The 240,522-nt window shown below is 28.2% G+C and overlaps 3 protein-coding genes, 1 long non-coding RNA gene and 1 other non-coding gene across 21 annotated transcripts; 3 read left to right on the top strand and 2 right to left on the bottom strand.

Moving 5' to 3' along the window:
* The first annotated feature begins 11,032 nt into the window (after nucleotides 1–11,032).
* LOC136976559 (uncharacterized) lies at nucleotides 11,033–60,910 on the top strand. Its single transcript, XR_010880945.1, has 2 exons — nucleotides 11,033–11,336; nucleotides 60,731–60,910. It is a non-coding gene; the product is annotated as an uncharacterized lncRNA (long non-coding RNA).
* On the bottom strand, nucleotides 44,429–100,068 carry LOC136976554 (sodium channel modifier 1-like). 2 transcript variants are annotated; one of them, XM_067271887.1, is made up of 8 exons: nucleotides 99,972–100,068; nucleotides 97,166–97,236; nucleotides 89,755–89,843; nucleotides 87,319–87,395; nucleotides 85,437–85,521; nucleotides 74,924–75,200; nucleotides 69,825–69,938; nucleotides 44,429–44,794 (listed from the first exon to the last, which is right to left on the bottom strand). In XM_067271887.1, the coding sequence occupies exons 1-7, from the start codon at nucleotides 100,020–100,022 to the stop codon at nucleotides 69,842–69,844; spliced, it is 747 nt and encodes a 248-aa protein (XP_067127988.1). In that variant the 5' UTR covers nucleotides 100,023–100,068; the 3' UTR covers nucleotides 44,429–44,794; nucleotides 69,825–69,841. The 2 variants fall into 2 exon arrangements, with proteins under 2 accessions (XP_067127988.1, XP_067127987.1); XM_067271886.1 differs by lacking the exon at nucleotides 44,429–44,794 and adding an exon at nucleotides 45,514–46,044.
* Nucleotides 65,437–65,564, top strand: LOC136976583 (U6atac minor spliceosomal RNA). Its single transcript, XR_010880958.1, has one exon. It is a non-coding gene; the product is annotated as a U6atac minor spliceosomal RNA (small nuclear RNA).
* A 1,351-nt stretch (nucleotides 100,069–101,419) lies between the features above and the next one.
* On the bottom strand, nucleotides 101,420–110,064 carry LOC136976569 (synaptonemal complex protein 1-like). Its single transcript, XM_067271902.1, has 5 exons — nucleotides 109,939–110,064; nucleotides 108,108–109,056; nucleotides 106,994–108,024; nucleotides 102,194–103,031; nucleotides 101,420–102,114 (listed from the first exon to the last, which is right to left on the bottom strand). Exons 1-5 carry the CDS (start codon nucleotides 110,008–110,010, stop codon nucleotides 101,474–101,476), a joined length of 3,531 nt encoding a protein of 1,176 aa, XP_067128003.1. The 5' UTR covers nucleotides 110,011–110,064; the 3' UTR covers nucleotides 101,420–101,473.
* An 8,051-nt stretch (nucleotides 110,065–118,115) lies between these two features.
* On the top strand, nucleotides 118,116–218,782 carry LOC136976541 (uncharacterized). 16 transcript variants are annotated; one of them, XM_067271855.1, is made up of 19 exons: nucleotides 118,116–118,270; nucleotides 137,349–137,964; nucleotides 153,069–153,239; nucleotides 153,704–153,778; nucleotides 166,858–166,947; nucleotides 175,149–175,238; nucleotides 176,946–177,029; nucleotides 178,176–178,274; nucleotides 185,677–185,715; nucleotides 186,387–186,520; nucleotides 189,392–189,492; nucleotides 193,977–194,012; nucleotides 197,804–197,875; nucleotides 200,985–201,135; nucleotides 201,218–201,314; nucleotides 202,811–203,153; nucleotides 203,226–203,974; nucleotides 210,642–210,778; nucleotides 217,532–218,782. In XM_067271855.1, the coding sequence occupies exons 2-19, from the start codon at nucleotides 137,356–137,358 to the stop codon at nucleotides 217,776–217,778; spliced, it is 3,324 nt and encodes a 1,107-aa protein (XP_067127956.1). In that variant the 5' UTR covers nucleotides 118,116–118,270; nucleotides 137,349–137,355; the 3' UTR covers nucleotides 217,779–218,782. The 16 variants fall into 16 exon arrangements, with proteins under 16 accessions (XP_067127956.1, XP_067127959.1, XP_067127960.1 ...); XM_067271858.1 differs by lacking the exon at nucleotides 153,704–153,778; XM_067271859.1 differs by lacking the exon at nucleotides 176,946–177,029.
* Nucleotides 218,783–240,522: the final 21,740 nt, after the last annotated feature.

The following is a 240,522-nucleotide window of genomic DNA, read 5'->3' as shown; positions in this document are numbered from 1 at the left end:
AAGAATAAAAACAAAAGACATTCATTCGTATCCATTTAACATATAAAAATTTATTTTCAAGACGAATTAAAATAGTTAACGAGAATATTTTAAGATAAAAATCACATACGTGCATCTAGATTCTATAATATTCATACAAGAGGAGGAGGAGGAGGAGGAGGAGACGGGAGAGAGAGAGAGAGAGAGAGGATTAGAATATCAATAGGTTCTCTTGGGAACGAATTAAAAGCTTTACCTTAATTATCTCTTTACATAATTAAAATTCTGTTCATCCCAATAATAACAGATTTGCTATTTCAGGATTTTATTAAGGTAAAGGAATTTTCCGCATCCGATCCTCATCAATGAAGTGAAACTTAAATCGACGAGGTCGTTTAAAAGATAGGTAAATGATTTCTGTAAAACCGCATCAGTTATGCTGTCGAAATCATTCGGGGGATATTTAAGAGTTAGTGCAGAATGTTTTATGTTAGAACATTCATGACTTAGTACGCTTTAACATTTTGGTTTTTCTTGCCACTTCTCTTAGCTGACACTTGACAAATTAGGGCTCATTACAAATCTCTGGAGTTTCCTGCTAATTTTCCGCCCCAGGAAAATGCTCTTCTTGGGAAAACTAAGCGGCTTCTATTAATGTCTTCTCTTATTTTCTTTTCTCAATTTGAATATGCATCTATTTGTGTATTTATTGCTTTTGATGATAATGAGAAACAAATGACGAAGATCTCTTTGACGTTTGTCTAATCACTCTGCTTAATTATGTCAGAGGTTGCAGATTAACTTACAATGCAGATTTTCAAATTAACTAGAAAATGAGACAAGACCGAATCAATTTGTTCTATGTTATATCAATGAATAACCTTCGGCTATAACTCTATGATATAAAATCGACTTGTCACTTCTCTTGCATTTTAATCATTTTATCCCCGAATATTTTCCTATCATATAAGTAAAGTATACAATAAATTATCATTACATACTTTAATTTTCTTTTTTTTCAATCTCTTATTTTATTGCACGCTTGATACCTCAAATTGCCTTATTATAATTCTTTAAATTTATTAATAATTTATAAACTAGAATTATGATTATATTAATAAAATTTATTAGAATAATTTATTACACGGAATTATAAATATTTATAATACATAACAGATAATACTATGTTCTATTCGGAGATAACTATAGAAAATGCTTGATTAAAACAAACATTTTATAAAGTTTTAAAGAAATTTTCTCAAATTAAAAAAACAAATTAAATTTTTAATTATTTTTAAATTGAATTAATTTAAACTTTCTCATTTAAAATGTCTTAAACGTCATAAACAACTACGATCAGCTTCTCCACTTCCTTGATATTTGCATCTTATTTTCAGATAAATTTTATATTTTTTTAAGTCAAAAAACGTATTAATTCCTTGCAAAAACTCTAATTTTTGTAAATATATATATATAGGAGGGTCCAAAAGTCTGCGATTTTTGCAAGTAATTCAGCAAGTTACAAAGCGTTTTAATTTCTCAATTTGAGCAATTTTCCGCAACGTTTTTAAGTAATAAATTATTTAAACCAAAGATTTATTTAATCTGTACAATGTAGAATCATTTTGTATATAAATTTATATATTTAAACATATATAAACATAATAATTTCACTTTATATAGATGTTATATAGTCATCAGTCGGATAGTAAAAGTTAAAAGAGATAATATTTACGATTTATGATTAATTTTACAACTTTGACTTTGTATTTATATATAGAAAATAATAAAGATTAAAGTGCAAAATTGAAATTATTATTATGAAGAGAAGTGGGACTCGATTGCGGTTGTCAATAAATCCTGCAAGAGTATGTTTATTCAAAGCCACTTTACATAATGGTGCTACTCATAATTTATCAATAACAATTTAATTAAGTTATGTATACGCGAGATACAATTTCATCACTGAAAACGCTTGTTTATTTAACTATATTTAAATTATTTTCGAGATAAAAAATATCATTTTCTTTAAAGAATTAAAAGAAAAAATACAGAGGATGAGGAGGAAGAGAAGCGAGAAGAAGAAAGAAAAGATGATAAAAAATAAAATAAATAATTTTTATTTTGATTAAATGCATTCTAAAAAAAAGGAAAAAAGTTTTTATTTTTATATATCTTTTTATTTTTTTATGACTAGAAACCCATTTTCTACTAATAATTGACGTTTGAAAACTATTTCTACAGCAAGGAACAAAAGAATGAGAACTATGTGCTTCCTACTTTCCTCTTCCTGGCTATACAATCGATAGAAATTTTTAAAAAATATTTATATATATTTTCGGAGCCCGGAGCTAAGAATAATTCCTTATTAAAATATTAATAAAAATCTAGAAAAATATTAAAAATAAAACTCGATAAAATAAATAAATAATAATAATAATAAAACAAAGAATTGTCTGATATCTTTTCTCAATGGTCAATCTAGAGTCTTGCGTCAAATCAATAGTTAGAGTTGGCCTGTCTCTTGTCAGTAATGGGCAACTCGTTAGCTGCTTAGATCTTGGCAAGTTCTAAGCGGCTGTGTCAGCGAATGCAGTTTCGATCTCCAGATGCTAGTTGATCAAATTTCTTATTGACAGGTAAGAGAGTCGACACGTTCTATATATCCTTGTTAATGTCCTCTTGTTTCTTTCTTTAAATTGGCACTTTTTTTGATAAACTAGCTTTCCTTTCTTAACGAAAATATTCGATTTGTCTCGTAAATTCGGGCTTTGTGTTAATAATAAATAATAAATTAAAGCGGGGTTTTCTCTTAGCGTATTGAAATTTTTAGTCGTGTTTTCGCTCTGTTATCTTTAATGATAAGTAGTTCTGAGGCATTTATAGGTGTTTTAATGACATGAATTGTAAATAAATTCTTTCCTCCTGTCTTCGATACGTTTTATATTTAAATGTGCAATTTATTGTTAACGGGAAAGTATGATGTACAGGGGCACGACACTACTAATTTGAGATGGAGAATAAATATTTTAAATTAAATAAATTAAAAAATATAACTAAGTTTCAGCTCGACCTCTATTGTGAATTTTTCAAAATGCTATGAATTTCTAAAAAGTATATGCGTCGAGATAGTTTTACTTGTTTTATAACAAGTAAAACAAGTAAACAACTAGAAAAGTATACGGGGCAGATACAAATGAACTTAAACCTTCAGCTAAAATAATCACTTTAGATTCGAATTAATTCAATTTGTAAAAGATTTGAATGGATTTTCTTTAAAAAATTCGCACAGAAAACGTTCGATATCCTTTTTATCCGTATCGACAAAAGATTCGATCGCCATTAAAGGGTTAATAATCAATCTGTAGACGTCGAGATAAACTTATTTATGGCATTCATCATGCTTTCGATAAATCGGCTGGATGCCGAAGAAGGAAAAGAAGAGAACCTCTTTCGACTCGATATGCAAAGAAGAGAAAGAGAGCTTAATATCAATTTGATTAAGTCGCTCTGCAAATTACAAATGTTGAATTCAGTTGCACGAGAGGAGGTATAATTACGTAGCGCAGGTGTCGGATGCACCTGGTGCTATATAACGTCACCGGTTCCTAATTACATTACTCTGATAGAGGATACACGGTCCGTAAAATAGCCACGCTCGGTTTTTCTATCTTTCCCTCATTGGACGACTACTATTGGAATCAATACCACGCTACCCACTACCGACTTCGTCCCTCGTAAAGTTGAAAGCATTCTACTGTACTTAGAATTGGATAGCACCTGTATGCAGGGGGGAACGGGTTGTCTAACAACATCGAAGACACGGCAGAGAGGGAAGAGACTATCGATTAGCAATCGGTCCAGCCATTTGTCCAACCAGTCACACATAATCGAATGTATCCTGATAGACTATCCACTCTTTAAACTTTAAACACATCCACTTGTTCCCGGTAATTGAAGGATGCCAGACATCCAGCTCCGAATTGAAACGTTATAGCTCAATTCCTAAATGATATTTAGTTAATTCCCCCTCCAAAGAAAAAAAGGTAAAGTAAAACCTGGATTGATGGAATCCGGTCACCTGTCTCTCGATAACGCCATTGGAACCATTCGGATCACGTGTCGCTCGCCACACCTTTTGTTTCTCTCTACGGATAGTCGAGAGACTTCTATCGATACGTTTGAAGTATCGTCTTACTCGGAGATTGTCCAGTCATCGTCTTTGTATCATTGATAGTTTTCCCCAGTCGGAAGGGAGTGAGAATGGAAACAAAACTCGTGATGTAAGATTACACTATTTCACGTAAGTTTGGAATTCTTCTGCTGACGTTTTCTCAGATAAAATTGAGAATTGGAGTGATTTTTATATGTCATAGGAGAGAGATGCGAGAAGAATAGCAATGAGCAGTTAAAATTATTGTTTCTTTATCCCTTTTCTACGCGTTCATAAACGTAATGGATTGATTTATATATTAAAATAAAAATGGCATCAACTTTAAAATGTAGAAAAGATAATATTTTCGAGTTCAAAACTGGCCATTAATACGACAATTTCGAATCTTCTGTAACACTCTCTGATAATATATTTTATGATATTTGTCATAATTTATAAGTATTTTAATGAAGATTGTAATGAATGGTCAAGAGAAAGCTTATGCAAAACGAATAAAGAGAGTCTTGGGATGTGATGCGGATATATCTCTTATCTTTGCCGATTTTGCAATTAGAAAGCACAACCGAATTTATTGCTGGAATTATTTTTTTTCCGTTAAAAATTAAAATTCTCAAGAGAAAAATTGATCAAAAATCTAATTTTTGACTAAATTTCCTTATTTATAAAAATGATAATTTAGATTTTTTAATGCATTTTTCATCTTCGATAACTCAAGAAAATTGATAGATTTTTTCGATTGCCTATCAGAGATTTTCGTCGACATGTTTTTAGTTGATAGAAATATTGATGGAGAGAAAGCAGACTTTGTTCTTTTCTGAGAATAAATTATTCTGAGTTCGATATCTTCCGTCCCATTAAAAGAATCCCGAGTCATAAAATAAGGAGGAATGGTGAAGATGCAATGTAGTGATCCGGTAAGTTTTATTGGTCAGGTAGTGAATCATAAAAGATCAAACGACTAAAGAATGTAAAAATAAGTTCATGTTTTCTAACTGAATACTTCTGACATTAAAAAAAGAAGAGAAAGAGAGAGAGAAATGCAGAACATGTGCTTCACTTCCAGTATGCTATATGTATATAATGGAGATATAATGGAAAATTATGTAAAATGTTACTTAAAATTTCGAATAATTTTCTATATTTTTTATTAAAAAAATTTAAATTAATTTAATTTTTATTTAATTAATTCATTTCTTAGTTAAAATTTCCTTCTGGAAGTTTATTTGATGAATGATAAAATTATATGAAAATTATCATTTAATCAAGTTATCACTTGAAATAATATAATTAGAATTTATTTATTAATGAATTAAGTTAATTAATTATAATTAAAATAAAGAATAATTTCTATCCTTATTCTTAATTTCCTGTTCATTTCTTTCATTATAAATGAGAAAAGCGTGAAAACTAAACAGTCATAAAGTATAAGAAAAGTTTAGTTTTTTTCTTGATTTTCAGCTTATATAATATTAAATGATTGTCTAAATTGTACAAAATCTGTAAATTATTTATTAAATGTTTTAAACTTTAATTTTAAGCTGTGTTTATTTATATAATCGACTGAATTCTTCGTCTTCTCATAGGCATCTTTTAACATTTGTTCCTTCATTATAATCCTAGTTAAGGCTTAAAAATATAAAAATCTTTATAGAAAATCTATCTTCTATATTTTTATTAATATAAAAAATTTATTCTTTTATCGATTATTATTAAATTTACACAACTTTAATGTACAAATTTGCATTTAAGTGCTTTTATATTTAGAATGAAAAGCGTCGTGTAATATAGAGAAACTGTTTTAAAAAATCGCATAAAAACATACAAAAGTAAGAAGGATTATTATGTATAATTATTGGATAAACAATTCTTAGGGAATCATTAACGCAATTAAGAGGAGCAGACGGGATAATCTCATTAATTCGAGTGAATTTAAAGGCTAAATAGAGCAAGGGAGGAACAATATAAATTAGCGAGTTTCAAGGGCATTGCCTTTTTCATCTGACTCCACAGAATCACAATCGAGAAGCTAATACCAAGGGTCTCAACGTCGGCGGATAGGATTTATCCACTGCCATTTTCTACGATTAACTGAAGGCATACTCTATGTTGCCATGGCGACCATAATGCCTCCCAGATAATGGACGGAGCTGATATTCATCCGGTATTTTTCACACTATGACAACTTAAGTCTGCTCTCCTATCTAATCAATATGCACAACAAATTGTGATTAATAACCTCCAAAGGGATAAGTTATAACTAAGTAGAGATTTTGGCATTCAGCCGATTTACTGCTAGAGATTTTTACTATAATCACTCTTGTTAGCTTACAAATCTTTCAAAATGCGGTATAAAGATATTAAATTCGATCACCGTCTAGCTAACTGCAATCGGAAGTCACGAGGATCTGTAGTTTCCAAGACAAAAATCCTCGGCTTTTTTGCTTCCTCTACTTTCAGAATCGAAAGTGTTACTCTGAATTCGAAGCACTTTAAAACCCAACGACTTTGATCATCGTCAGAATATCACATTTACATGGCAATACGACATGTTTAGATTGCGTGGGATATAAATAAAAGCTTTCGCACAACTTGGCTCTTTTAAAATGCCGAAAATATCAAGAGACCATCAACGTCGCTCCCAACTTATCTCATATTTATCTTCCGTGCTGGAGTAAGAAATAATTCTATTCTTCCGAAAGCTATTTTATATAAAATTCTCGCACTTTCCAAATCTTCTTCTCTTGGATTCCGACCAATTATACACAAATTCCAATTAGGGGGATTACAGTATGACATTTTCTAACGTCACTCCAGGAGAGAAGATGCATTCCTTTCGAGTAGAATTAAGGTGGATTTATTTCTATTACTTTCAGTAAACTTTATCTTTTTGTTGCAGCTGAAATGTTGCTTTTTTTTCTTTTATATTTTATTTCTTATATGTCGACGGGAACGGTAGTTTTTTCCTAACCTACACTTATACGGAAAGCTTTAAAATACAGTTTTTTTTACATTAACAGAGAGGGGAATTTTTATAAAAACCTTTACCAGTACATTTTAATAGAATTTTCATATAAATGAGAATAGACAAATATTAATTCTAGTATTTTTTTACGATTAATTTAATATCTTTGTATTCTTTTCACGGGTTTAGTTTGAAAGAATAGAGCGAATAGATAAAAATGTTTACCGTGTCTTCTATAGAAAAAGAATGAAAAATTTGAAAAAAGAAAATCGAAATTTGGTTTGATGTTCAATTACTCCGATCACACTTCGGGCATTTACAAGCAGCAGCTAAGAATTTGCCAGATCTGTTGACATGTCGTTGTAGCAGCCACAGCAGCTTTTCTAATTCCAACCTTCCTTAATGTAATAACAATTGATCGCCTTCTTCCTATCATAACCTGGAGCCGAGCAGCATCGATGTATAACCTAACCAACAAAGAATTGTTCAAACTTGATTTTTTCCCCTCTCACTTCTACCTGTATACATTATTCGTAGACAAGTTTGAATATCAAATTATCGAATTAAGATTCCGGATATTCGTCGATTGGAAAATTTACCTTTTGTAAATGATTTTCTTGAGTACCGGCTTTGAGAATCTTTCCTGACGATTTATCAGCGTTGTGTGCCTTTTCTATCTTCTTATTTCGGAATAAGAAGGTAGAAAAGACACACAAGAGTTTAATTAACTGTCAAACAAAGTAATGGAGATCACCTACCATCAGATAATAGTTGTAATTGGTGGGAGAGTTGGTGTACAGATGTAATTTTCTGCTTCAGTCCTCAGAGACATTGTATATAGAGAAGTGCAGATATACCACCCTCAGTTGCTTCCCTCTATCTCGTAACCATAGCAACGTTGTGGTCAGGATTCCCTCACCGCACTTTGCTAGACTAATAACGCAGCAAAATTAGAATGGCCAACGAAACAATAACGCATTACCAAAACAGAGAAAGGGTTTATACAAGGTTCTACACAGCCTACGAATTATTGTGAAGAGGAACACAATGCCTAGAAATTTCAGAAAGTGGAAACAACAGAGGTTAAAGCAACAGAAAATGAACTATTTAATTTATTTCAGTGCATTTTATAGGCCAACAGAGTTACATATAATCCAAAAGAAACTTCTAAAAAGTTAAATTATATCAGAAATTCAATTTATCATCGAAAATTAATTAGAAAATTCAAATTAAAGTGACGAAAGCATGTAAACTATACAAATTTTTTTAAAAAAAATGGATTTCGGTCCGATTTATGGTGGTGATACCAACGAAAATGAATAAATTTATTGTTAAATTTTATAATTAATAATAATAATAATAAATTTCTCGTTAGATAAATAAATGTTTCTGCCTTTTAAAGTAATAAAATAAGAAAAATATTAAAAATATTTACCAGAAACTTTGGAAAAAACATCACATCTCGAACAAAGTCTTAGAGAAGAAACAACAATAAAAATAAGACAAATGCGGATCTGAATAATAAAAATAAGAGGAGAAGAAGCTTATAGTTCTTTAAAATTTGCCATTCTCTTAAGATTTAAGCGGGTCATGCGCAATACAAATATATATGAAGGGAATGACATTTCAAAATCTCGTTGAGTAGCAGTAGTAGCGAATCGGACGAAGACAATTGGATATTCATGACTTCAATTCTGGTTAGAAATCCCCCCTATCCATTCTAATCATCCTTGAGAGTAGAAGCGTTACGTTTAGATGACGCTAGACTATCTTGTTAGTATATCATTTACAGAAAACATGAAGAGAAAAAGAAATCGTGAAAAATTGCGTCAATAACAAGCACAATGTTCAAAATCATTTGATATGCATGAAATGGCAAATGACCAAGTTGGATATATAACTTTTTATATTTGATTAATAAATTATGACCTCGCGCGACATATGGTATTTGTAATCTATGACTTTCTTCTCCTCTTTGGTCATGTCCGAGTCGTCTTAACCTCTACTTTTCTCTATTTCTTTCTACTTTACATCAATTCCATGCCACGCACATCTTTCCTTTTCTGCTTATATTCTTTAAATTAAATTTCAAAATATTTATCAAATTTTGATTATATGGAAATCAAATTAAGTTAATTCGGACGGGGTATGCTTTCTGCTTCTAAATCTAACACAATCCTCCCCAATTTAACCTGGTTTTTATTAATTTTTAACGGCTACACAGACGAACGGACGAAGTAAATATTATATTGTAACTTTTTAGTTTTTTTAATTAAATTATGGAGGAAAATGTGCCTAAAATTCTTTAAAATTTCAATTTTTTTAAAGCTTATTTTAGTTTACGGAAATCTTGAGGTGGATAGACGAAACAAATTAAATAATTACAAAATCTATATATATATATATTATAGGCCTATATTTAATTATTTAAAATATAAAAACGACTCGATCGCTTAATTAATATTGTAAAAAAATCTCATTGGACAATTGAAAATTTAACAGCGGAGAGAGGGCGTAATTTTTAAAACAATCTTACTATATAATATACTCTTATTGGATAATGAAATGGGGCGTGTCCCGTAACTTTCTTTCTAACACATTTAATACATTCTATTGGTCTAAATATATATTTTAATAAACTAATCGGAGATAAAAAGGTGTGGTTTAATATTTATTTTTTTAAACTTTATATTAAGCAATTTTTGATATTTTAATTTTAAAAAAATTACAAAAGTAGAATAATAAAAATAAATTATTATTATTTTTTTAAATTTGGAAAAATTTTAAGCGAGAAATTAGCAATGATTTTATAGATAATTTCATGGATTTGGGTCAAGTATTAATTTTGATTGAATGAGTAATCTTGAAAATTTATTTTTAGAGGCAACTCATCATCGGATCTAAGCGAGTCAAGTCAAAGCAATTGCGACTATCTGACGCTGCATGACGAATAATGCAAAACTAAAATTTTCAATATTAGAAAAGAGGAGAGAAACTAAACTTTTATTATTCATGATTTATTTATAAAACTACAGTAATCACATTATAAACGTAGATAGGAAGAATATATAACAGCTCTTATCGCTCTCGTTTTCTCATCTTAATCACGAAATTTCCTAACATTCGAGAGTAAAGGTACGATAAGAAGTTTGTTGCATTTAAATTTCTGTATAAATGTTATTAATTTTTATATAATTTAAATAAGACTTCATGAATTTTCATAAGAGTAATGGTTATAGAGCGTGCATACCTCTCTGTTTTTTCTCTCTTAAATTTAGGATTATGATAATTACAGGTAGCTTTATTCGTGTATGACCACTCGATACGATCAAATGATCATCAATTTTTCTATTTATAAATCAAGAAAAGGATGCCAACGTGATTGATCGTCTCAATTTTCAAACAAGAAGTAATATATTGATATCGAGAGGTGTTCGAAATAAGTAGTTTGGCATTAATCCAAAACGTTCAATTCAATTTAAGTACTTAATAGAGATACATTAAGTCAGGACCATTTAAATTCTCTTACTTGTATTAAAATTCAAAATGAAAAATACCTGAAGCAACTTTTTAACTAAGAGAAACCCTAACTCAATAAACTTTAATCTAGTAGCAATCGAAACTACATTCAATTTTCCTGCTCTTTTATTAATTTTTTTTATATTTTCTGTAATTATTAATAAAGAAATCAAGCTAAATTTAAATTATTCGTAATTATTTTTCATTAAATTTCTAAATCTAGAGAGGTAGCTTTATCCATTAAAGTGACGAAGATGATTATTGTTACGGATGTATAATTAAGATACATTTTTGAACTTTTCAAGCAATATTATATAATGATTAGAGGAACTTTATCTAATATATATTAAAGTATAGAAATTAAAGAAAGTTTTCTTTTCTCACCGGTGAGTCAGAGTCGATGGTGTAAAGTTATTCTGGTAGTGAAGGACGGAGTGCAGATGGTTTTGTCGTATGGAGTACTTATATAGAACCAGATGACATAACGACAGAATACTGGCGTAGATGGGTGTGATTGTTGTCATTGTTCATAGAATGGTGTAAATAAGAATCAATGGATACTTGCCTCCGGTCCTAGAACGGTTGGCCTGTTAGAAAAGACTGAATCGACTGAAACAAGTCTTTGCTAGTTAAGAGAATGCAATTATCGCCAATCCTTGCTGAAGGCAAATTAGTAGCAGCAATGATTACCAATCGTACTATGTAAGCTTGCGGTTTTCATTAAGTAAAATTATTTCTTTAATTGTTTTTAAAAGTTCTTTTGTAAGTTATTGATTTAAAGTAGATCTTTTGTTTGTTTTATTATTGCTTTTAATTGTTCGTTTGTTAGAATATTTGCATTTCTTAAGCGTTATTAAGCAAGGAAAAACATTTTATTTGGCTCAATACTGTTTAATTTTATAAATAAACGCGACTAAAATAGACTTATTTCGCGTTAAAACTCTTTAAAAGTTGCACAATTTATTCTATTTTACAGAGTAGGAATTTTTAAAAATAGAATTAAAGAATTGCTTAATTTAGAAAAAACCAAAAAACTAGAGAAATTAACGTAACAGAATCTATATAAAAAGATAATTTTCCTATTCATTAAGTCATAAAAACTGAAAGAATCGGAAGATATAAACAGACCTTCAAACGTTGGAAACGATGGCAATCTTCTCCATTGTGATAACAAATGATCGAAATCCAAATATACCATTAGCAAGTGGGTTATTTTGAGTGTCGACATTTACGAAAGATAACATTTGGTGTTAGGTTGAAAAGCACTTCAACAACAAACGAATCACCACAAATTCCAAAAGCACCATTATATGATATTATCCACATTAAGTAACACATCAGTGCAGCACCTCATTGGACCGAGTGCTAATATCAAGTCCGGGTTATTGTTATACTGTTGAGTGTTAGCAATATTAGTCTAAGGGCTTACATGTCGGAAAGAGTTCCTTGTAGTGGAAACAATGACACATACCTCGTCATCAATGGCAGTCACAGAGTTAAGAATCAGTAGCGAACGTTATAACCTCTAACACTTTCGACTGCACATTCTAGTTAATTTAGACAAAAATTCTAACAGCAATTTACTTGTTGGATAAAATGAAATCTTTCGCTAATTGCAACATTTAAAACGAAACTAAATGGGTCGTGTAATACAACGACATTCCGTTGTCTGTGTTGTGTGCAGACAGCTTTAATAGCCGACCCAACTATCAACCTCTCTGGGATTACTTGGATGCTAATAAAGGTATTTTATTACTCTGCTGGTGTTTTGCATATAGTTAAGGTGAGGGGAAAATATCCCCACTTCAAATTATTAAGTTATCGCTTCAGTGAAGTTGGTCGAGCCGAGTGTGGACCGTCCGACCACTCTTAAATTTACTTTTAATAGATTTAGGAGAAGGAAAGGGACATCTTTTTTGTCTCTCCATAAGTAAATATATCCTCGATAATTATTTGATTATTTAAAGATGCATTGGAGTGTAAGCTTCTAGCGCATAAAAATCCACTCGCAAGTTTCTCTAGCTTGAAATTATGTTTAAAATTGAGGGATGATGATGGAGATCTTCGCTTTCGATTTTAAAATCGATTATTTTAAATTGAATTTTATGATTTAAAATAATTATTTATTTAAATTTATATCACGAAGTAAAAGTTCTTTCATACTAATCATTCTCCTTTCAATGCTGACTTTCTCACGCTATCCCACAGATTTATCTTAATTCAATGAGTAATTCTCTGCATGAATACGTTTCTTACCACGTCAATAGATTCTTATACAAACAGAGAAACGATTGACACAGTTTTATTTTCCGTTCGATATTTTTTGTACATAGAAAAATCGATAATTTTACAATTTTCTGCCTACTTCAGTCCATTCGACATCATTTTCAAACATTGTTTGATTTTATATACATAAAAATGATCTGAACAACTTTTAAATTTTACGATAATATAAGAAACGACTTTCCTTTAACGTTTGGAGAGAGAAAGAGAGAGGGAGAGGGAAGGAAGGAAGGAGAAAAGAAGAAGCAGGAAAAAAAAATACCGTTAATGTCGTTGATAAGAGGGAGACAGCAGAAAAGATTCGTCTTATTTTCAACGAAGTCTCTTTTTGAAAGAAGAAAACGGCAAACTTAATTAAATGGGATAGCATCCTGACACGCTCTGACTTGTGCTCAACTCATTTAAACTCTGCACCATGCAATGCAGAACAGGAGACAGCAGTCACTCTAAATGGACCATTAGTATGCTGGTAAACACTAGTCGTTCTCATTCATTTAACATCTAGGAAAGGAATAAAGGTTAAGAAAAAAATATATATATATATAGGAAGAGAAATTTCGAAAAGATGCTACCAGGAAGAATAGAGGTTTTTCCTTTAACGGTATTGGGATTGTGAGCGAAAATATTTGACTGTTACGCTTTCACTTCCTTAAGAAACGACCCTGTTCGATAGACCGTAACAGTCACCATGGAATTTGTCGTTGTTTGAGCCTCATTAATTCCTAGGTCCAGTCGATGTTCCCTTGTGAGAAATCTGTTGGCTGGGTGGACCCGGTTTAATTAAATGGAAAGTTGCTCGCAATCAGCTTTTCGTCATCCTGTGTCCATTCAACGCTTACGTGACTAAAGTATGAGTTTTCTGAAAGTCGTTCTGTTAGATCCCCGTTTGAGAAAAACTACTCGTGCCTTCTACAAGCTTTCCAAGTGAATTCAATATAGTTTCGTGTACCTTTCTCCTTTTTTTTAACGTAAGAAAAACACTTTTTTCCACAAGTTAATCGATTAAAGAAGCGTTTAGCAATTGGAAAAGGTAAATAAACTTGTAATTAAGAGTTAAATAGCAACTACTAATACGATTAAATTAGTTATAAATAAAGTTAAGTCTGGGTCACAAAAACATGTAAATGATTTGATGTAAAAAATAAAACAGAGTCGAACTTAATTAAAGTAGAATATAAAGGAATTAAATCCGAACGAGAGATATCCGGAAGATGTAGAGACGAAGACACAAAATAGGGAGGAAAATATAATACAGATGTTTCTAAGAATTAAAAAAAAAAAGGATATTGAAAAGCTAAATCGATCAATTTACATTCTAAAAGTTATCATTCTGATCTGTTCGAGTCGAATTAATGTAGGATGAGAATGGATATTCGTTACATCCTCGTAGCACACGCATACACACGTCCATAAGTTCATAAATTCCAAAGGAGAGAGAGAGAGAGAGAGAGAGAGAGAGAGATATGCGATGTATACAGTTTATTTTCAGTTGGAAATATTTCAACAGTCCCAGAAGCGGATCAATATGAATTCGCAGTCCAACATTCCAATCAGAGCGGCCCACAATAGAAGGACATCAATATGAACGATGGAAGTCTATTTTCAATGATAAGAAGGTTTGGAAGGGCGGTTTGTGACAATGAAGGAAGCGAAAAGGAAGCAATTTTCGGACAACGATTTCAAGGCTCATTTATCACCCAACGATGGCAATGTTCCACGTATAGGGTGGCAAAATCAAATTACAACTTTATTGTATGTAAAGTAGTAGAAAGAAATGGAGAAAACTATAGTATAATATCGTCAGTGGGGGTCCTAACTTCTTTATGTTCCTAATTCGCCCTTTCTTTTCCTACAGCGATCGATAGCAGTAAAAAAGGGGTGGTTGATGTTTTAATTATCTCGTTTCAAATTTAAGAAATTAAGAGGAAAAATTCGCTTTGAAAAAGAATTAAATACTTTATAATTTAGTGTTATCATTAGCCATTCATCATTATGTTACTCTTAACTATTCATTGTTATAACTCTACTTCGCTGTAACTAATTTACTTCATCATCATTATAGTTGAGTAGCCGAGGATAATTATTATATTCTTATCGTTAGAAGAATTCTATATTTTAAATTGGATTAAAGATAATCTTTTAAATAGTTGATTTGTTAATTGTAAAGGAATAATAGCATCGTTTAGTTATCCTGATAACGGATAAATAGTGTTTATAGCACTTAATCTCTCATCGTTATAATTAAACAAATGCTAAGAATGTCTATTATATTCTTATAGTGATATGACTATAAGAGTTATCCTTTGTGTTCTTTTAATTTTGATAATAAAAGATCTTCTTATATTTATAATAAAGCGGGATCTTCTTATAAGATGATCTTCCTTTAGTGATGGTGATGAGGATTACTCTTATAATGATAAAAATATAATAATCTTAGTGTTCCTTTATGATGATGAAGAATTAATACAGTTAAAACCAACACTTAACCCTTCATCATCTTAACTAAACGTATTAGAGCTTTGTAACTAAAAATTTAGCTGTTTTAAAGTAGTATTTTCGACTCAAATAAGAATTTTACACTCAAAACTAACCAAATTTTAGCATAACCCATGCACAAATTCACTTTTAAACTGTATCTACAATCTCGAGTAAGCTTGAAAAAGGGAAGGAGGAAGAATTCTATTAAACTAAAGAAGTTTATTATTAAAGTGAAAGTTTAAAAATCTATTAAACTAAAATGAAAACTTACAAAAAACTAATATTTACTATAACAACTAACAGCGCACGATTATAGAAAGAGCTAACCAAATTAACTTAAAAAAACCTTTATAATTAATTAAAAAACAATATAAACGATCGAATTTTACATATTATAAACACGAAATTATTAATTATTTCAAGTTTTTTAACAATATAAAATATAGGCATCGATTTATTCTATTCTATATTGACGTATTTATCATAGATAATACAGAGTGAAGAGATGGGTAATCAATCATTTTAACGATATAAAATTTATTTTAAAGATACAAAAATTCATTTTTTTTAAATAAATTTTAACATGGAAAAAGGAAGTGTACTGTACTGTACATTTTTAAACATTGAGAAAAGAAATAGAGAAAAAGTTTTCTCCAATTTTTAAATATTATTAAAGTGAAAGTTTAAAAATCTTAATCTTTTAGGAGGGATGAAACAAACATTTCTTATATTATATAGGATATTATATTATAGCCTTAGGCTGCTTTGTTTTCAATCAAAGAAGGGAGTCGTAGAAACTATATATATATAAGTAAAATGATACATAAAATTGCAATTTAAAAATCAATGGCAGAAATTCCTTTTTTTATTCTATCCTCTTCTTTTTGGGGTATTTTTGTTATTTTTTCTGTTATTTTTATAATTCCCGAGGATGTAAAAATGCATATTTCCGTCCCATTTGCTTTCAAAATCTGATCATTTATCCATCATCTTGAACGATTTTTTCTTTATTTAAGAAGGGGAAAAAAGAAGAGAAAGAGGAAAATATTTTTCTAATATTTCTTCTTTGACTTGTAGACAAGATAAAAATTTATTCACTCTATTTAAGTTGCACGCTTCTCTCTTCTTCTTCTTCTCCTTTAGATAATCTTCATTTGTGTAAGAGCTTGCCACAATTCTAAACCAAGTTTTCTTCTTCTTAATATAAATAAAAAGTTTGTTACATTCACTTAACATGGTGGGATGACTTTCAAATAATACGTTCTCGCGCGCGTATCTCACACCCCTCTACTCGTAACTGAAGTCTGGATAATATAAACAAAGGGATGTGCATCATAAATTATGGTTTACGGTGCAAATTTTTCGAAAAGTGAGTTTGCTAAGCTCGGTTCTTTCGTCTCGATCAATGAGAGAGGGAGAGAGAGGTAGCCATCTTTGAATTAAACTTCTCCCGAGGCTACACACTTCTCATTTCCTCTCCCATCGACTGATCACCCCTTCTAGTTGATTACAGAGGTTGTGATTCCCTGGAAATTTTAATGAACATCTGTAAGTTTGATAAAGGCATCTAAAACAGTTACGTGTGGTAATTCGATATCCTCCATCAAAACAGTGAAAAACATTTTAGTAACCTGCAAACTGCTCAATTTATAGAGGGATGAATGATATATATATATAGGAGGAGTAGAGTGAAGGGGATGGCAAATAAATAAGTCCAATTACAAAAATGTCATGGAGAAAAGTAATGGTAGAAGGTTGGAACATTACGGACGGCGAAATGACCCAATAAAGATCCCTCAGTTAGCCCCATCACGTCATAAGGTGGTTGTAATATCCGGCAAGACGACTGAAGGTGGTTTGGACACCCCGGGACGTGTCAGGAAGGGCGAAGACGACTCTCCTGTCGTTGCGCCCTGCTTAATGGCCGGTTCCTTTTTAATTAGATTGCACCAAACAAATAGTGGATGTGCGGTAAGGAATAGGATTAGCCGTACGGACAATAGGATTAGCAAGACGGAATGACTCAGGGTTCTACCTCTAATGATGCGCTATAATGACCTCTGTAACGGCATCTCCACGTGGACATTGACGTTACCGTCACCAGTCAAAGATTGACTCGAGATTTACTTCACGCTATACGTATATAAGCTCGTTTATTCTATCTTTAAATAGCAATTTTCTTGTCGAGAATTAAGAAAAATCGATAAAATATCTCCACTTATTAATCTTTAGTCAAACACGTGGTTAGACTGGGGGGTAGCTCTTGGAATTTGTTTTGTTTCCGCTCTCGCTGCTCACTCCACAACAATCAGACTGCGATCATTGTTCTTATAGCGCTATTTCAATCTTCTAAATCTTATTACTATCCTCTCACTAGTATTAGAAGCACTTCTGTCCTTACACGAGGTGACACAAGCTCACTTTCCTGTCTATTATTTGTGTCAATCCTGATTTTCTTATTCCAAGCTGCTTCTTTCTGTCAGGTGAATGACGAGCTGTTTACCCTGGTGCTTCGTTCCAACTCCCCGAGGCGTAGAATCCATCAGATTCGACTGAAATATTTAATACCAGAAATTTTCTTACGAATGGACGTGAAATATTAAGTAGGATCGTGATGCTTAAGTGGATCCCAGGTGACTAAAGGTGTCTGTTAATTAAATGGAGTCTGTTGAATTCCTTTTCCAAAGTTTAAAATGTTTACCTATTGTGTTAAACTGCCTCACTATAATAATTTATCCTACACATTCGCTTAAAGATAAACCAATTGAAACCTCGAAAACTGTCACAACAACTAAGTTCCCTTTTAAAAATCCATAATAGGAGCATTTATGGTTCTCGACTATTGTTTGAAAGGTAAAATATCCCTCTACGGTGACGTTTACTTGAAAGATAAATATATTTACATCAATAAAAAAAAATTTATATTTATTTTTACTGATAAAACATTGTGTAGTTTTATTATTTATAACTTACATTCATTTATTATCTTTAAAATCGATAAGTATTTTTGCTTAAATTATAAAAAAAATTCACGCTATTTTTAGTTATAAGCTTGAAGAAATGCGTTAAAATCTAATATAAACGGAGACTTCTTGACGTTTTTAATTAATTTTATAATATTCAAATGATTATTTTTATAATTTTTTCGCGATTATTACGTTAAAAAATTAAAGCAATGAGTTAGAGAATTATATCAAATTATAGTTTAAAGAAACGTAAAGAGGATTCTAAGAGACGAGTAAAAGGATAAGAAGGATAAAAGTAGTTTTCTCGAACGGAAATGACGTATATTTTTAGTTTAAAAATCGTTCTATAATTGACTAAATCGTGTTTAATATGAGCTAGAGGAGGAAAAGATATTTACAAAGGGGTACGGAACGAAAAGAAATGTTCTGATCTTTATATATCTTTCATCGGAAGATAATGACAGGTAGAAAGTGGAGAACGTGTCAGTCTTGTTTGTTCGTCAAACACTTTTACCACTAACTATTACAGTGAGTCAGAAGTCGACCACTAGAGGGGTTGACAAAAATCATTTCCGTTCTTTCGGGCCGCGTCACGTGACCCCGGCGACGTCGACGACGTCGAACACGACGTCATCGAGCCGCTTCATTAAGGTAAGTAAAGCACCTCCCTGTCTAGGTTACGAGTAAATATTGAAGCAGCGCATTTCATTTTGTTTCGCTTACCGTTACGAAAAGGCGTGTCACCGCTCGGTTTCTCTCACTTAATTTTCTTTGAAACCCTTTAAAATTTTCTTCAGAACCATCCTGTAGTCGATTTATATTAAACTAAGCGATTAATTTATGTCTTCTCTTTGATCTTTCCACATCGTAAACAATATGGCGACCTTCTGTTAGTGGAAAAAGTAGAAAAATCGAGGTTATCTCGTCTAGGAAATTAATGACCTAAGTGGCACGAGGTCCTCTTCGGTAGAAGATAATTATAGCTTTTCTTAGATGTAAAGAACTAGAAGAGAGAGAGAAAGAGAAAGAGAGATACGAGCTGCTGAAGGATAAAGAATTAAAAAACAAAAATTCTATTTTCTTCATCTCTGATTGAAAATATCCATAATTTCCTTTATCTTATGATCTAAAACTTCTCCTTTTTAAAGTAATTTATGCATTTATAAAGAAAAATATTGATAAAAGAACTTGAAAGCTGCACCTTTCATAGCTTTAAAATTGCACTTTTAGCTGAAAATACTTCAAGGTTGCACCCCTACACTTTTAAATTTGCACTTCAAATTTGCAGTTTGCACTTTTATAGAGAAGGAATTCTCTAAAAACACTTAAAATTTACATCTCCACACGTTTGATGCGCAACTTTATAATCGAAATTTATTAATTTACAAGCAGAAATTTGCTAACCACGCCTCAAAGTTGCACCCTTTGCAAGCGAAAGCATCCTAAAAAAAACACATTATAAATATAGAAAAATTGCATTCTATTTCTATCTTGTATCGAATTAATAACGATTTTTTACGCTGCAACGTCACTTCATCAAATGGGACACATAAAAATGTAAGTTACAAGACAGATAAATAAACAAATAAATAAATAAAAATATAACCAGTGTCGATGCGTTATCACAAGAGAAAGTAACCAAAGAAGAGTAACGTAACACGCCTAAAAATGGAAACTGCAATATTTCTAAGTCAAAATTCTAGTAGAGTTACCATAAGTTTTCTGTAAAAAGGCACCCAATATATATATATATATATATATTTCTTTTTCTGACAAGCGTGCCCTTTAGCAATATGGCCACATCATCATCCCTCTACCATTGTGAAATCTTCGCTTTGCATTCTATTGTCGGCTTATCAATATTTCACTTTCTTGTCACCAGAGGTCAGCACGTTTCATCGTCCGGCGTGATTCATGACGTCACGTGAGCCAAAGATGTCGATGGTTCTCACCATTTAAAAAAAGGGTGGGGGAATAAAAAGTAATTTTAAGTGGATTAACTCGAAGATAACTTTATTAAACTTTTCATAATAAATTTATAATGATTTTGGCCATTAAATTAGGTATAAAAGGTAGTTAATTAACAAGGTATAAAGAGTTTTAGCGGGTGTTTAGTAGTGATTCATTTGAATGGGATGGCAAACGTTTTCTCGCTCTTCTTGGTATTCCAAGCTCGGAAATGCTATTGTAGCAAAGTGTGAGAAAAGCCAATAATACAGAAAAGCTATAATATCGAGTCTGACTACGAATAGCTCGGAGAAGAGAATGCGGTGAGCATACTCGAAAGGGGAGGAAGAAGGCAACTAATTCCTCTAACTACACTGGATTCTCTACCTCTTACAACCCTACAAAACCCATAAAAATATATATAATTATCGAATATACTGGCATTAAAATAGGCAGAATGCCGCATATAACACGGGGCTCGATTATGCATAGAGCAGAGAGCAAATTTGGGTGGAGTACTTTCGAAACTTATCCTTGGTCATTGACATAGCAGCTGGCTTGATATCCGAATGGGCGTTGGGAAAGAAGTCATGCAAACGACAGATTAGACTTGGAAGCTCCTTTGCCAATGACACGAAGTGGGTGGGGGGAAAGTGTGAAGCTTGCAGTGATTACGATGAGCTTTTCTCACGTTTACTTCGTTTACGGCCTATTTATAAACGTGTAAGAACCCGAGCTTCTATCTAAATTATATAATCTCCACTTTTATAAACATTTCCTTTCCTTGTGACTCTATTTTTCTTTTTTTTAAATATATAAAATCGAATCGGTTAGCGTTTCTAATTTACCTCCTCCTCCTCCTCCTCCTCCTCTTCTTCTCCCTCATCTTTTTTTTCCCATATACAAAACGGTATCTTCTATTCCCTGGACGATTTCTGTCCAAAGTAATTCCATCTTCCTCTTCGATCTAAAAATTTCTCTTTCTATATTTCTTTTTCTTTGTTTTTTTTAAATAATAGAGAAAAACTTTGTTTTCGCAAGAGACATATATATAAAGTTTGCCACATAACTTTTTCCGAGTTAAAAATCGTCCAACTAAATGGACAACACCAGGTTTAAATTAGGGTGGATCACCTATCTGAAAAACGAGCTACGATCAGGAAGTGAGCACCGTTGCAACTTGACACTTTCTGACTCCGACTTTAGTGGCCCTTGGGGACTCTAGCACCAAAAGAATAAGAATTGAGAAGGTAGAGAATAGAGAATTCTCTCTTCTCTCGGGCAAAGATGCCGTCTGACAACTTCTTTCTTTTTCTTTGCTCTCCTTCTTCCCTTTTCTTTTCCTTCTTTTGATCTGTCCTACTTACAGAACGAGCTTCGTTTTGTATCCTTTAAACTAGTCGACTCCTAGCAATTTTCGGGCCACAAATTGATAGAGATATTGGTGGAAACTTATTAAGAATAATCATCGAATCGGTTATGTAATTAAGAGGAAACTAATCGCTAGGAAACGAATGAATATAACAAATCATTAAATTAAATTAAGAGAGAGAGAGAGAGTAAAATAAATTATTAAATCGTTTCGTACAGAATAAAAGATTATGTTCGCCATGAAATTAAACTGTTTTGTTTCGGAGAAATATATTTAATAATTAAAATAATATCCGATTTAATCATTAAAGTTGTTCTAGTTTTTTCTTATTTCTTCGCGTGTTTTTGAAATGATCTTAATTCGCTTCGTTTAAAAATGATCAAAACTATTAATTATCGCATTAAAAATACATTCGGATGTTTGCATATTACTAGAATTATTAATTATCTGCCTTAAAAAATAGAAAAATTTACCATTTTAAAGCACATTTTTATATAGGGAGCGACTTTATCAACGTTCGATGGAGATAATGAAGCGATTACGCTGTTATTTTCACATTTTTTAATGGATAAAAGTACAGTTTTTGTTCCTGCACCTTCTTCGTGTAATTCGTCTGTTCGTTGTCTACCCGAAAATTTTCTAGGAAATTAAAAGTATTGAATTAGTATAGTGAGTGGGAGTTCTCCCACATCATTATCCTCGTACTATAGCTACAAATTTATGATCACATATATTAATTATCATATTAAAATACATTCTAGAGTTTGTATATTAGTAGAATTATTAATTATTTGTCTTAAAAATAGAAGAATTTACCATTTCAAAGCTTATTTTAATGTAAGGAACGACTTTATCAATGTTTTTTTGTTAGTGATTAAGCGAGTACGTGTCATCTCTTTCGTTTTAATGGTTAAAAATTTAATGTTTTCATGTATATTTTCCATCTTCATATATTCGTATGTTCGTTTGTCTAGTCACAAATTTTCTAAAAAAACTAAAAGCATTGAGTCAATTTGGTTTTGTGAAGGAGTTCTCCCATATCATCACCCTCGTTCTATAGCTTAAAATTTCATTTTTTTTGTATAGGCTATGACTACGATTAAAGGCCAAAATTATGCAAAAAATTGCATTTTTCACGAGAAAAATTTAGTCTCAATTCTAATAAAATATTTGAAATTTAATTGACACGAAATGCAACTTTGTATAAAGATATTTCTTTATAGAAAGTTGCATTGCACATTTATTTATTTATTTATTTTATAACGGAATAAATATAAAATTGAAACTGATATAAATTAGTTTAAGATTTATTACAGTAAACATAGATTTATATACGATCTTTCGATGTTTATCCTGTCTCGTTACTGACTCCATCTATATTTTATAATATCGGAAGGACGATCGCGCAGTATGTCAACAAATTTACTCTTACAACTTTACACAATGTGACAAAATCTTAAACTAAATTTGTTTATTCAACAAACTTTAACTCCGTCGGAAAAATAAAAAGAGTAATACTTTAAACTTTCAAAGGAATAATGCTTAGATAACGCAGAGTTTCCAAGAGATGATGCCATGACAATGCCTTGTTTTCTAGAGAATAACACTTTGATTTACAAGGGAGTGACGCTTCAGAACGCTTTGATGTTCAAAGAAATAATATTTTGGGAGTGCTTATTTTACAAGAGTATAAATTCTTAATTAATATCCCATTTCTAGCAATGTGACGCTTAGATAAAGTCCCACTTTCAACGATTGTAACACTTAGATAATGCTCCATTTTCAAGTGCGTTATGCTTGGCCAAGAATGCGCCATTATTTAAAAGCGTAACGCTTAGAAAACGCCCAATTATCCAAGAGTATAACGCTTAGATAATGCCCCCATGTTTGAGAGACTAGTGCTTAGCTAAACTTTATTTTCTAAAGGAGTAATGCTTTCCAAATCCGTACGTTTTAACGGAGAAACAAGCCGAATCTCCATTTTCAAAGGAGTAACACACACAATTTTCCTAATTTCCAAGCATTTTAAACATTCATTTACCCCTATTTTATATTAATTATCTCATAATTATTAAAAAGCATGTATATAGAATTATTTTTCAGATATAAACATCATATTTTTAATTTGTTTGGAAGTAAAAAAAGAGGGAAAAGAACATTTTCCGAACAAACTAAAGAGATGTCTGACAAGGAAATTTATAGTTTATAAATCGCATCGGGCGGGTTAGTAATCTTACCAAAGGTGTATTTAACTTAGAGGTTTGTCTGATCTGAAAATGATCCAGCAAATCTTATAAGAAATGGATGGAAAGGAAGATAAATAACTTGTAGATACCGTGATTTGAAAGATGCGAACGTTCTCTTTTTATCAATTGATTGGAAAAAGTCGACATTTCGATCGACTTTTTTATATAAAAGATAGTGGAAAAAGTAACGTAACTCGAGTTTAAGACGTAAAAATTTAAGTTATTATAGCTATAATTGGATTAGGATACGGTAGAAGAGTGTATTTTTGCTCACGAGACGAGGAGAAAATCCACGATCAAGCTGTTTGTGCCAATACGAAGTTGTCCATTTAGTTAAGCAATGCAATTGTCTCAAAGTATATCTAATTGTTGTCTTCTAGACGTGATGTTTCTCTTAACCCCTTCAAGACTAAGCAGGTGAAGTCATATCTATGGTGTGCTAATTAGTCAAGGGAATTCCTTTTGTCCACAACAAGAGTCATGAATGTGATTGAACCTGATGGTTGCAAAGGTTTCTGCTCTAGTGTCTCTGCGGAGCCTCGGGCAACAACAATCTAATTTCTGAGTTGGAGATTAGGCCTTGTCACTTTAGGGGGTAGGGGGCCTCCGAGACCAGACTATTTGCACTCTGCGGCTGCGGAGGGCGGTCAGCAAACACGCTTCTACCTAGCCCGGGGTTAAAGTGGCCACGACGCTCCCTCTAATTGTGTTTCTCTGTCAGACAGTTGTAAAACTCTTTTCGTTTATTCGATTCTACAAAAAAACACCTGTGAACGTTAAAAAGGATTTTTGTCATCCTCTCGACAAGATTCTTCTTCACTTTTCTTGGTGATGAGGACCGAAGGATGCTGCAGACTGTTCTTTCTTTCCTCTCTTTCTCTCTTCTCTCCTCTCCAATTCACTCTAAAACTTTTACTTTTTTGAATAAATAATAGTAAATAATCTACATAAATATAATTAATAAATTAAAAAAAAATACTTCTTTAATTTTCTAAAAAAAAAGAAAAAGTTAACTTCATCAATTATGCTAAATGGACCAAACTTGGGCTAAGTTATGGACTAAACATCAATCAATTAGTATGTAGCTTTAATTATACAGAGAAAATAAATATTTCTACCATAAAAACCCTTGATTTATACAAAATAAAACGGAATTAAACAAATGAGAAAATGCAAATACGCGAAAAAATAAATAAAGGATGGGAAAAAAGGGGGCGAAATAAGAGAACGAACACAAATAAAAACAGGGGGGAAAAAAAGAAAAAAAAATGTTGCATTTCTTATTCTTAAAACACGAAACAAAAATTATTTTAGGAAAATGAAACCGATCGAAAATGAATAAATTAATATATATAAAAATTTCAAGGTAGACGTAAAGAGAATTATCGAAAAAAGGTCAATATGGCCGACTTCACGTTACATTTATATATATACATATTGATCCCGAGATAAATTAATTTTAGAAAATGAAAACCGGATTAGTCTACCAAATTAATAGTACATTTAAGCTTATGTAAGAGGATAATTTTTTTTTATTTTCTCATTCTCTCCCTCCTGTCTCTGCCCTTTTTTTTTTTGGAGGTAGCAAAACGAAGGGCTGAATACCACCCAACATTAGCTAGATCGATACTTTGCGATCAGCCACGCGTCGATAGGGTGGGTGAAAAAGTGAGTTGGGTGTGTCTATTGTCTATTTATAGTGTTGTATTAATGGAGAGAGAGTCGTAGCTTGAACTAAATGCTGAAACTTACTAAATTAGTTTGCGGGGGGTTTGCTTGCTAAATACTCAAACCCACTGTTCTAAATTGTTGTTTACCGGATAATTTCTTTATTTTTTATCTGATTAATCGCGTTTAATTATCCGATTTTCTACCTCCTTCGTCATTTATAACACGATTAATCATCGGATATTACATTCCGTTTATGGGTGGTTCGGGGTGTAAGCTCTATAAGTGAATGTTAGACAAACTTTAATTTTCTCGCGTTATTTGGCATTTTGGCTCCTCTTAAGAAAGTTTTAACAAGAATTTAAGTTTATAAAATAAATTTTACACGCGTTTACATTCGATTTACTCAAAATTAACTGTTATATACGCCGGATAGCTTCTTTTTCTCTGTTAAAAAGGGAAGATTTAAAAAATGGCGTTTAAATGATATTATAAAAGGAGTTTTAGAGTTTATATCGCTCGGAAAATTTATTTTGTAAGTTTAATTAGGATTGGCGAAGTATATCCATTTAGTATTAATCAAGTTTTCCTAAAAATAAATTAAGGTCGGGCAGTTAATGTGGCGTAAGTTTAGACAAAAGAGAAGAGAGTGTCGGATGCAGTCTATTAGATGTGTACAGTTTGAAGTTTTCTACATTAGAGAAGAAGAAAGACGAGAGAAATTCTTTAAAAAAATTGCAAAAAAATATGAGAGAAATTAATCTTAAAAATCTAAATTAACTCCCGAACTATTATTTAATTGAGAAAAGTAAAGGCAAACAGAAGGGGGGACTGCTTCAGGGTGACGTGTGACGTCTTCGACCAATCGGAGAAAGGGACATAAGAGGAATTTTTATATAAAAGTAACTTTTATTGGAACTGTTCTTTAATTATCTAACTAGATCGGATCGTGTGACACACACACACACACACACACACACACACACACACACATATACACTTCGACCAAAAGTAGTCACGAAGTCGACAATTCACCAATTTGGTCGCTATGGTAACAGTGACGCTACATACACAATACGAATAGGAAAAGAACACAATAGATGGGTCACGTGATTAGGCGCCAGGTGTATGACGGGTAATTGGACAAAGATATTGTATCCCCGGGTGGATGGAGAGACACAAAAAGAGCATCTCCCTCTTTCACTTCTCACTCGTTGACTGGTGCGTTTCTAGAATAAATTGTTAAGAAATTTTTATTTTTATATCTTTTCTCTTACTTTTCGCCGCGTTTCTCTAACTTCTGGTCTACTCGTTTCGCATGTAAATTTGGGGGGAAATAGAGCACACGTCACGTGATCGCAGAACCGAAAGGAACAATACGTCACGGAACGATGGCAGCGTTTATAATAGGACATCAAATATTTATAGAGAAAGCCGAGAGAAAGAAAATAAATGACTTTTAAAATTTTTAAGATAAAAATTAAGGTCATCTACTCCAGTTAAGAGTGAAGAAAGTGAATAGAGTTAGCTATAAATATCATAATATTGATCTATAAGTTACATGGACGCAGATGGTTACTTCAGTTATATTACTAATCTGGACTTAGAAGATTCTACGCTAAAAATCTTTCCTATTTTTTCCCGTATTACCCTTACAAATATTCAAAATTACCTAAACAAAGTTTAAAGAATTTATCCGCATTCGAACTTTTCAATCTTTTATCAAAAGAAGGGGGTTAAAATGAGAGATTTTGTTAGTAGGAAAACCTTCGACTCTAGAGGATTTTTTTTGTTTTGTTTTTTAAATATTTCACCACTCCTACGTTTCTCACGATGATAATATTGAAATTTTTGCATATTGAGCTCGATATTTCTCCGTTTATCTCTTAGTATACGAATTACATTTTTGAATATTTTCTTCTAAGTTTTCAAAAACTTTTTCTTTGTATTTTTCTCGAGGGAATTCCTATAAAAAATGGCTATTTTCTTCACTTTTTTTTGACGATTTAAGATAATTTATTTGTATTTAAAGCTTGTAGAATGATTTCGTTTTAAATTTGGGACGAATAAATATAATTTAAACGTTAGAAAACGCATAAACTTACACGAAACAATCGTATTTTATGAGTGGAGAGAGACTAACATCTGCGTATAAATATATATTCGTAATTTAATCAAATATTCGTAATTTAAAATCAGGAAATTTTTACAGAAATATAAATAATTTTAAGCGATAAAAACTCTCCAAAATTTACAACAAATTACAATAAAAATCAATTTAAAAAAAAAAAAGAAAGACTTTTCCAACTTTAAGAAGCGTAGAGTGAAGTGGGACGTTAAGTCATACCTCACATTCGGATGAATTATTGTCATATTCTGAATATTTAGAAGGTCGTTTATCAGAATTTATAGAAAAAAATTGGCGAAATTTTTATAAGACATTAATTAGAATGCTATATAAGTAACGTTCCCTCTTTATTTGACGTCCATAGATTAAAATAGTAATCTCTCTGCATCCAATTTCATCTTCCTCATCCGCATCAGACTTCCATCATTTTCTATCCATCTTCCTAGTAAATATTCACTTAATGTCAGCTATTTTAATTAAGGAAAAATGGATAAAGCATCAACTTTCATCATCCAAATTTTAAAAATTGATCTTTTAAAGTGGACGATCGTTGCACAAGATGAATTAGTTCTTTTGTAATTTCTTAAAATAGAACAAAATCAATTGGCAAAGATAACGGTTCCGAAACGGATTCTATTCTAATTTTAGATAGAATTACAGGAGTTTATAACCTTAAAAATGCGTAGAAAGTGGATTAAATGCTAAAGATGGAATCGATATCAGCGTCAGAAACTCTCTTAAATCATTATTCCATAGTCTAATCAGGGGTTGCCATCGTTATTTACATCCAAGCACTACCTCCATATTTATTGAGTGGCTTATCTTGCTGCAGGAACCAGGATAATAAAGAAAGGAACGAGAAGAGGAGAGAGAGTAGGAAAGATAATAGAGCTAGAGGACTTGACCCAGAACGCGCAATTCCGCATCTCCCCTTCTCTACGGGGAACTATGCTTCGTCTAACAATAGTCAAGATTTATTGTTGAACTAGCAGATGAAACACATTAGCCAATTTTTGATGTATGGAATTGAGCCGACGGTAACCGTGTCCACATTCTATGAATATTTATGATGGAAAGACTACCTTGTTTAGTATGAACGCTAACCTGATTTTGTTTCTGAACGTATACACAAAGCTCTTTTATTAGCAACATAAATCTATGATGCTGCTCTTCTTCCCACCTCTCCTTATATACAGACGATGGATTATAAGCTTACTCTCTATCACATTCTACTTTATATATATAACTTTCTTTCCGTTATAACTTAGTTTTAATTATAAAAAAGTAAACAAAATACACCGTTTTACAAGAAATAATGTTAACTTTTTACATCAAATATGCTAGAAATTTAACAGAATAGATCCGTGATGGCCTTCTTCCCACCTCTCTTTATATAGAGACAATGGGTTATAAGGTCGCTTTCTTTTCATAATATAACTTTCTTTAAGTTATAAATTATTTTTAATTATAGATCAAAGTTAAAATAGCAACGTTTTAGACAAAAATTAGAAGGATTTCTTCCTCTTCCTGTTAAAAAAAGGGTTATAAGACGTTCTTCAATCTTGCTGTTCCATTGACAAAGGAGTAGATTTTTGTATAAATTTATATAAAATATATCATTATTATTCTTTATTATAACTAAAAATTTACGATTTTGGTGGGAAATTAGCTATTTTTTTCGAATTTCGTTCATATACTATAGATCAGAATTCGGTTTTAATTGAAATCAGCATTCTTTCTTTTAATTAAAATCGTCTCATTTTTATTCATTCCGAATTTATCTTTAAGCAATTAAACTCAGCAGTTTATTTTGTCACAAGTTATTTTCATGGAAGAAGAAGAAGAGGAGGAAGGAGAAGGAGGAGGAGGAGGAAGGAAGGAGAGAAGATTCTGCAGCTTAAACAATTACATCAATCAGCATCTTCGGAGAGTCTTTATAGCTAGCCATATATTTTAAAAACAACTTGGCGAAAAGTTTGCATAATATGACGAAGAGGTGCGTAAAACATTAAAGTTTTTTTTTAGAAAAAAGGGGAAATCTTAAAAGTTTACCGTTCATTCGTTGAACATTAAGTTTGTCGAGAATTTTTACACGATGCGAGCTATCAACGACGTCGGTGGCACATTCACTCGAGGTGACAAGAAGAAAGTATGCCTCTTTTGTTCCGTTTTAATGGCTGTATTCAGTGGAGTAATGGTAAGTTTAGAGTCGTTCTATGTCCTCGTAGACATTATCCAATCTCCTGGGTGACAACAAGCGTCCGTCCTATTTGTAAATGCATCAGTTCGATGCACAAGAGAATAGCAAAACTCAGTCGTTTATCTTCTAAATTAAATTTTACTCGACTACAAAAAGACGCAAGGCTTGGAGAACAAGAAAGTACAGTTATTTAATTGTCTATCTAGAGATGCCTTTCTGTCGAGTGATTGTATTATTGGTCGACACCGTCTCTACTACAATTGCATTCGACTCGTTTTATTAACCATTGGCGAGAAGAGGGATGATAAGAAGAAGTGTATATATAATACAATTCTTTAATTACGTTTCTTTTATTCTACGGGAAAATTTATTTTTTGGTTAATTTTTCGCATGGTTCCTTTCTTCCTACTTTGTTTAATTTATAAGTTTGAATTTTTGCCATTATTCATGGTGAGTCGAATGATGATGCTGCTGCTGCTGCTGCCGCCGCTGCTGCTCTGCAGCATCTCTAGATATTTCTATTCTCTTGGGGGAAAAAATTAGCATCTGCCTGATGTATGGTTATGCCTCGCTCATATTTGGAGAAAGAGCCCGGGGTCATTCACTACATTGATTTGCTTCTTGATATTAAAGTCCTTGCTCATTGTCTATCCCTCGACAACGAATGGAATTAACATTCTCGACTCGAGATACCCCCTCACTCCAATGGCTCCTCCGCATGTTTGCTAGTCATAAAAAGAAATGCAGACGGAGTAATGCTGCTTAAAACTGCTATCTGCAAGAAAGATATTTTATTCTAACTCAATTCGTTATAAGCTTTCACCGATCTATTCTTCTCCACTCGTTGGAATGCATTCTCCTCACCATAGTAGAGGAAACTTTTTCCCTTATGTTTATGAAATTTTACGCCCAAACAGGATCCTACATCGTGTGCATAGTTAAAAGATAGAAACCATCAGACATTCTAAACAACCATTTTCTCGATTTTATTATTGAAGCAGTAAGAACTACAAACGTTTTCGCTATAAACTGTCTGGGAGCTTTGGGGGAACGTTATGTAAATTTATAACTTTCTGTCACATTTATGTTCTTCCAGGAAAAGAGAAAAACTTATTCCTTATTCTTCTACATCTTTTAAACTTATGAATAGAGCAACTTAGTAAAAAAAAAATATATATATATATTCTAAAAACATAATTTAAAAAAATAAGAAACTATTTTCTTCCTGTCAAGAATTTAACATGTTGCTCTTGCTGCTCTCTTTGAAATAACTCTCTCCCTAGAAAAGTGAATCTTATCTGAAGAGAAGAGAGAGATTTTACCTTAGAGAGATGGAGATAATTATATATATAAATATAGAAAATAATTATCTATATATATTACATGAGTACTCGCGGAGAGAGAGAGAGAGAGAATTGCTCTGTCGTCTTCTATATTTAAAGGGGGAAGAAATATGTAAAATTTATTTTAAAAATCTTTTGTTTTGTTTGATTTTCAATGAGATTAAATTTTATTTTCAAACGTCCATAGGCTTATATCGATTCTTCTTCTTTTCTTACGAGATTGTAAACTTTGTTTTTATCACAATGTGATCAAGATAAATGTATTTATCAAATATTCTTTATCAGAGGGAAGCTGTTTGACAAAACTTTCCAAATCACTTATTGATCGAGAGTAAACAGAAGAAAAAAAAAGGATTTTTTTTTTGAGGGAAATAAAACAAAATATAACATTCTAAACAAATGGAATTCAATAAGAATAATTACAAGATTACAAGAAGAAAAATCTTTTTTTTATTATATTTTTATTCTTTGTATATCAAGTTATTTGATACATTAAAGTGGTTTTTATATATTATCAAATTTAGAGTAAAATTAAATAAAAAAATTTGGGAATAAGGAGGGGAGAAAAAAATAAAAATTCAATTAGATAGAGTAGCGAAGGATAAAAATCGAAAATATTTGTGTAATTTTTAATATATTTTCTATATTTTGCGGTTAGTTTGATAAATAAAATACCTGAAAATTAGTGTTATAAGTAATTAGAGGTAAAGTAGTCGGTATTTTGTTAAAAACAACAAAGATTCGAAGCTGTGTTTCTCGTCGATGATTGGATTCTCTTGGCATTTTTCTTCAATTTTCTACATTACTTTCAGTAAATAAGAGAGTGGCTCTTGTGTCAGAAACTTGATGAGAAGATAAGCTGTAGCATCAGATTTATTGCAGCTTGGATAGCAACAGCTGGCACGAGACGGTCTCAACGGACAGTTCAAGAGTGGATACTGTACAACTGTTCAAGGTAATGGTCACTCTTCGTCGTCTCTTCCAACAAAAGGTCAAGTGGGGCAAGAATACTTTAAACACGAACCGTTATTTATAGAAGTATTAAAACACTCGACCACAGCTGACGCTTTGGATAAGTCACATACTCTCTCGTGCCAATTTATGTACTAAAGGTTAAGTAAGTAAAGTTAAACAAGGAGAAACTGTGTCGACTCTTAGAGAAAAACTGCTATATTTTATGTATTAGCACTAAACATTTCTAAATTCTATTAATCAGGACAGTTATTCACCTTTCGAATCGTCTAAATTGGACCATGTGTATGATATTATTGGGTGTATTCAAATGGGACTCTGGAAAAATAAATATATTCAGAACTAGAATAAACATCCTCATACCAATCAATATCCTCATTAATTAGGTAGTATTCTAACTCATACTGCGCTTTTTTTCCTCATCAAAGTAAATTAAAACGCAGAAAAAAGGGAGGGAATTCATTCCCTAATGAGCTGCAGCGGCGTGCAACCACCAATCTTTCCAATAAAATTTACACTGTTCAATATTCCGTAAGAGTAGAGATGTAACTTTAGCATCGTTTAGAGAGAAGAAACTTGATTCTGATGCAGAAAGTAGCTACAGAGGTCAGCTGGATGGACGGTGAGTAAGCAGAAGGGTCCGTGCAACACAAGACAATTAAACCAATTCCCTAGAGATGGGACTATAATGAGTTTCGGCAAGATGGTGATAGTGGCTTGTGTTACACGTTGGTCTTCTTCTCTTCGCTTTGTTTAAATCGACTTTTCGTTCCTCATCTTATAAAAGACCCAATTACGAATCCTATTTTTCTTTCTCTTAAGAATAACACCTCTTCATCAGGGGTGATCATTAGGGTAAATCCCGTAGACGAGTCGTCTGTGAGGAGAATTTCTATTATTTTATAATTAAAGTATAGAAATACTGAAATGTGGAAAGTTAACATACCTCTCTTTATAAGTAATACGCTTTTTTGTTTTGTTTTATTGGTTAATGCGTTTCGTGCATGCTAAAACTAGAAGAATTTGTTAACACCTCATAAATTTTCTTGCTCTTTTTTTAAAGGAAAGTAAGAGCTTCTCCTAAAAATTTTACATAAAATTGAAGAAACATAAAGCGTTATCGGATTATACAGCTTGTATCGTCACAGAATGATCAAAATCTGTATGAAAGGGGCATCAACAGTCATCCGTTTCCGCCCTTAACAAACTAATTAATAGAGTAGAATTATCTTCATCAGATGACAAAGTAATTACCCAGCAAGATGTTTCTCGTCCCCCCTATCAATACATTATTAAGCACAGGGGTCCATCTATCGCCGCACCCCATCCGTGACGTCATGAGTGGTGCGTGACCGACACACCAGAGGTATCAAATTAATAAAGAGGGAGGGAGGGAGATACCATAAAAACTTCGCCACGTTTGGTACTCTGCTCAATTTTTTATTTTTGGAAGATTTTTACTTCTGATTCGACATTTTGCAAAGGTGCTCGAATGGAAGAGGACCAGGCGTAACATTGATAGCAGGTGGTGCAACGTTGCCTCAATCGTTTGGCAAACAGACACGTATGGATCTTCCTTTACTGAACGGTTGGATGGGAAGTGAAATATCGGTAGAGCACGATAAATATTTTACCGATATACCCGCTTTCACGTGTTTAGTTGGTTCGATATTACAGAATGTGACAGACACCAGCTGCGACCGATTCTCTCCCCTTTCTTTCCATTGATAATCTGCCATACCACTTTGATGTTACATCTGATGTCATCCCCGCTTCATTTTACCAATTTAATTGCTTATAATCTATTCAGTTTATTTTCTTATAGGCGAATTATCAATCAAACTATACAAAATCGTTTTTTGTTAGAAAATACAAAATTTTTACAGTATAAATACTGTTAGATATGTAAATAATGCATTATATCCGGCGAGATTTTAACTTTAAATTCAGCGAATTAATCGGAAAAATGATGATGTCAATAATAGATTTTTGTAAGTTTCGGACAGACATACGAAGAAACAAAAGACGATTCAAGTGCTAAAAGGCAAGAATATATTATATAATATTCATATTCTTCCGAATTTTATTCAAATCTTTAAATTTATTCAAGAAATTTTCGTTTGTAAAAATAAAAAAAGGAGGTCATCTGTCATAACTGCCAATTTGTATACCGGAAAACATCACCCCAGTTCAAAATTTCGTGTTATTTTTATTAAAAAAAATGTAATTTTTCTGAATAAATTTGATATTTTAATAAAATTCCGAATCATAAGATAATAAAAGAAATAAATATTTACATCTGGAAAGGGAGGAGAATGAGGAGTTTTTTGTTTTTAAAGTTTATTAATTAGAAGAGGATGCGGAGGAATCGTCAATAGATCATAACATTGGAAGACATTGGTTTATCCATAGGACAACGTGACAGGTGCATTGACAATAAACACTGACACCAACTTGATTGATAAAGGCTTAAAGATAGTCGTCCACATCCCAAAGGAGCAGTTCTCATTCATTGCTCCGACAGCATCTTCTTGCTCAATCACAAAATGCGCTTTCTCTCTTACAAAGGATGCTTGTCTCCACATATTAATAATTCTTTTGCCAACAATTGCTTAATATTTTTCTCATTCTTCTTCTCTCTCTTAGGAAATTATATAAACGTTAACATCTATAATTAAATCTCTTCCTCTTAAAAAAGGATCTAAATATCCTGGTTCTTCAGCAAGAATTTCTTATTTATGTTTATTTTAATATAGATTTTTCAACAGATTATCGCAATAATTAACAAGTGAAGAAGATTTAAATAAGTTTATTAAATTTTTATTCTTTAATCTTCTTTTATATCGCAATCTCTTGGATTTAATTGGTCTCCTTTATCGATTATAGCATTTCTATAAATTGGTAAGTAGAAACTCAAGATAATTATAGAAAAATTCAGAGGATAATTGACAGAAATTAATTCAAATTATTAAAAATAGATCGATTTTATTTTTTTCATACTTTAATAAAATAATAAAATTTGATTTTATTTTAAAAATAGACTAAATCTAAAATTGGATTTGATTGGTGATAAGAAAACCGATAATTTCGTGACGAAATTTTAAATCGACTAATCATAGAACCAGTTCACATTTCTACTCTGCTAATTGGTTACACCAAATTTTAAATCGAGCAATTACAAAATTACTTTCAAATTTCCAAAGCGGTTGTTATTAATTGGCAAATTGATTGGTTACGTCAGATTTAAAATCGACCAATAGGAGAATCACTTTAAACTACAATTTTACTAATTAGTTACGTCAAGTTTTAAATCGACCAATCACGGAACCTCACTCAGATTCCATTTGAATAATTGCTGTAATTCCTTAGTTTCCAGAGGAGGATTTAATACCAGAAAACACACTAATTAAATCGAATCCTTAACAAACATAGTTTAAAGTCTGGTCGTAGAAAGACAATCAATCAGATTTTGTATAATCATAAAAAAGAGATCTTATCATTGGGCCGAAAATAATGCAAATAATCAAATTTCTTTGCGATTGGATAAGGTCGATGCAAAGAACTGATTAAAAAAACATGACGGTCGCCATGGGAACTCACGTAATTTCCCATAATGTCCGACGGTCGTGATTTATATTGTGTAAGAACGTATGCGATTGGACGAGGAAGCGGGTGACAATACCACGACTCACGACAGTTGCCATCAAATATTGATGCGGATGTCAAAGTAATTACACGTGTACGCCTTTCCTTCCCCCCGCGCTCGACTCTAGTTCTTCACGTCGACTCAAAAGACACCCCATCGACGTACAAACCAATTAATATCTATCCACATCAAAAATTAATCATCAAAATAAAAGCTGGCATACTTGTCCCACTTCTGGTTTGGGTGTGAGAGGAAATGTATAATTGGAAGGGCGAGTGTGAGCATCACTATGACAAACCTTATATCTTTCTCCCTATTACACCCGATCCCTCTGTCAGAGGCTATAGAAGCAATGAGCATTCTCCTTGCAAGATGATATCACGCGAGAGGATGAGGGACTAGCGTTGTCCATCTCGCAAAACATATCATATCAAGAGTCTTGACAGTCAAATCTCACTTCCAGTATTAGTTTGACAAGCGTGCTTTATTTCGTTTGGCTAAACAAAAACTTTCCTCTTCCTCCTCCTCCTCCTCCTCCTCTTCGACTTCTCTCGTCTCCAGCCTCCTCTAATCCCGATTAACAGCTCTTGATACACATCTTTTCTCTTTATTCTAAATGCAATTTTCTACTTTAATTGCTTTTCAATTCGTGACAATTAATTAATTTACTTATTATTCTTCCAATCGTCGAAAGTTTTAGAACTTGTTTTCCGGAGTATTTTGTTATAAATCCGGTTCTAAAAATTATATGTAAAGTTTTTGTTTTGAGTGATGCATTCAGATGAATTAATTAGTAGACATTATTTATTTAATAAATTTTTAAAAAGTAGCATCCTTTTCCCACTTTTAATCTTGCTCTTCGTCTTCCTTTATGGAGAAGACGCGTATTGATGAAAGGAAGCAAAAATTTGTTCCGTTTTATATATAAAAATATCAATTCTATTGTGAAATACATTTCCAAATTTATAAATCATCTAAAAATACATCCATTAAGGGGCAATTTTTTGAAACTTTATATAAAGCTTCCTAATCAGAAAACTTCTAAAAAAAAACTTGGAACAAAGTCGGGGATTCCCTATAAACCGGGAATTTTTCCCTACAAGTCGTATCCTGCTTGGTTCTCATTTTCTTTATTGCTTTTTTTTCCCCCTCGATGTCATTCAGGTCACGTCTGGATCTAGATCCAACGGATAATGGACGCTAATTTGTCACGCCTGTCACGTGATTTGGACGACTTTGGTCAAAAAATGGTGTCGCGGTTTAGCCTTGATACGTTTCGGATTGGCAGCCATCTGGATTGTTTCCGTTTTGTCCCTTAATTTCCAACCTATATCGCACATATTCTCTTTTAACTCCAATTCTATTATTCATTGTTTGAAATGTGTAAACACAATTGTAGAAGCCCAAAGAGCAAATTTACAATCTTATCAATTCGGTCTTGCCTTTTTAATTAAGAGCCTTTTTTAAAGTCGTTTAATTAGATAAACAAACCGTTAAAGTGATTTAGATAAGTAAATATACGGAGAAGAAGGATGGAGTTTTGCATCCTGCCACACAACACAAAACTTTATTTCCCGTACGTCACGTATAGTTTGCGTTAATATAAAAGTCTGTCACAGCAATGTGAGCCATCAGATGTTGCAACTTATGTAAACGGACATACATCCTATCTCATCCTTCTTCACAACATTCGACGCTCTTATCCGATGTTCATTTAATTTTTCTTATTCTACGGCATCTTCTATTTGCCTATTTCTTCTTTTTAAAACGGTTTCCTCCTCTTCCTCTTCCTTATTGTAGTGAGGAAGAGGAAGAAGTGAAAAATAAATGAATAAATCTGGAATAATTGTAAAAATACGCGGGATTAAACACCATTTTTAGAACATCTCATATGTTTAGAGCTTATCTTAAAACCCAGTTGAGGCTGTTAGTATTCAATAACCATCCATGCATGTTGAAGTGTGAAAAAGAGATCGTATTTCACATCCTCTTGCTAAAAATCATCAGCCATTACAGGAATTTAGCCTTGCCTGTAGCCATTAGAGAGGAAAAAGATGATGAATATTTGGTAAATAATGTGTGACTACCAGCAAAACTGTCAGGAGAGACAATAATTGTGAGAGTTATGTACTATTCTCTGCTTATTTTCCGAGTAGATGCGGTAACCCGCAATATCTACATCTCTGAAGTGTACCATTAGCATTTTAATAGTGGAAGGGGAAGGCTGTTTTGGTAATCACTGACACTTATTATTATTTAGAGTGATGTTCTTATACATTCATAATAAAATAGCTTAAAATAATTAGCTATAAAAATAATAATTAACTTATAATTTATTTCTCCACTAAACTGATAGATCTTGGACTAACATATTTTCTGATTTTATGCAGTTTTCGCGATTAAAATCGTGTCTTAGATGATAAAAGATTAGAATATTTTTCCTCCTAAAATGCCATTTTAATTATAAAAATTACATTATTTTATATTTATTTACTTGTTAAAAATTAAACAAGGTTGGTTAGAATGATGATAAAGATATTGCGGATATGATAATTTTTATTTAAAAATAAAAGATGATTAGAATTTTTATTGTAAAATTTAAGTTTAATACTGAATATTTAGTATATTTATTTATTTTTCTATAGAAGAAAATAGTTATAAAAGTTGTGGAAAAGGCTACAGATGCAATAGTTCACGAAAAGAAAGTGAAAAATGTCTTATGGAAATTGTTATATTGACCGACTTCTGTAGAAAGTCCACATTAAAACAGATCCTGTTAGAACTTTGGGCAATACCGTCACGGCCAAGAAGAAAAAAGAAAAAAACCAGCACACTTATGGATTTGTACACTAATGTCTACACCTGGTGAATACTAACTGCTTATTGGTATAAGGGGGATGGTTTTCCATCACAGGACATAGGAAAGCACAACTTTTCTCCCTCTTCTCCGGACTATTCTGACAAAGATGGATCTGTCGTGTGCAAGTTTTTTCCCTCTTTTTTTCTCCCTTCTTCTTTCCACTCTACTTGCACGTGTCTAGCAAACATACCGACTGCTTTTTTCCCCCGACCTTTCTCTCTCAGAATACATTAACTCGACAGGCTGGAGTGTGTAATGAAAAGGTTGGACATAATGAGCAAGTTTCGCTGCAGACCACGAATTGGATATTCCTGGCTCTAACGATCGTTTAATCTGATATAGAACTGACTTATGATTATTACAACATCTCATACATAATTATATTTTAACGCCCTCTCCTATAATTTATATAAGAATTTATATTAGCGCGTGTTAGGATACTTTCGAATAAACGGATTTCAACGGATGCTGCCACGTTATAAAAAACTTTTTTGTTGTAGAAACTTTCATGTAAATCATGAAATAGATACAAGGATGTAAAATAAGTTGTAACATTCATTATACTAGCGTACAAAGTCAAAAATTTACTATCGACTTTATAAGAAGAATGGTATCTTTTAGCTAAATGTTAGCAGGGTTTACACCTCGGCCACGTGACATTTACAGGACCGCCTCGTCGTAAATTATAGCTTAAAACAACCAGTCGTTGTTGCTTTTTCTATAGCAACCGAGCTGTTAAACTTACATGTAAATAGGTAGTTTCTAAAAGAATACTTTTTTATGTTCTTCCTATTAAAACTTGCAAAAAGACAAAGGAGAACGAGAGAGAAAGAGAGAGAGAACTCTTCCATAATAAAACTACTAACTAGTTACTTTTAATGATATAATTTTGTTACTGATTAAATTCATTGCCAAAATATGTTTATTATTTTGCTACATATTTTAATTTTACGAGTAACTTACTAAAATTAAGATTTTATGAGCGATTACTCTCTTTAACTTTCGAAATTGGATGTAGCCTTAAATGCAGCTTCTCCTTCTAACTCGGCTTCTTGATTTTCAGCAAACATGTAACTTAAAAATATATTTAAAGGAAATATATATATTTAAACTCGCAAAATTCTATAAATTACTATTTTTGTTTAAATTCCAGGTAAGTAATTGTATAAAAAAATAGCATTAATATTCATTGAAACGTGGTTACAATTGATGAATGTTATAAACTTTAATCATTCGATTTCCTAAAGTTTTCAAGTAGAAGAAGAAAGTCTTCTATTTCGACCATTGCGATACTTTTCTTAAAATTTATGCCAGCCGTTGTCTTCAATGGCTAACGTATGTATAATACTAAAAAGTCTCTTCTTTCTGTCCGTTTTTATTGCTTATTCGTATGTCAGATTGATGTTAGTGCAGTCTATAGGACATTCAGAGTGTCCCATTAGAATACAAATAACTTCAGTCTTTTCTTCTCTTTATTTTTTTTTTATTGGTTGGAAAACCTATTTCTTATAAGTCGGAAAGATTGACGTATTTATTTGTTTAAATATGCTTTGCCGTGTTTTGATTTGGGCAATATCGCCGGGCACAATCGTACGTCAAACTGAGAAAGTCAAAGTGCGTCCATCATGCGAGCAATTACATGTGCAATGGCCTGTGAAATACAGAGTCGTCTATCCCGCCAACCATTAACGTGCTCTAGAGAATGTCTAGAAGTATGTGAATATTGGAAAGTTGAAGCGTGGAATGCACACCCGCAAGTAAGCATAATCCAATTATCTACAAATAAAGTAGGTGTTTAAGTTATAACATGATCAAAACTACACTCGGCTGTTAAAGAATTTTCTACTTCACAACATAATGCAAAGATAATTAGTTTTGAAGTCGTTTTATCGTCGTCCTTCCGAGTCCGGCGTAACCGTTGATGACTACAGACAACTTGTTACCAATAACACTTCTATAGGAAATTGTGTGATGAGAAATTTTAAGGTGTTATTTTTAATCGATGCCAAGTTATGTTAGAAGTATACCGGTAGTTTCTGGGCTCCATCTTCTTCCGTCATTAAATTCGGGCATTAGATGTAGGAGTAGACAGTCCAGTGGAACGTTCTTCACTAGTAGCAAATAGATTGACCATCCTAGTCACGTTTAGCCACGAGTGATTTTATCATTCCACTTCAATGACCAACCTAATGTGTCTGCGCTGTCCAACTCAATATGGTTGTCCATTAGCTGTGGCCGTTGACAGGGGACTTCCCTGAGTCTTGTCTGTCGTGACAAGAGTGAAAAAATAGATGTTCCTAAAACTAGGTATGTGTTTGCTTTACAACTTGGAATATATTTCTCATTATTAGAGAAATAAAAATGATTCGTGGTGTAGAGGTCATCCACTCGTTACATATTAATGCGTTATAGATTATATACAGTACAGGTTGACTCTTATGGAAATGGGTGTTAGCTATAGTTCAACGCTAGCCGAGCTCGGTTATCCGGCCAATGTAGGCTTTAGTTTATCTGTCTGCCACACTCGCTACCTCAGCTTTGAAATGTGCATGGATGTGTGAAAAAGGCACTCTCTAGATACCTCGTCGCACATTAGGGTTTGGAGTGGGAGTTAGGGCGCCAATGACAGCCTACTGATTAATGTATTAGCCAGCTCTTGCAAATGACGATAATTATCACAAAACCCTAAGTCAAATATGTTACTGTGAAGCGTGGAAAAATTGTCGTTTGGAAATTAAATTCAGCTTGTACGTAACGATCTGAATTTTAATTTCTGCATCCCATTTTCGACAGATGGTTTGGAATCATTATATAACCACAATTAATTCAACTGGAAGATTTTCTCTAGTAATTGATGCTTTCTCAAACTGAATTAATCCGAATAGACACGGGATCATACTCGTTTCGAAAATGGTTTTAAGAATATTTTCCAAAAATGTGAAAAACCGTTAAGATGAAAAATTGTTCTGGGTTACATCCCAGAAGTCACGTGTAAGGATCTACCTGTCCTTACCACACGACAACTGGTCATTCCATTAAGTGAGGAGTTTGTCTTTTCCGACCTTAACGGTTGACAGATGAAAACAGAAGACAGACTGGACATAGGAATTGTATAGTACTTCCTAACCCACGGACACTCGATTTCTCTATCTCTATAAATCACTCGAAAAAGTAAAGGACAGCGAGATCAGCATATTTTTCACTGAATTACAGACAAGCAGTTCTTTTCGATGACATACAGCTTTCCATTCAGACACTGAATAACTCTTACCTTCATCCATCTTTATTTTCTTGCAATGGCTTTGGAAAACAAGGTAGTTTCTTATCGATACTGGTAACAGATGTTAGGAAGAATTCTCATGGGTTACTACTATTCTTTCTTTAAGATGAGAACATAGATTGGTCATTGATGAAGATTACCCGAGCCATTCAATCATCAATTTTAAAAAGTGAAAAAAAAACTTCCTGCAGCTATTTAAATCGTTTTGTAAGGTGTTGAAATCGAATGTAACGTCACTCCTCATCAGGAAACTTATCAATTATCTGGAATGTTGCAAGGTTGCAATCGCATTGCCAAAATAGATTCATAATCGTAACACAGATCACTGCTTTTTTCTTCTTTGTAGTCTACATATCTTTGATGTATCCTCCTCCTCCTCCTCCTCCTCCTCTTTCTCCTCCAGGCATTCTTAAACTTTACAATTTTAACTCCTTAAAAAGACTTAATCGTGCATTCTTAAGTTGTTCAATCGAGAAACTGGGTTTAATATTCCGCTAGTTTTATATATATATCTATAATACACAAGAACAACACCATTAAACAGGCATTACAACTCTAGCCCGCAATTAATACGCCTTTAATGACCCTGTAGCAGTAGAGATGTTTGTCGCCAAAGAACAGTTTTTGCTATACTGTTGTAATGCGACATTCACCACGTCAGCGTTTGGACCGAAGAACATTCATCATGTCACAGGAAATGTGGTTTTTGTATACAATCAATAATGGAACACACTGTATCTTCCTTTCAATTAACAGTAGCTTCCGTTGGATAGGGATGTACGCTTCACTCACCCAGACACTACAAGATGGATGATTAATACAGTCCTAACTGGACAACAATATTTCTCGTCTCTTACACATCACCAATTTACACTCACTTAATTGTGGCGTGTACGAGACAACCGACGTTACGCGTCAAAATCTCTAGTCGTCCAATAAAACGTTCCACGTTTGTAACGTAATTTGATAATAACCCGATCAAAAACTAATGTATCTGTGTATATATATATACATATACATGCATAAATGGTAGACAAAGTTATGCATCTTGGTCGAAATTAATTAACCAAGTCTAAATTCCTGCAGCTATTAAGTGCAGTTGGTATGCTATGTTTTCGCAATCGACAGCCAGAGGGCACTGCTGACAGAGAGAGAGGTAATGAAGCAAAACTATCCAGTAACTACAACTGCCATTAATTTACCACCGCAACTTAATCCTTTCTCTTCCTGCTCTCCTGTCGATTAAACTAATTTTTAACATAAAATACAGGATTAACACAATATAAATACCTATTCCTAGCACAGATTTACATTCTCTTCAATATAGGTAACATCTTAAACTTTTAGACCCAATATCAAAATAATTGCTTAGTTTCTTTGTAAAATTTTACTTGATAATTTAATTATTTCATAATAGAACTTAGTCTTTTATTCATACAATATCCGGAATGCATCACTCCTATTAATTTTTTTGCATTTAGATAATACATTTTTGGAGTTTTTCTATTAAAATAAATAGATATAAAATTAATAAATATTAATAAAATTATTCATTAGCCTGGCTTATTTTATATATATATATATATATTTTTAGCATTTTAAAACTATTTCTTACGTTTATCCAGGAGCATTACAGCTTATCTTTAAGCAGAAAAGACAAGATTTGCTCCTTTATCATGGTTAAAATTCAATAAAAAAGCAGCAAATCTAAACATGGAAAAATTCTAAAATCACTATCCATCTCATCTTCAATATAATATTGTCGATAGTAAACGTTCGATCTTACCTTTAATATTTTTTCCAATAATTCAAAATTTTATCCTTTGAAAAATAAATATTAAACAATAATAAAATTTCTATACTTTAACTTCTATATATATATATATATATATATATATATATAATATAATATAATATATATATATTTAATTAATCACAAGATAAATTACGTTTAAGATATTGAATTAGAGTTTATCTTTCTTACTGCTTTAGTTGCTTGAAAATAAATTCTTTGAGAACTGACCAACAAGAAGTGGGTCAAGGAAGAGAGAGGCTGTCAATAAGGATACCGTATACATCAAATGAAACATTCTTTACTAAGTTTTTTCTCCCTTGTATCCAACAGGATAAGAAAAAAAAAAAAAAAAAAAAAAATGGGTCAATATATATAAATTTATCATCAACTCCCTCCTGTTACAGTTTGAGTTTTATTATATATATATAAACTCAAAATTAAATTTAAAGCAATTTAAACGTTAAAATTCTTAATAAAAAAATTATTTTTTAAAAATTAATTATCGTTTTAAATAATAAAAATTTCACCATTTCTCACTCAGATTTTCAGAAAAGTTAATTTAAAAAAAAAAAAAGTTTCTCCCTATTTAAAATAAGTGAAATTATTATTTTCTCTGTTTAATTAATTTATTTTTATTTACTTTTTTAATCTGGAATCGAAAGGAAAATATATATAATATTTATATATAGAAGTACATAAGAAAGTTGTGCTTTTTTAGGTTAATGTTCTTAGTTTAATGGCATGGAGTGTAACTTTTATATTGGGATTACCATCGTGTATTTAATTACATTTTAATTTTCACTTGCCTATCTTCCATTTGCAATGACGACTTTTCCTATTTCCAGCCATTACATTCAACTGAAACCTTGTGAAAAAGAGGAGTCCAATTTCCACAATGCTGAATTAACTTATCGATTTTCTTTTTATATATATACATATTTTCTCTCTTTTGTTGGCTCCATCTATTGGCATAAAACTTAAAAAAAAAAAAAAATACATATTTATAAATTTTGTTTATATTTAAAATGTTTTAAATTTTTAAGGCTTCTTAAATATTTAAAAAATAAAAAAAACAAATATTTTTTTCAAATGGATATATTTATGTATATAATTTCTGTGTATTATGAAAAATAATTCTAGTAAACTGATTTTTAAACATATTTATTAAATGATTATTATTTTAAAAAAACATTTTTAGGCTATATTTTGATTATTCTTTTAAAAGATTAAAAAATTTTATTTAAAAAAAATATATTATTCTTATAAATATTAGAAATTCATTTTAATCGGTTATCTAAACAAAAAATGATACTTTTATTAAATAGTTTTAAAAAATAAAATAATTCATTTAAGAAAATAGATAGTGGTAACAACAATATCTTTATATTTTCCCATCATAAAATTTTGAAAAAAATATTTATGAATTTTTAAGCATCAAATAAAACTTCATAATTTTTAAATATATTGAAATTTATATTTTGTCATTATAATATATCCCATAAACAGTAAAATATATTATTTTAGTATTAAAAGTTAAGTCAATTGATCACTTTAATAGAATTTTATTTATATATGAATTTCTTAAATCATCAATTGTTAATGTGATTAATGATGTTTTGATTCATTTTTCTCTTTAATGTCTGAATGAATATCAAAAAAACTTGTTTTTTTTATGTTAAATAAATTGAAAAAATGCACAATACATTAAAATTTATTAAAGAAAAACATTGTACTTTGTCAATTTACAATGCTTTTGTAAGCATAAAATATCATAAGTTTTATATATAATTAAAATTCTTTTTACAGCTTTTATAAAGTAAATTTATATGATATTCTTCTTCTTCTCCCAAGATGAATTTTCAATTATTTAAGTTTGAGTTTCTTACTCTTCTATTTGCTAATATATGTAGCAGTTCTCTCCATATCTGTTTGTAAGTATTATATATCTTCCTATTTTTATTTTTTATTCAACATTTCTATATATAGTTTTTAAATCGTCTCTCTGAATTCCTTTTAGTTTTGGATTTTCCTGCCCTGGAAGTGATAATTTTCCAATTGTCTATGTGTATGACAGAATTGTAAATGTCCTACTCCTTCAAAATTTCTTCTATTACATTACTTGAAATTTTGCTTTGATAAATATATTCCTAGCAGTTTCACTTAATTGTTTTGATATATAAATGCTTTTCTTCTTTCTCCTTACTATGAAAAATTCATCTGTATATTCTATAAAACATAAAAAATAAAAAATATAATTTTTTTTAAATTTTTGCATTCAGACATATATGGTTTTTAAATAGTAAATTGGAATCATAAAATGCATAATCACATCTAATAAAATGAAAAATGTAAAAATTTATAAAAATGTCAATAGCTTTAATATAAAAGTAATTTATTTTTAACTAAATGTTTCACAATATCTAATAGAATTAAAATTCTTCTTTATAGATTATATAAAAAATAATTGTGTTGATTTCAAAACAATTGGTAACCTCTGCTTTTTTGAAGTTCAAAGTCCTTTAGAAATCTTTTTGTTGTTTGACATGATGTAAAATAGCAACTGCAATAGAACAAAATTTAAACGAGCAAAATTTTCAAGATCATCTCTAAAGATGGATTAATAATAAGTCCAAAAGAACTCAGGTATGAAAGTGGAGATTTCTAAAGGGCTAGGAAGGCTAAGAAAGCAGAGATTTGTGCAAAGGCAGTCCTACGATTTGTGAGGCCTTAGGCAAAATTTATTTCTGAGGCCCATTAAAAGAGCAATAAAGGTAGACTTATTTAGATCTACAATAATATGAACATTTTAAATAAAGAAACAGACAATAAAGCACAATATTTTCAATAGTTATCAATTTGAAGATTAAAATACTAAAATTTACCAAATTTGTGAAGCTCCAAAGGTACAAAGCAATGCCTTTTTTTTTTTCACTTATATGTAGGACTGCCTCTGGGTTTGTGACTATTTTAGAATTAGAATGGAGTTTAATTTAGTAATTGCAATAATTATTAATTTTATTGACATTCTTTGTTTTTAACAAAAGTGGATGATGTCTAAATTCTATTTAAATGATGTTTATTACTTTATTTCAGTGAATTACTTAATGTTCAGAAATAATCTACATTAATCATTATTTACTGAGAATTTAATATTAAAAGTTCTAGTATTTAAATTTCAGAATAAATTTATTTAATGAATAAAATTTGTTTTAAGTTAAATAATAACATTATGAAATGAAGATGATATAAATATGAATATGGAACTTTTATAGTTTTTTTTTAATCATGTTAATAAAAAACAAAAGGGGATTTGAGAGGAAAAAAATTAAAAATTTTATTGTAAACATGAACATAATACACTTTTATGTAAATTAAATTGAATATTTTTTTAAATATTCAACTATATTTTATAACAAATATTTTTATTGTTTAAATAATTCACACCAATGATGTATAGGATGAAAAATTCAGAAATATGTTAATCTAGACAAAAAATTTCATTAGAATCCACATATATTTATTTTTATTAACAAATATTATCATTAAAATGTCTGAAATTAAAATTACATAATAAAATAAATTTTATTACAAAATCATTTGAAAATTAATAAATTCATATTTAATCATTTATAATTTATACTAAAAGTGATTAAATATCAATTTATTAACTTTCTCAAAGAGAAAAAAAGTCTTTGTAAATATTTAAATGTATAATTTTAAACACAAAGTAATCAGTGAAATTAATTATATTTGATGAATTGTTTAAGCTACATGTTTATTAATTTTCAAAAATTTATTTTAACTTTAATAACATTTTTTAAGAAGATGAATTCTATGTTTCAATTTATTTTTTAATATTCAAAAATAATTTATTTTGAAAGATAAAGAAAAAATAAATGTCATGAATAAATCAAAAATTCAGTTAGTAACTTCAATTTATTCTATTTATAAACTGATTATTATACAATTGTTTTGTTTTAACATTAATTATAAAATTTATTCTATTAAAAGATCAATGAATTTATATAAAAATATAACATGGAATTGATTCATTAACAAATTCATTTACTAAAAATTTGCTTTTTAATTTATATACTGTATATTGTTTTTATAAACTGATCTATTGTAGAATATTATGTATTTACAGTTTTATCAACAGTAGTTTTCTTAAATTATTTAATTAAGCTAAAAATTATTGAATACTTTTGCTTTTATATTCAAAGACTCTTCAAATTAGATTCAATAATATCTAAGTTTTATCTAATTAATATCTAAAAGTTATTCCAACATTTACAGCTTATGTTTTTGCAAAACCAAACTCTAAACTTAGCTTAAAAATACAGTTTTTTTAGGATTGACTATTTAGAGATTAGCATTTTTGGCACTTCAAATTTCCTGCAATTATTCTTAATTACTTAGATGTCTCTTTATCATTCTGAAAATATTTTTTATTCATGTTATAAATAAATTAATTAAATTTTTAAATTTTGTATACTAATAATAATAATACTTTAAACAATATTAAAGAAAAAATATTTTCACAAAACAATGAGTGAATTAATATAGGATGATAATAGTAAATGAAAAACTGATCTGCTTTGTTCATCTTTATGCTAAGGTTTAAAATAAATATAAAACTGTTTATAAATTTCCATTCGTTTAATGATGTACAACTTTTGTAAATAATTAATTGCAATTGAAAGAAAAATTCATTTTCTCAAGTATTAGATCTACACTTTCAAATAATTCTATTCTAGATATTCAAAAATAATGAATAAAAAAGTAAATAAAAAAAATTTTAATTTAAGAATCTTATTGAAATATGATAAAAAGTAATAAAATAAAATAAAAACGACTGTATTATGTTTCTATATTACAGAATATAATCATAAATCTGTCAAATTGCAAATACAACAGATGAATATAATTAAGAAGTGTTATTAATTAAGTATAACGGATATAATTACGGAAAGTATTAATCAAAATTTTTTTATAATACAATAAAATTCATTTAATGTATATGTTAAAGGAAACTTACGAAATCAATATCTTAAAGAAACATATTACATTAAGTTTTATACATAATAAATAAGTATGTTGTTGAGGAAATTTGTTTTTTCTAATAGTTGCCACTATATAATAAATAATAATAAAAATAAATTTTTAAAATGTTCTGCATAAATTAGAAAATTCATAGATATTATCTAGTAACCATCAAAATGATAAACAACACTAAATAAGTTAGAGAACGTTTGAGACCCAGATGTCTCATTATCGAAAGAATATTTGATCTGATGAGACATTTGGGTCTTGAAAACGGTTTTCTAACTTATTTAGCATTGTTTACCACTCTAATGATAATTTTGAAGCCAGTAATCAATAAGACAATTATCTAATAATATTAATTAACGAATAACATTGATAAAAATGTTATAAGTGTTATAGTTTAATTATAAACTATGCAAAACAAATTAAATAACAACACCGTATAAAAAAATGTATTAAAAATACTGATGTTTGCAGGGAAAAATTTATTATTTTGTGATGACAACAAGAATAAAATCACACAGCAGCTAACAATAACTATACATGTTATAGAGAATAATATTATATCTTTCAATAGAATAAAATATAAGTAAAAAAAAAAAACAAGGAAAATTATTTCAAAAAGATATAGATTAATACAGTTTCTATTTCATACACAAAATTAAACAATTTATATTTAACCATTTACATCACTTACCACACTAAAAACAACAAATAGTTTAGTATGGTTAATGTATTGTGTAATGTCTTTACATTTTTTTAATATTTATTTTTGTATTAAAGATCAAGTTGATATATTGAATCAATATTAAAATTATTTATATAAAAATCTAAAATAATAAGAAATTTAGGCATTGACATTTTTAAATATTGAAGATATACCAGTAACTTTTAAACATGAAGTTGAAAGATTGTTTACCATCTAAAATTTTAAAATCTTAAAATTTTAAATCACTTAAAACTTTAAAAATATAATCTTAGTTCAAAATCTTTTACAGAATTTTGTATTAACAAATCATCTATTTATACATGATCTGATGTCAGATAAAACAGAAATTACATTTAAAATATATTAAATTAAAAGTTAACTAGATGCTTCAAGCATTTTCAATGTCACATTTAAAAATATGGAACTGTTTTCCAAAACATTGATTTTTTTTTTAACTCTTTCAATTACAGAAAATCCAAGAATAGGTTTAATTATAATTAAAACTATTTAAATTTTATAAAAATTAGCAAAATACTATAAAAATAAATCAGATAATTTTCTTTTACATTGAAAATTGAAAGTAAATTGACATTTAGAAAAAGTAATGATAATGTAATAACCATTAACAGTAATTACATTTTACATTGATACGTATACACATTAAATTAATTTAAAATAGAATCAATTACACATTTAAGTCACATAAGTTGTTCATATAATTGTTTTAATTATATATTTTTCATTGTTATAAATTACAATTAAACTTCTCAACATATTTTACACCAAGAAATGTATCGAGAAACTTAATTTTTAATTCTCTATTTATTTATTTTTTGATAATTTCTACCTAATTTACATTTAAGCTAATTTTATAATTAAAAAACTAATGCATTTTAATTTTTATTTAATGTAAAATAATTTTATTTAAAATTTAATTTTAAATGATATATAATAAATGTCAAATTAACAGCTAGATTCTAGCTAAAAGGCTAAATAATCACAAATTTCTTGGTTATTTAGCCTTATAATCTAATAAAGAATCTGCTGTTTGGTATTTGAAATAACTTTTGGGTTAGTTGTATTCATGATATGTATATTACTTTTTTCCTCTTTCATTTAACTTTTTATTTTTTTGCTTCATACTAAAGTTTTAATGATTTTCATGACATTATGCTTATTAAATATTATAAAAATAAACTATAACTATAATAATAATAAAATAAAAATTTTATTAGGATATTATGTAAATTGCATGTATAATTTTACTATGAAATTATAAAAATATATTACAAAAGTAAATGATAAATGTTAAATCAAAACAAACTTCAAACTTAAACTTCAGCTAATAAAACTTTTTATTTTATTATTAGTTGAGAAAAATTCATAAATATAAGACTTGTTTGTTATTTTCTAAATACCTCATACATTTAATTTATATACTGGTCTAATACATTCTGTTTTATTAATGAATACATTTTATACTGGATCTGTTGTACAAATAAATGTTCAAAATCCTTTAGTGTCTAGCAATATATTTACAGTAGTTAACAAATCTTTTTTGGGCTTTCAAAACAGACTAAAATGTCATTAAATAAATATATTGTTGGACTAAAGTGTTTTTTTTTAAGCAATTATTCAAATAAATAATCCTTACTAATATATTATTATAATTCTTTTATGTGAATAAAAATAATAGTTAAAGGCTCAAATTAAATGCCAAAATCAAGATTATTATGTATTTGTATTATGTAGTAAACTTGTTGATAATATATATTTATTTAATATATTTTTACTAATTTTATATGTTTTTGACAAATTGTCTCAATTTCCAAAAATTGATACTCTTCTGCCAATCTAATTCTATAATAGTTTCTTAATTATTATGCATCTAATAAAAATAATAAAACAATTTTTTAATTTTTATTATTCTAAATTTATAAATATGTAAAATATTAAACAGAATTTTGAGATGTTTTATGATTCTTTGATGATATAAACAAACAAATAATACAAATAAACTTTAGCAAATTAAGACAGTTACTTATTTTTCATTAATAAAAGCATAATGTTTTATCTGATGAATAATCTATGAATAAAAGTAAACACACTATATAATCTTGTTCCTTTTATTTGTATATTTTTACTACTGTAATTAGATTTATCTACATAATATAAATAATTTAAAAAATATTACATATATTGTTTTTATTCTTTGCCCAATAGACAATTATAATGATGAAGTTTCCACAATTTCCATTAAAATCATTCAACAGATGTGATAAAGTTATTTTTTTGCCAATATTATAAAATTAAAATTTCAAATTCTATTAGTGTTTTATACTTTTGGAAATTTTGAGAGACAGACAAAATATAAATATTTTATAAAGTTATTAAAAAGTAAAACAAACAGGAAATATTTAAATAATTTATACAATAATAAATAAGATGTATAATGAACAATAATCTAAATAATTTTACAGATTAACGCTGATTAACAAAGTCATTTCTATTGTTTTCTATGAAACTCTTATATTTTGATTAGAAAAATTGTTATAACCATTTAGCCATTTTCTTATAAGAAAACTAATGGTTAAATTTAAACAAAATAGTTTGAAAACCTTACAAGAATAAAAGTTTAACAATTTTAACAGATCAGAACAAGTAAATTGAATATACTAAAAATGCAATATATGACATCATTACTTTAACATTCAATGGATATCAATATTTTTAAATAAATCTATTAAGAATATTGTATGTTTTACAAATGATTATGATTATCTATCTCAGGGCTTCTTAAACTATGGGTTGCGACCCCATTTGGGGTCGCTTAGCGAAATCTTGGGGTCACGAGATTTTAATGCAAAATATTGAAAATATTGTGTGAGAGTTTGAAAATGGCATGTTTTGTGTCGCAAGTTTTGTGAGTTGCACTTTGTGTCACTTCTGGTGCAGCGAGACAACGATTCAGCAACACTGATTGTAGTGTGAACTAGTGTAGTATTATTGCTTTTCAGTGTATTCAGTTGTCTCTGTTCCATTGTAACACAAGAGTGAACTGTGGTAGTACACCATTATTGTTTTTGCAAATTTGTATATATCTTCAATATATATGTATATTTTCATTGTATTTCATATGTATATTGCAAAATATTTATATATCTTTATTTTATATATTTTTTTGGGGGGGTCGTGAAAAAAATCACAATCATAAATGGGGTCGTGAATAAAAAAAGTTTAAGTCCTGATCTATCTTATTTTATCAAACTCAAGCAGTTCAATAATTTACTTTCCCTCAACAAATGATAATGATGATGCTTTTTTTTCCATTTTTATAAACAGAAACTGGTAAGTTAGAGCAATCAAAACTTAACTGCAGAATGTAAAATTAACCAAAAAAATTGAAAATATATGTCCTATTAATATGTTATATTACACAAATTATACAAATTAGAACAAAAAAATATCAGGAAATTATATTTATCCAGATTTTTCAAAGATTCCTTTAAAGATTTAAAAAGTTTCAACTTCTCCAAAACATTTAATAATGAATTCGTAAGTATTGTATCATGTTGTCAACATCACATTTCACATATTCAAAACTAGAATAAAAATTAAATTTCTACCTTTTGTTGCTTGGAGTTTTTCTATTTCTAAATTTATATTAATATGAATATAAATATATATATAATAAAAAGCTGTTTTCTTTCATGTTTCAGTTCCTCTCTCATTTTTTTTTTCTTTTAAAATTCTTTGTTGTTTTAAATGAGATCAAACTGACAAATAAAAATGACCATTTATAAGAATAATTTGACAAGTAAATGACCAAACATTATTTTTATAGCATCATTCAGCATATAGTAAAAACACATTTATTTTTTTAAAAGATAAAAAAAATGCATTAAAAAGTGTTAAATTACTTCAAAGAAATAATTGAAGCCAATTCAGTTTTTTATTCTCAGAGAAAAATTAAATTAGTTTCTGTTCATTTAAATTTTAAATATTTAATTTAAATATGTAAGCTTAAATATTTACTATACATATACGTACTTTTATAACACTAAATTTTTTATACTGTTATAATCTTTTCGGCAGGATTACCCCAATTTGCAATTTGATGTAATTCTGTTGTATTTAAAATGAATGATTATAGAATTAACTTGCATGACAGTTATTTTGTTTGTGTCGTATTCTTATATTTATTTATAAGTACATTACAGAAAACATTACATTTAAAAGAATAATTCTAGTTATTTAATGCTTTAATTGCAATTCAAAAACAATCAAGTAATAAAACATACCATGTTGTATGAGTTTGAATTTTCTTTACTTTTAGTATATTCAAGTTAGATTTTATTGGTAAAGCAAATAATTGAGATTAATAATATGTTTCGTTAACTGATTTGTAAGGTAAAGAATTCAATATAATTAATATAATTTTTCAATAAAGGCATAGCGGATCCCTTCTGCAAGCATTCTTAAACTTTATTGATAAATGAATTCAATGTTTTGCTTACTACAGAAACATTGAGAATGCATTCAACATAGATGATGTCAAATAAATACTGATAAATTTTAAATTTTATTGTAATATGGAATACTGGTTATCAGTGATGATCTTAGAAGTTAATGCAAAAGAACTCTACTATAACCAAGTTTTAAATTGTGTTTCAACTTTTTAATATCTTAACTAAACTATAAATTCGGTCAGTATAAAATTTTTAATTATCGAGTTACAACACCAATTGGTATACTGGAGTATTATAGCAATAAACACGTCTATCGAAGAGCATTAATTAAATTTCTGTGTGATTTTTCATTTTTAATTATCAATGTATAGAAAGAGAAGTAGAATAATATTTAATCTTTGTCTATATAAAGCTATTTTAGATAGATGATGATAACAGTAATAACTAATTTTTTGTCAAAAAGTTCTGAAAACAGTACTCATTATATAATAAACATTAGTCTAAAAATGCAAACAGTTTCTTGTCAACTGCTGATATTTTAGGATTTTAAGATTTTTGTTATGATGTAATAATTAAGACAGTAAATTTTGATTGTCTAATATAGTTTCTCACTCACATTTGTATATTTCTTGTAATATTCTTTTTTTGCAGTCCAAAATAAACATGTTTTTCTTAAAAACTATATTTGCGGATGCCAATGTTCCATAAGTAGAACATATGTATTTCTAAATATACAGTCAGTCAATAAATCTAACATTATGATTCCACATATGATTGTGAAATTATCATAATAAAATATATTAAAAAAGCACACTTCTAGCTTTAGTAGATAACAGATCTACAAGATAAAAAAATTTTAATTTTTATTAATATAATTAAGTAATTAAAATAATTAATCAGTTATGTGATTAAAATATATAAGCAATGGCATATCAATTCTACTTTTTAATCTATTGCTATTTTTATTTTACTTTGATTAATATCATTAATTACAATATTAACTTGAAACATTTCTTTTTTAAATTTTAATATATATATATGTCTAGTTTAATTTAATTAAAACTATTGATTTATATTTGAAAATTTTATTAAGTTTTTATTTTTTATATTGCAGTATCAATGATATTAAAATTTAAAAAAATATTTTTAAAATATTGATATTAATTTTATAAACAAATTAAAAAATTAAGAAAGTAAATTATGTGAAATTAAACAGTGTTACATGCTGTATTTAACATATATTGTTAAATTCAGCATGTAATAATGTATATTTATAAATTCATTAACTTCAAGCAATTTCCGTTTCATAAATTAAAACTTTATACTTGCGACATTGGAATGTTTCCAAATGTGTTTATCTTCTAAAATTTCTACTACATGCTAAATAGAAAAAGTCTAAATATAAAATATTTGGTTTCATGAGAAATCCATCATTTAAAAAAACGGTTAAAGACTAAATTTGAACTTAAAATTTTTTAGATTTGGTAGTAATATCATGTTACATTCATTACTATCATATTAATAGAAACTTGTGTATAGATATTCAGTAAATATGTTTGATGTTAATGATTTAAATATAATTTGGAAATAATCCAAGCAGAAATTTTAACACATTTTATCATCTAACATTACAAATATTCTGATCCCAATCTAATATTTTAATTTCAAAATATTAGATTACAGATATTTTGATTTCAAAATTCCTAAAAAATTACATGAATAAATTCTTTAGAATTAATTATAAAGTGTATTTGGAATTATGGATTAATAAAATAATTTTAAGAGTATTTATTAAATTGTTTCATTTGCTTAACTGTTTGTCTAATAATTTTGAAAATTTCAGTTGATATCTAAATCATTCAATGACTTCTATTAGTTGATCTTTGTAAACTGAATAAAAGATATAGCAGTAATGTCAAGGCCAAATTTGCAAATAAGCTAAAGAAGCTGCAGCGTAGGGCCTTGTATTATGAGTCAGTAACTTTGGGCCTCACATTTTTACATTTTCATTATTTGATGGTGGATAAGACTATATTATAGGTTATAACTTAGGGTCGCAACAAGTTTAAGCCCAGTGCTGAGAAATGTCATAATATTTATGTATATAAAATGAGTATTATATTTAATTTCACTACTACTCAATATAAACAAAATACATTCATATTTACTTATGCATATAAAGTTAAATTTTTACATCAAAAAACTAACACAATAGATTAGATAACATGATGGAATAAGGAATTTTATAGAAAGGAGTCAGTAAACATCAGCTTAGAAAGAAGGAAGATGAAAATTTCTGTAAGTAGTTTCTATACTGTGCTGCATAAAAACAATGTAGTGGTTATGTTCATAGCAATATTAAATGCAATATCTAAATTCATTTTAAATATTTTAAAAATTTCATTGTAAACAAACAAAAATTGGTAAAAGCTTTTAATAATATCAAGATAATATATTTTCTTTAAACTACAGAATAAAATAAAAAAAATTATAAATTGATTCTAAAAAATATACTCAAATATATAATATTCTATTTAAATAACAAAAATTTTTCTACATATTACTATATTTAAAGGTTAAATGTATTTTTTAAACTATATTAAAACTTTAAATAACAATAATATAAAATAATTATTAAGATTATATGAAGATATATATTAGATAATAAAATGATATATGGTTCTGAAATAAATAAATAATTAACTAAACAATATATGTTTCAAAAATTTATCAAATCTTGTTAAGATAAATATTTTCAACATTTTGGCAGAATACCAACAAAAAAAGTTAAAATGACATGATTTGCATTCTTAAATGATGTCTGTAAAGATAGCCAAGTGTTAAATAATTCTACAGAGTAACACTTGCCAAAATATTTAAATCATGTTAATTCACTTAACCACGTTAGTATAGCTACAAAGTAAAAAAGTATAAATACCTTATAAATAAGATAACAACAGTTAACATTTCTTACAAATTGAACACTATATTAATATCTTTACACTTAACACCTTACTTCAGCATATCAATTTTATTGACACTAACATTTTCAACCCTTTTCAATCAAGGGACAATATCCAATACATAATAGCACATAACAGCTTGTCTTGTAAAGTCTTGTGGCATTGCTTCATCTCAAGACAATCACTAAAGTGAAGGGTAAAGTCAGTTTTGTCTTGGTCTCTGTATCATCTTAGTCTAGTAAGATGAAAAAGTCTTGGTCACAGTTTTAGTGAAAGCTTTGAGAAAATTTAAAATAAGAAAATTATTTAATATATTTAAAAGTATTTATGTCATACATTAGTTCTGGAGCATGCTGAATATGTGAGAAGAAATGTTTTCTTATGTACAGTAATACCCAGAGTTACGTAAGTAATGCAGACAATAGACTTTTTTGTAACTCTAATTTGTAAATTGCTTAATTAAATTTAGCTATGTAATTAATAACTCAATACTGTATTTATTATTATATGTGTACTGTACATATATTAATTATTATTTTTTTTGTATAAAAGAACAATAGAAATACAAAGTACATATATAAATGAAACAAAAAATTTTTAAAAATTTTTCTTCTAAAGTAATTGCAGACCTTTATTTTTTTGGTTTATTACCAATGAATTTGGTTTGTCGTTTCAATTGCATTTTAACGGTACAGTACTGTAAATAAACAATGAACACTGTACTGTACATATAGTGGTAGTAAACAGGTTATGTATTAAACAAATCACTTGAGGCAAACTACACTAATGACATGAAACAATACATATAAAAAAACAAGCACTGATATGCTTGATTTTGCAGCTTGACCTTCACTGAGTATTGCAGAAGAATCTTGTTTACGAAAAAGAGTGCCTGGTATGCTTGCATATGTGCTTACAATTAGACCTTTTCGGTCTGTCTTTTGCACTGTACTGATTTATTACTTTATTGCTCTGCTAATCCTTTATGAAAAGTAAAGGATTAGCAGAGCAATAAAGTAATAAATCAGTACAGTGCAAAAGACAGAAAGGAAGAGAGAGAGAGAGAGAGAGAGAGAGAGAGAGAGAGAGAGAGAATGAATGAATGGATATTTGAAATAAAATAATTCTTTGTAAAATTACATGTTAATCTACTCAGATTTTTTTCAAATTTTTGAGATTTACATTTTACGTAACTGCTAATTTACATAAGTTGCACATTACATAACTCAGGGTGTTACTGTACATAAGTTTCTTGAATTCTCAATTTTAGATATGAAATATCTTGATAGTAATAGAAGTCTCTGTCTTGTCTAAACTTGCAAAATATGGTCTCATTAACAAGACTGATAACTAAAACATGAAAGAATAGATAATGTAAAATGATAAGACATTTGCAAAAAGAAGTTAGTAAACATCAAGTTAGAAAAGAGGAAGATGAAAGTTTTGAGATGGTTTTTTTCAAGCATTATTGGGAAAAGCATTAGCTATAAAAAAAAATAGTTTTAGACCATATATTTTTAAAATGTTATAAAACATTCATATTTATAAAGATATATTATAAAATTTAATTTATTTGTTTAAAATTAAAAAGATATGTGTAATTGCTTAACTATACCGGTATATATCTTTAAATTATAAGTCAGTAAAAATACACTTAAAACTTCACTTGCAATTATTACACCATTAAATATAAATATATTTGTAATATTCTAATAAATTTTTATTTAAATAAATGGCTTATACAGGGTATCCTATAAATCTGGACCCACAGGAGTTTTTCATATTACCATTTCTTTCATTACAGGGAAACTACGTCACTGACTACAGAGGAATGAACTCAAGTGATTTTGATGGTGGGGGGTCTGCTGTCACCAAGAGGTGGCCACAGAATTCAATAGGTTCCATCCAGACTGTTGACCAATCATGTACAGATGTGCTAGTAAGCTCATTGCCAAATTTAAGGAAACTGGGAGTGTACATGACAGGCCTTGTAGCAGACTGCCAAGAACTGTTATGGACAAAGAAAGCAGTGCTGAAGTGTTAGCTTGTTTTGTACTGAATCTATAGAAGTCCCTTTGACACATTTTGAGTAAGATTGGGATCTCCAAGACCATCATCCAACTGCATCTTACAACACTTTCTTTAAATTTGGCAATGAGCTTGCCAACACACCTGTGCACGATTGGCCTGCCTATTGGATGGAGCCTATTGAAATTCTCTGGTCACTTCTAAGTGACTGCAGAGCCACACTATCGAAACCATTTAAGTTCCTTCCTCTGTAGTCAGAGACATGGTTTTCCTGCAATGAAAGAAATGGTAATATGAAAAACTCCTATGGGTCCAGATTTACAAGATGCCCTGTATATCTATATTGGATAGAATAAATACTGTATTAGTAAACATGAATACATGAAAAATCAATTAAACTACTTTTTTAAAGATTTTTTACAAAGACATTACATGTTTACATCTGCCTTTAAAATATACATTTTATATATTTCTTTCAAATCACTATACAGTATTATTATTCTATACTTGATAACATATCTATCATTTTCAATAGTTTTCCTTTTTCAATATACTGTTTAGGTAAGTTATAAAATTTAATATGGAACTTTTGTAATAACTTGTATTTTATACAACATTATGAATATTATAATTGTACAATAGCAATAAATTGTAAACAAGTCAAATTTAAACAATAAAATTATTTTCAGACCGTTTTAAATTTAATTTTAATAAATTTAAGTGTAAGTTATGCAAAATTGTCTGAATAATTAGATTATTATTATTATTAATTAATTATTATAAGCTATTAATAAATGATTATATTGTCAATTAGTTTTCAACAAGAAATATTTGCATTTCTTCTAAAAAATATATAAAATATTCATTTTGTAGCTGAATATAACATTGTTATAAAGAGTAATAATGAATAAATCTATTTTTTGCTGTATTTATCTTTTATTAGACACCTTTTTCAGCTGTAACTGATAAAAATTTAGCTTTAAAATATTTAATATTAATAATTTTGAATCAAAATCATCAAGTTTTAAAACAAAGGCTGCAAAATACTTGAAATACTTTAAAATAATTTTTTTGTATTAAATGAGTTAAATATGCTTATTATAAAATGCCATATCACTTGAGAAAGAGTGTTTGTTCATGAATATGATTTTTGCATTAGAGTAATATTATGCACAAAGTTACAGCTGCTATAGTCACACTTAAAAAGAATTATTTGATGAGTAAATAAATTTTGAATTTATAAAATAATGCATTTTGTATGTTGTTTTATAAAGTCTATTAATTATTAATTATACTCACGAACATAATTATAATTATTTGATCTTTTTCATTAGTTTTGTAGATAAATAACAACCTCCCTCATTACTGAATCATTGTATAAAATAATGAATATTTTTATAATACTATTTTCATTCATTAATGTTTTGATACACTTTTGTAATTATTTTTTATTACTACATTTATACAAAATTTTAAAATGTGTTTGTTTTCCAGATCAAATCCTGTTTTTTCAAAGTTTTTATTAAAAGGAATAAAATAATATTTTAATACTTATTGTTATTTATCTTCTTTTAATCTAAATTATAACTAATGATGGTTATAAAATTTCTTGTTTGCAAACTGCACTGTAATAAATAATAAATATTTTGGAAAGTTTAATTGATCAAAAGTTTAAAGTGTTTTTCTCTATTGTGTAGAACAGAGTTGGTCAACTAGATTTGCTTCAAGAGCTGCACTTAAAGAATCAATACCAGTAAGAGCCAATGAGTGGTAACATAATACATGAAGGCTGACAAGAGGGAGGAAAAACTGAAGTTGTTTTCCTGAATGCCTGGGGACCCAGGCTAGAATCTGTATAATAAAATTTTAATTATAAAGTCTATAAAATCGATTTTTATAATTTAAGGTGCATAAACAGAGGAAAAAAAATGTAATAAACTTTGTACTGTATCAGAAGGGATAGAGGGGCCCAGGAAGCCCTAGACATAGGGTCCATCATGATTGCTCTTCATGGTCATGCATAACATTGTGATATTAATATCCGGTTAATGTGAGCCTAGAGATACAATATCATAAGAAAGTGTTGATACTTTTACAATAGCAGGTTCAGATTGGGTATTGAAAGAGTATATCAATATAAACTTGCAAAGTATTAATATGAATAAATAGTGAGTCATTTTTCTCCTTTAATGATTTTTCACCAAAAGAATGATTTGTTAATAATTAACAACATTGGATTGATAGAAATAATACTAAAAACATAAGAAATATTATTTCAAATTTCAAGTAGATTCAATAAAATAAAATTTCAATAAAGAACAATTAAAAAAAAAGGACAAAGGATAATATGTTTCAATTAGGAGTACATGACATGAAAGGAATTTAATAGAAATTGTTTTAAAAATATTGTCAGTTTGTTTTTGTATACTGATTACTTGCAATCTGAAAATGGAACAGAAAGATTATAAAAATATTTATGGTTAAGACATTATAATGAATTTTATAAAATATAAGTTAAAGTTTTTAATGAAAACATGAAGTTTAAAAAAGATTAAATGATCAACAAATTAAATATTTGTTGTTGTAGTTCTTTATAATAATATATTTTGTTTAAATAAATTGACTAATTTATATTTAATGACTGGCATAAAAACCTATAAGAAAGTTAAACCAGAAAATAAATTAAAGCTTATTTCAGAATTTAAATTAAAAGCATAGACTTTTTAATCGTATAATTAGCATTTTAAAGTCTTCAAATTCTGTAATTAAATCTCCAGTTATTTAAAGCAGAACTGATTAGTTTATTTGTAACATATAAAATATGAATATAATGTATGACTCCTTAATTAAGCATCTTCAGAAAAAAAGTCATCTGTTATAGAATTTGAAATTATTTTAAACAAGTCAATTTTCTGACAGCATTAGAAAACCTCCATTACATCTTTGTATTTCTATACAACTGTAAAGAAAAAAAGCAGTAAATACACAGAGGCACAATATAATCAAGCCAATGAATATAATAAATTTACATAAAAAGTCCAAGAAAAAAAAACCTTTCACATAAATGTTATTTCAAAATTACTAAACATTTTTCTTCAGAAACACAAACATACCTGAAACTTTTTAATTTTTAATTTAATTCAGTTGAATACTTTGAAAGAAATGTTGTTTTACATATTTAGTCTAATTATTTGCTTATTTACATCAACCAATTGATTTTTTATTCCGATTTTGTACAGCTTATCTGTCTTTCCACATTACTAAGACTTTGCATTTGACTTTTTTCTTAAGACTGTTATCATTTTACAAGTATAAACAAGAAATATTTAACATAATTTCTTAATATTAAATTTTTATAAATGATAATTACACAAATACTTTTCTGATATATTATATTTGGGTCTTTACAAATAATTCATGACAGAAAGTAAAATATTAGTAGTAACAGTTAATCTTATTAATTGTGTGTAATTTAATGAGTATAGGGAATTCTTTAATAGAGAATTATGTTGTTACTAAACTGTATTATATATTTATACTATACATTATTTTAGCTGTTTTCTTATCTATTAAGGGAGAATCATTCCTTAATTAATAAAATAATATATATATATCAGTAATTATATGTGTTATGTATGTGTAAAAAATATAAGATTTACTTTGCTAACTTTCTTGAAATTCAATATTTATTCTGTATATATTCCTTTTAATATTTATTATTAAGACTGATTTATTATAATCATCCTATCGTAACATGTATATTTTAATTTATTATTTTTTTATAATTTGTTTATTTCTCTTATTACAAAAAAAATGAAAGAAAAACTCCTTCAAATTATTTTAAATTAAATTTTAATAAATTATACATGATTTTATATAACTAATGAAAATAAGCATTTTTAGTGCTGAAATTTTATAGCGAATATAATAAATATTTTCCATTAAGAATTTCAAATTAACTTCTACTGATTTATCACTTTTCAGTAAAATTAAACTCTATTATAATCTAAATTAATTTTATAATATTTTTAATCAAAGTTATTTTAAAGTTCCATAAAATTATCAATTCAGTTATTGCAAATGATTTATAAAAATTTATAATCTAAACTTTTAATAAGAGATTATGTTAATTAACGTAATTAAATAAAATTAATTATGTTAATATGTTGAATGAATTTGACAATTCATTTGAATCAATATATAATCTTCATTTATCAAACTTGAATAAAAATGAACAAATAAGAACATCATTTTTTACCCTATATAATCCTATATACCCTATTAAATGTTTATATTAGATAACATTGATTAATGTTACCTATGGTTCCAAGATGGCGGCACTTCCGGTAATCTCCAATCCGGGTGTCTTGAGGTAATAGCGATAAAGGGAGCTCCTTCTATCGCTATTACCTCATTGGAATTGAGTGATATACTTTAGTTAATGAATGAACTTATTTTTCTTTTATTTACTATATTGTGAATGTATGTTAGCATATTTAATTTAATGATTCCTTTTGTATACTTCACAATATGAAGATGGAAAATTCATACTGATAAACTAATTATTATGCAATATATTTAATTATATTTTTAAATTTCATCAGAATTTTATTCTTATTGTTTTTATCATATTATTTTATCAAATTCAAATGTAGATAAGGTTATTGAATACTTGAAAACTAAATAATAATATTCTAAAATGCTATTTTCATTTAATAATTTTTAATGAAATAAACAAGTTTCAATGACTATCATTATTAAATGTTTATATTAGATAACAAGAAAATGAAATTAACTTTGCAAATTTATTTTGTATATAATGTAAATAGAACTCAATTTAAACTAAACTTTAATTTTCACATCATTATATAAAAACTGTTTCAAACTGTACATTGAAATTTATTATGCCTTAAATACTATTTCCATATTGAATTTAAAATTAAATTTAAAATTACTTGAATTTAAAATTACTTAGTTAATAATTATTATATTTTTAAATTATGAATTAATAATTATTAAAATTAACTTTTTCTGCCTGTTTATTTTATTTTAACTTTAATTTTAAAATATCTTAATTTCAAATTTATTCTAAAAATGGAAATTCTTAAGTTTGTGTGAAGTGAGATCTAATAATAAGTTATTTGAATTAAAAAGTTTATGTAACACAAGGTATTACAAAGTCACTGCACACGCATAGACAAGGGCTGACTGACAAGTTTTGCCAACCTTGTGATATTGTGCCTAATGAATTTTGGAACATTTGGAATTTGAATGTTTAAATTTTGAATTCCTAGATAAGTATTAGTGAATAACATCTAATAATGAGAAGAAACTCCTTGAAGAATGTTCAATATGATTTTATGTTTATGTTAGAAACTTTAATGAATAATATTTTTATATGAAAATGAATTAAAATCACTCTCCAAACATAAGGAAAATTATTCTAAACTAATAAAAGAATACAATAGTTAAAATTATATTCTAATGAGAATGACTGTAGGAATTAATTAATATATTAAAAATATCATAGTTACTTCAACTGATTAATATTCTCAAAGTAAAAAATATTGTAAACTTTAAAATATTTTAATAAATTGAAGACTTACTATAACATATACTGAAACTAAATTCTTTCAAAACAACATAAAATAAAAAGATGAACAAAAAGCAACAATTATTTTTGTAGCCATCATCAGTTTGTTATTAGAAATATAAGGAAGTCAAAGCACTTATTTAAAGTTTAAATCACTTCCCATAATATTCTAACAAGTCATTATTTAAAAAGAAGAAAGTCAAATACATACATATTTATTAATTAAAAAGCTGAATAATAGTCATCATCAGAAAAATATTAGAAAAGATTATATTGAAAACAATATAAGAACAGATACCAAATATTCACTTATTTATCATAGCCATGCTCAAATATTACTTATAGTTACTTAATTAAATGAAACAAGACAAATGTAAAAATCTTATTTTTTTTAAATCTCCTATAAATCTATTCTAGTCTGTGTCTATAATATCCACTATTTTTTATAAAAACAGAATTTCAAAAACAAGCTAACTTCAATATCACTTTATTAATATTGCATTATTCATAATTGCATTTGTTCATGTCTATCTTATACTCTCATCTTGATTACCTATCAATATGAATTCTATAAATGTATGAATAACTAATAAACTCCATTATTATTACTAGATCTTAGAACTATTTTCCAGATCAATTCATTTCTATAATATATTACTGGATTCTGATTTTATTCATTTATTCTTAAATAAATTATATTTTATTTACAGACTGTATATAGTAATTTAGAAATTAAAGATAAATTCTATTCTTCACAGATAGATTTTAACTATAAAATATTTTTTTGCATTCCATAATCATAATAAAGTTTTGTCTGTTAAAAATCACAAATGATTAGCACACTCCTTAAAAAAAAAAAAAAGGAATGACTTCTAGGTCTCAACATAAATATGGCTGGGCATAGCCATCAATTTAGTAGCTTGTAACCAAATTTTTATCAACACAGTATAATTGGTTAAATATTATAAGAATCATGCTTTCATACCTGACAGAGGAAGTTTTTTGTCCTTTTAATACCCACAGGGCAGAAACAATTTTATAAAATGATCTGTTAATTAATAAATAAATTAATTATGAAACAATTAAATTGCTTTATTTTAATGATAGAACATTAACAGTAAATACTAATAAGTAATTACTATTGCTTGCAGAATCAATTAAAAAGATTTAACAGTACTTTCTGACACAATCAATGTTTAGTTAAGGAAGTACAAAAAAATGCATAACTGCTCTATAAATATTATTAGTTATTCTATAATATACATTATTATCAAATTATAAACTGTGTTTAATGAAATTACTAAAGATATTTTACGTTTATTACATTTTATTATGAATTTAATTTGTTTCACATATGATATACATACACACAATCTTTCATTTTGCATTAATGTTTATAAAATCATAAAAGTTTAAAACAAATAATTTTTTATTTAATTTAAATAATTACAATATCTACATATTTCAACAACAACATTTATCTTGAGTTGAGTTTAACATTTAAAAAAAAAATTATTCTACAGATAACCTAAAAACACAAGTAAGACTGATTACTGATTTCCAGTTAGAATCAACTTTTTAAAAAACAGAAGTCATTAAAATAGAGAATTAAGCATCAATCAAATTCAGCAAACAGAAAGTATGGAATGGAACTCACTGAAATAAGAAGCAATGAAGTGGAATAATGAAACAGTTTTTTTTAAGGAGTTTTTCTTTCTTATGCATTTGATAATCAAATTTGTCTCAAAGATTCAGAACTTGAATCAATTAGTTAATGTTTTGAATGTTCAAACAGACTTATTATAATATTAGGTTATTGCAAATGAAATGGCTGCATTTTACTTCTGACTTTGAACATTTATTAATTTAATTTAAAACTTACATATTCAATAAAAATTGTCTCCACCAACATTAATACACTTTTCCCAATGCAATAGAAATGCATTAATGCTAATTTGATAAAAATCATGAAAATGAGAAGCAAAAAGTCATTAAAGATACTTTTTATTGCATCTTCTTCCTTGAAGACTTTCCTTCCCAAAAAATTGTCCAAATGTATAAAAGAAAGTGATAATCTGTTGGCAAAAAGTCTGAAGAATAAGATGGATAGAAAGAATTTCATCTGAATACTTTCATTTTTGTGATAAATAATTAAAGAACTGCAGAGCTCCAAATGATGCTCCTTAGCTCTCTTGCTGAGTTTGTGTGGTATCCATTTGTCAAGCTTCTTGACTTTCCCTAATATGTTTAATGTTGAGAAATGGTTGAATAATATCCAGTTTGTTCAACCTTTCTGCAATTTCCTGGACAATCAGATAATGTTTTGATTCAATAATGCTCTTCAATTCTGATTTTTGAGGTTTGTATTCCTGGAATGAAATTTTTTAACCAATGCCTGGTGGTCTGCTTACTCACAGAACCTTCACCAAAAGTTTTGTTGGTATTTGCTTTGGCAGCATTATGTCCCCACTTATACTCGTAAAAGAAAATTATTCAATTTCCTTTTTTCTGTGATTTCAAAAAAAGTACTCTTAAACATGTGAAACTCACAATATAATGAGATTACATCTTTAAATTCATGTATTATATGTGCGCTTTTCCAATTGCAAACATACATTGCTATTCACAAGGAAAAAGGTTGAACTACAAAACTGAAAAGTTTATATTTTAAAAAACAGCCATTTCATTTGCAACAACCCAATCTATGCAATATAGAGAAGCATTATTCTGTTGATAAAAGATTTAAACTAGCATTTCTCAAACTTTTTCCTCACTCAACCCAATAGATTTGTTTGTAATGGTTCTATGACCCAAATGTTTATAATATAAAATTTTTAAAACTGGTAAACTGTAGTCACTGTATATTATACAACAAAATAAAATTATGTATTATTGATAATAACTTCTATGTATGAAATGTAACATTGAGTACATTTCTGTTAAGAGTGGCTCAGGTCAATGTTAATTTGTAACAAATAAATTTCAATAATAAGAACTGAAATAGTAGCTATAGAATAAATGTTTCATTGATTTCAGATTGGTGATCCCATTATATTGCAGTGATGTCAATAATCTCATTTAGTTCATGCTTGACCATGAAATTTCCCTTAAGTTGCATTTTAAAATATTTTGGCAAATGACATATTCTAAACTTATTACTTCATTAAATTTGAAATTTATACTTTAAAAAAAGATAGCTGTAATGTATCACTTATATAACAAATTAAAAAAAAAAATCTTTTCATAGTGACTACGTGACATTCTATTATCCAATTGGAAATAACAATCTAATAAGCCCATTATTTATAAAGTGTTATTGCTCATATATGTACATAACAATTCATCTTTGTTTAGCAATGTGGAATTAAAAAGACTGACTATTTTGTCAAAAGAGAGGGAGAAGTGTAACAGTAAAATTGGTCAGGTAAATTCTAGATCTAAAAGAATGAGAACAACTGAGACCCTTGAAGGCTGTGAAGTCCGACTTGAGCAACATTTAATAAGAACAGCTTTGTCAAGGGCTCAGAAACAGCATCACAATATCAAGCTCAACTTCAACAAAATAAATTGACAACAGCGTTTTCTCAATTCTTCAATCTCTACTCTCTCTTAAAAAGTATTCTGTCATGCCTGACAAGGAATTTCTAGTAGTAGTAATAAAAACATTATACTACATTTCCTCATATATTTACACACTATGTTCATTCATTTCTCTCTCATATAATAATGGACTATATGAAATAATTAACCATAAAAAAAACTGATATTAAAATTATATCACACCACACTGGGATATATGTAATAACAAACACAGAACCAATTTCTGATTTGTATAAACAAAAAACAATCTCTGCACAAACATTTTCTAACTCGTTATGAGTTCTTCTTCAGGTGTGATTTAAAAAGTTTTCCTTTTATAATTGTTCAAGAAATATAATGTTTTATGGCTTGATAAATACAACTTATACAAATCTACAAATTATACTTAAATACAAAAATAATAAACTTTTGTTAAATCTTAGATGAAAATCTTATTTATATATATCTTTTCACAACAGATAAATTTAGAACATTCATTGAAGGATTTTTGAAGTATATTAATAATATTACATAAAAATCAATATTTAAAATATTTAATAGGATATGTAATAAATAAAAGGAACATTTGGAATATTTAAGAGAAAAAAGAACAGAAAAGTATAACAAAGTTTGATGTTTGTATGTTGGATTATGGTAAAATTTTATTATTCCTCAAATAAATACTTATTAATTAATGTTATATATATTTTTTTGTTTTTATGATGATATACTTGTATTATATTTGAGTTATAATTTCATGAAACGAAATTTTTCATATTTCTAATAACTATAGGAATATGAAAAATTTTCTATCTTTTTTGCATCCTTTATAACTTCAACCTGTTGTGTCCATTATCATGTAAAAAAATAAACCCACAGTTTTTGACATCAAAAGACTTGTGTTAGTTAATCATTTACACGATTAAAAATAATAAAAGTTTTTAATATTAAACTTGGAGCAATTATTATTCAATCTAGATTATATGTAATATGCATTTCTGTTTGTTACTTTATTCCATTAATCTGCTCACTAAATATTTTTATGATACTCAAAGAGAATGGATTTTTATTCAAAGGAAAAGCCAAGTTAGTCATCACAAGAAAATGATAAGAGATTGGAAGGCTATAAATCCTTCAATTAGCCTTTAAAAGTATAGAAAACAACATTAAAATACATTGTACTTCTAAAAGGTAAAAAAAATCATGTGCTTTCATTAAAAACAAGCAGAACAGAAATTAAAAAATTGTGCGTTTTAATCATTTAATTGCATTACTTTTAGTAGCTTATGAAAGACAATATAATTTTAACTAAAATATTAAATATGATACAATAAACAGATTAATGAAAATTTATGACTTATATTAATTCCAAATAATATATGTTTTTATTTTGTTACAAAGAAAGAAATGTTTAAATAACATTATTTTAAAATTGTTAACATATTTATATTTAAAAATCTTGCAGTATATGTTAGCTTAACATAAACATAATAAAAACAGAATATGAAATATATTTTAAATATCCAAATTTTATTTAAGACAGTATATGTTTATAATGTGTAAAACACCCTTGTATTTTCAAAGACATCATGCATATAATTACAGTACATTAACTATACCTTAATTTAAGTATTTATCAAGATAAGTTATCATCAGGAGGTTCTTCATCACTATCAAATTCTACTCCTTCTTCTTTAATCCATTTTCCAGTTTTGTCTTTTTTCCAACCAGATCTATTTAATTTTTTAAAATAAAAATACATTATTAAATAAAAATAGAATATTTACGATAGAAAAACCTTAAAATAAAAACAAATTTAAAAAATGTTAGATGATTTTAATTTAAAATTAAAGAAATTTTAACTAATACAATAAGAGTTCTTCAAATTACAAATGATGCAAAAAATTATACTGGTTATAATTAGTAATACAGCCAGTATCCATTTTTAAATATGTTTTAAAATAATATTTTATGTAAAACAATTGTGAAAATTTGATTCTGTATTGCTCTTATAGAAATTATATTTGTTAAAAAGTAAAATTATTAGAAATATCTTTCTCATTGAGGTCATCAAATGAAGCAATTGTAAAATAGCAAAGTATTTAAGCTTATACTCCTCAGTTATAAAATACCATTATTGTGTGAGTGATCATGTTCTGTAATTAATAACATGTTACTTCTCAATAGTGAAAAAAATTAAGTAAACTATTTAAATAATTGAAAAATTAATACACTTGAGAATATTACAGAACTTTTTAGTCCACAGTTATAGCATAATTTATTTTAAAACAAGATTAAAGTTCCTCATTTAAAACCCATATCACAACTAGAAAATAATATTTTAAAATCCCTAATTATTATTTAGTAGGAATTTCCGATATAAAGTTCATAACATGTAAAACTATTTTTTAGATCATACCAAATGAAATAATTAAAGTGCACATTCAAAAAATCAATTCATTCTGGTCATGTTTCTGAATTTATTTATTTTAATCCATGTAATTCAGAAAATACATATTAAAATTCTGAATCTTTATCACAATATAGAGAACTAATTTATGAATTTATAAATGTTTTATAATTAATAACATGTTATTTATGTATTGGCTGAAGATGAACATTAAATTTCAACATTTTTTAAATATAGAAATTTAATGTGTTTAATTTTTAATTATATTCTATATTAGTGGTGTCCAAACCTAGCCCACAGCATGCATTAATTCAGTCTGTGAACATATCTGACACGTTACTACTGTTGTATGAGTACAACAGTAATGTGTTGCATGTACTTTGATTTTATTAGAAACTTTTTATGAAAATATGTGCATTAATTACATTATAGCTTATTTTACACTAATTACTTAATGTTGTAACACTAATTACTTAATTAGTAATAAATTACTAATGTTGAAATACAGTTTTAGAGAATTGGGAGTGGTACCCTATTCATACTACCATGCACATCTGTGCTATTAATTAATGGTGATAATCTTGTCAATGTATTTTGTTCTTCCTTAGGCACAGTGGAACATTACAAACCGTGCAAATCCAGTTTGCATGTACTTGGATTGTTTTTGTACTACATTTTGCACATCTCAAGGAAAGTTCAGCAGGCTGATGTTTGAACCCATGAGACACAATGAACAGGCCACTTGTAGTTTGTTATTCCAAAGAAATGGAGGAGATATTGATGCTGGTAGACAGATGCTACTTCTTTTTTGGAGGAGAGATATATTCAGCCAAATCAGAGCTTAATGTTGATTTTTCATTATCTGATGTATCACCAGTAAATGAGTTACTATCAGATGGCATGTCTTCTATTGAAGACAACTCTGACAGTTCACTCAAAATGTCTTCACAATCAAGCTTTCTAGCATTTTGTTTATGCACTGTCTTAATGTCTACCTAAGCATCAATTATTAAAATACTGATTAACACTCAATTGTAAACCTAATTATGCATAGCTTACATGCAGAAAACAACACTAATTTGTATTCTGTTACAATGCCAACAAATATGTAATAATATTTAAAACAAGTCTAAAAACCCAACAGAAAAAAGTAATTTTAACAAAAGAAATAAATGAATGCAAAAAATAAGAAAAGTTCTTATGGCAGTAAAGCTATTGGTGAGACCATATGTATCACACAATACTATGCAGCATGGTGATAAGAATTTAGTACCATAAAAAGAGATTTATTTCTGTTAATTACATTCAAAGTACTAAACATATGATGAAATATTGCACAGAAAGAAATAATCAAACAAAACTTACCAACAAATGCTGAAAATAAATTGGCTCCCATTGGACATGTTGAAAAATCTGAAAAACTATGTTTGTAGTTTGTCAGATACACTAAAAAAACCTGAAAAACTACAAACATAGTTTTTCAGATTTTTCAACATGTCCAATGGTAGCCAATATAAAACAAAAGGAAATTCACAAGCTCTATGTAGCAGCTGACAGCCAGTGCCACTAGCATTTGCCAGACAATAGCATTTTTTATAAAATTGTAAATTCTAAAAAAACTAATATCAACAATGTCAATTATATTGATAGCAATATGTTTTAATAATCTTATACAATTATTATATTTATTATATAATCTATTTTTCATTGATGGAATTGATGAAAATAATTTTTAAAAGTATTTTTATCAAATCCTAAGAGATTAATGAAAGAATTAATTGAACAATTAAAAAATATACATTAATTCAAAAAATTAAAAGTATCATATTTACTTTTTTATTTTACATATACTGCTGTTCAATTTATGTAGAGCAAATCACTATACAAAAATGAGATAAGGAAGCAAATCATTTCCAGTAACTTTTTTGTGACTGGAGGGTCGGCACTTCTTTGATGCCACATCAAGATGACACCACAGTGTCCCGGTATGTGGTTGGCTCAGGATGGAGGTGGTCTGTGAGACAGTGTTACAGAAGAAAAGCATTCTGAGACAAGTTAAACAGAACAAATATCCATTTATTATATGTTATATGATCTATATACTGTCAGTAGTGAGACAAATAGATATTAAACACTACAGTGACACTGAAGCATTTGTGAGAGAGAGAATTCTGCTTCATTTCCTAGCATTGTCATGACCATTTTTTTGCATGCAGACAAAATAAGTGACTCACCTAAAGTATAAGCTTTCATATTTTTTGCTATCAGTTCTGAGACTTGAAGCAATTTGAGCTTTATCAGAAAAAAAGCATTATACTTTTAAAAGAATTTGCAGCTTTTGTTTGCTGTTCAGACTATCTCTTGAAAAAACTTACAGATATATTTTGTAAATTAGTGTGTATAGTTTTAAGATGTTTTCTCAATTTACTAGGAAGCAATGATTCATTTGCCATTTTACATCTATGTACTAAACATAGTGGTAAAGGATGATCTTCTGGTCCAAGTGAAACCAAAGCTTAAATATCTTTTGTTATAGTTGCGAGTAAGTTGCAATTTTGCTTTCTTACTTGCACTTAACTTTTGCTCACTTCCAGAATCAGATTCTTTAATATCACGCTTTTTTTTGAGAAATCTATCCATTTTATTTAGGTGTATTTATCTAAAAATAATATAATGATGTGTTAACAAAAAGAGCAGTATTTCCATAATGAAATGGTATAATAGAGTAACTATATTTTTATATCTGGGCACATATTTCTCTGGAATACAACAGGACGTACCCGGAAATCTTCTAGGGCACACACTTTGAGAACTACTGCTGTAGATAATGAGAGAACTGAAGAGAGATTTGAGAAAAGTGCAATGATTCAGGCATGGAGAAGTGGCAAATATACAATGTTAAGTCTTCGTGTTTTGCAGTTTCATTATTCTAAATACTGAGGTAATTAAGTGTACATTTTAGTTACTAAGACCATTATTTTTATCACTTTTTTCCAATTCAACCTCAACCAATCCACAACCCTCTCAAAAGCCTAAGCAATGTTCAGCTTATACAACTAGTAAAATGAAAATAATGACTATGTCAAATCTGGATCATTTAGTAACATGAATATCACTTAGCCATCTGATGTAATATGGCTCAGTTTACATTGAATATTGTGCTATTATGTATTGTTTAAATGGCAAAAACATTGTTCAACTCATTTATGTTTTTACTTTTTAAGAGAAGCAACTATAACAAGCAAACTTTTAAACATTTTTATATTTATTAAATGTGAATAATGCCAGCCATGTACTTGTATTAGTTTTTTATTTAAAATATGATATTATGATTGTGGCATTAACACCAGAGGATGCTTTACCTGTTTTACACGCTTTTGCGGACGCAGTAACCTCGAAAGGAAGGTCGCCTCCGAAACTTTGTGAATGTTTTAAGGACTGCTGATGGTGTGAATGGTGAAAAGGAAGGACAAAATGCAAAGTTTTATCTTTGTAAAGTTGTATTTATATTTTTTATATTTATTAAATGTGAATAACGCTGGCCATGTACTTGTATTAGTTTTTTATTTAAACTATGTTTTCCCCAAGGAGAACAAATATCAATTCTCTGAATTTCTGTTTCCTGTCTATTTTTATGAAATTACTAGCAAAGATGTCCAGCATTGTCAAGGTGAAACATAATAAGGACAAACATTAAAATTAAAACCATGTTAAAAGTTTGGTTATTTTAACCTGTGCATTTCTAGCTATATTACTAGTATTTACAGGTATGCCCCTGAATTTCTGGCAACTGATGGTCTGGTACCTCCTTTAAATCAGACAAAACTATGAGACGGAACTTGAAATTCCTGCAGGTGCCAGATTAGTTTACTAAGTGGCATTATGTAGGGCATGCTTATATACATTATTTACACTGTATTTGAAAATGATATCACAATTTTGTGATATTCTTAGCTTATTTTGCTTAAATTTAACCCCAGCTAAGGGTTCTAAGAAAGAAGTGTGTGTCAGTGGTGTAATAAAATGTAACTTATATTTGATATTTATTTAAGTTTCTAGCAGTCAATGGTATACTTTAGATACATGGGCGGTGTATAATTAATTGGTTAGAGGTGTATTGCTGAATTTTTATTATACATGATCACGATTGGTCTGGAAAAATGGTTAATTTATCAAAGCTTTGAGACCAAGGGTACCAGAAATTCAGTAGTGTACCTATACATAATTGCAAATTAAAATATAAAATTATTTCAGATTCAAATTTTAGAATTCAAATAACTTAATTATTTTTGATAAAATAAAACTTACGATCGAGCTTTCAAATAAAACTCTATTTGCTGCATCTTTTTTTCATCGTACGGTTGCTGCGTTTCTGTCTCATTTGATGGATTAACCTTTTCCTCTTTTTTATTTTCTGTGTTATGAATTTTTTCTGATTTCTTTGGACCTAATGAATTAATACGTGTTTTTTCAACTGCTTTTGAAAATTCCTTCTTCCTTGATAAATTTTTGATATATGATTTGATTAAAGCATTTGTTGAACATGGGTTTGTTGTCTGTAGGATATCTGCAGAATTTTGGACATCTAAAAGAAGCATTAATTTTATTGATGAGATAATAAATTCAGAAATCTTTAGTTTTAATAAAAATTTAAGTATGCATTTTTTAATATTCAATGACTCGTACATAATAAATAGTTAAGTTAAAATATTAAAATTTATTTACAAATACTAATTCTATGAGAGTTAATTTAAAAGTTAATCATTAGGAATGAATAAAGTTCAGAAAAATATTTTTAGAAATACACAAATTTTAAAAAATATAATAAAATAGCTTAGACATAATTAGAATAACTTTAATTATAATAGGAATTAACTTAATACAATACTACAGACAACTATTTATTTAAATTAATTTACATTTTTTGATAAAAAATATTTTTGATTAGGAAATTTAATAATTTTTAACAAAATTTATTCATAATTTTTGAAAATTCCAAATATGATAATATTAAAATAAAAATAAAAGAGAAACTTATTTTGAGTAATCACATTAATTTTCATTAATATAATCAACAACTTTTAAAAACTTTAAATACAGGATCATCATAATTAAAGTTCCACTTTGAAATGGCCATAAAAGGAAAACTATGTCCACCATTTTCTGAACGCAAGTTAAATTCCTCCTGATGTGCTAAGAGCTACTGTTGAGAACACAGTAATGCAATTTAACTTGCTTTCAGAAAATGGTGGACACTACATTGAACATGCTTTGTAACACGTTTTAGAAACGATTAAAGACATTTTCAACCAATGTCTTCATGTCTTATTTTGTTTAACAATATTGCATACAGCACCATTTCCCACTGGTGGTGAGTTTTTGAACTATTTATTTTTTTTGCAGAAAATAAAATCCCATGACTTCCTGTAAACTATTACCAAGTCTGATAATATTCTGTCCAGTAGTTTTCCTTTTATGGCCATTTCAAAGTGGAACTTTAATTATAATGACCTGTACTTTATATTATGTTATATATAAATATTTTGAAATTAGCAAGTAAAATAGTATGAAAAGTATGATTATATTTAAATCTTTTACCATTAAAACAGATTCATTTGCCTACATTTATGCTAATTTTGAATAAGCTACTACAGGGATTAGACTAAAGCAACAATAATTATTTGAGGTTTCGCACTTCAAAAGCTGAGAACACTATTATACCAGTTTAAAATAAGATTATGTTGTTATTTTTAGAATTTACTTATTATATTAAAAATATTTATGCTGTTGGAGTTTACTACTAAGAAATTTTGTGTTATTATTATATGAATATAAGCATTTTTTTATACAAATCTGAGCTTTTGTTTAAAGTTTTTAAAATGTAATAATGCTACTAAAAAAAAATAGACAAACAGATTCATCTTTTCTTTGATGCATGTTATAAGAGATTGCCTTAAATCAATTGCCTATATTAGAAACAAATACATATAATAAAGTATAATGTTTAAAGGGGCATTGTTAATGTTTCTTCTACATTTTTAACAAAGTTAGCTATTCACTTAACATTTGAAGTTGATTACTGATAGAATAAAATCCTAAAACACAAAAAATGGTCTGTGTTTAAGACTAATTATTAATACAAATGTATCATTTTAATGCGTACATGTTGGGACCCGAAAGATGGTGAACTATGCCTGGGCAGGACGAGGCCAGAGGAAACTCTGGTGGAGGTCCGCAGCGATTCTGACGTGCAAACCGATTGTCAGACCTTGGTATAGGGTTGTGACCTTGGTATAGGTATAGATCTTTGTGTTTTAATATTTGATTTGAAGTTTAATTTTAATCTTTTTCAATGATCACTGCTATGTACTAAAATTATTTGTTACAAAGATGTCACAACAAAAACCTTTTAACAGCGAATACAACACTGTTAAAAGGTTTTTGTTGTGACGTTGTATTACAAAGATGTCTTAAGAAATTTAGACTGTCTGGCAATAACTTACTTTCAAATAAGTACAGTAGAGAGTCGTTAATCCGAATCAATTGGGGACTGGGGTTGTTCGGATTAGTGATTTGTTCGGATAACCGATTATGTACGAAAAAATATATTAACCTGTCCGATGTTCAAATTTTTCTCCGTTGCATGTCGCTTCATGTTAAATTTTTGTCAATTTTAAGCTTAACGAAAATTTTTATAATAATAATTGAGGCTATTGTATCGTTAAAAATTATTTCTTTATTTTGTACAAACAAAATAAATATATTGAAGAATATAAAAACATGAAAATTATACTTTAGAAGTAAATCTAGTATCAAAAACGTTCGATTCAGCACGACACAGTCCGACTGAAAATCGTTCGGATTAATGACTCTCTACTGTAATGCTGTGAATACTAAAATTTTTTAGAGCACAAGAGTAATATAAGTATTAAAAATGATTTAGAATGATTACAACTGATATTAGCTATTGAAACAAATAAGATTTTAATGACAGATATATTGGATAGAATTGCAAATTTAATCTACTTGAGTAATTAAATAAGTAAAAAATAAATAATAAAATTGAATTAATAAAAGATAAGTCTGATTGAAAGAAAAGTTTAGTTTTGCGTATTTTATAATTAAATTAATAATCATATTCTGAGAGAAAATTACCGAGATTAAACTTCTTCAACTAATTTTACTAATCAAAATAAATTAGTACTTTATCAATATTTTTTAATGTAGTATCTGCTCTGCTACAAGTATATTAATTTTATTATATTATTCAAAGTAAAATTATTATACTAAATTTTGTTTTAATTAAGTCTGTTATTCTAAAAAATACATTAAAACTTAAATATTTGAGTTTTATTGTATTTCATGTTAAAAAAATAGTAAACTTATACAGCTTCTCTCTTTTCAGATGCTGGGAAATATTCATTGTATGTAAACTGTATTTGAACACAATGAAAAAGTCCTTTTTCAAGTCTAAAGATGGGCTGAAGGAAATCTTTATTTAACTTGATAGCAACACTTTCTAATTTCAGATTAAAGGGTCTTTGATCCGTAATTGGCAAGTGACACTATCAACTTGAATAATGGTTTCATTCATCACATCTTTAGATGGAAAAAAAGGATTGTTTTTCATTGTGTTCAAAGTCAGTTTACATATGATGAACTTACAGAATGTAAAAAATATACTGGATAATTTTAGAATTTATTTTAATTTATAACTGAATCTTTATTTAAAAACGTTATAATTAAATTTTTGCTGAATTTGCCATCAATTATAATGAATTTTTTTGTTTTTGCATTATCCTCCTGTAATAGAAAAATTTCCTTTATACAATTAATAATGTAATTTAATTGAAATATAATGAATTTAATGAACTAGAATTGAAGTATAATGTTTGAGTATTTAAATATGATATTTTTTCCTATTATGATAAATTGACAGCATTAACTTTTTTTACAAACAATAACTTTATCAGTTTTATAATATTCTCCAGATAAATATTAAAATTACAATTTCTGGCTATGGCCTCCTGTAATCATTTATATAATTTAAAATATCAAAAGTTTTAAAGAACAAATAAAATTTTAAATTTACTCTAACTGATTTTTATTATATTTTACCAATATGTTTGATTACTAATTAATTCACATTTACTTCACAAAAACAAAAAATTATTGAAATTTGTCAATTAATATTTATTACAATGTAATTAAAAACATATTGATATCAAAGTATTAGTAAAAATATAGCATTTTGGTAATTAAATTTTGTTATTACTGTTTTAATTTTAATTAATTTAGAATATTTAAACTGCAAACAAACTAATTTCCTTTATAAATCCAAGCATACTTTTTTTGCATGAAACATTGATATTGGCTAGACAAAGTTATGTGGATGAAAAAATCAGTATGCAATAATATAATATAATTAGAAATTATTTATTATTAGAAAAAAATAATTAACTGTCTGATCTTTTGGATTAAACTAACATTCTGTTATAACTTGCTTCAGAATGTCAGTAAGATTAATGTCTTTATTGAATTTACATATAAATTAATGTATCTTAAATTTAAGTTAAAGTTTCCATTTTTCCATTATTGTAAGAAAATCTAATGGAAGACAATTACAAATGATTATTATAAATTCTAATAATAAAATATCCTAATAAAATGCAATCCTCTAATCTGTTATTTCCATGAACAATAACCAAACTCAAAATTTTGCAAGGTAACTTATAATTGGTATTTAATTAATCATATAACTTTTTCTGTTTTATAATATAATCAATTATATAGCATAGAACAAAAATGAGGAAAGCAACATGAACAAAAATAATATTAAAGCAAAATATTGAAGATATCTGTTGTTATTATTAGGTATTAAATTGTAAATATATCTCCAGAATACTGGATAAAAAGATAAATAACACACAAACACCATAAAAATCCAGTAAAATAGCATTTAATAAACTAACTAATGCTTTCAATTGTCTTAAACAGTCTTACTTAACTTAAAGATGACCATTTAAGATAATTGAAAACATTAATTAGTTTATTAAATGTTTATTCTGCTAAATTTTTATGGTGTTTTGTGTGTTAGGTATTAAAATGCCCATAATGCAGTCTGTAGTTCTTAAAGAAGAAGCATCAATGTTATAATATTAATTTAACAATACTCTGTTTTGAAATAAATTGCTTTTACTTTTCAGAACCATTTTTATAGAATATTTCTGAAAATAAGACTTTAAATATGCATTTTTGAGAATTTTTAGATAATTTTACAGATAAAACAAATTCACACTTTCAAATAAATTTCATATGATGATTTTTGCACATATTACCAAAGATATGTATCTTTTAAAATACAGTACACTTCTTAGCTTTCTGTCAACTATTTAATTTTAAATTTAAAAATAAATCTTTTAGGTTATGAAAACTATATATATATAAAATAGTGATGACACTTAGTTCTAAATTTTTAATAAGTTTTTTGGCTGTAATTTTCAAATTGCAGACCTATATATTCACACTGGCATCTGTCTTTCTTCCTTAATCTTGAGAATGGAATTAGACAGATGAAAGTAGAAACCAGATACGGAAAGCTTAGGGGCAGGAGAGTCCCAACTGACTATGGTTTAGACCAGTAGTCACATTATTTCAATTCAAAATTTTTTTTATCAGAATGGAGTTAGATAGATGGTTATATGATTCTATTGTTAACAGGAAAAGTGTGATGTACACCACTAAAATCAAAGCCTATATTTTAAATTTAAAAATGTGTGTATTCTAAATAATAAAAATTTAAGCATTAAAATTCACAGCAATTGGTTAAAATTATTATAATAATGTTAATAATATTATCAACAGCAATAATAATGATGATAATAGTAATAACAATTAGAAAGATTAATTTACCATATAAATGTTTTCAAAGAAATGCTAATATGTCAGCGAGATTAAACAGAACCTTGTCAACACGGAAGTGGAGAGTATGCGCTAGACAACGTTCAGTGTTACGTCAAGAAACTTTAACTATAATATTACTTTTAACTGTAAATATATTTTAGTTTTTGAAAGTATTTTAACAGTAAAACAATTTTAACTGTAAATAGGTAATTTTAAACAGGATGTATATATGTTAACACCATCTACAAGAAATCCAGGAAGTCACGGTACATTGTATCATATTATAATATAAACATTTTGTAATATGAGAAATTCATGTTATGTTTAATTATGTAGCCAACTGAAGAGGGGCTTATGCCTGAAATGCGTATCGGCCTATAGGATATTCCAAATAAAGATGATGTCAGAAATGCCAAATGTCTATCTATGCACCTAGTAGACAATAAAAACATTAAAAAATAAGATTAAAAATTGTGATAATGTCAATAAATAATTGCATATTTTATGTAAGATAACCTCATAACATAGTAGTTATGTTCCACAAAAATGCTGTGTTATAAACATTGCATTATGTGAGACTTACATTGTATATAAAAAGTAGGTTTACATTCCAAAATGATTTTTTTTAAATATAAATTTTATCTATTGTAAAAGAAAATAATAGTTTTATTTAATTCAGAAAATTTTGTTTAACAAAACAAGAATTACAAAACAAAAACAAATTTATTAAAATTCATAAAATAATGAATTGTACAAAGGTCATTCTAAAAGTAAAGAACATTTGTTTCTCTAAATAAGTTTTGTTTCATTATCTTAAATAAAAATATTTTACAACACATATACTAACTTAGCTATTTTTCTACGTAGTCACCATACAAATTTAAACATTTGTCTTAGCGTATCACCAGCTTTTCTATGCCTTCTGCACACTCAGTTACCGCCAAGTTCTTGAACCAGTCATTAATGGCCTCTTTCAGTTTGTTGTCACTTCCATAGTGACAACAAACTGATTCCATGCCAAAAAATCCTTCAATTTTGGGAAAAGGTGGTAATCACTTGGAGTCAAGTCCAGGCTATAAGGAGGATGTTCAAAAACTTTCCACTTAAACTGCTGAAGTAAGTTCTTCATCAATGCAGCAGCATTGCGGACATGCATTATCCTGAAGAAGCACAATGCCTCTGGACAACAATCCCCGCCGTTTGTTTTGAATGGCACAGTATACTCGGTGAAAATTTACAGACAGATAAACCTCAGTTATCTGTCTATAAATTTTGATAGGGCAAACTTTTTTTGCATTCAGAAAGCATATTACACTATGACCTCACACTTGGCAGAATCTTTAATTTTGTCATGCATTTCAAAATCACACTATAAACATTAAACGATCGTTGTGGCTCACTGTTAGTGTCAGACTGGCACGAAAAAATGAGAAGGTCTGTGATGCAATGGTGGGAGTGGGGGAGAACTGTGCAGCTTGTCAGATCCAAATGCTCTTTTCTTTTAGAATGACCCTCGTACATAACAATCTTTCATTGCACATAAAAAATAAACTTTAGGTATTTTCACAACTATCTTCCAAAACAACATTTTACTGATATTCTTTATTTGTCAATGGCCAGATGTCTTCATTGCCTGAAACATCTTGGACATTGCTATAACTTTCAATTTCTTTGGATTCTTCTGCTAGTTTAGTTTTCAAGAAGTTGGTTAAGAGAATCTATTGAGTGTTTTGTTGCAAAATGTTTTTAAAATATGTTGAAACACTCAATGGAAGAATTTTTCCAATGAGAATGGACACAAAAAATTTCCTAACTTTATTGTCAAGTCCAATCTTTCTCTTAATTTTTTTAAAGTAAATATCTTAACAGATTTACCAGAATCTTTGGCTGAATTGTTTCTATCATTATTCTATAAATATTTTGGGCCAACATTTTCATTCAAGTTAAAAAACCCCTCCACTAAAAATAAGGTATGCAAATGATTTCATATGAATGCTTACATCAAAATTGCATTGTACAAGTTCTATGTTATGTCAAAACTGCATTGTACAAGGGTTACTTGAAATACTTTCTACAATTTTTATTTATACTCATTTGTATTTGAAAGCTGTATTTATTTATTATTTCAAATAAGCTAACATTATCTATTAATATTTAATACAAATTAGTACTTCTAAAAATAAATTTAATGTAAAAAATTCTGTTGAAGTGAATACTTTAGTGAATCTTCAAGTATATATAATGTTACTACTAAACAAACAAATTAAAATTGAATATGCTTCTAAGAACAAATTACAAATTCAGTTTAAAATTATTTATTGAATACATTACGTCTATAGTTATACTCTATAGCAGTGATTCTCAAAGTGGGGGTCGCGGCCCCTAAGGGGATCGTGAAAAATATTTGGGGGGGGTCGCTGAAAAATTGATGCCAAATCAATTTTTTTCAAATATTTTATAAATTTACTATAGATTCATGTTTAGAAATAGTAGAAATAAAAAATATATAAAATAATTTTTACTTAAATAAATTGCACATATAAATAATAAAAACAATATAAATATTTAAATACTAGCCTAAATATAATATTCATAAATTTGTGCGCTATTGGGGAATCCCCCGAGTTCCACTCTCCGCCTAAACTATGATAGAACAGCGTTGTCATTTGGAACGATGTTCGCTAGCAGCGTTGCGTCTGTAGGCAAGTCAACTTAGGTAGAGCGTCGATTATTCGAAAACCGATCAACCGAAAGCGTTTCAGTCGACAAATTTGAATTTCCGCTAGTGCTGTGGTGCTGCAATATTTGGCTATGTCTTGGGATACTCCGATGTTATTTTAGTTGATATGCGTTTTTAGCTGGCAGCCTGGCGCGACCATGAGAGGGTACTTAAGGACGCGCCAGTATTTGAACAAGACTTTTTCCCATCGTGAATGGTAAGTTATGCTTGTTTTTCTGAAGACTGTGTTGTGCTGAATCGGAACATTTTGAGACTAGATAAACTTCCGAAATATAATGTTTTTTGTTTTTATATTTTTCAATACATTTATTTTGTTTGTGAAAAATAAACAAATAATTTTTTAAAAAATTTCGTTAGTCTTAACATTGACAAAAATTCAACGCAAAGCGACACGCAACGGAGAGAAATTTCAACATGGAATAGATTAATTAAACAAAAGAAATTAACTCGTCCTGAATTTAAATTAACCCCCCTCCCTTCGGGATGTTTTTCTACACATACTCATTCTTCGGGGGGTCCTTTGAAATTTTTAAGTGCAAAAGGGGGTCGCGGACGAAAAAGTTTGAGAAACACTGCTCTATAGCATATTTGATTTTAATTTGTCTGTTTTGTTTGATGTATATACCCAAAGATGTCTGTTGTATACGGATGAAAACATTAGTAAAAGGGTTTTGTTAAGATATGCTGGTTTAGATGTTTTGTCTGGATTTAAACATTTTTTTTTTGTTTTTAAATAGAGCATGCTAAAAGGTTAGAACAATGAATTAATAAATAAGTTCAAATTAATAAATGTATACTAAATTATTATTTTGTTCATACTTACACGTCATAACAACATTTTAACACTAATTGAGGGAAAGGGATGTCTTCTATTACCAAATTTTCAATAATAGCAGACATCCGTTTTCCCCAATTACAGTAGTCCATTCAATCAAGAGTTTACTGTAATTTGTTTTTTTTTCCCTTAGACTATTAAATTTTTATAGACTTATGAAGATTACAAGTTGATTGAGAAAAACAATCTCACAACATAAATATAGCTAAATTTTACTTTTAACTGACATAACTAATCTCCAAATATCATTTGAAAAATTTTTGGACCTTATTGGTAATTTACATAATTTCGATTTAATTTTCTTTATCCAGAAGGTTAAACTATTTTTTAGGTAATTTTATTTTGATTTATTTTGTTTCAGTTGTCATTCGAGTAAATTGGTGCATATTTTGATTTGTTTTGCATTTTGGATCATTTGATTTTGCGCAGACGTGGCGTTATTTCTTCCTTTAAATGTGTGTTTGAGTCTATGAAATATTGGGAGACTATCTGCTGTTTCAACATGATAATTAATTTTTTTTCTGTTTTTAGGTGGGTGTAGTTATTTTTTACACAATTTGTTTCTTATTTTTTTTGGATAGTTCTCCCTACAATTTTGATTTATGTTAATATTTTGTTTAAAATATTATTACTTATTATTTGTTTTGTAAAATTTGTATATTTATGTGTATTCTTTGTTTTTCTGTAATAATTAATGAATTACAGTATTATTGTAGTTTGTACTGTTTTGTAATGATTATTTGTATATTTGTATTCCTTGCATCATGGGTCAAACCAGTATGCTTAAATAAATAAATAAAACTAATCTGCAAATAAATCAGATTTAAAATATATTGATATATCAACTAAAAATATGGAAACTGATTAAGTGATGTGTTCTATAGCATATATGAAATTGCAGTTTTGGTAGCTTACATTTAAAATATTGTTGTTAATAATACATTAAAGAATGTAATAATCTTTTTTCATCAAAGTAGGACACTTTATTCTGCTTGCCAACTAAACAATGAACAATTTCTAACATGAAGTAATTAAATTAAACTGAAATATGTGTTTTATGTGGTTTTAAAGATAAAATTTAAAACTATTTATAAGTTTAGATTTACTTCAATTCATAAATAATACAGCAAATTCATGTTATCTATATTAACTAATTAATCATCTAAATTATTTTCAATTTTTTTTATTCAGAAGAAAATTTATATAAGAATTTTTTTCAAAAAGTTGTTTTATATAAATGTAAAATGTCAGAAAATATTGTAATATTTTGATAAAACACAAGTAGATATAACTTACAAACTAGGAAAAAATTTGTCATCAAATAAATAGTAAAATATTTTTACCTTTCTTCTGAAGTGGAATATCAATTTTGAGTTTTCTTCCATAAGGTTTAGCTTTCAATAACTGATGTTGTTTTGACTGTTTTTTCTATTCATAAAACAAAAAATATCATTAACATAAGTAAGTAAAGAATTGCAATACTTTTTTGTGTGGGGTCTAAAATATTTGCATGTGTATAATTTGTTTTTTGACTTTATTCTCTCTCTTCTCTCTCTCTCTTAATTAAAAAGCTATTGTACTTTCTATGAATCAGTTCTATGCCTAAATCAACATAATTAATAATTTTAATATGTGTACATGGTTACTCTAAATTGAGACTTATGCAACATTAGACCTTTATCTAAAGTTTACACCGACTAACTACTTATGCCTGATAGTGTTCAGACACCAATATGCAAAACCTGACACTTATGTTCTGTTATTAATATGTTTGAAACTGATAATAAGAATACCTGTATCTCAGTAAAATTTTTCGAACGTGTGTTAAATTATTAATGTGATTAATAATTTCAAGAGCTAAATATTTATTTCATCAAAATAAATTGGAATTTATTTTGTTTTAGCTTGGATATAGACCATAAATTCAATTTATATTTCTTGATAAAATACCAATCACACTACACCTTACACACTTTTCCAGTACTAGTTTAATCAAAACAAACATTTTTGACCCTGTTCAGAGGTCTGCCTCAAGTTAAAAACGTATTAAAATACAAATTAAAAAAAAACTGACTTCTAATGGTAGAACTATAACCTCTATTTTTAAATTTACAAAATTTGAAAAACAAATGATTTACGTATTTTTACAATTAAAACATTAAAATAAAAAAAAGTAAAACAAAATAATAAAATTGTTTGTTAATAACATGTGTAAAGTTGAGCCTATGTCATTCTCTTGCCTCATTGGGTTATCAACTAGAGACTGCCATGCTTTGAATAATGTTTCTTTCTCCTTGAAAGTAATGCATTCACCCTTTCTAAATGCTTGGAATATTTCAAAAGCTTCCATTGATTCTAACTTGTTGATGTCAAAAACCCTTTTATTTAAATAATTTATCCTGGTCCCAACACACTAGCACCCCCGGCTCGCTCGCAAACTGGACCAGCGCTAAATAGACTATTTGTACAAACATCATATTTATGTTATCTGAGACTACATATCAGATAACATATAAATGTACATTTTAGTTACTAAAATCATTGTTTTTATCACCGTTTCCTACCCCAACCTTGCCAATTCTTCACTCATTTAAAAGTCTGAACAATGCCAGGTACAGGCAACTAGTTGCCTTCTTTTCATTTCGTAAATTACAAGTTCATTTCAGATACTATGAAGTTCATTGGGTTGCAATTTGAAAAAATTCTAGACCTATAAATTTCCACTGTCATCCGTCCGTCTTTCCTTAATCTCAAGAATGGAGTTACATAGATGAAAGCTGAGACCATATATGAAAAGCTTAGAGACAGGAGACCCCAATTAACTATATATGAACTTCTGATGCAAACTGGAAGTCATGTTATTTCAATTAAAAACTTTTCCCCTGAAAGGAGTTAGATAGATGACTGGCATGACTCTACTCTAACAGGAAAAGTATGACATACAGGAACAAGACACTAATATCAATAATTTGAGGTAGAGAGCATATATTTTAAATGAAATAAATTAGAAATATGATTAAAAATTGCAGCCTGGCATTGTGACAATGTCACAATAAATATTTGCTCATTCTTATTAACTTGTTTATAACAGTCAACAATGTTTAACGATGATATTGTTATAAACACTTAATGTTAATCTACGAAAAAGTAAAAGTAATTCTTAATTTTATTTTACATTTGAATATAAATATTCTTTTTTTTTTTTATATATGAATAGATTCTTACTTTTACAGGATCATTTAAAGATATTGCATTACTTTTTAATTTTAATTTTTGCTGTGTTTCTAAATGATGGGTAAGATCTGAAAAATAAATGAAAATATATAAGTTTTGATTACAATAAAAATAATCAAAATATATACATATACAGTTTAAACCTGTCCAAAATGAAACCTGGATAAAATGGAAAAAATTCTTTAGAAGAGACAATTTTTTATGTTATATGAGCTTGACAAATTATGTTGAACAGGTTTCATGCTTAGAGTAGAACATTATTCTACTCTAAGCATGAAACCTGTCCAACACAAAACAGGAGAGGATTTTAGGCACAAAGAACAAAATTTAACCTGAATAAAGTGGAAAATTAAAATTCCACTTATAGACAAATAAGTAAAATTGTTTCCAGTTATAAACGTCATTAGAGTGTGACACACTATTCTGAGACATCATAATGATTTTGAGTCTTGTTAAAAAAACAAAGATCATGTGAAAAGAGCTATAGGGACACAGGGTCTTTATTAATATTAGTCTTTTTTGAAATTAACTAGCAGCAAAAACAAGAACTTTCAAGAATTGAATGAGTTTCAGAGAATTGAGTTCTTGATAACAAGTCTGAATATAATTTGTGTAAACACTGAGAATATGATAACACAATGCTAGCAATTTGCTTTGTGTAGACTAACTAATACCAAGTATTTCACAACTTGTTTAACATGTTGATAATTAGAGAGAGTGAAGTAAATGATTAATTAGAGTATTAAAATTCCTTGAGAAGTTAGATCACAAAATAACTTGGTTTCTATATTAATATAAGGCAATTAGAATTTTTGACATTGGATCAAAACACTAATTTTTGGAATTCAAATTTGCCTATTGCTGTCATGTGACTAAAAACAACCACATCCAAGAGGTATTTGAATACATAGCACAAATTCTTGAAACAAGGGAAACTTTTTGCAATTGGTTTAGATTGTATTGATGGTAGGAGGAAAAGCAACACATGGGCAATCTGCCAAGGAAAAGTACCTCCCAGGAGAACTTTTATCAGTGAAGCTTATCTTTAAAAAAAATCAAGTTTTCAAGGTTTAATTTATTAGTTTTACTTTTCCATCACAAATCTTTTCAAATTAATGTTATTGCACACTTAATAAATGATAGTTTAAATATATATTTAGGCTTTTGTATGCACTAGCAAGTAAAAAAAAAAAAACAGACTAATTTGCTTTATAGTGGTCTAGAATCTAATCTGCCATATTAGTAAGATATAATTGTACTTAAAGGTATGATTGAAATTTCTATTAACACCAGTAACTAAGTGACATAATATTGGTATGTCACAATTACAATTGAAAAAAAATATTTTGGTAATCTTGAAACCATGTCAGTAATTATTTTTGTCTCTTGAATACTGTAGTACAAACACTCAAACACTAGGCAATTTTCATCATTAAGTTTATTCGAACGAAGATGCATGCAACTCAATGTGAAGATAATGGATACACAGGTGGAGTACAAGTTGGCCGAGGAGGGTGTTATAGCCTGAAATGTGTGTAAATAATTGATACACGTATCAACTAAATCAAATAAACTTAATGATGAAAACTGCCTAGTGTTCGAGTGTTTGTACTACAGTGCTCAAGAGACAAAAATGAAAAAAATATTTTATAGATGTTTAAAGTTCAGTGATGTCATTTCTGGAATTTTATGCATCTGAAAAGATTTAAAAATTATGTGCACATTTTTTATCATAATCTTTTATTTTTATTAAGATAAATACTTTTTAAATGAATACTGTAAATTTTTACTTATTTACAACACCCCTATAGAGTTAGAGGAAGATCTGCTTGCATGAATTATGGGTCACGGCACAAGAAATTCAACATACACTGGGCATTTTTGAGTGGGTGTACCACAACATGCTTTGCAGATACAATGTTTGCATAGACACTGGAGCACATTGAGCAGATCTTTCAGGGGATCAAGAAAAACAAATGCTTAAGAAGTATTGCCCATTTTTTCTAAAAAGAACATTTATGAAATACATAAAAATAAAGTAGAAAATTTAAGATAAATCTACTTATTCTTTCTTAAAAACCTTTCAATTTAAATAAAAGAATAAAACATAAACTGGTCTTCATTTGTACGAAAATCCAGAACCAATATCTCCAAACTTTAAATGTCCATAACTCTTTAATAAAGGTGTTATTCAAAAAATGTTACTGACATTTTTATCTTAGTTTTTTTTTTAAGTTGTCCTATAAGTTTGTAACAGGAATGTATACTTTAAATTTATGTAATTTTACATAATAATATGCTTGTATACTATAAATTATTACTTATTACTATAGTAAGTAAAAATGTTACTTTATGCAAAAATTATAACACTTATACAAATATTATATTGCACAGAATAATAATAATAATAATAATAATAAAACTTACAAGTTAGATGTTTTTTTCCTTTTCTATGGATAGCCAACATATCAATTGTATCAAAAATAGGTTTATGATGACAAATAGTGCATGCATACCTATGCAAAAAATATTTTAAATGTAAGTTAGTTTTATATTATAGAATTTACAAATAAAATTCTTTAATTTTAAAACATTTTATACATATATAAGGTAAATTTATGCAAATACATTTCTATATATTTTGATGAATAAAACAAATTTCTTTTTTTAAGTAAGTAAGTTTATTGTAATAGGGTTAACCTGTTACAAGGGGATTTCAAATAGTAACCAACTGCAGTTGGTTTTATCTTATTATAACATATTATTCCACTATAATAACATCTTATCCATTTCCTTTTGATCATACATTTTTGTAATAGTATAAACTTAAAATTAAAGGTTGCAAATCATACTACTCAGTTACAAACAACTTGTTTGATATGTTTATAAACTATTAACAATTACAATTTTTGACAAATGATAAAATAGATACTTGATTTGTTCATCAATGTTCAACTCACACAGGGTGGTACCTAGCACAAACTTCAGTGCCTCCTTACAAAAATAAAACTCGTACATTTTGGAAAAAAATCTTACACCTATGGTAACAACTTTCTTGAAACAAGCAAATTCCAAAAACATTTTGTATCATTTGAAAACTTTCCATTTAACAGACTCTAGTATAATGATACTTTCACTTAGTGTCTAGTTTAAGAAAAATTTAATAACAACTTTCCGTAAAAAATTGAGTACATTTTGAATATGATTCTAAATTTTTTGTTAGCTCCTTCTCGACTCACCACTTAATTGAATCACTTTATCGAGATTAATATCATATGAATATATTTTGTCATCCTTTATATAGTAATCATCTCTTACAATTAATTTGTTACCATTGAATTTTTCTTGTTTAATTATTACTAGTAATTTTTTTCTTCTCATCCTTGATCTCCTACATAAGTCTGGAGTAAGTATTATTTGCTTCTTCTCTTCATTGAAATTATCTTTTTTTCTCCAGAATTCCTTAAGAATTAAGATTTCTATCAAATAAGGAGTGTAATGATATTTTCACAGTAGGTCTAGTTTTGCCATCGGATAATCTAACCAGACTATTAGATATACCCAAATCCTTTTTTATAAACGAATTAATTTCCTTTATGTGATCAGACGAAATAAACAGAAAATTTATAATTATAATATTTTTGTTATTTTGTTAATTAACTGACTTGTCTATTTCAAATTCCAACATACCTTGTATTTGACAATTGTTCTCAGATATTTTCTCTAGTACTTCTATTTTTTGGGATAGTTATGTCAACTCTCCATGAAAATATTTATTTTCATCTTTCAATGAATTAACCTCTGTTCTAATTCCTTGTAGTTCATTTTGGAGCTGTGAAAATTTGTCCTGTATTAGTTCATATATCAATTTTAAAGTGTATTGGGATTAGTCCGGTACCTGTGATTTTTTATGTCTTACTGTTTCAAAGTATTCATTAATTTTTGTGGTTTTTGAAGTTTCTAGACTGCTCTTGCCAAGAAATTCCTCTATTTGGTGATAATCATCACTAAGTCATTCCATGAATTTTCTTGTTCCTTTTCTTTAAAATTGTCCTTATGTATTCTACCTCACCCCCTTCTTTGCATATCCATTTGATTCATTTGTTGTGGAGATTGAGGTAAAGGTCCAGGATTTGATTCAATTCCAGCAATTAACAATAAACATATAATTAAATTCAAGGATAATCTGTTTGCAAATGTTCACTTATTTAAAACCATCATATTATAGCTACTTATGACTTTCCGAAAACACTAATACGCATCAAGCTCCACTAAAAAATAATAAGTAAATTCTAAAAATTAAAACTAATTCTCTTAACTTTCATCTATCATTTTATATATTTCTTTTTCAACTGTTTCTTAATATGTTTTATTCAGAAAATCTATTTCCTATCATTCAGTTCAGTCAGAGCTAAAATGAAGCTAATTAGGTGGTAAGGAATAAGATGTAATATATCAATGGTCATATTACCTATTAAAAATTCCTAAGAATATAATTTAAAATTGGCTATCCAGAGCAGCAGGTAAGTGATTTTGGTGTTTAACAACCCAATTAGCATTTAGTTTCACTTGGATATAGTTAGATTTGATATTCTGTTTTTAACTATATTGTATGCTTTCACATAAATAATAATTATTATAATATAATCAATGGATTTTTATTGAATATTTTCAGATACAACTTTTTCAGAATATAAAACACTAAAAAAAATACATGAATGAAGTTACAGTCAATTTGCAATATCAATTGCTTGAAAAACAGCAGTTAGTTCACTTTATTCAAAATTAATATTAACAATTTTAAGAGTCAAGGCCATAAAATTTACAGAATTAAGACTTAACAGACTTATCTAAATAATTTTCAAATCAAACAAAAAGAGGAAGAGACAGTATTCTCCAGTGGCGTGCCGTCATTGGAAGCGATGGAAGCGCCGATTCCACTTTCCAATGACCTTCCCTTGTATTTTATAAAATATAAATTTTCATATTTTAACGTACTTCGCATTAATTAAAATTAATATTTTATTATAACTGCATTATGTATCTTTTACAAATTTCTATACTACATGTGAAAAAAACGATAAGATTGCTATTGTATATTCGAATAATTCGGTAGCGGAAGGAGTGTTGAAACCGGGTCAGTTTCCAATCAGCCAGATTATATAGGCATTGTCACATGCGGTTTACAGAGCACCAACCTCACCCGGTTTAGCTGGTAGAAGTGACACACGCATAAAGAGTCCTACTTTATATCCCGGAGCAGTTGTGGGCTGTTAGCCACCTGCCTGTCAACTTCCAAGCAGCCAGATTATAGGCATTGGCGCATGCGCTTTACAGAGCACCAACGTCACGGTTTAGCTGGTAGAAGCGACACACGCGTAAAGCAGTCCAACTCTATGTCCCGGAGCGGTTGTGGGCTGTTAGCCGCCTGCTAGATATTCGGCCACCCTCGCCTGATTATGTGAATCATGAGCAGACTAGATCAATGGCGGACAACCCCGGCCCGCGGGCCAGCTACGGCTGGTGAAAAGTTTCTATCCGGCCCGCGAGATCTTTAATAGATTATTAAATTGGAAAAATAACTAATTAATAGTTATTTTTCCAATTCTTTGTAATTTTCGAAAACGATAAGAGAAATAAATGTAGTAATTAACTTTTTATTTATTTATTTCATATTTGCAGACTAAAAAAATTACGAGTCATAAGAAGGCGTCAATTAACTACTACGGCCCGCGGAAAAAACGTAAAATTTATTCTGGCCCATGTTATAAAAAAGGTTGCCCACGCTAGACTAGATTTATAACTTAACCCAACTGATAGGAATTTACTGGCATGTTTTTATGATAGTTCTGTATAGTTGACAGGAGTTTAAAAAAATCCATTAAAATATTTGATATATTTATTCTGCGTTTATTCTGCTCTCCCATCTTATATTACTTACGGATTTCAATGTTAAACCGGTGATATTACGATTTAGTATGTCCCATCTGTAAGGGGATGCAGAAAAAACGTGTACAATTCTAGTACAGTGTTAAAAAATTAATTGTTACTTTGGCAGCATCATTTACAACCAAATTTAATGAATGAGACGTACAGGGTACAGAAAAAGCTCTAGAATTTATTTTCCTTAAATTTACGATTTATGTATCAGTTGTCATAAAAATTTCTTTCCACTTCTTTCCCAAGACTACAGATATTCCAGTACAAAGTAACCAGTTTCAACTTATTTCTATTTAAGAAGTAGTTAAATAATTAAGCGATTAGGGAATTAGAAACATAAATAAAACCCCGATGAAAGAGCCAAAATTTTACTTAAACAGAAGCTTAACCGAACCAATCTCTTGCCGAGTACAGTGGGGTCTGATCTCTTCGTAATATTAGATGTAATAAAGACAGAAATTTCTCCAGTTCAATGAGAGTGACCGAAAAGTTGTAAATTTTGGAAATTTCCGTGAACACTCGATCCTAAAACGAATTAGTTAGAAAACGAACGATGGACAATGTGCTAAGTTTAACATATTTAGATTTTTACAGCTATGGTGAGAAACGTTTAAAATCTACAACAACCCCGTCGCGTCCTTTGATATATACTAGTGAGCGACAAAAGAGGCATTTGACATTGACCGGTATCGGCACCTTTCGGGATTTGGCACGAACACACCTACCTGGACCGTCTCCGACTCCATTCATTAGCCACTCGTAGGGAGCTATTTCACTAAGTGGATTGTTTTAAGATTTAAAAAGTAAAGAATATTTTGTTATTTTTATGTACGTTTCTTCACAAAATTATATTTAATTATAAGTTTCATTAAAAGTATATTCATACAATTGAAGAATGTTTTGTACTAGGTATGTATATTCGTCACACATTTTGTTTTACCAAGTAAGTTTTTCTGATAATTTTAATTTTAGCCCTTATATCGTGGCTAGTGATTCAAAAATTTATTTTAAAAAAGTTTTGGCTCGAGACCGTATAATGAAAAAGAAAACATTATTAAAAGAGAAAGACCAATGTCTAAATTAAATATAAATACGTCGACAAAAAATTTCGACATTTTGACGATAAAATTTATGACGAATGACGATTCTTTCGTAAAATTGAAGCAATTTGGAAATCAAAGAGGAATAGAATTTAACATTGGTAGACAATATAAAATAAATATTGAAAATTATAACAAGATAATTACGATTAATAGATATATCTAAATTAATAGACGTTATATGTTTTTTCTCAAAGCAAGAATTGGCATTTAGAGGGCATAGGGAATTTATTGAATCTAATAACAGAGGTAATTATATTGAACTTTCTTATTTATTAAGTACGTCGGATAATCTATTAAAAATACATTTAAAGAAGTATACGGTTTTTACTGGCTTATCGAACAAACGAATACGAACGGGCCCTGAAGCGCAATTAATTGATTGCCCCTGTAAGTCGGCTTCTTACAGAAACATAGCTTCCATGTCATCAAATGTCACGGCACGCCACTGGTATTCTCCATTTAAGTGTGATGCAGTATGTCAGTGGTTAAACAAAGCAAAGCTGATAGAAATCCGTGATTTTTTCTGTTGAAGATTGTTTGAAAAAGTAAAAAAAAATATATTTTGTTTTCAATCACAAATGTCATCTTTAGATATTCATCCATGACATTTTCAAACTGCAGATAGTAGTGTATGGTTGCATCCTTGAAAAAACGCTTAGACAGCTGAACATCACTATCAATCTTGCTTGCATTTACTGAATCATCATTGCTTAAGCAACATCCTGACTAGTTCTGACACTATTGTACAGAGTATGATGTATGAGTTTGAATATGTTAATGGGAGCCAAAAAGTAGCAAAGGTTCCAACTTGTTTTTGGTACCAAAAGAGTAAAAAGGGAGCCAAATTTGGCATAAAGTAGCTAAACCTGTCATCACTGTATGTGTTTGCATGGGACCAAATCCATTTAAAAGAACAGACATCCTTAAACTTTAATCTGTATTTTCTGAGTACAGTAGAATGGTCCGCTTCAGTCAGATATTTGAATTTCTCTACCATCAAAGGTCAAACCATCTTGCTTACTATGAGAAGAAAATCAATTCTGCTCAAAATGTAACATTTATTACAGTACCACTTTTAAGTTTTTACTTTGAAAAGTGTATAAAGCAACCCTTATTGGAAATACAATTATTTTTTGGAGATGTGAATGTAATTTATGGTTCAGTTTAGCAAATTCTAGTAAAATTTTTGCTCACTTTATTGCATGAAAATTAATGTTGTGACAGTAATTTGCTTTAACATGAGAATTCCTTTTGTTGGTGTTCACTTTAAGGTGAGTTGACTGTAATAATGAAAAAGTCAGTTAAAAAGTCTAGAACTATTTATCTTTTTGAAAATGGTTTTTGGTACATTTCTTAAATATTTTTCATAAAAAAATTACATGACCGTTGTTGTCATAAAAAAATTTTGCATTTTTAAACATCAAAAAGTCCATTAATTAGTGCCTAGTGTTAAAAATAGGGAATCTAGCATTGTCAACAACTTCAATTTAATTACTATTAAACACTAATTCAATCTAATTACTATTAAACTTATACAATGGATGTAACACATCCATTGTATAAGTTATTCTATCCTATGATGATGATACGTGCTTATACTGCATTAAAGTTTTTTTAACTTAAAATATTTTTTATGTTAATTTATTGATTTAGTGTTGGGCAGCAAATTATATAGTAGGTCTATGTAATTATTTTTATGATTTTATTTGAATTTTCTAAACTATGTAGTAATAATTATTAATTGATTCATAAATTGACATTTTATTTTGTGTGCTGGTATGCAATGATTTTGGAAAAATTTTATGTATGTTCTTGCAGAAGTTTTGTGTCCAAAAATATTCTGCACCTCCTCAGGCCAGATGATCCTGAATTTTCCAACTAAGTTTGTTGACCACCTCCAGTGTGCTGGGTCATGCTCTGACACTAGCCAAAAGACTTCTATTCTGCAAATCTAGCACTGTTGCCAAAAGGATGGAAGATCTCTCAGTATGTAGAGTGGGAGTATGTAGAGCAAAACATAAATTAAGTCTATATAACACTTATACTCACTATATAACTCATCACCACTACTGAAATTCCAGACAGAATTTGAACTGCCCTTAAAATTAAATAATTTGATAGAAGCCATTAATTAAATAAATAAAAAATAAACTAAATATAATTCAAATTTTAACATTGATTATTTAATCATTTTTTCTTCTAATTGTGTAAACCTAGGATTCTGCATTACCTCTCTTTTTTTAATATTCAGTAAAGTTCTTTCTTCTATTAAAAACTTCATATGCTAATCTGTTCTACTATTGAAAGTATATTCAGCCAATGTTGTTATAGATATTTATTTTTGTAATTCTCTATTTTTATTAATCCTATTCTCTAAGTTTTAGTTATACTATTTAGATATTTCAAATATATCAATTTGCTTATGTTTTGATGTTTCATTATATATATTGAGTTGTATACAATTTCCAGTTTTTCAAAAATAATCATAATAGTTTTCCAAATTATTATTTTCATCACTTGCCCTTCATATATTTTTGTTTTATATTTAATGTTCAAAAGGTAAAAAGTTATCTCCAAGAATATTTAACATTAAAACATTAAACTTTTTGAACACAGTTAGTGTTGTTTAATGAGATTACATTATAAAATATAATGTATGTAATTTAAATGTAATTATTGTAAGAAAATAAATGAGTACAAAAATTTTATCAATAATAACACAAAGTATAAATTATTGTGAATATTTATTACAAGTTATATCTGAATACTTTTATATGAAAAATTCAAAATATTACCTTCCATTTTTTAACAGAAGAGCTTCATCTTCAGGAATATGACAAACAAGCAATTCACTTATTCTTCTTCTCTGAATATTTAAAATATTTAATTATAAAACATCATTAATTATAAAATAAGAAAATAACTACATTGTTGAAATGTTAAATAAATATATGTGTTTTTTCATATAAAATAAAGAATCAAAAATATTCTATTTATATTATTTAGATGTAGACAATGGCAACTACCTTTACTGAATCTAAAACATTACTATAAAAAATAATAAAATTTTATGATATAAACATATAAGAATTTACAAAAAAAAAACTGAATTTTTATTAAAGAACATTATAGAACTTTTTTGATGTTAACTTTCATAAAAGTAAGTTAACATCAAAAAAGTTCTTTTTTCCTTCAAAACAAATCAAATTCAATGCATTGTTGCTACTGTAATCCAAATCAATTTTGTTTGTTTTTCTGATAAGTGCTCCAGACAAAAACAAAAAGAGATCATTGACTGTTTTATAAAAACTATTCTAAGTCTATTTCACAAAATCTGTATTCTTATAAATATATCTTTTCCATTAAATATTGTTGAATATCAGTGAGTACATCTCTCCATTAAAGTTTATACATGCACTGCTCTCCAAAAGTTTTTAGAACACTTGTATCTCAAGAACAAGTTATTTTTTAAAACTGATGTTTTGAGTTGTGGGTTAATTTATTATTATAAGTAAGTTGACATAATTTCAAAAGCGAGATGTATTGAAATTTGATATTTATTCCATTTTTTAAAAATATCAAGTGGACAAGTTTTTAGAACAGTTTTACTTCCATAAGGATACAGAAAATTATGCAGACTAAGTTAACAATTTATAATTTGTTGCACAGTCTTTTTTTCTCTGCAGCATTTAACAACCTACAAGAAATTGATTTATCTTTATAAATCAATTTCTTCTAGGTAATTTAGACGCATATGTTATTTACAATAACATATGCATCAAATTATCGGCACGCTGTTGAATGCACACTTTAATTCTTCACGAGAATTAAATTTTTGTTCCATTAAATATCAAACATTTTCTATAATGTCCAAATCAGGACTATGAGCTGGCCATTTAATAATGGGAACTTTATTCTCTTTGAAAATAAAGCCTAACTATGCCAGCTGTGTGGATTGCAGCATTATCTTGCTGCCAAAACCATTCCCCTGTGAAAAAAATGTTTACAAAAATGTAGAAATGTTGTTTTCAGATCATTCAGATACTTCATGGCATTATGATTGTCAATTTGATTATCAATTTTCCCCAATTATTTATGGCACCTAGAATCATTATGGAGCCACCACCTTTCTGGCATCTTTTATGATGAGGTCCTACGATAATTCCTGCAGTTTTCTCAAAATAAGACTTAGTATTATCTAGACCACCCAAACAAAAATGTTTTTCATCACTAAATATAATTAAATTAAAATTGGAATGTTCTCTGATATGTTTTTGCAAATTCGACATTTTGATATTTATGGTTATCTGTCAATGGCAGGTCCTCCTTCACTTTTTCATAAGAAAAGTTGCTGTCAGCCATAAATTGACAAATATAATGCCAGGAAAATTTGAGTTTTCTTTGATACTTTGACTGTTGACAATATGGTCTCTTGCTACTTTGCTACAGACATGACTCTCCCGTATTGCTTTTGGGCACCCAATATGTTTGTATTTCTTTCAACTTTTGTTATACAATACATTGATAAAGTATACAAATACTTTCAGACTACCTGTGCTATCTTTCTTATGGTGAGGTGAGTTCTGTAGCAGATATCTGCAGAGAATCTTTTGCTTTATTTCTTCTGATGAAGTCGTTTTAGAACAAAAAAATATTTAATTCAAAGCAAATATATCTTATAATAACAGAGAAAAAGAAATTAACATTATAAACAAAAAGTTCCAAGTGTTCTAAAAACTTTTGCCCACTTGATTTTTAGACAAATGGAATAAATTTAAATTTGACTTTGGAATTTTGCCAACTAACTTATAATAATAAATTAACACGTAGACAAAAAAAAAACAAAATTCAAAAAATAAATTGTACTTGATATACAACGTTCTAAAAACTTTTAGCCAGCAGTGTAGATAGCAATTCAATGAGCATGAAAACAGATCACATATACCAAGAGTTTAGAAACTTTTTGAAGCAACGACCCCCCTTAAGATGAGATTTTTGCTTGTGACCCCCCCCTACTACTTTGTCATTTCTTTCCTATTTAGGCTATATCTTCCTGTTTTGCACTAGGTTACTAAGAAGGCTTAACAAAGGGGGGTATGCCAGTTTTATTGATGACTGCCATCAAAATAAAAGCAAGAAATTGCTGTAAACACTAAAATGATTTAATTGTGTGTTTTAAATAGAGCCCAGATTTGAGAAGTTAGTTTCTGAAAAACAAGCATAAGTTTTACACTAATTTTTTTGTGGTAAATACAAAATAAATGTATATTAATATGGCTTTTTTTTGTTTTATTGCATAAAATCTTGCCGACCCTCCCAAAACTCTTCTCGCAATCCCACTTGTGGAACCACATATGTAAACAATTCATTTCAACATTCATTGAACTAAGTGTAGAGCTAAATAATTTAAATTATTTAGCTCTAGGCTTTGAGTTTATTAAACTTCATCATATATTATACTACATTTTAGATACATTTACTGTGTCATCCTTTATGGTATTTATAATTACAATTAAAGGGGGGGGAAAAAGCCATTTAAATCACTGCAGTGTAAACTTGAATACTTGATTTTCTTTTTCGCAGTATTTGAAAATAACTTACCTTGAGATTATTCAAGAGAGAAATATCATCACCATCTCTTTTAAAAGACATGCTTTCAAATATTGTTGTTGACGTTGCTATTACGCCCTCTGGAGGTGATAAACGAAATCTTTGAAATTACAAATTACGTCGTTCATAACTGCAATCGTTTTGGCAAATTTTTTATTTTCGCAAAATATTCGTTAAGTATCAAAATTTAAAAATAAAATTTATGGGACGAATAACAGAATACCCCTGCCCAATCTTCGACTACTAAGTCAAGAAACTACGGAAATATGTCCGAGCGGTCAATGTGGCAGCTTACCGCTCTGAAGAACCCGGGGGTCGAGTCCGGACGGGTCAAAAAATCCTCAGAAATTTTTCGGGGGTGGTCTTACCGAATATGTCGGCTCCACCCCTCGCCATTCGGCCGCCCCAATGTGGGTAGCCGAACCCATAATGGACTTGCTAAAAAAGGTACTCTTAGTGCACACAGGGAGGAAAGAGTTAGAAAAAGTCAAGAAACTCATATCAATGTAATAAATTATGTAGACAAATATTCCTATAATTTTTGTTCGCCTAGTAAAATTCCTTGGTGTTGGGATTATTTAAGGCAATGCGACACAGGCGATCTGCAGAGGGGAAATGCCTGCCGGGAGGTCTTTTATGGGAAACTGGCCTCTATTTAGGCGTTACTGACGCGAAAAAAAATCCATATGGAGTGAAGTCCGTAGACGCAAACCCACGACCAACTACCGATTTCAAAACCGGTTTGAATTCAGTAGAATTAACATTTTATTAATATTACTAAAGTGATACAGTAAATATTACCCAAGATTTACAAATATGCCTGATCACGTATTATTCTCGCCAAAAAAAGATCAGCGTTTCTTTAATGTTGTTAAACTGTTGAGTCTAAGTATAAACCAAATCAACAAACCAATTCAACAAATAACATCGGAAAACCTTATTGTTTTGTAATTAATTTGCGCTAGTTTTCATGTTCATTTTAATTTTAAAATTTAGACACAAGCATGGCGTTATTTTTAAAAAAATCAAGAATGGTAAATAGGTGCCGTGCACAATTTGTAATATACACTAGAATTTTCTTGTAGTGTATCAGTTACGTGGAATTGTCTTGAATCTAAACATACAGTACTTTATATACTGTTTTGTTTTGAGAGCATTACAAAGGTTTTGTTTTGCAATGTCGCAATGATACTTTGATACTAAAATATTAGTCTTATAAAATGATGTTATAATGTTGCTAAATTATTGATTTATTTTATTTTAGAATGTTTTTTTTTGAAAATTTTTCTAGTAATAAAAAAAATAAGGTTAATTTTCATAAAAAATGTTTTTGTGTTTGGGATTATTTTTACTCTAACCAAATTTAAATTTACGCTAGAAAAAAATTTAAAAGAATTATCTATTAAATTTAATAATTTATTTGATATTTAGCGGGCAAACAATATGTTTTCGCGGAGGAATTTTTGATGATTTGCTATTTAATATAATGCGATTTAATTACGGATATTATCTAAAGTCTGTATAAATTTCATTCCAAGATTTAAAATTGGATCTAGGAAACTTTTGGATTCTTCTATTTCTTTCATTCTTTTTTCTTTATCAGAAAACGTTACACGTTTAATATTTTTTGCTGGATAATCTGTTTTATCTTTATCCGATCTTAGCACCCCATTCTTCGATATCGAAGGGTATATTATTGTGTTTGTTTGTATTACTTTTTCATTTTGTTTGTTGATTTTCGTTTGTTGATTTATCTGTCGAAGATATTCGCAATTATCACAGTTTCTTTCCTTTTGAACAGATTCATTTTCATCTGATTGAAATGCAATATTACGCCAATGATGACATTTTTGTACCATGTACGGCAACCATCTGGATGATTCAGATTTTGATTTATCAAATTTCTTTGCTTTCGAGTTCACATACAAATTTGCATGTTTGTATTCATCTTTTGGATACAGATTTAATTTGGATTCTTTAATATTATGTCGTGGATCTGAGTTTTTGTGTGGACTTTGATTTTTTCTCTGTTGCATTGCTTCATCAAAGGTAAATTTTTTAATGCTTTTCTCGATTATATATGGAGTTTTCTTTTTAATCATAAAATTTTGTTTACTCTTTAACCCTTTATTAGCTGTAATAAGAACACAATATAATTTTATATTAATTTAAAGTAGATAATGTTTTTGAATTTTTCTAAAGTTTGTGCTTACTTGAATGATCTCTCTTTATATTAGGAATTTTAGATATATTTTCTGAGACTTTATCGTGAAAATATCGCAAGGATTCGACCGTTTTAACTGCTTTCATTTGCACAGAACTTGAAATTCTTTTCGAGTTCGTGTTATATTGATCGTTTAGTTTTATACCTTCTACGTGTAATTTATTATTACTGACTCTATTTCTCTTTTTAATTTGGCATTTGTTTTTATTGTTTTCAAAATTTTTATGCAATTCGTCAGGTGTTTCTTCATATTTAATGGGTTGGTTTTCATTTAACATTTCCAATTTACTCGCTTGAATACATTTTCGTCTTGCATTTGACATAGCAGCAACTTCCTCACGTTGAAAATAAACATTTTCTTCATTCCGATTATTATTATCATCATTTTTTTTAATAAATGAAACAGAAAAACCGTATTCTGAATCATTGTAGTTGGTAACAGAAATGCTTGATTCGCATCTTCCGATTGTACCTTTTTGAGAAAGTAATGACGCAAGTTTGCATCTGAATTCTTCAGGAACTTTAGTTCTAAAAACTGGAATAATTTCTTGTTTAGAGTCCATATATTGAATATTTTTAGAAATTTTATCTTCATTTATTGTGCTTTCTTTTTTCAAACTCTGTTGTAAACTGGGAATTTTAATATCCTCTTTGATTGAATTTAACGTTTGATATCTGAGAAGTTGATTTGTTTCAATATTTTGTTTACTTATAGTTGACTGTAAAACTTCTGTTTCTGAGACGAAGATTGAATTTATATTGGAAACAGAACTTTTGATCGTTGCATATTTACGATTTACGTAATTCTGTGCAATAGGAGACTGTATGTGTAATGATTTGTTAAGACCCTGAGGTTAGACCGAGGTCTACCGGTCTACAAAAAAAAAAGAAATAAGTCGGCTTACAGAAAACGTGTTTATTAGTAACTAACACCAACTGGTGAACAAAGAAAGCGTACATACAAATTCCCTTCCAGCCTCAAGTGTACCGACAATTTTCTCGCGTGGAGAAAAAAAAACATATATAATCGTTCAAGATTGTACCTTGGACTGTCCTATGTCTGTGCTGATTCACTTTAGTTCATTAATCTTTCATACGGCTCCGATGGAATTCGATTGTTGAAACACTTCTCCTTTGTTCTCCGGGGGCTTCCCGATCTTCGCTCACGTGCTTGACACAGGTCTTCCCCAACGGACAGCATTCGGCCTCCAAAGATCCGGAAAAAAGGTGCCCTTCTACGTCAGGACCTTCTATATATATACCGTTCGCTGTTGCCGTCTCCCACGTGATCCTTCGGCAACCAATCCAAAGGCCCCTTTTGCGCGCGTCCCTCAAAGGTGGAACAAAAAGGGACACGTGTCGTCAAAGAATGACGAAACAAAGAAAAAATAACCCGTTACAAAGAAAACGCGATAAAATAATACCCGATACACAATAACGCGATAATAACTCGATACAGTAATAACGCGATAATAACCCGATACAGTGACGCGAACTTAAGTCTAATAATATACAATATATACAATCAAAAAAAAAAACGAACAAATAGTGGCGGAGCACTACATATCTCCCCACCAAAAGAAACTTACTTCCCGTAGTGTAATCTACGGAAGTCAATTGCCCGCTCCCTCAGGTTATACGGCCTAACACGCGGTTCGATGTTAGTCACCTCGTTCGCTTCGTGTTGGTCACTCTGTGTAGTGACCGTCTCGCCGCGTCTCTGCATTAATCTGTCGTCAAACAATTCCTCCTCATTCTCCGATTCAACTTTCTTGTCTTTCTTTCTCTTTGCCTTCCTCTTGCTAACAATTATCCGATCGTAACAGGGCTTCATACGATCGACGTGGATGGTCTCCACATCTTTAGAGTCGCAACTCTCCACACGGTAAGTCGTTGGGCTTAGTACTTTTGTGACCCGGAACGGGCCTTTATAATTGCTGGAAAATTTTCCTTTCTTAACGCCCATCTTCCTAACCCAGACTCTTTGCCCTTCTAAAAATTTTGTTAAAGTCCTACCTTTATTTCGGTAGTCCCTTACTTTACGATTATGATTCCTCGCCCGCATGTTCGCGCAATCCCTCAACGAACGAAGCTTGGTTACCAAGTATGCCCTTCGCTCGTCGGTGGTCCAACGCTCGGAAACATGATCAATATTCGGGACGCGGGGGTCGAGGCCAAAAAGGAGGAAAGCTGGCGATTCACCAATAGCGGAGTGATGGGAATTATTATAAGTGAAACAAGCTGAGGGAACCATCTCATCCCACTCCACTCCCCCGCTGGCGGATGATTTAGCTATCATCTCGATTAATGATCTATTCACCCTTTCACACATACCATTAGAACATGGCCGATAAGCAGTTGTAATGTTACGATGGATCCCCAACCACTTACAACAATCTGAGAAAAGTGAGGACAAAAAGTTTGTTCCCCTATCGGAGATAATAACTTCAGGTGCGCCATACCTGCAGATCACCTCATTAAAGATGGTATTGCTAATAGACCAAGCCGTTTGATCTTTTAGGGGGTGCGCCTCAACAAAACGGGTGAAAATGTCGATAATGACGAGGATGTACCGGTTCCCGTTCCTTGTCGTGCGGATGGGCCCTATTATATCGATTGCCAACTTCTGGAAGGGTGACTCAGCTTTCTCATTTTCTTGGAAGGGCGATTTGCCTTTATGCACGTTATGTTTTTGGCACTTAGCACATACTTTGACGACTTGCTCTACCTTAGTTCTCAGGTTCTGGATATAATAGTGTTTTTCGATATTCCTGATAGTTTTTTTCACCCCCCAGTGCCCAGATAACTTATTCTCGTGCACCGCCCTGACCAACGTTTCGGCGAGACTCTTCCCTACACATAGTTGGTTTACGTACTGGTCACGAGACCTTAGAAATTTCTTTCGATAAAGACAATCATCTAGCATGACATATTGAGGCAGATGCCGTTTCAAAACATCATTATCGGGGTCTCGCGTTATGTCCCTCTTGATGGGGCCAAAGGTATCGTCGCAATCCTGGGATGAACGAATCTCATCACGGCTTACGCACGCAGTCTTGGCGAACTCTACGTTGAATTGGTTCACCCCGTCAATATTCCTAGATAAGAAATCCTTCCTTTTACCGCACTGTCGGGAAAAATGGCCCTTTTCGCCGCACGAATAACATCTTTTATCCCCTTTCTCCCGTTTCCTAAAACCCCCATTCTCCTTTATGCATTCAACCAGTGAGGCAATGGACTCACTTAAAACTTGTACCTGATTCTCAAGTTTTACGATGCGATTATGCGTCTCATCCTCCTTTTCGGAAGGTGCATTCTTTTGGTCAGAGTTAGCGTATACTTCACTAACGGGCCCTCTTCCGCACGCGGTTTCGATCTTTTCCTCCTCTTCTGCCCTCCGGATAGCCTGGTCCAAAGTTTCAGGACGACCTTGTATAACAGATCTCCGAATGTCGGGGTTTAAGCCCTTCATGAAGCAGTCCTTGATGGTGTTATCACGTAAGGTAGACAGATTTTGATTCCGCGCTACGGCCCGAGAAAATAAGGATTTTATGCGTATACCATACTCGCATGCCTTTTCCCCTCTTTTCTGTGACATCTTCAAAAGTTGATCAAACGCGTCCTGCTCCTTCCCCTTACGATCAAAACACTTTACGAGACCTTCCTTTATCTCGTCATATAGCGTCACCCCCTGATCCTTCAAGTCAAAAAATACCGATAACGGTTCCCCTTTTAGTCTCGCTTGGACTACGGTCACTTTGACCCTTTCCTCCCATCCGGCTAAAGCCGCTACATTTTCTACAGTCTGGAAGAACCGATGGATGTCTAGGGTATCGCCCGGCAAATTTGAAAAACATGGTATCATTCCCATGAACCCCGTAACAATGGGAACATTGCATATTTCTGCTACCGATCCACTAACTTCGCCGTTCATCTCCAGGGAAAACACCACAACCAGTAATACACAAAAAAAAATAGTAGCACTAACCCGAACTAGAAAGGTTTGAGAGGAAGGGAATATAATACCGGCCGACTTCACACAATGCAAACAACTATCCTGTCGCGGACGCCAATGTTAAGACCCTGAGGTTAGACCGAGGTCTACCGGTCTACAAAAAAAAAAGGAATAAGTCGGCTTACAGAAAACGTGTTTATTAGTAACTAACACCAACTGGTGAACAAAGAAAGCGTACATACAAATTCCCTTCCAGCCTCAAGTGTACCGACAATTTTCTCGCGTGGAGAAAAAAAAACATATATAATCGTTCAAGATTGTACCTTGGACTGTCCTATGTCTGTACTGATTCACTTTAGTTCATTAATCTTTCATACGGCTCCGATGGAATTCGATTGTTGAAACACTTCTCCTTTGTTCTCCGGGGGCTTCCCGATCTTCGCTCACGTGCTTGACACAGGTCTTCCCCAACGGACAGCATTCGGCCTCCAAAGATCCGGAAAAAAGGTGCCCTTCTACGTCAGGACCTTCTATATATATACCGTTCGCTGTTGCCGTCTCCCACGTGATCCTTCGGCAACCAATCCAAAGGCCCCTTTTGCGCGCGTCCCTCAAAGGTGGAACAAAAAGGGACACGTGTCGTCAAAGAATGACGAAACAAAGAAAAAATAACCCGTTACAAAGAAAACGCGATAAAATAATACCCGATACACAATAACGCGATAATAACTCGATACAGTAATAACGCGATAATAACCCGATACAGTGACGCGAAATTAAGTCTAATAATATACAATATAAAAAAAAAAAAAAAACGAACAAATAGTGGCGGAGCACTACAGATTCTTTTATACACTCTTGAGAAACCTCTGCTGTGGAGATGTGTACAGTTGATTTGTTTGAAGTAGGAACAACTGAAACAATTTTTAAATTAATATCATTTGTTTCTAACAATTTTTCTTCGGATCCTACTGCAGGTAATAATGTACTTGATTGTTTACTAATTGCAGGAGAAACGATATTTGTGGGTGTAGTCGGGACAGGCAATTCTTCAGTACTTTCAATATCTTGAATGTAATAACTATCTGGATATATAGATATTTCTGTTAAATTATTTTTTTCGGTATCATATTCTTCGTTATTATTATAGTCTTCTAAATCTTTGAATGAAGATATAATTTTTTCATTTTCCTCACCTTCATGTTGTCCTGATAATTCGTCAAATTCTGTTAATTGTTTGTCAGTATCACTTTTAACGCTACCATTTAGATTTTCTTCTTCAGCCGGAAGCTTGAAGAAGGGATACGGTATATTTCTTTTTTTAGATTTATGAATGATAAATTGTTTTATACTCTCATTTTTTATATCATCAATATCATTTGGAGAAATTACTTCAGGTGTACTTATAATTATAAGCTGATTTTCCTTATCTTTCTCGGATATCGACTCTGTCATGCTTAAAGAATGTAGTTCTGTCGGTATATCTTTATTCGATTTCTTTATTATATGCATATCTGATATTTTAATACTTTCGTCAGATCTATCAAGTTGCTCTTCTAGAAAAGGTTTTATATTTTCATTTAACGAATCATGTGATTCTTTAGTTTCTGCGCCATTTATGTTTTCTGTTTCATTAACAACAGGTGATGGTGACTGTAAAGGAATTGTCTGAAAACCGTTGGCGATATCACATTCTAAATTAAAATCAGCAGCTTCTATCCTCTGAAATGAATGTGATTTTCCTATTGAATTCGTTATTTTTTTATCTGATATTATGTTCTGGAGAAAATTATCTCTTGAAGTATCATGTTCATAATCCTGTATTCTGTTCTTGTGTTCATAATCTTTAATCTTAGTAGGCATTTCTGGTAAATAATAATAAACAAAATATATATTTAATTATCTATTAATTCGTAGAGTACTCCAAGGTATATTTAAATAGACGTACCTAAAATTTGTACCTGTTTCGGTTCCAGTATGATATCTTCAATAATTAATTCTTTTTTATTTTTTGGAGCAACTACAGGAACAGAAAAATATGGCTCATGTTGAGAAATAGTTTTTGGGCGATCACATAATGTGACTTCAATATCCACATCTTTAAGAGGTACAAGAAAAGACTCTTGCTTAATTTTTGCTTTATCTCCTTCCTTCTGATTTATTATTGTTATAGTACTTTCTGACCTCATTTGCTGTTTAATTAAAGGCTCATTTATGGCTGTAACTGTCTGAACATCGACAGTAGATTTTTCCTCTTGAATTAATCGATTAATCAAAACATTTTTCGCAGCATTTTGAATGGTTTCAAGCATTTCAGTATCTATCGTTAAATTTTGTAGAATATCTTTAATGCCTGTCGAAACCTGTTTCTGTTGACTTAAGTGAATTATCAAAGTTTGTCTGATTGCTTCGTATACTTCTTGTATGACATCTTCATCTGATTGCATTTTCTTAAATCGCTGTAGAATATCACACAATGTCATATCAGTTATTTTTCCTAAAAAATATTGAAAATCATCCAAATTTGTTGCCGTTTCTACAGGATATTCATTTTCGGCAATTAATATTTGTGTTGGAAAATTGCATGTGCCATTTTTTGATATTTTTACAGAATCTGTTAAACTTTTCTCAATATTGGAAAACTTTTCTGTTATATTTGATTCTGCTACATTTTCGTCTTTACTACTACTTTTAATTTTCATTATCAAGCCATTATCTTCACTATCAAAATAATAATTCGAAGAAGATTCCGTATGAAATTTTGGCGAATCAGAATAAGTTTTTTTAACTTTTCCCTTATTTGTTGTTTTGAAATTTGAATTTCCCGATGACGTTTGTAGCTTAAATTTCTTTGACGTTTTTCTTTTAGTAAATCTTTTATTAATTACTGAAGATTCCTGAGTGAGTGCAAAGCATAGCACTTCTAATTTGAACCAACAAACAAACAAAATTAAAACTATTGGGTCGTTGCAAATGAAATTGCCGTACATATAATATGTGAATTTAAAAATGTAATTTTATTTTTATATTGTAAGTTCCACATGTTTAAGAGTACTTTTTTGACATCACGGAAAAAAGAAAATTGAATAATTTTCTTTTACGAGCATAAGCAGGGACATAATGCAGCCGAAGCAACCCAAAATACCAACAAAACTTTTGGTGAAAATTCTGTGAGTGAGCAGACCACCGGGCATTGGTTAAAAAATTTAATTCCAGGAATAAAAATCTTAAAATTCAGAATTGAAGAACATTACCTGACTGTCCGGAAAATCGCGGAAAGGTTGAAAAAACTGGATATTATTCAACCATTTCTCGACATCTAAACATGTTAGGGAAAGTCGAGAAGTTTGATAAATGGGTATCATGCGAACTCAGCGAGAGACATAAGGAGCATCATTTGGAGTTCTGCTGTTCTTTAATTATTTGTCACAAAAATAAAAGTATTAAAATGAAATTATTCCCATCCACCTTATTTTCCAGATTTTTTTCAGCAGATTATCACTTTCTTTTATACATTTGGACAGTTTTTTGGAAAGGAAAGTCTTCAAGGAAGAAGACGCAATAAAAAGTATCTTTAATGACTTTTTGCTTCTCATTCTTGTGATTTCTATCGAATTGGCATTAATTAATACATTTCTATTGCATCGGGAAATGTGTATTAATGTTGATGGAGACAATTTTGATCGAATATGTAAGTTTTAAATTAAATTAATAAACGTTCAAAGTCAAAAGTAAAAATCGCCCATTTCATTTGCAATAACATAATACATCTAACTTACCTTTGCCACTGTGTTTTTCTGTTTTCGTAACCATTTGTAAAATTTGACAACTACAGATTTATTTTTTCGCATGTTTCAAAGATCAGTTATTCAAAGTAAACATTTGTTTTTTAAAAGAAAGTTTATTGTTTAACAATATTTTATTGTTTAAATAATCTAGAAATAAACCTAAATAGTCGAAATATAGTAAAATTTTTGATTGAAAAACATTAAAGTTCATAAATTGTTTTAAAAAGTTGCTGAATTAATAACATGTATCTAGATTGATATTAATATATTAATGTCAATAACTATTGTAATAATATTGTATTAATAACTTTGTAACAAAGCATTAATAATTTAATTATGAACGAAAAACACGAGTACTTGTACCGGTATATCACAAATGGAGTCCTGTCAGTGGCGCTGTTTGCCTTAGCGGCATAATTTAGAACTAATGCTCGCTCGAGGCTACAGTCTTGTAGATCAAAGTGGCACTAATTGCAATCGGGGCTAACTTGGTCTTGAAAACAAGAAACATTCCTTGTTTTTAGGGCCAAGTTTAGGTCAACAAACGACGAAGTTGCTTGGGACAATGGACAAATATCGTTCACTAGTTTCTTTTATATTTGCAGAATAGGCTAGAAGTTAAATGGGCAGGACTTAATTAATGAAGGCTTTACTTGTTATTAACATTTAAATTTTTTTTTTTTTATAAAACTCATCTCTATCCTCAAAATTGAACTGATTACAGTTTTATAATAATTAATAATATAAAAGTTATTTTTTAAACAAAGTCTCATAGCACATTGCGCCAAAGACAATTTTCATTTTGTGCTAATATTTCTTAGTGTTTTTCGCCGGAAAAGTTACGCAACTCGTTGTTGGATTTCTTTAAAGATAGAATGGAAATGGAATCATAGAAATTTAAAAGAAAACATAATACACAGGGAAAATGTATTTTGAATAGTTATTATTTTAAATCTTATAAAATATATCTATACAACTTCAACATTTATTTAAAATGTTAAAGTTCTACATCATAAAATAAAATATATAGGGCATAGCACTTTATACAGAAGTGTTCAAGGAGAGACAGAAGGAACATATGTCACATCAAATCTAACTCTAAAAAAAAAAAAAAAAAAAAAAAAAAATTACACAAACTTATTCCTAATGTGTTCCTAATGATGCTATTTGGACACGCCTCTGGCGTTATACAGAATGACCCAAAAATTTGTTAAACGTTTAAAATAAAAAGTTTTATTGTAGTTTCTAACAGCAAAGTTTTTTAAAACATCTGATCCAAATGAGATTCTCCTCCACATTCAATAAGTTCAACACTACTGCATTGCTAGGAATTTTTAGTTTTGTTTTTTAATTCTGTCGATTTGAATAAGCCTTGGTTAACTGAATTATGAACCATTCTTCAAATTATTATTATTTTCAATCGTCAGCAATGTACAGTACTGATGGATATTCGAAGAGTTAATAATTTATAAAACTGATTAGTTCTTAAACTATTTAATAATTATTATATTATTTAATAAGTTGAACTAATTCTAACGAAGTTCTTAGTTGTATTGTGTTAAAATAATTAATAACATTGAGAAATGTTAGTGTTAATGCATTGATAAAAAGTAAGTTTTTCATTAAATTTAAAAGAATGGTTTACTATTTAATTTGTCCTGTTTTAAAAAATAACTTATGTTAATGTAAACATTTTCAAATTATTTATTACATTTTAATGATATCTTGCACATTACTAACAAATATAATTAACTTTGACCTCGTTTAATTTCTAAACATGAATATGTAAAAGTAAAAGTTTTTATTTATTTTTTACAGGTTTAAATTTTTCAGATGTATGACAGAGAAATGAAAATTAGGCAAGAATTAATTATTAGTTTAGATAATGCACACGACCTCCTTTTTTTGAATTGTGGAGATTGACACAACATCGTATAAAAGGTCAGAATCAAAACTAAAAAAGAAAAGATCGTAACAAGGTTATAGTCTACAATTCATTGTTATAAATCGTGAGGGAAAGATGGCCTAAATTATAATAACAATAACGATAGATCTTGTCACATAATCTTTGCTTCTATTCAGTAGCGCGATGTGGAACGTATGGTACTTATGGTTTAATTTCCAACTAACAGATACTCTCTAACTAAAATTAATGATTAAAAACTGAAAAAAAAATGAATTCAAATGCAGTTTTTTGGCAATTTTGATGTCTTTGTTCTTATTATATTTGGACATATAGAGAAGAATGAAACATTACAATTACACAGGTTTTGAAGCAATAACCAAAATAATTTTCTTGCATAATATTCTGTTACAAAATTATGCATGTAATCTATTTTTTCAATTTTTTGGATTGATATAATATTCCCACATCCTTCTAATGAAAGAAATCTACATGATTTCTTAAGAATTTCTGGTATCTTCCGAAAAATACTGTTTCAACGACTCCATTTTAAAAACTTTATTAGAAGACAAATTAACCGTGATCCCTATAAAATCCTCTAAATTTAATTATTTTAATTTACGTATTTTTATTTTTTAAATTTACACATTATTTAAGTATAAAATAAAATTAAAATGATTAAGTTACTATTATATACCCGTGATAATTATCCTACCAATTAATTCTAATCTATAAATGTTTTTTTAAGTTAAATAATTAAGCAAAGCAAATTACTAAAATATGATGTGAAATTTTTATAATTTTTGTGGAAACATTTTTCTAATTTTCCAGAAAATAATAAAATAAACCATGTTCTTTTTCTATAAAATAGGAAACTGCATTTGCGTGATTATGTTTACTAAAACAAAAATGTCATTAAATTAAATTTTTCCTAAAAATAATTTTCCGAACAATGATTGTTATTGCTTAAAATATATTATTTATGTACTTTACTAGTAATATTTTTATAGTCTTTTATAAACTTCTGTCCTACATAACTTACAAATATATTTATTCAGGTATAGATTTGCAATACATATAAATTTCATCTAAACAATTATAGATTCAAATAATTATTTTTAATTTATGTAAATAATATCAATTAAATCCTTATTTATTATTATTATTATTTTAAACTCAATTTTTTCGTTTTATTTTTAAAACAGAAAAATTATTTTAAAAGGTAAATTGAAATGTTTTTAAAAGCAAAACTAATTATACAATTAAGTTTTTATTTAAATTTAAATTAAGAGAATACGAAAACAAAATTTATTAAATAATGTATCTAGAAAATACTTTTTATCTAAATGTAAAATGATCTTACATACAAAAACTTCTACTAAGAAATTTTAATATTCTAATTAAGTGAATTAAAGATAGAATTACTTATTTATTTATTTTAATTCCATCCAAAAATGGATAATCAATTTTATTTTATCATTTAAACTATATCCAGTTTTATAGCTTGTTAATATGATAACTCAATCTAGATGATCGTTATGTTTTTAGGGCATCGTAGCGTGCTATTTGTTAGATGCGTGCAAGAAATTGCCCACTTGTTCCTTTAAATGGCATCATACTGAATAGAAAAATCATCAACGATTAAACAATCGTTTTCTTATTGGTACATATAATATAATTTATGTCTTGTTTTTATCTTTTGTTCGCATTCTTTTATTAAAGTCCAAAGATAAAGTCCTAGACCAATTTTTGAAATTTGGTGTATCATTTACAAGTACAAAAATTGGAGTTATGCATATGACCGTTTATATTTCATTAATTATTCAATGAAGAATGTGGAAGAGAAACAATAAATTAATTTTGAATTCACTTTTGTTTTTTATTCATCCACTTATTGATTATTAATAACTCATTTTCTTATTAATGAAATTTATTTTAAAGCTTATTAAACAAGACACGTTGCTTACTACATCAATAGAAGATAATAAATATATCTAGCAACGAATTCTGTTAATTAATTATAATATTTTAAATTTATTTTTCTTTAAAAATAAATAATAAAAACTGAACCAAATAATGCAATTCTCAGTTGTAAAGTTCTCAGTATAGAAATATATATATAACCTTATCAATTGATTAATTCTATTGTGCAGATTGATAAGAATCATAATCTAAAGAGGAAAAAAATTATCTAATTCTTTTAAAGTTTTTTCCTACTGTCTGACATTATTATAACGATAAATCGGATCTAATGCATCGTATACGAGTCTACGATATAAATAGAAACTTCTCTATCAAAATGTAGTAGTGATTTTCGTGTACGAAAAGATCGAAACTGATCGATAACATAACTTGTCTCGGCTTCAGCTTAACTTCATCAATCATTTAAAACTGTAAAAAAAAAAAAAAAAAGGTTAAAGATATGCGAAATCTTAGTCATGTATTGATTTATAATTATTTTTAGCTGATCATGTTTAAAATACAGTATATATATTTTTTTTAAGTTGATTTTTTATGTACTAGATGGCAGTAGAGTGCTACAGATAGCTTTTCTCCACCCTCATTTAGAGCTCCATTTGACAGTTTGTTGTCAGACAATGCTGAAAGTAATCAGTGTTCTGGATAATTAATTATACAGTTCACAGAGTTACTGTGTTACGTCAGAGATAGTGCAGTAATTCCAAACTTTATGCAAATTTTGTAAATGTTAGTTGTTGAAAAAACTTTTTTACAAAACTCCTACCAAACTGTTTAAATATTAATTTAAAACATAAAATTTATCTTTAAAAATAAATACATCCGAGATTTGAAAAAAAAATTCCATTCATAACTGTAAAGGGAAAAGATAGAGATAACCACATTCCATGGCAGACCTACAGTTCCAGTAAAGAAAGATGAGTCAGAATGTATACATTTCCATATAGGGAGGATTGTGACATGTTGAAAATAGGTTTGCATCTGTTAACTTCCTTTTTGAAATCACTTCCTGGCGTTAAACATCTTGTTCGCTTTATTCAATCGGGAGCAATATACTAATTACGGAGTTTTATTGCTTCGAAAAGTTAAAAAAAATTCTGGTATATGATTCATGATTTACTATGATCACGTATAACATAATAATAATAATAATAAAATTCTTGGTAAATATTTAAAATGACTCATAAATCAAAACAAACACTAGTAACGAGAATATTGTATGTGTAAACATTTCAGCCTACTGTATAATAAATTCGACTGCATCTTATAAATAAAAACATAGAGAAGTTAGGGAGAATGTCACCTCTGACCTGCTGAGTAATAGGTGATTGATAATAATCCTCAAATTTCTACCACCGAGTTAAAGTGAAGTGTGTTACATCCGGTGTTAAATGGACTGGACAACGTTAACTTCCCTTCTCTACTTGATTCGCACTTGACCAATATTAGGTTGAACTTAAGGAAAGATCCATCGTTGATAGATACTGTCCTTGTGAATTACTGACATAACTAATTACTGTAAACTTCGAACTAACTGCCATCCTTCTCTACTATCTAATCGTGTGACTAGTGATAATACCATACGGCTAAGGGGACCATCATTTAAATTGAGAGGAATGCACCAAGAACCTCATAAATCAAAGAGAAAAAGTCACTTCAGATATCATAACGTATTACTTTAACCATAATTTTGAACTTTGTATGCGTTATTTGAAAGTGATTTAAGGAATAATTTGAAGAGAAGTAAATATTAATTACCGGCTATAAATTTTAATTATTGTTTAAACATTGATATGGATTCTTTGAAATGGAACGAACCGGATTAGTTACAGTATCTCCTTTGAGGTTTAAAAATTCTCTCGAGATATAAAAAATAATAATAGATTTTAATTAAAAGTAGTAATATCTAATTATATGATATATATACTTTCTAATTTCACAATTAAAGTTATGATAACTTTATTGAATTTTATAATGTTTTAAATTTGTTTCGTGAAAAATGTTTAATGAAATTCGTAGGAAATACTTCGTTATCGCTGTTTTTCAATAATGTGGAGTCGTATTTCTCTACGTTAGAAATTCTAGGAACGGTGAAGAGATTTCGGTTTTGGGTATCTAAAATGTGTGAGAATGAATAAACACTATTGATTTATCGTCAGTCGTAGGCGTAGAAAATATATATGAAATAAAAACAAATATTTAAAATAAAAAAACATCAATATACTGATAATTATTGTATTATAAAGTAGGACGAGAGAAGAATGACTTAAATTTCCAAAAGAGGAATTCCTAGTCCTACTTTAAACTTTATGAGTGGTTGTGATGCAATGATCTAATCACTATAAAAATATTTTATTATTTATTTTATTTGACATATTTAGATATTTAGAGACAAATTTAATTTAGAGAAAGAAAAAAAATCTCTGTAAACTTACTCATGTATCTCAACATAAAAATAAAAATTTATACATAAAAAATATATTTATATACTAAAAAATAATGCAGTAATTCTATAAATAAAAATTATTTATAAATATATATTTTATTATTAAAGAAAATTTTATTTAATTGAAAATTTTTCAATGTAATTAAAATATTTTAAAATTAAATTTAAATACTGTATATATAAGTTTAAGAATTAGTGATTTTAAAATAAGGTTAAATTTTATTAAATTGAATAGAAAATTTTTAAAATATAAATAGGAAAAAATTGAATAATAGGAAATTATTTTTCTATTATATTTTATATTTTCTTTATTATTTTAATAGAAAAATGGCATTAACTTTGTTCATATTTTCTCTATTATTCTATTTTCATTTGATATCAAGAATTTTTCTAATACAAATTTTATTATTATTGTTTTTTAGAAAAATTGCTAAAATATTTTTTATTATTATGAATAAATATTAAATATTTTATCTTAAAATGGTTGATAGAGTAACATGAAAATTTTATGGTTACGAAACATTTAATTCCTTTGAATATTAAGGCTTTATGCTCTTCCGAGCTTGTCGTTTATCACCAGTTTATATAATGAAGTGATTTTAAATGTTTAAGAATTTCATTTACTCGAAATTTCACTTATGACAAAGCACAGATTAATATTAAGAGAGATGTAGGCCCAGATACCAGAGGCCAGCAAGGTATTTGACACAGACCCCAGATAAAGAAGCCCCAAAATTTAATCTTTTAGGTTAAAATCAATATGAAAGTGATATAAATTAAAGTTTATTTTAATAAATGGTATAAAAATCTATTTTAGATTTATTTAATTTATTTTATTCATATATTTTTATGGTTTTTGGACGGGTGTGATCCGTATATTTGCGTCTGATCCGTGTCCCATTTCACTTCTCTGAAGCCCGGAGAGAATAATATTCATCCCATATGAATAATCTCCCATAAAATTATTATATATTTTTGTGGGAGATTATTTCAAAATTTATTACGTTCGATTACAGCATTGGGAGGATTACACTACATTTTGAACTTAACCTCCAGATTTAAGTTCGAATATCTGGAATGAGCATAGATAAAATGAAGAGGTTCAATAAACTTATTGTCATTCACAGTGTTCCCAAATTAAAAACGGATCGAACTGACCCATAAGAATAGAAGGACGAGTAGCACTTCCGACTTCTTATTATTTACTCATTAGGGAGTCTGTGAGATCCTTATAGACGGAAAAACAAATCCAACCATCCATAACGTTATTTAAATGCCAGCACCTGATGTGTAGACTGTCTCCCGGAAAACCGTCCTTATTTCCTGTTGAATGCACCGAACACAATGTAATGGTTTTGTACAAAGACAAAATTTATCATATTAAGAGAGAAACAGAAATCTATTTTTAGTTTTTTTACTTAATTAAGCATAAATAAGCATTTTCAAGGGACAAATTTTCTCTTTTTTATTTTTCATCACCGAACGGTGACGTTCGCAGATGTATTTTTACGACATTTCTGTGTACAGAGTCTCATTTTTATATAGTGTATTTTTACGTGTGATAATTTTTCTTTCTCCATTCGTGATCGATGTACTACGTCATCAACAGGCCATTTACCTGTTAGAGACACGTGTTTCTTTGCCTAGAAGCACATTAACCCTGACATGTATATATTTATAGAAAAAAAAATCGAGACCAGGAAAATATCTTCACGTGTGACGCTTCATCCCGCACGTGTGCTATATTTCGATCCACACACGAGCTTACTCGTCGATAACCGCAGAGCGATACAGCCATCTTAGCTTCCTGTAGGGTGACTAATCAGTAGGCACGTTGCAGGTCACGTGATCGCGAGTGCACCGTCACTGGTTGCTTTTGATGGTTCTTCCATATATGGTGAACGAGACCCGGTTTTCTGATCTGTGGTGGAACTGTGAGTTTTGTCTGCGTTGACTGCTAGTTATCGTAGCATTGGAGGACGTTTTACCGACAAAAGGTGAGATCTGTAGTCTTATTTAGTCTATTACACTTATCACGTAAGACAGGGTTAACGTTCGCGTAAGAAAATGCAAATGTTCGAATTACTATATTATTATTACTATTATTACATAGAAATCATCCCACCGAATTTTTCCATTTATGAAATGTATTTAAGTAAAAATTGATAAGTTTCATTCACGTGGATTATCATCCATCATCGGTTTCGTTGTTTGGATCATTACTTATTAAATTAAAGAGTTCCCTCGGTTTGTGTTCGTTTCATCTCCCTTTAGTGGAGGAGAAATTCATTTTCTCCAACACACTGCGGGCATTGTTGCAGTACAGACAGTATTAGATTGAATAACCCTGGGGGGATTTACAGTCTGTACCTTTTTTCTACAAAATATTTTTTAACTAATATATGAAATTTTGGATTCTTCTCTTCAGTTTGATTCTGTGAGGAATTAAAAATACTTTTTTTAGTATTGTAAAGATCGATCTTTTATAGCAAACATAATTTTTAAGTTAGATTTTCCTTTCTTTGTCGAAGATGTTTAATTTAGCTTCATCGTGATTATTAAAGATGGTAATGTTTGTAGAGCAAATATTGATATGCAGCAGAATCATCTTTTGAGCTTGCCGTTCGGATCCATTCCTAACTGCAAATGGAAGTTCCAGACCTACATTTTTTCGGGAAAGGAAGCTACGTCAATGTAGATACTGTAAAATGCCTCTAAATTCTATTTATTTGTAAAATTACTCGAAACAAAACCTAATTGTTTCTAGTAACCTAAATTTTAGAAACCGGAGACCTTTAAAAAGTGGATCACTTTTTAAATGACGTCTTACAATGAATGATCCAAACCTTTAAAAAGATCTATTCACTTTTGATTTTAAAGAATCGAATTTGAGTTTTTAATATAGGAAATTAGAACTAATATACTTTGCAATTATATTTGATTTCTTTTTTTTATTGAGGTCACACGATGAGCTTGTGCTACTCGTAACCTTCTTACATATCTGAACTAGATCAGGGTGTCTCGTCGTGGATGTCATTCCCGGTTTTATCTTCCTCATTAGATGGATTAAAGACGACATTTATTATATCCAGACTGTAAAATGACATCAGTCACAAGCCATTCCAAACAAAATTTTACAGCAGATAATTAGTCTCCTTCGATGATACATTTCTACTAATAAGATCTGCGTAGGTGGATGAAGAAAAGGGTCTTTGTCCTATTAGTATCGATCCTGCTGTTCTGAGATTTTTAGCTTGCTGATTTAATTCTGAGGGAGGAAGTATAAAAATCAAATGTTTTGCATATTTGAATGATGCATTTTGTAATAATCTTTTTTGATTATCAATTCAGTTCCGATTTGAAAGGTAAACTTATTGAATATCGTTCCTTGAATTTATCAGCTGACATATTAAAAATTTATTTTAATATTTATATTTTAAATTTATTATTATTTGATCTGTTTTTAAAGATGGAATTATCATAAGTTAACTGAGAACTTTCAAGAGGCCAATAGTGGGTGTTTTTTAGGAAATTTTTATTCTAAAAAAACACTGTTTCAAAGACTCCCCTCCAAACATTTTACGGAATATTTTTAACTTTAGTAAGCTTATAATGGGTAACGTTGTTAGTTTTTTATATAGGATAGAGAAAAGTGTAACCGAGTTTCATCCCTTGCACCACTAGTTACAATAATTTCTGAATTAATTGATGGAACTAACAGATGTTATAGTCGTCTTTTTTGTACCTTCATAAAAACAGAGCTGATATTAAATTTATTCGGGATTTGATATATAAGCTTATGTCTATACCCAATTTTAGAATGGAAAATCGATATGTTGCAGCAATATCCACACCAGCGGACAATGGTATGTCAATGACTCCTGAATTTTTAAATCTTTCTGGGCTGTTTCTAATATATTTGATCGATGCGTGTTATTTTGAACACCAGCTCCGAAGGGATGTAGTGAATATTCTATAGTATAAAGTATTTTTCGATCAGTCGGATCGAACTTGATCGATCGAAGCCTTGAGGGTATACGGTCGGTTTTTTAAGAAACTCGTAACCTTATCTTAAAAATAGTTCTAATGGAATCATGATGTTCGGTGTTACATCCGGCAGGTGAATCGAACGGGGTCGGGACAGAAGTAGAATATCTTCTAGTTATCGAAGCGTGCAGAGGCCAATGATAATCAGTGGACTGTAACATCAACCGACTTGGCATCGAACACCTGCATCTTATAGTTGCCACTTGAAAACAATCTCCACGATAAGCATTAGCATGGAAAACGGCCAGAATGGATGTTTCCTTTTTTTATGCTCGAACCTAGACCTACATAAAACGGTCGTTTTAAAACCATCGGGTTTTTCAACTTGTTAAAAGAAACCAGTTTTGTAGCTGTGTTGACCTTTCCTTCTTTCTTCATATCCTCCTGACCGGTGTCGCCACAAATTTCTGAACCTGTCTGGTTCTTTCGCCCTTCATTATCATCTTCAAACATACATGCCTAGATTTATTGCTAAACTCCCTTTATATATCTGTGGTAAGCAGATTGATTATCCTTATTGTCATCTATCGATGATCTTCAATTTAATATTGTAGGAATCTTCCATCTGTTTATAATAATTATTAAGATTTTTACAATTTAAATGTAATTTCTTTATAATAATCGAGAAAATAGTTGTATTTAATCAATTTTTGAATTAAGCTGAATTACAGTTTCCGTAAGCTAAACCTTAACAGTACGTTTACAGTTTCCGTTTCCGTACAAAGAACAGTTAACGCGAATAAAAACAAACCTATTACGTACGAGTTATAAGATTCCATAAGCTAATCAACAGAATTGTTATCACTAAAAAAGGGTAGATACTTAAATTTTCTGGCTCCAGACTGCTGAGTAGACTATGACTCATATCTAGGCCTATCATAATTGTAGTGGCGATTCAGTAAATCGAAAGTACCACATCCAACCGTGTGTAGACATTCAATGGCGGGCCTACCTTTAATGACTCAGCATTGGGAGCAGATAAATTTGGGGGTGCATATAGATGAGTCAACCACGCCTGGCGGTGTCTTTTCAAACAGTTACTTCATATATATCGCCAAGTTTTTGCTCACCCAATTTTCCACAATATTCGCTTATAAACGAATGTAATTTTAGTTTAATAATTAAAACCTTTAATTCAATTCAGTGATTTAAAGTTTAATGGCGTAGAATGATGGTTTGTTATAAAATACGCTTTAATAATTATGTAAGAAACCGATCCGTTAACATCTGTAAACATTAGATTAGATTTACAAATAAGAAATCCTACTGTTATTTACTCATCCAAATAATTACAAATTCAAATAAATCTTTTCATGCAGAACTGTTTAAGGATTCTTTTCTATCTTTATATCTTTTGAATAATATAAATTATAATATCTAATGGCAATACAATGTCTCAATTATAAATGTATATTTAGCGAAATTTTATAATTTTACAAATCATTGCTTTCAAATGCAATTTTTAAAATTATCTTCATAAATTTAAAATAGTTTTGAGGATTTTTATCAAAAGATTGCATTAAAATTTGCATAATAATAATAATAAATGAAAGTCCTGTCTTGTTTGACACTTAAATAATTAAATAATATTTCTTTCTTTCAATAAGACACAACCATTTTCCTCATTTTTCTTTACATCCATCTTCATAAAATATCAATAAATCTATTTTTATCCTTACCCTTTACGTGAAGCGGCTTTGTCATCAGATTCTTCTATTCGTTTACGAATTTCTTTTAAAGTCTTATCAGTTATAAAATAAACAAAATTAACAAAATTTTAACCTAATTAATAATACGTCAATGAAAGTTATGCTAAATTATCAGAGAACGTGGGAGACATTTTCTTTTGCTAGTTTCGAGATCAATGTTTTTAAAATTTAAAACCCCACTTAACTTTTTTTTAGATACGAGCCACTTGCGTGTTTAAAAAGTATGCAAGTCATGATTTTCACAACTATATCTTATGAATAACAAGTATATTTATGATATTCCAAAGTGTTTCCAGTTATTCATTCAGGAACTTTTATCTTTTTCTGATTTGTAGACTACTGAAAGGTATATAACTTGAAGTATAAACTTGACTAGATTTATATTATTTTTAGGAAATTTTCTAATAAATCAAAGCAACCTATCCAGTTATGTTGTAATTGTCCAGTCATGCCAAAACACAGCGTGTTACCAAGAAAATTTGTGGCAAGGTGGACAAGCACAGATCTTGATTCGATCACTATTTTTTGATTTTGATTCGACCCTGGACACCATCCCGACATAATACTGTCATGTCCTATGATATACTAAATCGCTTATTTTTCAGTTTTTTTTAAATACAAAGATAATATTTATTCGAATGCATGTATCAAAGTTTAATTGATACGGAAAGGATATTGACATTGCTAAATAAATAGATTACATATACGAATGTGGTAAATAGTGATATTTTATATTTTTGCGCTTTTATTTATTGTAGAAAATTATTTATTTTTTTATAAACGTGTTGGTTATGGACCACTGTGTTCAAGATACGAAGTTCATGTGGATCAGTTCGGTGAACTTTTTAATCCAAGTTAAGCATCGGATCATTAATCAATGATCCGATGACTTAAAGGTCATTGTCTTTCTTGATTTTTAATCTTTGTTTCTATATTTTAAATATGATAATTTTTGTGATTTTATGCAAAAGTAATCTTTACAGTTAATACTTAACCTCGTAATATTTTTTAATTTTTAAGTTAAAATTCTTGTTCAAAATCTCCTTTCAAAAAAAGGGGGTATTTTACATCCGGAAAAGCGGCGGGGTAAAAGGCTAAACCTTAAAATTTGCATATGTTTAACATTGTTATATTTTAGGCAATATTTTTCCTGTTTATAGAAAGTTACACGAAGCAATGAACTAAGAAAATTGTTGGACATTGACATTTTACGGATGCGAAAAATAGTATATTCAGAATTTTTAACGTGTTTATCCGTTAGTAAACCGAAGAATGAAATACCATCGACTTTCGCTCATAAAACTACTTTTTTTTGTCAACATTCGAGACAGTATTTTGACATTAGGGAATTTCCAATGTGGTTTACTGGAAAAGATCCATCTTCAGATAGCATTCCTTTATAGTGTACGCATTCCTGGATTGTGTCCAAGTGGCCATGGTTTAGTTTCTAGCAGACATCGTAAAAACTCGAGCAAATTGGCAGACAAAACAAATATTAGTATGACAGATGAAACACTTTGCAAACTCTCCAAGAATTTACATAGTTTTTCGATGTATTTAACCTGCTATTTCCTATTCTCTTCTAGTCATATGTTTATTTTTATTATTATTAGGAATTAATTTAACGAATTTATCGTTAATTCGTACGAAAGTGATAAACTTTTCTCTTGATTTTTTTTTTCAGTAAGAGTTCTAATATTTTAAAACACTTTTCGTGATAATTTAAATATTTTTCGTGAAAAATTAATTATTCTGAACTTTTCTATTAAACTTTGAGCGAATAAATGTTTATTATTGGTGAGATTTATTATTCTTCATCTAGAATTTCTCATTAAATTTCGAATTATTTTTATTTATTTTTAAAATAAGGAATTAAAATTTTAAAATTAATTTTAAAAAACGATTTTAAACTTTTAAATTGAAAAGTTTTTAAAAACTTTTTTAACAATTTTTAAACCATTTGAAAAATGGGGACATTATATAAAGTACTAAATATAGAAACATTGTTTGTCGGTTCGCATTACTTTTTTGGAAATGTCACCCAATTATTTTCTAGAATATCTTGTGTATCGTATATCAAGTAAATATTTAAATGCCATTTTAAATATAATTTATTTTTTATATAATGTATACATACATTAAAAAAGTTGAGCTTGTCAAATAACTTAATCTTAATATAAGCTTAAATAATGACGTCTCCAGACTTTTCCATATAAAAATAAAGAACGGGGAAAAAATTGCACGTCTCAAGTAACATATTACCACTCAGTTTTAACAATCCTTGATGCTACATAAACGTTGTAGAATCCATTACTTCTGAAGCTTCATTAATATTTTATGAACTCCTTAGTACTGTATTAATGTTACCAATGCAATTAAGTTGTTTTAACATCAGCGTAACTTATTTATTTAGCTTTTTAAACAAGGAAAAATAAATAATTATAGCTTTAAAAAAAGCAGCAGCACAATCACTGAATTTGTATGCTAATCCAGATTTAAATTGAAAGTTATTTGGTAACGTTATTCTTTGAAAGAAATTCCGGTGCTTACCACAGCAAACACTCTAAAGCTATAGAAATGAAAGTGAAATGACATTTAAAAGGAAATTCGTGACAAAAAAAACCGATCAAAACTGATTCAATTCGCTTTGTTAAAATGCCAAAAGCATGAAAATAAACTCTTAAATATAACTAATTTTACTGTTATTGATGAATCCTGATATCCTTTTTGCGTTAATTAATAGTTTGTATTGTGTTTTTTTGTGTATGAAGCAACAACAAAAAAAAAGAGGATTTGTGATAGGAATTTGGTAGTTGCAATCATTTCTAACTAACCAATTCCCTCTCGCAACATTGATACTTTCGGGTCAAATGGTCACATCCTGAGTATGATTCAATAAAGAACTTACATCCTTAGTAAAAACAATGTTAAGATTATATATATATATATATATATATTGATTTATATAAAATTTAATTCTTTATTGTTCAATTGTATTCGTTTCGTTGATATTATTTCTTTTGAGAAATTGAAATTAAAAATTATCATACATATATATATAATTTTTTAAATCACTTCTTTCTTATATAAAATTAAAAATATAATAATAATAATAATAATAATAATAATAATAATAATAATTTAGAAATATATTTTCATTTTTAGCCTCAATGTTTAAAGAAGTTGCTCAAAAATGAGTATTTTTGAAAGGGATAGAAACGTATTTAAAAAAAAAAATCAAAATTAATTTCTTAAATAGGAATTTCAGTTGAAATTATCCTTGAAAAATAATGAACAAATTTATAAATATGATAAGAAAATTTAAGATTTGTAGATAAATAAAAAAAATCCGGATTACTCATATTATCTGCTTATGTACTTGGGAGGTATCTGTCTGTAAATACGCCTACGTGCATTCAGAAAAGGATATACTCAAATACACGGACTTGCCTATTAAGATATAAGATATACTTGTTTGTTTTCGAGATGATATCCCATTAATTCTAGGATAAATTATCCTATTTTTTATTAAAAAAATTTTTTTAAAACAATACTAAATTATTCCTTTTTAAGAGCCTGAAGCATTCCGGAAACAGACCTTATTATTGTAATAATAAATTGTTTTTAATGTAAATTTGCATTTTTTTTTTAACTTTTACAGATTATTTCAAATCCTTTTTTTAAAATCACGATACATTAACTCTTCCATTAATTTTATGTTAAAGCTATAATTTGTAACTAAAAACTAAAAGCCCGCGTTTTTATGTGCAATTAAAATAAATCCGAAAAAATAATTCGAAATTTATTACATTAAAAATAATAAATATATTTATTTGATTCTAAGATTTAATCTAAAGAAATATTCTAAAAAAACTCAATTGCAGTTCAATGAACTTCAAAAAAAACCTTATTTTTATTAAGTAATTATCATTTTATGCTTTTGGCGAATTGATTTTCTTAAATTGTCATTTTAGATTTAAATATTTTGACATTTGATTTCTACATCTTTTTAATAATTATAATTTTCAATTCATGATTAAGCTCTACCCTCTGGAAGTATTAATAAAAATTTGTACGTAGAGGTGTATATATATATATATAAATTGAAAACTTTTAATATATATTTTCCTAACTTTTTATAAATTCAAATCAAAACCTGAATTTCCAGATCGATTAAATATAAAGTGAAGTAAAACGTTCTTCACGATAAACAATCTTAAGTAATCCTGATCAACATGATCAGGTGCAGTAAATTCATTCATTATACATACAGTTGAAAGAAAAGGAAGATCATATCGAAAAATGATCGTTTTATTATTACTTAATATCTTTTTTCTAATATTGTTGATGAACACCTTTCATACAAAGAACAGAAGATTAATCTTAGTTTTTCTACTTAAACAATATACGTTCGAATTTAGAGGTCTCAGAAATCTGGATACTTTCAAAGATTTTATAATTGCGAAATTTAAAGTAATTAATATTTTTAAATTCTAGGAAGACTTATATAACTATAAACGTAACCTAATAAAAAGTGTGTTAATGTGTAAAAGAAGTTATGATCTGTGGGATTCGATTGAACTTAATTCGATCCATTCTGGCTTTCAAGTGTACTTCTGTGGAATGTGATAATTCTACATTTTCTTCATGTAAACAATATTCGTGTTATCAGTGGAGAGTTATTGGATTTCTGAAGTGGCCAATTTGGCCCGTAACTTAGTATCCAACTATAAAGTTTATTTATGAAAGAATCACTTTGAAAAATATAGTAATTATTTTTTTTATTATTAAATCGTGTATAGATTTATTGGGAAATTATAATTTGGATAATTTTTACATTTTTTTTTCTTTATGTATTTTTTATTTCAAACAATTTAAAATGTTTCAGACAGAAATATTACTTTTTTAGTCAATAATTATTAAGAATCCTTTATTAAAAAGCAGAATAATAGACAAATAAGAAATAAAAAACCGAACAAAAATGTACGAAGCTAAAAATAATTTAATATTAATGTTTAAAAAGGGATCCAGCTCGACTTTCCTTACGATAAAATAATAATTATCATGTAAAATATTTGACTAATAAAATGAAATTGGGAGTTTGTATTTAGGGATTCATTCTTATCAAATCTGCAAATATCATTGGAAATCTTGCATCATCTAAAATTATATATTTAGTACGTTATATTGTACTGTACATTATATAATATACATATGTATGTATATTAATTTCAGATGATGCAATGTTGTGTGTGCGTGTGTACTTACTCGATGCGTGTGTATACTATTATTTTAAGTTTAAGTAATGATTTTAAAATATTTCTGAAAACAATTTCCATCAAATAAATGAAGATTTAGTTTCTCAATTTAAACTTAACTGGTATAGAAATATTTAGACAATTATTTTGGAGATAAAATCCAGCAGTTACCTGTCATATTTACAATCAACTGAAAGGAATGGAATTTGAATTGCCCTGTTTTGGTTCTTCCGTGCTATCATATCTAGGTCGGCAGACAATAGATGCACTAGCACATGTCCTATCGCGTTGTGGAGAACCTCTTGTTGTTATATCGAGATAACTCGTTCCGACTATTTTATTCTTATCGTCACTACATCGAAATGAGAACTCGTGTAATGTAAACTCGCGGAGAGCCAGATAAAATTTGTAATAATTGAGCTTCTCATTACCAACCGATCTTTAACTGTTAAGTATTATCTTGCTCAGTTTTTTTTCCTACGTCTGAATTTTCGTATATTATAATGCGAAATTTGTCTGGTGAGAGATGTTAACAATGATGTAAGTCGGTATCTTGTACTGCGCTTGAAGAAAAAATAATTTATTTTTTTTTTATAAATGCCGTATAATTTACTCGTGGTTATAGTTGACAAATTCTTTAGAGGAGGAGGGAAAGACAGTATTTGGCTTATCTACTTTCACATAGCGAGACAAACTAACCATATGGTGGGGTCATTCTGTGCATCAGTTCTATTTTAACTTGCTGTTGACGTGATTTATGGCTTAGAAGTTAAGATACATATACTTTTTTTGTTTTTTTTATGAGCGCTTTGATAATTTTGATGTATAAACACTCGGGCAAATGTTTATAAAATACCACGATACTAATTTACATGTAGCCTTCGATGGCGCACGGCAAATCATCACGAATTTAAACATTCGTGTTAGATCTTTTTAAAAAGATTTTTACATGATCCAAACGCTAATTACTGAATTAGCTATTCATGAATTGCATTCAAGGTTTTTTAAAGAATTGAAAAATAGATCTAATTATTATTATAGACAAGTTTAGGTATTTTAATTTGCATGAAGAATTAAGACGTAACGTTCTGCAGAACTGCCAGACATCAAATCAATAATCCTGTCGACTGTCGAATTGAGTTTTGTGCATAGAGTTAATGTAAAATGGAAATATTCTCATCATAGAAAGCAACACGAGCGGAAAGGTAGAGTTGAATGGACGAGCTACCATGCTTAATTTTTTTAAAAATATATATATATATTTATTTTTTTTTCTACAAAGAAGCAGCTGTATGTGGAAACTTTAAGATAAAGATCGAACAGGTATAAAAGGGACAGTGGTACTTCTAAATTAATACAAAAATCTTTGCGTTGTAATTAGCGTGTCCGCATTTGCGTGTTTAGTCGTGGTTTCGTTACACGCCAATTGTGGAGTACTAGGTTCTTCTATCTTCGATCTTTTTTCTTTTCATCAGGTATTCATTCGTCCATGTTTGGTTGTGGTTATAAGGTTACGGTTCACATAGCTATACATTTACGCTTGAAAGTGTTTTAAGTAGAGAATAAAGTTTAAATTTTTCTTTTAGAAAAATCAAACTGTGTTTTATCTTTTTGGTGAAAACTAAAAGAAAATTTGCCATTGAAATTATAGAACTGACAAATAAAATAAATCCAAAAAAGTATTTTATTTATCAATTGTAAATTTCGTCGTAGCATTTATGTATAAAATATTTTTACATTGGAAATGAATAAATATAACTCCTCCTCCTTCGATAAATTAAAAAAATAAATTTTAAATTAAGGAATTTATCATTATAATCAAATTTCTGTTTCTTCTCTTTTCATATTTTATTTCTTATATAGAAAAACTTAATTTAGGTGGCACACCCAAATGGCACAACTGAATGCATTAGTAGTCATGCCTTAAAAATTAAACTGCACATTTGTGTTTGTATGCTATCAGTATTTTGTAATTGAGGAAAAATATTTTGTTAAACTAATTTTCTTACTTTCATTAAAAAAGTTTTTTATTATAGTTAGAAAACTCCTGTTTTCAACGTAATTTCTCTAAAGAAGAGAGAGAAAAGAAAGAGAAAACATTGCTTATTTTACATTAATTACACTTTTTCTTGTAAGCTAGTCAGGATAAAAACATTTTCAATTGTTTTAAAATTCTTTTGAGCTATAAATAAAGGTAAATTTGAGTTAAAGGACTGAAGGCTATATCCTGTTTAAGAGGAAATATTGCGTTTTTGTCTCTATCACCTAGATAATTTTCTTATCGCCCCACTCTCACCTTCAGACTTTGATATCAAAGTTCATAATGATAGTTTCCATCGTTTCGACGTATTTATTAAATATAACTAGTTTTTACATTATTTAAAATAAGTCATAAACTTATATCCGTTAAGTTCTTTTTATCCTGTTGTTTATCTGAATAATATACAATAAGTTTTTATCCTTTTAACGAAAATATGTATTTTTTGTACGATGTTTAAAGTACTGCTTTAAGTGAATCTTATTAATTTATAATGCTTAAACTTCTCAAGTTGTAGTCTTCTAACATTATCTTGCAAATTAGTGCATTGCAAAAAAGAGAAAAAAAAAACAATGGTATTGTCATAAAAAATTAGTAATGCTGTAAATCTATGCATGTTCGATCATGTGTTATGAAAGTCGTTGATCTCACAATTCCCGCAAAACTCAGATTCTCAAAACAGAAAATGGCCAGAATTGTTCCAAAATTAATAAGTTAGAGTAATTCAGAAATAAAATAAAATTAGAATAGAATCTTCACTTCAGAATTATTATTCTTGATACATTTTTTTAAACCTGCCATATGTCTTGCAACTTTTTTAATTTGTATTAAATGATAATTAAGGAATAAATTATTCTTCCAGATAATTTTTTGCTTGTCATTTAAACATACACTTTTAAAACTAGAGTATTACAAAGGGGCGCTGCCATCTGCTAATTCTCAAAACAAGTCGGTCTGAATTTGTAGACAGCCACACAGCACAAATGTCACATCTGGAACGACTTTTCTTACAAACACGTGTCTTTGGTAGGAAGTGCTACTTCTGAAATATTCGATTTCTGATCGTGTTTTTATTGTAAATGTCGTCATAAATCTTTAAGCGATATTCCTTGCACCCGAATGCTGTTTGTAACCAACGAAGGACCTTGCAAATGTAGGTCGAATGGTATGAATCCTAACAACGAATTCTAGAAAAATTTGACTGGATGTATATCAGTCGTTCTTCCTGTTATGCCGGTCTTTGATTTAGCTTTATTCTAAATACCTGATTGGTAACAATATCTAGGTTTGTTGAAATTGAAATAACTTTAATGAACAGCTGCTTAAAATATAGATTCTTAATTATCAGAGTTTTATTTATTAAAGTGCGCTAATAGGAAAAGTTTTATCACGAAAATATTTTTCTATAATAAATCTAAGCTGATGAATGCTTAATTCGCAGCTTAACCCACTGATATTTGTGACGTTGTATATTGTTAACTGTACAGTACACGTCAAAGGAGGGTGTAGATCCTTCGTGACCTCGGTCACGTAATGTGCCGTGAAAGAGCACAATTCTCCCGAAAAAAAACTCAATATTTACGCGATTGTTATATCTGGAAAAGATCTTAAAACAAATTTTCAGCATTGTGAATAAACTGTTAATGCTATTTATGCATGGCTGACTTTATTTATAAACTTTACATAAAATTTGAATTTCATTTTCACATAGTATACGCTTCAGAAGTTTCGCAAATCTTCGTTTTCGGGAATTATTGCATAATAATGATTAAATTTTCCAGTTAGTCCGCTGCAGGAGATGGATTCTTTTGTTTATGCTTGGTTGTTAACGTTGCTCGCTCCCTTATTAGCGTATTTTGTCTCATTAAAATTTATTAGCTGCAGATTAAACTGTCAATAAACGTCAATTTTGATTTCTGTATCTTCTTTTGTATTCTAATTCAAGTATGAAATAGCTTTCTTTCTAATTTAGTCGCATTTTGAATAAAGTTATAAATAAAATAAAATAAAATAAAACTTATTTTAAAACAGTCTAATGACTAATACAATAGATTTTAAAATTTTTATAGTAATATTTTTTATTAAAAATTGCATCTTTTGTAATCCTAAAATAAATTTCATTTTAAAGATAGTTTATAAAACTGTGTAGTCTCCATTCTTCAAAAGGAAAAAAATAGAATTTGAAAGGAAAGTGAATTGCACTTGAGTGGTATTATTGATAAATAAAATTGAATAAAGGTTTTCTAGTTTTTTTTCTACTAGTGATAAATATAAACTATTGATTTATTTCTATTTATATAAAATTGTTTTTGTCTATCAATAAAAACAATAGAAAGAATACACACACATACAGAAAATGATTTCTTTTAATTTTTTAAAATTAAACTAATATATTAATAGAAAAACTGTTTGTTTGAAAAAAGTAATTCTAGCTGTTTATTTTTAAAAATAATTTTGATAATTGATTTTAGATTATGATAATTTTCATTTGATTATTCCTTCATAACATATCTATGCTAATTATATAACATATAATTAGCATAGATATACATATATATAACATAATGTAATTTATGCACACACTATTATCATTAAAGTTGTTGCCTGTTTTTGTTTTTAATATCAAAACAAATATTCATAAATTTTAATCAATGTGAAAATGTCGATCATGTTGAAAAAACTTTTGGAAATACTATCCATTGAAATAAAATTTCAAGTAATTTGGAAAGAACTTACTGAAGAAGGAAATAATCTTTTTGTGAAAATTTTAAATTTCTTAATATTTATTAAAAATAAATTATTTTTGCAAAATTGATGTATAATCAATATTTATAAAAAAAACTCAGATGAAACTGAAAAAAATTTTGTTCTTTCAATCAAGTAATTTTAATTATAATTAAATATTTTATTTTTAATATAATTTTTTTAAATTTATTTAACTACAGAATAAAAATTCTCCAAATTAGTTTTTCTAAATATTTCATACTTATGAATTATTATTTAAGAAAAATGTTAAACTATAAAAGCAGTTTACACTACAAATAATTTGATTTATATTTTAAACCTTTTCCATAAATATGTTTTTCGTTTGTCCATGTTTTTGATATATCTGTTCACAATGTCTTTTTTATTTAATTTCCACCTTTTGTCACACTCACTAAACTTTGACGTGCATTGACCGCAAATACTTTTAAAGCATTAGTATTTTCCCCCTCTCTTAAACTTGTGAAAATAATAACCAATTAGGATTTAGTTAAAAAATTGCTTCCTTTCTAGAATATTAAGTTTGAAAGTTATTAATTTTTGTTTTTTTTTTAATATTTTCTTTTAAGATCAGGCTTTATATTAATTATTAGTGCCATTATAAAATATGAAAAATGACTTGATATAATGTTACTCAAATAGGCCATTCACCTTCCACCACTAGGCCATAAAAGGGAAGTAGGCAGTCAGAAACAGTGGACAAAAAGAATCGGAGAGAGTAACAGATACTGTGGTGGGAATGGCTCAGGAATGTCCTGTCTCGGTCCACATTCCTCAATAGTGAACTTATTTTCTGTTGGAGTCAATTTGTTATCAAATAAATTGAACCAATTCAAAATGATTTTTATGTATAATTTTAAAATCAATTTTTAACTTACTTTTTAGTATAAAATAAGGCCTTTTTCAGTTAATTTTTTCCCACTTCCTGTCCAATATTGTTAATATTAAACTTAACTTTATTTGACTATAGAAAGTTGTTTAAATTATTTTAAAAAATTAATCATATTATTATTGTGTTGTCAATAGTTTGGTTTTTTAATATAAAAATTAGTTTCTTATATTAATTTTTTTAAAATGTTTTTTAAATCCAGATTTTTTTTTTTCATTTCAATAGTTCAAAATATGCATTAGAAACAGCAAAATAGATTGATTTTAATGTGAATATATTCAAAAGTTTAGACTATATTATTAACTGTCAAATAGTTTAACTAATTTGTTAAATTAACAATAGGTTAATGTAAATAAACTAAATTTAGTGTTTGTTTGTTTAATTCATTTTCATTAGTTCTGTTAATTATTTTTGACCTTTTCTAGTGTTCACAAAGTCCCTAAGCATTTTATTTAGAATCTATTTGCAGACTTCTCTGCACAAATCTTAATTTTTGTGTCCTAAATATAATCTTCATGTTGACAGTTGACAGTCATTAAGATAGTCCCCCCAATAGCCATTTTTAGATTTCAACACAAAGAATTAGTCTGAAATAAATAAATTTACAAAGTTCACGAAACACGAATTTTATAAGAAATATTAAAAAAAAAGTAAAGCATTTTGAAATTAAGTTACAAAAATAATTTGTAGCTGAACATTATTTCATCATGCAGCTAATAATTTGAATAAATTTACAGTATGTAAGAAAACATTATTCTATAAAACATATTATAAAAATTAATGTCAACAGCTATAAAAAAATAAAATATTAGGCCTATCATTCTTTCTAGTTTTTAATTTTTATTTTCTTGAAAGTAATTTTTTAAATTAATAAATTTTTTTATTATTGAAATTAGCTAATATTTTAAAATGATGTAATTGTATATAAATCATCATCATCTGAACATTTCTAAAGTAAAGAAATTCTTTTGAATTTGGTTTACTAAATAAGTAATTATACAAAATAGTAATATAAAAAATGCTATTAATTTTTCAAATAATCTGGACTAGAATAAAATTTTTAGTTTCTGAAGAAAATTTCTAGGAGAGGAATCAGTTTTTCAGATAGACAAAAATAAATTCATAATATACAAATATACAATAATTTTAAAATTTAGAAGAAATGGTTAGAATAGTAGCAACAACAACAATGCAGATAATAAGCTGTCTTTTCAGTTTTACCATATAAATGAAACTTATTTAACTTATTTATGGGGAACTAGGTTGCAAGCAGCTAAATAAGCAAGTCAATGACACAGTCCTTTTTTCATTTGAAACAGATTATTGGCTTGCTTACTAAGATGATTGTCATCTAGCTGCCCCTATATCAAATTTTATCTAACTTCTTAATAATTATCAACTCTATCTTTTATCAATACGATTAAAAAAAAAAATACTAAATAAGTTAGTGAAGTTAATTAACTGGGATTAGATGTTTTTCCAAACCCAAATATCTCATCAGATTAAATGTCCATTTTAAAAATAAGATATAAATGGATTTGAATGAAGACAAACTCTTGATATTCAAATTTTAAATATATATTTTTAAAAATTGAAGAGAAAATGAGAAATTGAAAACAGAAATAAGCTAAAAACAAATTAAAATTTAGAACGATTTTTTCGTTTGTTCAAATTTTGCACTAATAAATATATATATTAATACAAAATTTCCATTTAAAATTTTTATTTTTTAAAATAGTTAATCTGATGAAGCTTTTTGGTTTTGAAAAACATTTAATCCCAGTTAATCAACAGTTCTCTAACTTGATTTTGCATTGTTTTTTCATCTTGTTATCAAATTTTAAATCCTATAATTAATACAGAAGTATAATTTGAAAAATTGTTTAAATATTAATGAAACAAGTATATTCCACAAACTACCCTTGAGAACTTAACATATAATTGCTCTGTCAAAGTATAGTGTGTAACAGATAAAACAGTCTGTCAGAATAGATTGATAGACTGGATATTATCTTTACTGACAAAATGCACAAAACATACTATATCATTGATATCACTATACCAAATATACATAATCTACAAAGTAACTATACTGAAAAAAAAACAGTATATTTACTTTCAAGAAGTAAAACATCTAATGGAAAATAGGTACAGGTATGAGCTTTAACCATTGTTCTCTGTCACAAGAGTTATTTCACATTCATTATATAAAGGCCTGAAGACAATAGATGTTCACCATTTTGGCAACTTGTCATATCGTCAAAAAATTTCTCCAAACTGTTTGAGGTTTTGTACTAGTTTCACAGGCTGGTCTGCCTGTGAGATTTGTTCCCAGGCACAAGCTGAGAATGATGCACAGTAAAAATAATAAATAATAAAATATGAAATGAGATGAGAAATGTTGTTTTAAGAGGCTGACTTTAATCGATAAAATATAAAATTACAAGAGTAAAATAATACTTGAATATATATTTTTTTAATATTCAAATGATGTTCAACAGAAATGCTATTTGATTAATTGATTTCTGATTTTTCTTTTACAAACTATCAACAATTCATATTGCTGTTTAATGTAATTTCAATGTTTTGGACCTTTTATGAAAAGTAATGACAAATTTGAAAGAGCATTCATTGATTTGCTATATATATATATATATATATATATATATATATATATATAGTGTATTTATATATGAATTTACAAGTGATATTTTATAAACAAAATTAACCATATAATAAATAATTTGTGAAATATGTGTAAAATAAATAATAATTTAAATTTTTTTTTTATGGTGATAGTAACCAATTTGTTGGGCTGCAATTTGAAAAAGATTTGTTGACCTATAAATTTCCACTGTCGTTGTCTGTCCATCTTTTCTCCATCTTTTCTTAATCTCGAGAATGGTGTTAGATAAATGAAATTCAAGACTGGATATGGAAAGCTTAGGGGTAGGAGCCCCAATTAACTATATATGAACTTCCAATGCAAACCAGTAGTCACATTTAAAGGAAAATTTTTGAATTGAAATAAAGGAATTAGATACGACTTCATTGCCAATAGAAAAGTATGATGTATAGGGACAAGACACTACAGTACTAATTTGAGGTGGAGAGCATATATTTTAAATTAAATAAATTAAAAATATGATTAAAAATTGCAGCCTGGCATTGGGACGATGTCACAATAAATAATTACTCATTTGCTATGTGTTTTGATAAAAATCTAATGTTTCATCAGCAATAAGAGTTTATTTAATGAACAAGTACTACAAAAAAAATGTGAAATGTAGTATATACAAATATTTAAAAACCTTTCAAATGGTTCATAAACTATTAGAATGTTTTTAAATATTTTAATACATTCCAGATTTTTTCATTGCAATAAGTTCAATCTTCATATAACCTGATGATGATCCTATGAGAATTGAAAGTACTTGTTCATTAAACTCTTACTGCTGGTAAAAAGGTATGTGTGTGTTTCTTTTTTTTTTTTTTTTTTTTATTGGTTTTTCATTACTATGTAACATGTAAGAAAGCAGTACTGGTAAAAGTACTATACTGCTAAATGACTGATCAGCCTATCTTAAAATTACTGAACTAGTGTTCAATATATTTCCATTTATAAAAGATTATTTTAAATTGTTCTTTATGTATGTTTTAAAGACACATTTGTGTTTTATTCAGAATTTAATTCTTTTTTCTATCCACATTTATTTTATAGAGGAAATAGACTAATTCTTGAAACTTCAAAATAAAATAACTTAAAAAATGTTAATTTTTGAACATAGCCTAATGAAATTGCATTAAAAATTTTAAATTTTAATATGAGATTGTATTGAAAATACAATAAATTATATTTTGCATAAAGAATAATAATTATTTTTATTATATAATATTTAAACTGTTCACTTTTGTCCATTTTTTTTTTCCAGTAAAACAGTAAAATTGAAAATGGTGGATGTGTTTTCTACTTTTTATTTTTAAAGTCTTGATGAAAAATTTACATATATATATATATATATATATATATATATATTTCATTAAATATTTTTAAAATTTATCATTTTTTAATGTTTTAAAAAAATAACTATAACTATTACAATCAATTAAGATTGTAATAGTTATTTTTTGGTATTTCAAATATTAAAAAAAATTACTTCACAATTGCATGCTTAATTATAGGCTTAAATCTCTGTGTGATTTTGTTTGAATGCATGTTTGTTAATTAAAATCGTTGAAAATCTTATATAAAATTTATAAAGTGATTAACATAATGTAATTTTTTTATATAAATGTTTTTTATTGAAATTTTGAATGAATTTTGTTCTAAAGCTTAACAAAATAATCATAGAGAGAAAAATTGTTTTACAGGTCCACAATGGCTGACAGTGAAAAGCATTTGGATAATAGCTCAACTGGTGTAAACAGTTTATCACCTGAATCTCCTGAAGGTTGTTCTTTACCTAGTACATCTATCTCTTTGGATTTTGATCCCATGAGTTTTAAATTTAAAGAATCTTCCCCTATTGCATCACCTACTGATGAAAAAGTAACAAATGGATTAAATAGCCCAAATAATGGTGTACAAGGAACTCCACTTGATTTGGATTATTTTGAAACTCTTAATACAACTAACCAGGATAGATCATTAATTGATGGACCTACTAATCAACCTGATATAATAAGCTCCTCTGTATTGAAAGATCAAGATAGTAGTATAGATTTTCAAGACAGTGGTCCTCATTCACCAAATAATGAATTATTGTTAGTCTCTGCTTCCACCATTTCTTCAGAGCCTAATGCCACTGTCTCAACAGAATCAGTTACTTTTAGTAGCACAGAAATTGGAACAAAATGTACATTAACATCAGTAACAAATAAATATTCCCTGATTGATCTTAACGAAGAAAACCAGGAAGAATTATGCAATACTGATATGCACGATAATTCTGCACAGCATGAATCTTCTGAAATAACTAAGAGTGATGTAAGTTTGGGCATGTATACTAACTAAACCTATAATTTTGAATCATAACATAGATGAATTTTAAATTTTATAAAATATTAATATGGCACAGACAAACCAAGCCTGAATTATTTTAATGATCAAATGATAAGGCTACATTATCAGTTTAGAACTTGGCTAGTTAAAAAAATTTTTTTTTCTAAAATAGCCTACATTATTCTTTAAATAATATAGACTATTCATCAAATTTAATATAAGATGGTGGCATAACTGCTTACATTTAGTCCAAATTATGTAATATGGAATTAATTTGCCAAATTCTCATCTAATAGTTTGGCTTTATTGTTTGATCATTATAAAATAGTTTTAGTTTTGCAATTAATTTTTAATCCACTAATATAAATAACAAATTAAGTAAAAGTATTTTAGATATTAAATAAATTTTTTATAATATCTTTTTAAATGAATGTGAAATAATTAGGAGTAAAAATGAAAGTAATTTGTTTCTGCTACATCATGTCAGTGGAGGAAAATAAGAAGAAACATTTAAAAGAATTTCTTGATAATTGCAGAATAAATAAATTTTGCAGTATTGTTTTGAAACCTTATTTTTAACTTGTAAGCTATGTTTAGTTTACATTCAAGTAAATGACTGTGCTATCTAGAGTCTCCTTCCATAGTTTCTTCCATCTTTCAGGCTGGGAATCCATCTTTGGAAGCATTCAGGCTGACAAGAAATGTTTTTTTTTAAGATAATGCATTAAAAAGATATTATGCTGTCATGGATTTATGGCTAATACTAAAAACTCCAAGTTTGCTTCTATGATGATTTTAGAAATTGTTCACACTCCAACATTTTCTTTGAGTTCAGTGTTGCCAATCAAATAAGCAGTGTTGATAGGTTGTAGGAAACAAAAATCTCTTCCATATATGTAAAAATTCTTCATACACTTAAAAAATATCCCCCTCATTAAAAATGCAGAAGCCAGTAAGGAAAATTAATGTGCAAAGTATTATCAAGCTTTTACGTCAAAAATTGTGTAATTTGAAATTATTAACAAAGCAATAAAAGTATGGAAGTATATTATTACATATAAACATCTCAAAGCTTGATATTTTTATAATGAAAATAAATGATTGCACATTTATATTGGGCTACTTTACCACTATTACTTGGTACTAGAACGGTGCCAAATTACTCGCGTATTTAATTATTAATAGTAACGGTAAAGTAGCTCAATAAAAATCTGGCAATCATTTGGTTTCATTATATTATTACAACAGTTAACAAATGCTGATACTTTACAGGTAATGTCAGTTAGTACAATTTTTTATTGGATTATTTCTTTCATTTGAACTAACAGCATTGTTGATTTGTTTTCCTAGTTGGAAAAAACAAAAATTCACATCCACAAGAAGTTTTTTTTAATTTTAAGAACATATTGCATTTGTTGCAATGTTGAGTAAAATTACATATTCATACCATAATAGCATTATTAATTTAGCCAAATTCAAGTTCTGCATTTCCTTCTTTGGGGATTAAAAATTCTGAAAATGCCTGTTTTTGTTTATTTCTAAGAAAATGCTATTTCCTGAGGGACTAATTCCTTGACCTGACAACACTGCAACAAGAATTTCAAAGAATGAAAATCTTTAAATTTCTGATTTTTAAATGTTGAAAAATTTAATGTTTTTTATTTTACTATATAAGAAATTTTATTTGAAAATTTGATATATAGGAAGGATTGTTTGCTTTGGTATGAGACTGCCAATCTGGAAACATTGCGTTCTTTTTCAATGTCTTAGTTATGTTGACAATACTCAGTGTTTTTGCCAGCTGGAGGCCAAATAGTTAAGGCATCAGCCTACTGCTGTGGGGATCTAGGAACAAATTTGGACAGGTTAGAAACACTCCAAGAATCTTTTGATGAGTGATGTATCCCAGATATTTCAGACCTGTACCTCTCACCACTTGGCCATCTAATTGTGGGTCTGGCTGAACCCTTGATAGGCTTGTTTTAAAGGTCATTTTTGTGTTCACTGTATAATGACAATAAAAACTCAAAACTCAGATTGCCAATTCAGTGTTTTTGGAGCTAAATCTGATGTTTTTTGTTTAGTTTTTTTTGTACCCTATTTGTTAGATATTTGTTTAGTTATGGCAATGCAACACTTAGGCGATCTGCTTAGGGGAATGCCTTCTGGGAGGTCTTTTAAGGGAAACTGGCCCCTATTTAGGCATTGCAGATGTGGAGGAAATCTGGAAAACTCCTTGTGGCCAGCCTGTTCAAGCAAGGCACAAACACATGACCGAACTCCTAGTGTTCAGGGTACGAAGATCGCTTGGTCACTGGTGGGCCGTTTGTTTGTTAGAATTTAGCTGTGTGTGAGTTTGTATATAATACTTATATATAGTGTAGTACCATTACTTTATCCTACTTTTTTACAATTAGTAATTTGTCTATTATAATGTTGGCTTTTTCCACTAAACATATTATTGTGCTAAAGATAACAAAAATTAAATAAATGCTTAAGTGCCACAAGTTTTGTTGACAATCTTTCTACAAATTCTTTTCTCAGCCTTCATATTCCAAAATCAGCCTTCCTAGCTATCAAGTCAGTCTCATCCATAATCTAAGGTTGGCAAGCATGTTATATAGTATACTTGAGATAAAAGGAAGAGAAGGAATGTCAAATTGCATCCTGATGTGCACCCACTCCAGTGATGGCTAATTCTATAAACCAAAAATAAAGGTTTGCTTGAAGACTCCAAGTTCAGGAAACTTCAACAGAGATAATTCTTCATATTCAATTCCATTTATAAATATTAAATAGAATATTCAAGTGATTAAGAGAAATCAATGCTTCAGCTTTCTAGACATGTTAATTTGCCACTGACCTAATCTTGTTTATTATTTTTAACTTTTGTTAGACTTTTTAAAATTTAACTAATTAACTCCTTTGCTTCATACAACAGATATACATATTAATTTTCTAAATGTTTTAAAAATAAATTTTAAAAATCTTACTTCTGGTTGACATTAAAATAGGTTAAACATTCTTTTATATTTTAAATTTAAAATAATTTTTTTTACAGAGAAAATTTTTAAATTTTATATTTATAAAGTTTTCAATTGAAATGCTTAATTTTAATGTATAATTTCAATTTATAATTTTATTATTTATAACTTAACATCAAAAAATATATAAATAGATATTTAAATAATAAAAATATATCAAAACAAAATTAAATCTATTTAATATTTAAATAAATCATAGGTAGTTTTATACATTATGAGAATTAGACTAAATTTCCATAAATTTTAATGCATATTCTGCAAACATATTTTTATTGTGAATGGGTTAACAACAATCAAATATAAGTAGCAATAAAAATATCTACAAAAACAAAAGTAACATATCAAAAAGTGAAGTTTTTTAAACTTTTTTATTTATTTATTTAATTTGCTTTATATCATGTCTTTGAATCTTGCAACTTAGATTTCATTCACTTCTAATTAAGATAAGTATGTCTCAAAAATCACACTTTTAAGGTTGATGATATTTTAGGGTGGTTCCACTGCTGCCATCTTCTCCTTCCCAAAACTCAATAAATATAACCAAATGCAGAATTTAATTTTGATGCATATACATTTATGCAAATGCACTTAGGATATATATAGTGGAGGTGGCCTTCATCCTCATCCCAACTTGAGAAATGTGACCAATAAACCAATAAAGCTTTATGTATATTAATTATTTTCTTTTGTCATTGAAATAAAGTATAAAATGCTACATTAAAGATAAAATATGTAAATTGACAAAAATAAATCATATTAATGAAAATAACTCACTAGGCAAATTGAAAAAACAATTATATTTTAAAAATCAAATATTTTGTTAGATTTTAAAATTATACTAGCAATTATGCATTTGAATATGCTATTCTTACATATTAACTCCTTTCCAGATGTTCAGAAATTAAACTAAAATTCAGAATTATTTAATCATTAATATTACTAATAAATGTAGATAGCAATATATACTAATAGAATTCTAAAGGACTCTAATTGTTAATAAAATTTCTCATTAACAAATTAATAATAATTTATTATTATTAAAGTTTCATATTGCATCACTTTGTATTCTTATCTTTTGTAATCCCTTATATTTGTAAGTTAGTTGTATGAGCTTTGAAGTAAAAATATTTTTTTTAAAATTATTACTACTACTATTTTTTATTTTTTTTTATTTTTTGCATAAAAACTAATTAAGAATGACCAAAGACTATGTCTGCTTTATTGAATGAATTAATATACTCTTTACAGTCTTAATGCTCTTAGTTTGTAAAACTTATCTTCAGAGATAAACATTAAATTATAATCTAAATTTACTCATCAAAAAAACCTCTTTATTCCAACCAGGAGTTTAATTTTGCATGTAAATTTGGACAAAGGTTGGAATAAAAGGTTTTTTGTGAGTAGATTAAAGCGTCCAGCTTTTGAAAGATTATCTCTGAATAAATTATTAATTAATAATTTTTAATTTTATTAATATTAAAACTAAACAGCATCTTTTTCAATGATGATTGAAGCAGCTTTATACAATCAGATTCTAATAACCTAAATACAAAATAACAAATTTAAATTACATAAAAACCAAGCCCAGCATATAGTGATAAGCAAATGATACTGCTGGTATAACTAAAAGATATGTTATTTAGACTAAATGTAGATGGTTAAGCTGCTGTCTTGTATTAAGTATAATAATTAGAAGAAAAGACCAAATTTAAATTATTTCTAATGTATTCTGTCTAGAGTGGATGGAAGTCAAACCCACAACTCCTACTTACTGTACAGATGTAATTCCAATTAATTCAAAATTAATTAATTTCTGATTACAGTACTAAATTTAATACAGATGGCAGCTAAGCTACCTATCTTTAGTCCAAATTAAGTAATATCTTTACAATTACAGTAATAAGCCATACTATAGCTTGATCTTAAAATATGACAGTATTGTTTTTGTTACAAATTCAATTTTTCAAAATTCATCTGGTTAATTTTCGAAATTAATTTTTTCTGACATTAAAATTTGGGGATACTATAGATTACCACCTATGGAATTTCGGGTCTTTGAGTATATATCTGAACTCAGGAGACTGAGACGAGTTCAACGATACCCTGCTTTTGGACTGGAGATGAAAAATAATAAACTTATCATACTTTTTTCCAGTGATCATGCAATGATAGGGAGTCGCGTCACTCTCTCCGCTAAGTTGGCCTTGCTATCGCAATTGGGAGTCGCGTCGCTTGCCGTTAAAATTGCCTTTAGTAGACGTTCCCTCCCCCTATTTTTTACTTTGTTCAAGAACTACCGTGAATCAATAACTAGTGACGTTTAGCACATGGTGGCCTGCTGGTGGCTCCCCTCCGGGAGGTCAGTTGGGAGCCCGAACAGTGGGAACGGCCGCCATGTTCGCTGCCATAAGTAACAGTAACTGAAATGGCAATCGCACGATGATCGGAAGTCGCGTCGCTCTCTCCGCTCTCGTATCGTGTGTTTAACCCTACTGGAGATGACCGTAGTCCGACGTCACGGTTTGCAGACTTTACTGCAAGATGGCAGTACTAGCAACTATGGTGCCGTCTTCATGAGAGCATTAAAAAAGTATGGTAAGTAAAAAAGTATGATAACTTTTTTATTTTTCATCTCCGGTCCAAAAATAGGGTACCGTTGAACTCGTCTTGGTCCCCTGAGTTCAAATATATAATCAGTCCTGAAATTCCATAGGTGGTAATCTATAGTACACCCTAAAATTTTTGTACTTTCCTTCGTACTAACAAACTGTTTGAATCATCTATTTTGGATTGTGAAAACAAATTAGGAAATACACCAACTGCCGTAAAACGATATTCCAGATTGAAATTTCAAAATCACACGGGAACTCGATTATAAGTTTTAATCCATTCCCACATGAAAACAGATGATTATTTGGAAATCGGAAATCAAAGAAACTCATAAGTGTAATCGACGGAGAGTGGATTTGACTGTTAAGAATTGGGAAAAAAAAGGTTTCCGATTGTCCAGCTTTACATGAACAAATTATGTTTTCGATTTTTTTTACAAGATTTTCCTTAAAGTTTTTAAAATGCCAGTAATATTTGCAGGACAATGTGAGCATTTACATTCATTTGATATTTTACTTGTGATTAAACAAAATAAAATTAGAATTGAATTGTATTAATAAATCTAATTTTCTTTATTTTGATCTTTAAAGTCACACCTCATTCTATATGTGAGGTTGTCTTATATGTGAGTAAATATGGGATTTTATCTATTTTTATCTAAATTTTTTCAAGAAATTTTAGCCATATTATCTTGGTGTTTGGATGAATGGGTGGGATGTTATTTTGGTACTTAAAAATGGTGAAGAATGAAATTTATAATTTTCAAACTGAATATTTTTCTCCTATAGAATATTTAAAAATAATAATTACTGGTATACTATAAAATTTATCCATATTATGTTCAAATTGTTTAAAATTTTCCGTGTACTGTATGTAATGAAAGGTTTTATCCGATTACAAATAACTTTAATTTATGTGATTAGTCAATTTACTAAATTTTATTACTACAGGTAAACATGTTACATGAATATTTAACAATTTTAATAGATTTATTAAATCATTAAATCATTCAAATGAAATATTTAAAATCATTAAATATTAAATTGTTAATCATGTTACTGTCTGTTGAATATTTATCTATAATAATGAATTCATTAGATTTATTAATGAATTACTATAATTAATTGTAAAAAGTCTTGAATTATGGTTGGTCTACTAGAAGTGGATATCAATATCATTGTTTTTAATACTGAAATTTTCTTCTGGATTAAAAATATTAAAATTACCAGTAAATAATTTTTCCTTACTCTTTGTCAGATTTAATATTATTCCTAGCAGTTTGTTTTGCTTACTAATATCAGATTGAAATTTTTGTTGATTTCAAGATGAGAAAAGAATATTTTGATACAAAATATTAAAAGTAAAGTCTTCATAGAGTTACCAGATATCTTGATTTTCTGTAATTGTCCTGGGTTTTTTTTGACTACTATCTAGCAACAGGAGGACTTCATTCTAAAACTGTTCCTATAATGAGGTATCTTTCTTTTTCCACAGTTTAAGTGCATTTCTGTCATTGGCAAAGTAAAAATACATATCTATTGCATGTTGTGGAGTTGAAGTATCTCTTAGGAAAAACCCATTTTGTCCTGGATTTTATCCCCAAGTTCCTGTCAACCCTACCATAAAGTGTCATACAGAACATCATGCATATGGTCATAGGTCCTCAGGATGATTTCTGGGCATTAGTTAATTTGAGAGATGCTAATGGCTAATTTCTAATGCCTGGAAATTGCTATTTGAGATTTTATGACTAGACATAAGATTCTACACAGCACATTATGAAAGTTTTTATCATTTGTATTGCTTTTTGTTATTTCTCTCTTTCTTTTAATCTTACTTTGTCTTATAGCTGTGAATAAATCAGTGGGAGGTTAAAGGGGCAAACTGAAAAATTTGTGACTGGTATTTTCTCTTTTCCAGTCAGCACTAGGCATAGAGTAAAAAGTAAAAAAAAAAAAACAATTGTTGCCTAAGTTTATGCAATGAAAGTAAAAGCACATTATATACACTGCATATAGGTACTGTCGTCTAATCTGAGGGGACTTAGCTACCTCATAACTCCTTACAATTATGGCTCTGATTGTATTTTGTTCTTTAATTAAATATTGTAATGTGCTGTTCTAATCCTAACTTAGTTTTTTGTTTTTTTTGATAAGTTTGTAGTTTTGAATGCATTTTTTCTTTGATGTATTTGGCTGATATTATGGTTGTAACCTGAAGATCATTCAATCTGATCAAAAATGTTAGCAAGAACTTTTTGCAGAATTATAAAATGTGGACATTTTACTTGAACTTTTATCCAATTTGTCATTGTTTGTTCACAATATCTTCTAATCCAAATACCGGTATTATGAATAGTCTCATACTCACTCATTGAACCTTTGTCTTTGTTTTCTGAAGTTTAAGCAGTACCAAACGTTTTTGGCCTCATCCGAGGTCTGCTTCTGGTTTGTCCTTCATTCTGCATTTAACTACTCTTTAAACTGCAAATTCTTTTTAAGTTTAAAGAATGATGATGAATTTTGCAAAAACATTATTAATAATTACTAATAATAATCAATTTATATATAGTTGTAGAAAATTTTTTCCCAATCAAATAATAAATTTTTTTGTTTGTTTGTAAAGTAATAAATTTGGAAATGCTTATCACATAAGAAATAGGCTAACTTATAAATATTTAACTTTCTGTAATGATAGATAACGTCATCCTTCATTACCAGTTTGTTTTCATAATATGAAGATTTTACTGAGGAAAAAGTCACTTCCTGTGCTTCAACAGAACATTGCCTGTGTTTAGTGCATAGTGATTAAAAACTTTGGTTCTTTTAAATAAAACTGATTTACGTAATTTTCTTTCTTTTCTTGAAGTGAGGAATGGCTCACAATTATAACAAAAACAACAGTTTTAATATTATTATTATTATAAAGAAAAGAATATCTAATGTACAAAACTTTACTTCTGGTGTTAAAATAAAATAACTTGCAAAAATTGGAACATTAGAATGATGATGCTCAATTTTAAACTTTGAATGTATCAAATTCATGCGGTTGATTAACTTTAAAGTCGAGCATCAACGTTCTAACATTCCAATTTTTGCAAGTTATTTTATTTTAATATCTGAGGCAGGCCTTGGTGAAGGCTGAAAACATTCGGAAACTATGTTAAAGTTCAATTACTGGTTAAAAAGGTTTTGTTTGTGATTATTTTACTTACCCCAATAAGTTTGAGAAGAAAACTGTTCTCTTTTTTATAAATTTCTTACTCTGAATGGGGGAAACTCTTGATCATCAAAATCTAAGCTTATCAACTCTTTGGGAGTTGACAAACTTAGATTTGATACCATTGAAGTAAAGTCTCTTGTTAGGATCTTTCTGTTTATCCAATGTTTTCAGAGCAAGAGAACTCTATTTCCTAGGGAAAATTCCTTCTACCTATTGAAATTTCTTTTTTCTGAGGGTGAGTCCTCTAGTGAGTGATTGACAGTTCATAAATTTGAATCTGAGATCAAAGCATAAGCCTTCATTAATATTTTAATCAGTTTGTTTCACATCCCCATAATTTGTGTTTTAAAGAATCTGAAGAATTTCAAGACTGAAATATTATAGTAAAAGTTTTGATTGCTGTAATGTTCATTTCAAGTATAGTAATATTACAATTCTTGCCTTTTTCAAGAAGTAAGATAGTTTTTTTTTTTTTTTTCAGATATTTAATTGCTTTTTATTTTATCTGAATTCAGTATTAGTTTTTAATTAATAAGAAAATGATCATCATCATTTAAATTGCATTGAAAATGCATTTGTTTTCATTTAAATATATTTATGCAGTAAATAAAAAACATAACATTGATTTTATGATTGTGTGGAATTTGTATAGAAGTCTTTCATATCATTTGTCAGATATTCTGGTTGTGTTGATTTTATTGAATTTAAAATTTAACATTAAGTAATAAGAATCAACAACAACATACTACTTATTACCTTATTACTTCATTACTTATTAAAGTAATTAAATAAGTAAACAATTTCAAAGATTAGCTCTAGCTGAAGAATACATAAACATAGAAGTTAGTGACTCTAGATCTATTGCTTCTTTGTTTATTAATAATCTTACTAAATTTTACTAAATTGTGAAACGTTGTGATCTTAGTTATTTGACATATCAAACCTACCACACAATTACAGCACAATGGCACTACCATCAGAAAGTTGATAGTGCCAAACAACTCTGATTACTGGTCTGCTTTTCAGTCCAATACAGTCACATTAAAAATAGAGCAAACTGGATCAAAGAGGAAGACATGCATGAGACCATCATGTTGGCTAGTGTTGTAACAAAGCATCCATCAAGCAATACAAAGAACAGTTGGAAGATCTGGTACAGACTATTGACAATTTTTTATACCAGAAATTTTAATCTCTGCACCAAAAAACTAGCCAAATATTTTACACAATCAACAATTCATAGACACCAAAATTTTCTACATAAAGTATCACATACATGAAACCAAATAAGACAATACTAGAGACTCTACACATTATGGACCAGTCACGTGATTTTGTACACGCTGTAAAATACTCATTTTGTGCATCACAAACAAAACATACCATCACATAGAACAACACCCTTCTTGTTTCCCATCTCACAGGGCAACAAAAAGACTGTCATAGAAACTACATTGTTGCAAAGGAAAATTACTTGTAGATGTCATTCTTACAAAAACAGAAACAACACAGACATAGGAGGATGGGACTAGTTCATGTACTGTTAGAAATATATTGAGCAGTGCTGGCACTTATGAATAGAAAGGGTTCAGTTAATCAGTTGACTAATTTTTATCAATGTCTTACATCATGAATTAAGTGAATAAAAAATATTTAAAAACTTTTTTGTTTCATTCAACAGTGAATAATCATATTTACCGTACTAAAAATACAAAATATTTATATTACATTGAAAAATAACCAAAATATTTATGTACTGTACTCTTATGGAACTTAGAACAAAATATAAAAAGTGATGAAGACTAGTAAAATAAATGTTTCATTTTCCTGAATAAAACGAATATAAAAATAATCTGTGTTTATGCATTAAAATAATAAATTTTTGATAATAGGGACCTTGATTAGCTGGAGTGCAAAGTTCCTTTCTGGCAGTTCATTAGCATGAATGCTTCCAGTCAAGATTGTCAGTGTTGTTGATCTTAAACTATTCTTAACATATTTGAATTTCAAAAGATTTTACTTGCAAGCTACTTCAGAAATTGATAGTTAAAAAATATCAAGGTACAGGATGGTTATAATTAAAGTTGCCCTACTCAGACCTGTCTAGAGCCTGTTCTTGTGGATGCATTTTGATAAAACTTGGTATATGTTATATGGACCATGGGGAAAAGGAAAATGCAAAATAAAATATTTAGTTCGAATTTTTACCACTATGTGAAAAAATGGCGCATGAAGAACAGGAAACACAAAATGGAAACACGCAAAAGGTTTTTTATTCACAACATTTGTTCAATGTGCAATCCATTTGCATTAATTACATGTTCAAAATGCCTTAAAATGCTGTAAGGTGTTTTGAACACGTGACTGATGCTTTGTTGTTTTATTACAATTCCAGAACAAAAATTCAAAATGAAAATGCTGGACTTTTAAATAATATGCTAATGAAAATATATACAAATGACTAAAATACCAAAAAATGCATAAATAAACTATAAAAAAATAACAAAAACCATAGAATAAATACCAACAACAAAAAAATAAATAAAAGTTTGTTATTTTAACTGAAATAACAATGATGACGTGGGGAGTCCGATATTAAAGGTACAGGCCAAAATTACACTAATATTTATAATTAAAGAAAATATTTAATACATTCCACAAAAACTACATACTTTTTTTTTATTTCTCGACATAATTGCCATAAATGTTGAGACATTTATCCCAGCGTGGCACTAAACATCCCTTCATGGTACTGTTGCTTGTAGTCCATAATGGTATTTTCCAATTTCTCCTGATCTACAAAGTGTTTCTTCACCAAAAATTTCTTTAAAGGTCTGAATAAATGAAAATCTGATGGGGGGGCTAAATTTGGACTATATGCAGGATGTTGCAGGACCTCCCAATTTTGCTTTGCCAACCACAGTTTGGTTTGATTTGATGTGTGGAGTATAGTCCAGATTTTTAGCCCCCATGGATTTTCATTTATTTGGACCTTTAAAGAAATTTTTGGTGAAGAAACGCTTTGCAGATCAGGAGGAATTGGAAAATACCATTATGGACTATAAGCAACTTGACACACAACAGTATCATGAAGGGATATTTAAAGTATTGTCACACTGGGATAAATGTCTCAATGTTTACGGCGACTATATTGAGAAATAAACAAAAATATGTAGTTTTTGTGGAATGTATTAAATATTTTTAATTATAAATGTTAGTGTAATTTTGGTTTGTACCTTTAATATTGGGCTCCCCTCGTAATATATATTTTTTTACTTCACTTAGCATTCACTACCCCTTGTCGGGAATGGACTGGCCATGGGGCAGTTCTGACAAATGCCAGGAGGTGGTTCTTGGTTGTTGGCTATACTGGTTCCAAATGTGAAGGGAGAAAGTTCAAGATTTCTCAACTCTATTTCTTGAGACATTTTTTACTACAGAAATGGGAAAAATTTTTTCTTTTCCTCTATGATTTTCTGCAAGTGGGAATCTGGTTTAATGGTTAAAAGGAAAAAAGAATATGGTGGAAAGATGCTAAAATTTTAGAGGAAATTAGGGAAGGAATAAATATAGATCATGCTGAGAAAGATATACAAGGAAAGTTTGAAGGGCAATATAAGAGATTATCCATAAATTACAATTCTATTTTTATACTTTTCAGCTACCCAATCCCTTCTGTAATGCTTCATAATACATACACCCAAAATTATGTAATGTATATCCTCAATCTATTCACTTGCTGTGTATATTATTTTATTAATTCAGTTTGTTTAAATCCTTCTGTAGAGATTACTCCTTGATCTACTATTGCTAAAAAAAAAAAAAATACTTCCTATAGAAATTTGTTTCAGGTATATTTGTAGTACATGTATGTTTTTTCATAATCAATAAATGTTTGTTTCCTTGATTTGACATTTTTGAATACAAGAGAAATGTTGCATTTTGTACAAATTTCATTTGCTATTATTTTTGATTTTAAGAAATCATTTTCTCAAAAATATTTTAAATAATTTGTCACTCTTTAATATTGACATTATTAAACTTAAATCTGTGAAAATTTTTTGCACTCTTTTACTTATTTTATTTTACTGCAGATAAAAGATCATACTGCTGATAGCACAGATTCAAAATTAATTTCAAATGTTTTAAGTTTTTTAAATTTTTATCAAATTTTATTGCAACACGTAGTTTTGTTATGGAGAGCCTAATTACTGTGAAAAGGTGGATGGCATTTAAAAAAATCAAAAACTAAACCTCTTAAGGTTAGGGTCTCTTTAGGCACGAGGCCCTGGGTAAGTACCCCAGTTACCAAGCTCTAATAGCTCTAATCGCAGTATTGACCAGTCACAATTTGCTTTCCTTCCTGTTTGCTGTCCATTAGTCTTAATTTCCTTGAAATTTTCTTCCCTTTTACTGCTCACGTGACCTCCTGGCCACTTGTTTCTCCATCTCTTCTTGCCTTCCTCTTTGTTTCTCCTCTTCTCCTGTCATCAGTTCATAACTTTTCTAACTCCTCAGTCTAGTAAGTTGTGAATCTTCAACTCTCAATGTAACACAGGATGTTCTAAGAAAATGTATAGCCATTTAGTTCTTGAAGGATTTAAACATAATTAAATAGAAATTAAAATTCTTAGTGTATACTATTACAAAGTGCTTTAATTAGTCAACTTATTCTCATCTTGAATCACTATTGTACAGCCTTTATCTATATATATTTGTACAAGTCATTGTAGATTATTAAAAAATGAAGTATATAAGTAATTATTAAATTATTTGGTTGATTTTAAACCTTAGTAAAATTTATCTTGTTTTGACTTTGAATGAATGCTAACAATGAAGATCAGTAGTATTTAACATCATCTAATTTTGCTGACGATTAATTTTAAATAATAAATTTTCCAGAAATTATCATTAGAAACAATCTCAAATAGTATATTAATTTTCAAAATCACACTTACATTTAAGTATTAAAAATTTTGTCCAGTTTTGATAGTATCAATATTTTGAATGAAAATATTTCTGTAAAAAAATTGTCTAAAGTCGAAAGCTTTTTTTTTATTTTTATTTTAAAATTTTTGTTGTTTTGAAAGAGAGAGTAATTATATTTTATCATCGTCTATTCTAGTGTTAATTTGATTCCTTTGTTTTTTTTTTTAATTCTATCTGGGCATTATTTACTGCTGATGTATTTATTTACTACACTAGTGAAGTGCATAATGTAAATATTTATTATGTGCATCTGTTGAGATGGTTGTTTGTGCATGTTTTCTTTCTACAGTCCAGTCTAACAGATGCTTTTAGAAACCTTACTCTCTAGTGATTATTGATTTGAGAATGAACACGAGGCAGGTCCATGTGAGGGATTTTAAAAAAGGTGTTTTGAAAATGTGTTTTTTCATGAAAGTAATTTATTCATTTTTGCAATATAGGTATATAGAGTAATATAATACTAAAGAACTAAAGAAAACCAAAAAAGTACAAAATATAAGTTTTATATGGACAGACTATACATACTGTTTTGAGCAGGACAGTATCATATTTTTTTTTTTGCTCTGTCCTGGCTGTCCCACTGTTTTAGTAAAATTATCATTTTTGTCACATTTTTTGAAAATTGTAAAACTTTGCTGTCTACTTTGTATATTGAATACATTTGTATATTATATTCTGAACTTATGATTTGTTAGAAAATGTTTCTAAATCTTCTATATCAACCTAACTATTAAATTTGTTGTTATAATAACAAAAATATCAAATTGTAATAAAAGTATTTTTAAAAAAAAGTGTAAAATTTTTTTTTTCTGCCACTAAATACCATTAATAATGTACTGACAAATTGTTAATAATACTTATCTATATTTCTTTATAAAATTTTAATAGAGGATCTGTATCTATCACTTGTGGCTTCCCTTTTCTATTTTGTCATAAAGAAATTATGGTCAGCCTAGTTACATACAATATACTGCTTAATTTTATTTAATTTTTAAAATTCTGTCCAAATGGGAAGGATTAAAGCCTTGTTGTGAGAAGGGCCTTGCATGGAGGAAGACATCTCTTGCTATACAACTTGCTTTTATAAAGGTTCATTCATCTAACAAGAGTTATTTAACTTTGTCAATTGTAGTTCAGAATAATTTTTAAATACATAAAATTTTAAAATATAATTCTGTAATGAAATAACTATTACATTGGGTATTTTTTTTCCATTAAATTTAGGATAACTTTTATCTTTCATCATCTGATGCTTTAGAATCAGATTATTTGACTCAAGACAAAACTTCTACTAGTTTTGAAGATACTGAAGAAAACATGATTAGAAAGGTTAAAGAAGTTAAAACTTCATTCTCTGAAAAAGTTTCATCTGAATATCATCAAATGAATGGGAGTGTGAGTGTTTTGAAAGTTTTATATATTTTAAATTTAGAAACATTATCTATGAAGTAGCAAAGTATTTAAAATTTTATTGCCAATGACTAAAATATAATAATTGATACATGTAAATGAAAATATTTTGAAAATTTCATTCCATGTCTGACTACACAATTTTATATATTGCATGCATCTGTGTGGTTATAGGTGATGATTTTAAACGATTTTTATAGTAAAAATAACCATGTTTATTTTAGAATAAATATATATATATTTTTTTAAGATTACAGTATTCCTGATTTTCTTTGTAATAAACATATTATTTCCCTTTCTTCTTGAATGTAGTTTGAATATTTTTAATTTTCGAAATGTATGTATAAAAATTGATAGTTATAGCATGAAAATTAAACTGCTTGTTAATATTGCATGTTAAATAAAACACGTCTGCATGTTTAAATATTTACTACCTGTAACTTCATTAGCTACTTAATTCAAGGAATGCAGAATTTACTGGTGATGAAGGCTCACTTGAATGTCCTGTTTCAGTAGCAAAATTGGTAAGCATGTTTAATTTTCGTTTTGTTTTTGTACTGAAGTAAATTTTGACAAATTGTTGAAATTAAGTATTTGCATGTTTTGTCCCCTTTATTTTAGAAATTACAGATTATTTTTTGCATGTTTTACTATACAAAGTCAGATTTCATTTGTAAGATTTAATTACACACCATTAATCTCTTTAAATTGAATAAATCTGTTTAGTTCAAAGAAATTAATGATGATAAAATAAATAATAATCATAATTGCAATTAAATTTATAAATAACTATTATAATTAAAACATCTTTAAATTTGGTATTTTGACTTATTCTAATGATAAAATGAAATATTGTTGTTTAAAAAATTTATTAATAATTTAAGTCTAAAAAATTTTTATTCTAATTAGAAAGTCATAGAATGCACTCCCCTTTTTTGTAAAAAAAAAAAAAATATATATATGATAGAAAAGCTTATTTACTTTGTAAAGTTTATACTGACATATGCTGCTTCTGCAGGTTTTACTTCCATATCATTCCAGAAAAGCAGGTTCATAGGAAAATTTTGTTGTCACAAACGTGGGTGCATGTTCTATGAATAGTGAGAAAAAAATCAATGAGGTGATCTCAAATACACCCAGCTGGTTTTTCTGAAAAAAATGTTTTCAGTCTACTTAGACCTGCTTCAGGTGAAAAATTTTTAAACAGATGGAACAAATTTTATAGAATTGACCAATAGGATGCTCTCAACTGTAAAAGTTATAAAACAGTTTTTCATAATAATGTATCAAAGAGAGCCTGCACCCTGAAGCAGGGTCAAAGTTTATACATTGTGACCCTGCTTCTCTGCTTTAAAAATCTCAAGAAACTCTAGTACTTTGAGTTGGTTTGCATTGCCATTGTTCTAATTAATACACAATGCACAAAATCAACACCAGCAGTATGAAAATAAAAAATGTACTAACATTTTCGTCTATATAAAAATAGGCATTATCAAGTAAAAACAATATAGAACAAAATGGCTAACAAAAATCCTTATGTAGCACATAATGTAGTAAATCAGGCTTAACTTCCTCCTTTCCTGCATATAATCAAGAGGACAGTAGTCTGCCTTCCTCTGTTTATATCTGCTCCATGTTCTGTTAAGCACTTTTTGAGTGATCTCTGGATTGAACCTATATAGATCAAGTCCCTCTGGAACCTTTCATTCCTTAGAGGTATCTTATATACTCCCGGTGCTCTATTGTAGTTGATTGGATCCTTATTATTTCTAAGCAGTTTAAACAGATGGGAATTACATCTGTAAAATAATCTTATACAACGTACAAAGCAATTTCTTTATAAATATTATGCATGCGATGATCATAAGCCATAACTTTACAGTGAGAATTAAATTCTTGTAGTGGAAAATTATCTAATGGAGCATCATTGGATGTGCTGTTTAGTTGTGTTCTTTTAGTTTCTTGCCTGTGGGCTAATTCATAGATAGTAGTGGCCTTTACAGTCCTTACAGTCCTTACAAAGAGAGCCTACACTCATTGAGTACAATTGAGGAAACTAGAAAGGAGGTGGGCCACATTACAGATATTGCTACATGGCTATTCGAAAGACTTGATCTATAAATGCAGGTTTTAGAAGTAGACTGAAAATGTTCGTTTTTTTGGAAAAATTAGCTTGGTGAATATAAATTTAGTATAGTCCAGTTTCTGGAGAAGTTTTATTTTAATTTATATTTTTTTAGACAAATGAATTATAAATCTCAATGGAGTAATGGAAGCATATATTTTGCCATCAGATAAATGGAGTTTACTAAGATAAAAAAAAAAGCTGATTTGCTTGTAAACTAATGTTGTTTCTGATGATGATTTTTTTTTATAGATACTGTCATCAAAAATATTCCTAAGCAATTTGTTGATAATGTAAAATAAAATTATATATATAAAATAGCATTTTTAGTTTATTTTTTATTTAAAAAAAATTTTTTTTGCTATAAAGGATTATCTTTCAGTCAAGAATAACAGTTCATTATAACTGATATTTTGGGTTTAATTTATGCTTTGTTTTACAGATAATTTTTAAAAATTTATGGCAGAAAATAATTTGATAAATTTTAAATAGGCTGATGTAAAAGAAATGTGGAATATAAAAAAGATGATGATAATTTGTTACTACTTTGATTAGTATACTTTTTATTAATTAAATCTTAATAATGAGTCATTAAGAATATTTTACAAAATGAATGAGTCTTTTAGAATATGTATAAAGATCAATAATATCTATAGAAAATTTTTTTTAATAATTTGAAAAATTTCCTAAATAAAAATTAGTCTGAGGTTGGGATCAGAAACCTCATTTCTTACTAAACAAGAATCTAATGAAGTCATATTTAAACTAGAGCATAATCATTTTATAAATTTACATAAATCTAATTATAATTACATACAGTTAGAGATACTACTAAATTTAATCTGATATGGTGTTGAACTATTAGATATCTTGTGTTCCAAAGTAATTAAAATATCTATTTTTTTTAAGAATAAAATTACTTGCAGAGAGTTTGTTTTATAGCTGATTTTTTTTTCTTTATTTCTTAACATCTTTTTAGTGTTATAAAGCAGTAATTTTGTTTTTATTTTCTATGGTGTGTGCACTTTGTTAGTTTGATTTGATCATTATTGTATTCCTGATATCAAATGAACAAAGGTATTTTAATTCAGTTAATGTTTTGATTATAGAGTTATCTAAAATTCAACATTTTGTAAAGAATAGTTTTTGTACTTACTAACTCTCAAAACAAAGTATAACACAATGTATGTGGAATATCACTTCTAAAATGTTAAATTTGACTTCTGAACTTATTGCATTTTTATTTTTTTATGTGCTGAAAGGAAAACAGTTTGAATATATAGTAGGAAAAAAAATTGTCAAAATTGATAAGATTAAAAACTTATTAGTATTCTGATGTCTAATCTTGTGATTAATATATATACAAGTTTATATTGAGAAATTCCTACATTCATAATATATAGGATTGTGTCTGTGATAAAATGAATAAAATACATACAGTTTGAGAAAAATTTAAGTAATTGATCTCAATTTATTGGAATTTTTAAAAATTTTTACAATTATTCCCTTTCAAAACAAATTAACTATTGATTTAACTAATTCTAGATTGAATAGTTATTTGCACATTATTTATATATTATATGTGCAAATAATGTATTAAGATCATTGAATATTCCTGTAGTTTAAATTTAACATTTATTTTTTCCACTTATATTAGGCTGATAAATTAATAAATTTTAATTGTTACAATGCTCAACTCTACTATCTTTAGCACAATAATTCTGAAAATTTAGCATTATTTATTACTGAATCTTATTGACAATTGTCAATTTATTGACAATTGACAATTTATTGTTGAGAACTAAATATAATAATGAATTTTGATATACAGTAAATCCTTGTTATTTCAAAACTCAAGAGACCAAAAAAAAACACGACTTCAGATAATTCAAACCTGAATAACTTGAACTTTTTCACATCAAATGTTTTTTGTAATTCTCAAATAAATTGACATTATCTTATATAATTTCATCCATTCAGTTACAAGTGTGTTAATACAAATTATTACTTAGTAATTTAAGCTATTTTGAAAAACCTTTAGTTAAATTCACACCACAATAACCTTGAAATAGCAAAAAATTTACTAACTATAATGTTTTTGGACATCTTTAATGTCCTTTTTCCTGTAGAATACTAAATGGAATGCCAATTGAAATTTAACAACACTCCATGGTGACATCTCTGTTCTGTACATAAGTAAAGCCCAAATATGTTCCCAGCATTTGATTGTATGCTAGGTACTGTACATAATGATATGCACTTTCCAAATGATGAGATGATCATCCAGAACTTTATAGAGGACTTAATAATAATCCATATGGTCCACACTAGAATTGGAGCAGGAAAGTGAGGGAAGTGCATTTTCTGGCTATTACAATAACACTCAGAAGCAACAGCATATTCATGATCATTTACAGAAAATTTTTCTACAATCCTCTGTTCATTCCTCTCAACTACAGACTAACAGCATTCTGGGTGTTGATCAAGAGAGCACCTACACACTGTATTGATGCTTGGGATAGAAACAAGGAATTGGATTATATCATTTCCATTGGTGCAAAATTTGGGTACAAACATAGGACCATTAAAATCCTCATTGATTCATTCCAACAAAAAATGGAGGGACATTCCAGGAATTCTTTTACAAGCTGAATGCCTTATTGTAGATTAAGCCACTCCTCTACAGAACATCTTTAAGGAGCTAGGCAACTCCATTGGTTGCACTATCACCTACAGAAGAAACTCTACGGTTTATAGGTTATTACAAAATGATAAGGATGATTCCCCCAACATGTGCTAGTCTCTGGTGTATACAGCATATCTGTAAAAGACAGCAGACTCGCACATTATCTCTACTACATTGGGGCCACTTTGAGATCCATCCAACAACACTTAAAAGAACACAATGTTAGAAAATTCAATCCTAATACCACCTTAGCAGTGTATGCCATCACTAATCAAGATTCTATGAGTATTCAATGGGACAAAGCCTGAATAGTCCAAAGAATAGGGAACTGCCAACACATTTGCTATGTAGAAACTTCATATATTTATAGAGCAACTTATAAGGGACATTCTATCAATTATAAGGACATTAACTCTGTGTCAGCAGTGTGGAGGTCCTTTGTGCACCCTGTATAAAATAGCATGAAGCTGCATGATAGCTATGGAATGAACTATTTACACCAGGCCTGGCCAACCCGCAGCCCGTCATGTTAAATTGTGTGGTTTGCTAAGCGATATTATATATCTATTAAAACTTTTTTATTTCCCATTGTGTATACCAAAACAATTAAATAAATGAAAATTTGTGTGTGTCATTGTTATAATGTGCAAGTGTGAGTGCAAACTCTTGGTATAACAATAAAATCTTATTCATTTTGTATTTGTTATACTTTTTTAAAAGCATGTTTGTCTAAATTGTGGCCCATCGTGATGTTACGCGTGATCAAAGTGGCCCGCGAAACAATTTGGGTTGGCCAGGCCTGATTTACACCATTTGATTTAATGGATGGGTTCATTTTTTAAAAATTTATTTATTTAATTTTAATGTTTCTTTATATTTATTGATTTAGTTTCTATGTATTCGTTTATTTTATTTACATGTTATTTACATGAGATGACCTGTGTATTTTTAAATATTTTCAAACTTACATTCAAATTGCATTATCTTAACTTTCAGATGTTAAATTTGAATTGGCATTCCATTTAGTATTCTACAGGAAGAAGGATGTTAAAGATGTCCAAAAATGTTAATTAGTAAAGTTTTTGCTGTTCCAAGATTGTTATTGTGTGAATTTATTTATATTTGCAAGACAGCTCTGATTCAGCTTTAAAATCTTTAGTTAGCGTGTGCTTAATGAAAACAATAAAATCTTAACAAAACTACATTCAAAGCAAAACCTGAAAATAACGTATGAAAGAAGCTTATGTGCTTCAATAAGAATTATCTGTGAATTTAGTCTAAAGGACCAATGGCTAGTTCTATGAAAAATTCACCATTTTAAGTTTGGGATTACAAAAATCATGTGATCTGATGAAAACAAGCTCCATTAATAGCTAAAGCTGTAAGTAAGTATTCTGTCATGAATATGCATGTGTATTTAATGGACTTTGGAATTATTTAACAATAGATTTTTGTGAAAAATGTCCAAAATAATTAAATTCCAAACATTTTTCTTCCATAAAAATAAAAATAAAAAAAAATTCTCTTCATTGGCATGTGTACAATGTTTGAATGACCTTGAATGGATGCCCAATAAATCGATTTGATAGAAACTGAAAATAAAACTGCCACTTGGATGTGAAAAATTTCCTTATGATAGAAGATTTCAAATTAAATGATATTTTTGCAGGTCATCAGATCAGATAATGACTTTGAATTTCATTGTATATCCTAACTAAAATATATGCAAAATCCTATTCTCTTGGCCGGGGACTAGTCTTGACTTCGAATTACATGATACTTCGAATTATCTGATTTAGAAATAGAGGTTTTACTGTACTGTAATTTTATATTACTAAATCATTTGTATGTATTCCTAAACTACAGTTAATTATATCAAGTTAACATAATAAAACTTGTGATTCATTTGTCTAATAATCTTATCAAGATCATTTGATTTAATGCATTTTCTCGATGTAAAATTTAACATTTTTCTTTGATTACTTTTAAAATATGATTTTTGCCTTTTCCATAAAAAAATTAATTATTCCTGTCAGTTTTGTTTTTACAACATTATATAAATAGTTTAAAATTATTTATTTGAATATTTTCAGAGCATTTTATTGATCAGACTAAGCAAAAAATATCAAACTAGAATTGATATACTCTTACAACATTGAAAGTAGATATCGTATAATATTTTATTGATTATTGAATTCCATATTATTGACGTCTCAATGTCATAATATAGAAATGTAAATATAGTACACATTTTCTAATATATAGCAATATGAACTGATTAACCTGAAGCAATTTTGTTTTTCTAAATGTTCTGGTCAAAGAAACAAAAATCTTTCATTATGTTTTTAACAATCTACTTTTAAAATTAATATGTACTAAACATTTTAACAAATATTTAATATATATTGCATACAAATTTTTAAAACATGTCTGTAGTCCACTTTGGTTCTTTGGATTATCAACAATTATATATAAAACAAGCTTTTCACTATACAGTGGAACCTCTATATTTATCATTAATCTGTTCTTAAGGATCTAACAAATACAAAATATGACTTTGTTTTTAAGTAAATGTTATTTCAATGTATAGAAACAATTTTTCTCATAGTAAATAACTGATATTCAATTAATTGTTTCCATCCTGAAATAAAGGTATAAGAATAAAAATTATGTTGTTTGTAAAACTTTACTGTATTTATTTAGTACAATAAAGATATAGTGGTAGAAGGGGAAGAACAGTATTATTAATATACTGTATTAATAATATAGCATTATTGTTTAGAAGAAGACATATCAATTAAAACATTAGATAATTCCAATTATGATCATGGGGTCTGTTTTTCCCATGATTCAGTAGCACTCGATTTAATAAAGAACTTGTCCAGTGTTGTTTATTTTTGTATGCTTTTTAAAACTTTTCTGAAGTAGGCAATTACATTATTATTGAATGTATTTGTGTTTTGGTTGACTATAGCAACATTTGTGTGCCACTTTGTAGTGATTGGAACTTTGTTTCTCGCATTGATTATTTTTCAATAACTCAACAACACACGACAGCTGGGCAAAGCAGACTGATTAACTACAGCTAGCTTATGCAGCTAGCTGATCGGCACGGGCGTGCGATTGTAGTGCCACTTCTGGTGTTGGAAATGACGACGAATACAGAAAATAGTGATGAATATTGAATATTACAAATATAGAGGTTCCACTGTATGAGTTCAGATTATCAAGAATGCACTTTGTTTTTAAGTAAATGTTATTTCAATGTAAGTTGAAGTATAATTGTTATATTATTAATCTAATATTAATTTATATGTAAATAATTAAAAAATTATTAAAAAAAATATAATAATTAAAAATTAAAACTAGCTTTTTTAAAATAAAATATATTATTTGAAATTAATAATTGAAACAGTTTTTCATACTGAAAAAATATTGCAGATATAATTTATTGATAACACATTGACATTTTAGCTGAAACTGTTTGAAATGCTGTTATCACACCTATAAGTTCTTCGAAAATTATTATTTTAAAGCCAAATTTTTTTTATAAATGAAATTTCATCAATATACTGATATTTATTTTAGAGTATAAAAATAAATATTTGAAGTATATAAAACATCTTTAAACTTAAGAGAGAAAAAATTAATTTTTAAAGTAATTTTAAACATTTTGAAATATTTTTATAAAACTGAGATCTTAAATATCAATATTTGGCTCATCAACGAAGTCAAAAATAATCTTTTTGAAAATGTCATTTTACATATGATTAATTTTATAACATTTATTTCATACATTACTGATGTTTGACATTTAATTTTTTTACTGAAACATTTTTTTTTCTTTTAAAATCTTATCAGTAAAAGAATTTTCTTAGTTTAATTGTAAAAAAAAAATTAAATCTTCGTATAAGCAAATAAAATTATATATTGTATAAAATATTAAATTTACTGAAGTTTTTACAAAATATATTTACATTGTATTAACTGATTATTATAGCAAAAATGTTTTTCTGTGCATTTTTCTTACTGTTTTGTTTGAAATCCAGTATTTTTTTAATCTAAAAATCAGCAACATTTTTTCCTGCTTTTGTTTTCTTACTGAAATAAAATCCAATTAAGCTCTTAGATTTATCTAAACTGCAAGGTTCTCAGTTTTGTTGTATAAGAGATACTGTAATTCCTATAAAAATAGCATTTATAATAATTTCTAAAATAAAAGAACAACTTTATGATGTATTATTGAATATATTATACAAGTATACCTCACCTTATCGGTAATTGGTTCCATCAGGTAATTGGTTCCGGCGACTTAAGTCTAATTTACTAGTCTCAGAATTCACTTGTCACTAGGCTAAACCACAAATAACCATTCCCAGTTCTGTATTTTATTTATTAATGCATTTTTAATAATATATGGTTAATAAGAATCTATTTTAAGCTTACAAACAAATTACTTTTTTCTGTACTATATTAAAAACTAAAATTTATCTAAATTTACGAATACATGTACAGTACATACATACATGTAAATGTACATGTTTTACCATTTGGCAATGTTTACAGCATGTTGCGGACATTTTTAATCCTCCTCGTAAATTTTTACTCCTCCCTCTTGTCCCAGTTTGTCCAACTTTCTGTAATCCACACTTGAAAACTTTAGGAATCCAGTAACAACACCACTTTAATGGAAAACTAGTGTTTTTGACCATACCTTGGTCTTCCTCAGGCAGAGTTGAAGCACATCAGGAACATAGCTGTAAGGCATGGGTATGGTAGGGGCCTGATATGTAACTTATTGTGCACATACTCCAATTAACTAGCCACATACAATATATCCAACACACAGGTAATGCCTAACAGAACCCAGGACTACAACAATAACCAATCATGCATGGTAGTGGAATACAACTAACATCTAAGTTCCGTTTATAAAGAAATTGCCGTACAAGCACGAAGATTGTCTACAGGAGATCTAACATGGTGTGTGGACTATTATGCAATGGCAAAGACAGGACCGATAAAAGTCTGACCCCTGATGTCTACATTGTTCCCCTCAGAGACACATACAAGAAAGATATCTGCCATACATGAAGTGTTTAGCCGGCAGAAAAGAGGGTAGGGGAAAGGGGAGGGGAAGAAGGAAGGAGAGGAGATAGACAGTAGAGGAAGATAGAATCCCTCTGAACGGTGTACATATTGCTACAGTGCCCTCTGATGTTGGCATGCAGTTTTTATGCTGTAAGGCTGTAGTCCCCCAAAGGGTCTAAAAGAAAACCCAAGTGTAGCGAACACCAATAATTGAGTGCCACCACGAATAACTAAGTATAGAAGTTAGTGCCAAGTGGCTGTTAGTAAGAAGACTTATATCTACATAATACGAATAAAACTGAATGCAATTGCGAATCTTAATACTAAACAGCTAGACAGACAGTGCGAAAAAGAAACAAACATAATGACAAACTAGATGAGATGAATGGACCGACAGAGACAAATGGGCCAGACCCCAATTTTTATTTATTTATTTATATTTTATTTTTAAACATTAACTTACTCACTAACTAAACTAACCTACCATGACCTAGGACGAACCTAACCAGAGGACTAAAGCTAACAAATCCTAATCTAATTTAACCTAACCTATCATATCCTAATTGAAAACCAAGCTAAGAGTCCCTAATCTAACTTACAGTTAGGACTAACTGAATTTAGACTGAAAAAGAAGACAGAAAAAAGAATTAAAATACAAAGTTAAAAGGCAGCTAAATGCTGACAGTTGAAACAAAGCAAGGAAAAGCTAATTGCCATCCATGTTTTTGGAGTGAGTACTCTTAAGAGCCCCACTAAGGGATGTAACTGTGAGTAGATGATGGAACATTGTATGTGTGTGAATGAGTTGGTGCAGATTGCAAGGCCAGTTGTACTCTTCAAGAATAGCAGCTCTCATTAAACTATCCCTAATGTGATTGTACTGTACCTATTGCAGTGAAAAACTAAGTGAAGTGGTGTTTGGTCTTCCTGAATACCACAATTGCATTGTGGCTTGTCCCCAAGGTTAAATCTATGCAAGTATTGCTTAAAGTTGCCATGTCCTGTAAGTAGCTGAATGAGGGTGTAAGTAGGGTAAGAGTGCAAATTCAGTAGTGTCAACCTTTGGGATGAAAGTGTAGGTGAGCCTACCAGTGGTGTCACGGTCCCACGGTCCAAGAAGCAAATCTTTATTCCTGGCAAGACTGCCAGGAATAAAGATTTGCTTCTTGACGTGATTGTTGATGTATGAGGTAGGAATGTAACTGAAAGTACTAGTGACTGAAGACTTTGCAGCTTGTTTGGCAAGACAGTTAGTGGTCATTGCCAAGAACCCCTGCATGACCCGGGACCCATTGGAAATCTATTCTAATGTTGTCTAAGTGTCCTGAGAATGTGGTGTATGAGATGGATGAGTTTTAAGGATTGGACTTCGCAATCCTGTGTAAAGCTACCCTACTGTCAGAATAAATGCGATAGTGTAAATAGTGTCTTTTGTCCTTCCTATGCCTAATATGAATTAAACTCATATAAATAGCTAAAGTTTCTGCCTGTGCTATTGAGCAGTGTGAACCTAGACGGAAGCATGCATTGTGAAGCTCACGGTCCATGTCGGAGTAAACTACAAAAGCGGCACCCCTCAGAGACAACATATTTCAAAGTGATTTAGCATACAAAGCACTCTAAGCAAGAGAGTATAGGAGCACAGATATGATATCACTAACAGGCATACCACTGCCGTATCCACCTATGCCACAGACCCTGACACGTGAGCCGACCTCCATAAAGTTGGTCAGATGGATACATCAAATTGAACACCTTTGGAACCTTGAAGCATTGGAAATTTACAAAGCTGACTTGGTTGGCAACTGTATATTAACACAAATGATGCCATTAAGGTTTCCTATGCACGGTGGTACTGTTATGAAAAAACGGGCAAGACTAGCACCAACATAATTCAACCTCCATTAAAACCTTCATCACTTTATGAATGAAATATACCATAAGTAGAAATGAAACACAAGAAATTTTGAAATAAATATGACAAAATACATAAACTGTATAAAATTCAATGACATAAACGTCCACTAACACTCAACCCTCCTCCCCCTTGTCCAACTTGTCTTAACCCCTCTCTCCCTTCCCTGCTTTCTAGTGTGGACATCATTTATGGGAGCCCCTTATAAGAGAGGAGTAAAACTATGAATTTTACCAACAAAAGCACAATTTGATAGAATGGAAACAGATGTAATGAAAAAAAATCTCCATATAATGAGCCAAAATGAAAGAAGTGTGTAATGATAAGCTAATAAGTTTATCATAAAATAGTCTAACAATAAGTAAATATTTTTAATGTTGAGAATAAACAATACTATTTTATTTTTTATTATTATTTATAAACAAAATCAGAATAAAACACAATGTATTTCAAAGTGAAATTGAATTTTACATAATTGAAATTTAATGACTTGTAAAAGTCATTAAATTTCAATAATTATGAAAGTGGGTGTAAGTCCATTTATGACCCAGAAAGAATACATTGGTTTAGTTAAATTCACATAAGTCTTTATAAACATGTAAGTTGATTACATAAAGTCATAGAAACATTGCCAAACTTAGTATACTTTATTTATATTTTTGAATCAACTAAAATGCAAATCTTTAAATATTTTGAAAGAAAAAAAAATGGACTTATACCACTTTCAAAATAAACAGTCCAAATATTTGTGGTGTGCTGGAATCTTAAAATGTGTTGTTTTGATAGTTATATACTTCTACTTTTTGAATAAGAGTTTTATTAAATGATAGTTATGATTTTTTAAAAATATTACATCAAGTCATAAAGTAAAAATGATTCTTAAAAACAAAAGTTAGAAATTTGAATTTGTTGTTAAAATTCCTATTGTATAATTTTTTTTCTGAAAGATTCATATTTAAAAAAAACTTCTATATAAGCAGAAACTAATTTAGCTTGAACAACACCTTAAATATTTTTCAGCAAAACTATGTAGACCTGTGAAAAGGGGTCAAAAATGTTTGTTTAAATAAATTAAAGTGTTGCTAAAAATGTATTTAAGGTGTTGTTCAAGATTCATATTTTTGTTACTATTGAATTGAATTTTATAAGTTATATGTAAGGATACTTAACACATTATGATTAGTAATTCTAATTTAATAAAATTGTTTATGTATAAATTGTATGATGATTTAAAATTTTTTGAAAAATTATAGAGAAATGTGTGTGTTTTTTAATTAAACTTCTTGATTTTAAAATGTCCACATATAAATAAATAATAAAATTAATTTTCTCTATAAATTTATTTTTTTGAAAGCATCAAGTTAATTAAATAAGACTTATTTAACACTCTTCTAAGACTGCGTTAATTTACAGCACAGACTCTTATACACCTTTTTACACACAGCCGTCTTTTGCTATCATTCAAACGTTTTCGGTTATTCGGGTGTAACGGTTCTTGAAAAAGGTTATTAAAAATAACCGAAAACGTTTGAATGATAGCAAAAGATGGCTGTGTGTAAAAAGGTGTATAAGAGTCTGTGCTGTAAATAAAACTTTCTTGCATTTTTAACTGATTGTTTTTAATACATAAGTACCTAACAAATGGTTAAAATAATTTCCCTAATTGTTAAATAATTACTAATAACATAATAATTTTTTTTAATTAAAATAATTGTTTTGTATTTTCTTAATCATTTGCTTGATTTTCTTTTTTAATTTGCATTTAATACTTTGCATGTTGGAATAGAGATCACAATATGTTAACCATGCTGAACAAGCTATTTCACAATCTCCACCTAAAGAAATTATTGATACAGGCATTGATTTTGAATCATTGGTGAGTTTTTTATATTTACATGTTTATATATGAATTATTAAAATTTGCAAGATTTATTCTTAATCTGTATAAAAAAAAGCAGCTGTCATTTACAGTTTTATAGTTAAATTTAAGTTAGTGTTTAATAAATTTTTAAATTTTATTGGACATTCTTCTATACTAAATTTTGGTATTTTGCTTAAAATTTGAAATATTTTAAATTCAATTTCGTAACATTATCATCATCAAAATTAATCATTTTTAATGAAGATGCATGCAATTTTGAACACATGAAGTGAAAGCAAATTCAAATTGATTTTATTAAAAATTTCCAGATAAAAAATACAATTTGTTAACTGTTTAATTCTTGATAATTATTAAAATTTAAAAAGTACTCAAATGCTCACAGAACTTTTGAGAAGGTTTTGTGGCTCCTAATGCTACTCTTCTACTGTAAGAATGCCTCAACTGATAGTAATTTGCCAATTACTACTTTTTAGATAGCCTGTATTAAATATTACAATATATTCTAGAATATATTTTAGAATATACAATGGAACCTGCTATTTTGGTGCTCTAACATTTTTTTAATTAATATTTTGGTTAGTCTAAAGTACTATTCTGTGTGGGGAGAACCTCATTAAGTTGATGCTATCAAGATGACCATATTAACTTGACCCTAGGTTTGAAATATTTTGAAAAGAAAAGGAAGTTTTTCTGAGAATCTGTGCTCCTATTGTGTGAACATCATCTCTATACAGCTTCTCTTTTCCACCCCATAAAAGCTACTGTTATCTCACTCCCTTCAACTGGAAAAATTCTTAGGGAATACTGTCTGGTTATAGTTCTGTTCATTAAATGCTCAGAACATTTTGTTTGTCTTTTGTACAGTAAACAAAAGTAGAAATTTTAACAAAACTTGTAGATGGCCATAAGCAGTCTGATGTTATGAAATAATATGACATTTCATATGATAGTAATGACATTTGTAAAGAATAAGGAGAAAATTTTAAGGACAAATTGACAGAACTATGAGTCAGTGCATATGGATATCTGACTTTTTAGTCTTGTTGAAGAAGCTATTCCAATATGATTTTAAATCCATGCAAAAACAAGAAATTTCTATATCTGGTTTAGTTATTCAACAGATGGCTAAAGATTTTGCTGAGAAACTGTGTGACAGATTTAAAAGCAAGCAATGGCTGGTAAATCAATTCAAGCACACCATGAGATCATTTTTTGATATGTTTGTGGTGAAAAATCTTTTGTTCCTGAAGATATAATCATTCATTGCAAGAATAAGAATCTTGAAAAAGAAACTTGAGTCCTATACTAGGAATAACAACTTTTAACTGTGATGAAACTGGCCTTCTCTACAGATTGTTCCCAGACAAAACATTGGCTTTTAAAGGGAAAATCTGTAGTGTATAAGAAAAACAAAACACTTGACTGTCCTTTTTATAATGTATATGAATGATCCAGAAATTGATAAATGTAGACAACCACACTGTTTCAAAGGTGTAAAGGTTTTGACTCAGTTGACTATGGAAGCAACAGACAGGCATGGATGATAGCTTCAGTTTCCAAATGCTAGATAAGAAAGCTTGACATGAAGTTTCCTGCAGAGTAGAAAAGTGCTTATGATTGTATATAATTGTACAGATCGTTCATGTTTAGAAAATCTCCTTGTAGTAGCGTTTTCTTTTTTCCAGGTGCATGTTTTACAACCATTAGACCAAAGTATAATTCACAATGTTAAGCATTTTTATCAAAGAAGGTTGTTCAGAAGTTCATTGAAGACATAGTTTCTTCTATGTCCTCAATGTACAAGTTTAAAAATCACTGTCTTAGGTGCCTTAGATATGATTACTTCTATTTGAAATTCAAATTTTCTTTTTCCCAACTTGGGAGATACAACTAATTTAATCTCCGCCAGTATCAGCTAAATTCACAGTCAGTCACATATGCAAGTGAATGTTTGTTTTTAATTTGGAATTTAGTTTATTTTGGGGTTTTTTGGGAGTTTGTCATTAAAACATTACAAGAAAATAATAACTAAAAATAATGCCCAAAACAACGATTGGACTTTGATATCTTACAGGATGATGGATGAGACATTTTGAACAATATATTAAAAGGGAGCACAAATGCTGCTGCTTCTCTTCTGATGTGCAATAAAGCTCTGAAGATGAAAATTCAGAAGCATCAAATCAAAGAGAAGTTTTGCAGGCCACTTGATATGATTTGTCATTTTCTTTGAATACAGGATAATTTTTGACAATCCTCTATATGACTTGCAGGGTATTGAAGACTTCATGTATGTTATATTGAAAAAGAAGTAAACTTTAATAACAGATTATTTTAAATGATGTATTTTTGATAAGTTGCTTTTTGTCAATGATTCAAATTTTCCTCTTATGTATTTTTAATATAGTACAGTAATTTGTACATATATAAAAATGATTATATTTATGCAAATTTTCATTAACCAGGCAATTTCATTAATTGCACTATTATTTTATGTACTATAGTAAGATGAAGTCTAATGTCACAAAGTGACAAATTGTATATACAGTATTGCATTTAGTGATACCACCAACTTATAAAATTTAAAATTTCCTAAAACCTAATTAACTTGATAATTTGCATAACATGTTTAGCTTTCCATGTGAGGTATCAAGTTATCAGGATACCAATATGTTATCTGTAGAGAATATAGATAGAATACAGATACCTTGTGGATCAGATTCATACAATAAAGCATAATATACTCCTGGCTATTAAAAATTGCAATGCTGAAATTCCTCATATTGGTACAAAACATGCAGTATAGAAGGTAGTGGGTAAAAATGTTCTACAAATATAGCATTTATAAATGTATGAGTTAAGTCTTTTGGACTTTCTCTCAATGGTTATAAAATGTGACTGCAAAGAATATTTTCTAAAATTATTGAGTAATTACTGGTAGTTTCAATACAGTAGGTTACTGTATTATATTCTTAGATATTCTAACATATCTTGGGTAAGAGGACAAGAGTCATAATTTAGCTTTGGACTTTCAGAAAAGTAGAATTGTGGGAATACAGGAAGGTAATTATTCTGGGATATCTGTTTTGTGTTATGGAGACAGTGATGAGAGTATGGCACTAGTAGTTATAGAATTGAACCCTGATATGAGTCATCTCGAGGACAGACATCTTGTTTGTGACAGTAATATACTGAACATGTTGTCAATCCTAGTCCAATGCTGCAAAAGTCTTAACACATTGAGTGTTCATATGCAAAATTTGTTGTCATGTGCAGCAGTGGGTCCTTCTTATTCATTGTTTGTTCCTTTGATTACTACTGATTCTTCACAACAAACAGTTGTGAACTGCATTATATTGCTTTTCTTTTTTGTGTTGCAGTTTTGAAAAAATTGTAGACCTATAAATTCCCTCTGTTGTTTGTCCATCCGTCTGTTCCTCTTTAATCTTGAGAATGGAGTTAGATAGATGAAAGCCGAGACCAGATATGGAAAGCTTAGGGAAAGAAGTCCTGATTAACTGTGTGCGAACTTCTGATGCAAACCAAAAGTCATATTTCAATTCAAAAATTCTCCAAAAGGAGTTATTTAAATGACCAGCACAACTCAATTGCTAAAGGAAAAGTATGATGTACAGGGGCAAGACATTACTAATTTGAAGGTGGAGAGCATATATTTTAAATTAAATAAATTAGAAAATATGATTAAAAATTGCAGCCTGGCATTGTGGCAGTGTCAAAATAAAATAATTGCTTGTTTTATAGAAAAACCCCACTTCAATTTACTCCACCATAAATAGATGAATTTGTATATGGAGGCACCATGATGACTCTTGAAGGCATGTATTTTACAATACCATATGGCCAGCATCAGATATTATGGTTGGGTTCCATTTGGTTTCACTCTTATTTCTGCCTCATGTCATTGCTGATATCTTGACCAGCTATTGGTGTATTATACAGTATACTCAGCTTTTAGCACTTAACCAGAGGTTCTCTAGTATTCTGTTTCAATGTGATAATATCCAACTACACAGGAACTGCAGAACATGAATGGTCTACAGTTCTTAATTGATCAACCTGTACCACTTCTTACTTACCTGTTTATTCATCAGATTTGTACTTCAATGAGCATATATGGGACAAGATTTTACATTTGGCTTGCTAGAGCTCAACTACAATTACCATAGATGACTTTCAAGATACTGCATGGCATGATATTCCACAAACACACAAAGTTACTTCCCAAATAGTGATTATTGTGCATTCTACATGTGTGACTGAGATGCATAGCATACATGGTTAGAAGTACAGTACATACATCATATAAAAACATTTTTATAGTAAATTATATATCTTATGACTTGTGTTGCAGTTTTAATGGTTAGAAAATTTCTTTATTTGATTTGATTTCTTGTAGAATAGTTTTTTTTTAAGTGTTTACATTTAAGAATGATTGTGCCAAGGAAAGTTTTTTCATTGTATACAATCATCATCACTATCAAAACTTTATAGATGGTTTCAAAGCTTATGGCTAATAATGTATGACTTTATCTTAATGAAAGAAAATATTATGAAGTGGGAAAAATGATAGGAATGCATCTTGGAACTATGGCCAACTGTAATAAAATTAATGTAAATGATGCCTATAGTAAGAGAGGCCTATACTAATAATGATCAAGTACATAAACTAAATCAGTAAAAAAGTTACACAAAACATAAAAAATAATGAGAAAAATGTAAAAATTAAAGAAAATTGGTGATGAAAAGAATTAAGCCTAGCTGCACAGTTGATGATAAAAAAAAACTTTGTAAACCCTGCTGTTATTAGTCTTAGAAAGGATCATTGCAGTTATTTAATTTAAGATGTTCTTTGTTTTTCAATAAACTCATCTTATTTCAAGTTTTTTTTTTCTTCTTAATTTTATAATATATAAGTAATAGAATTATTATATAATATGAAGTTATCTTACATATTGCATTCATATCTTAAAAAGTACATATTAACTGTAGTTTTTTAAACATTTTCCATTTACAAATTCTGCAATTCTTGATGATTTAGGTTGCTTGCCAAACCCTTTCTTAACAGTTTGAATTACCAAATATTAAAAACAAATTTTTAAATATTATTAACATATTAAACAAACACTATATACTAAACAATGTTTTGTTTAGTACATAGTTCCAGTTTGTGTGTGCCAGTTTTTTATATTACCATATTTATTCATCTTTTGTAATATTGATAACTTATAAGCCAAACAGTTGCCATATAGAATCAGGCTACTTTACTACTATTATTATTAATTAAATTTTAAGTACAGGTATCACTCATATAACACTGTAGTTATGTTTCAAAAAAGTGATGTCTTATATGAATCCATGCTATATGAAACAAAGGACTAATGCAAAACTTTGGGAGTTCTAGAAGTTAGCAAAAGTGTACTACTACTTTTTGTTACTAAGAGAGATATGTTTGGAAATAAGTTATTGATTGCTTTAATAATCAATAACTAAAAATCACAGTTAAAAGTGCTGTATTATGCATTAATATTATTTTAGTTAAACAAAGGTGTTTTCTTTTTCGAAAGTATTGTCATTATCTCTGCTTTTTTGTTGATCTTGATCAGAAGTATCGGCAACATTTTCATTATATTTTATTTTTATCATAAATTTTTATGGATGATGAAATGAAATAAAAATATTATTCAAAAATTTGTTCTAGCAGGTCGCGTTTGTTCAATTGAGTACCGAACAACTTTTTCCAGAATTTGTGTTGAATACCAAATTTCTTTGAGTACCAAGATACTATCATATTTTGTTCATCATTTTACGAATGATTACTTACCTACAGTTTAATAACACTTATCTAAAAATGTTTAAATAAACTTTACTAAATATGAAGATTGTCACTGTTTTCTTTTCTTAGATTAATCTTAAGGGCTAAAGTCTGAAATCAATGACAATGACATGTGGTTGATAGGAAAAGATTGCACTAAGTTTTGTTTCTTGTCCTATCAGTTTTCATTAAGGTAAACCTGATGAAAAGCACAAAATAATTTTGAAAATTTCAATATTCTAAAATCTATGGGAAAATTTGAGACTACTCACGTGCTTACTTGAATAAAAAAAAAATATTGAATAACAAAGTTTACACTTTAAAATTGTGAAATTCTGCACAGAGGATTTTCAAACTGTGTTAGAGCAAAACCAGAAGTTGCATTGTATGGGGAATATCCCCAATTTTCAAACCATGTTAGTGATATCATATTGTATTGGATATAATTATCCATGGTTACTCATTGTACCAAGGATTACTCCTAGGTCCACAGCCTATACTCACCTACTATGGCACTCAGCTGTCTATTGCTTTACCTTTGTGATAGTCATGCGAGTGTACAATAGTCCACGAGAGGCAGTACATGAAAAAAATATAACAACAATTATTTATTTTTTTTCTCACGTGATTAGCAATATACAGGATTCTTTCGGATTCCAACTCTTAATGTAATACAATATCCCAAACTGGGGTGAGGAATTGAACGAATACAGAACAAAAGAATGTGCTCACGACAATTAAGAAAAGATGGACTTGTAATCTTATGACTAACTTGCACTAAATTTCAAACTAAAATGGAAAGGAAGAATAGCAAGAAGTTTTAGTATGATAGAGGAGGTTATAAGGAATACCCGGGTTCTTTGTTTGGTATTGATGCTCTTCTGGTGGGGAATCACTCTAAATTGTTTCTCGCTGATCTTTTTCAGATCTCTTCAAAGATTTTCCTTTGTACAAGAGACGTTCTCTCCCTCTTTATGTTAGCGGCATCCTTTCTCTTTCTGTAGGTCACCTCTCTCTCCCTTTGTCCTTCTAGACGACAAGCAGGAACATAACTTTCGCACGTCTACCTTCACCAAGAGTCCAACTCGAGTGAACCTTCTTATCATTCTAGTAGCCTCAGGGACTTCCTTCCCATTGTTAATGTGGAAAGGTTTACCCCACCCACAGGAAAGAATGTTAATAGAAAATTCAAGAAAACAAAAGGAAGAAGAAAGAAAACTTAAAACTAAACTTATATCTAATATATACATTAATATGGCATATTGCCTCACCTTTGCATGGGATAGAGATATCTTATGTCTAAGATTAAATGTCTGGAAGCAAAGGGTCAGAGAGAGGTCTGGGTAGTGTAACTGGCAGCATATCTTCACATTAAGCAGGAGTTGCAGTTTCCAGTCTTGTTCTGAGCAGATTCTTTTTTTCCAGAATATTATAAATTATTTAGTAAACATTAATTTAATTATAATTATTAAATTTAATGAGATGGTGCCTAACATCTACTTCTAGTACCAAATTACTTAGAATTTAATAATAATAATAATAATGGTAAAGTAGCCCCATTCTATACTGCAATCATTGACTTATTAGGCTTTGAGATGTTTAGAGATGTATAAATAACTCATATTTGTTTAATCAAATATTTACTCCAATATGTATCTGTTTTTTAATATTTTCAGTTTTAATGCATACATTTGTTCTATGTAATAAAATATCCTGATGATATTAGCATTGTATTTATCTTATAACAAGCAAACAAGGAAATTAATATATGAAGTTTTAAAATATAAACATTTTGAAAAATATATTATTTATAAATTCATTTAATATATATTTTAATTTATGGAAATTAGGTAAATTATGTACTGTTTTGCATTTTTTTATCATTTAGTTTTACATAAAATTCTCATAATATATAAATTTTTTTTTATTATAAACAGATATTGTTTTTGATGAGAGGAAAAAATTATTTAAAGAAATTTTTTTAATTTATGATTTATATTTACATACATAGATTTTAGATGTAAACAAACTAATAAGGCTTATCCATTTAATTTATTTTGATCCATTAAAGTATTATTTAAAATTTTTGGACATCAACATGTTAACTAAGATTTTCAAGCTTATGCTTATTATTGAATACAGATAAAATTAAATATAATTTTTCTTATTTAATGAATATGAAATTATATTTATAGAAAACATGTTTAGAAAATTCAGCATTTTTCATAATTAAATATTTCAAATTAAATTATTTGTGTGATTTATTTATTCAATTTTAATAAAATAATTAAGTACTTTAATTTGTTGCATGTATTACAGAGATTATATATAAAACTATTACAATATAATTACTATTAAACAGAAAACAAGTTATACTCAACATGCACAAGAGCACAGATCCATCTCCCCTAATCGTGAAGCAATTGCTACTGGAATAGATATAAATTCTCTAGTAAGTTAATGACTTTAAAATTATTTTTAAAATTTAATTAATATCTTTATGCTTTTAGTTAAATTTAAAATCTTTCATATCTTTGATAATGATACACTTCTTTTTCTTTCTAGAATTTTTAAATTTATCATACATTGATTAGACCATACATTATATAGTTTTTTTGTTTTCTAAAACTTTTTAAAATTGGTATTTATTTATATTTTGCTGCTTACTGAATATATTTTTGAAATTTATTTTTTTTAAACTGTTTTTCATTTTATCTCATATTCATAAAATATCTTATAATGCCCAATATAATACAAATTAAAATATTATATCCAATGTTTAATATTATCATCTTATTGTTTACTGGATAAACATTAATCAAATATTAGAATTATTTCTTTTAGTATCTTGTTCAGAAGGATTATCCGTTTTTAGATTAGATTTTAAATTTAAGTTAAAATTTTAAAATTTATTTTTCAAAAGCAATTTAGATTTGTTTTGAAACTAAACAAATTATTATGAAACAAAATTCATTAAAATATTAAGATAATTATAACTTGCAAAATTGCCTGTTTTGTATGACTGAAGCTTTGATTTTTTTTAATGAGTGATAGGATGAGATTGGAAATCTTATGTCAATGAAGATTTAGCAGTGTTGTTATAATTATGCATTTTTTAAAAATATAACTGATTATAATTTATTAATGGGCATTACTAGAACTCGTACTAAAACTGGATTTATTTTTCTATATAATGTGTGTAAAATATTTTTCAAGTAAATAGTCATGTTGCAAAATATTTTAATGGTATTTAAACCTGATTTGGTTATTTGAGAAAATGGCATGTTTTATGCATATTTTTGTGAAAGTGGAGATTTGACCTAAATCTCAGCCATTTTAAATAAATTGTTGATTTGTTTTCTGCATCTGTATAATTCTAATGCTTTTTTACTATTTACATATAAATTTCCATATTGCTAAATTTAAGAAAAAACTTACCATATTAGAATAATATACATCAAAGCTTTTGAGAATAAAAAAATATTTTAAATATACTATTACTATTATTTTAACTTGCTAATAATTTTTTTTCTAAGAAATTTTCTAACATGTAACTTTTTAATTTTTCCTAAATATGTTGCTAAAAATATTTTCTGGATTTATCATATTATAAATCATTGATTCTAAATTTAAACATTAATAAAATGAATCAGTAAAATAATATACATGAATATGAAAATAAAAATACAGATATTACAAATTATGTGCTTAGTAGATGTAACCAATATCTACTATATATATTATTGTATTCAGACTTTATTCAGAAGTTATATAGTATATATTTGTCATACATAAAACTTTGTACTGGTTCATTTATTAAATAAATGACAGACCTTTACATTCCAGCAAGAAAATTTTATATAACAAAATTTTTTTTAATAATCATAGCAGTTTATACTTCTGTTGTGACTTTATGCATGTAAAAATTTTTTGTTGGATTTTAAAGGCTGTTGGAACTTTTATCTTTTATCTAAACTGTAGATATAGTATAAGTTTAATTTTTTAATAATTCATATTATATAACCAAATTAAGAATAAAAATTTGCAGTGTGATTTGGTTTTGTTTTTTAAATGTATATAACTAAAGAACAGAAAATTGAGGCTAACAATTCTAGTTTTTATTGCTGTAATTATATTTTCCAACTTCTGTGCTATATAGAAAAGTAGCCTCATCAAACCACAAGATGTAGCTGTATCAAAAGGCCAAGAGGTGATTGAAACTGGCATATCAGTTAAATCTTTGGTAAGCTGTGATTAATGAAAAATATTAATGTCCAAATAAGAGAATTTGGCCATATGGTGTTTATGTTCAGTTTTGTTTCAATATGTAGTATATCTTGTTTAGATAATTTGAGTTTGAGAAAAAGTTTTTTTTTCTTTAGCCACATTTTAAAAAGTTGCATGGCCAACAATATTAATGAAATAGTCAAACTTAAAATGTATATATTTATATATTTGCATGATGCTGTTTTATTTAAAATTTTAAAAATGTTATTTACTTTGAATGGTTTATCGAATGTTTTGAGAATGTTTTTTCATTCTTTCTTTCATATATCTTTGATGAGTGATCTGTGTTATATTTTTATATTATTATTATTGATGATTGAATAAATGGAAAAGCCAGTTCCCACTTAAATGTAATAGTAACATAAAATATTTGTAATGAAAGTGAAATAGTTTTATCAGATTTAAAACTTACAAATGAAGTTGAGTTTGGCTCAACATTTCTGTATCTCAGAATATTTTAATATAACTTCAGGTAAGAAAACGGTCATTCCATAATATAGAATAGAGGGAATGACTTTGTTGGAACATCCAAACTGATAGAACTTTTTCAAGTTGATCTTTCTCCCAATATTTACAGTTAAAATAGACAACAATTAACATATATGATACATAAGAGTTGTAGCCACCACATTACTTGTTTAATTGAAAACAAACATCAGTGTTATGTATTTATATTATGGTCAAAATTGCATTGGTTTAGCAACCAGTCAGCCACAATAAGATCTGAAAAATGGATTTTCAACAAAGACAAATTGCACTACTTTTGACTTTCTCTTTTTAAAAGCCAAAGTGGGAATTGGCATTTAATAATTTGATTCAAGATATTCACAAAAAAACTAAATTATATAGTATATTTATGTATTTAAGATATAATCTATTAATTTATATAATTAATTTGAATAAATGATTACAGATTTTGCAAAATAGCTGAAGATTAATAAAATTATAAGTTTTCTTAAAAAGTTTGTCAACTATAGAATTCAAATTAAAATGTTTATATTTTCTACTTAATTTTTACAAACATTTTAAATTAAGAATAATATTCTTTAAATAGTTCTTATTAGAAATGATAGTGTTATTTAAAAAACACATTTTTATTTAGAAATCAAGTTTTAACCAATCACAAGATTTTCAAAGTACCCCAGTTGAAGAAGTAAAATTATCAATTGACAAAGATCAATTAACACGTAAATTTAGTCAGGTAGGTTATATCAATAAATAAATAAATGCACACTTCTCAATTTTAAATATAAATACTGTTTGTAAACTTTTTGTGTATAAAATGAGAGAGAGAGAATTTTTAGAATCTTTTTAATTATATTGTAGATTGAGTCTCAAGAAAATATCATAACTAGATAATTTTTCAAGGAAAGCAGTATAAAAATAAATTTTGTAAAGGATATGGTGATAGTAGTAGTGTAGATTTTTATACATTAATATCAAAAGTGATAAAAATAATGATTTTTATCCTAAATCCTAACTTGATGTAAACATTTTCTTCTGATACATCAGTTATGTAAGTATTACATACATAATCTGATGTAACAAGAAAATGTTTACATTAAGTTAGGATTTAAATATTTAAATCCTAAACTTAATTAAATCCTTTACTTATTTAAATCCTAACTTTATTCAATATAATTCCTGTATTTGCTGCATAAAAATACATATATTTATGTGTATGTATGTATACATATATATGATATATATTATTATAAAAAAGACAATAAATTTAACATGTATAATTTGTGCAACTCTTAGTTATTAAAATAAATTCAAAGAATTTAATTAGCAATCAATACTTTAGTTTTGATATAAAAGATTTACATGTTATGCAACATTTTATTTCACTGTTTTTTCTTCTCATATTTTTCTCTATCAATATAAATCAATTAAAACTTATTAATCTACTATGTATTTATTTATTAAAGAGACAGACGATATTTATAGCCCAAAATATATAAGTAACTTGTTTCCTATTAATTTATCTTGATTTAACTTCTATTTTGACAAAGGAAAATTGTGACTTAACCTGTCGAATTAAAATGTTATCATATAATAAAAATTACTTCAAGATTCTTTCACATAATTCAATAAATTATTAATGAAATTTTTATTAAAGTATACCTATAAATAAACATTTTATTGCTTAGTTTAATTTGAGACTATTATTAAATTTGTAATGATTTTGATATAAAAATTTATTGTTATTTATATTTAAAACCATGGAATAATAAATAACTATGTATATTAATTAATAGATGTGTTTTGAAATATTACAAAACAATTAAGTATATATTTATTTTTAGAATTAAACACTTTTATTTTGGTTATGTTCAAAACCGTTAAATACATTCTGAAACTGTTTTTGTTTCCTGAAATTTGGCTGTATTTCATCATTTGAATTTATTTAATCAAAACTAAAAATTTAAAAAAACACAAGAAGTTTCTTTATCAAAATATTTAATATTTATATTAAATTATATAAACGTTGTTTTAACTTTCAGTTTTAATTCAACAACAACAAAACATGAAAAAATCAATAAAGTGTAATTTTCCTCCCTTCCTTTCTAATTCTTTTCTGATATAATTTCACTTATATACTGAGCTTCAAGATAGTTTCTGAACAGATGCATGATTGATAAGGATAGAAAACTGCTATTAAATCCTTTTTAAATATAAAAATATTTACATGTATTATTCTGTCAATAAAACAAACTAATTTTCTAGAAATATTATATATTTCTAGAAAATTCCATAATATATAATATAGAATTGCAAATCACACCTAAACACAAATATTTATATAATATTTCTATTATAAAAATATAATGTTGCATATATAATATTTCTATTATAAAAATTCCATAAACACAATTCTTGAAAATGGGTAAAAAGAATCAGAGAACATATTTTGAAGAAATTTATCCAAAAAGAAAATAATACAAACAACTGTTGAGCAATCAAAATTAATTACAAACAATAATATAAAAAAATTTTTTTTAAAGTCAATTCCTTCTTAGGTCAACAAAGAAAAATTTTAATTTAGTTACTTTTTATTAAATGATTTCAAAGTTCGCTTTTTTTCTCCTCGTGCCCTCTATCGGTCCGAATCGGCATATTGCTGACGGGCACCACAGTTTAAATTTAATTAATTAATGAATTAATATTTGAAAAAACTGTATTAACATCAAGTGTCATCCACTACAAGTTTAAAAAAATGTATTTGAACTTGAGTGGATGAATAAAAAGTATTTTATTAACGATTGAAAATTTGAACAAGATATATAAATATATAGGGAGAGTGTGAACTAATAGTAGGAATTGAAAAAAGATTAGAACAAATTATAAATAAAATAGTAATTTGTCCTACTTTACAAGTAATTTTGTCTTTTGGAGAGAGTTGTAAAATTTCAAAATTGTTTATATTATTAAACTATAGAATTTTCAAAAAACTTTCATTAATTGGAATAATTATCTATGATTTATGCTGTTAGCAACATAAAATGTATCAATATACAGTAGAGAGTCGTTAATCGGAATGGCCAGTAATCGGAACGATTTTTAGTCGGACTGTGTCATGCTGAATTGAACGTTTTTGATACTAGATTTACTTCTAAAGTATAATTTTCATGTTTTTATATTCTTCAATATATTTATTTTGTTTGTACAAAATAAAGAAATAATTTTTAACGATACAATAGCCTCGATTATTATTATAAAAATTTTTGTTAGGCTTAAAATCGACGAAAATTCAACGCGAAGCGACATGCAACGGAGAAAAATTTGAACATCGGACAAGTTAATGTATTTTTTCGTACATAATGGGTAATCGGAACAAATGACTAATCGGAACAACCCCAGTCCCCAATTGATTTCGATTTTCGACTCTCTACTGTATATAATTTTATATTTTACATGAAGTGCTCAGATAAATTTTTTAAAATAGTTCATTATGATTCAAAGTTTTGGTAAGAAAAGAAGTCTTGATTCATTTGTAAATGTGTATTAATTTCATGTACATAAGAAGGTGATACAAAGATCCTCCTTATTTTTCAGGATTAACTGAATGGAAAGAGAGAATTAAATCCACTTGGTGTAATTTTTCTTTTTAAAAATAATAGAATCTGAATAAAATTAAAAAATCCAAGGTTCATGAGGGATTTTAATTTCTTATTAACCATAATATAATTTCCAAACTAAAAACAGGCTACTAAATGAGAAATTGCTATCCAAAAAGTTTGAATTTTTTTTGACATTTATGCCTTATTAGGCTAGTTAAATATAATCAAGTATTTAATGCTAAATATACAAAATCTTCATTGTTATTTTGAAGTTATTTATAATCACATTCCAGCTAAATAATAACAAATTATTTATGATTGTATTAATTTTAATAAAAATTTATTCATTAATATTTATGAAATTAAAGTGATTCTTAGAATGTTTTGAATTTTAGTTGAAATTGTCAAGAATTTTTCATTTTGAATTTTAAGATGCTGAAGATCCTTGTTTTTTAATAATTTAATTTTTCTAAATTGTTATTGTTTCTTGAACTTAGCAGTTTTTTCTTTTTAAATCATGATATGGGGATAAGTTTTACATTTTTTTTTTTTATAAGAAATATGTGGAAATATAGAATTTAAGGCATACAGAAACATAACAATTAGACAAGTTGCATGCCTAATAAAGTATAATGGAACATTACAATCATTGAAGGAATAGGTTTTATTTCAGATTAAATGTTTGAGACTATATATCCCATTATCAGATCCTGCAGAAATTGGAACAATGAATATTGAAGAGATGAACCTTTTCGAGTGTTTGAAAAGTTTAAAAATTTGAATGTGTAATGGACTACAAAGAATTCAATAAAAATAAGATAAAAATTAAATAACGTATGAAACAGGAAGAAATAAAATGAAGTAAGAAATAATAAGCATTTGGAAAAGTCTGGAGTAAAACAAAAGTAAAATTGAAATAACAGAAACAAAAGAACTAATAATTGTAACAAAGTATTCCTGCATTTGACATGCAGGAATACTTTGTTAAACATCACACTAAACTGACTTTTTACTCTCTCTTATGAAGTGTTTGAACTGGCTAGCCACATGGATTAGTTTTATTACCACTTTAAAGTTAATCAGCCATTTTTTTGGATCAGGACCTAAATTTCTTTTGTTTAGGAGAGAAGCTCTATCGTAGTTGCAATAGTAAGTTCTTCAGCGCACTGAATGGATAGATTTTTTTTCACCAACTGCTTCTATAAGCTGGATTGTTTAATTGACTCAAAATCCTTATTTTAACACCAACAGGCATTTAATCTATCCTGTGGATGTAAACAAACATTTTTGACTTAATTATAGGTCTGTTTCAGGTTTTCAGAAGTTATATAATTACATAGGTAACCTATGTAAATTTATATAACATCTGTTTAAATACATAAATATCTAATTCATCATCTAATTCATCAATTTAAAATATGTAAATAGTTATTCTAAGAACATGACATTGAACATGATTTTAAACTTCATCATTCATTCCAAAGTTTGAAATTTTATATCGTTCTTCAAATTCCAAAATAGAACAAAAAGTTTAAGACCTGAAGCAGACCTATAATTAGATTGAAAATGTTTGTCAACATCAACTGGAAATATTAAACTTCTGCTGGTGTTAAAATAAGGATTTTGGTGAGTCGAGGTAGATTTTTAGCAATGAGTAATGTAATCTGTGTCTTGCCAAACTGGTATGACATTCTTGTTGGAGATTCTTTGGCTAAGGCCATGGATGTATGTGCTTTCCTAATATTGTGTCTATTCAAACAGTCTGCCCTTTTAATGTACTGCCAATGTAAATACTAAGATGATTATTCTTTTTTATCATTACTGAAATTTTGTATACTCAAGCTGATAGCTCCTTTGGAATCATATCTTTTTATTTCTGATTAGATCATAGATGGTAGGCTGTCAGTGTGAGATATATCATAGTTTTTGTTACCCTAATAAGACAAACACCCAACAAACCAAACATGCAGTAGATGTGAGAGAACTAATTTATTTACATGTGATATAATTATTTAGAGGTTCAATCAAGGATGTCAGTTCTAGAATGGTTTCTCCACCTTTGATCTGGTTTTCAGTGGAAATTACAAAACAAAAATGACCACAGCACACAAAATCATGATAACACTAATCTGATACAATATACAAGAATAATTTTCTTAAAACTAATCTTTTTAAGAAATGTTTTAATATCAACTAACCCTTGATACTAATTTACACTTACAAAGGAAATAGAAGGTAAGGGTGAGAAATAGTGAAGATGGTGGATAGGATGGTAAAGAATACCTGGGTAGTGCAAATGTTGTTTGGTTATCATGAGGGCCATGTGGAAACTTCTTAAACACACAATTCTTGCTTCTGTCTTTCTTTTCCTCGGTTCATGAGGGTTTTCATATATTTGATTCCAATAGCCAGTTGCATGTTTGGACTTGTCAAGCTGACATTCTGATTCTAACACACTAATTTTGGTCCAGGGATTTCAAACATTTCACTTGAAGTTGATTTCATCTGTCTACTCAGGTATCGGACACTATAATTTGTCTCCTTTTTGTCGTCCTCTCTCTTTGAGCACTAGCTCCTTCACCTTGTATGTTCTAGGTAACCTCACATACAATAAGTTGGTAAATACTAGGAAGTGGCCCTCACCTCCAAGAAAGAAGAATTAAGAGGATTAGAAAGTGCTAGAATCTAAAAGAACAAAAAACAGGGAAAGTCATAAGAAGAATAAAGGACAAAAAAGACAATATTGCATACTGCCAGAGCAGATTCTTGGTTTCTTTGACTTTGGTTTTTGAGATGTTGACATAGCAATCTGCAGAGTTCCACTCTGTTGTTGTAATTGGATTTGTGTCATCAGGCTTATCTGTGGTTTCTGCTGGTGTATGATGCCTGCAAAAAATGTTTGATCTGAGATTTCAAATTAACTAGTGTAAGAAGCCAAAGGAAGTACTACTGTTTTGATAAAATTTTTTTTTTTTTTTTTTTTTTTTTGACAACTCCTTGGTTGTCAAGGCATACAGATTCTTGTTGACAAAGAGTGAAATGTCACTATCTTGTACTTAAAGTGGTTGTAGAATTGGAAATTATGATACATCTATGTATCATCATAATTTCCAGTTGTGTATATATATGATACTATTTCCTATATAGAGCAGTTTTAATAGAATCTTTGTCAATTCTTATATATATATGTATGCATCTATTGTCCATCACATTAATTATCTGGGCAGCACATGATTATTTGATCAGAAATAATTAAGAAATATTTAGGCTGAGCATGAGCGCTCAGGCTAAATATTTCTTAATCATTTCTGAATCTCTTGCTGTTTCATTTGAATGACCCTTATAAAATATTACTCTGTAATTATGTACAGTACATTTGTAAATTTATAACTATTTATTTATTAAAATCATTTCTAAACCTCTTGCTTTTCAATGTTTTAAGTAGCATCTTAAGTTGCTTATAGGAAAAAAACCATTTCTGTAAAATAGGAAACATTATCATGAATTACTTACCAATAAAACTTTTCAAAAAAGGGAGAAAAATATTTAAGTAAATAACAGATCTTGCTCCTCTGATTTTGCCAAAATCACAATTATAATATGTATTTTATTTTTTTAAATTGTTTAAGATTGTTTAATCATTAATTTTAACTTATTTTTTTTATTAATTAATAATTTAGAATTGCCCAAAAGAAAAAAGAACTTTAATTTAAAATTCTTACATTCTGGATATGTATGTTATTAACTGTTATAAAAATCTATTTAGACTCTTTCTAAATTGATGTGATTTGGTTAATGTCATTAACATATTTCTGCAATAAGCAAGAGTTAGATCTAAGTTATATTGTGAACTCAATCTTTTTCACCATTTTCTTTCTGAAATTGCTCTAGTTTAATTAATAAATTATAAATGTTAACAGACGTGTAACCTTTTTTCTCATGGTAATTCTTCTAATGATTAAGGAAATAATTTTAACTAATCAAAAATTAACATAGTTTAGTAATAATGAAACAATTTTAAAAATGTCAAATCTGATGTTTTTAAAATTTTGTTGTAATTGTAATCAGGTGATTTATATCTTATTGTATTATTTATATATAATTTTTTTTTTTATAATAAAACAAATTCTTATAATAAGCTGTTATGATAAATTTGAATGCTGGAAAATTTCTATAATGAGAAAAATTGAAATTGTACATAAAAAGTTATTTTATAATTAAAGTTATTTAAATTACTTTAGTATTAATAATTTAGTAAGAAAAGATATTTACTGGGCACATTAAAATATTTATATATTCCTGAATAATAATATTATTTAAAAAATATTAGATATTAAGATATTCTTTTTGCATGTGTCGTTATAATATGCTATTGCTTTGAAAAATGTTTACCTCACAGGTGATGGTTGAAATAACTAATCATTTTTAATTATATAATGAGCCAAATAATAAGAACAAACCTAATCACTATAACTTTTAACTGTACCTTGTTACCTAAATTACCTTTGCTTCACTCCTATAACTTTTGGTTATCTGCAGGATTCCAACCTTTTGCTCACTTCACAAGATCCACATGGTGTAAGTGCTTTTTGCATTTGCTTTTCCTTTAACATTTATTGCAATTTTGTTCATTAATAATAATGTAAATTTTGTATAATTTAAAAACTTTTTTTTTATTATATTTAAAGAAACTGAAATATTTGAAGTTTTATTAATTTCATTAAACTTCAATTATTTGAGATGTATTATTAATTTAATTTAGTATTTCATCAAGGGCATGATAAAATCATCTATGGCAATGAAGCTTGACTGCAAATTTAATATTTAATAATCATGATTTTTAACAAAAAATATTAAAAAAGTACTATTAGATATTTATCTAAAGATATAATTCAAAATGATTACATACTCTAAAATAAATTTAAATCTAAATTATTATGAAAAGTTGGAAACTGATTAAATTAAAATAACTAGTTTACTTATTTAAAAAAATATATTTAATTGAAAAAGAAAATAATATGTATTTGAATATTTAAATTATTTGTTATAAAATAAGATCAACATGTGAAAATATCTTGTTAAAATATTTTCAAATATAAAATATAATTGAATGTACTAAAATTAAAAGAAAAGGTTTGTTAAATTTTGTTTTATTTAATTAAGATAATCTTAAACTAAAAATAATTCTAAATTAAAAATTCAAATTACCATAAGCATCTTATTTCAATTTTGTGACTGATTTGTTTTAGACAACTAAAGATGATGCAACATCTCTTTGCAAGATATGTGGAAAACATGTCTATCAAATGGAAAAAATATTTGCTGAAAAAAATGCTTTTCACAAATCTTGTTTTCGATGTAAAGAATGTGGAAAATCTTTAAAGTAAGTTTGCTTACATTTTTTAAATTACAAACATTAATAATTTTTATGATGATACATTGAATTTAAAAAAAGAATTCTCAAAAATTTTTGAAATTTGCATGTTAAGTAATTGGATTTTATTTAATATTAAATTACTTCAAATTTAAGATACACTCTGACTTTTTAAAAGAAATTTACAGAAAAATGAATTATATTAAATATTTCATAAGCCATTTGTTTTCTTTATATGTACAGTACATATATATAAAATGTCTCTCTCAACTTTTTGTAGTCTTATTTAGCATAGAGAGAAAATGTCAATGATCCAATGATCTAGCAAATGAAATTCAATAAGTTTGTTAAAATGTATGGCATCCAGATTTTCAATCTGAATAAAGTTCAGAGACCTTATGAAATTAGCAGAAAAGTTTGCTATTTTTAAAGTAATAATTTCCAAGTATCTGGGAAAATGCAGTGACAATAGTGATGTATTGTATCAAATTCTTTAATCAAAAAAAAAAAGCCGGAGTAAATGTGACTCCAAGTCATTGGAAGATTACTGGAACTTCTGTCTGAACAATCTTATCAGGATAGTGTGTATTGTGAAAATATAAATAAATGAACATTTTACTTTGTTTAGTAATAAAATTTTAAATTAAACATATCCTATAAACTACTTGTGAGGAACATCAACTATTTAATATATATAAAATTTTAAACATTTATTTCTAATATAAAAAAGTTTAATAATATCCAAAACACAATTGTAATTATAATTATAGTTGTACATTAATGCAAAAAAGTTGTATGATCAATTTAAAAAATTTTTATGAATATTTTTATGGTTAATTTATCAGATAACACTTCACTATTTTCTTATTCATACAAACTGGGTCTAAATTAAATAATTATATAATAAACCTCTACTCCAGAAAACAAATTTGTTTCACTGTTTTAACTCTTAATTTAAAGTTTTTTGTTAGGCTAAACAGCTCTGTTAAAGTTTCTAATGAAAAAAGAATATGAAACTTGAGTTATACATTTCACAAATTTTTGGAATGTTTTTATCAATTCGGCAATTAAGGTTTCATAGTTTGCTGTGAAATTATTTCATTTTGCTATTTCTTGAATCTTTCAACTTCTGAACTTGTGATGTTATGAGAGTAATTTGTCTAGTTAAGATTTCTTTTCTCTAATTATAGTCAAGCAATTACTATTAATATTTATTTGTAATAAAAAAAAATACATTACTAAATGATTATTTTTTCTTATTTAAACATTCTTTTGGTTCTTAATAAATTCTTCTAAAATCCTGTAATTCCTGATAATTCCTGACTGGAGTTATTGGCTATTGTTTATATAAAATAATAGCCAGTAACTTTAATCTTATAGGAAATTTCTTATTTTATTTCTCAGTTCCATTTTAACTGATGTACAAACAAAGTATTGAGGAGAATTTCAAATAAGACGATGAAATATTATGACATGTTGAAATATCTGTTGAATCAGTTATATAAGATTAGTTTAAAAATCATTCTTGTATTGATTTTGTAATTTTGATTGTTTTGGCTATTTTTGTCAAAACCCTATAAGGTCATAGAGAAGTGAGAATTAATTGATGATTAAATTTTATATTTATTCCAGTTAGATTTTGAAAGGCTATTTAATCTGAATTTAAGTTTTAAAAAGGCTAAAAGTGTTTCTCCAATAATCCAATGATATTTTTGATTTATAATTTAAATATATTTATTAAAATAGTGCAATTTGTAATTTTGTTTTAAAATGAATTCAAAAATTTTGAAAATTTTGTAGTGTACTTAAAGATTTAATAAAAAATAGTATAAGATCTGTCTGGAAAGTTTGTGAACTTTGCAAATAGAAGTTGTTTGCATTTACCTAGAAGCTAGTCAGTTTTGCTGCCTTTGAAGTAGTCCCTCCTGGGACTATGTACTGAATTTAGCATTTCTATCATGAAAAGAATGCTTCCTAAAATTCTTCTTTTGGGATGATATGCAGCTCTTACAGCTAATTTCCTCAATGGGTTCAAAATGGCAACATTTGAGAGCAGATTTTAATTTTGGAAACAAAGAAACTTGCTGGGGTTTAGTCCACTGAATTTGGGGGTTTGAGAACAAGTGATGCTGAGTTCTTGGCCAAAAATTGCTATCAGTAGTGTTGTGTGGATGGGAGCATTGGCACAATGCTGTTCTCTCCAGTGTCTTTTTCCTCGCCGCTTCATGAAGACATTTCATCACCTCCAGATGGTATTCCTTATTTACTGTCTTCCCTTCTGGAAGAAATTCCTGTTGAATGACACCATAAGAATCAAACAAAATAGTGAACAAGATCTCCACATTTTACTGAACTTATTGTGCTTTTTGGGTTGCAGTAAATATTTTCCCACCCACTGTGATGACTGACTTTTTGTTTTTATGTCATACCTATAGACCCATGTCTCATCCCCAGTGATGCGATGTTTTTCATGGAATTTTTTCAGACCTAGCCTGTCTCAGAACTCTTCACTCAATTGCACTTGTGGAAAGAAAATTTGCAAAATGCAATTAACGTGTTACACAAATAAACGTGACACAACAACAAACGAAGATAGAACAAACTGCTTCAGCAGATAGTACAAAAAACTTATCAGTAGAGAGCTGTGCAAGCTGCATTCAGATTCAATTATCGGTTGGTGTGCAATTTAAAAAGTTTGCGAGCTTTCTGGACAGAGCTCACATAACTTAAATTTTATCTATTTATTTGAAATACTATACTAAAATACAAAATATTTTATATTTAAAATTGTAAATTATTGTAAAATTATTTTTAATAATTATCTAATTTTATTAAACAAATTATAATATGAATTTTAATAGAATCTTTGAAATGTTTCAGTGTTGATACCTACTTCTCAAATGAAGGTGAAATATTCTGTAGTCCTCATTTCAAATTGTTGTTTCAACCAAAGGTTCGGTTTGATGACGACTCCGAACAAAGTAGGAATTATTTTTAATAGTTGTTTAAATATTTATTATTATTATGTCTAATTAATATATTGTGTATGTCTGTGTTTTAGTTTTCGTTTATTTTTGTAAGATAAATTATTGTTCATGTATGTAAATTATTTTTGCATAAAACCAATTTAATAAAAATATTAAATATTTACATTTACAGTATTATGTTATATAAAAATTGATTTATTAAAACATAAAATATTTAAATTTTTAGAAGTTACTGAAATTTAGAAGTTTTTGATAAATTGATGTTTAATATTAATTTCTCAGAATTATTTAATATATCAACTAAAAAGATTTATTTTTATCAGAAATAAAATTTCTGATAAAAATTTGCAAAGTCAAATTTTTGTACAATTTTTTCAATCTCAGCATGTTAGTAATGACCATATAATGTAAAATATTAGATAAACTAGAATAAATTGTGTAGTGAGAAAAGAGACTTGCTTCACACAAATGTAAGCTTATAAGAACATAAGGAAGAGTTTGTCTTAGTTGCCCAAACAAAACAGTAAATGCTAGTTTTTTCTTTCAAAAAATATGTCAGCAGTCTTTGATCTTTCTTTGATGAATATAAAATAAATTCTTGATGTTAAAGTTGATATAAAGCTTTAAAATAGTTTTTTTTTTTTTTTTTCTTTCTTTCTTTTCTGTGTATACCAAAAAAGTCTAAAAAGAAAACTTTCATTCCCACATATTAGTTTCCATCTCTTTCTTTGGTTAGAAACAAAGGTCTCCTTGTCAACTTCACAATACACCACCAATAGAAAGAAAGACTATCTGTCCATTCCTGCCAGTTAAATAGCAGTAAGCACTCCCCAGGTGACAATGATTCACTCCTCATTGCTACTTTCTAGAATTTTCAATGTTCTGATACACAAGTACACAATGTTGTAACACACACACCACACACACACACACACACACACACACACACACACAAAAAAAAAAAAAGAAACAGTATGTTCAAAAAAATTTCAATTTACGAACTTTTTAATGAGTGTAATATTCATAAAACCATCACTGAAATTATATTAAAGTTTTACTATAATTATATAGAGAACGTTTTATAAAATTATGCATTCTGTGATGACTTAGTCCTTTAATAGATTTAAATATCTGCAGGTTTTTAAAATAGTATGTCTTGATTTTTTTTAAATTTAAAAATATATCTTGAGTTATTTGGTAATATCAAATTTATATATTAAACTATTTAATTTATGATCAAATTATTATTATGTAGATTTTCAATAAGCGTTATTTAAATAAATTTCAGAATGTATTTTGCCATCTTTGATTCTTGTAATTCTAATTAGAAAATAATTAAAAATATAATTATTTCAACAAGTTAGGACTAACATTTTTCTTTTTATAATTTAAGTTTAAGAGTAAATTTAAAAAAAATAACATTAAAACAATGTGGAACTTACTCATATACAAAATTAACCAGATATCAAAAGTTTTTAACTTTTATTATTAAATGGTCTATAAAATAAAGAACAAATTAAAAATTACTGTTATGTTGTGTTATTATTTTTGATTTATTATACAGAGAAAGACTTCGTATAATGTTCATAAACAGTTTACAAAATTAGATAAAGTACATCATTTCAATAAAATATGATAAATTGAAAGAGAAATTGAAAATATAAGAAGGACATACAATAACAGCTTTCATGGAAAAAGGTTGCAAAAAATAAATGTCATTTAAATTAATACCTTATGTAAATAAATAAATATGAAAAATCAAAATGAAAAAAGTTTGTTATACTTTATATTCTATATTATCAGTTACTGAAAAATTTTCATTATACTTTGTATAGATAATTCATTTTTAACATTATATAATAATATATAGTATTATTAGTATGTCCTTTTTATTATACTCAATCTTGGAGTAGGATCTTAGCTTTAGATTGATAATCTGTGAAAAATCTATACTTAGGAAAGTAGTGCTTTTTTTAAAACAAGGAATAAGGAGTTATTGAAATTGAAATGTACAGTAGGTATCAACACAGGAGGATACTCAAGATCTTCAATTCCCAAATCAGATGATGATCTTTTTATCATTACACTGTTTTCTCTCTTAATTGTTTTGTTGTCGTAACATTTTTTCAATATGTAACCATTTTCAGATGCAAAATCTTTTTGCAGGTATTAATTATACTGTCATGATCTAATTATATTGAAATAATCATAGCAAAAGCAGATTAGGAAAAGCATTTTTAATTGCCTTTATTTAATTTTCATAAACAGTTGTTCTATACAGTATTTGTTGGTATACTAATTTCAGATAATAAGAAAAATAAATGAATAATATCAGTTAAACATTTTACAGTCACATTTTAAAAAAAAATCAAACATTTTTATAGTAATTAATTACCAAAATAAGCAAACGATTTTAATTTTAAAATTCAACATTTTGAACTGATTAATGGAATTAAAAAAATCAACTTTGAATAATAATTTCTCATCTTTAATTTTTAATTTAGAAATAATTGAGTTTTTCAGAAACACTATACACACATTGATATCAGCCATTTGATTTTTTTTTTAAATTCAAAATTCATATAATAAAGTATTTTCAAAATTTTCTCTTCATTCAATCAAAACTGATACAACTTGTATTTTATATTTTATTCCTAGAATTTTGCTTGAAAATTTTATTACAAAACTTAAAAAAAAAATAAAATGACATCCTACTGTTTACTCTCATAGAGAACACATTCTTTTCCTTGTAATTTTTCCTTTTCCTTTAAATATTTTTGCAAATTAATTATAATTATCACTTCCTTACATCATTAATTTAGAAGAAATAAATTTTTCATGTGGAAACTTTAATGTTCACATTTAATATACTGGTAATGCAAATTTAAAAATGTACTTTATGAAATAACACTAAATATATTTAAAATTCTTTGCTTATAAATAGTATTCTGTAGTAATGAATTAAATTTTAAAATTAATTTATAATAACCTTCTGCAATTTAGTAATATAATTTTATTTAATAAAAAAAAAAGTCTTTCTAAATGTCTTAAAATAATATCTTAAGCTATCAGTACTGTACTGTATATATATATATATAAAACTTAGTAATTACTTATAAATGTATACTTTTATAATACTTTTAGTTCTTTTAAAAATCACCAAAATTACTATAAGCATTGATCTAATTCTAATTTTTAAACTTTATTTTTAAACTGAGAATATAACCATAAAATGGTTAGAGTTGAAAATAATTCATAATATATAAATGATTTATTTAGGCTTTTCACCTCTTTTTTTGTTTTATCTAAATATATAAATAAATGTATTTAAAAGCCTAGTTTTAAACAGGTAATTTTGCTAATGTCATATTACCATTTCTGTAAGATTTATTTTTTTACATTTGGAAAGTAATTAACTAATTTTTTTTTTATCATGCCTTTTTCTATTATTCAAATTTTCTTAATTGTGCCATACAAGTATGTGCATTTTATAAAAATATTTTAAAATGAGATAGTAAAAACCATATGTATTTTGATAATGATAAACTTTTGGCAAAAGCTGATATTTAGTAATTATTTGAAAATAAATTTATGTAAATGCTAAATTCCAAATTGTGTTTCTGAAATGATGAAAGTGTGATCACTGTGATAACTAACTTTATTTCAATTAATCCTTTTATATAACAAAAAGGTGTGATTTCAGTTTCATGATTTTTTTCATAAAACTAAATCAAAGCATATAATTTCTACAATACTGTGAATTATAAAATTAATATAAAATATATTTAATGATTATCATGTATTCAGAAATAAAAGGTTTTACTTGAATTTGTTTTTACTGCTAAAATTTAGTGTACTATAATTTTGTATGAATAACCTTGTAATCGTATCATAAATGTCTAATGTATCACAGTAAATCTCTATTGTGTATATAAAATTATTATCTTGTGAATAGAAATGCCAAAAATTATGATTATAAAGTTCTAAATTTCAGCTTTCATCTGACAATTTTTAATTTTAAAAAGTTTAATATTGTTGCCAAGATTCAGTATTTTGTTTTCACATGATGATAACTTTGTTTAAATAATTTATAAAAAGTTGGTGGTTATAATCTAAATTTCTTACTATATTTTATGAAATTAATACAAAAGCAATGTGTTGAAGATTTTTACCTAAAATGAAATATAAGTAATTATATTGAAATATCTTGAAGAAAACTTGATGGCATTTAAGAAAGTTTGATGCATGAAATGCTTTTAAATGGTTTGAAGTAAATGCATAAAATAATGAAAATTTAACTTCTAAATTGTTTTCAGTATAAACATTTGTAATTAATTATAATTATATATTTATAATTAAGAGCTAAAATTAATTTTGTTTAATAAATTAATAACTACATTTAAATTTTATTAACTAAAATGTGCAAATTATGAATTTGTATGGAAATTATTTTTGCATCAAAATTTTTCTTTTGCAAGTTTCCAAAGTAGATGATGATTTGGATTCTCCTCAAGGTATGCTTATATTTGAAAAAAATTTTAAATTAGAATGTATTCCTAAGAATTGCTAATATAATCCATGATTCAAATAATCTTTTAATTGCTACATTTAATAAATATATAACAATAATAATACCTATGTTTATAAACTGGCTATTTAAACATATTTGACTCTAATTTGATACAGGATGTTTTAGAGTTCTATTTCTTTATAAAATTGAATTTCTAAAAAATTTCTGATATAAGTAATTTGAATTATTAAAATATAATTTAATTCAAAATTACAATGTTATATAAGATTATATACAGGGTGTCTCAAAAATGTACTGACAAACTTTTTTAGGGGAGGTAGGTAACATCTAAAGGAATGAGAATTGCATAGGAACTCATAACCAGAAACCTCGGAAAAGTGGTAGTAGAGGTATAAGATCTGAAAAGGCACAAGACAGTGATTAATGGGAAACATTTATTGGATTTGATTAGTACAAATGGCGTACCAGTTCATAATGTTACAGCAGATGATTGAAGTTTCCACCATCAGACACGATTCATGCTTGACACAGACAGAGCATTGATTGCCAGACATGTTCGAACACACTGGGAGTTTCTTTGATTATAGCAGCAACACAAATGAGTCTTGCTATGAGATCCATTTCAGATTCCACAAGCGAGTCATATATCATAGCCTTGAGGGCTCCCCACAGAAAGAAATCAAGGTCTGATAAATCAGGTGAGCATGGGGCGAGCCAGGGAACTGGTCCACCATGGCCAATCATTGACCTGTTCAAATGTGCATGAACATCCATTCCATAATAGAGAGGTGCCCACAGGGTCGGATTTACATAAGGGCATTTGGGGCCAGTGCCCAGGGCCCTTACAAAACTATGTTTAAACATATTTTTTTTTTTTACTATATACTTAACTTTTGCATATATATATATAAATTTCACTGGTGTAAAGTTAACTTGCAGAAAAAAAATTTACATAAGCATTTTCAATTAAATTAAAATAATTAGTTTTACACAATAAAATATATGTGCAATATGTTTACAATAACCTTATTTTTAAATGAAATTTACAACTTCCAACAGTTGAAATTTTTAAAATATTTGAAATATCACACAAATATTTATACACATTCGTGCAAGTTATAAATTTTCTAAATCATCCAATTTGCATACTGTTAAAGAGGGCCCCACCTTATTTGTGCCCATGGGCCTGTGATTGTTAAATCTGGCCCTGGTGCCCCATGTTGGAACCACATGTTGTGTCTCACATTTGCTGGAACATTTTCAAATAAGGCTGGTAGAACCTATTTCCGAAAGATCAGATAGTTCATGGTTGTCATGCGGGATGGTAAAAGGTACAGCCACCTATTGACTTACAGTGACATTTCCGGTTATGGGTTCCTATGCAATTCTCATTCCTTTAGATGTTATCTACCTCCCCTAAAAGTTTGTCTGTACAATTTTGAGACACCCTGTATTTTAACAAAAATTTATATATATTAAAAACTTTAGTTTGCCCAGTTTTTAGTTTAATAAGTCAATTATATTAACATTGGTAGAATTAAAAACAAATAATTTGTAATATTACAATGAGTTCTGAAATATCCTGTATTTCCAATAAATTTCTTCATAAATTTTAATACATGATTTAAATTAAATTATTGAAGATTAATCATTTATTAAATACTTGAAATTATGTAATCTGAATCGTAAGTTATGTTTGAAGCTCTACTACTTAATGCAGAAAAGACTTATTCATATATTTTTATTATATTTATAAAAAAAATTAAACTGGCAACAAGCATGTTATATAGAAAGAGGAAAAGTGTAATTCAAATATAAATATTTGAAATGCATGTTAGAACTGAGCTGTTCTCTTCTCTCCCTAAAGTTTTTTACTATAGTTCTTAAATTTTTCAGTGGTAATGTAATAAAAATATTATGAAATTCTTTTTTTAGTTTGACAATTTATTTATAAGTAACACATTTACCTGCATTTTAAATATCTGTTATTTATCTCTAAAACTAAGTTATCACTAAAACTTCAAAAGACAACTTTATAACAAGGAATTTTGAATAATTTCTTAAAACCTAATATTTTCTAGAATTTTCTTTTTCTATTTTTGGAATATTTCAAATTTTATAAATTATAAAATTTCAATAATAGCAAAAGAATGCTGCATTCAATTTTAAACTGTTACTAACTTCTTAAATATGCATTTTTCATATTTAGTTTTTTCTTTTTCATTCATAAATAACAAAATAATCAGTGTTTATCTTTGAAGAAATGGTGTTTAAAATCATACGATGTTTTCAGAATTCCTTAAGTTATACCTTTTTAGAAACCTTTCTAAATCTTGTAGAACAGTTTAAAAATAAAATCCCCAGAACTGTTTCAATTATTCAAAATAGTATTCTTCTAAACTAGTTTTAAAATTTTTGTAATTTGATTTCTTCTGAATTTAAGAGAGAAATGAAATCAGAAATTAATAATTGTTTTTTTTAATGTAAATTTAATTGAACATATTATATTTTGATTTTGTTCAAACCGTACCTAGTGATTTATTTACCACTGATTGATTTTCCTAACATATTTTTCTCATATTGAATGAGAAATACTTTTGAATATCTTATAAAATTGTTTTATATAAATTTTTAAGAAATTATTTGATAATTCTGTAATTAGAGAATAAAGGTAACTAAACATTTTTAAATCTATATTATATTATTATTTTAGCAACAGAAATACATTTTGTTGAAGCGAAATCATTCATTCAGCATTTTATTCTTTCTTTTAATCAGCTTTTTGTTACTTTCCCTAGATACTTTATAAGTATGTAGAAGCATATGTTATGACAAAAAATAATAATTTTTAGTATTTCCAATAATGAAAACAGGCTTGAAGATATTTTTATCAAAGATAAGCATTTATTTTATAAAAAAAATTTTTATTATTTGTAAAAATGCTTGTTAAACTTCTATATATATATATATATATATGGATTATATTATATCACCTGCTGAGAATATTAGCAACATAACTCTAAAATTCTCAATTTTAATGATTGGGAGTCTCATGATTCCCAATCATTTACAATAAAATGTGTCTCTCTTGTCAATATTCCATCAAAAAATCTTCAAAACTTATTCAAATTTTTCTGGTTTAGTGACATAACTAAAATTTGACAAAAATTAACCTGCTACGATCATCTTTTGAGTAGAACGTATTCTAGCTGTAAACAAACAAAAATCAATTGAATGAATTACTTCAATTTTTCATTTATTCCTACTCAACAATCTAAGTTTTGATAAACTCTGAAAGCAATTAGTTCAAAATGGCATTGCTGTCTATGAACATTAATAATTATAGCTCATTTTGCTAAGAGTTATGTTCTCCGCATGCAATATATAGAAGTGATATTTGCAGAGAGTAATTTAAATAATTAAAAATTGCTACAGTATATTTTATATAATTGAAAAATTGTTTTAACGTCATTTTAAAAACATTAAGACAGAATAAAGATATGTTTTAAAACACCAATTTCTTCTTTAAAACATCTATTTCTTTTTTATCTATTTTGAAGAAAGTAACTTTTTTCCTTTTTTCTTCCTCTCTCTTCAAGAAAGTATTTTTGTGTTGCTTGTATAGTGACACATTTTTTTTATTTTTGATTTCTGAGAATTATTTTAAAACTTTTTAAAGATAAACAAAATTAAGTTTGTAAAAAAATTTTTTTTTCTGTCAAAGTATATATGAAAGAGAAATAGCTAATTAAGCTACATAATAAATTGTTATAGGTGTTTCAAAAAAACATGAAATGATAATCAGTGAAAGTACTCCCGTGGAATTGCCACCAGATGTAATACGATGTAAGTTTTTGATAAAGTATATTTTGGATTTAAATCATGGAATTCAAGTAAAATGAAATTTTTTTTGATAAGTTAATAGTTTTAATCGTTTAATCATTAACCTTAAGAAATCATTGAGGTCTGAAATATTATCTTTCAATTATAAGTTAATTTATTAATTAGACAATCCACCTATACACACGGGTAAAACCACTGAATCCTCTTGAAATTTGAGCATACCGCACCGGTTAAAAGGTTTCAAGAGGATTCAGTGATTTATTAATTAGTTTCATAAATTCAGAATTTCTTTCATAACAAACAAAAATTTTCTAAAATATGTATACAATTAAAAAATAATCAGAATAAAAGTTATTGTTTTCAAGGGGCCTTTTCAATTTCAAAAATATTAAGCTGCTTCAAAATATATTAAGCTGGGGAAACTTCAGGTTTTGAAATTGGACCTCATATTTTTTTTAGTTTTGAATTCTTGATGAAAGAACAATAAAGTTTTGTTTCTTAATTTAAATTTGCTCAAATTTCCTATTATTGGGCTTCAATTTGAAAAAATTGTAGACCACAAATTTCTACTGTTGTCTGTCAGTCTGTTTTTCCTTAATCTTGAAAACAGAGTAGTTAGATGAAATCTGAGATGAAGTATGGAAACCTTAGGGGCTGGAAGTTCATATAAAGTTAATCAGAACTTTTGATACAAACTGGAAGTCACGTTATTTCAATAAACTTTCCCCTGAGAGCAGTTAATAGATGACTGGCACGACTCCATTGCTAACAGAAAAGTATGATGCACAGGGGCAAGACACTACTACTAATTTGAGGTGGAGAGCATTATATATTAAATAAATTAAAAATATGATTAAAAATTGCAACCTGACATTGTGACATTATCACAATAAATAATTTCTTGTTCGCTTTTCATATTTATTTCAAATTATTTTATTCATTAAACATACAAATAAATTATTTAACATGTTTGTGTATAATGCTCTTGACAGTTGTCCTGGGTGCCATTTTGATTATGCAATATTTATTTGCTTTTTTAAATTTTTAATACTTATTTTTAAGTATTAATTTGTATTAATAATTAATATTTAGCAAAAAACTATTGATGCAAATTATCTCTTAGTGGGCGAGTGAAGTAACTTTTGTTTTGCAGACACCACTTATGAGATAATTTGTGTAATATAAATAAATGTTTTTATTTTTTTTATTTTTTAATGTCTTTCAATATGTTCTTTTTCAATAAACTTTTTCTTTTATGACACAAAATTGATTTGTCATTCATATTCCAGGCACAAATTAGCCACTGTGTTAGTATCATTACTATGAAGATGTTTGTATCTAGCAATTAAAACAGAAAACTCTTATCATATTTTAAACTTTATAGTTTGTTCTATAATGCCCAATAGATGTTGTTCTCATTTATGATGCCAACTATTCAGTTATAATAAGACTATTCCCATAGTAAATAGTTATCTAGCAAAACATGAAAGACAACATTACTGTTGTTCAATTGCCAACTATAGGATAACTCGTAGTTGGCAGTCAATGTGTTAATATTTACCATTTTGATTAAAAAAATGTTCTGCTAGGGCATCTTTTTTAATGATTAGTAATTTTGCCTATATTCATTAATACAGTAGATATGTTTTTAAGAAACAAAACAAATGTTACAAATAAAACAAATTCCTTAAGTCAATTACTCCAAAAAATTGCATTAAAAAAAATTCTGAATGAAAATTATTTAAGTTTCAATCTCAATTACATATTTATGTAATTATCTAAATATTGATCATTTAAGATATTTTAAGTGACTTGGTTAGTTACAATAAATTAGATCATAAAAAGCATTTATTTAACTATTACTTTTTGAAAATACAACAAAAAATGCTCATAATTTTTTAAATTAACAAATAACTTCTCTCGATGAAAGAAAAATATCCAAAAATTAAAAAATATAGTCCCATTTTTGAATTTCTAGTTGTTTCCTACCTCCTAATTTTTATGAAATGGAAAAGGCTCCTTGAAAATTAACTTTTACTCTGATCAAGCTTTTAATATTTTGAGATATTTATTATAAGTGGACCATCCAGTATATTACCGTTGAATAATATCTGAATGAATAAAATGCTGACAATTAACAGGTTAACTAATGTTAAACTAATATATATTGACTATTCTAAGAAAAGCCACAAATGTGTATAGAAACAGTAAGAAATTAATATGAAGTAAAATATATCTCGTTTCATTAGTATACTCTCTTGACAGAAATAATGTTATGCAACTTTAACACTTGTTTACAGTTTATCATTTTTTAAGAATTTAAATGAACATTTAAGATTACAGAAACTTCACTTGTATTAATATGAGAGTAAAGAAGTTTATAAACAATAATTGTTAATTTGTTTATTATTTTTCATTATTAGTGTGTTTTTAAATTGATATTATAATTCAAAACAATTCCCAAATGTAAAATATTTAAAGGAAATTTTAAATAATCTAAATATTTTGGAAAATGTTAAGAAATACAATGAATTAATTATTTTTACATATCTGCAAGGTTGAACATAGTGCTTTTTTGCAAATAATGAATTGTATATATGATTTTTAAATGTACTAGGATAATTCAATATGAAATAAAAACATAAACTGCCATTTTTGATTAATGCCAAATACTGTGCTGGTTCTGGTAGTGTAGCTGACAGTGTGGTTTAAGTCCTGCTCTGGACTGACTCTTCAAGAACTTTCTAAAAATTAAATATTAATATATTTACAATTAAATTTATCAAGAGATGGCATTTTAACTGCCTACCTCTAGACAAAATTAGTTAATATTTAATTATTGAATAGTAGCCTGATAAAATCCAGCTGTTCATTTGGCCTTAATCAATATGAAATAATAATTTTTGTTTAGTTACTCTGGATACTTTATGTACATAGGGATAAGGTAGAGCTGTTTTCTCAAATTTACAACTGATCATTTCATCTGTTTACGTTTGTAACAAACAGCTCTAGTTAACAAATATGTTTCCACAAACATTAATTTATAATTTTCTTATTAAATATAAAAAACTTCCAATAAATATATTGTTTAATACTGTGAAATTTTTTTTAGCTGATACTAAAGCTGCAGATGGCTTGGAAAAGATACCAGATTTGAGTAATATAAGATCATGGTTTGAATCACCTCAGGAACAACAACAGCAACACTCTCTCTCTGATTCCACCTTACAAAGATCAGAAAGCATTCTTGCTCGAATGGCTAAGTAATAAATTATTTTTAAAATTGCAAAATTTGCTAGATTAATATTACAGAATTTAATTTTTCTCTTAATATATTAAATTTAGATATCAGTCTGCTGTCTCAGGTGAACAGGAGAATGGTCATTTGAGTACTAATGAAGATGAATGTGATGATGTTAAGATAGTTAAAAGTAAAGAAAAGGTATTTAAATTTTTTACTCATTAATATGGATTTTGAATATATTAACTTGATTCCTAATTAAAAAACTGACATTTATTCTAAGATGCATTTCATTGTAAGAACAAATGATTTTGAACTTATTTTTACATAAAGAATGCCCAGTGTTGCCTGGGAACTCAGGAAGGGGGTTGAGTTGTTCTTATAGAGTAGTACATTTCCTGCAGGATGGAAGAGAGTAACCATGCAAAATTTAGTGCAAATCAGTAATAGTTTGGCAGTTTGTGGGGGGTGAAATCAGGAGGAAGTTTGAGGCTCCAAGTTTTAAAGTAGTGCATATTTTTTTGGAGGATTGTAGAGACTAACTACACAAAATTTGTCCAGACAACTCAAAAGGTTTGGGAAAAGGGAGATGAAATCAGATGAAGAGTGAGGAGTCAGAGTTTAATGGAAGTCCATGTTTTCCTTATGGTATCAGAGTATTTGAAATTTGGTTCAAAGGGCAAAGGATTTAGAAGTTTGTAAGGAAGATGAAATCATCAAGGAGTGAGGGGTCTGAGTTGTAAGGTAGCTTACATACATTGGATAGTAATAAACTATTTAATAAATTCTTGATGTTGTAGGTATCTGATAACATAATAGTAATAATATAAAAAACAAATGACCATGACAAAAGAAACAAAGCATATACACAACTACCTGAACTGCACGAATCAAAACCAAAAATATAAGATAAAAATTTTTTTTAATACAGATATTTTAAAAGGACAATATAGTCCACATTGATGATAAAGTTCTATAGCATGCCTCTCACAACAGACCTTTACTTGCCTGCTACTGCTGGAGTTGGGAGTTTTTATCCTCCCTGTAGTCAAATTCAGTCGGAGCTACCCATAATAATTTACATAATTGTAAAATTACAAAAATATTAAAGTTCTTGTATTTTTATAATTTGACAATTACAGTAGAGTTGTTAATCTGAACCCTGGTTATCCAAACGATTTCCAGTCAGACTGTGTTGTGCTGAATCGAACGTTTTGGATACTAGATTTACTTCTAAAGTATAATTTTCACGTTTTTATATTCTTCAATATATTTTTGTTTGTACAAAATAAAGAAATAATTTTTAACAATACACTAGCCTCAATTATTATTATAAAAACTTTTGTTAGGCTTAAAATTGACGAAAATTCAACACAAAGCGACATGCAACGGAGAAAAATTTGAACATCAGACAGGTTAATATATTTTTTCATACATAATCGGTTATCCGAACAAATCACTAATCCGAACAACCCCTGTCCCCAATTGATTCAGATTATCGACTCTGTACTGTATATGATAACTCATATATACTCTTATGCATGTAATAAGATGATAACTATATACATTTTTGAGAGATATGAATTTTTGATGAAATAGAGAAAATATGATTATATAAAAATGTGTAGACCTTATTTATATAAAGTTAATATTTAGTTATTAAAATATTAGTTTTAAATAGTTTGTTTTATTAATAGGTATCATTTTCTGAAATGTCCACTTTGAAAAGTCAGTGGGAATCTGGTTCAGTTACTGTTTCTAAGGATGAAAATGTGGAACAAAAAGAAGAATTAAGTAAACTTAGAAAACAGTTTTCTCATGGATCAGGAAAAGTTAAAACCATATATGAAAAGGCTTGTCAACAAACTTCAAAGACATCTGTTCGAACAGAAACTGAAATAGAAGTTGGAGAAGATATTTCTGCCAAACTTATAAAGGAGAAGTTTGAGAAAGGTGTAGTTAAAAATGACATTGAAGTAGAAAAACAAGAGAAAGTGCGTAAAGAAAAGGAAGAAGATTTAAGCATTTTCTCAGAAGGAGGTAAAAACTAACAAATTTTATTTCAAAAATATTTTTATAAATTGCTTTTTTTACATAAAATGTTTTTTTCAGCTGCACATGATGCACGAAATTTATTTAAACAAATTGATGCTGCTGGAGCCAAAGTTCCTTTACCTTTAGCCAAATCGCCTAATAAATCTCCAGGTAATGAACCAAGAAGGACTCGTGAAATACAATATTTTAGTCCAACTTCACCAGTAGAAACAGAATTGGTAAAATGTTCAGATACTTCCAAAGAAGTTATAGAAAGTATAGAAGTATCGAAACGTTTCAAATTTTTTGAAAACTACAAAGAAACTTCGTCCAGTACTAGGGATGGTGACACTGATAAAGAAATTCCACGTGATCCGAATATCGTACGATCTTCTGATGTTGTAGATGACATTCCGGTCACAGATACTACTCGTCGCATGCTCGACAAATTTAAAGCTCTAGAAAGCTCTGTTCCTGAAACTATTACTCCTGTTGCTCCTAAACCTGTAAAACGTATTGCACCAAAAGACTTTATAAAAGTTGAAGATAATGAACCAGTATGTGAACAAGAAAGAGATCCAAACATAATTAAAGCTAGCTATAAATGTGATGATGATATTATAATAGAAGCTGATAAAGCTAAAAGTTTAAAAGCAAAGTTTGAAAATTGGGAAAGCGAAGTTATTCGAGAAAATAAAAAGAATGAAGATGAAGATCATCTACCCCAAGCTGATATTGCCAAGAATTTGCGGGCCAAGTTCGAATCAATTAAAGGCGAACCTACAACTACAATAGAGAAACCAAAATCAAAGGTTAACCGTTTCATTGTAAGTATCAATTCAGAGAATTTCTGAAAATATTTTAAATTTGTATAGTTTATTAATAATGTTCAGGAAGCATATTTAAAAGAATTAAGATATTAATCTATTATTAATTAGATATGTTTAATATTTTTAAAATAATTCTTTTAGAAAGTTATATATTTTAAACTGTATTTATTTATTGTTTGAAAAGAAATCATAATTCAAATTTTTTTTTCATAGTAGAAAGAAATTTTTCTTTCTATTTTGGCTTCTTGGATATTAGAAGTTAAGATAGTTTAGACCAGAGGTGCCCAAACTTCTCGATTGTCAGATCAACCTGTGCATATGTAATAGGTAGACAGACTACAAATTTTTTAAATGTTTCATAAATACAAAAATAAACCTACTTTTATCATTTATAAATCAGGTGTCAAATATGTTTGCAAGTCAGTTTATTGGTTCAGCTGCCATAGTTTGGGTATCACTGTTTTAAATTATACTTAACAGAATTTATTTAATTTATATAATTTTATGTCAATATGTATTATTTATACATTCTAAATGGTTTGTAAAATAACTTTAAAACAGTAGTATATTGAAACGAGTGGTGTGATGAATTACTGACTTGTGAGTTAGAAGGTTGATCGAATCTTAAATTATGAATAGCAAATTATAATATTTTTAGAAATGAAGACAAACTGATTATAAATTCAAAGCTTTTAAATAAAAACAAACTCAAATAAGGAGGTAAATAAGATGACTAAATGGATAGCAAATCATTTATTTCTAAATTAATGGAATTACATACAACATCCAAAAAGATTTTTATTTAAAAACTATTATTATTTTTATTACTTTGCAATAATTTATTTTCATGTAATTAAATTACTAAAAAGACAAAATTTATATATATATTTTTTAATGTATTGTATTTTATTACAGTTTCCATGAATTCTTTTTTATGTTCTATCAAAATAAGTATTTTCAGATATTGCATATATTTTGTTTGCAAATTGATTATATTTGATAAATATGAATTAAAATTTTTCATGATAATTTTATCTAATTTAAAAAAAATGCCAGCATTGACATTAGTCTTTTGATATCATTTATGTAAAATGATAAGTGACAACCAATTAAAGTAATTATGTAAGAAGAGATTTTTAATTAAAGCTTTATTGCATAATGATGATTATTAAAAACTTATTTAAAAATTTTATTTTACTATAATATAAATAATACTATTTAAAAATTTTATCAAATAGTATACTTGTATCTAATGTTCAAGCAGATGTAAATGAAAATTTCACAATGCATGGTGCATATTTGCTACTAGTCTGAAACAATTAAGATTTTACATTTGTTAATAATTAATTACATTGATAAAATGTTTTAATGTATATTCTTTTAAAATTTTAACTAAAATAAAATTTGAAAACAACTTAGCATACATTGTTTGAATTTAAAGATTACTTTATAAATGTAAACTTATATAAGATATGTTTTCATTTTTATCATTTCACAATCATTTCAAAGAACACAATCATTTCACAATCATTTCAAAGAACTTACAGTAACTGTGATTATGCCTAATTATTAAACAAATCTATTAAATTTATATTTTTACAGTAAAAGAGAAACTGAATATTGTCTCGTTACATTACTTAGTATTCTTAGTGAGTTTGAGATATGAAATAATGGAAACCAGTATGATCACAAATTAGTTCCTTTTGTAGCAGATTTGCACCATTGTTTTCTGGAAAGTTAATTTAAATTATAACTTAAAACTTCTAGTTAATAATTTGTTATATATGTTAATTTTTAAATTAACAAATGACAAATTGTTATACTTGGTTTATCTTCATTTTTCATTAATTGGTAAATATTCATCTGAAAAAATTAGACGTCTGGAATTTAATCGTTGTAAAAGGTTTGAAAAAGAATTAGATAGTTATTATCTAAACCACAGGAAAAATAAGTAGCTAGTGAAAATATAAGTAGTTTTTTCCCAAACGCGTGTTAATATAATTACAGTAGTAGTAACTGACAAACTCTTTTAATCATCTTATGAATATGTACTGCCTCTAGAATATTCTGAAGATAGGCAGAAATAATACATTGCACCAACTAGAGAAATATACAGTTAAAAAAAAAATATATATATATATATATATATATAAAAATGAACTGTTATGATATATAATTTTTACAATTTTTGTAAAATGTCTAATTTTAAAACTTGAAAAGGATTAAAATAACAATAGACTTTTTAAAATGACTACAGTAATTTGATATTTATATTATTATATGAAGAAATTTAATAAGCTTCTTTATATTATATATTAATTTTTAACTAAAAGGAAAGTACTTGTTTGGTTAGAATATTTACTTATTAATATAAAGCAGTAAATGAAGATAAATCTTGATGTTCATTTTTAATATGAATATTATGGTTTTTCAAATGTGTTAATTTCTATTTAGATAAAATTATTAAATTTGAATTTGATATGCTTAAATGAAATTTGCATGATTTATAAATTAATATTTAAAATTTTCAATTGATTCTAACAGCAGTTTGTCTGATATTGTAAAGAAAATTTTTAGATAATGTCAATTTCAGTAATCATTTTATAAATATTTTTGAAAGATTTGATTCTTAATATATGATTTTAAATAGTTGCATGTAATTTTAATATACATAGCTACATGGAATATTATGTATATTTTAATCATTTTAAAATGGTTTTCTAACTTTGCATGAAATAAGTTACATTTTGTCTCTAATAAAATTTGATGTAATGAAAGTGCAAACTTAAAGCCATTTAAAGATTCTTCACATCATCAATTGCCTATATATGAAAAATATATGCATGATATGAAAATAAAACTAACAAGTTCGTCCACAAGACATTAGGGGTTGACAAAAACTCTTTCTTTTCTTAGTAATCATCATTCAAGATTATGTCAAGTACATCGAATGTGTGAATACATATCCGAAGTGCAACTGGCATGGACAACAAACTGATCTACAATCCAAGTGACTGCACTCTTATGAAGTATTCAAGGGTTTAGGTTAATTTTATAAATCATTGTATAGAATCCAAATCAAAATTGTTATTGGACTTTAGTCAAATACAAACCTGTAAAAAAATTTAAAAAAAATAAAAATAAAAAGGTGCTTTTTGAAATTTAAATGTTTTTTTGCATGCCTGATGTAAATTAAAATGCTGTTTATTGGAAAAAGAATATAGCGAACAAAACTGGTGTGCCAATTGCCTTTAGTCTATAAGGAAAATTAAAATGTACTAATTGGCAAATTTTTTTTATTAAAACTTTTTACAAATTATCTATTGTGATCTATTTAATATGTTTTTTTTTTTATCTCCAAATACTTAATTTATCATAATATAAAATTTAAAAATGAATTGCATATATGTGAAATTGTTTTTAAAAATACAAACTACTTATTCATCTGTCCTTTTTAGTATGTGTGTGCGTGCGTGTTTAGAAATATTACCATTTAAATACCTTAGTAATATTTCATCGTCCAGTGTTTGAATTTGTAATCAATAGTCTGTTCAATCTTTCATGAATTGACTGCATTATTGTGGTTAGCAATTTTAGATGATCACAATATTCTAAGAAACAATATGTTCTTGTAATGTGAATCAGTTTAGTTACATAGAGAAAACATTCTGATGTGAATGGTTCTGTTGTCTTGCACAGTCCAACATCAATTATTATTGTATAAATGATTATATAGCATTTTAATCAATGTTTAGATATATATTTATTAGCAATTGTCAACCATTCAATAATGGAAGTCAATTTTTCTTGATTGAGAAGTTGTATAACTGACTTTGTAATTCTTAATTGTTTGAAATTGGGTTGGTTATTAAACATTGATACATTACATTGAAATTCATAAACATTGAGTATTTTTAAATAATGAAATTCAATCCAAGTTTATAGTTGAAGTTGATATACCTAAACAATATTAATGAAACTTTATTTCAATTCTTTTTGTTATAAAAAAAATTGATCCAAGTGTCTAACTATCAATATGAAATCAATTTTCTAATGACATTGTTGAAGTTTTTTATTGAAACATTATTGTTTACATATTTGTAATTCTAGTAAAAGAAAAAATAAAGTTTTGTTGTGTGAATTAAGATTAATGATAAAATATCTTTTTAGTTAGATATATTTTTCTCTGCCACATTTTTTTTACATTTATCAAGAGCCATTTGAAATAAAATTTAATTTTTGTTTTTTAAATTGATATCAATTGTTGCCAAATTTATAGATGTTTAGTCTCCATAACTCAATAAAAAAGACACTAAAGTAAGAATACAAAATTTCTTCGTGTTAACTGGATACTAAGTCTAATCTACAATGGTACGAACATTTTGCAGAACTCCTAATGTATGTCATTTGGTAATTTTGCCAATGCATCTAATCTTTCATTTTCTTAATATAATATTTACAAATTTGGTAGCGCTTTAAATCATTTGACTTATAATTTTGATCAGTTTAAGAAATAATAATCTGAGATTGTCCCTGATTTAAAATGTTATCTTTATCCTCATTTTGTTAAGAATCATCTTCTCTTCCCCATTATCTTCTTTTTTGATTCTAATCTTTTGTAAATTAAACTGTACTCAAAAGGAGAATAGTTGGCAACTATAATTTGAGTCTTCATTTAAAATTTAAATAAAAATGGGAAGTGCTTAGCAAAGTGTGTACCAAATTTTGACTTTTATAAACTAATTTTATTTTGAGTATTAGTCATAATATTATCTCAATCAAGGAATTTTAATTTGTTCTAAGTAAAATAATGTTCTATGTCGCAAAAATTTTAATTTGTGTTTTAATTTCTCTGATATCTTTTTTAATTAATTTTTGATACAATTCTCATATTTAGTCAAAATATAGTTGATCTATTTTGAAAAAAATGTTCAAGATAATTTACCAAAAGGGTTTGTAATCAATAACTTATAGTTTTGATTTAATTTATGCACAAATAATGTTTGTTTTTCATCATCTCATCAATTTTAGATTTGTGAGAACTTATGCTTAATCTTACATTTTTGACTCTATAGAATTTGATATACTATACTATACTACTTTCAGATTTAGCTTCTTAACAATCCTTTCTTTTATAATGTAAATGGCATTACTGCAAGTGATAAAATCAAATTTGATCTTTACAGATTCATGGTAAGAAAATATTTAATGATTCTGTGTTCTTTATACCATTTCTAATTATCATTTGTCTAACTTGATTTTGTTAGCATATTATCATAATTTTTCAAAGTGTGTTTCATAACATGTTACAAATTAGAAATTTCTTTAATTATACTTAGTGAGTATCCATAATTATTGATAAACCTTTGTGGTACAACTGTTCTTACCTCTGTCGTCTTCTCTGGGCAGATTCTTATCCAGTTTCAGGTATAGTACACTTTGGTAATTATGATCAATGTTAAATTTCTATCAGCTATCATATATAAACTTAAAGTAAATCTTGTCAGTTCAGGTCTTCATAATTGATACTAAATAAGCTAGGTCCATTTGAAATTTGGTATTAGTTTCTACATTGTTCAAATTCAATTCTTGACATGAATGATTGTCTTGGAAAGCATAAAAATTAATGTTGTGCTTATTTTGTAAAAGAAGAAAAACATTTTATTTTTAACTGAAACTTCAATATTTCAATTATAAACTTCTCTCAAAAATTTTTTAAAATTATTCATATCTGATCAATTTACATGTGACCAATTAAGTTTTTACAAATATGAATGGGCAGTCATTAACTTGATGCAACATCTATCTAGATTTCTATTGACTTTGTTTTTCCTCAGTTCTTTCCTCTTTCTTCTCACAATGTGTGTGGATTTACTTTATTCTTAAGAATCATTTAAATATTTACTAGTTTTCACTACTTTTGAAAAAAACTGGATGAATGAACTGGAAACACGTGAATTTCCTATTCAGATGTTTCCAGTTCTCCTACTCAAGAAATATCAGTTTTATTTGAGTCTATAAAATATCAGTCTATAACTCACTTTTTTGTTTTTAAGACCAAAAGAATAGTTATTTTTGTTCTGTTAATCAGATAGATAATTTATTTCCAATCTACAGTCACTGCAAGATAATCAGCCAATAATGTTGCCAACAATACCTTTTTCTATAAAAAAATATTTTTAAAAAACTGTAGAGAATATAAATTTTGAAAAAGAGATATCATCCATTTGTATTTGAAACCACAATATGACAATGATGGAGGTTTTTGAACAGAACTTTATGTATTTTAAATATTAAGAATATTTGATTTTATGTTAAAATGAATGTCATGTGTTTCAATTTTAAAATTGTTAAACTAACATATTTTTAATAAAATTCAATGATATAAAAGTAATGACAACATAATTTTTATGTAATTTAAAATAAAAGTAGTTAATTTGGAATTGTACTAAGTGTTTAATATTAAACTTTTAAGTTGTTTTTTGACAGTTGTTGAATTTTCTGGCCTTTGTTTGCATTTCATTACAGATAGTAAAGTTTTAGTAATAAATTATTATAATTTAAAAATTTTATATAAAAAGAACTTTATTCTATCTAATTAATTCTAAGTTATTGAGTGATAAATATAAGTTTTTAGTTCGAAATATTCCCCTACTCCTCTTAGCAAGAACAATCGTCAGCAAGTATGGAAGTCTGCGACATCTGCGGAAGGAGATTATATCCAATGGAGAAAATGGAAACTAGTGGACAAAAACTTCATAAAAATTGTTTCAGATGTGCTCACTGCAGTTGTATATTGAGGTAAAAATTCTTTCTATTTATTTGAAGAGTTTAGATAGAAAATGATTTTAAAATTTTTATTATGTAATTAAATCAATTTTTCTTTATTGACTTTATTTCTAAACTTGAACTGAGATGTATATAAACAACTAATAATTTAACATACAGTACACTCTCACTAATCTGAACTAATTATATGGGATTATTTAGATTAATGAAAAATTTAGACTGAGTGAGTTAAAAAGTTAAAAAGAAAGTTAAAAAAAGGACTGTAAACAAGTATTCATATTTAAAAAAAACTACTGTTATTTGGTACATAAATATAGTAAACTCCCAATTATCCGTGCATGAATTTAATTTTTAAAATAATGTAATGAAGGTAATGATTTGATTAAATTTTGGAAAAAAAATGACAATACTGGATGCGATACATGGTGTAACTCAATCTTGAAACAAAATAAAGCTGATAACACTCGTTCGATCGTGGAGGAAAATTCTACCAAATGTAGGTGATATTTTTTTTTTGGATTCTATTAAGTCCGAGACAAGTGAAACAGTATCTGAAATAAGTGAGCTAAGTGCAAATTTACATGGCTTTGAAAATGTTGATAGAGAAAACATTGAGGAGTGGTTAGAACATGATTCATATGATGGAGGTTTTCAAATAATGAGTGGTGCGGATATTATTTCCAATCTCACTCAACCAGAAGAGCAAGAGAATGCAGCTGAAAGTAGAGAAGAAGAAATTATCAATCACATTAGTCATAACATGACCCTGAATTCTGTTGACACTTTGTTGGAATACATCGACCAATGGGAATTCGAGTCTAATGACATAATAGCTCTTAGAAAAATTCGAACTGATATTAAAAAAATCATTAAAAGATTCCTGCAAACCAACCAAAATCACAGATTTTCTTAATAATGAGCATTAAACATGTTAAAATAATTGTCTGCCTTAGAAATGTATAATATGTTGTATTTTAGAAATAAATAATTATAGTTTGGATTATCCGTGTCACCTCTCCCCACCATTAGCCCGGATAATCAGGAGTTTACTGTATATGTTAAAAAGTTTTGAAAAATTTATAAAATTATCTTTTAAAAACATATACATGTTAATCTATGATTTGTTTTTGCTAGAGCATATACTAACAAATGAACAAACTGGTTCAGATTCAATAATAGTTGAATCTGAAACTACTACAGTATATAAAGAAACTGAACACTTTACATGCTTTTTCAGCAATTAACTTTAATGTTTTGTTCTAATTAAGCCTTTGTCAGATTTTTAAAGATTCTATCTTGAAAATATATACAGTCGAATCCACATAAGTCGACACCCGAATAACTCGACACCATTGGTTAAGTAGTCAGTTTTCTGTGGTCCCGGCTGACTTACATAGGCATTAATTTTAAAAAAACTTTGGTTTACTCAACACTGTTTAACTTGTCACCACTGGATAAGTCTACATACTTTTGCTGTCCCACACTCCGATAAGTTGTCACCCCTCCTGAAAAAATGAATTCACTTTGCACGTGTGGTGCAAACTCATTTTTTTTTCAGACGGGGGGAGTTAATTTACCTGGTATTTATTAATATATAATAAAAATGCCTTAACATTTTATTTAATGTAATATATATATATATATATATATATATATATGAAATGTTAAGGCATTTTTATTATTTTTATGTATAAAATAATAACAGATAAACAAAGAGAAAATATACAATCTACGTCAGAGGTGTCCAAACTATGGCCCGCGGGCCAGACCTGGCCCAGCAGGTGATTTTTATCCAGCCTGAAAAGGCTTTTGAAAAATACTGTTTTTTCGCATGAACCTGTTTGATTTTCAAAAATGTATATTGAAAATTGGAAAAAAAAATGCAAAAATCATATTTGGTTAAAAAAAAAGGATTTAAAATGCAAATGAGTTTCCAAATTTAAAAGAATTTGCTTGTAAATTTATTTCTGTTTAGAACTACCTAAACTTTTTCCAGGGTGAAATATCTGAAATCAAAGTACAGGGCAAATTTATTGGATAATCATTGCTTATAATTGGTGTTTCAGATTTTAATCCCAACTTTAAAGAAATTCTTCAGCAAAAACACAGTTCCATCATTCCCATTAAAAGTTGCATTAAATAATTTTCTAATTATGTATAATTTAGCTACATTTGTTTAGTATTGGTGTATCTGCAATTAACTTTAAAAAATAAAATTCAATGCTACCTTAGTCATAATGAGATTTTTTAATTCACATATTCACGTGGCCCGCCGCAAATGTATTTAAATTCAATCTGGCCCTTGAGGCAAAAAGTTTGGACAGCCCTAATCTACATTGTCACACCAGAATCCAATTTTGCATTTTCTCACACTAGAGGCATTAAGAATCCTTAGATGTTACTTGCCAACAATTGACAGTTGCGAAGATTGTTTTCAAGGCGTTTGTAATCGTTGAAAAAGAAAATTGAGACAGTTAAGTGCTCAAAACAAACAACACTAAACGAATTTTTCAGTGTTTCATCTACAGAGTAATTGTAAATGGAGGACACAATGTATTGTAAGCCTATACTACTGTATAACGCACTACTGTATGATCCTAATTGTAGTTTTGTGGGTTTTTTTTCCACTTTGCTTTAGTCGACACATCGGATAACTCGACACATTTCCACTTCCCTTTGGGGTGTCGACTTATGCGGAGTTGACTGTATTCTATAAATACAGTATATTGGGTAAATTAATTAAATTTGATTTTTGCTTAATTAAATTAACAAATTTGCAGATTACATTAAAAATTAAAATATTTGCTTATATTTAAATCAATTAACATATATTCCATTGTTAAGAACATTTTTAATAAAATTAATTTTCTTAACAATGGTATATATCCATAAATTAAATTTAGATGGAAAATTTCAGGTTGCTTTCTTTAATATATAAAATTTTTTTAAAGAAAATATTTCCAAAGATTACTACTAAAATCAATACTTTAGAAGAGTACAGATAATGGAAATCTTAAATTATATTTAAGAAAAAAATCTCAGAAATAATTACATAGTCACTTGTTTTATTTAGTCTTAATTTAATTGAGTTTAAATTAGATAATTGGATAATATCATCTAATTTGATATCTCTGCTAAATAACACTATAAATATAATGCAGATTAAATTATTGAATTTACTATGGCTGATTTTTTTTATATTAATTTATAAACTGTTAACTTTATAGGTTTTTTTAATGAAATTAAAGTAAATTTTCAAATGTTGTCAACAGATTGTTCTAATGAATAATTTACTATATTTTCTTTAATACATATCATAACAAAATTTCTATTCAAAAATAAAATATTGCATGCTTTAAGTTAGAACAAACAATATTTAAGTATCAGTTTCTGCAGATGATTGGAAATAAATAAATAAATAAAATAAATAAATAAATATATATATATAAAAATACAGAAAAGGTCAACTTTTACCTTTTTACTGTATTTTAAAATATTTTTACTATTTTTATACTATGTTTTTTAAAAATTATATAAAACTTATATAAGCAGTCAGCAGTATAAATTATAAAATTTTAAAAAATTTTTTCTTTAATAAAAAATTAAAATTTTTGTTGAAATGAATATAGAATTATATTTTATTTTAGATGTTTTTTCAATTATGATTATTGAATTACAATTGAAAAAGTGTGATAATTCAATACTTCACAACAAAAACTCATTATAATACATGAATACTTTTATTCATAATTTTTTAATCTGATTGAATAAATCTTACTTTAAAAATTTAAATTATTAAACTAATTGGCACTAAAGTTAGTATTTATTTATTTCTGAGTTAAAAGTATTCAGCTTCACAAATAGTAAAAGGTTATCTTCAATATTTTAGTACAGCATTTCTCAAATTTTTTGCTGACATGACCCAATATATTTGTTTGTAATAGTTCTATGACCAAATGTTTACCATATTTTTAAAAATATTTTATACTTTAAACTGGAGTCAATATAAATTTTATAACAAAATAAAATTATGCATTATTGATAATTCTACATACGAAATGTATTATTGAGTACATTTCTGTTAAGAGTAATTAGGCCAGTTTCAATTTGTAACAAATAACTTCAATTTCAGTTTTTATTATTGAAATTTAAGTAACTATTAAAAAAATATAAGACTGACGATTGTAAATAAAACAGATCTTCTCAAAATTATTCAGGAATCTATTTTACTTTGAAAAATATTACAATTTATTTTATAAACTTAACAAATCCTTTCTTAAAATGTACTTTTTAGATTGTAAGAAGATTTTGTCAATTCTATTAATATTTTGTATATATATACGGGGGTAAAAATTCTTTAAAAATTATTTATTGACCCACTTGTGCCAAAAGTTATCTGTTATTTCTTTCTTATAATTTAGTGGCAATAAACCTAAAAGTTTGAACAATGAAATATTTTCAAAACCAATGCAACTTAAATGGCTTTATCACTATGACCTTACATAAAATATCTATTTTGATGTTATTCAAAATAGAAATCAATTTCATATACACACATTCTATAATCTTAATTTTGTTACTAAATGACAATAATAATTATAAGAAAAAAGTTAAAAAATTTTTCAGTACTTAACAATATCATCTAATGTTTCTAGTTCTTAAAAATATTTCAGTAATACCAGTACAAGCATTACAAGTATTTCTGTGGAGAGTAGTATTACTTTGCGACCCATCAAAATTTTAAGATGACCCATAGTTTGAGAAATTCTGTTCTAGTAGTTGTGTTATAGAATATTTGTTTTGATATTTATATATAAATTTTATGTTTATATAATTTTTTATTTAAGACAGAGAAGATGAAAATATATCAAAAGCTTTTTAGAATTACAATTCTGCTTGTTCAAATTGCAAAATAGAGAATAACTTAAGCGGAATTATGATTGAGATTATGAAATTCTAAAAGATCAGTAAAAACTGCCAGATATTTTTCACAAAATCTAATCTAATGAAAAATTTAATTTTAATAAACATATTCTAGTCAAATTTATTTTCCTCTCTATGAGTACAAATCCATTCTCTAGATTTTCTAAAAATTAATAATTTAGAATTCTTTGATTTTTGTTTTTTAAATTTCTGCAAGATGTTGCAGGAAGTAAAGTTAAGTAAACTTGACTTTACTTAAGCCAAGTTTATTCAATTTGATTAAAAATATCAAAAAATTAGCCTGAAGAAAAATTCTAGCAGTTTTAGTTGCTAATTTGTGTTATAAAATTGATGTTTATATTGTAAAATTATCTATCAATTCACAAATATTTGATTTAGAAAAGTTCATAGGATACACTTGATTTATCATTTATAATAGATTCATAAAGTAATTGTTTTAAAACAAAACAATAAGTAAACAGATAGTTAAATATAACAAAGATATATTAAAACTTTTACTGATACATTGCTTCAAATAAATCACTTTTTTAAAATTCTTTTATGGTAAAAAAATTTCATTATTAAATCTATTTTAAAATAATAATACAGTTTTAGTTTGAATAATTATGTCATAAATAATAAAATTACTGTATTCTAGATTTTAAATGGTTCTAATATTGTAAATTTACTGCATAATTGTACTTCTGGAAATTGTTTGTAATGTAATCTATATAATTGATATTTAAAGAAATATGCAAAATTATCTGCACAAAATTGGTTTTATATGTAAAAACAAATTAGAAAAAACCTATTTGTATTTAAAATTTTTCTAATTAATCTCTAATTTTCTGTCAATATATTTTAACTGCTACATTAAGATAATGTTCCAAATTTAAATGTCACAAATATTTTACTTTATAATTAGAAGATATTAACCAATGACTCCAATAAAGCAAACTTTATAAAAAGAAAAATTCATCTTAAAAATTTGACAGTGTTTGAATAACTTCATTATCAGGATTATAAATCATAACAAAATGATAAAGAAGAAAACAAAAATAACAGAATAAAATATACTTTGATAATTTAATATTTTGTATTTTATTATATTAATTATATCAAATATGAACATGTTAAATTTCAATAAAAAACAATTTAAATATTCAAGAGCTGATATTTAAATTAATTTCTATATTGTTGATTTCTTTTTTAAATTAATTTATAAATTCATTTATTTAAAATCCATAATTTTATTACATGAAGTTGTGCTGTTCTGGGTCAAATATTACAATATCTATAATTGTGGTTTTTGGTTTTATTAATTGACATTCAGGGAATTTACAATTCAAAAATGAATGAATGCTTGAGGAAGGTTGTTTAAGAAGATGGAAAATATTGGCAAAATAATCTTTTTACTGCAGTGAAAGTTTTTATAAGAGTAAAAGTACTGTGGTTATTAATAGTGGTTATCTAATAGTTTATTATGTTTTGTTTGTAAAAAAACGTTCTCAAAAATATTTATGATTGATTGATTAAAAAATCATAGTTCTTAATTTTCTTAACAGACAAAATCAAAAAAATTCTTTTCTAATTTTTCAGTATAAAAGTTATTATTATAGTTAATAACATCAGATAATAGTGTAATACTGTATATTGAAACATATAAGCAGTTAAGTAATATACTATAAATTTAAAAAAAATTACGACTAATTAAATCTTATGATTTTTAAACAGTTACATTAATAAATATTTTCAAAATACGGTATATTAATCATTCTATGTAAATTAAAAATCATGTTTTCTGTATATTGGGAATAATTTCATATTATTTATTTCATGTAGGTTAGAGAACTACACAACAAGTGGTGGTAAGCTTTATTGCACTCCTCATTTTAAGCAACTATTCATATCTAGGGGAAATTACGATGAGGGTTTTGGCCGAGAACAACACAAAGAAAAATGGAATCGTAGTCGTTCCAACACTCCAGTCCTAAGAGATCTGAGTCAAAATGGTGATCCTTCCGAATACACAAATGGAGAAACAAAGTCAATTTTACAAGGAACTTTTGATCAGCAAGTTGTAGCTTGAAATATTATTGAAGTGAAATATTCTTGTAAAATTAATTTTTGAACAAAAAAAATCTTTTCCTGTTGATAACATACTGTATTTATATGCACAAGAGATTTAATTACAGCTTGCAGTCACTTTATATAAGTATGCCAAGTTTATATATTTTTATTTTTTTTATAATAATTGCTGTTAAAAACTATTTAAACAGTGATGTACACAAATATATATTATACATTATTATTATTATTATTATTATTATACAAATTATACATTAGAGTGGTATGATTTTTCAAACCATTCTATGCTGCTATTCTCACTGAAGTCTTGTCAACATTTTATTTGTCACATTTTTTCCATATTTGCACTATTATAAAAGAAAAAAAATATTTTCTATGTAAAATATAAATAATACAAATGTTTTTTATTAAGGCTAACAAGCTTTAAATATATTTATCCATATTTAAACTCTACTAATGCAAAGTTTTTTATATTCCTTTATAAATTTAGTCTTTAAAAGAAATTATGTAAAGAATTTCCAAGAAATTTTCCATTTGAAAGACAATGTTTAAGAAAAAAAAACGATTTTTGGAAAAGCATTATAGTGCCTAAGATTTATAGGAACATTCAAAATGATTCCTAGTCAGATAGTTCAATTTAGAAAATAGCTTCTAAGTGGTGCTATAGAAATATTCTTCCAAGATGCTAACAATTTTTGATGTTTAAATGTGGAAGTATTGTGTGCACACACAAAAATGTATTAAATTTACACAAATTAATTTTTTTGATTATAAATGAGCAATAAATTGCAATTATTATGTTCCAAGCAGAAGGCTGCATTTTGTTTCATATCAATTTTAAATAGCATCTATAATATTTATTCACATAAAATGAAGTTATCGCGATGAGGACCATACAATTTTTTACTATCGTAATTAGCTTGTTATCTTTCCTATCATTATCATACTTATTGTAATGTCAGAATTGGGAATAAAGGATTATCATTTAGATAAATATGAATTGAATTGCTAATCTTTTGTTAGTTATTAATCTACTCACAAATATATGTTAATTATAAGCAAAATAATTAAAACAGGCAATTATTTATTGTGGCATCGTCATAATGTCGGACTGCAATTTTTAATCATATTTTTAATTTATTTAATTTAAAAAATATATGCTTATCACATCAAATTAGTATGTTTTGCCCCTGTACATCATACTTTTCCTGTTAGATAATTAGCACGACTATTGCTAACTCTTTCAGAGGCAAATTTTTGAATTAAAAAACGTCAGTTTCTGTGAAAATCGGAAGTTCGTATATAGTTCATCGGGGCCTTCTGTCACTAAGCTTTCCATATCTGGTTTCATCTGTCTAACTCCGTTCTCGAGATTAATGAAGGACAGACAACGAGCGACAGTGGGAATTTGTCTACATTTTTTTTAAATGCAGCCCAACAAAAAAATTTTGTATTAAAAAGACAAAGTTTAAAAATGATATTACTAATGCTGTGAAAAATTCTCGTTATAATTAGCTACTATTTCTATAAAATACCTTTTTCTTTCTCATCTATCTAATATATTCAGAAAATCCTATTGTTACTTTTTCTTGCAATGATTCTTTTAAACTCTTTCCTCTCTGTGGACACCCTTTTGTTTAGCACAGCTGGGTGGTGAGAAACTGGCAGTATATATTTGGAATGGATCACCCCTGAAAAATTCCCAGAGTTTTTCAACCTTGTAGATTCCTCAGAGCAGTTGTCTTTCATTATCTGCTTGACCATTCAGCTGTCAAAAATATGACCAAGATTCTTGAATTGATTAGTCATAAAATTTTATAAGTAGAGCCATTTGACACGGAATACGATGTCAAGTCCCCTATTCTTAGTATTCTGTATACTTCTGGTACGGTACTAAAACTTTTGCTGTCTAAAATAATAACAAACTGTTCTTTGTACTGCTCTTTTATTGAACATTTAAAAATATTTACTAGACTACCCGTGGCCCATTGGGTCACTTACTACGAAAAATTTATAAAGAATAGAAGATACCGTAATAGGTAATATTAACGTTTTGTAAATGGATAAAGCCTCTTCCTATCTCGTTTTATAGATTTCTCCTTGAAATAAACCTCGGATCATCTGACTTGAACCTTGGTTCTAGGGACAAGGTGAGAGCCGATGCCGTAACCCGTGGCATGGAGAGCCTTTTTTGAAATATATGCCAAGTGACACTATGAACTAAGCATGCCCTTTGGAGAGGGATAACGCTACTATTATTTGTTATATTTTATTTTTTCGTGTGTTTTACACGTGTATCTTTATATAACCTGTTGGACGATTTAAGTACAATTAGGTATTTTGCGCATTTTGTTCTGTACTTAATTACAACCAAACAATCTATCTAGTATTTACATATAGATAAAAATTTCTTGAAAATAAAAATCATTAACTTCTGAAAATAACCGAAAAATTCCAAAAGAATAGTTTTTCTTGCATATAATTCTTTAAAAAGCATATATTTTAATTAATGCAGCAAATTTAAAATGATTTTAAAATAAGCAAAGCTAGGCACACTCGTATTAGAATAATTAAAGATCTGCTTAATTATGGCCAAAGCCAAATATTGTATTCTTTTGAGTAATGTTTATAGGTGCTGTTTTACCTATTTTCATCTTACAATTGATTGTAATGTAAAACAGATTTTAGAAATTCTTTTGGTTTCTGGAATACTGAACAATCTAACTTGAATTTTAAAAAAAAAAAAAACTACTAATACAGTTTTTCTTTAATTCTGCGATTAACAAATATGGACGGCTGATTTACAGCAAATAAGCAATTTGGGCCTGTCTCATTGCAAGGAGTTTATTTAAATCCATAATGTACTGTACGTGATTTAGTACATCTTTCTTTTCCGTACATATTTCTTCCTCTTCGAAACTCTTCCTTTTCTTACACTTGCAACTTTGGAAGCATTTAGAATTCTTTGTTTTAGTTTTCTTCCTTTTGTTGTTATTCCCTGGACCCTAACTAGTTTGTTACAGACTCCATTTTCATTTTTGTTTGATTTTTATAATTTTTATTTTGGAAAAAATCAAAGTTGTTCTGAAAAACTACAGTATTTTTATTTTCCTAGCTGTTATAACACAGGGAAAATATTGTAATAGTGTCAAATATGATCCTCAGAGTTTTTCTGCAAATCTCCACGTTTTTGAGACTTCTTGAACCCAAAAAGTCAAAGGGAAAATGTGTTAGCATCTATTTCGTTTAATATCTCAGCATCGGCTAAATATTAAATGTAATTTGGCATGGTAATTTGTACATAAGGGGCACAGATGCTATAAAATTTTGGGTTACTGAACTGGAGGATGGTGATTAGGGGAGATCGTGTCATATCTAGAGTGAGATTGGACTTAATGAAAATTTTACTCGTTATTGACATTTACAGTTTTTTTTAAATATAACTCACCGTTATCTTCAAAATTAAGCCTTTTTTTGCATTTTTATATTATATTAAAAAAAGAAATGTTATCTTATTATCTTGTAACAGATGGCGCCACACACAATTTTACTTTCAGTTTGTGTCAATGTTTTTAAATGGAGATTTTTTAAACACTTTTAAGCTTTTGATATTATATTTTATAACTTAATTATTAATAAAAATTATCGGACTTCCTAATAGTCCCTTGTCAACTTTTCTTTCTCATTAAATCCTTTGTTCAAGATGTATGCTTCGTTTATATTCGTTTCTGAATTGAATATTTGTTACACCAAGACAGGATTTCTTGAGTTTCATCCTAGTGCTGTACATTGTATCCATTATATCTTTGAAGTAGTTTTTCATTGTTTTGAAAATGTTTGATTATATGAATTGGAAACTTGAATAAAATAATAGATTTTTGATGATTGCAATTTATAAAATTAATCTTGAGTTAAGTCCTTTGTTTAAAATCTAATATTTTATTAGACTGAATGTGTTTTGGTTTAGAACATTAGTAGTTGCAATTAATATCTATAATTTTTTATATAGCTTTCCTTAGAAATTTTTTAAAAAATGTTTGATTTCTTGAGTTTTACGATTAAACAAGTAATATAAAAAAATTTTTTTTAATCAATTCCTACTTAGGTCAACAAAGAAAAATTTTATTCTAGTTACTTTTTATTAAATAATTACAATTAATATAAATATGTATATACATATGCTAAATATCTTATATAAGAGAGATTTTTTTCTCCCATATAAAACTAAAATTAATTAAATTTAATTAATGAATTAATATTTCAAAAAACTGTATCAACATCAAGTGTCATCCACTACAAGTTTAAAAAGTGTATTTGAACTTGAGTGGATAAATAAAAAGTATTTTATTAACGATTGAAAATTTGAACAAGATATATAAATATATAGGGAGTGTGAACTAATAGTAGGAATTTAAAAAAGGCTGGCTATTGAATTTAATAAAAACAAAACAAGTGAATTTTTATTCTTGTTCAAGCATTTTTATTGTGACTTAATCTTACAATTGTGCATAACAAACATTATAATTATGCAAAGTCAAATATCATATTGATAACAGCCATATTATACTGTTTTACATTTGTGCATTAAATTAGTTTCATTTACGCTGAAAACGGTTTAAACCGGACTTTCAGTAAGACTCGGACCTTATTACGAATTTTTTTCTAGTGTCGTATCATGTAGTATACAAATTAACGTAATTTCGTCTTTATAAGCCGAAAACTGCTTAACGCGTACATGGAAAGCAATTTTAAGTCCGCAAAAGATAAAACAACCTGCTTAAGACAGAAGCAAGGATAATTAATGTGCAAAATCAACATACCTGATAACACCATCAATGTTCTGTTTTTTTAGCCTTACCGTTAGGGCGTAGCTTAAGCAAAAAATCGCAGTGGTATAGTGAAACTTTACGGTATCAGTTGTTATATTACTGTAATTCTGTAATACATTGTGTTTGTTGGTTTTATTACTCGGCCACTGTGGGTCATTAAGCTTACTTTAAACTAAAAATTTTTCGTATTTCACATATTTCGGTGATGGCTATTGAAAATGAAAAAAAAATAATCGTTTGGGCGAGGCTTTCAAAAAATTACCACATTAGAACAAATATGCACAACGAATAGAATACACTCGTATGTTATTGACACTAACAGAAAGGTAACAGAATTAAGAGTCAAAAACAATGATTGTTTTGTTTAAATAGTTACTCAATAATTACTTAAATATGTATTAGCTTTACATTTTTTTTTTTTTTTACACATGCTTCCGTTTTTAATGCGCAATAAGTTCGACACAGTGTGACGATTTAATTCCCGGAATGCACCGTTAAAAATACACATGAGGAACTACAACTGTAACCTTCATAGCACACTCCTTGTGCCTCTGTGCACTACGTTCCCATTTCTGGAAGTAGGCCTCGGACTAATTTTCCGGAATACTGTTGAAAAATTGGGAATATATCCTGTACAAAATTTCATAACAGGTGCAAAGTCGTTATTCTATATATCAAATAGTGTTGTCTCAAATTTGCCCACGGATTTTAGAATATTGAAATTTTCAATTTGTTTTGTCCCTTTCGTCAGGTTTACTTTAATGATATTGATAGCGGACTTTTTTTTTGTTCCTTGTCCTAGCTTTCCTATGAACCGGCTTGTCCTATCATTGTCGTTGCTTTCAGACTTTAGCCCTTAAGACTGTCACTGTGTTTTCTTTTTATAGATTAAATAAAGTACTATAATATGAAGATTGAACACGTTTAGGTAACGGTTAAAAAAGTTTAACAACATTAGGTAAGTAATCAACTGTAAAAATGACTAACGAAATACGGCGGTACTTCTGTATTCGAACTGTTCCTAACTCAAACAATTCGGTATTCGAACACAAAATCTGAAAAAAAAAAAAAAAAATCGCTCGGTATTCGTGTGAACAAACGTGAACATCTAGGACAAATTTTCGATGATTTTTATATTTGTTTTGTCATCCGTAAAAAATTGATAAAAATAAAAAAAACAAATGTTGCTAATGTTTCCAATCAACAAAAAAGCTGAGATTACATACAATACTTTGTAAAAAGAAAACGCCCTCGTTTAACTAGAATTAATATTAACGTGTAATACGGAACTTTTAATCGTGATTGATAGGTTAATTATTGATTGCTTTAATAGACACATTGTTTTTCGTTACTAAGAGAAATAAGTATATTTTTGTTAACTTTTGGAACCTAACCCCATGCTTTCTATTGGTCCCTTGTTTCGTATAACACGGATTCACTCAACACTATTATTTCGGGACGTAACTATCGTTTATACGAGAGATACTTGTAATTGTCACGGGCCATTCCTGGAATTAAATTGTCACATCTTGTATATATTATTATTCAGTTATAACTACAGTACCTATAATATATATTGAAAGTATGTCTTTTGTTGTAAGCAAATTTGACTATATATATGGGTTACGGCTACAACAGTTTAAAATAATTACCGTTTTCCTAGTTAACCCGATTCGGTTATTACTTTGTCATTCGTATCTGTTTCGATGTCGTTGTAGAATCGGGTTCCAATCGAATTACGCTTCGGTTGATAAGCTCTCGACTTATGAACTCGATTGCGCTAGATATTCCAGTGCTTATAATTTCATTTCAAAAATGTTTCTGCGAACCTTGGAATAGAAAGTGCTGTCCGATTCTAAATAATTTGAAGAAATAGAATTTTAGTTAAATTATATTACCTTTATACAGTACTTCAACACGTTTCCCATTGTTCTCAACTAGGAGTTTATTTTGATACCGAGATACAGTATATATTTTTAGCAGTACCTTTACTCCCCAGGTTTATTTGAATCGCGAGTTTTAATCGAGGAAATGTGATATACGTTCTACGTCCAACATATTAAAATTTCAAATCTAACTTTCTACTTCTTACAGCCGCAAAACTTAATTAACTGTGTTGTATTTAGTTTTTCGGCTTCTTTCGCTTCAGTTACAGTTACAGATGGATAATTTAAACATTGATACATTGAATTTCGCAAATAGTAAATTACGAATTATTAAAGATCTGTTGTTGCTACCGTCACTGGCAAAGTTATAGTAAAATTGTGCTTAAATTGGGAAACTTGCACGATAAATTGTTAATTTTTATTTATTTATTTTTAAATTTTACATGTAACGAGCAATTGTTTATTGTGACATCGTCGCAATGGCTGCAATTTTTCGTCAATGCTCTCTATTTTAGTAGTGGTGTCTTGCCCCTGTAAATCATATTTTACCTGTTAACAATGCAGTCATGCCAGTCATCTATTTAATTGCGTTCATGAGAACATTTGAATTGAAATGACGTGACTTTCGGTCCAAAACGGTAGTTCATATATTAAGAGCGTAAAACGATATAATATAATCGGCGTTTCTTTAATACTTATTTCATATAAATAAAGTAGCTTAGTTCTGAAAATGTCACTTTACCGTATTTTATGGCATATAAGGCGCACCCCAATTTTACAGAATATTTAGGGAAGTATTTAGTTTGTTTATGCTTTCTTGCATAATAAGACAGCTGTGACAGGGTATGACATAAGTAAACAGCAACACGTATAAGTGTTGAGAAGAGTTTAAACCTTAACGTTGAAGAGTTGGTTGCGTATGACAAACGATCGATAATCGTCTCACGTTATTTAAATTAAGAAAGGAATTATTGTAAACATTAAAGTACCGCGATTAAAATTTATAACAACATTTTTATTCAACATATTATCATCATTATCAATTAAAGAATTGGGTTAGGTAGAGGTTACCTGTAATCTATTGAAAACCGTTTGGGAAATTCATTAACAGACACAGCTTCACATATAACACGCAGGGCGATTTTTTTAACCGAATCATATTCTTCCTACACTTAGGTATCCTATACTAGAATAAGTTATAAAATTAATGGCCGTTATTATACCTGTGTCTATAACAATTTGTGGCTGTTGTTGAGTTTAGTACGCTTGCAACTCGTTAATTAGTTCAGAGTTCCCTCTTTCTTCGGTATAATCGTTTAAAAAATTGAAAGACAACAATGTAGAGGAGAGGAAGTTGTAACGAAATTGTTATATAGAATTCCTACAATTTTCAATTAATTTATATAGGATTGACAAAAAATAAATAAATAAACTGTAGTTCGTTATAAATCCGGTATTTATTCTAATAAACAGCACGCTGTCTTTAACTGTTTTAACTTTAACTGCGCTGTTTATAAAAGGGGAGACTGTTAACAGAATAAATCTGATAAGTTTTTCACTTTATTATTATTTGAGCACAACGAGACATTCAATCCATACCATATTTTGAAATAAAATATGAAAGAGTGACAATGCTGAATAGAATGTGCAATTTTTCAGTTTACAATAAGGCTTATCTTTCTCCAATATCTCCAGATAACAGCGCACTTATTGAGCTGCTTATTAGAATAAATAAGGTGCACAATACAACTGAAAAATTTTACCGGGATTCCTATGGAGGGTGGGTCTAGGAAAATCTAAAAATTCGAAAGAACACGATTTTACTGTATTAAATGCAGTACATAATTTAAAAATTTTCTTCTAAATCCGTTAATTTTATTAATTGAAAATAATTATTATTATGAGCCTTACTATAATTATTTTTAATTAATTTTAATAATGTATATTTTAAAAGTATAATTTATAAGTAATATTATGACATAATATTATGTGATTTTTAAAAAATTTTTTGGTGCAATAGAATATTTTATTTTTTCATATATATATGTGAACAATTTTTTAGTGATTAAACTGTACAACCAGGAAAATACATTAGTTTAATTTCAATTCAGAGCAATTCAATTTATTGATTAAGAAATCAGAAATAAAGAAGAGAAACAACCGGAATTTCAATAAAGCAAAGACTTTGATTAGTTTTTTAACTAATAAATTTAAGTTTTTGATTGATAAATTTAATAAATTATTTACTTAATGAAATACTTAATATTTTATTAATGAAAACTCGAAAAATATATTTTTTCAAATGTTTTTCATCTGAATTTATTATTATTTTATGTAATATGCTATATTTGTGGTGATGATTATTATGTTATTTTACACCTTTTCCCTTTCGTGTTCGGGTCAACCAGTGGCGTAACCAGAAACTACAAATAGGGGCAAAATTTTTACCGGTTTTTTTACTATAAAATTTATAATAAAATCAATACTTTTTAAAATGCTATTTCCAATCTTCCTTTGTTCTTGGCCATTATGTTGATCACTTCCTTATTTTTTCAGTTCTTGAAATTTGACAATGCTTTAGTTTTTCTACATTTTCTTTAGGGAAGCACTCGCTCTTTGCCTCTTTCTTGATTGCACCATTGAGGTAATGTATGACTTTATTATATAATCTTTATACATGACAAATAACTGAATAAACGGTTTATCGTGCAAAATATTGCATTTTGTAAGCAATTTGATAAGTTTTCATAATTAAAATGGAAGAATAGATTTAATTTTTCAAATTTTATACTTTTGAATGTAATAATACTTGATTTAATCTCTTTTTTATTTCCATTTGCACTACAATATGCTAATTTCCTACCGAGCATGGATAAAATAGTGATGGATTGATTGAATTGATAGCGGTAGAATCTCGCGGGATGAGGTGCCTCGATGGTGCTAAAGTGCAAGTAATCTACAATCTTTTTGGGGGCACAAAAAACCAAACACAGTTTCGATTTCCCGACATCAAGGTGTCCGATCGTAGTTCTTATTGAAACTTTTTTTATTTTTTGTCGGGTCCTGTTTTGATTCGTTGATTTACCCCAGGGATCGAACGTTTTTGGAACGTCACCAATAACAAGGATCGTCTGGGACCTAATGAGACTCAAATGTCTTCGCAACCCGAGTCTCAAAAATTTGATTTTTCACTTTTGTTTCTTTTAGACGTTGTACAAATTGCCGATCGGGTTGGATAACATTCGAAATAATTGAAGTTTTTAATTTCTTTGGATTTGCAACTTCGAGTGTGCTAATTAGAAACTTCGATGTCGAAATTTCTAAGTGTGCTAATTAGAAATTTAGAGACATTTTTCAGATTCGTTGTAAGCGCTGCAGCCTTGTGTAAAGCAGTGCGCGAGGTTTATCTTCGTTCGCTTTTAATGTATAAAATAACATGTTATTAGTAGTGTATCGGAAACGTGTATATACATTTTTATGTAGTAGATAGTTTAGAGATTAGGAAACACGTTAAGAAAATAAGAAATTTAATTCAAATTGTATTAAAGTAGAAAATAAAAAGAAGCAAAAATGAGCGGTTGCTAGGTTTAAAAAAATTACTTTAAAAGATGCTATTAAAATGACTCGTCTTGTGTTTCTGTCATGACTCAGATAATGAAAATGAAATTTCTCAAAATTGTAAATATGATCCAAAGGCCTAAATTGGACTGGTATAGTATATTGACCAGTTAATTAAAAACTTAAAATGCAAATTTAAAACTGTTTATTATATAAAAATTAGACTTTCAATTTAGGCATTTACTTTATTAGTTATTTTTAATTGATGAGGTTTAAAGCTACCGTTCCAGCAGATTGATACTCCCAAGTATTTTATTTCTATTGTAAGTTAATATTGTAGAGAAAATATTGTAAATATAGTAGAGAAGTCAAACTTTACGTTTGATTTTCTCTACAACATTTTATTTCATTATTTGAAATTTTTTGGAATATTACAATTTTCGATTTTTCATGATTAAAATCAAATATTTTATTAATTAAACAAGTATTGAAAGAATTCATTTTGCTGTGTAAGAGGATACTCTCGCAGGAATTAGTAAAACTAGTCATCTGCAAATTGTATAGGCTATAGCGAAAGATTTTATTACTAATCTGTATTGTCATCAGGATTTTGAAATGTTCTGTCCGTATCCAATAAATTAAAATTTAAATAATTTTAGAGATAAGGATCTCCATGCAAAATACATCTATACAAACTTAATTAAGGAAAAATGTATTTCTAATCAGAATATCGATTTTATGGTCTCAGAATAATAGAGGCGGAGCTTTAGTGAAACCGCCTCTTTGTGATTTACAGAATTCCGTTCGTTCTCAAAATCTGTTCGATCGATTTTGAATAAACTTTGCCATTTTGCATTAATTGAGACGAGGAATCAAAACATGTAATGAAGATCCATTTAAATGTAAAAAAATAAGAATTCATGACTTTATTTTTGATATACAGAGGTATTGCAGTGAGAATGTCCGTGCTCTCTAATGCCACTGAACGCGCCTAACGGAATTCAGGCGCGAAAAACGAACAAAACAATGGCCATCGATTGCTTTGTTCTTGGATCGCCTCCGTACTCCGTCAGTGCAAGGATCGTCTCTCCCATGGCCGGCAGCTACAAGAATAGCATTTTTTTGTGGCGGCAAGTGAAAAGTTCACCTGTCCGTGTCCGTCAGGTATAAGAATCTCCTCTACAGGTGCAGGGATCGCTTCTTTCTTTCCGGCTTCGCCTCAATTCTATCGCAAGAGTCACTCGATGTCCTAGTTTCATTACTATGGCCAAGAATTTATATCCAGCCACTTTACTGTGTAAATTCTGAACTAATACTGGTACAGTACTGTACATAAACGGTATTAAATGTCCTGCTACTATACATATACTGGTACGTAAACTATATAACGGTTTTTTTCAAAGTCTATAAAATCAGCAAATAATGTTCTTTCTTATGAAGTAATTAAATCAACAATAATAATATAAATATAGCAAACTCCGATCTTCTGTTTTGATAAACATATTGCGAGGAAGGTACAGTATTAATTTTGCTATCATCAACTAATTAATAAGTCTCCGAGACAATAACATTGTAAAACTTTTCCTTATAATTGAAAGTAAGGCTATAGGCTCAGTAGCCTTAAGGCTATTATTAAAGCAAAGTTTATAAAATTGCTTTACCATTTAGAATAATAAAAAATTACGACATTGATACAATATACACTTATCTATAGCGACATTTAATGAAAAATGAATAAACTTTTATAAATTGAAAAGATTTTCTCAAATTAAGATTTTAGCTATAATAATAATAAAATTATTATTTTATTTAAAAATCGAAATTGAAATCATTAATGGAAATTTATTACACAAAGCATGTCGAGTATGTCATTTTACAGATAATTAATTTCATTGATAATGCTTTCTTGCCTTACGTAATATAATTAAGTTAATTTAAAGACACTTTAAACCAATAAATTAATACGTGTTCACATTAGTATACAGTGGTGCCTCGTATAACGGACGCTGCGAACAACGAACTTTCTGTTTGGCCGTTACGTGACTCGAGCAACGGACTGGCTGCGAGCAACGGACTTTCCGGCATAATTGGTGACTGCTCCATGGGTGCGTTCTTTAATAGCGGTCGCTCTGCGTCTCCGCTACTACGGGAGTGCGCTGCTGTTTGTAGGCATTTAGGAACGACGGTGAAAGAAAGAAAGATGGCAGCGCCCGCACTATGGATAGTATCGTGATGGAGAAATCTATAATTCTAAAATATGAGCTTTTAAAGGCAAAAGAAGGGTCCAAATTGTAAAATTTAATCATAAACTGGATTATTTGTTGAAAGAGCATTCAAAATAGCCTCGAAAAAAAAATTCGTAAAGACACTTACATCACCGCGCGCGCTAACTCGCGCTTTCACAATTTGTAAATTTTCATTCATAAAACCACATAATGGACCCGGAAACGAAACTGTCTGATCCATGGAGGACGCCATGTTGCTTTCCATCGTAAACTACTGCTACAAGCAGCCGTTTTTGCCATTCAACGGCGCGCACTCCCACCGGAATTTAGGAACGCGTTCCGCAGGAATTTTTAAACGGATGTCGCTCGCCCAGAGTTACGCGAAGGAATAAAAGAAAGCACCCCATGTTCATTTTTTATGATACAGTACGGTTATTTTATGCTGCGGAACGAATTAATGTTTTAACATGTATTTCTATGGGAAAATGCGTTTCGTATAACGGACGTTTCACTTAACGGACGTGCACCTGGAACGGATTAAGTACGTTATATGAGGCACCACTGTACTATAAATGGAAAATATTCTATTATATAATTCATTTTTATTTAGCCATTTCAAACATAAGCCATATTTATATTACGTGCATTTATCAAGGAATTAATATTCAGCAGATATTATTTATCATCGGGACATTCAAAAAAAAAAAAAAAAAAAAAAAAAAAAGGCATTTTGTAAAAATGATCATAAATACAACCGTGGAAATAGAATCCAATGTCAATAGATGTGCTTGCAAAATTCTGTTTTCAACGGTAACTTTCGTCAAATTAATCGGTGTAAATAACGTAGTCATGGACAGTATCGATATTCGTCCTGGCATAAATTCCATCAAACAATCATACTTTTGATTATTTCCTTAGTTAACATTAATTTGTTTCGGATAATTTTTCTACCCGAATCACTCAGTTTATTTATGCATTAATCATTTGGATATATTTGGAAAGTTGATCACTATGGGATTAGACATTACTTTCCAATATTCGACATTTCTTGAATTCATTCTTATCGTGTTAAATGAAAGAAAGAAACGTGGAATTAATTTCGGACTTTTCACTTTGAGAGAAATTAACAGAATCCAAAAAGTACAATTACTTCTAATAAACTTTACAGCTAATTTTACATTGGGGGTAATCCATATGTCATTCGTGCTTTTCGTTATTTTTGGCTAATAGCAAAATCCGCGAATCGCAGGACAACTGCTTTTTGTTGCTTTTCATTAATGTAAATTATATTTCGGTAGGTGCTTGTGCTATTTTTGAAATTTTGTTACTGGCTTTATTAGTAATCTTACTGTATGTCAGAAATTTGAACATCTGGCGAGAAATACTGCCGAATTTCACCTACAAAATGAAAATAAAAATAAATTTTTTCAAAGTATTTGTGAAAGTTACAAAGAATTTTGTTTTTAGCTCGATGAATTCAATATGTTTAGCAAAATCATTGCAACTTTCCATATAGAGCAATCTTCTCATTCAGCTTTAGTCTTTACATAACGTTATGTATTTTCAATGCTTTTGACATTTCGTGTTTTAACTTAATTTTGACTACTGGGGTGATTAGAGCCGAAAAACGTTTAGTAAAGAAATATATTTATAAGCCCTCGTCAGATAAATTGTGTTTGAATTCGGAACAATATCGAACATTTCTTTACAGATTCAAAATGGAAGTAACAAGAATTTAACGAATTCAACGTTCTTAGGACAAAGTTAATTTTCAACGTTCGTGGTTGATATTTCATGTAGTCAACGTGGATCTAAGTTTGTTAATTGCATATACCTTTGCATTTACAGAAGGAAAAATTCATTCATTACAACATTTCTCCCTTAAGTGATCGGAATTTCCCTACTTTACCTTACATAGTCGAAATGTTTCGACGTCTAGTTCAATACAAATTTAAATTTAAACCTGAAGGTAAAAAGAAGTGGTAGTGGAACGTAATAAAAGAACGATGTAGCAATACGTGATATGCATATCAATTCTGGCCAGGGTCTACTAATGACGAGAAGATAAAAACCACTGAACATCGATTATTGTTCGCGGCATTGCTCCTGATCACGTGGCGTTATTCTCCACGTGTATAACAAGTAAATAGGGACCAGTTTCCCATAGAAAAATCTTTGGCAAATGGTCGAAGTATTGCGTTGCCCTTATTTAGTCAGTCGCTAATATATATAGATTACAAGTAATCTTTTAAGATTTTAAGTCTAAACGAGAATTTTGAGCTAAAAGTCACCATGTAGGGGCGATTTCAGTCAACCTGACCGATTATATAATCGGGCCGACTGATAGCAAAAGCATTTACAGTAGACCCCCATAACACGGGTTCATATAAGACGGATTCGTATAACACGGCGGAAAAATTGCGATCGTGTTCGTATAACACGCTAAAGGAGGCTCGTACAACACGGTAAAAGAATGAGACATTGTCATGGCCGGCTCATGTCTCGAGCCGGACCAATAGTGGGCATTGCACAAACCGTTAAGTTTAAACGAGCAGCGGACCTACTAAAAATCATTTATTATTCAACGGCCATAAAAATTATATTTCTATTAATGATGTCTCCAAAGTTCAGCGAATTTTTCGCAGAAAGAATAACTTATCAGGAAACGCGTCCGCTGTTCGATGAGCCGCTCCGCGATGAAAACAAGCTTAAGCAATGGCGTCTTCGAACGGTGCACATTCAGTAAGTATTCCTATAATTTTTTGTTTATAGCATAGTTTATATGGGTTATTCCCAAAAAATTATACGTGTTTTGGAAATGTTGAGTCAAATTAGTCTAGAATCGATTAATTTTATGGAAGAAAACCTTTCAAACAGCCGTACCCCCTAAACTGCACAAGCGCCGGGCTGTGAATGGCTCATGTATTTGTAAAATCTAAGTGACTCGTACAACACGGAATTCACGGAAAAATATTTTAAAAAATTACAATCAGCCCGACGAATATCGTAAATCCACGTATATTGTCTTAATTCGTTTATAAAATTCTTTTCCGCCATCTATTCTCATTATATAGAGTTTGATAAATATTTGAAATCGAGTTAACTACAGTCAGTGAGAGCTTAAAAGCTATAGCAAAAGTTTAGATTTAACTTTTTAAATCTGACTGAAACTACTGCCATTGTTTTGGCAATACGACTCGGAATCTGACCAATCGGTTCAGTTGACCATAGTGTGTAATCGCCGTAAATTGACTTCTCGACATGCCATAAGCTAGAATAGAACTGAAATGTGTACCGTATACGGTATTCAGTAGCCTATGACGAAAACATAACATCACTTGCATCGAAACAATTATTTACATTGTGCAGCTCTTATAAAAAGGGATGCCGGTATGCAGTGGTGATATTCAAAATATTTAACAAAGGGTTCGCTAGCAAAAAATTTTTCCCTGACAATCGCCCACAAACGAAATGGAAGTTTTGGCTAGAAATAAATACAATACCTTTTCTTGCGATACATCTAATAATCAGTGGCGTATTTGGAACGTAAGGTGCCCTGGGCGAAGACCAGGTACCAATAGTATATTAGTGCTGTCGACCTTTTCTTTTTCTTTTTTTTTTTAGGCAGAGAAATTTTTCACCCCGAATGGCACATGTCATCATCTCTCGTAATACAAGCCATCTTGTATTATTTCGCGCGCCTGGGATTGTGGGATCTCTCTTATGACTGGATCTAGTTTCAAGAACTCTCTTGAATCGATCGCGATTAAACCTCGTTTCGGTCGAGATTGAAACGGTCGAGAGAGATCGCACCAAGACATAGTCCCCGACCTTGCTCACAATCTAGATTAAAATGCTCGGTGCGAACGGGGTATAAGGCTCTAGTTTATAATGCGTATATTTTAATATATTTTTTACAAGAAACAAAACCACTGAGACGTGTGTTTAACAAGGTTCGGAAAACTGAAAATTTTAACAACGGGTTCGGCCGAACCTGTGCGAACTCGCTGAATATCACCACTGCCGGTATGCGACAGTATCTACAAAGGACAACAAACCCCACTTATTCCAACCTCTCAAATTTTTCATGGACGGTACACTTCTATTAAAGAGGTAACTTGATTGCATTTCGAAAAATATTCATATTTTAATGTACAGCGTTGTTTCGTTGTAAAAACAATTTCGATTTTCATAATAAATTCTCCTGTTATATATTTTATTTATATGTTGCATTTATTGTGTTAATTTGCGTATAAAAATTTGTGTAGATTTCATATTAAAATAAAATAACGAAGAAAATAAAAAATTTACATCAACATGTATTTTATTATAAAAATCAAGTGAGTGTTTCTTTACCGTAAACGATAAGATAAATTTATCTCGACTTTACCTTTATAAAAGAAAACTTGAATTCAAATAAAATATTAACATTAAGTGTAATTGCAGTTTTTTACCGTAAAAACTGTAAAGCCTCGAACTACAAAGAAGTAAAACGTAAATGGTTTAATGAAATGACTATAGAAAAAAAAAATTTCTTCTTCATATATCATTTGCTTCTCTGATATTTAATGGATCCCACTTTAGCCTTGACTGCCGCAGCATATCTTCGGGGTATGGAGTTAGTCGTAGAAGAGATGATTATTTGATTTAGTTCGTAGTGCCGGACAGGGAATAAGGTATCCATTAGTCTGTTATGTTTGTTAGCAACCGCCTACTGATTTTCTGATCAATGACCCCAAATATTTTTGATGGGGTTAATGCATTTTCCAAGCGAGTGTAACACATTAAAACCCTGTTTAGAAAAATCCGTTCTGTAAAATAAAAATCCCTATTACTGTACAATTTCAGAAGGAAAACATGCTTTTTATTATTAAAAATTAATATAATACTAACCTTTTTGGCATTATGGTAGTGTTCAGAACCTCGTTGAAAATCCACGTTGCATCTCCAAAACGGTCTCTTATGTACACAAAATTTAATTTGAAAGCACGGCCCTAAAGCTGTCGTAAAATGTCTTAAAAGGCCACAAATTATCATCAAATAAACAACAAATTTCCCATTAAACAAAATATTTGTTTTCGTTTTAATCACTTTATTACTTTGTTTTACTTTATTATTATTTTTTGAAATACGGTAGATTAAAACATTAAATAAAGTAAAATTTGTAAACATTTTTTTTTATTTTTTAATTACTCAAATGAAAAAATTGACCCACGATTTGAAGTTAATAAATTTCGAATTCAGTTTTGACCCACCTTCGGAAAAAGTTGGCCGTTGCTGCATGAGCCCATAATTTTTCCTGCAGGCACTTACCAGTAACGTGATCATAACTAGATTTTCACGTGCCTGGTGCAAGATTTTATTTTTCGGTTTATTATTAATTGGAGAAAATATTAAAAAATAAATACAACAGAAATGATCGGCTAAATTTTAACTTTAACCAAAAAAGTTGCGAAATCGGCCCTTATGAAGCCAAAATTCATAAGGGCCGATCAATTTTTTAAATAACCCATTTCAGGGCTATCTTCAACATGGCCCTGCGCCTGTGCACCATTGCCTAGTTACAGCACTGTTAATAGCTACTACGTATATTTTATTATTCCAGTCCCTTCCGCGATTGAATCACGAATCACGAGCTTTTCGCCTCCTCTATATCATTTAAACCGTTCGTAAAATAAATCTTAGCAATATATTTCGGTCAGCAAATTTTGACCACTCTATTAAATATAGTGATTCAAAAACCGAGTTTTAATTGTTAATTTTATTCGTTTGTTTAAGACAAAGTCTTATTTTGTACATAAGATATTTGAGATTCGAAACGTGAGGACTAATAATATTTTCTATTTTCCTTTTGATTTACAGCTTCCGTGATCTTATTTATAAAATAATCTCATAAGAAACTGTTTTTTTTGTATAGAAAAAAAATAAACTTAGTTATATAAAATTTAATTTTAGAAACTGTATAAAAATACAACGCAGGAATTGTTTTTTTCTCCATTTTATTTATTTTTTATTTTTTAAATTTCATCTCAAATATGAAAATTCTTAAGATGAAAAATTGAAATATTTTAAAAGAGTTTGACTTAAATGTTTTTTTAATGAATTAAAATATTATATAATTAAATTAGCATTAAAACTTTTCAAAATAGAACAAATTGATAGTCTATATCAAATATGTTCTAATTTTGATTAAAAAATTAAATTAAAATGAAAAAATATTTATAATATATATCACTAATATATTAGTGATATATATTATATACGAATATACTTGTCTAGAGCAGAAGTGGACAACTCTTGGTACGCGGCATGCAACCAGAACAACTTTAAAAAATAAATATGTAACATCTTCGCTGAGTTGTATATATATTAACTTAACAGATACAATTTTATTGAGTAGAGCAATACTAAATAAAAATGCAACAAAGAAACAAACACTATCTATTGTTTTTGTAATAATAAGCAATAAGAAAATTCATCAACGAGTTGCTTAACTTTTCCGACGAAAAATATTTATGTTTAAGGAAAACGTAGAAAACTTTAAAAGATGTTATAAGATTTTTATTTAAAAATAACTTTTATATTATTAATTATAATAATAAATTTTCGAAACAAATACTTTCAATTTTTACTAAGCTAAAAATTCACACGAGTAAATTAAAAAAAAAAAAAAAAATTCATAACTTTGAGCTTTTTGAGATATGTCCCATCCGTTTAATATCCAATAGTCCGATTTACCAAAAAATTTCTAAAAGCATTTTCTCATAATACATAAACCTACCTGCAAAATTTCAGAAATGTTCGACGAAATGCACAGGAGTTATTTAGCTTCAAGGTGAGTGAAAAAATTAAAAACCTCCAATCAGTCCACCTACACACTCACTCTCTAACAGAAAAACTCCCAACTTTTTTGCATTTCTCGAAGATTCAAGCTCCCCGAGTTCAAAAGTATAAAAATAATGGGGAGGGTAATTTTTGACCGATCGTCATCCTTTCCTTCAGTTATATAACAGACGGAAAAAGTAAAAATGAAACAAACAACTTATTGGAAGACGTCTATCTTTCCAATATACTGACTTATAAGATTTATTCCGTTTAATTGTTGTATCATTTGCCAAGCAACCAGATGTAGAGTGATTTCTTTCCCGTCATTTTATGTATTTTTTCGAATTTCTTAAAGAATTTATCGGATCATAAGTATATATATGTTACAGTCAGAACCCGTTTCTAGTTAGGATGCGTTTTAACTAGTTGAAACTAGTTTATACTGGATGTCTTTGTTAAAACCCGTTTTGTCTAGTTAAAACTAGTTTTAACTCAAATTCATTTTTGACTAGCAGTAAATTCTAGTTTTAACTAGATAAAACGGGTTTTGTCTAGTTAATTTACTGCTGTACATGCTTTGATTTTAGATAAAACTAATTTTAACTTTTAACATTAGTTAAAACTAATTTTAACTACATAAGTATGTTTGGAGGAAATAAAGTTATGTATAGTGATTCGGGGAAGATGCCTAACATTTTGCTTATGAAGGAAATTATAGCGATAATTTGGGTTTTGGAGGCCTCTAACGAAAATATCATATTCTTGAGTATGTTTTTCAAATAAAACTTTGGAATATATGAAAAATAATTGTATATTGTGTTTGCAATGACGACTTTTTCACTGTCTGGCGTTTTAGGCATCTCACCCCAAGTATCTGGGTGATATGCCAAATGCCATTAGGGTAAGATACAAATATAATTGCATGAAATTAATTTTCGAATATCTTAACCAATTTTAATTTATTGCATGTGTAGTACAAAGTACTGTACTTCATAGTAAGTATAACAGCGCAGTATAAGTATTGTTAAGTTTCCGCCCGTTCTAACGTGCTCTATAGTTAGCTGAACGCTTTTTTCAGTGCAAAAACCTTTTTGAGAAGTCCTTATATAATTTCTATGCATACCCTGCAATAAAACGAGAAAACAAAAATTTATTAAAAATAGGCATATTGGAATTCAATTAACAAAAATTAGGCATGTTACCCCAAGAAAAATGTGACATCTTTCCCATTAGACGGGGTAAGATGCCTAGTGGAGTCACGTGTTCCAGCATGTCCGATCGGGATCGGCAGTAGCTGACAATGGAAACTTTAGAACCTTAACTACATCACACATTACTTGTTTTTCGCAATTTTTAATAAATTCTATTTTAACTTTTAGTTTTAAAATGATTCTAGAAACATTTTACAACAAAAACTTCGTTCTTCTCTTGCTTTTATTCTTCTCAGATGTAGAAAATGAGGTAACGGTAGCCAACTACAGCTTTCCGCACTCAATATTGGCCCAACGATTCATCATACAAACACATGACAATATCTGACGTCACCGTTTGAAAATATCAAAAAGTAGGCATCTTCTCCGCTTACCATCTTACCCCGAATCATTCTATATGTTGCAGTCAAAACCAGTTTTTAGTTTGGATGCGTTTTAACTAGTTGAAACTAGTTTATACTGGATGTGTTTGTTAAAACCCGTTTTGTCTAGTTAAAACTAGAATTTACTGCTAGTCAAAAATGAATTTGAGTTAAAACTAGTTTTAACAAAGACATCTAGTATAAACTAGTTTCAACTACTTAAAACGCGTTCTAACTAAAAACGGGTTTTGACTGTAACATATATATATATATATATATAAATGTACACATATACTAGCAAGTTCTTTCAATACTTAAAAGACACCGAATAATAAAATATTCCCAAAAATTTAGGCTGCCCGTGAGAAAATTTTGCATCATAGATTTAGAGATTTTGAAGGCACAGTAGTTGCCCACTTCTGGTCTGAAGGAATATTCTAGTGTAGATAGAAGATAAACTGTATCAATATAGAATGTACTGTATATATTTTAAATAAATAATATACAGTAAGATCCCGCTTAACGCGGGGGATGCGTTCCTAGATAACAAAGCGCTAAGCGAAACAGCGTTAAACGAGGTCATTTTAACATAGAGTAAATAGGGATAGGGAAACATGGGACCAAAAATAAACAAATTTTACTTTAAGTTTAAGTTACTTTTATATTAATTTGCATAATAATATACATAAACATGTACACACAGAAATGTAAAGTTCATTTTTTGTGACGAAGGTCCTGACTCTTCTGAAATTCTTCTTCTTTTGTAATAAAGTCATGAAGTTTCATTTGTCGCCAGTTCTTGAAGGTCGTCGTTGTTGGCAAGGCTCTCACCAGAAATGTAACTTCTCAATATCCTTTAAATTTAATTTGTATACTAGTACTTTTTATATATTAACAGGACTTATTATATTGGAAAATATGGATGCAGATATTTAGTCTTACAGATCAAAAATAATGTTTTTTATTTAGTTCACCCTTTTATTTTTGATCTGTAAGACTAAATATCTGCATCCATATTTTCCAGTATAATAAGTCCTGTTAATATATAAAAAGTACTAGTATACAAATTAAATTTAAATAATAGAAAGGACACAAAGGCGTAATAATCCTCAATATCCTGCTCGTCTACATCTCCTAGTCCTGCTGTATCGATTAGGTTGAGTTTGGTCAACCTAACGATACAGCGATAGGGCTCTTCTCGTTGAGAATTCTTGGATACCTTCAGTCATAACTTCTTCCACACTTCGTTCGTGCATTTATCAGTTAATTGTTGCCAAGCGAAGTCGATATTACCTATGGCATCCATGATGTTATATTTTTCCATAATTGCACCAAACAAACATAGATTTAAAGAAAGTACACCTTTCTTCCACCTTTTGCTGATTGGTTTGTGTTCGCAAATAATCGTATTATATACGAAGCAATGAAATGCCGCGATAATTTAAATCAGCGTAAATTTTGAGCTTTTTTTAAGGCTTCGAGCAAACCGCGTTATATCGAATCAACGTTAAGCGAGCCAGCGTTAAGCGGGATCTTAATGTATAAGTATAATGAAGTATAATTATAAATCAATGATATTCATTATAATAAAAACATATCATGAATAATTCATTACTTTTTATATGATAAATTTGGTAATTAGATGCTGTACTTTTTCCTTAATTTATAAAAATTCAAGGAATAATTTTGCATATTTTATATAATTATTTGATACTGTTAGAAATACCATAATATTTCGATGAAAAAATATTAGATAAACATGAATTCTAACGTCAATTTTATTATAAATACACGTTAAATGAGCTTTAAAGAAATTTTAAAAAAATTCACGTTGAATGTTTATTTTAAA

The sequence above is a fragment of the Centruroides vittatus genome, unplaced genomic scaffold, assembly GCF_030686945.1.
Source record: "Centruroides vittatus isolate TY-2023 unplaced genomic scaffold, ASM3068694v2 contig_401, whole genome shotgun sequence".
NCBI classification, from domain to species: Eukaryota; Metazoa; Arthropoda; class Arachnida; order Scorpiones; family Buthidae; genus Centruroides; species Centruroides vittatus.
This window is presented reverse-complemented; position numbering and strand designations above follow the sequence as displayed.

What these genes read in the sequence shown, in the direction of transcription:
- LOC136976554 (XM_067271887.1), bottom strand. Translation starts at nt 100,022, where the DNA reads ATGTCTTTTAAAAGAGATGGTGATGATATTTCTCTCTTGAATAATCTC. An exon ending in CTTTAAATGATCCTGTAAAA is followed by an intron (nt 85,522 to 87,318) that starts GTAAGAATCTAT and finishes TTTTATGAATAG; the next exon opens with AAAAAACAGTCAAAACAACA. An exon ending in TATTCCACTTCAGAAGAAAG is followed by an intron (nt 75,201 to 85,436) that starts GTAAAAATATTT and finishes TGCTTCTTTTAG; the next exon opens with ATGTCCAAAATTCTGCAGAT.
- LOC136976569 (XM_067271902.1), bottom strand. Translation starts at nt 110,010, where the DNA reads ATGCGAAAAAATAAATCTGTAGTTGTCAAATTTTACAAATGGTTACGA. An exon ending in GAAACAGGTACAAATTTTAG is followed by an intron (nt 108,025 to 108,107) that starts GTACGTCTATTT and finishes ATTATTTACCAG; the next exon opens with AAATGCCTACTAAGATTAAA. An exon ending in GTATAAAAGAATCTGTAGTG is followed by an intron (nt 103,032 to 106,993) that starts CTCCGCCACTAT and finishes AAATCATTACAC; the next exon opens with ATACAGTCTCCTATTGCACA.
- LOC136976541 (XM_067271855.1), top strand. Translation starts at nt 137,356, where the DNA reads ATGGCTGACAGTGAAAAGCATTTGGATAATAGCTCAACTGGTGTAAAC. An exon ending in GCATATCAGTTAAATCTTTG is followed by an intron (nt 177,030 to 178,175) that starts GTAAGCTGTGAT and finishes ATTTTTATTTAG; the next exon opens with AAATCAAGTTTTAACCAATC. An exon ending in CAAAGGTTAACCGTTTCATT is followed by an intron (nt 203,975 to 210,641) that starts GTAAGTATCAAT and finishes TACTCCTCTTAG; the next exon opens with CAAGAACAATCGTCAGCAAG.